At 45.5% G+C, this 204,641-nt stretch overlaps 2 protein-coding genes and 1 non-coding gene across 15 annotated transcripts; 1 reads left to right on the forward strand and 2 right to left on the reverse strand.

Moving 5' to 3' along the window:
* Window positions 1–45,499: 45,499 nt before the first annotated feature.
* On the reverse strand, window positions 45,500–107,090 carry ENTHD1 (ENTH domain containing 1). Of its 4 annotated transcripts, XM_007670221.3 has the most exons (8): window positions 106,970–107,090; window positions 102,362–102,448; window positions 101,006–101,477; window positions 86,996–87,238; window positions 82,526–82,644; window positions 73,819–73,942; window positions 55,749–56,207; window positions 45,500–46,813 (listed from the first exon to the last, which is right to left on the reverse strand). In XM_007670221.3, the coding sequence occupies exons 3-8, from the start codon at window positions 101,352–101,354 to the stop codon at window positions 46,188–46,190; spliced, it is 1,920 nt and encodes a 639-aa protein (XP_007668411.1). In that variant the 5' UTR covers window positions 101,355–101,477; window positions 102,362–102,448; window positions 106,970–107,090; the 3' UTR covers window positions 45,500–46,187. The 4 variants fall into 4 exon arrangements, with proteins under 4 accessions (XP_007668411.1, XP_007668410.1, XP_039770006.1 ...); XM_007670220.3 differs by lacking the exon at window positions 102,362–102,448; XM_029079173.2 differs by lacking the exon at window positions 102,362–102,448 and having other exon boundaries at window positions 46,530–46,826.
* Window positions 75,374–75,511, reverse strand: LOC114816799. Its single transcript, XR_003764606.1, has one exon. It is a non-coding gene; the product is annotated as a small nucleolar RNA SNORA7 (small nucleolar RNA).
* Window positions 79,716–185,550, forward strand: GRAP2 (GRB2 related adaptor protein 2). Of its 10 annotated transcripts, XM_029079175.2 has the most exons (11): window positions 79,716–79,904; window positions 80,743–80,902; window positions 114,085–114,148; window positions 120,696–120,755; window positions 161,197–161,288; window positions 169,450–169,541; window positions 173,563–173,682; window positions 179,354–179,522; window positions 181,246–181,464; window positions 182,613–182,735; window positions 185,009–185,550. In XM_029079175.2, the coding sequence occupies exons 5-11, from the start codon at window positions 161,211–161,213 to the stop codon at window positions 185,255–185,257; spliced, it is 1,050 nt and encodes a 349-aa protein (XP_028935008.1). In that variant the 5' UTR covers window positions 79,716–79,904; window positions 80,743–80,902; window positions 114,085–114,148; window positions 120,696–120,755; window positions 161,197–161,210; the 3' UTR covers window positions 185,258–185,550. The 10 variants fall into 10 exon arrangements, with proteins under 10 accessions (XP_028935008.1, XP_028935009.1, XP_028935010.1 ...); XM_029079176.1 differs by lacking the exons at window positions 79,716–79,904; window positions 80,743–80,902 and adding an exon at window positions 113,830–113,923; XM_029079177.1 differs by lacking the exons at window positions 79,716–79,904; window positions 80,743–80,902 and having other exon boundaries at window positions 113,989–114,175.
* Window positions 185,551–204,641: the final 19,091 nt, after the last annotated feature.

Below are 204,641 nucleotides of genomic sequence, written 5' to 3' on the forward strand. Positions count from 1 at the left end.
GGCCTGCAGCTTGTGTGCTGGATAGAGAGAGGGTTTTCCTGCTACTCGGGTCAGTCAGTCAATCAGTGGTGTTCATTGAGCTCTTTCTGTGTGCAGAACACTGTACAAAGCATTTGGGAAATCACAGTGCAAGAGAGTTGGTTGATGTGATCCATGCCCTTCAAGCGTTGGGGGGGGCAAGAGTTGGCTGCCGCCAGATTCCTGGTTGGTTGTTGGGGAAGGGTCTCCTGATCTCACCGGGGGTTCCCTCTGCTCGGGGGTCTGCCTGTAACCGCTGCTGCCTGCCAGTCTTCCCAGGAGGGGTTCGTGGAGGTGTCAGCAGACTCCAATCACCTGGCACAGGTACCTACGTGCCCGGGTCTCCAAAGTCTGCAGCAGCTGCCGCTCTTCCTCTGTGCCCACCTTAGATCCCCCGCCCGCCCCACCACTCCCCACCTCCGGGCAGGGTGCCCTCAGCCCTCCCATTTTCAGAAATCGTAATTTGCTTTTCCAGGAGCGGTGAGGGGGTCAGCGGGGCCTCGGCCCAGGGGGCTGGGGAGGGCATGCCCCGACCTCTACCCGGGGAGGCCTCCGGGAGCCACAGAGTCTGCCTGCCCACCCGCCCCGCTGTGGAGCCCAACCCCAGCTGGGGTCCTGGGCCCACTCCACGGGTCGTGAGAGTTGGGCTTCTGGCCGTAAAGCGATGAATTGTGGGGAGGGGGCTGATGGAGGGGCGGTAGAGAGAGAGGCGTTGAGGGGGAGCGTGCGATTGGAGAATTCTCAGGATCCAACAAGGCAGGGAGCTCTGGAGCTGGGTCTTGGTGGAACAGACCGGGCAGAGGGAGAGCCCTCTCCCCTTCAGGATTGCCGTGCACCCGCTCTGGGGTGGTGGTAGAACCTCTCAATCTAGCTACCTTTTCCTGGGGTCTGTGTGTCACCGCTGAAAGACTTGGATTTGAACAGCGAAGTGTGGGAGGGGAATAAAACCCCCTTAAGGTCAGGTCAGGGAATCCTATTTCTTATCGTTTTTAATTCTTGTCTCAAGCACATACCTGGGCAGTGGGGTTCAGTTTGGGGCCAGGACAGCAGATCCCGCTACGCCCTCTCCCTCCCTCCCTCCTTCTGCCCTGCCCCTCCTCCCTCCTCCAGCTCCTCCATCCTCCGTATCCTGAGGAGGAAAGGTGTCAGGTCTTGTTTAATTTAAGCAATAATAAGAGTTGGCGATGCTTTTTGCACTCTCTGTGTCTCAGCTTTTGAGGATGGGCTCAGTTTGCTCTCGTGGGGCCCAATGGGGAGAGGCTGCCCTTGACCTTTGGGCCCTGGTGGGTGAGAGGGAGGGGAGCCAAGTGGAACCCCACTTGGGGTGAAGACACAGGTAAGATTGGAATAAACACTTACTACTATTATTAATTCTGCTACTAAATGGGATTGGAGAGGTGCCTAAAGAGGTCAAACGATGAGTCAGGTTTCCCTCTCCCTGAAACAAAGAGCCTTATGGATAAGGGAGAGTAACTGGGGCCCAGCTTCTCGGGGTGGCCATTTTTAGGACTAGTGATGAAGGCAGAAAGAGATGAGGGAAATAGGCCCCCCTGCCTGGGATCGGGGTGGAAGGAGGCTGAGAACCTGCCGAGGGTCTGTGGCCTGGGCCACGTGTTTGGTACTGCCCGGAGAGGTGGCGCACGGCATCTTGCTGGGGACTCTGACCCCAAGGCTGTGAGTTCTGGGAAGGCCCAAGGGCTGGATGGGTTTCCCGCTCTAGGCGTGAGATGTTGTTGTCGTAGCAGGATCGATGGTGTGGGCTCCACGTAGCGGAGCCTCTGGTGGTGCTTCATCAGGAGTCATGAGGAGGTGGGGCTTCTTGGAGTCCACCATTTTCTTTTTGCCTCTCACCCCCCTTGGGAAGAGCTAGGTTGCTAGTTTCTGCCATTTGGCCTGATTTGAAGCCTGTCTGCTAGTTTTCCCAGTGGCGGCGGTGGAGGGCGGAGGAAGAATCTAGCACTCCGGTGGTCTTTCTCGGGCACGGGCAAGGAGGGACGTGTCCATCCAGGGATGAGACCCTTCCCAGAAATAGGGGGCGGAGGGAGTCGACGGGCGAGGTGAAGGCTCGTGGGGCCAGTGGGGGAGTAGATCTGGGAGGGGCGACCACAGACTTCTCTCTAGGCACAGACATTGTCAGCAAGGGCTGGGGGAAAGTCTATTTTCTTAAAAGTTTTTTCCACATGCAAAGAATATTTTTATATACTCAGTCTGCTGCTGCTGCAGCTTCCTGTTTGTTCTGCATGCTCTCCCCTCCCGCACTGGGGCTGCCTCCCCCAGTGGATGCTTGGGTCCATCTGGCAGAGCCAGGTCAGGGGTAGAACGGGCCCTGAGAGGGCAGCTTGTGTGCTGCGCAGCAGGGTTTCACATTAAACAAGCAGTCCCCAAACCAGGTAAGAAGGTGGGTTTGCAGTTGTCGGAGACACATCCCCGAGGCGGAGGAAGAGTAGGAGTGGCCACGGCAGCTCGACTCCCTAGTCCCGATGGGTTGGCCGGGCTTGTGTCTTCCGAGGGATGGCTCTCTCCCCCTCTCCGGGAAAGGTCGGGAGCAGTTGTCCCAGATTGGGCTGGGGTCGGGGGGAGGGTAGGATCACTGCTTTCACCGCCCCCGGCCCTCAGATGAAAGAAGTCAAGCCCTCTGGGGGGGGGGGGGGGGGCTGCCAGGGTCTCAACCCTCTATCCCAGTATGGTGAGAAGGAGCCAGGGCAAGAGGCTTTTTTCTTCTTCCTCGTGGTGTCACAACCCTGCTGGGGTCCGGATCTGTGGTCCCAAGGATGGGTTGACCCTATCCCTGTCTGTGTCTGTGGGAGTTTCGACGTCGTTTTTCCAACTGTATCTCTTGTCAAGAATCGATTCTTGTGGAGGATCTCAGCACCGAGGAGAGCCGGGTCGGGGAAGGGCCTATGGGCTAAGCCCAGTGGGGAAGAGGGGCACTGTGGGCCCAAAAGGCCAAAAAGCAGTCAAGCTTGGGTGAGGAGAATACACTCCCCCAGGCCGAGGAGAAAAAGCAAGAGGTTGGGCCAATGTCCAGAATTCTTCTTCCCAAAATGTAGAAACACACCTGAGAGGGGAGAGGTCAGTTCTCTGCCCCTCCTTCCCCTCGCTTACCCCTCAACCTGACTGGGACAAGCCCCTGGGCCATTCATTCCAGAGTTGACCAAAAACACTCCAGCCGCTCCCTCAGCCCTCCCTCCCTACTCCCTTCCCCTGGCCGACCCTCCATATTCCCCTCCCACAATCCCTCCTTTAAACCAGGGAGATAGTCAAGCCTCCAGTGACCAAAATCGAGGCCTCACAATCAGGATCCATTGAGTTCTGCTTCTGGCTTTGATCGCGTCTCTGTAGATCATTTCCTAACTCATTCTGTCCCTCGAACCCTCAGCTCCATTCCCCTCCCTTCTCCCGGATCCCATTCCAGGTGGAGAAATAACTAGTTACCCTCTGTGCAACCAGTTTTCGGTTAAGTAAGCTTACCGCAATGCTAAGTGATTAGTACACACAGTAGGTCCTCAATAAATGCCACCGATCGACTGAACCGAGCGTGAGCTTGACGAGAGTCATGTGCTGTGCTGTTGACCTCGGGGCTGATCCCCTCAGAGATGACTGGCATGCCTGGAAAATTGCCCACCCGTCCATACCTCCCCCCAGCCAGAGAACTGGTAACCTGGAGCAGATTCCCGTGGTCCCTGGGCACAGGGCGCAAGTGGATGGGAAGGGCAGGATGGTGGTTCTAATCCCTGTTCCACCAGTTGCCTGCTGTGTGACCTCGGGCCAGTCACTTAACTTCTCGGTGCCTCAGTTACCTCATCTGTCAGATGGGGATGGAGACTGGAAGCCCCACAGGGACTGTGTGTGACCCTATTTGCTTATATCCACCCCAGCACTTAGTACAGTGCCTGGCACACAGTAAGCGCTAAACAAAACAAAACAAATACCATTGCTGGAAAAGCAGGGGGAGGGGAGGTAGATTAGTTACCGAGGCAGACCTGATGAGAAGGCAAGGCCTCTCCCAATCAATCGGTCAATCAGTGGAATTTATTTCTAATAAGACATTTCTTAAGTGCTTGCTGTGAGTCCCGCACTGTTCTAAGCACTGGGGTAGATTCAAGTTAATCAAGTAAGACAAAGTCCCTGTCCCACATGGGGCTCCCAGACTGTTCAGTGCTTACCACGTGCAGAACGCTATATTAGGTGCTTGGTAGATATAATCCCTGTCCTCAAGGACCCCTGAGGCTGTTGGCAGAGTGAAAACTGAGTGGGGAGGGTCTCTCCCATCCCAGGAGGGTCCCAAACTGGGTTAAAACCTATCCAGGAGGGAATGGCTCCTTGCTTTCCTCGGTAACTAGATCCTCTGCGCTCCCAAGTCATGGTCTCTGCCCACTCTCCAATGCCGACCCTCCATTGCCCTGACCCTGCACTGGGCTCCCCAGTGGTCCCCAGTAAGGAGGGTGGGGTTCGGCCTTTCTGCCCCTCCCTTCTTCCGCCTTCCCTCCCCTCTTCCCTTCCATCCCTTCCTCCCCCAGTCTCAGTTTCCTCGTGAGCATCTCTTCTGGCCACCCTAACTCCACGGAAAGGCTTTAGGCCTAGGAGCAGGGTTTCCGTGGAAACGGAGGAGCCGGTTGTCTTTAGAAGGTGTTTACTCTTTTTCGGGCGAGAGGCGGGGGCGGGATGGAGGGGTCTTCTCAGAGAGCGAGTGGGAGGGACAGAGAGACTCCTCCGTTTAAACGACCCTTTCCAAGGATCGGGGCAGAAGCTGAGGCGGGGGTGGGGGTCTCCATCCTTCCTTCAGAGCTGGAGCCGTGTCCTGGGTCCAGAAGAGGCAGCGGGAGATCTCGGCTCTTGGGCCCTGGCAGACGTGGAGAAGAGAAGGCCCCGAGGGTCGAGGTTCGGGGTGTACACCCCCTGCTCCTCTTCTCCTTCCCTCCCCCTTGCCACCCAGCTGGTTGCCAGGGGAAGCTGGGAGGGCACACGGGCCTCCAGAAAGAGAGAGAGAGAGAGAGATGGGTGAACCCAGACAGGACCCCCAGTCCTTCAGCCGCCAGAGTGATCCGGGTCGGCCCGCCAGTCCACCTCTCACACCCTTCGGATAAGCACAAGACACATCCCCTCATGACCCGGCCCTGCAGCGGACCCTCGAGGGAGAGAGGGAGGGAGAGGAGGAAGCCGGCCTTGTGATGTTTCCGATGTTTAGAAGCGGCTTCTTTAGCTGCGCTGTTGCGCTTCAGGAGATCCTAAACGACAACCAGCTGCAAGCTCGACCTCATCTCCTCCCAATCTGCCCGCCTGCCTACCTACCTCCTACCTACCTACCTGCCTACCTACCTCCTACCTACCTACCTTCCTTCCAAGCTGCTGCTGGGCCTCCTCCTGCCTCCTCCTTGCTGAACTGTGAACGGGTTTCTGTTTTAAGAGTTGCAATTTATGCCTCACCCAGATACTCTACTTGTCTTTGTGCAATAATAGATGTTCTCAACCGAACGCCAGGGAGCTAATCGGGGGAGGGGAGGAGAGGGGGAGGGAATCAGAGAGAGGTGGTCCTATCCTTCCCTTCTCCAGGCATCTTTCCTCCTCCCCGTCTTCCCCGTCCCCGGCTCCTGTCCTCTCTCCCCTTTTACTAACAAACTTCCAGTCAGATGTACAGTTTCTATCATGTGACAGAATTTTAATCCTAGTTGCTGATGGTTAGTATCCGGTGTTATATACAGTCCAGCTGTAGACCAAGCAATCAACAGCCAATCGTATCGTACTCAATTAAAACCAAGGCGATTTCAGAAGTACCTCTGTGTGTGTTACTGGTGTTCATTCTCCGGGGGAGGCGATTTTTTCCAACCATCAGTGGTATTTCTTCAGGACATACAGTGCAGGGAGCGTGCTCAGGTGATCTGCAGAAGTGGCTAAGTGAAAAGAGCCTGGGAGTCGGAGGACCTGGGTTCTAATCCTAGTTCTGCCAATTGCTTGCTGCGTGATCTTGGGCACATCATGTAACTTCTCTGTGCCTCGATTCTCCTGTCTCCCTCCTACCTAGACTGTGTGCTCCAGGCGAGACGGGCCGTGTCCAACCTAATTAGCTTGTAGCTCTACCGGTGCTTAGAATGCTGTCTGCCACACAGTAAGCGCTTAACGGATACCATTTAAATGTATTTCTAACTGTCCTCCTCTTGTTTCCTGCTACTCCCTCAAAATCCAGGCTTCCCAGATAGAAAAGGGTCCCTGGGAGTGGCAAAGTGTTTTTTGCTGCTTTCTGCCCCTCCGTGATGGCTACACGGAGTTATGGGGCGGAAGTCTGGTAGTGGGATGTGGGGTGGAGCTGTGGGGGCGAAGCTGTGAAGGTGGAGCGGTTCTGAACACAGTTAGGCCCCACCGGTCTGGGAACCCAGGACTTGGTCCCGAGTCATCCTGTAACTAGGCGCAATCTTCTCAAATACCCACCTATTATTATTATTATTAATATTCATTCATTCACTCGGATTTATTGAGTGCTTACTGTGTGCAGAGCACTGTACCAAACACTTGGGTGAATTCAGTACAACAGTAAACACAATGAGCTTACAGTCTAGAGGGGGGAGTGCTAACTGTGATCCTTGTTAAGCATTTACCAGATGCCAAGCACTGTGCTAAGCGCTGGAATAGATACAGTCTAATGAGATTGGATGTAGTCCCCCTCCCACAAGGGGCTTCCAGTCTAAGGGGGAGGGAGAACAGGAAATTCCTCCCCATTTTACAGATGCGGCGGAGTGAAATGATTCTCCCGGGGGTCACACGGCAGACAAGTGAGGGAGCCGGGATTAGTACCCGGATTCCCCTGACCCCCAGGCCTGCGCTCTAATTCATTTGGCCCCGCTGCTTCTAAGGAGCAAGATCTTCTGAGCACAGTCCATCCTTCAGGTCTCTCGGCCAATCAATCGATCCTATTTATTGAACGTTTATTGTGTGCACAGCACTGTACTAAATGCTTGGGAGAGTATGCTAATAACAGAGCGGGTAGACGCCTTCCCTGCCCACGGTGAGTTTACAGACATCATTAGAGGGGGAGACAGTCGTTATTATACATAAATAAATTACAGCTAGGGACATAAGTGCCGCAGGATGGAGGGAGGGATGGATAAAAGGCGCAAATCCAAATGCAAGGGTGATGCAGAAGGGAGTGGGAGAAGAGGAAATGAGGGCTTAGTCGGGGCCTTTTGCCACTGGGGACTTCAGTCTCATCTTCGACTCCCCTTCTGTCTGATGCTGGGGACCCTTCGAGGCCCGGCTCAGGCCTGGCCTGGGGGTGGGGGCCGGACCGTCCTGGAGAACTCTTCCCATCACAGCGTCACAGCGGGACCCCCGGTGGAAAGAAGACTCCCACTTTGCTCCTCCAGTGCAAAGTCATTAAAAGGTGAGAAGCTTCTTGCAGCCTTGAGCATTTAGCCCCATAGCTCCGCTCCTCCGAGGGCAAGGTGCCAATGCCACAACTAGCCTTCGTTCCCTCTCCCTTCCCTGGCCATCTTGCTCCCTCCCTTCCCCGATCTTTTCCCTCTCTCCTCTGCCCTTTCTTCCTCTCTTTTCTCCCTTTCCTCCAACCCTTTCGGAATGAATGCCAAGCCGAGCAATCACTGGCTTTTGGGGTGGAGAATGAGCCCTCTCCCACTTGGCATGCAAATTTTCAGGATCTGGGCAATTCTGGGCCCCGAAAGAGAGGGAGGAAAGAAGGAACGAACGGGAGAGCTTGGATTCTTGGAATTCATGGATCGTTGAATTCATTTTGGACCGGGGGTCAGCCACTTTTTCTGTGCAGAGGAGCCAAAGAAAATGACATTTTTGAGTATTTGCTGCATGAAAAACCAATTGTCCAATTCTAACACACCTTAACACAGCTTACTTGGTTGTCAAACGGATGGTTTTAAATGTCTCATCCTTCACCTTGCTCGGCGGGGGCAGATTTAAATGCTTTGCTCCCCCAGTGCTCCCCCCATCCCCGCACCAGTTCGAGAGGTGCGGTTAATTCCGAGAAGAGCCAGCTATAACACCCATCCCCTGCCCAGACATATCGTTTTGTCTTGCCTTTCCCAGCAAACCTTTTTCCTAAGGAGGTGAGTGGCCTAGATTGTTGGGGTTTTGAAATATTTTTTATGGTATTTGTTAAATGTTTACTATGTTCCAGGCAGTGTATTGAGTGCTGGGGTAGATACAAGCTTATCAGGTTGAACCCAATCTCTGTCTCACATGGGACTCACAGCCTTAATCCCCATTTAGCAGATGTGGAAACTGAGGCACAGAGAAGTGAAGGGACTTGCTCAGGTCACACAACTCACTCAGAACTCTCTGGCCTGGGCTCTAGATACCAGGCCACACTGTTCCCACCTCTTTCCTCATTTCCCTGACGTCACACTGTTGGAGACATTAAGGAACAGGGGAATGACCTGGGGCAAGGCCGAGTAGAGAAGCAGTGAGGCCTAGTGGTTAGACCATGGGCCTGGGAGTCCGGAGGTCATGGGTTCTAATCCCGGCTCCGCCACCTGTCTGCCGCCTGACCTGGGGCAAGTCCGCTTCTCTGGGCCTCAGTTACCTCATCTGTAAAATGGGGATTAAGACTGTGGGACAGGGACTGTGTCCAACCCGATTTGCTTGGATTCCATCCAGCGCTTAGTACAGTACCTGGCACATAGTAAGCCCTTAACAAGTACCCCTATTATTATTATTAGCTGGAGGGGGGCCAAGGTCCCAGGGAGGCCTTTGCTTACCCCAGCGGATGATCCGAGTTCAATTCCCAAGCCCGGCGGATCCCTTATATGGATTTCTGGGCTGGAGATTCAGAGTGCTTGAAGCTGAGGGCCACTTCCCCACGACCAAAGATCTAGGGTTCAGAACCTCTGGCTCCTTTCGTACCCCATCCTCTCCCCAAGTCCTGCCCTCCCTCCAGCTCTCTCCGCCAGCCCCCGGAGGCAGATAGCCCAGTGGTAGATCTCCCCGTCCACTTTCCTGCTCTTTGGGCCCGGGATGGAGCGGCAGGGGTTGGCCGGCCCCGGCCCCGAGACATCTGGAGAGGAGCAGACGAGCCTCGATGCCAAATCCAGTGAAAAGGCCTTGGCCCTCAAAGACCCGGCCAGAGCCTCCCTCTGTCCCGGGAGATGTCGGCGGCTCATTGTGATTCTGAGCGTCTCCGGTGGCAATTAAAGACACCAAATTGCCTTATTTATTTTTTGTTGTTTACATTAAAGATGTTATTTTTGCCCTAGGGCTAATTTAATGCTTTGCTGGCTTCAGTGCAGTTCCGCCTGGTGCCTCCTCTAGGAATTGGATACCATCCCTTCCCGGCCCACGCTTCGGGCTGGCAGAATGCAGGGAGGGGGCACAGGGTGTGTGTGTGCGTGCCCATGGATGAACCTGGACAACAACAAACTAAGTCTGGATGGAGTCGCAGGTGAGTGGGGGCTGGCTGAGGGTTTGTGTCCCCACAGGGATGAGGAGAGTGAGAGTGTGTGTTTATGTATGTTTGCGTGTGTGCATTCTCTTGGGACGGAGAGTAGGATGTGTGGGGATGTGTGTATATACGTGTACACGTGTCCCCAAAAGGATGGGGAAAGTGAGAAAGTGTGTGTGTGTATGAGAACCTCCCTTTGTCCCTCTGTCCATTGACTCCCGTCATTCAATTCATTCATTTAATCGTATTTATTGAGCACTTACTTTGTGCAGTGCTTGCAAAGTACAATTCAACCACAGATACTGGTCCCTTCTCTCCAATTTGTCCCTCCCCCCTTTAGCAAGACAATACACCCTGGTCTGAGGGGGATGTGGAGCAGCAACTGGGGAGAGTCTGGAACCATTTCCGTTGTATTTTACGCTCCTGAACTCTTCGTAGAGTGGTCTGCACATAGTATGTGCCCAATAAATACCACCGATGGATACTCGATGAAGAAAGCAGTATCTTCGAAGTTAGAACAGGGGAAAGTTCATCAAGTTCTGTTTCTTTGGTTCCAGATGATTCAGAGGGGATCTCCAAAGGGTGGGTTGTAAACACGTATGAGCCGCTCTCCGTTTCCTTTACACTGTAAGTTCGTTGAAGGCAGGAATCGTATTTATTACCCCTGTTGTACTGTCCCACTCTCTCATTACTGTATTCTGCACACAGTAGGTGCTCAATAAATACCATCTTCGATGGATCGCTTTGATGTGCGTGAAGGGGGACCAGGTGCGTGAGAGCACAGGGCCTGGATTGTAGCCAGGATTTAGCTGGGAGGAAAGACTCCATCAATCAATCAATCAATCGATTAATTCATGGCATTTGCTGACACAGTCCCTGTCCCACAGGGGGTTCATAATCTAACGGGGGGAAGGAAACGGTATTTCCACCCCATTCAACAGGTGAGAAAGCTGAGGCCCGGAGCCGTCAAGTTAAAGTCCCGGAACAGGCAAGTGGCGGAGTGGGGATCGGAACTCAGGTCCCCTAATTCGAGTGGGGATCAGAACTCAGGTCCCCTAATTCCCAGGTCCACAATCTTTTCACTAGGCTACGCTGCTTGTCTGAAGCAGGGGAATGCTCTAGATGGCTTCTGAAGTTCTCACCTAGCTGAAACATTTTTTTCTACCCTCCCCCGAGTCCCTTCCACCTGTCTTCCCATTGGGCTACAGGGACACAGCTAGAGGGCTTCCTTCATCCATTCTTATTCTTTCTCCCTCACACTTCCTCTCATTCTCTCTCTCTCTCTCTCTCTCTGTTCCCCTTGTTTTCTAGCTATTTTCTGCCAAGCGATGGTGCTTTGGCTGATAATAAAAAATCGATACAGCCGTCTGCTCTTGTTTTCCTCAGATGCTCAGGGGATGGAAAAGAAGGCGTCTGTCACTGGTCCGAGGTCCCCGGAGCCGGAGATGACAAACAGCCGGTGGAGGTATTCCGCCCTCTCTCCCTCCCTCCTGCCCTGCCCTTGCCCAGGAGCTGGAGTCCACTGACTCCTCCCTACCCCGCAGCCCTCCGCACACAACTGCCCGGGAGGCGTTGGACAGTGAGAGGAACTAGAACTAGAAGATCTGGGTTCTAGTTCTGCCCCTGAATTTTCCTGCTGTGTGCTCTTGGGCAAGTCCCCTAATCTCTCTGGTTCTCGGAGGAGGGATGCGAAAACAAGAGAAAGGAGTTAAAGGATGAGAATGGAAAGCGGGAAACAAAAGGAAAAGGCCAGGTGTCAAGGGGTTCCTGGGTCCCCGGAATCACTTGTTGGTTTCTCCAAGAGGCCGTGGAGGCCACTGCGCCTTGAGCTTGTTCATTAACAAGCATGAGAAAGGTCAGAGTGTCACCCGCTAAGCCGAATGGGCCAGTTTTGGGGTGAGTCGGGGACTCCCGTGGTGGTACTCTGGAGCAAAAGCAAAACCAAGTGTTTGCCTCTGGGAGCTCGGGACCTGGGAGTCAGAAGGACCTGGTTTCTGTCCCCTGCTCCGCCATATGTCTGCTGCGTGACCTTGGCCAACTGACTTCACTTCCCTGAGCCTCACTTGCCTCATCTTTAAAATGGGGATTAAGGCTGTGTCCAGGGACTGTTTCCAACCTGATTTTTTTGTATCCACCCCAGCGTTTAGTACATAGTGCCTGGCACATAGTAAGCCTCTAACAAATACCATTAAAAAAAAAAAAGGCAAACCCTGAAAGGCGCTGTAGTCCCCATCCATACCTGTAGGAAGTGGCCAACTCAGCAAGCCTACTTATCGCCCCCTCCCAAGGCTCCTCACTGCAAACCACGCTCTCAGATGTGAGGCTGCCCCCGGCCCGAGTCCAGTCTTCTTCCCCGCCCCTATCCCCGTGACAGAACCCCCCGCGGGTGCCCGATTTCAGGGGCCGATGGGGAGAGATCGGGAGCAACAGTCAAGCAGGAGCCAGGCGAGTCTAATGAGACTTCTTTAATAACCATCTGAGTAAGAGGAGATCGCCCGCTTCTTTCTCACTTCCTGTCTGGGTCTCGGTCACCCGAGTGCTCCAGTCGGCCGCCGCCCCTGGCTTCCCACCGACCTCTCCGGTCCGCCAGGGAGCCACCGCCATCGATAACCCACTGCCCTGTCTCAGCACACCTTCTCCTAGCGACGGCCTCACCCCTGCGTGAGGGGGTGTATGCAAAGCTGCCCACTCCAAGGCATGGCGGCACCGGGAGAAAAAAATCCCCCTGGGCACCAACGTGGGTCTGGTTGCCACCTGGGGGTACAAATCCAGGCAAAGCGAGCCGTGGCGTGCAGTGTTCTGCGATACAACGCTAACTTGCTGCCCCGGTGTGAGCCCTGGAGCCCATATGTATAGGGTTGTAATCCGCTTACACCTCCCCCAAATATTCAACCACAGGCACCGGCCACAAAGCTAAATTTGAACTATATGATCTTTGGTGTGCATATGAGTGTGTGTGTGTGTGTGTGGTGGATAGCACTGACTCATCCCCAAGGGGGGCAGCTCTGATCCCCGGGGCTGACTCAGTGAAAGGCTGAGCTGGGGGATGGGGCAGTGGGTGGGGGAGATGTCGGTTTGGGTCCCAGAGGCCGAGGCCACAGTGAGCGGCTTCCAGCCCAGAGGCAGGGGCAGCTGTGGCCTTCCGGTGGGCAGCCCCGGCCGTGGGGCGCGGGGACCCCGAGGACCTCCCCTCCGATGGGGTGTCGCGGACCGGAGACCGGGTGATGGTGGAGGATGAGCTGGTGGTCGCCGTTGAGAAGAAGTGAAGGAGTCGAGCGCTCGGGCAGGGCGTCGCGAGGATGTTGGCTAGCGGGCGGAGTCAGGACCTGGGCCTGAAGGCTGGCTGGATGACCCACGAGAGCCTCTGGGACAGCCCAGAATCTCTGCCGGGGACAGAGCTTTCCCCAGGAGGCTGAGAAATGGGATCTTCCAGGGCCCGCTAAATGCCCAGCACTCTGGGCTCATTTGGGTGAGGCCCACGTGGAGGCAAGGAGGAGCGAACGTGACCTCCAGCCTTTGTTATTAGAGTTCTAAGTGCCCTAGAACCCACTTCCCGGTCAAGAGGTGCATCTTCTGCTCCTTGTGGCCTCATTAGGCATCTCGCCATTGTCTGGTGGCACCTTGGGCTGGCATGGCAACTAGTCATCACCCAGGACACCGGGGAGTGGGCAGAGAATGCTTCAATGCCCAAGGTCCAGTCCTGCCGTGCCTGGCTCGGGCCACCCCTCTGGAACTTAGGTGTCCGTGACTCACCGGTCCATCCTCTCCGGACCCTTCCGGAAGGCCAGAGCCCGAGGCCCGGATGGGACCGTGAGCCAGCGGGGCACGATTCTGCCGAGCCCCGACACAAAGAGCAGTTTGTTTTCACCGGGGGGAAATGATCTGTTCTCCGGTCGCTGTGGGGATTGGAGAGTGAGTAATGAGCCCGACCGTGGGCTGCTCGGAGGACTTATAAATCAAGGAAATGCCAGGAGAAAGGCGCAGGCTCTCCAGAGATAAGGGAGAGGCGCGGGAGTTGCATGCTGGCTGCGGGGGGCCGTGGGAGAGCCGCCGAGGAGAGCTCCCGGTTGGGCAGCATCCGTTAACATTTTGTCTGAGTCTTCCTGCGTAGTCAAGTGGATAGAGTACAGGCCTGGGAGTCGGCAGGAACTCGGTTCTAATCCCGGCTCTGCCACTCGTCTGCTGGGTGACCTTGGGCAGGTCGTTTAGTTTCTCTGTGCCTCAGTTCCCTCATCTGCAAAATGGGGGTTAAGACTGTGGACCCCATGCTGGTCGGGGACCGTGTCCGACCTAATGATCTTGTATCTAGCCCAGCGCTTAGAACGGTGTTTGACACATAGTAAGTACTGAACAAATATCATCGTTATCATTTTAGGCCCGGGGTCAGGGCCAGCGGTAGTGCATCCACCAGGACAAGGGGCGTTCAGTGGAAGTGGAGGGCGACAGATTCAAATTAAACACGAGGAAACCTTCCTTCACCCAGCGGCTGGTGAACGAGCAGAATGCCTTAAGATGGAGTCTAAACCACAAACTCACTGTGGTCAGGGAACTTTTCTACCAACTCTGTTACATTACACTCTCCCACAGAGTCACCCAGGTCCTACTAACTCCCAAGCCTGTGCTCTATCCACTAGGCCATGCTACCTCTTTAGGACAGAAGAGGAGGAATAGGAGGGGGTCAGTTTGGGCCATATTGAGTTTAAGGGACGGGCCTTAAACCTGGTCACTTTACTCTTCTGGGCTCCAGTTTCCTCCTCCTTAAAAATGCGGATTATGACTGTGAGCCCCAAGTGGGACGTGGACTGCGTCCGACCAGATCATCTTGTATTTACCTCGGCGCTAAGTAATTGCTTAAATACTATTTAAAAAAAATCCCTAGTGGGTCACCCAGGTGGAGAAGTCCCCATGGTAGAAGGAAAGGTGAGCCTGGGGAGCGGGTACATGGACAGGGCTGGCATGTAAAGTGCTTGGCACATAATTATTATCATTATTATTATTATTATTATTATTGTGTGGACTTGGGAGTTCTCCTTGTAGATGCGGTGCTGTAAATGAAACCATGGAAGCTGGTATAAAATGGGCAAATACCCATTCTTTGGGAGTGGGTATAAAGCAAGCAGAGCAGGTGAATCAGGGCTCAACCTCCTGGAAAGGCCCTCGTGGCTTATGGGTGGGTCAGGGGACAGCGGGCCTACGTACCATGTACTAAATCTGCGGTGACCCTCTCATTTCATTCAGTCATATTTATTGAGCGCTTACTGTGTGCAGGCCACTCCGCTCTGCCGGGCCCTGCTTCCATTCCCAGATGGCACCACTGGGTTTGGCTAATCCCATCGCAGCCGCCTTAACCCGGAGCAGGGATGGATTTCGGAGGATGGGCGGGAGGGAGGTGTCTGGTTGTGAGGGGGAGTTCGAGTCCAAAGTGGAGCCCCACTGACTGAAGTACCCACATGGATTCTGGGAGGACTCAAAGGTTGAAATAACGGAAAGCGAGCGTGGGCGGGTAGGGCAGCCTCCTCCACGGTCGCTAAGGTGCCCAACCGTCGCCACCCATTCACACCCCGCCCTCCCCTCCCCTTCTCACCCGTCCATCCCCGTCACACCCCTTCATCCCCATGCCTCCTCATCCCCACCCGCCATTCCCCATCCTATCCATCCCATGGGTTTCCCGACCTCTCCCCCGGGGACTGGAACGGTTCCTCTCTCTACCATCCTCCCGCTAATAACGGCACCAAAAGAGGAGGCTGCAAAATAAACCCCCCAAATTAAATCTTGTTTTGTTTTGTTTTTTTAAGAGAAGGAAACCTCGAGTCTTCGGCATTTTTATCCCGAACCGAATCTGTGAATTTGAACCAAACAAACAGGGGCGGGCTGGGTATTAACGGATGCCTGATTATGCACCGCCACCATTATGGAGCTAATGAAAATTAGATTTTGACTAGGCTATATTCGGTGATGGCATACATCATTTTTTTTTTCTTAGCTGCATGACCTAAGATTGCGGTTGCTATGGCGATGAGTCGGATACCGGAGGAAGGAGCTAAGGTAAGTGAGGACAGGGAAGGCGGGGGGTGGAGGTTAGCTGCCTGCCTGTCTGGCTGGATTCCCCAGTGCCGTCGGCAATCACCTTCTCCCACCTGCTCGAGTGGAATGAGCGTGTCCACCCACAGGATGGAAATGTACAGCTCCCGCCCACAACTTCGTCGAGTCGGTCCCCACCGCCGGCTCGGCAGCCCCTGGGGCCCGGACCCCGTTCCGTTGCCAGAGCAGGGCCCGCCTGAGGTGGAAAATGGCCTGTTTCTCCCCTGCTCCCCGGCCTGGAGTCGGGGGATCCTTAGACCGTGAGCCCCGTGGGGGGACGGGGACTGTGTCTGACCTGATTATCTTGAATCTGCTCTAAAGCTTAGTACCGGGCTTGACAAAGAGTAAGCACTCAATATATAACAGCACTTATGTACAGATCTGTACTTTTATTTACTTATTTGTATTATTGTCTGTCTCCCTCTCTGAACTGAAAGCTCGCCGTGGGCAGGGAATGCATCTTTATTGTTAAACTGTACTCTCCCAAGCGCTCAGTATAGTCCTTTGCACACATTAAGTGCTTAATAAATACGACCGAATGAATGAATGAATGAATTCATTCAATAGTATTTATTGAGCGCTTACTATGTGCAGAGCACTGTACTAAGCGCTTGGAATGTACCAATCGGCAACAGATAGAGACGGTCCCTGCCCATTGACGGGCTCACAGTCTAATTATTCCATTGGAGGGGGTTATTATTCCCTCTGGACTGTGAGTTCGTCTCTAGACTGCGAGATCGTTGTGGGCAGGGATGTGTCTGTTGTTATACTGTACTCTCCCAGGCGCTTAGTACAGTGCTTTGCACACACTAAGTGCTCAATAAATACGACCGAAAGAATAGACTGTCAGCTCATCGTGGGCAGGGAATCTTATTACCAACTCCTGTACTGTCCTCTCCCAAATGCGTAGCCCAGTCCTCTACATACCCTAAGTGCTCAATTAATACCACCGATTGATTTTTTTTTAATGGTAGTTGTTAAGTGCTTTTTATGTGGCAAACACGGTACAGTTAGTTCAGACACAATCCCCGCCCCGCCTGGGGCTAACAGTCTAAGTAGGAGAAAGAACAGGCATCGAATCCCCTTTTTACAAGCTGAGGAAACCAAGGCACAGAGAAGTCACTTGAGTTTTCCAAGGTCACACAGAAAACAATTGGCAGAGTGGAATTAGAACCCAGGTCCTCCGACTCCAAGGCCCGCACTTTCCACTAGGCCGTGCCGCATCTCCTAATTGATTGGAGGGAGGGCTCGGGTTAGAGCGTCCCCAGGAAGCAGAGCCGGGAACTGGACTCCGCAGGGGAGAACGAGCAGTAGCCCTTGAGTTCCCTGGTGTGCCCGGGACTTTTCCCTGAACTGTGGCCCGGGCAGGCTGTTGGGCCGAGCCTCACCGTGGACCTCTCCGCGCGGATCTCCGCCTGGCCGCCCTGATCCGTAACTACACTCCGCACTGGGGACTTGCCGTCCGGCGGTTTGGGTGACAAAAGTGGAAGATGGGGTCCCAACCCCGGAACTGCCCCGCCTCCCCCCGGTTTCGAACCACCCCCTTCCTCCTCCACCGAATCCCAGCTCCAGGAAAGAACAAACCTGCAAGTCCAGCAGGGCGGCTGGCCCTGCTTTGATATGGTATTGGTTAAGCACTTACTATGTGCCAGGCTCTGGGGTAGATACAAGCTAATCAGGTTGGGCCCAGTCCCTGTCCCCTGTAAGGCTCATAGTCTTAATCCCATTTTACAGATGAGGGAATTGAGGCACGGAGAAAGTCACCCAGCAGACAAGCGGTGACACTTCCAGCTCCGGGATCATCCCCGCTGTTACCCATCACCCATCGTCCCCTTGCCCGCAATCCAGCCTCACCAAATGATGGTGATGGTATTCGGTAAGCGCTCGCTATGTGCCAAGCACTGTTCTAAGCGCCGGGACCAAATCCAGTAGTGTGAGTCCGTCGTGTTCATCATCATCCCTACCGCCATCTTCCTCTCCGGGAAACACCCGCCAGTGGGCTTTTCGAAGGCTCTGGTATCCTTCTTTTATCCCCAGTCAATCAACCAAAACCCCCCAAGTGTTTTCTTGCTCGATTTGGTGAGATTCCTTGGATTTAATCCTTAGCCTTCAACTCATCAAAAAGAAATCCTTCCAGGCGAGGAGCAGATGTGCTTCTCCAAGCCTGAAAGGAGAAAGAACAAATTTGCATATTTCCAAATGTGTGTATGTTCGTACGTGTGCGTTTATAAATATGCATGCACTCAGAACACACGTTCAGTTGAGACACACATACGTGTGCATCAAGATACGGCAAGGCGTGGTGGATAGAGCACGGGCCCGGGAGTCAGGAGGTCACGGGTTCTAATCCCGGCTCCGCCATTTGTCTGCCGTGTGACGTCGGGCAAGTCACTTGACTTGTCTGTGCCTCAGTTACCTCATCTGTAAAATGGGGATTGAGACCGTAAGCCCTACGTGGGACAGAGACTGTGTCCAACCGGGTTTGTTTGTGTCCGACCCAGCACTTAATACAGTACCTGGCACATGGTAAGAGCTTAACAAATATTATTATTATTATTACTACTAATAGTAGCCCAAAAACAAAATTCCCGGGGCTAGCTGCAGCCTCGAACGCCACCAGCTCCCTCCTCTTTCTGCTCTCAGAGGGAAACGTTCATCAGTAGCCAAGGGTCTCTGAGGAGAGCAGGTTTGGGGGACTCGTTATTTCAGGGCCAAGATGAGTTCTGCAGCATTGGGGTTTTAGGAAATCCAGGGCGTCTGATCTTCCTCAAATGCTTCTGCTTCTCCCTAATTGGAGGGAGGGGGTCACCGGGAGAACCCTAGGGCTGCAGTCGGCCACGGTCTCCCCCTTCCCCCTCCCGTGATCGTGGGCAATCAGAGCTGCCCCTTCCCTCTGGGGAGCCTTAATTAGGACGACGGGAGTCAGGGGAGGGAGAAGACCCCCCCCGACATCGGATCTTTTCCGTGCGACGTCCAATTGGACTTAGTGCTCTCAGTCCTTTCTGGCTTTCAGCTTGAAGCATGTCGAGAGGCTCTTATTACATCCCTTATCATTTCCCGGCTTGTCATTTGGACGGTGTGGAGCTGCCCTGACATGACATTCACCTTGCGGTCTTCCTTTCTCTCTCTTCCCAGAATGCTGGTGTGTTCCCACCAAATTCTGAATCCCCATTTTTCCCTCCATCTAGTTCTCATTTGGCTATTCCCCTCCACCCATCCCCATTTCCCCCATCCCCATTCCCCCCATCCCGCTACACACACACACACACACACACACACACACACACACAGAGGCACACACACACTTTTCCTCCTTTATAGCTTACAAAGCATTAACCCTTTCTCCCCTGGCGGCAATGGGAACAAGAGGGAATCCAATCTCTCTTTTTCTAAAAAAAATGAAGGTATTTGTTACATGCTATGTTCCAAACACTCTACTAAGCACTAGTGGAGATACAAGATAACAGGGTTGGACAAAATCCCTGTCCCTCCTGGGGCTCACGGGTCCGTAAAATGGGGATTAAAGCCGTGAGCCCCAGGGGGGACATGGACTGTGCCCTACTTGCTTATCCTGTCTCTACCCCAGTGCTCGGTTTAGTGCCTGGCACCTAGTAAATGCTTAACAAATACCATTTAAAAAATATGCAAACACAAATCAGTAGAGAACTGTGACTGGAGGGAAAGAACTTCCAGGCTCCTGTGATTCAGAGTCCACGGATAGCTGAAGCCACAGCAAAAGCTACGGTGACCATCAGCCTTCCTGGGGTCTTTAAGGACTCCTCATGCCATAAGCGCCGTACTCTTTCCCGTCGGGGTGGTGGAAAGCAGGATGGGCTGGAGTCTCCAGAGGGGAGCGGGTGCCAGATCCCGGGGAGGCAGCTTAGCTGGCGGGGGCAGGCAGAGAGTTTCTCGGCCACTCTGAGTCGGGGCTGAGGGCGCCCAGGGTCGATAGGACGTGAACTGTACCCAACCTGATTATCTTGTATCTACCCTAGTGTTCAGTACAGTGCCTGGCACATAGTAAGCTGTTAACTAATACAATTTTTTGGAAAAAGTTTTCTCCCCAACCTTGATTCATAGGCTGTGAGCTCTTCAAGGGACAGGGACTGTGTCTGATTCCTATTTGTATTCTCTCTCCCAGTGCTTAGAACAGTGCTCTGCGAAGAGTAAGCACTCAATAGATACTATGAGTACTATTATTGCGTGTCCCCGAGAGAGGGGATTCTACCCTCTCTCGAGAAGCAGCGTGGCTCAGTGGAAAGAGCACGGGCTTTGGAGTCAGAGGTCATGGGTTCGAATCCCTGCTCGGCCACTTGTCAGCTGTGTGACTTTGGGCAAGTCACTTAACTTCTCGGTGCCTCAGTTACCTCATCTGTAAAATGGGGATTAAGACTGTGAGCCCCAAGTGGGACAACCTGATTCCCCCGTGTCTCCCCCAGCGCTTAGAACAGTGCTCGGCACATAGTAAGCGCTTAACAAATACCAACATTATTACCCAGTTCTTTCTAATGTCTGTCCTCACCTCCCTGCCCCTGTGGCATCCCTCTGGCCCACCTGCTCACCATCCCCTCTTGGCATTTAGCTCTCCAGAGGGAGGAACCTTCCTCAGGGAACCCGTCCCCTATCTGGCCCTCAGTCAAAGCTAGCTGGGGCCTGTGCTGCTCTCTGCCCTTCAAGACCTGGAGCTAGGCTGGCAGGGCCCCCGCGGGCACCGGGAAGGTCAGGTCCACCCATGGGGACAGCGGTCGGCTGGCCTGGGGGGCACCGGAGCGAAGCGTGAGGGAAGGGGATTCCTCTAAGTCCAGGGATGGAAGGCCGAGGGCCCGCTTCCTCCCGGGAGGCTGGTGGCGGGCTGGGTCCTCACCTGGAGGGGCGGAATGGGGAGCGGGTACGAACGGGTAACGGAGCCCATCTCGAGGGCGGCGCCGGGACATGGGGGAATGAACCAGAGAGCAGATGGCTGCCCTGATTCAGCCCACAGGATTAGAGGAGCCTTCGCCTCCTGGCTCGCTCATGGGCTGGGTCTTGGCCCCTTTTTTGGTTTTTTGAAATGATATTTGTTAAGTGCTTACTATGTGCCAAGGCGCTGTTCTCAGCACCGGGGTAGATACAGGGTAATCAGGTAGGACACAGATGAGAGAACCGAGGCACAGAGAAGTGTAGTGATTTGCCCAAGGTCACCCAGCAGACAAGCGGCAGAGGCTTAGAACAAGGTCCTTCTGACTCCCAGGCCTGGGCTCTAGCCAATAGCAGTGTGGCTCAGTGGAAAGAGCCCGGGCTTGGGAGTCAGAGGCCATGGGTTTGAATCCCGGCTCTGCCACTCGTCAGCTGAGTGACCGTGGGTAAGTCGCTTAACTTCTCTGTGCCTCAGTTACTTCATCTGTAAAATGGGGATTAAATGTGAGCCTCACGTGGGACAACTTGATTACCGTGCATCTACCCCAGTGCTTAGAACAGTGCTGTGCACATAGTAAGCGCTTAACATACACCAACATTATTATTATTAATAGGCCACTCTGCTTCTCCGCTCCTCCCTAGTCGCACCGCACAGCCAATCAGTCGGTGGTATTTACTGAGTGTCTACTCTGTGCAGAGAAAGTGCTCAGTTTTAGTCGGGTTGCTGCCTCATACCTGGCAGGAGGCCCCAGTGGAAGCCCTGGGGAGCGAGCCCCGGGGTCCCCTTCCCCCTCCCAGCTGATCCAGGTGTCCTCAGGTGGTGGAGGATGAGCAATTCAGGAACACAGAGGCTCACGGCACCCTCCCCGCATCCCTATCCACTCCCCTCTACCTCCCCGAGCCACATCTCTCCGTTCTGAAAGGCCCAGAGAAGCTGGCAGGGTGACGGTGGCACCGTGCCAGCCTGCCAATCTTCCACTTCTCCCGCAATCTGGACCAGGCGCCTTTAATTAGCAGCCTTTGGCCCAGGGTTCACGGAATAGTTAAAACAGCCCGGTTAGCTGACTCTCGCCATAATTCAGGCCGGGAGACATTTTGTTAGTGTCCTAAAGATGATGAAGCTGACAACAGTAAATCACTGGGAGCCTGGAGCGGAACCTGCCTCCATCAAGAGCATTCATTGAGAGAGTCCTACCGTTTGCGGAAAACAGGTGCTAAGAGTTTGAGAGAACGAAATAGGACCCGCAGTCACCATCCGTCGCCCTCAAAGAGTTTACAGTCCAGCAGAGGCGACACTGAAATACATTACAGATTGGGGGAGATGATGATATGTACTTAGGTGTTGTGAACCCTCGAGTACTTAGATGGGCAGGGGATTGAAATGGAGGACATCATTTGGAGAGATAAATTAATCAGGGAAGGCCTCCTGGAAGAGAGGTGATCTATCAAAGGTATTTATTGAGTGTTTTCTCTGGGCAGAGCACTACTCTAAGTGCTTCTAATTCACCTTCCCCACCTAAGCCCTCATTTCCTCTTCTCCCACTCCCTTCTGCTTCTCCTTTGCTCTTGGACTTGTTCAGCCCTCCCTCAGACCCACAGCACTTACGTCCATATCCGTCATTTATTTAAATCAATGTCTGCCTCCTCCTCTAGACTGTAAATTCGTTGTTGGCAGAGAACGTATCTATCATTTCTTGCCCCAGCCCTTAGTACAGTGCTCTGCACACAGTAAGCACTCAATAACTGTGGTCGATTGACTGTCGAGATGTTGGGGATTAGAGACCGACAAGGTTTGGTGACGGACTGAGTATGGGGGCTGAAAGAGAAGGAAAGGTCAAGGATAATGCCAACAGAGATGGGGAAGATGGTGGTGTTGTCAGCGGTGAGGGGATTATGGAGAGGAAGGTGAGTTCAGTTTGGAACCCGTTGACCTTGAGGTGTGGGTGGGATTTCTAGAGAGAGGTGTCCTGGAGGCAGGAGGAGATGGCGGTTTGCACAGAAGGAGAGCTGTCAGGGCTAGCAAGGTAGATTTGGAAGTTGAAACGGGCTTTTGTAGCCGTCTTCCATCTCCCTCCTCACTCAGTACCTGGCTCTCCTCATGGGTGGCGCTCAGTACAGACCAGCATACTAGATGGACTGATCTGCCAACTCTCTTTGGGTAGAACGTTCCGTTTTTATTGCCTTTTTCATGCTTCCCCCGCTGAAATAGGGTCTTTTTTCTCCTTAGCCTGGAGGCTGAAATTAATTTACCAGGCCAGCTCAGTGATGTGCCCTGCTTCGGTGAGTGGGTTTGACTGGATGCAGAATAATGATTATGCCTCGCTAAGCAAAGTGGTGACATTTTCTGAAGCTCAGAGTGGGTCTGGGGATTAGATTTTTCAGGAGTGGGGCCCTTTTTTAGTATTTGTTTAGCACTTAGAATGTTCATTCAATCACATTTACTGAGCGCTTACTGTGTGCAGAGTACACTGTACTAACTGCTTGGTTGAGTACAATTCAACAATAAACAGACACATTCCCTGCCCACAAGGAGTTTACAGTCTTGAGGAGGGGAGGTAGATATTAATATATGTAAATAAATGACAGATATGTACATAGGTGCTATGGGTCTGGGAGTGGGGAAGAACAAAGGGAGCAAGTCAGGGTGACACGGAAAGGAGAGGGAGAAGAAGAAAGCAGGGGTTTAGTCAGGGAAGGCCTCTTGGAGGAGATGTGCCTTCAGGAAGCCTTTGCAGGAGAGAGTAATTGTCAGAATTGACAGACAAAACACTATGCGTCAAACATCGTTTGAAGAGCTAGGGTAGGTACAAGTTAAGCTGGACAACGGTCCCTGTCCCACATGGAGCTCACGGTCTAAGCATGGAGAACAGGAAATGAATCCCCATTTTACAATTGAGGAAAGTGAGGCACAGAGAAGTTAAGTAACTTACCCGAGGTCATACAGCAAGCCACTGGCAGAGCCGGATTAGAACCCAGGTCCTCTGACTCCCAGGTCTAAGCTCTTTCCGTTAAGTCATTTATTCATATTAATGTCTGTCTCTCCCTCTCGACCATAAGCTTGCTGGGGGCAGGGAATGGTTCTACCAACTCTGTTGTATTGTCCTCTCTCAAGCGCTCAGAACTGAGCTCTGCGCATAATAAGCGCTCAATAAATACGATTCATTGATCGATGCTGCTTCCCTTTGGGGTCGGGGCTTCCAAACTGAGTGGAGGAGAACAGAGTAGACAGACACACGCGAGACAGACGGGGGAAAAAATTAACTCAGTAAAACAGATAATACAAGGCATTGCACCCACGGGGTTCACAATAACCGCTATCATTACTAGTACACAAGTCTAGAAGGGAGACAGACATCACTATAAATAAATAAATGACAGATAAGTACATAAGTGCTGTGGGGCTGTGGGGGAGGGAATGAATAAAGGGAGCAAGTCAGGGTGACGCAGAAGGGAGAGGGAGAAGAGGAAAGGGGGGCTTATAGACAGCGGTCGGACTCAGCATCCACGGCCATTCCTGCTGTTTCCCCTTCTCCGTCGCGTCACCCTGAGTGGGGCTCGTCAGGCCTGGCAGAGCCAGAAGCCTTGGAGAACTGCCCACGGCCCCTGCTCGAGTGAGCAGGATGGTGGCGGCTTCCGTTGCGACTTTTCCGTGCCTCCCGCTGAGGGTGCCGTTTCCGTGAGGATCTGTGGGTGTTCGCCTCTCACTGCGGCTGAAACGCGGGAGTCACGGAGCTCTCGGCTGCCTTCCAGGTGGCGGGCCGGAGGAGAATCTGGGCACCTTCCACTTCGGTGTGGGACTCCTGGTCGTTGTCCTCAGACAGAAATCGGTGGGTCCTCTCCCTCAGCCCGAACCGAGAAGACCCCCTCGGCCTCCCTCGTTGGAAACAGAGCTGTTCGGATGAGTTCCCTCAGAGTCTGGTCATGAGATCTCATGCCGAGTACCCCTTGGGGACTTGGTTAATAACTGAGGATGCTTCGTTGGGTTTATGTTCTTACTGGATGCTCAGATGACATGCGTGGGGAGGTGAGGGTTTTTGGTTTTTTTGATGGTTTTTGTTTTGGTTTTTTGTGGCATTTATTAAGCACTTAATGTGTGCATAGCACTCACTAAGAACTTGGGAGAGTACAAAATAATGATAGACACATTCCCCGCCCACATACTCCAGTGCTTTATACAGTGCCTGGCACATAGTAAGGGCTTAACAAATATCACCATTATTATTGTTATTATTTTTATTAAGATAATCAGGTTGGACACAGTCCATGTCTCTCATGGGGCTCACAGTCCTAATCCCCATTTTACTGCTGAGGGAAGTGAGGCACAGAGAAGTGACGTGACTTGTCCCACATCACCCAGGAGACAAGGGGCAGAGGCAAGATTAGAACTCAGGTCCTTCTGACTCCCAGTTCCGTGCTCTAGCCCCTAGGCCACACTGCTTCTCTGGTCGTAGTGGGAGTTAGAACCGCCCTTCGGCTCTGCCAAGAACTCTGGGGCTGAACGGGGGACGCTGATGGTCTCGGTTCCCCCCTCACCCCCCGACTCTGGAGTGAGAGGAAAGCTGTGTCTGGGAGAGGGGAAATTGTTCTTCTCTAGCCAGACCCTCCTTTTTCCTGGCATGCCCCTCGATCTCTCGGAGCACGTGCAGGAAGGGTGACAAATGGCACCGTGGTCTCTGAGTCTGGGAGCCTCCGGCTTACAGATTTAGTGCCCGAAATGGCACATCCTGGCTAAGAACCTTCTGTCCTTTCCGGAACGAAGCCCCTCCACACTAGGACTACAGTTTCCTGACCTCCGGGGGATGAATCTCACCCACTAGCAACTCCAGGATAGTGACCGGCATTCCTGAACTGATTAATAGTAAATGTCCACAGAAATTCACTTTTCCTCTCAGAATGTCTCGCAAGAGGGACACCCTCTCGAAAAGATCTATACATATATCACGTGTGTATGTGTGTGTGTGTATGTGTATGTCTCTATGCAGTTGTCCTTTGTGTTCCAAGAAGCCACTGATGGTGAAATTCATCCATGGGTGGGTGTGTGGCTGACTCATGAAGCCAACAGTGCCAGCCGTAGTGTGCATTCAAAATGGTTGTCCCTTGTTAACAATAATAATCATCATCTTGATATTTGCTAAGCACGTCCTATGTGCCAAGCACTGTTCTAAGCGCTGAGGTAGATGCAAGGTAGTCAGGTTGTCCCGTGTGAGGCTCACAGTCTCAATCCCCATTTTACAGATGGAGTAAATGAAGCACAGAGAAGTTAAGCGGCTTGCCAAAGGTCACACAGCAGACAAGGGGCGGACCTGGGATTAGAACCCACGTCCTCTGACTCCCAAGTCCGCAGTCTTTCCACCGAGCCACGCCTCGTGGTGCTGTCTTCTTTGTCGATCACAGCACCTAGCGTTGTTTTCTCCGGCCTCCTTGTCTCTCGAGCTCTACGAAGCTTCTGCTCAAAGAGGGCCTCTCGTTTATTGGTTACGGTGCGCCGAGTTGGATTCTCCACGGCCGTTGACTCGGTTTTTGTCTGGGATGTCTCGTTGTCTGAGGGTAGCGACGATAGGTGGTATGCGGTTTTCTGCCTAGTGAAAGGGAATTCAGGCAATTCAGACTGACCCCCCCGGGCCCGGCCCGTTTCCGAGCCAGGTGAGGCCGCTTAGAGCCGTCCCAGGTGACCTCCAGTTGAAGGGGTTGCCATCTAACACCCTACTAAAAATCAGATCTTCTCCAACACTTCTCCGACTGACCCCTCATCTCCCTACCCTATTTACTCTCCCTTCTGCATCACTTATGCATTTAGGTCTATACCCCTTAAGCACTTTGATACTCACCCCACCCCCAAAGCACTCATGTACACCTAATATTCTCTCATTTTCCCTATTTGTAATTTATTCTAATATCTGTCCCGCCATTAGACTATAAGCTTCTCATAGTACCAACTCTACTGCACTCTCCTATGTGCTCAGTCGGTTGCTCTGCACACAGTAATAATAATGTTGGCATTTGTTAAGGGCTTACTATGTGCAGAGCACTGTTCTAAGCGCTGGGGTCGATACAGGGTAATCAGGTTGTCCCACGTGAGGCTCACAGTCTTAATCCCCATTTTACAGATGCGGTAACTGAGGCACAGAGAAGTGAAGTGACTTGCCCACAGTCACACAGCTGACAAGTGGCAGAGCCGGGATTTGAACCCATGACCTCTGACTCCCTAGCCTGGGCTCTTTCCACTGAGTCACGCTGGTAAATACTGCTAAACCCAACTTGATTATCTTCTAACTAACCCAGTGTTTAGAATAGTGCTTGGCACATAGTAAGTGCTTAACAAGTGCCATTAAAAGAACAAAAGCGATTGATTTCTAAGGATGGGGATTGATTGCAGCCTGGTTCAGTGGAAAGAGCACGGGCTTTGGCGTCAGAGATCATGGATTCGAATCCCGGCTCTGCCACTTGTCAGCTGTGTGACTGTGGGCAAGTCATTTCATTTCTCTGTGCCTCAGTTACCTCATCTGTAAAATGGGGATTAAGACTGTGAGCCCCACGTGGGACAACCTGATTACCCTGTATCGACCCCAGCGCTTAGAACAGTGCTCTGCACATAGTAAGCGTTTAACAAATACCAACATTATTATTATTGCTCAGAATGGTGGTGTGGGGCATCTGATTGCCCCCTCCAACCAGATGACCTCTTGAGATCCTCACAGTGGGTTGCTGCCTGCTCTGGGGAGCCACAGAGAGAAGACTGGGGGGCTGAAATGGAAGTGAAGTGAAATGAAGAGCAGAGAAGAAGCGTGGCCTGGGAGTCAGAAGGACCTGGGTTCTGATCCCGGCTCTGCCACTCGTCTGATGGGTGACCTTAGGGAAGTCACTTCACTTCTCTGTGCTCCAGATCCCTCAACTGTAAAATGGGGATTAAATCTGTGACCTCTATGTGGGAACAGGGACCGTGTCCAACCTATCTTGTATCTACCCAGAGAAGGAGCTGGGTTCTAATCCCAGCTCTGCCACTTTGCTGCTGGGGGACCATGGGCAAGTCATTTCACTTCTCTGTGTCCCAGTTACCTCATCTGTAAAATGGGGATTAAGACTGTGAGCCCTTTGTGGGAAATGGACTGTGTCCAACCTGATTAGCTTGTCGCTACCCAGTGCATAGTATGGGGTCTAGCACACAGTAAGAGCTTAACAAATGCCATTAAAAAAACTGGAAGAACCACCCTCTGGGTGACCACCATGGGGGCTCTAGGGAGCTGCACCTTTAGGGTGGGGGAGGGGGGAATGGGGCAGACCTGACCTTCCCAGCTGCATCTTATCTGCACAGTGGGGTCAAGCCAGAAACAGGGCTGGGGAGGTTTGTTTTGCGGCCAAAATCAGAAGTACCGCAAAAGGAGAGCGCCAGGAGGCGGTGAGCTGGAGTAGCTCTAAACTGGGCTTTGAATGGGCAATGCATCTCTGGGCTGTCCCACTGCCATCTTTCCACACCCGAATGCACAGAGCTCTCGTGGTAAAAAAGCTTCTGGATCTTTCTGGCCAGCCCAACCTTCTCCCACCCCAACAAAAGGGGTCCAGGATCTGTGGTTTGAGGAAGCTCACCTCGCCGGGAGCCCGACTGAGCGGGCTTGTTTTTTGTTTGTTTTTTTATAGTCCTTGTTAAGTGCTTACTGTGTATCAGGCGCTGTTCTAAGAGCTGGGGTAGATTCAAGGTAATCAGATTGAGCACACTCCATGTCCCATATGGGGCTCACAGTTTTAATTCCTATTTTACAGATGAGGTAACTGAGGCACAGAGAAGTGAAGTCATTCATTCAGTAGTATTTATTGAGCACTTACTTCTTTTAATATGGTATTTGTTAAGCTCATACTATGTGCCGAGCAGTGTTCTAAGTGCTTACTGTGTGCAGAGCACTGTACTAAGCTCTTGAAAAGTACAATTCAGCAATAAAGAGAGACAAACCCTGCCCGCTACAGACTTAGAGTCTAGAAGCGGGGAGTCACTTGCTCAAGGTCATGCAGTTGATAAGTGGCAAAGCCAGAATTAGCACTCATGTCCTTCTGACTCCCGGGCCCATACTTTAACCCCCAGGCCGTGCTACTCGTCAGAAACACACTGAAGAGGAGAGAGAGACTGAGATTTGAAATTCCCTGCTGCTCTCAGCCTTGCCAGAAAGAGAGGCTTTTCAGAGCCGGACGTCTCTTGGAGCGGCAGGCTGCTTCCTGGCCCGTGGCAGGCACGATCTCCAGCTGGGTCTTTGTGTTACTGCCGGACACCCTTCCCTTTTTACTTTTGCAGGAGGCAACGGGCTTGAGAATCCAGGGCTGACAGGATTGATGCTATTTACCGTGGGCCATCATTATCGGAGTCCGAGAAGCACCATGGCCTAGTGGATAGAGCACGGGACTGGGAGTCTGAAGGACGCGGATTGTAAGCCCAGCTCTGCCACTTGTCTGCTGTGTGACTTTGGGCAAGTCACTTCATTTCTCTGTGCCTCAGTTACCTCATCTGTAAAATGGAAATTTAGACTGTGAGCCCCACGTTGGGTAAGCTCACTGTGGGCAGGGAATGGGTCGGTATATTGTTACGTTGCACGCTCCCGAACACTTAGCTCAGTGCTCTGAACCCAGTAAGCTTGTTGTGGTCAGGGAACGTGTCTATTGTTATCTTTTACTCTCCCAAGTGCTTAGTACGGTGCTCTGCACAGAGTAAGTGCTCAATAAATACAACTGAATGAATGAATGAACAGTAAGTCCTCAATAAATACTATTGAATGAATGACAGGGACTATATCCAACCTGATTAGCATGTATCTACCCCAGTATTAGAACAGTGTTGAACACACTGTAAGTGCTTAACAAATGCCATCATCATCATCATCATCATCATCCCCTCTGGGGACCGTCAGCTCCTCATCTGGTTCCTCCCCCAACAAGTCCACTTCCTCCAGGTCAGTTCACAATACAATGCCCTTGGAGATATTTTTACTTTCCAAGATGCACTGCTTTATTATATACTTTTCCCCCTCCTTCCCTACCTAAAGCCGCCAGGCCCGTCCCCAGGAAGATGAAATGAAACGTCGAGGTCGATGGAGCCACCGTGCAAGTTAAGACCTTCCCGTTCCAGAAGAATAATCTGTTGACAGGGTAAACAGCTGCAGTCATGTTCTAATAGGGGACTCCTGATGGGAAGTTTGTCTCTCTGCTTTCACATCTGTGGGGGCAGGGAGGGGCAGGGTGCTTATTGATGTGCCGGGAAATGAACGGGCATCACTTCTGTGGAAACAGTGCCAGATGGGCCCACTCTGAGGAAGCCGGGTTCTTTCAGAGAGTCACCAGGTGTCGGTAAAGCTCTCTGCTCGGAGACCCCAGAGGGGCTCCTGCGCCACGCACGGCTAGGCCCCGGGAACTCAGGGAAGACCCACCAAGGTGATTGAAGGAGCTGGAGGGCCTGATTTATGGGAAAAGATTAAGGAAACTAAATGCGTGTCACCCAGCCAAAAAATGACTAATCTTTTAAGCATTTGAAGGGCATAAACACTAAGGAGGGAGAACTGTTCAGTGTGATTCAGGGGGTGTAGCGGGAAATAATGGGTTGAGACTGAGCTGACTCCTAGGCCAAATTCCCCCACCATGAAATCTATTAGATGGGGAATTGTCTTCGCAGAAACAGGTGCCCTGGTTGCCTGAAGCAGCGTGGCTCAGTGGAAAGCACGGGCTTGGGAGTCAGGGGTCATGAGTTCAAATCCCAGCTCTGCCACTTGTCAGCTGTGTGACTATGGGCAAGTCACTTAACTTCTCGGTGCCTCAGTTACCTCAGCTGTAAAATGGGGATTAACTGTGAATCTCTTGTGGGACAATCTGAATACCCCGTATCTACCCCAGCGATTAGAACAGTGCTCTGCACATAGTAAGCGCTTAACGAATACCAACATTATTATTATTATTATGCAACCAGCCTGGGCTCACTCAGAACAAGGTCAGTAGACTATAGATGTAAGCTCGTTGTGAGCAAGGAATGTGTCTTTTCACTGTTGTACTGTATTCTCCCAAGTGCTTAGGACAGTGCTCGGCACACAGTAAGCACTCAGTAAATGTGACTGATGACTGAATGATTGGATACAGTGCTCACGCTGATTTGCCTGAAGCCACGGACTCCCAGTTTTCAGCTGGGAGGCAGCATTGCTGGGAGACTCCTATTACTGGATCAGGAATTTCCAAGTAAATGATACCCATCCTGTTCCCCATGCCCAGGACTCCCTGCCTTCCCTGCCTGCTGGAGAGGGAGGAAGAGCCCAGACCCTGGGGAGCTTTGGAGAGGAGGAAGGAGTGGTTTGTTCTTCCTTTGACTCCTCAGGGCTGATGGGGAGAGGCCCTCTATACTTTCCTAATAATAATTGTGGCATTTATTAGGCACTTACCGTGTTCCAGGCACTGTTCTAAGCTCTGGGGTGGTGACAGTCAAATCATGTTGGACACAGTCCCCGTTCCACACGGGGCTCACAGATGAGGGAACTGGGGCACAGGGAAGTGAAGAGACTTCCAAGATCACACAGCAGGCAAGTAGTGGTAGAGCCAGGATTAGACCCCAGGTCCTTCTGACTCCCAGGCCAGTGCTCTAACCATTAGGCCACGCTGCTTCCTGTCCTTCAGCCCGGGCTCTGGGACACTTCTCTCTCTGCTGTCCCGTCACACTCCCCTCCCCGACCGTGGCTACCCCCAAACCGCTCGATCGGGGACCCTCCCCGTGCTTAATCTGGACAGGGGCTCAGTCCGGGGATCGGAGTGCCAAGCTCCAGCCTCTGCTCTGGAGCTCTGGCACCCTGATGGCTTTCTGGCTTTCAGCACCCCGAAGCTGCTCTCGGTCTAAATCTAGTCCTGGGCCCTGAGACTCATCGGTGAAGTTCCTTCGGATGCTGCGGACTGACACACTTTGGTACCGCTTTTCCTGTCGGAGATGGAGTCCCTGGCCGGGACGGACCAGAATCCGACCCGTGGGTGCCGTTATTTCTCCTCCACTGGGATTTTGAATGTCAATCAATCAATCCACGTTATCTAGGGAGCGCTTACCATGAGCAGAGCACTGTCCTAAGCGCTTGGGAGAGTACAGTACAACATAGTTGGTAGATCCGCTCCCTGCCCACAACTAGCATACCGTCTAGAAGGACTGTCGTCAAGCCCTACTATTAATTGACGACTCTGCTGTTGTATTTGTATCTTTCTTGCTGGCAGGGGAAGGTGTTTTGAAAATGAATTTGGAAGGGTCTGGCACCACTTCAATTGAATTGTGAGATTTTTATTTACCCCTGAAATTTTGTACTAGGCAGACTGGCAAGGAACAGAAACACGGTAAGCTGAAACGTAAACATGTGGCTACGCTACAGACTCAAGAGTGAAGGGTACAGTTGGCCTCCTGGTGGGTTTTGTTTGGTTCTGGCATTAGAAGACTCCCTGCTGATTCTTGGTTTCAAGGTATCTGGCTATGGAGGTAGAGTCATAAATTGAATTTCTCCTAGTTATGTAAGGTGTCACTGAGCCTATGAGAAAGCGAAATGAGGTTTCTGATTAGTCTGAAAGATGGGGAGAGACTCTGGTCCGTAATGAAGAAGAGGCTCCGGATCTGATTAAGATGTTTACTCTCACCAGTCATGACCTTCACAGATCTCACAAGGCGGGTCTCTTCCCGGTCAGATACATCTGGGATGACTGTCAAACCACATGGATCTCATTTCCTTGCAACCTGGCAGCTGACCAGAAGGACGGGAGGAAAGGAAGGACAACTACACGGGAAGCCCATTTTATGTAGAAGGAAGAGTCAGTGGGGGCAAAGGTGGGGTTGGCTCAAAGATTTGGGACGTGCTCTCTTCTGGCTCTGTGACTACATGTGCTGGTCCTTTCCTTCACTCCCACTTTCGCTTCCCCGTTCTGGAAATGAAGCCGCCATCGCCCAACTCACACGACTCCCCCAACTTCCCCCTCTAGACTGTAAACTCATTTCGGGCAGGTGAATGTGTCGGTTTATTGTTGTTCTGTCTTCTCCCAAGTGCTTAGTACAGTACTCTGCACGCAGTCAGCGCTCCATAACTGTCTGACTGACAAAGCCTGGGTCTTCCCAGCAGCAGTGGCTGTGGAAATTGGGCCGTCACCAGTTTTATTTGTCCGGTGTAAGCATTAGAGTCTCAGAAGGTAAACGAGAGAGATCTTAATTCTTGACGAATGGTTTTTCCAATCTTAGACACGTACTTTGACCACCCACCCTTGCCCAAATGGTTGTGCTAATGAACCCTATTTGGGTTAGTTCACTCATCTCTCGAGTTTTCCTCTAAGTCTCATCCCCTTCTCTTCCAGGAGTCCTTTGGGGCAGGTTTGCATTATTCCTTCCGAGCAGTGTGGCTTAGTGGAAAGAGCCTGGGCTTGGGAGTCAGAGGTCACGGGTTCTAATCCTGGCTCCACCACTTGTTTGCTGTGTGACCTTAGGCAAGTCACTTCATTTCTCTGGGCCTCAGTTACCTCATCAGTAAAATGGGGATTAAGATTGTGAGCCCCGCGTGGGACAACTTAATTTCTTTGTATTCCCCCCCCAGCAATTAGAACAGTGCTTGGCACATAGTAAGCGCTTAACAAATACCAATATTATTATTATTGTTAGCACAGACCTGGGAGTCAGAAGGACCTGGGTTCTAATCCCATCTCCACCACATGTCTGCAGGGTGATCTGGGTCAAGTCACTTCACTTCTCTGGGCCTCAGATACCTCATCTGTAAAATGGGGATTAAGAGTGTGAGCCCCATGTGGGCCAGGAATTGAAACCAACCTGATGAACTTGTATCTACCCCGGCACTTTGAACAGTGCTTGGGACATAGTAAACACTGAACAAGTACCATAATAATTATTATTATTTTTATTTATTCTTGTAGGTGGGGGTATTAGGTGGCTGTTCCCTACTGCCCTGATTATATAAGGCATTACTTGTCAGCTGTGTGACTGTTGGCAAGTCACTTAACTTCTCTGTGCCTCAGTTAGCTCATCTGTAAAATGGGGATCAAGACTGTGAGCCTCATGTGAGACAACCTGATTACCCTCTATCTACCCCAGCGCTTAGAACACTGCTCAGCACATAGTAAGCGCTTAACAAATACCAACATCATCATTATCATCATCAACTACCAAATGGAGCTGGCACCGATGGGGCTGAATAGCATCTCTGTTGCCCAGTTGGGCACCTGGGCACACAGAACTTCCCCTGTGGCTACTCCAACAGGCCATTGACCCAATGAATGACTGGAGACTGGATATGGGAAGACTGGATACATTTTAGACTGAAACTATGTGATTGGCTGGTGCCATCGAACAGCTGAAAACCATGATTTTCCACATCACTTTGTAATGCGGACCTCAGTTAGGATGCACCTGGCGTAGATGAGATATCTGCTACCTCTGTCACGGGTTCCAGGGAATTTGGGACTGGCTGCAAATCATTCTGATGATTCAACAAGGGGCCAATCCTGTCCTCTTCTCCTCTTTTTTATGGTATTTGTTAAGCACTTACTATGTGCCAAGCACTGAACCAAACCCTGAAGTAAAAACAAGCTAATTAGGTTGGACAGCACAGGCCCAACTTGGGGTTCACAGTCTTAATCCCCCTTTTACAGGTAAGGTAACTGAGGCACAGAGAAGTGAAGTGACTTGGCCAAGGTCACACAGCAGACAAATGGTAGAGCCCCGGATTAGAACCCAGGCCTGTGCTATATCCACTAGGCCACGCTGCTTCCCCTCCCTTCAAGCATCAAGAGTGTGTATCAGTGGGAAAGGGTTTCCACTTGCAAAGCAGGAAATCAAAGTAACTGTCCCCACATCTGACTTTTGGCTGAAGTATTGGAGAATTGTCTCCATGGTCTATGGGTCTTTGCCAGTAGACTCCTTGAGAATCAGCATGGCCTAGTGGGTAGAGCACGGGCCTGGGAGTCAGAAGAACCTGGTTTTTAATTCCAGCTCTGCCACTTGTCTGCTGTGGGACCTTGAGTAAGTTACTTCACTTCTCTAGGCCTCAGTTCCCTCATCTGGAAAATGGGAATTAAGACTGTGAGCTCCATGTGGGAGAGGGACTGTATCCAACCTGACAATCACCTACTATCCTGGTGCTTAGAACAGTGCCTGGAGAATAGTGAGCGCTTAATAAATGCCATTAACAAACAAACCTGATTTTCTTGTATCTACCCCAGTGCTTAATACAATGCCTGGCACAAGTAAGCGCTTAATAAATACCTTTTATAAATCACAAAACAAACCAAGAGAGATCCTAGACACTAATTGTTGAGTAGCTCTTATGAGGCCAGCCCAAGCTGCAGGTAACTTGACCTTCCAATCCTATTTTTCCCCTGGTTTCTAGCTAGAGGTCGAGATTGTCCATGGATAAGAAGGCATTTCCTCCTGCATGTGGCCTGACCTGAGAACCAGGGTGGCTCAGAAACCATTTCCTCCCAGCTTTCTGGTCCAAACTAGCTCTCAGACTTTCTACAAGGGGAAAGATGCTAATTTCGACTCCTTGAGCAAATTCCACTTTGGTTTATTGCATTCTGGTTCTTTAGAATTTCCCTGCAGGTGTAATTGGTGGCGGTGATTGAGTCTGCATTTAGTCCTGTGGTTGTGCTCCAGTTTAAACAAATCCTTGTAATGTCCCTCAGAGATGTGGGAAATGATTCCTTGCTATAGCTCTGGAAAAAGCTTTAAATAACTGGTAAAAGCATTACCAAATCAGCCCAAATCTCTCCAGGGTAGATAGATTTAGGTTGAAACCGGCTACTGGAGATTTAACATCATGGTTTATCATATTCTTTGAAAGAATGCTTTCTGGCCTAGTTAACCTAAATTAATTAGGCTTAGCCTAGTGGATACAGCACAGGCCTGGGTTCTAATCCCGGGCTCTACCAAATGTTCATTCAATAGTATTTATTGAGCCCTTACTATATGCAGAGCACTGTACATGTCTGCTGTGTGACCTTGGCCAAGTCACTTCACTGTGCCTCAGTTACCTCAGCTGTAAAATGGGGATTAAGATTGCAAACCCCAAGTAGGACCTGTGCTGTGTCCAACCTAATTAGCTTCTAACAAGTTAACCTCATTAGTTTCTAAGAAGCGCTTACTTGTTTATCATTATTCTTTGAAAGAATGCTTTCTGGGCAGAAAACTTGCCTTAGACTTGGCACCTCCACCTAAGTATCTAGTCCTAGCGTAACTGGTTATTCCCTTAATATGGAAATTGTAACTTGATAGGTTAATATAAGCACAAACAAATGGTTCAAGAACTTTACAAATCTTGAATGCTCTGAACATAACTGCTTAATAATAACGCCTAAAATAGACCAGAAGGCATTTTTTGTGGTATTTGTTTAACAAGTGTTATTGTTATGTGTCAAGCACTCTTCTCAGCACTAAGGTAGATACAAGTTAAGCAGGCTGGACAGAGTCCCTGTCCCACAAGAGGTTCTCAGTCTAAATACAAAGAAGAACAGATATTCAATCCCCATTTTGCAGTTGAGGAAACAGGCCCAGAGAAGTTAAGTGACTCACTCAAGGTCACACAGCCGGATTAGAACCTAAGTCCTCTTTCTCCTGGGACAGTGCTTTATCTACTAGGCTACACTGCTTGTCAGAATACACCATTCCTTATCTTGAGGGAAGACTCTTAGCTAATTGAGCTTTGAAATGGCAAGGGGTCAGCATGATAGAGGCTATTCGTCAGGGAGTAATGTTTGGAGTCATTCATCTTGTTATAAACCTGAGCCAAATGAGGATAAGGGGGCTGCCTCATAACACCAATAAAATACTGTAGAAATAAAACTGGAATCACTCTCTATAATAGAGGAAGCGAAAATGGGGAAGTAAATCTACATAACAAAAATCCCTGACTAGTTAACCTGTGGAATTCACAGCTGCATAAGGTCATTAAGTAGAAACATTAGGTCTGGCTTCTTTTTTTTTTTTTTTCCAGAATTGGATGATTTCCTGATCGTTAAATATTCATCGCTCAGCAAACTTGAGATGAATGGCTGAATTTCATTCTTCAGAGCTTAAATTGATTGCCTGAGGAAAAAGAAATTTCCACCTCCTGTATACAGTGCTGTACATCAGAGCAGGAGAATTATGCATTGTGGTTTGGTAGAATCTTTCACAGGGGTGGTTAAATTGAAAAAACAAAAAATAAAAAAAAAAACAGTTGGAATGCAGACAGTACCTCCCTGAAGCCAAGCTCTGCTCGCTTTATCTTTAAGCGTCAGGATCCCCAGCCAGGGCCTTCACTGGTTTATTCGGTGAATAGTGAGAGACTTTGTGCTTTTGTTTGTCTCCCACATCCGTCAGCCACTCCCCAGTGCCCACACGGAATGTCTGACTTCTCGGAGGACTCACTGCCTGACATTTAGCCTGCTGCTTTTGATGGGTTCCAGGGAAGCTTTGACAGAAATCTTCCAGACAAACTTGTCGTCATGAAATTTTAAAATCCAGACCAAAGGTTTTTCTTAATTGAAACTTTTCCTTACGCCCTCCTTCATCAGGTTTATCACCTTATTTTAGAGAGCCAAGGGCTCCAAGTGAGAGGAAAACAGATGGTTGCAAAGAGATGCAAAAAGAGAAACACCTTTGTCTAGTGGATAGAGCGTAGGCCTGGGAGTCAGGAGGACCTGTGTTCTAATCCTGGCTCTGTCACTTGTCTGCTGTATGACCTTGGCCAGGTCACTTCACTTCTCTGGGCCTCAGTTACCTCATCTGTAGAAAATGGGGATTAAGATTGTGAATCCCATATGGGACAGGGACTGTGTCCAACCCGATTTGCTTTTATGCAACCCTGTACTTAGTACAGTGCCTGGCACATAGTAAGCACTTAGCAATTATCATTATTGTTACTAGTAATATTCATGTCCTAAATGCTTTCTAATATTCCAATATAAATAATAATAATACTAATAATCAAGTGAACACTATTGAGACTGAAACCCAAGTTGTGTTTCTAAAATGAACCAGCTACTATTCATCTGGGTAAATAGTTTTTTATTCGTTTTTTATGGTATTAGTTAAGTGCTTACTGTATGCCCGGCACCGGGGTAGATACCAGGTAATCAGGTTGGACACAGTCCAAGCCCCACGTGGGGCTCATAGTTTAAATCCCCATTTTACAGACGAGGTAACTGAAGCACAGAGAAGTGAAGTGACTTGCACAAGGTCACACAGCAGACAAATGGTTGGGCCTGACTCTCAGGCCTGTGCCCATTAGGCCGCACTGCTTCTCAGCAGTTCTCATCTGCTCTCCAGTGCATCTTGACAGTGGCTCTGTAAGACTAGTCCAAGGCAAATGTGGCATAAAATCAATCTTTGACCTCTTCTTTAGTTAAATGAGGAAGTGAGTGCATTTGGCATTTGGAAATATTAAAGAGAAGTGAGTAACAACCTCCAAAATGTCTACCAGAATCTAGGAATGTGTTTGTTTCAACTCAGCATCCTGTGCATCTTGCTAAGGTAATGCAAGTTCATTGTGGGCAAGGGAATGTGTCTCCAACTCTGTTGTATTGTACTCTCCCAAGCGCCTAGCACAGTGCTCTATGCCTAATAACTGCTCAGTAAATACGATTGATAATGAGAAAATACACAAGTGGGAATTAAACCCAATCCCCATCCCGCTTGGGGCTCAGATTTGGAAAGTTTAAGTGTGGAGAAGGGATTAAGGTACAGATGTACCTTTTAAAACATTAAAAAAATTTAAAATGGAATTAATTGGAGCTTAAGACCACTGTCTAAAAATGTTAATGACCCATTTTATTATTAGTCCCGACGCTGCTACTGACCCTTGGACAGAGTAACTGTTACCGGAAAAACGGCTGGAGTTCTCGAACACAACCTGACAAAGGTACGTTATGGGGAATATTTCTATTTCCCATCTAACCTCCGGAGCTAGCTGAACCTACTATTATCATTATCCATAAATAAGGCTCCGTTTAATGAAAAAATAGGCTCTGCTTACCCATGAATGAAAAATAGCATTAAATTTTTCAGAACAAATCCAAATCACTTAAATCGGGACCTAAATTCCAGGGCTTAGCTACAGGCAAAAGAAGAAATCTATCCGCTAATTCTGTTGTATTGTACTCTTCCAAGCGCTTAGAATAGGGCTCTGCACATAGTAAACTCTCAATAACTAAGATTGATCGATTGTGAGTACTGGTAACCTGGAATCTCTAACCTTCTAAAGGTCAAATGGCTTAACAAACCTCCCTTCACACTTCCTGTCAACTCCTCAGGGGAGAGGCTCTCAAATATCTAGGATGGGCCTGCTTTCTCTAGCCTGGGGAGCACAAACTATGCAGATCTCTGCAGTAGCCATCCCTGCAGGAGCATGTGGGTTGAATTTGATTTCTGGGTATTGATGGGCATTAGATTGTTTTCTCAGCTTGAGTCCATATCATTTCCCATCCCCAAATCTAAAGGACCCAAGAGCCTGGCACCATAGCCTTATGATACAGGGTTACTCCACAGTAGCATTTTGTCTCAAAGTTGTGGCACTAGAGCAGTGATTCTTTGTTTTCCCAGTTACCTTCTTTGGCACCCTCCAAAGGCTTTGACGAGTTCTTTTAATAGTTTTTGGAATTGGTGTTCCTGTTCAGGTGGGGTTTGTTCTGCTGCCTATGAGCCGTGCCCCAACAGTTGAAGTTCCATGACCCGGTAGCATAATGCAGAAAGCTTCCGTGCTATCTTATAGTCAAACTATGATATCCAGGCCTTTGGCTGCCAGTGTCTCTTTTTCTGATTCCCCTCCACTCCCTCTGCTCTCTCCTTTCTCCTCTTCCCTCTCCTTCCTTCTTTTTTCCTCCTTCCTTTTCTCCTGGTACCTGCATTTCCCCTTCCTTCCTCCTTTTCCACACTTTGCATTTCTTTCCTCCCTCCTGACAACAGCATCTCAGAGTGGATCACCCCAGAGGACTCTGGGGCATTTGCGTGAGATAAATTACGTGTACTGTGCTTAACTGAAGGGCAACCCTACTCGCCCAGGAAGGGAGCGGGGAAACAGCAGCTTTCCTACCTCCATAAGCCCCTTCTCATGGTGGTGTCACGGAGGATGACCTCGGTCCTCCGAAGCCCGCTCTCCTCAGTGGCCTGTAAGCCCAGGAGTTATTCTGGCCTGCCTTCTTGCCACTTGAACGTAAAGAAGCAGCGTAGCCTAATGGTTAGAGCACAGGTCTCAGAGTCTGAAGGGCCAAGGTTCTCATCCCAGCTCTGCCACTTGTCTGCTGTGTGACCTTAGTTGAGTCACACAGCAGAGAGAGAAATAGGATGAAGTTGGGTAGTTGTGAAGATAAATTAGATGGGAGAATGAAAAGAAATAGAAGCATTCCTTTTTCTAATGGCATTAGGAGATTGTTAGGCAGACGGATTCTCAAAGAGTTCATAATCACTTAATGGATGGGTTTATTGAAATACAAATATTCCAATTTGCATCCTTTGTCCAGGTGACAACGGACACTGATCTAAGAAACTGGCTGGTCTTTCTTGATGTTTAACTCCTACCTTCCTGCCCGGAAAAATATTGCTGCATATCTCAACAGATTAGTAATTGAAATCTAGCTGTTTAAAAATTGCCACTGAGATGTCTAGACAAAATCAGACAGATAAGTTTATTTTTTCTCTTTCAGCTCTTCAAAAGACGGATATATTTCTAGCTTTTTCATAATAACTTCCCCTGAACCATGGCCATTTTAGTTGATGAAGCGAAGATTAATGAGTCACATGGAAACACTAATTTCCATGCATTACAGGAGATTGATTATGTTAATGAATTAAACAAAGTCAATCTCAAACCTCAGCTCTACCTAAGATGGTTTTCTGGGCAAGCATTCCAAGTTGCATTTGAAGGACGGTTAGTCCTAAATAAAATGGGAAGATAGAAATCTCCACATAAACACCCACAATCCACCTACTCAAGTGAATATTCAAGCAGCTTGTGGGCAGACCAGAGCTGTGAAGGTGACAAATCACATCCCCGGAACAGCTCTTAAGGGAATGATCGAGCTCCTTCCTTGTGGGCAGGGACCGTATCTGCCGACTCTGTTATACTGTACCCTCCCAAGTGCTTAGTACAGTGCTCTGCACGCAGTAAATGCTCAATAAATACCACCCATCGATTGTTTATCGAGCTGCTACACTTCCTGGAAAGGAAATATTCCAAGGGAAATAAAGGTTTGCCCTCCTGTCGTTAGTTTTGCTAGTAACTGCTTCATCCTGAAATATCTTCCATTGCAGTTGGGGCGCACAACAGAGTTTAGGGTTGTGTATTCCAGGGATATGTCAAAAGTGGGTTTCGGGGAAAGAGAGGTTGAAAACCTTAATTTGATCTGGGCAATCAGTCTAGCACAACTGCAGTGGGCAGATCTCCTTTCTTCAATTTTACACTTTGGGCAGAAACAGGGAGCCACTTTGAAGTCTCTAGCCTAGTGTTCACCCACTGTCATGTTTGCTATCTCTTACTCTGGGGCATGCTTGGTAAACACACACCTACATTTTTGCTTAAAGGGGGCTGGGAATCAATCATCCAATCATATTTATTGAGCGCTTCCTATGTGCTGTACTAAGCACTTGGGAGAGTACATGCAACAATAAACAAAGACATTCCCTGCCCACGATGAACTTGCAGTCTAGAGAATCAAGAGTAATATGTCTTTTGCAGGCTTCCCTCCCTGGCGAATACAAGAAAAGTTTCTAGTAGCATTTGGTGACAGTCTCAGCGGGGACATTTTGCTCTTGCCCCCGGAGGGAGGGAGGAAGTGTGTCTGTCGGTACCTGTCTCTAACGTATTCATCAACTCCAGACAGGTTCTGATTAGCGGCACTTGATGCGGCTTCCACTGAGCTGTGACGGTTGTGTCTATCCATCCTTTCCATCACTGCCTGCTCCCTTCCGGACAAACTTAGCTTCTCAATTATGCTCACATTAGTCCCTTTCTCCAAAAGCTTTCAAACTGCCAATTGAAATTGCCTACATTGGGTCTATTATTGGCATTTCTACTGTTGCTTGCAATTCCGAGCTTGTTAAATTGATAGCTCACTTTGGGCTTTCATTTTCTGGATTGCTCAGCATCCATGATCTTCATACATTAAGTTTGTTCTCTTGCAAGAGCAATTCAGACCAGCCTGGTTATTCCCAGTTCACTTGACCCTCTTCTCCATTTTAAGAGCCAGGTAATTAATCTTCCACCCACAGCCTGCTAGGTGGAACCGGTCTTAAATCTGAATGGTTACTAATAATCGTCTGCCTGGAGAATCCAGGTTGGACATTCTTGATCTATCAGACGTTTGAATGAACCGAGCCCTTCAGGAAAGGGTATACTTCCCTCTGGGTTAATCTGAAACCAACAGCCCAATTCCACTGAAAGTCCCATCTCCCAGGAAGGCAATTTAGGCCCACCAATAACCTTGCATTTCAAATCCCCTTCAGATAAGCTCTCCTCGGGTGACACCCGTTGCCAGAAAATCCGTAGCTTAGTGGGAAGCAGCATGGCCTAGTGAAAAGAGCATGGACCTGGGAGTCAAAGGACCTGGATTCTAGGCCCAGCTCTGCCAGCTGCTTGCTGAATGACCTTGGGCAAGTCATTTGGCTTTTTTGTTCTCTCGGCCTCAGTTCCCCGTTCTCCCTTCTACTTAGACTGTGAGCCCCATGTGGGTGAGAGACTGTGTCCAACCTAATCCATTTGTACCTAACCCAGTGTTTGGAACAGTGCTTGACATATAGTAAGCACTTAACAAATACCATTAAAAAATAGAGATAGTGAAACAGTAGGGTTTATTCATTCATTCAATAGTATTTATTGAGCACTTAGTACGTGCAGAGCACTGTACTAAGCGCTTAAATTGTACAATTTGGCAACAGATAGAGACAATCCCTGCCCAATAACGGGCTCACAGTCTAAACGGGGGAAACAGACAGCAAAGCAGAACAAAACAAAACAACAGAAGATTCCTTGATCTTTCTTTCCTCAGAGATAGAGGTGTTTATAATAACTGTGGTATTTGTTAAGCCTTTATTTTTTGCCAAAGACTATACAAAGTGCTGGGGCAGACACAAAATAATCAGGTCCCTCCTGGGGCTGCCAGTCTTGGTAGGAGGGAGAAGAGGTATTGAATCCCCATTTTACAGTTGGAGAAGCTGAGGCACAGAGAAGTTAAGTGACTTGCCCAAGGTCATACAGCAGGGAGGTTGTGGGGGCAGAATTAGAACCCAGGTTCCCTTACTCCCCAGCCTGTGCTCTTTCCACTAGGGAATGCTGCTTTCACACAATTTGACCAGATTGCAGTTTGATGAAGCTCCGGTTTACCAAATTCCTCCGTTACTTTCCATTGGATACTACATATTTCACTTTCCATCTAAGCTATATTGTGGGCAGCTTTCTAGTATTCTTAAAATAATATTATGTCAGATAATCCTGACATAAAGGAAGCATATTCAAAGCAGGCCCCTATTTAGACTTCTTCACAATTTGAAGACTATATTAGATGGGGTACTCTGAATTATTACAACACTCATCACTTATTTTGTGCACCTCCTAAAAGTTCAAAGCATTCAACTTTACCCTACTGCAATCTTCCCTATCATACAGGTATAAATTTCTGTTATAGATATAGGAAGGGATCCTTTTAACTTGGTTAATGCGTGGGATTCTGATGCGTTCTCAAAGTGTATTCAGGGTAAAAGTTGCTACTTAATAATGCTTGGCATTAATAAAACATGAACACCTTGGCATTTATAGAGCACTTCTGTCTGAGGTGTCCAAAGTTCTGCCCACATTCTTTGCTTTATCCTGGAGATGCAGAGAGCTAAAATGGTGATGCTGTATTATCATCACTGTAGAGATAAGAAAATAGGCATTTATGAAGGTACCGCAATCTTATGGATTGCACAGTGGAATCAAAATCAGAAGTTTGTTCATTCCAATCCCCTCTCCTCCCAGAGAGAAGCAGTATGGCCTAGTGGAAAGCTGGGCCTAATTCATTCATCTCAATCGTATTCATTGAATGCTTACTGTGTGCAGAGCACTGTACTAAGCGCTTGGGAGAGTACAATATTAATGGAGTTGGAAGATGTGTTCCCTGGCCATAAGGAGCTTACAGACCCCAGTTTGTAAAAAGAGTACACTGTGGAAAGCCTATGTTGCTACTATTTTCACTCCATTTTGTTTTCAACATGATACATTTATTCTTTATTAAATCATTTGCCTTGGTCTGATCTAGAAGCACTACGAACTGTCGCCGACCATTTCACTCCCTAAAGACTTAATGTTTTCAAATAAGTGATAGCTCGGTGAAAGCTAAAGTGCTCAAATTCTGTTCCAATAGTTTCTTACAAAATCTCCTATAACTGTTTTTTAGTGTCATCATCTCTGAACTGTACATAAACCAGACAACAGGAGAGCAGGACCACAGAAGTTATGTGACTTTTAAATGAGGCTGCTTCAGAGGTGATCGCAAATATATAGTTCGCCAACTTATTTGATCTAGTAAGCGAGGTGCTTATTGAATCAGGAAAAAATCCACTCTCAAATTCACCCAAGCCATGCCACTTTGAGCCTTTTTAATAAAGATAGCCGAGAAGAAACCTAATTGAGTTGTATGAACAAATACAGAAATACAGGAACTCATATCTGTGCAACCTACTTAGAGTTTTAAGTGATGTAAAAGGACAAATTTCCCAGAGGAAATTTCCCAGGCTTCCTCAGTTGCTAGTTAGGACCAGAGGTTGAGTTTCTGGCTACCTCTGAATATGTTTTCTTGGGGATCTGACTCAGGTCTCTTCGGTGAATGGCCGTGGCTCAGAACTGCCTATTCTAGGCTTCTCAATTTGCACCTATAGCAATCCCATTCATTCATTCATTCATATTTATTGAGCTCTTACTGTGGGCAGAGCACTATGCGCTTGGGAGAGTACAACAGAACAACAGACACATTCCCTGCCCACAATGAACTGACAGTCTAGAGGATGAGTTTACAGTCTCCAGGAAGGGGCTTAACACATTATGTAACCATGCTTCAAAAAGGGGTTTCACATCTCCCCCACCCCTGCATCAAAGGATGTGTTTCCCAAGCCATCCCGAAACAACAGAACTTGAATCCCATAATATCTTACTTCTAATTTCAGCCCTGCTTTTTAATAGAGTGCAACCTGATTTTCTGATGCTTATCAGTGGGATCTTTCTGCTACTTTTTTTTTTTGCTTTGAAATTATGATTTAGGAAATGAAGGCATGTCCTTTTTTATAAAGTGGGCTAATGCGACATTAATTATAGTTAGCTGTGGTAGATGCGGATATCATATTTCGGTACTCTAATGATTGCTCCTTCATCAATCAGTGGTATTTTATTGAGATGTTACTGTGTGCAGAGCACTGAACTAAGCGCTTGGCACTATGCTAAGTAAATTGGATATTTTTATACTTGATATCAAGGATTTTCCATCAAATCCGAGAAATTAAAGAGGAGACAGTATTCATAACTCATCCCGGGTACTCATTCAAGTTGATTAACTATTTATGCTGGTGAATGATAAAGAATAATTCCAATTGTCTTACTAACTGCATCCTAGGAAGAGAAGCAGGAAGTAAGATTGGTTAAAAAGATGGGGAGGATTTTTTTCCCCAAAATATCCACCTCCTGATTGTGCATACTAAAGGAGAAGACAGCCAGAGAATGGATAAATGAAATCCTCAGTTAACACCCCCTGGACTGTAAACTCATTATGGGCAGCGACCATGTCTGCTAATTACGTTGTATTAAACTTCCCCAAGCACTTAGTACTGTGCTGTGCATATAACTATCTTTTAACTATTAGTTTCCACCTCTTCCCCGTCAAACATTTTGTTGCAAGTGCCGGCAGGCAGCAAACTGACTGTGATGAGTTGAGTTTTCACTCCTTTCCCTTCCGTTTAGCCAAGTTCTAATGAAAAGTGAAATCCTCAAAAGGCAGGCAGCAGGAAAGAGGAGATGAAAGAGGGCTGGATTATCCCAAGGTTGGATTATCAAACCCTGAACAATTTGAGACTTGGCTGATTTGCAAGTTGAACTATTGAATCATGAAAAAAAAGACAAGATAAAAAATAACAGAAAAATGCTTTATTTCCCATAATGCAAGGAAAGAGTCGGTTCACTTGCATTTTTATTTTAATTTAAAATAAAAGTACAGACAATCGATCTGAGAGTTATTTGATGTTTACAGACAATTACCTGGAATTTTAACCTAGATTCTATCTGACCACAGCACCAAAAGAGGCAGGGTGGGGGAAAAGAAATTTCTGATACTTGGTTTGAATGCCTGCAGCTGAGCATAAAATTAAGTCCAGCCTATATTTAGATTCCTCCAACCTTAAAAGAGGACCCTTTAAGCCAGAGCAGAGGCACTTGCTGGCAAGGAAACTTTGTGTTTGTGAGTTGGGAAGGATTTTCTCCTTCCAGTCTAAGCTCTGGCCAAGAGGACTTCAGGTTTCAGATCTGCTAATCTTCACCTTCCACTTTAAAATCATAACATTTGAAAGGTAACATTCTTGTGCAGTCTGGATGGCTTGGAATTAGAAACCCGAAACTTTCTATGGAAGCTAAAATTATTTTTCTCATTAAATGTCCCCAAGCGTGTTGATTGATTTTTTTTTAGATACTAATACATTTTATAGGAAAAAAAGCAAAATGTCACCACAGTTCTGCAGCAGAGAATTCAAGTCAGGTGAAAGGTCAACTCTTAAACCCCCAGGAACAGTGGAATCCGTCTGGCATATCAAGAGGGTCCACTATGAAGGTGAAGACCCGACTGGTGAGTCTGTAGGAGTTGGAGAAATTCTCAAAGCCTTTTTTGTTTCCTGACTCTTCCTAGCCATGTTTACCAGGTGGCCTTTGATGATACGCAGCTCTTGTACCACATTGCTTAGATCTCCACGCAATCCCTCTAAAGCACTTTTTATCTCTCCTAAAATGACTAAAATGGGTTTGGGTGACCCATTCTCTTCAGGGAGGCTTTTGTTTGCAAGAATATTATCCCTGGACACAGAGGATAGACCCGATACCTCTTGGGTGGAAAATGCTACCCAGTCACTTTCGGAAATATCGACAGTTCTGTTTTCTAAACACGTCGGGTTTCCGGCAAGATTGGAATTATTAGGGAAAAAGTCCAGCGCATTGATATGGCTGATCTCCTCTTCGTCCGAAGACACCCCAAAGGGAGCAGGAGGGTAGTTGACTCTAATCTTCATATCTTTGAAAAAAATGGAAGAGGAGGACTTGCCCTGCGAGGGCCAGAAGGGTGATTCGTCAGAATGTTTAGGCAAAGAACAAACGACGTCCTCCACGGTAGCAGAATCAGGGGATGAGATGGAGAAGGAGGAAAAGAAGGGGGGTGTTCCTCCGGAGCTGGTCAAATCTGAAAGTTTTGTCAGTGAGAGAAAAATATTAAACAAAAACTATGGGTGATTACTGCTTAAAAATACAACTTATTCTAGAAAGTCTCACCAGAAAAGAGTAGGTAGAAAAGCATTTGAAATAATCATGAGACCTAATCAGTGCCGATTAGGAACAAACATCATATACACACTGTAGAAAACAGTGCTAGAGAAACAGCATTAGGTTGCCTCAACAAGCCAGATTTACTCCAGAATATCAATACAAATTAATACAAATTTGGAATCAATCAATCAATGGTTTTTATTGAGTGGTTACTGGGTGCAGAGCACTGTACTAAACGCTTGGGAGCATACAGTGCAACAGTATAACAGAGTTGGTAGGGAATAATTCAGTCCTCTAGGCTGTAAGTTCACTGTGAGCAGGGAATGTTATATTGAACTCTCCCAACAGCTTAGTATAGTGCTCTGCACACAGTAACTGCTCAATAAATGTCATTGATTGATTTTGTGCAAGTAAAATGTGATCAAGGAACTCTTGGGCCTCATCCTAAATGAGACAAACACTCTGTTAGCAAGTAAAATACTGAAAGCCATTCCTGGATACAGTTTTAAACCAGAAGGTTGGTGGCTGCATTAAACTACAAGTTGCCACACATAGAATGAGCTCTATTCTCCCCATTGCCAACAACTCTACTTAATGTGATTCCAAACAAGGGACTCGGTTTTCTGTTATTTTGTTCCCGAGGATAAGAACAACTCTGGAAATCTACCATTTGCTACTCAGCATCCCTGAGGAATTCTGAGAGAAATGCTTAATGTTTTATCAACAACTTCAAGGTCATCACTATCCACATCGTTACCATAACCCAGGATCAACAATTGGAATGTATTATATAGCTTTAAACAAACACTCTTCTTGTTTTCACACTGCTTTGTTTTTGCTCCCATTTTATTTTCCCCTTTTGTCCTTGTTTGCTTTTGGGGTAATGGAGATGTATCTCCGTGAGTGATAAGGAATCCCACACTATTCCCATTTCAAAGTGGTGATTAGCATGTAGGTAGAAGCAGGGACCTAAGGCCAGGCGATTAAAGAGAATTTCTTTTGGTTCCCACTCAACAAATTATGGAGAAGCTGTGATTTAAGGAGAACTTCAATGAAGGAAGGGAGGTAATTTACCGGAATTAAGGTGGGAAGATATTCAAGCAGGACTATAAAATATAAGATGGAATATAAAAACTGAATAGAATAAAGAGAGGTAAGTGAATGGCAGGAATGTGGTGTTAGACTGACGGAGCTGAAGGCAGAATTACCTAATCATTGGGAGAGAATGAGGAATTGATTTAAGTATGAGGTTCATGTAGGTTGAGTGTGAGTAAACTTAAGCATGAAACAAAGGGAGTGTCTAAAGTGTTAGGAAAAGGGAGAGAGAGGATGAAAGCAGTGAGCAGGAAGACACTTTGGGTTGAAGTATTTGAAACTACTGAAGAGGAGAAACAGTAGAACTAGTTGTGTTGTGGAGGACTGTTAATTGTTACAGTTTTGGTGCCTTTTATATGAGAGAACAGCAGGATTAATGGCCTCTTTTGGTGTCCCACTCAGTTTCTTTCACTAGCAAAAGGTGAGGAGAGAGAATAGTTCTGACAGGAGAGAGACTAGCTCTGACAAAAAACCAAGTTCCCACAACTCAAGCACAAAACGAATGTGGGGTTGGATCAGAAATATTGAGGAATACCAAGCGACAATACAGAAAGAGTAGAAAATGTTGACCCCAGTTTGGATTAGAGAGACAGCACAATTGATTGGAGGTGGGGAACTATAAAAATAATTTGTGTGGCTTAGTGGAAAGAGCATGGGCTGTTGTGAGACCTTGGGCAAGTCGGTTAACTTTTCTGTGCCTTAATTCCCTCATCTGCAAAATGGGGATTCAGTACTTGGGCTCCAATGTGAGCCCCATGTGAGACCTGATTATCCTGTGTCTACCCCAGCATTTATTACAGTGTTTGGCACATAGTAAGTACTTAACAAATACCACAATTATTATTTCCAACAGCCAACAATAATGTCACACTTTTTAACTTGAAATCCAAAAATAGTTAGATATTCCTGGATTGCTCATATGCACCTGTAATGGTTTATCAAAAATGGAAAAGGAAAATTTTTCAGTAATTTCAGTTTGAGAGGGTTTTTTTTTTTTAACAGTATTTGTTAAGCACTTTCATTCATTCATTCAATCGTATTTATTGAGCACTTACTGTGTACAAAGCACTGTACAAAGTGCTTTGGAGGGTGCGATATAACATTAAACAAATTCCCTGCCCACAACGAGCTTACAGTCTGAGATGAGCACAGTCTAGATGTGCCAGGCACTGTTCTAAGCACTGGGGTAGATAGAAGCTAATCAATTTAGACATAGTCCATGTACCACCTGGGACTCAGTATTCATCCTCATTTTGCAAATGAGGTAACTGAGGCCCAGAGAAGTGAAGTGACTTGCCCAAGGTCACACCGCAGGCAAGTGGCGGAGCCGGAATTAGAATCCAGGTCTTTCTGACTCCCAGGCCCGTGATCTACCCACAGACTCACGCTGCTTCTCACTTGGAAATTCCCACTTGTTCTAAATACAATTCATGATTTTTCAGGAGGTAGATGGTTCTCATTAACTGAACACCTTCAGAACTCCTCATTGTGCAAAACAGGGACAGCTTTTCATTATCCACTCCATCTGATTATTATTCAGAATCTTTATGCTGATTTACAATACCTGTTATGTCATAAAGTTATATCACAGGATTATGATGTCCTGACATTTTCTTTCTATAGAAAATGTCACATTTTAAGAAACCTAAGTGGCTTTTGTTTGTTCACTCGTCACTCTCATTAAGATACATTAAAGAACTAGGATTGGGGGCACCCTAAATTGTGCATAAGATCTGAAACCTGAAGCAGTGTGGCCTAGAAGCAGCGTGGTTTAGTGGAAAGAGCACCGGTTTGGGAGTCAGGGGTCATGGGTTCTAATCCCGGATCCACCATTTGTCAGCAGTGTGACTTTGGTCGAGTCACTTAACTTCTCTGTGCCCCAGTTACCTCATCTGTAAAATGGGGATTAAGACTGTGAGCCCTATCTGGGATAACCTGATAACCTTGTATCTTCCTCAGCGCTTAGAACAGTGCTTGGCACCTAATAAGCGTTTAACAAATACCATCATTATTGTTATTATTAGTGGAAAGAGTCTGGACCTAGGAGTCAGAGAACCTGGATTCCAATCCCGGCTCTGCCAGTTGTCTGCTGTATGACCTTGGCCAAGTCACTTGACTTCTCTGTGTCTCCATTTCCTCAACTGTGAAATGGAGATTCAACACAGTTCTCCCTCTTACTGAGTCTGTGAGCCCCTTGTGGGACAGGGACTGCCTCTGACCTGATTAACTTGTATCCACCCCAATGCTTAGAACAGTGCTTGACATACAGTAAGTACTTAACAAATACTCTGATAATAATGATAATAATAATGTTAGTGTTTGTTAAGCGCTATGTGCAGAGCTGGGGTAGATACAAGGTAATCGGGTTGTCCCACGTGAGGCTCGCAGTTGATCCCCATTTTACAGATGAGGTAACTGAGGCACAGAGAAGTTAAGTGACTTGTCCACAGTCATACAGCTGACAAGTGGCAGAGTTGTGATTCGAACCCATGACCTTGACTCCCAAGCCCAGGCTCTTTCCACTGAGCCATGCCGCTTATTATGATAAACAAAAGTAACCCTTTTTGCTCTGGTTCTGAACTAGAGCTAAACTCATTCATTCAATCGTATTTATTGAGCACTTACTGTGTGCACGGCACTGTACTAAGCGCTTGGGAGAGTACCATATAACAAACAGACACACTCCTGCCCACAGAGATCTCACAGTCTAGAGGAAAATGGGGCTAAATGGAGGGACTGGATTATTTGGAGGGCTGGGGTTGATTAAGACACAAAATTCCTTTTCTTTACGGTGTGTTTTAGACGGGTATATTAGATTAGATCCATATCGATAGAGCTTTGTGCTTTCCTAAACCCAACTCCTGCTGAAATCGTTGTGGGCTTAGAAGCCTGGGGTCAGCTTAGCCTATTTTGCTACCCCACTGGGCAGAACAGAGGCCCAGGACTCCCTACAGCTCTTTTAAACCCCTCTGACCAGAAGGAACTGGAAGATAGCTTTTAGCAGTTGTTTGCTGAAATGATTTCTTCACATTTCTTTTGGAGGATCGTTAATTGTTACAATCTGGGTGCCTTTTATATAAAACAGAAAAATAGCATGATTAATGGCTTCTTTTGGTGTCCCACTCGGTTTCTTTCACTAGCAAAAGGTGAGGAGGGAGAGAATAGCTTTAACGAAAGACCAACCCCACTAGCCAAATACCAAAGCACAAAATTGAACAAATAATAAAGGAATAGAGTGGTAGGTCGAAATAAAAATTCGTGCCAATGATGACAACAGGATATGTGCGGATTCTTTCTACTGCCGATTAGATAATACATCCTCACTAGAAAAACAAATCTACGAAATGTAGAATTAAAATTTTTGACCATGATTGCAAAGGGCAAATCTAATGGCAGATTTTTTTTAAAAATAATTTCTAATACCTCCTAGGTCTTAAGGATGCTAATCTGTCTTATTACGGAGTTAACATTAGAAAGCCTTGCTCCTAGAGGTTTCTGCAGCATCGCAATGATTTGGTAGAAGACTTGTAGTCTCAGCTAAGAACAGAATGTCTTTGCCAGGATGTTTTGTAGCCTCGAGAACGGTTCTTGAGTGGTCTCCACCCTCTTGCCAGCTCTGGGGATTGTCCTGAGGCAACCCAAGACCCCAAGCGCTTTGTGTGTTTGTGTGTGTCTGTGTGTGTTGGGAGGTGTGGGGAGGAATGGAGCCTGAAAGGAGAGCTCTGCCTATCCATCAAGGGCAAGGGCTGATGTCTGCTTCCTGGGGTGGGCGCGGATTGTAGGGGTAATGATATGTGACTTTAAAAACACTCCTCTTATCTGCATTGCTCAATCCCTGCTCATCTGGGGTGGAAACTTAACATCAGGCTTGTTCAAGTCAAAAATAGATCTTCCTGCTGAAAAATTATCTGGAAAATAATGCCTGTGTGGACATGGTCTTTAAATCATGCAGTTAGTGTGGAAAGTAACTAGCCCCCCACCCATCAAAAGGAGAGAGCAGGCCGCTGAGGGGAAAGAATCTGAAGGTAAAGACAAACAAAAGGAGAGGAGGGGAAGGAAAACAGAAAGCCCCGTTGGCCAGGAAAAGCCCACCCTGAAAAAAATAAGGAAATGAATGAGAGAGATAGGAGAGAACCTAGGAAAGTCATGAGGGGAGAACTCAGAGAATGCAAAAGAAAGTCATGACGGGAAGAGAAATAAGGTTCAGGGATGTAGAGGAAAATCTAGCAACAAAGAAGTCATCCTGAGGGGAAACAAAAAAGGAGGGACGTGCAAACGGGCAGTTGAAGGGAAAAAGCCAAGATATTAGGTTATTATACATTCATATATGTTATAGAGTCACCTAGGTTACTATAACTCTGACAAATAACATATATGAATGTTACCTAAGACAAAAGGAAAAAATGAGACCTCATATAAAACATTCAGAATCAAAATGGTTGATCATTCTGGCAGTGATGTTGCTCTTGACGGATTCCATCACTTTAAAATATTTCAAAAATTCAAGAATAAGAGTACACTTTCCAACTAGTATTAGAAGAATCATTTACGGTTCAATCAACATATTTCACTATTGCAGCAGGAAGATACATAGGGAAAAAAGATTAATGTCTCCATACTCAAGTAATTTCCATTCTAATGGAGACATCGCGAATGCTTCAGCGTGGCCTAATGGATAGAGCCCATTCATTCATTCAAGTGAATTTATTGAGTGCTTACTGTGTGCAGAGCACTGTACTAAGCACATGGGAGAGTGCAAAATAACAATATACAGACCCATTCTCTGCCCACAATGAGATTACAGTCCAGAGGACTGTAAATTCTCAGCCAGGGCCCGAGAGTCAGGAGGACCTGTGTTCTAATTCCATTTCCACCACTTGTGTTATTTATTAAGTGCTTATTATGTGCCAGGCGCTGTACTAAGTGCTGGGGTGGATACAAGCAAATCGGGTTGGACATAGTCCCTGTCCCGCATGGGACTCACAATCTCAATCCCAGTTTTTCAGATAACTGAGGCACAGAGAAGTGAAATGCCCAAGGACACACAGCAGACAGGTGGCAGAGCAGGATTAGAACCCATGACCTTCTGACTCTCAGGCCCGTGCTCTATCCACTATGCCACTTGTCTGCTGTGTGACCTTGGGCAAGTCGCTTCACTTCTCTGTGCCTCTTTTACCTCCTATTCATAGGTGTATTTGCCAATAGTACATTTTATTGAAGTTCGGCATGATAGGCTGCACTCAGACAAATGGGATATTTTTGCCGGGAGACTGCATCCTCATCCATTCCTCCTACTTGGACTGGGAGGCCACTGATTGATAACTCTATATAAGGGTGCTTTGGGCTTATTGTTACCCTCCAAATCAAAGGCTGCTTGCCTGGATTCTTAGGAGAAAAACATCAGTAGATCGATAGTATATATTTAGTGCCTCTGTGTGCAAACAATCAATCGATGGTATTAATTAAGCACTGACTTAAGTGCTTGGCAGAGTACAGCAGAATTAGTAGACGTGATCTCTGCCTTCAAGGATCTTATAGTCTAGCTGGAGAGAGAAGAACTAAAATAACTTGCAAATAGGAAGAAGCGGTACAGTACAAAGGTAGGCAGCTAAAGGGGGATGTGAGTATCTAAATCCTTAGGTGGTGTGGAATTGGCAGTTGTAGGAGGTGAGAGATTAATCGGGGAAGGCTTCCTGGAGGAGATAGTCTTTCAGAAGGGCAATGCCACTTGGAAATGGAAAAGCATAAAATAGCTAGCAATCTGGCAGGCATGACGATGCCAGACTTTCCTTGGTGTTTTGTGCCTTCAGAAACCTTATTTTGGACTGTCAAATGCAATTTACACCAATTTTAGGTTGGGACTCACCTTTAGGTTTGTCCCTTGCAGATTTGGCCCTCAAATGGAAAATGATCTTCAAAAAAATACACTTGACAAGTTAAGCTGGCTAAATTTGACAGAAATAGTCATGAATTTTGAAGGATTACTGGTGTGACTAGGCCCAAAGATTGCTTTTCTTGCAAAACTGCCTAACTGAAATGTACACTCCATTGTCAAAAATTAGTAGTAGAACTGGTAGAATTCATGGATTCATGCATTCATTCAGTGGTATTTCTTGAGCGTTTACTGTGTGCAGAACACTGTACTAAGCGCTTGGGAGAGTACGGTATAACAATAAACAGAGTCCCTGTTAGACCCTAAACAGGTCTAGAAGGGGAGAAAGACATAAATAGAAATAAATACATGACAGATCTGTACATAAGTGCTGTGGGGCTGGGAGGAGAAGTGAAGAAAGGGAGCAAGTCAGGGCAACTCAGAAGGGAGTGGGAGAGAGAGGAAAAGGGTCTTAGGGAAGGTTTCTTGGAGGAGACGTGCCTTCAGTAAGGCTTTGAATGAGGCCACAGTAATTGTCCATCAGTGGTATTTATTAAACATTTACTGTGTGCAGAGCACTGTTCTAAGTGCTGGGAGAGAATCCCCAGGTGAGAATTGGACATAATCTCTGTCCCTCTGAAGGGCTCACCTACTTTTTAGTGATGTCTGAAGCAGTGCGTTGAAGACTTCCTAGAGTTCATGCAAGTTGACTAACTGCCCAACACTGATTGGCTTCCAAGACAAAAGCCCTAACTTCAAAATGCCATTAGAGCAGATCAATAGCTCAGACCCTCAGGATTCTGATTCCAAACATAACAGTAAAGACACCCGGGAGGAATAGAATAGTGGTTGTTTCCGTGACAGCCCTCCTCGTGGATATGGATGTACCAATTTTTCCTTGTAACAGCCCATCATGGGCCTATCATTCCTGTATCTTTGAATCTTTCTAACAGCTCTAACTTTCCCTCTAATAAAACTTTATGGACTTCTCATCCATTAATCTATCCAACCTATTATCTCAATGAAAAAGCTAGGTTGACCATGAAACCACTGACCACTAATCCCTTGAATAGTGGAAAGGGAGGAGTGCAAATTATTTTTCACATTTCTCCTGTAGCTTTCTCTACTCTTTCACGTGGCACTCTTCTCGTTGAAACTAATCTGTGCACTTCTGGGAATCTCAATATAACAATTTTGGTTATTTTCATTTATGGGGTGCCTTTCATCTGAGCCAAAGGTACTTTCAAAACATTATGTTCATAATGGCTAGTAAGCATTATTACATCCAATAAGGGACAATACGGTTAATATTTGGACGAATGCCTGAACCAAAAATTGTACTTGCACTATTCCTCTTCAAGGAATAGACAAAATTACATAATACGGGGTTCAAACAGTTTTCAGGCATCAGACGAGAATTGGGATCTTACCCCAGTATCTCATTCATCTTGCACCGCATTGCATCCTTCTTTAATGTTTTCAGAGAAGAGGGTGTGAGAGAGGGAGAAGACTGAGATAGCATACAGTTCAGTCCGGAGACCAAAACACACACAAATATGAAATTTCTTCCTTGCACAGACCCAGAGTAACTGCCTCAGCTATCAAACAGGAAGCTCTTATTTAATGCTGGTTGTTTCTAATTTGATCTCCATTTATGTGGCTCATTGCCTGTGGTAAATCTCTTCCCCAAGTGCTGGTAACCCAAGATATCAATTATGTCTTAGCACCTTTATCTAAAGGAGCGGCTTCCTAGCTGAGAATTACCACTATGGCAGGCTTATTGTGCAAGCCCTAGGTGAAAAAAGAGGGAGAGAAAAGGAGAGATGATGTAAAAGGATAAAAATAAAAGCTTAATACACACACCATGCAGGGTCATAAGACTCACCATGTTGTGTGTAGGGGTTGGAGCCCACACTATCCACCGGAACAATACTGGAGGCCCGCGGACTGAAGTTTGGCAAAGCCGTTTTACTCATCTCTGGATATTGTTTGGAAGAAGACAAAGTCGATTTCAGATACTTCCTACTTTCACTTCTCCTGGAAGGGTGAAACGCTTTCAACACAGAAGAAACATAAAGGGTCTCAACAGAAGCCTGGGGCTTGTGAGAAAATTTGTCTGAGGTTGAGAACTTTAAATTGGTATTAACAAACTCTTCTCCATTTGGGGACCAAATATCGTGCATCATTCCCAGTGCTTCAGAATCGTTCAGAGCCGAGGGCTTTCCTGGAGGCAGCTGTAAAGGTTTTCGGTTAGCAAAATTTGAAATTGTTATGTCTGGTCTCCTCCCTGACTCCAGATTTCCTTGGGCAAATGAGCTTTGTTCCATAGAGGCAGGTACTGCTTCTGTAAAGCAACAAATCAGAATTTTAATTTTATTTTAAAACCTACTTCTTGTACAGTAGCATCCAATCTCCTCTGGTTATAAGACTTAGACCTACCACTGATGTTCCGGTCTACTTTTTGAGCAGTTTCCTCGGTGTCGTGAAGGTGCCAAAATTAACATCAAATCACAAGCAATTAAATCCTAGAAAGCTATCCATGATACCTAGAATGCAATCAGTTTTCTAGCATTTTAGCAATCAGTGCTCACTGCAAGGCAGCTTTGCTGGATCATCATCTTCAGTGGTATTTATGGAGAACTTACTGTGTAGAGAACCCTATACTACACGCTTGGGAAAGTAAAATATAACAGAGTTGGTAGACACGTTCCCTATCCGCAGTGAGCTTGCAATCTAGAGGGATGGTACCAGGACTTTCCGCCAGCTGCTTTATAGGAAACCGAGGTGAGGGGACTGTAAGCAAGAAGGAAGAGAAAGCATTTTAAGCTTTTAGTGAGCCACAACCCCCAAATGATAGTGCACAGCTGAAGTCTTTGGCAAGATGAACAGGGGCAAACCAACCATATTGACTTGCAGCCTTCAAAAATGGAGTAGTCTTTTTTAGCAGAGGTTTGGAACCATTCCGTATACTAGGCCTCCCCCAGTTCCTTCTGGATCACAGACTGGCTGCATCCCCTTATATCGCCTACCTCCACAGAGTAAGATTGGGTTAATTAGGACTAGAAGGCTGTAATACCCACAGCATAGGCCAAAACTCAGACTGGAGAAGGTAGACGTCTGTCATGACTTAAGGCAATTAGGTTACATAGGAAAATGTAGTAGGGGTGGGGTCCAGGAGAGAAACACAATAATAATCTTATGCTGGGAAGCAATGTGCCTAGTGGAAAGAGCACGGGTCTGCATCAGAGGATGTGAGTTCTAATCCCAGCTCTGCCACATACCTGCTGTGTGACCTTGGGCAGATCACTAGCTTCTCTGTGTCTCAGGTCCCTCACCTGCCAAATGGGGATTCAATGCTTGTTCTCCCTCCTACTTAGACATAGGCCCCATGTGGGACCTGATCACCTTGCATTCCCCCCCAATGTTTAGTACATCGCTTGGCACTTAGTAAGGGCTTAACCAATATCCCATTTGTTAAACGCAAAGCTTAAAGGGAATCTAAAATTTAGGTTCTGCCTGGCCTTGAGATGTTTGCTTTGGCAAAAGTCCTGTGTCTTGTTAACTCTGGAATAGTATGCATCCTGCTCCTTTGATAAGGTACCCAAACAATCCTTGTTTGAGTAATAGGAAGAAAATTAAATCCTTTTTGAAAGTAGGAGTGGATGATTGCTCAAACAGTGTAAGACAATGAGCTCTTCAGGGAAGGGCACAAGATGTGGGTAATCTGGGTAAACTCTCCATAACAGGGGAGCAGTGTAGCCTAGTGGAAAGAACATGGACTTGGAAGTCACAGGACTTGAATTCAAATCCTAGCTCCATTGCTTAACAGGGAATCACTTAACCTCCCTGCGTCTCAGTTTCCTCATCCAGAAAATGGGGATGAAATACCTGTTCTCCCTCCTACTTAGTCTCTGAGCCACACAAGGGGCAGAGACTCTGTCTTTTCATGCATTCGATTGTATTTATTGGGTGCTTACTGTATGCAGAGCACTGTACTAAGTGCTTGGGAGAGTACAATATAACAACAGTCTCTTTCTCTGCCCAGAGTTATCTTGTATCTTGTATATTCCCCAGTGCTGAATACAAAATTGGACACAGTGAGCAGTTTGCAAATGCCGTCATTATTAATTATAACAAGAAACTTTCAGGCAAGCTTTTCTCTATCACTGGAGAGAAAAACAAAGACCCATCTCGAGGCAGCCCTCTCTCATCTCCAAATAAAGGTATGTGGTCTATTAGTGCTGTTCCAGATAATAATAATGATATTTGTTAAGTGCTTACTATGTGCCAGGCACTGTACTAAGCGCTGGGATCGATACTAGGAAATCGGGTCGGACAGAGTCTTAATATCCATTTGATAGACGAGGTAACTGAGGCCCAGGGAAGTGAAGTGACTTGCCCAAGGTCACACACCAGATAAGTGGCAGGAGGGATCAGTTCACAAGCAAGCTCCAGATTGGAATTCCAAGCCATTAGGACCCTCTCTGCGGATTACGAACATTCTTCACCGATGCCCTTTTCATTTTTCTGTTGTTCCCACTGCCTTTTTTCTGGTTTGCCCTTTAATGTATTTTATATCTCATCATATTGTGATTCTAATAATAGGTGTTACATTCCAGTGGAGTTGCTCTGTTGCTGTGACCAATTCTCATGTTAGCTTGATGCACAAAACCCTATTATAGATTACAAAGAGAGTCTTGGCAGGTATGATGAGATTAAAAAAAAAAAGAAGCAACCTGTTGAAATGTATTTCTGATTGGTTTAAAAATTCATGACTGGAGGGATTCCTGTTTTAGTAATTATGCTTCTCAAAGGAAAGAGTGCCTCGAGATAAAACAAAGGCCAATATGCTATCAGCAAGAGTTTTATATTGTTAACGTAGTAGATAGATTGAAAAAATGTACTAATGCACCAATTTAAGGTAGATACGGATGATTTTTAAAGGCACGGTATGTCTAGCTAAATAATATATTAGAACTAAGTGTTTAATTCTTTCTGCGGGTTCGTGTGTGAACTGAATAAATTTTGAATAAATAGCTCTCCTAGTAAACAAGTTGTAAGCTTCAGGAAGGTGGTGACTGTATGTTTCTGATGTACTCTTCTAAGAGCTTAGGACAGCGTTTTGCCCTCGGTAAGTGCTCGGTAAATGCCACTGAAAATGATGACGGGAAATGGAGGTAGGAGAGGGGTTCGTACTGCTCAAATTTACATCGTGGTTTGAAAATGGGCAAAAATATAGCATGATTAACTGCAAATGAATAATGCTTTTCTACCTTTCCAAATGATAAACGAGGGCTAACTGGTAATATTGGAAAGTGTAATATATTCTTGTTTACTGACAGTTTTTTCGTCCCCTGACGTACATCCCAAATGTACAGCTCATCCCCCACTCACTAGGTGATTCAATAAGTACAATTACTACCTCTTCCTTTGCTGTCTCTGCCATTCCATTCTTAATGCCTGGCCTCCTATTTAAAGGCTGATAGGCATAAATGAGATTTGAAAAATTTGTTTTCAGCTTCACTTTTCAGCTTTTTTATACAAGTAGTCAAGAAGAGGCCTATCCATTCCATTCCTAGCTTGGGCAGTGGCTAGTGAGCAGAAGGCCATCTGCTAAAGGTCAAAGATTACCTGTGCTTGGCAGCAGCGGCATGGGAGAGAGTGGAGGGCAGAGACTCGAGTTGACTGCACGGAAGGAGGCGATGGTCAACCACTTTTGAATTTTTACCAAGAAAACTCTAGGGATACACTACCAGAATGATTGCTGATGGCAGTGGGGTGCTCTGGGAGAGATTTGCTCATGGCGTCGCTAAGGGTCAGAGACAACTCGACGGGGTAAGACAAGACTATGAAGACTTTCCGAAGAATCACTAGAAGGTAAGTGTACACTTCTTCACCTCTAAGTTGGACAGTTCTTTTAAAATCTTTGGTCCATAAAAGTTTCTATTTGGGATTTGTTTCCTTTTTTTGCATCATCTAGAATCATATTCACTGGAGGGCCAGGAACTCTAACTCGTGCCTGTGTATTTTTTTTCCAGTGCCAGAGCTCTGTACATAGTAAGACCTTAGTATCATTACTACGATTACTATGTCATTTATATGTTCTGATGCTAGAGGTGGAAATTATTAGCCCACATTAGTACATTAAGAGATAACTCAAATTATGCTACCTTCTGCGGACAAGGCCAGGAATATTGCTTAGGTCTTTTGTTGAATGTACTTTATCCCCCCAGGGAATTACATCTAATGCATATTAGTTAAAATTTAACGATTTCTAAACTGAATATTATCTGAGGTCATAAAAATAATAGCAATAATAATTGTAGTTATTTATGAAGTGCTTCTATGTGCCAAGCACCGCACGAAGCACTGGGGTAGATCCAAGATATGATAAGTTGGACACAGTCCCTGTCTCACATGGGACTCACAGTCCAGTTAGGAGGGAGAACAGGTACTTCAGTGCTATTTTATAGATGAGGCAACTAAGGCCCAAGAAAATCTAAGTGACTTGCTCAAGGTCATGCAGCAGCAAGTAGCAGAAGCAGAAATAGAACCCAGGCCCGCTGACTCCCTGGCTACACTCTCTTTCCACTAGGCTATGCTCCTTCTCAGTCTTTACAAATCTTACCAAGGATTTTGATTTAAAATGAAAGTAAAATTTTTCGTTGTTTTTCTAACTTGAACCCCTAATCTTGAGGTGCCAATAGGATTATTTGATTTTAAGTTGGGTGTACATTTTTAACTACTGGGGGCTAGCGATACTAAATTTTAATTTTTAATTTTCCAGTTACCTCAAAATTGGGAGAAAGCAAGGGGAGGGATGAAATCTAAACTGCTTTTTTTCATACTTTGCAGACCCATGTTATAACAAAACCTGTTGTGGTGTTTCTTATTTATGACTGCACATGCTTCAAAATGATATGATGCTAATTATAGTCTAACAATAAATCGCTTTAATTTTTAAAAAATTAAATGAAAGATGTGCTTCAAAACAAAACCAGGAAGAACACATCCTTAGTTTAAAATGCCTTTCACTGGAAATATGTCTAAATATGATTAAATTTACACCTATCAATACAGAAATTCAAAAAACAGACTACAGACAACCATTTGAGGTTCTCAAAAATCAAAATTTATCCGTAAACAAAATAAGTTTCGTCCCTAAGGTGAAATTTGAGGTGCATTACACTCTAAGTTCCTTGTGGGCAAGGATCTATTGTAATGTACTCTCCCAAGTGCTTAGTTAGGTGCTCTGCCCAAACTAAATGCTCAATGAATTTATTGTGTTAAGCACAACAATCTAGAAATAGACCATAAATGCAGTTTTTGTTTTTAAAGAAAAAGTAAATAGATTAGATTTATCAGAACATGTGGTGCGAATTTTTTCCCAATTAAAGTTATCATTAATTCTTTACTGGGTTTTATTTTGTGTGTGTGTGTGTTTTTTAATTTGGGTAGAAACAAGTTTAAATTTCAAAAGCCTTTTCTTTAGTGATGCATATCTGATGGAGTCTACATAGTAAGTATTTCTTCAGTAAAATTATCCCTTACAGGAGTTTGCAAATGAGGCAGTTAGTTGAATGAACTGTCTGATTTCACATTCCCCTGTTAATATACATAACAATGACCAAGATAACCTTGCTTAATCCACAATTTAATAAAATTCAAATCCTGACTTTAAGGAGAAGGTTCTTTCTGAGTGAGAAATTTGGTGCTTAGTCCAGGGGGCTGATTATACAAGGAAACTAGAAATTCTTTACAGTGTGAAAAGGGAAAATCCCCAGAAAAAAGAAAAAGAAATACTTATGTTGCAGTTTTAAATGACTAGCCTTTCCAGATATCACTTTTCAAAATATAGATTGATTCTCTTGTTGACCAAAGCGTGATTGGCAGGTCCTTATATATCAACCAAATCAACTAAATTCGTGTGACAAAATTAGGATGGATTTGTAATTCATTTAATTTCATTTTAGCAGTTAAGGAATCAAGAAAAACTTAAAATTTTTTATAGAATTCTCACCTTCCCCCCCCAGATTTAATCTTATTTTAAAAGAAATTATTTGGGGGTTAGAAATCAGGTTAAATTGAGTAAGGCCCTAAAAATGCATGTTTATGATTAAGACATAAAAAAGACAAAGTGAAAATGTATTGGAAATGTTTGTACTTTGCTAAATTTGAACACGGAAAAATGGAAAGTTAGAATAAAAAGTTGTTTTTTTAATTTGGAGAAATGTCTTTTCACCTCATTTCTTCTATAAACCTTCTTTAAAGATAAATAATATTGAGTACTAGAGTAACCAGCCCAAGTAATATCTACAATTAAAAGTATCAAGAGAACCATCATTAGTAGTAGTAGTATTATCATTATTGTATTTTGTTAAATTTACTGTGTGTCAAGCACTGCTCTAAGCACTGGGGTAGATAAGATTTAATTAAATTGGACACAGTCCCTGACCCACATGGGACCCACAGTCTAAAAAGGAGAGAGAACAGGCACTGAATCACCATTTTACCGGTTAGGAAACTGAGGCACAGGGAAGTGAAATGCCTTGCCCAAGGTCACACAGCAGGCACCTGTCAGAGTCAGGATTAGAACCGAGGTCCTCTGACTCCCAGGCCTGTGGTCTTTCCAATAGGCCATGATACTCTTCCATCCCCAAATTATATATCCACTGTCATTTTGCCATAGTTGGGGGAATCAAAGTATGCAAATTTTATATTTGTGCAATACAGTACTCCTCATCTTCCCACACAAACCCTCACCTCTCCACAACATTCCTAGACAACGTCACCGTCCTCCTTGTCTCACAAGCTCAGAGCTTTGGCATTAACCTCAACTCATCTCTCTCATTCAACCCTCATACTCAGTCAGTCACCACATCCTGTCAGTTCTACTTTCACAACATCTCCAGAATACGCCCCTTTCTCTCCATCCAAATTGCTACCGCCCTGGCTTAATGGCTTATCATCTCCTGCTTCAAAATACTGCATCTTTCTCCTCCCTGGCCTCCCGGCCTCCAGCCTCTCCCCTTACTTCGCTCTGCTTCCTGGATCATTTTTCCAAAAAAAAAAGTTCTGTGCAGGTCTCACCTCTCCTCAAAAATCTCCAGTGGCTGCTCTGCATCAAGCAGAAACTACTGCAGCGCGGCTCAGTGAAAAGAGCCCGGGCTTGGGAGTCAGAGCTCATGGGTTCGAAGCCCGGCTCTGCCACTTGTCAGCTGTGTGACTGTGGGCACTTAACTTCTCTGTGCCTCAGTTCCCTCATCTGTAAAATGGGGATTAACTGTGAGCCTCACGTGGGACAACCTGATTACCCTGTATCTGCCCCAGCGCTTAGAACAGTGCTCTGCGCATAGTAAGCGCTTAACAAATACCAACATTATTATTATTTAAGGGACTCAATCGGCTCCCCCGCTCCTTCCTCACTTGGTTCACCTCCCGCTACAACCCAACCTGCACACTCTGCTTCTCTAGTGCCGACCAACTAGCGTACCTCGATTCCATCTCTCTCACCGTTGACCTCACGTCCTCCTTCTGACCTCAAACAGACTCCCTCTTTAAACTGGATAGACCACTGCTCTCTCCATCTTCAAAGCCCTGTCAAAAACCCGGACTACTTTCTCATTTTCCCTCCCTATTTACTTTCCCTTCTGTGTTGCCTATGTACTTGGTCTGCACCCTCTAAGCACTTGGATACTCACCCCACACAGCCCCACGGCACTTAGGTAATACATATCCTTATACCCTGCTGCATGCCCTCTCTGTAATTTATTTTAATGTCTGTCTCCCTGATTAGATTGCAAGCTCCTTGAAGGCACTCATTACTCTATCGTATTGTACTTTACAAAGTGCATAATACAGTACTCTGCACATACAAGGGTTCGATAAATAACCACTGATCAATGGATTGTAATACTTTCAGAGGAAATGTAACTTAGCATCAGCAGAAATATTTGATGAGCACCTACACTGTACTTGGGATGCACACAATAGGACGAGTTGCTTGGGAAACCTAAACTAGAAGTGCTTCTACCCTGGTTAGCACTCTTAGTTAGATCAGTGAAACCAGGATATTACGCATAACAGCACTAAATGAAGTAAGTATAGTTTCCTCCCTGGAGAGTCTGTTCCCTCAATCTAAAAAGCCACCGTGCTGGTCCAGGCCTCGTCATAGTCCAATCTGACTAGTACATGAGCCTCCTTACTGGTCTCTCTGCCTATAGGATCATCCCTTTCCAGTCAGTACTTCACTGTGCTGCCCAAATCAGCTTCCTATAAAATTGTTCCGTCCACATCTCTCCACTCTTCCAAAACCTTCAATTATTACCCATTCCTTGCCACATCATGCCTAAACTCCTAACAGATGGTTTTAAGGCACTCAATCAATTTTCTCCTTCTGTCTTATCTATTCTTGTTTCCCACTACATCCCAGATCACACTCTTTGCTCCTTCTTAGCTAACTTTCTCACTGTGCCTTGTTCTCATCTCTCCCACCACTGACTCCAACCCCACACTCTTCCTTCTACTGGAATTCCCACTTCATCTCCAAGAGTCCACAGCTCTCTAAAAGTTCAAAATTCTCCCCAGTTCATTTCAACTCTGTGATGTATATCCTATTTCCTTCTATATTTCCTCTTTATTTCTATCCTATTTATTTCTATTGCTTTAACATCTGTCTCTCCTGGTAGAATGTAAACTCTGTGAGGGCAGGGACCGTGTCTACTAAACCTCTTTTCCTCTTTTATAAGCTTAGTGAAGTGTTCTACGCAACAGCAGTTGCTCAATAAATACGGAGGACAGATGGATGGATTGGAAACTCTGCCCGAGATTCGGCTTAAATGACCAGTAAATCCATCACTCAATCGATCAATGGCATATTGAGTGCTCACCTTGTGCAGAGTACTGTACTAAGAGTTTGGGAGAGTACAATACAATATAGGCAGTACACTCCAACCCTACCCTCAAGGACCTTATAGTCCAGTGGGGAAGACAGACACAAAAATATAATACAAATAGGGCAATGGCAGAGTACAAGGATAGGTAAGCAAGTGCTGTGGAGGTGGGGGTGGGGTGAGTGTCATCCCCCCAGAGTTAGTGACTTTAACATTTTCATTAAATCTGAATCTTGTTTTTGAACCAAAATCATCATCATCATCTTCAGTGGTATTCATTGAGCGCTTCTTTGTGTAGAGCACTGGACTAATCGCTTGAAGAAGTACCATACAACAGAGTTGGCAGGCGTGGTCCCCAAGAAAATAGCAAAAAGGTTTGTATCTGTTATTTTGACCTACTCCTTTGGCCCACAGTTCACATCAATTATGAAAAGAAAGGTGGTGTCTACAAAATACCCCCACCTCACAGCACTTATGCACATAGCCTTAGAGTCTGCCATCAGTTATTCAGTGAGCTTAGGGATCTCTGCTTAGTACAAACCTGGAACTCAAAAATTCTATATCAAGGGTGTGACTGTGTTGAAAATGAAATTTTTGTTCTTAGAATTAATTTTTAAAAACGGAGTTTTTAGGGATACGTGGTTACCATTCAGCTATACTATTTCCCCAATACAAAAACTGCAGATTCTTCACTTTGTTTCTCTTCTTTTACATCCTCATGAAAAGAGAGGTGGTGTCTACAAAATACCCCCACCTCACAGCACTTATGTACATAGCCTTAGAGTCTGCCATCTTCCTGTCTGTAATTTATTTTAATATCTTCTCCCCATCTAGACTCCAAGCTCCTAGTGGGCAGTAATCATGTCTACCAATTCTGTTGCCTGGTGTGCACCCAAGCTCTGCACCCAGTAAGTGCCCAATAAATACCACTGACTGAATGCTTGGATAATTTTGTACTGCAACTGTGACATTTTAAACCAGTTTGGTTTTTTTAATCTTACTAAGCCACTAGAATGGAAGAAAGGGAATTTCATTTTGTTCTTAACCAACTAGGTCAGGCACTGCCTTGTCTATTTTGTCTGGTTTTCTGGTGTTTAGTCTGATTTGTGGAATAAGGGAAGCAGCTTGGAGAAGAGCCACCGTTGCAATTTTGGAAGAAGCCTACTATCTACAGGGAATTCAGGCTACATTCTGGAACACTTCTGACTGCAACCAACAAGAGAAGAAACTCAAAAGTAACTCCAGACCTTACCCCATATCTTCTGCATGAAAATTCTGGCAGGTACAGACATGACCAGGAGTCATGATTTTCTTATTTTTTTTTTTACAAGGAAACACTCAGACAGGTCCCTTTAATATCCCATGGACAACCCACCATTCAAAATGAGTAATTAGGTGAAAGAAATTAGATTGCTCAGAGAAAAGGATTAAAGATTGCTGAAGTGTCATGCTTTTAGTAACTGCCATTTTAGTCATACCTCACTTGCCTTCCCCCCAAAATGAGTCAGATATGTCAGACTTTTAAAGATAGTGTCCTATTTCTCAGCCTTCCTTGGATGTTTCATCTGTGGTTAAACTGCTGTTTCTACAACTAAAATCAAGCAGCTTACACCAATATCAGTTTGTCGATGCTTATTAAAAATTAACTATTAGTTTTCCATTAGTTAGATTACAAACCCCACCAAGTTGCAGCTATGTTACTCGGTGAGCCTAGCACAGAATTGGAATTCAAAAATTCTATATCAACGGTGTGACTGTGCTGAAAACGAAATTTTTGTTCTTAGAATTAATTTTTAAAAACGGAGCTTTTAGGGATACGTGGTTACCATACAGCTATCCCGAGTATTTCCTCAATACAAAGACTGCAGACTCTTCACTTTGTTTCTCTTTTTTCCATCCTCCAAAATGACTCCAGACCTCTGTTCTTTCATTCTATGATATCTTCCAGCCTCTACAGCTTCCATCTGCCAAGTCCCAATTATCTCTTCCTCGACTCTCATCACCTACCACCTCCTGCATTCGGGCTGGATGAGGAGGGGAGCCTCTCCTTGGCGTTTGGAGGTAGGGACCAAGAAGCGGTTTGGTTTTTGCTACACTTCGGTGGAAACTGGTAGATGAGGACTGGAAACAGGGTAGGAGCGGGAGAAGGAGGGAAAGAGAGATGGGAAGATAAGTTCACAAACTTCAACATTCCTGGCGGTAAAGTCCAGGTTGAAGCCTTTTCCCTTAGGGCCTCAAATAACAAATTGTAGTGAGTAAAGATGGAGAGGTGAAGTTCAGGGACTCACTTTTTTCTTTTTACAAATGGTATTTAAGTGATTACTATGTGCCAGGCACTATACTAAGCAGTGGAGTAGATACACGCTAACCACATTGGACACAGTTCCTGTCCCACATAAGGCTCACAATCTTATTCCCCATTTTGCAGCTGAGGTTACAGAGAAGTGAAGTGACTTGTCTAAGGTCACAGAGCAGATGAGTTGCGGAGCCGGAATTAGAAAGCAGGTCCTCTGACTCCCAGGCCTGTGACCTTTCCACTAGGCCACACTACTTCTCTTGTGGCTACTAAACATTCCCTCTGAGACAGAGTTCCAGCAAATCCTCCCCGCAGCCAAGGATGTGTTGATTACAGGGCCTTGTCCACAGGGCAGCCCAAGAAACACAGTTCCACGGTGCAGCCCAAAAGGGCCATGACCCCTTATACCAGTGGCCAACTGAAGAGCAAGCAGTGACCAGAGGTCAGCTCTCTGGGGGCCACCTTCTCCGGACGAGTGTGGGTCAGCAGCACCAAGGCACTTGTACTGATGCCTGTGTCCACCCACTTGAACTGCTTGTGGGTGAAGGGGTCGTGGGATCTAGCTAGTGTACTCGATAGAACATGGGCCTGGGAGTCAGATAGTCATGGGTTCTAATCCTGACTCTGCCACTTGTCTGTTGTGTGATCTTGGGCAAGTCACTTTACTTCTCTGGGCCTCAGTTACCTCATCTGCAAAATGGGGATTGAGACTGTGAGCCCCATGTGGGGCAGAGTCTGTGTCCAACCTGATTTGCTTGTATCCACCACAGAGCCTAGTACAGCACTTGGCACATAGTAAGTGCTTAACAAATACTCTAATTATTATTATCTTAGTCCATCTACTTGGCATTCATTACATAGGCTTTGCCTTTTCCTGCTTCTAATCCAAAACAAATGCCATACTCTCCTTATTCCACTTAACTAATTCACATCCTTCCTTCATTCCAGGAAAACTTTCTGGCCTAACCTACCTAACCCACTACTCCAATCTCTAGAACTCCCTCCCACTTCATATCCAACAAAACCAGAGCAATGCCCATTCATTCATTCATTCAGTCAGTCAGTCAGTCAAATTTATCGAGGACTTACTGTGCAAACCACTGTAGTAAGCACTTGGGAGAGTACATCTTCAAAGCCTTTGAAAAATCACATCTCCTCTAAGAGGGCTTCCCCATCAAATTTCTAATCTCCCCAGGTTATAACCCTTCATCTGTTTCTTTAGTATTCATACTCTCCCACGTCATTTCCCAAACCTAACATTTCCTGTTACTTAGACACTAATTTATATACCTGTCCTGTTTTCCTTCCTACCTACAAATTCTTTTAGAGTTTGTTGCCCCTAATAATAATGATAATAATGATGTTTGTTAGCACTTTCTGTGTGACAAGCACTGTGCTGAGCAATCAATCTTATTTATTTAGCGCTTACTGTGTGCAGAGCACTGTACTAAACATTTGGGGGAGTACAATACAACTGAGTTGGCAGGCACGTCCCTTGCCCACAAGGAGCTTACAGTCTAGAGGGGAGACAGACATTAAAATAAATTAATGTGTTAAATTGATGTGTAATTATAATAAATTTCAGAAAAGGACATAAGTGCTGAGGGTGGGGAGAATAAAGGGTATAAATCCAAGTGTAAAGGCAAAATCAGATCAGACACAGTCCCTGACCTACATGGGGCTCACAGGTTTAGGGGAGAACAGGTGTTTAATTGCCATCTTACAGTTGAGGAAACTGAAGCACAAGCACAGAGCAGTTAAGAGATTTGCCCCACGTCACACAGAAGGCCAGTGGCAGAGCCGGAATTAGAACCCAGGTCTCCTGACTCCACGAGGCCATGTTGCTTCCGATCCTTTGTCTTGTCTTATGCCACTGAGTCGTCTCCGACCCAAAGAGACGCCATGGAAACATCTCTCCCAGAACGCCCCACCTCCATCTGCAATCGTTCCGATCCTTAGCCTGAATTTAAAAGGGACGACTGCACATTCTGAATCACTAGTGGTCTTGGCTTCTTCTTCGAAATGGCTGTCATAATGCCACATAGCTTGTGGTCTCAGATCGAGTCAGAAATTGCATTTGTGCAGATGACGGAGCCAAAGCCAAGTTGACAAGACAAATAATACCTCAGTTTAGATTAAAATCAAGCCCACTGGTGGAAAACACATCGGGAGGGGAGTTTTTATAGAAGAGGCCCCCATTAAACATGTGGAACATCCTTTGGGACAGCTACTTGGAATGAGTTTGGATTTTCAGGAGTATATCCCTATTTATTTTGGAATTCAAAATGCAACATCAAAGTGGCGCAATAATTTGGTCCCTGCAGGATAAATACAACAAGGTGGCATCCTTAACTGTAGTTACAGCTTTCTAGTCTTTCCCTTCTTTAATTGGCTTTTACTGCGGGCAGCTCTGACTCTGACATTAAATTTACAGCAGTGGAAAAAAATGAACCTTCATTTTTTTCAGGGTTTTTTTATTCCCATTTGCACGGGAGGCATTTTACATATCGCAATACATATCGCACAGTCTACTGATACAAATTATATTATCTCATTTTCATTTACTGTATTTTTCAAAGGAAAGACAGAAGGGGAGAACAATGAAATTAACTGGAATTTTAAACAAAGGAATTGCTTCTCAAGCATAAACTACCCTAGAAAGAACCTGTTATGGCTGATATTTCATATTATTAAATTTAAAGTTCATATATTCAATAGTATTTATTCTGCTCTTATTTATTGAGAGGCAGCATGGCTCAGTGGAAAGAGCTCGGGCTTGGGAGTCAGAGGTCACGGGTTCAAATCCCGGCTCAGCCACTTGTCAGCTGTGTGACTTTGGGCAAGTCACTTCACTTCTCTGGCCCTCAGTTGCCCCATCGGTAAAATGGGGATGAAGACCGTGAGCCCCACGTGGGACAACCTGATCACCTTCTATCCTCCCCAGCGCGTAGAACAGCGCTTTGCACATAGTAAGCGCTTAACAAATGCCATTATTATTATTGTCATTATGTGCAGGGCACCGTACTAAGCACTTGGAATGTACAATTTGGCAACAGATAGAGACAATCCCTGCCCAATGATGGGCTTACAGTCTAAATAATGATAATTTGGGATTTGTTAAGCGCTTACTATGTGCAGAGCATTGTTCTAAGCGCTGGGGTAGATACAGGGTAATCGGGTTGTCCCACGTGAGGCTCACAGTTAATCCCCATTTTACAGATGAGGGAACTGAGGCACAGAGAAGTTAATGCCTCACTGAAAAGTTGAGTATAAAATAATTTCCACTTATTGGTCTATTTTCAGCATGACCTTCCTGATGCTTTTTATTCCTTAGAGTGGAAACATCTTTAAATTTGATAACGTAACTCTTCTTGACCCTTTAGCTTCTACACATTTCGTCCACCAGAGGTCAGAGTCATCTATCATCTACTTAGAATAGCCAAAGAAATGTTCAAAGACCATCTTTTGTGATTTCAACGAAAGAGCAATTGGGGTAAATACTCTCCGAATAAGGAGCCTGTTTTTCATCTAAAGATCAAGTGATAATGAAATATGAAAGGAAGACTCAGAAATGGTGAAAATAGAAGACAGAAATATGTCATTTTCTCACAAGTTGCTAATTACAACTCATAGAAATCAACCTATAAAGAATTACAGTTCGACTGACACCCAGCCTTTTCAAATGAAGGGCAGGCAAATTGCACTAAACGAGCCTCAATTTTTTTCCTAAATAATTTTTAGCATTTATATGTGTGATTTCTTTTGCCATTCATTAATTCACTATTCAATAGTATTTATTGAGCGATTACTATGTGCAGAGCACTGTATTAAACGCTTGGAATGTACAATTCGGCAACAGATAGAGACAATCCCTGCCCATTGACGGGCTTACAGTCTAATCGGGGGAGACAGATGGACAAAAACACGGCAACTTAATCACGGTAAAATCACCGTAGCAAAGTAATGTGTCTACCAACTCTGTTAGAGTGTCCCCTCCCAAGAGATTAGCACGGTGCTCTGCACATAGTAAGCACTCAATAAATTCAGTTGGTTGAAAGTACTCCTTCCTTCCAGGCTACACTAAAAAAGGATAACTGGGAAGGATACAAAATTTTCCTTGATGATTTTTAAGCTAGGTCTCTACTACTCCAAGAATTAATTCTTGGAAACATGAAGTTAAATGTTTAGCTTTGCTGTCTATGCAGCCAATGGGAATTACTCATTAATATTTATAAGAAATCCCAGATAACTACATTGGGTGTTGAAACCAATCAGGATAGCTGGCAAGACAGAACTGATCTCCATCTGTAGAAACCTTGAGAGAACTGATATTTCAAAAGTTCCTACATGTGGATTCTCATGTGAGAAGTCACGGCCATCTAATCACCAGAGGGAAATGTATTAGATTTCAGATTCGAGTACAACCAGTGATATGATTATCAGGGACTCCAGGGATCAAATTGTTAATCCTTAACCCTACCTATTAACAATACACATTACCAGGGTTTTGTGCTTGAATGGCTGCGGGCTTTCTAACCGTGCCAGTATTTCAGCAGTCAGCTTTCTACAAGGGTTCATTAGGCAGTCTATGGTTGGACCGTTATTTTTTTGTGAGATAGTAGTATTATTTCCCTCGAATTGACAGGGCTAAGGCTAGGAAAGATAGCCTTTTCCCTGGGGGTGATTTTAAAGCGTGGGAGACAAGAGGGGAATCTTTACATAGATGACACTTTAAGCTCGACATAAAAATGAGACTCCATAATTCCCCCTCCCAAACTCTCTCCCCCACCAAATTTCCCATCACAGTTGACAACGATAGCATCATGCTCAGCTCTGAAGCCCACAACCTTGGCATGAACCTTGACCGCTCCCGGCTTTTCAACATCCATATTCAGTCAATTGTCAAATCCTGTGGGTTCTTCCTTCACAGCATTTCCAGATCCTGCCCCTTTCTTCTCCATCTCAGTGATGATCACATTTGACCAAGCTCTTACCATATCCTGACTTGACTACTGCATCACCTTCATCATGCTCTCCCTGCATTCAACCTCTCCCCTCTACAGTCCATATTTTACTCTGCTCCTTGGATCATTTTTCTACAACTTTCTGCAAATGTCTCTCCACCCCTCAAAAGCTTTCAGTGGTTTGCTCATTCCTTTCTACATCAGGAGGAAACTCTTGGCAGTTAGTTTTAAGACAGTCACTCAGCTCTCTGCATCCTACTTCCCTACTAGGGAAGCAGCGTGGCTCAGTGGAAAGAGCCTGGGCTTGGGAGTCAGAGGTCATGGGTTCGAATCCTGGCTCTGCCACTTGTCAGCGGTGTGACTATGGGCAAGTCACTTGACTTCTCTGGGCCACAGTTACCTCATCTGTAAAATGGGGATTAACTGTGAGCCTCACGTGGAACAGCCTGCTTACTCTATATCTACCCCATCACTTAGAACAGTGCTCTGCACATAGTAAGCGCTTAACAAATACCAACATTATTATTATTACTTTCCAGCTACTTTCTCCCTCTACACACCAGCTTGGTCTTTTCATTCTTCTCAAACTACCTAAAACTGAGGTACCATGCCTTCTTCTCACCTCTCCTGCTCCTGACTCTTTGTTCCAGTGCTCTCTGCTTCCTGGAACTCTTTTCTCCTTTTTATTCACCAGACTGCAGCATTATCCATAATAATAATAATAACCATGATAATCATGATAATTGCAGGATTTATTAAGTTCTGAGTATGTGCCCAGCACTGTACTGAGCAGTGGGGTAGATACAAGATCATCAGGTCCCACAAGGGGCTCACATTCTAAGTAGGAGGGAAAAAGGTATTGAATCTCCATTTTACCAATGAGATAACTGAGGCAGAGAAAAATTAAGTGATTTGCCCAAGGTCACCCAGCCAGTAAATGTTGGGGCTGGGATTAGAATCCAGGTCCTCTGACTCTCAGGCCTGCCCTCTTTCCACTAGGCCATGCTGCTTCCCAGAAGGGTAACTTCAAAGTCCTTCTGAAATTTCATCTCCGGGAAGGCTTCTCCAATTAATTTCTAATCTCCCCACTTTATATCCCCCAAAGACTACGTTAGCACTCTCACACCATTTAATGATGATAATACTAATAATGATGATTATTCTGGTATTTGTTAAGTGCTTACTGTGTGCCTAGCAGTGTACTTAGCAGTGGGGTAGATACATGATGATCAAATCCAAAACAGTCCCTGCCCCACCCAGGCCTCACAGTCTAAGGGGGAAGAAGAACAGGTTTTGAATCTTCATTTTACAGATGAAGAAACTGAGGTACAGAGAAGTTAAATGACTTGATCAAAGTCACCCCTAAGCATTTAAGTATTCATGACCTCATAGTACTTATGTACATATTTTATATAGTCTATTACTTCATGTTTTCTGTAGTAAAACTGTCTCTTCAGCCAGATTGTAAACTCCTTGAGGTTAGGATTTTGATTGCTAATTCTAATATACTTTCTCAAGGGACTAGTATGTTCACTGCACATAGCAGGGACTCAGTAGATACTTCTGATAGATTGAATGATGAAAGGTTTGTGAGGAGAGGAAATTAATTTAAAGTTTAAAATGAGGTTTGGGGATTTTCTCTGGATTTATCCATGGCTTTTCTATTCCCCATTACCACATATAAGTAAGAGTTGGCAGCATTTACATTTTGTGAAATGAAAATTTCAAGCTAGGAGCAAATTCCTTCCTTCCTGGTGATTCTACTGCTCATGTTTTGGCGACCTCCTTATTTCACCATGTTACCTGAGTCCCAGGAATAAGGAGTTTCTGGCTGTCCTTTGGACAATTCTGATGCTGAAGAGAGGTTGGCAGGAGATGTTGGTGGCCAAAGAGTTTTTGCTTCATCATCATAAAATATGATCAGGTCCTGATGATAAAGGAAAGAGAAAACAATTCAATTCATCAATCAACCATATTTATTGAGTGCTCACTGTGTGCAAAGTACTCTACTAAGAGCTTGGGAGAGTAGAAAAATATAATAGAGTTGATAGACCCATTTCCTGCCCACAAAATGCTTACAGTCTACTGGACAATAAATATTCATTTGATTGCCTCACTTCATCAAGTGGACAAGAAGATAACTTGATATTGGTGGCATTTTAGTGCTTACTATATGCCAAGCAGTGTACTAAGAGCTGAGATAGATTGAAGATAATCAGGTGGGACAAAGTCCCCATCCTACATGGGGTTCCCAAACTAAGCAAGAGAGAAAATAGGTGTTGAATCCCCATTTTACAGATGAGGAAACTGAGCACAGACAAGTCACTTCACCAAGTGGACAAGAAGATAACTTGATAATGGTGGCATTTGTTAAGTGCTTACTATATGCCAAGCACTGTACTAAGAGCTGAGGTAGATTGAAGATAATCAGGTCGGACACAGTCCCTGTCCTACATTGGGTTCCCAATCTAAGCGAGAGAGAAAATAGGTGTTGAATCCCCATTTTACAGATGAGGAAACTGAGCACAGACAAGTTAGGTGACTTGCCCCAGATCACCCAGCAGACAAGTGGAGGCACCAGGATGAGAACCCAGATCCCCTGACTCCCAGGCCTACATTCTTTCCACTAGGCCTTGCTGCTTCATATCTCTCTATGCTTTAGAGTTCCTTCATGTGAGGTGACCTGCTTTTGACTCTAAGGCCCTCAGGAGAGGGCATCACACTTGTTTAATTTGACTCAGCTAGTTCCCATCACAGCCCGATGTCCTATTACCCAGTCAGGGCCAGGTTATGTTCTGTGGAACTCTCACTGGCAGGTGTTTCCCCCTCCCACAGTTTCAGGCGCTCTCAGTCCAGGAAGACTGTGGCTTCTAGAAATCTGGCTGACGGGGCACTGCTAGGCATGGGTGGCAAGTTCCTAGAACTCTCTGCTACTCTACCTGGGTACCTCATGATAACCATCAAAGGTATTTACTGAGTTCTCGCTCTGGGCAGAGCACTGTACTAAGCACGTGGGAGAGTACAGTACAACAGAGTCGGTGGGCACGTTTCCTGCCAACAAGGAGTTTACGGTCTAGGGGGCTGCTTACTTATCATACGTCACTCAGGCTGGGACCCTACATTTCTCTAGATCTTGTCTTGTCTTACGCTGTCTAATCACCTCCAACCCACAGCGGCGTCATGGACATATCTCCCAGAACGCCCCACCTCCACCTGCAGTTGTTCCGGTAGTGGATCCATAGAATTGTTTTAGTAAAATTCAGAAGTGGTTTGCCATTGCCTCCTTCCGCTCAGTAAGCTTGAGTCACCGCCCTCGACTCTCTCCCTTGCCGCTGCTGCCCAGCACGGGGGTGTTCTGGCCTGTAACAGATTGCCTTCCACTCGCTAGCCACTGCCCAATCTAGGAATGGAATGGATAGGCCTCTGCTTGACTCTCCCTCCTGTAGTCAAGACCTGTAGAGTGCTGGAAACTCTCCAGGTGCGACCCTGAGAGGGGCCCCTAGTGATAGGTTAGGTCTAATCTGGAAGTCCAAAGAGGGCATTTGCTCGTTCAGGGGGAAAGCTTGGCTCCTGATGTAGACCACTTGTTGGAAATTCAGGTAATATATATATTTAGGTAAATATAATAGAAATTCAGGTAATATACATATTCATATGTAAATCCCACTCCTTCAGGGCTGTAATCTATAAAACCCCAGTCTTATCAACACAACAACTATCCTTAGCACATATGAGTTTTTTTCTTTCTAACTTCAGCGCTTATCTAGACATGTATATCATTATGTGGATTTTCATCTGAATGTAGCCGATGACTTATTCGGCTATTTGGTCCTGATATTTTTGAACTACTTCCTGTGTATCCTTGTTCTTTCTCCTCTTCGCACAATTTGGAAATGGTTTCCACCTGCTCCACAATTAGATTAAGTGTTTAGCGCACTGCTCTGCACACAGTCAGCGCTCAGTAAATTCAACTGATTTTTTTTTAAGGCAGGGAACATGTGTCTTTCTTCTATTGTACTCTTTTAAGAATTTAGTCCAGTGTCTTACACTAAGCAGGCATTCAAATATCATTGATTGACCGACTGATTGATTGATGTATTAGTTCCCAGGTTTCATCTTGGGATCATTCATTCAATCAATCAACGGTATTTGTTAAGTCTGTGTGCAGACTAGTACATTAAGTGTTTAGGAGAGTACAGTATGAGAGTTGGTAAACCCAATCCTGCCCACAAGAAGCTTACAGTCTAGGGAACCTGTGAAAAATAAAACAACTTCACAGTCCAGTCTTCAACTTTCATTCAACCAAACCAACCATTTTCACTTACTAATTTTTGTTAAGGGCTTACTATGTGCCAGGCACTATACTGAGCACTCATTGGAACTACAGGTGAGAGGCAGGGGAGGGAGCTTTGATGAAGGGAAAAAGACAGTGTTGGAAGTGGGAATCAGTACGCAGGAGCCCTCGGACAACCAAGTAGAACCAAATCCTGTGTAAATCCAGAATCTCTGGGACCTTGCTACAACAATAGAAATTGCCAATTAGAAGGTGTACATGTGTTGTGCTCTTCTTGACTGAAGAATGAGTGTAGAATGTGTGGAAAGGGGGGAGACATATGGGACCCCATCTTAGAGAAGCAGCTTGGCTTAATGAATAGGGCACGGCCCTGCAAGTCGGAAGGATCTGGATTCTCATCCCGGCTCTGCCACAAGTCTGCTGTGTGATCTTGAGCAGGTCACTTAACTTTGCTGTGCCTCAGTTACCTCATCTGTAGAATGGGGATAAGAGTGTGAGCCCTATGTGGGACATGGATGGTGTCAAACCTGATTACCTTGTATGTATCCCTGTGCTTAGAACAGTGCCTGGCACATAGTAAGCAATTACCAAATACTATTATTATTATTTTATTATTATTAATGGACCCTTTGATGGAAGGAAATCTTCTTGAGAATGCTGGCCCCAGAGCAGCAGCCCCTTTTGTGCTGAGATGAAAATGCCCCGCCTCGAGCCCCTTTTGTTTTGGTTGAACTGCCATTTTGATCTGCTTTATATTTATTCAGGACTAGCCCTTGTTCAACCCCTCCCTCAGCTCTTTTACTTGGAAAATCCTCTTCTGGTTTCTGTTTCATATGGTAGAGGCAGACTCAATAAAACTAAAACTGACCAAATCAGAATAAGATGACAAATCATCCGGCTTATCAATACAGACTTCCCCTTGGAAAGTCTTTTAGGATCTGGAGCCAGCAAGAAAAGCGGATCTAGGCCGTCTTTTTGTTTCCTTTGAGTCAAGGTGAGAATAGAATCTCTGAGGGCTTCTGTTTGGAGGTTCCAGGACTCTTTTAGCGCCACCATCCCTAACCTTGAGTCTGTCGGCTCACGGTTTCCTCAGCCTGAGCCACCCTGCAGCATTCCCCTCCTCCTCGGGTCTGCTCCTTGCCACTGCCTCTAACTCAGCCCTTGTCTCTGCAGGGTCACACTTGTCACTTTTAATAAGAGGATCTTTCCTCTGTATCCCTCCTCCTCACCCTTCTCTCTCTTTCTTTTTCTCACTCCCACTTTCTCTTTCCTTCTCTGTCCCTCTCTCCATCTCCCTGTCCCTTTCCATCTCTTTCCCCCTCTCCCTCCTTCCCTCTCTCTCTTCTCTCTCTCTTCCTCATTCTCTCTCTCTCCCCCTCCACGTTGCAGCAACATTAGCAGCCTGTTCAAAGCAAAACCTTGAGGACAAGGAGGGAGCTGCTAGTATTAATAACTGCATAATGAGACATTTGGCTGGTGATGGCAAATGATTACCAGAAAGCAGAGTTCGCTGGAGCACTGTCCAGGACCAGGGCGGGTGCCAGCTGTCCAGCAAGGTGAAGCTGGCACTCAGCTCCGCCACCGCGCCACTGTCCCTGCAGCGGACTTTTATCAGGTTCCTGCCTGGAGGCGGCTTTGGCCCCGGGGCGACGGAAGCCGGAGGGTTGAGGTGGAAGTCGAGGGCTGGAGCAGCCTGTGAATGCTATGTTTAGCCTTTTCCCACCCAGGATGAAATTACTTCCCAGTGCAAATCCGGACCTGGATCGGAGCAGCCTGGGAGGACGACCTCTTCGTTCAAGCCATCAATCAATGCTATTTATTCAGTGGCTACTGTGCGCGGAGCCCCGTTTTAAATGTAATAATAATTGCAGCATTTGTTAAGGGCTCACTATGTGCCAAGCATTGCACTAAGCGCTGGGGTAGATACAGGTTAATCAGGTCTGACACAGTGCCTCTCCCACATGGGGCTCACACTCTAAAAGGAGAATAGGTATTGAATCCCCATTTTACAGATTAGGAAAGTGAGCCACGGGGAAGTGAATCGATCCATGATATTTACTGAGAGCTTACTAAGTGCAGAGCACTGTACTAAGCGCTTGGGAGAATACAACAGAATGAGTGGGCACGTTCCCTGCCTATAATGAGCTTACAATCTAGAGGAAGAGACCGTCATTAATATAAATAATTTCCAATATATAAAGATTTGTACATAACTGCTGTGGGGTTGAGCAAGTTTGAAGTGAAGTGACTTGATCAAGATGACCCAGTAGGTAATTGGCAGTGGCAGAATTAGAACCCAAGTCCTCTGACTTCCAGACCCCTGTTTTTTTCCTTAGGCCCTGCTGCTTTTCTGGTGCAGGCTTGGTGCAGGCTACCGCCGGAGAAGCAGCATGGTCTCTTGGAAAGAGCACGTGCCTGGGAGTCAGAGGATCTGGGTTCTAATCCCGGCTCTGCCACTTTCTTGCTGCGTAAACTTGGGCAAGTGACTTAACTTCTCAATGCCTGTTTCCTCAACTGCACAATGGGGATTACCTGGTCTCCCTCTTATTTAGACCACGAGCCTTGTGGGGGAAAGGGATGGTGTCTGACCTACCTTGTACCTAACCCAGAGCTTAGAACAGTTTTTAGCACATAGTAAGTGCTTAACAAAATATCATAAAACCAACAAACAAACCAACCTCCAGCTCCAGGAACTCCTCCAGCTTGGGTTGAGGTTTCCGTCAGTCAGTAACACTGTTTGGAGACTAGGGTAGGTTCCTCTCCCAACCCCTGAGCCACCTGGCCTGCCGGCAGAAACCCTTCTCAGGTTGGAATCAGGATCAGTCAGTGCCACCCTGGGGCCCGCAGAAAATCCATACCTACATGATCTCTTCGGGTGGTTCAGTGCCCCCGCCACTGGCTCAAAGCCCAGGGCAGTAGCCTTTCTTTGCCCATCTGACCCTACCTGAAAGGAATGTTGTGGTTTGCAGTAACCATGAAACTAGCCGACATATTTTCACCCGCTCTTCCCCGCGCTGAGCCAATTTTGTATTTGGGGCTCACAACATACCATCTTCCAACTCTTCTTCTGCCACAGATATGTAATTAAGGATGACCCCAAGAATGGCCTCAGTAGTTTTTCCTCAGTCTAGAGAAGGAGACAGACAACTACAGACATCCTCAGTAGTTGGAATGTAGAGGATTATCCGTCATATTGAAAATTGAGTGACGAATACTGTCATAATCGCTCTCCTTCTTGTTGGTGAGAGGGGCTGAAGACCCAGTGCATGACTGATGGTCCTTTTCAGATACCCCGAACCATTCAGTCGCTCCCGACTAGACGGAAGGTTTGCGGTCAGCTTTAATTTTATCTGAACCAACTCACATGCCTAACTGTTGCCATGGAAATGATTGTGACCAAAATTTCGACATCACCACCTCATTGTAGCATCAAGTCTAATACGAGGATCGAAAAGGAGAAGAAGAAGATGATGATGATAACGATGAGCTCTGAGGGGGATTGAAAGCCCCTTTCTGAACACAGATAGCTTTGTTAATTAGCAGATTCAGTGAGAAAAACAACTAAAGTTCAGAAAAAACGGATTTATATCTAGAGGTAATAAAAATGAAAGCCTTCTTTGGGAATTAAAATGTCGCTCAGCCAGGAGTCCTACTGGAGAGTTCTATTTTGTTAAGAGCTTTATGTGTTGTTGTATTTTGAGTCAAACTTCCTCCTCGTCTTTAGAAAAATGAACTAATTAAAGCCAACTTCATCCCAAACTGTTTTTTTAAAAGGTAGTATTTGCCCGTTTCACCCTTGCTGATTAGAGACATAAGCCTTATTAAATTTCCTTTCTACTAAGAACAAGCCCTATTCCCCTTTTGCAGAGATAGGGGTGGGGGGAATGGGTGGGTGAGGGGTGGAGAATGGGGATGCTTGATCTCCTGAAAATTTCCCTTTTCAAGATGTATCTCCCTTACACTTAGTACGGTGCCTGGCATATAGGAAATGCTTAAAAAATACCATAAAAACAAAAAGGTTGTTTAGGGTTAATCAGTGGGGGCTGGGAGAGACGCAGGAAAAAGGGAAGAATCCCATTCCCGTATTACTTTGCACCAGGCCAAAAGTTAATGAACAGAGCACGGGCCTGGGAGTCAGAAGGACCTGGGTTCTAATCCTGGCTCTGCCACTTGTATGCTGTGGAACCTTGGGCAAATCACTTCACTTCTCTGTGCCTCAGTTACCTCATCTGTCAAATGGGGATTAAGACTGTGAGGCCCTTGTAGAACATGGACTTTGTCCAACCTGAGTAGCTTGTATCTACCCCAGCACTGAGAACAGTGCTCAACACATGGTAAGTCTTTACAAATACGATCATTATTATGCTCCCAGCATTTAATACAGTGCTTTGCCATTGTAAGTGCTTAATAAACATTTCCGGTTGATTGAGCAGGAAGAAAATTTATGGATGCTGTGGTGGAGAGTTCAAGATGGTGAAAGATGCGTTTCCAACCAAGAGGGTGGATGTTCAGGAGAACGATCATCACACCATTCTTCCAAGTATCTTTATTGAAGACAAGGTCCTGGGCTAAATGGACCATTGGTTTAACGGGGTAAGTAGCTGCAGGAATAACAGCGATCAGTTTACTCAGCACTGCAATAAAATGCAAGGACATTGATTTACACTTAAAACCCATAAGGAGCTCAATATCTAGACGATAGGTGACTACAGCCTGACATACAGGGAAAGACTAACAGAGTAATCACCACAGGAGCAACAATAATTCAGCAACAACAACAGTAAGTATAGCAATTAATTATTGCTAGGGAGGAATAATTCTTAGCCTCTTCTCCTTCGCTTCTCTAATGCCAACCTATTGACTGCATCTCAATCTCATTTATCTCATCTCTGACTCCCTGTCTATGCTCTTCGTTGGCCTGGAACTCCCCCCCCCGCCCCCATATTTAACAGACCACCACTCTCCCACCTTCAAAGACTTATTAAAATCCCATCTCTTCCAAGAGGCCATCCCTGACTAAGCCCTCATTTCTCCTACTGGTACTCACTTCTGCATCCCCTATGCACTTGATTCTGCACACTTGGTAATAATAATAATGTTGGTATTTGTTAAGCGCTTACTATGTGCCGAGCACTGTTCTAAGCGCTGGGGTAGACATAGGGGAATCAGGTTGTCCCACATGGGGCTCACAGTCTTAATCCCCATTTTACAGATGAGGGAACTGAGGCACAGAGAAGTTAAGTGACTTGCCCACAGTCACACAGCCGACAAGTGGCAGAGCTGGGATTCGAACTCACGAGCCCTGACTCCAAAGCCCGTGCTCTTTCCACTGAGCCACGCTGCTTCTCCACCCCACCTTCTGCCACACAGCTCTTACATACATATCCCTAATTTATTTTAGTGTCTGTCTCCCCCTCTTGACTGTAAGGCTCTTTGTGGGCAGGGAACATTCCTATCAATTCTGTTGTACTGTACTCTCCTAAGGGTTCAGTTCAGCACTCCACACACTGTAAGCACTTAATAAATGCACTGATGGATCAATTCATCCATTGATGGATCTTCCCCACTTAAAGCTTAGCTGTTTTCCATGAAAACCGGAAAAACTTCCCCAATATTCTTCCCACCTTCTGCTCCTGTGAGGGCTCCTCTGGGGTAATGGAGGAAGTGGAGACGGAGGGAGGAAGCATTTTTTATGGCCTTAAAGAGAAAGTATTCAGAAACTGAATAAAATGATCCCAAAAGTTGCTTGAAGCCTCCTGATTCTGTAAGCTCCTGAACTGAGTTGGTAACTCAGAAATTGGAGATTTAATTTCTGTCTGTGTGAGAGATTTAATTTAATTTAAATCAGAGATTTAATATCTCTCTGGGTGAGAGACCAAACAGATTCAGATAAGAGACAGTATTCCCATCACAAATAACAAATGGTCAGTAAATACAGCTGCTTGACTGATGGATTGATTGTGGGCTTTTTGCATGATTCCAGGTGTGTTCGTGGGTGGTGGTAGGGACCCCTTAAGCCGGCGACCGATCCAGAATCACCCGTATCTTAGCCTGGCCCTGGGAATTGGGAGTTTATAAAGGAATCTGTATAATTCTCTAGGGTCTAATATAGTGCGCTGCATGTAGAAGACATTCGTAATGATGACCGACAGGAAAAAAAAAATCAGCTTCCAGAAAAAGCATGATTATTCCCTACGGCAGATTCTCGGGATTTACCTCGGTGGATTTCCAAGCATTGGTTTTGAGTGGTAGTGTTTCTTGGGATGTTGCGCTTTTGCTTGGCATCTGAAAGGATTGGTTCTGCTCTTGCTTCACTTCTGTCTTGTGGGCAAGTCCTGGCGATGAAAGATAGTTTTAAAATGGATTTGGAAAAAAATAAAAAAAGCAGAGGTGATGATATGCAAGTGCTAAATTTCCTAGAGGTAATCAGTGGGAAAAATTCCCCTGAAGCTTCATTTAGTCCACTAAATATAGCATCACTGGCCAGTCGGTAAGTATAAATAGTAACAGTGTTTGAGGATAGCAAACTCAGGTAAATTCAGAAATCATCTCAGTTCTGTAGTTTCTACTACCATCCCTTCTGTTTCTAAGCACAAGTATTGTAAACATGCCTTATGCTGTTGTGTGTTTTTTTTAAATAGGAAACAATCAAATGACAAAAAGCGGAGTGAAAATGTGAAAATTATTCAAATGACTGTCTAGCAAAGCAAGACTAACATTATCCCTACCCCCACCTACAACTATTTTAATTAGTCTGTAAAAAGAGTTTATTACTGCAGTATGGCTTCCTTGTGTTCTAATGGAGGAACTAATCAGGAGTTTATAGACCATTTGATAGCGAAAGAGAAGAAAACTCAAATCCTCTAAAGAAAAAAAAAAACACTTGGAAGCACTTGAAGGAGTAGGCAAATGAAAACAAACCAATAATAACAATATTCAACAATATTCAAATATTTCCTTTGTCACCGTTTCATATCTTTGAGTTGAACAAGATCTCTTTCATCTTCTCGAGAATTAACCTTTTATAAAGAAAACTTTTCATCTTTTAAGTTGCCCAAATATTTTCATTCCATTTTCTTTGACAATTATTGTAATGATACCACATGGCAAATCAGAGAACCACACATTTATTTTAGCTGCAGAAATTTGATATTTGGCAATGGTGAAGACATATATCACTTTTGCATCTAGTGTTATGAGTTTTAATTGTTCATTTAAATTTAGTTTTTCTAGTTACGCTATCTTCCATTAATACTTTTCATTTTGAATTCACTTTAACATTCACTTTAAAGAATAGCAAATGTGTTTTTAAAATAAAATAGATTTATGCATTTGCGTAATTTAAGAACTGGAATGACAAAAATTGTTATAGAGCAACTACTGGAATAGACCAATAAAGCTGAACAGAGACCTACATTGTTTTGTAAAATGTCAGATTCTGGCAGATTAGAATAGCAGGAATACAAATCACAGAGCTGGATTGAAAGTTTAATTTTCTAGGATCCACCTCTTCCTCTTCATACAAACAGTCACCGGGCTGGTCCAGACACTTGCCTCCTGGCTTGATTACTGTATCAGCTTCCTCCCAGAACTCCAGTCTCTTCCCTCCCTAGTTGGCACTTTACTCTGCTGATCCAAATCATTTTTGTAAAACAATTTTCTGCACAAGTCACTCCTATCCTCAGAAACCTCTAATGATTGCCCATTCTTCTTCTCCTCATCAAGTGAAAATGCTGGACCGTCAGGTTTATGATATTCAATAACCTCTCACTCAACTCTCTTCTGCTGCCACACCCCAGTTTATGCTCCTTCTTCCTCTCCAACTGTCCTATTCACTGTGCCTCATTCTCATCTCTCCCTCTTCCAAACCCTTGCTCCATCTCTTCCCTACCTGGAACTCCTTCCTCCTCTAAATCCTCTAAATCACAACTCTCCCCATCTTCAAAACTCTTCTGAAATCAACTCTATTCCAGGGATTCTTTCTAGATTAATTTTCTAATCTCCCCAGTTTATATCCCCCCACTAACTTCCTCTTCAGCACTTCTGCACCCTGTAAAAGTAATTGTGCACTCTCAACCTCCCTGTATCATTTATGCATATACCTTATGTACCCTGTTACTTGGGCACTAACTCATGTACATATTCAGCGCTTAGAACAGTGCTTGGCACATAATACGTGCTTAACAGAAACCACGATTATTATTATTATATTCCTTTTATCCTCTCCCTATCGATAAATTATTTTGGCTTGTCTCTCCTCTAAGATAGTAAGCTCAAGGCCAGACATCTTAACTCCTGTATCCACTGTACCTATCTTCCAAATGCTCGGTAGAATGTTCTGCATCTAATAGATGATCAATAAATGTCATTATTCTATGGATTGATTTTAACTGCTTGTGCAGCCCAGAACACAGAGTTTTGCAAGGATGCAAACCTTGCATTTTGAGAGAACTGGGGGTATTTGAGAAGTTAGCAATCCTCCCAGGTCCTTGGCCAACAGAATTGCAGACAGCCAAAATTGAGGCACTATTTTTGAATCATACTGTAAGTGCTTTCCGAGCGGAGACTGCATCATTTACTTCTCTTGAATACCCCCAAGCACTTAGTACAATGTTTTGCATACAGCAGGTGCTCAATAAATGCCGCTGATGATGATCTGATTGCACAGCATGTGCGATAGGAATTTACCCAAGTCCAAGTACAGACATTTCTGCCAGAATCTGGCATTTTATGAAATAATGTAGATAAAACACAGTATTAGAATGGAGGAATAGAGTGGAAGCAATGTGGCTGAATGGATAGAGCATGGGCCTGGAAGTCAGAAGGATCTAGGTTCTAAACTTGACTCTGCTGTTTGTCTGCTGTGTGACCTTGAGCAAGTCACTTAATTCTCTGTGCCTCAGATCATCTGTAAAGTGGGGATTAAAATTGTGAGCCTTAAGTCAACACGGACTGTGTTCAACCTGATTAGCTTGTATTTTCCCCCCAGCGCTGAGTAGAGTTCACTTAACAAATACTAAAATCATGGTAGTGTAGTGGTTAAACCATGATAAGGTTTACAGGAATGCTTATTTTAGCAGCTTCTTTCAAGCAAAATCAAAGGGTCCCTTGGCAACACTGTTATCAGTGGCTCATTAGCATTGCTTTGGGAATCCGGCAAAACATTCTACCACTGTTTCCTGGAAACTGAACTTTTAGTTCAAAATAAATAGATTGAGTGGACATACAAACATATGTGCTAAGGAGAGTGTAAAAGAGCTTCTAAGTACTAGAGATGGTTGAAAGGATGATATGGCTTGGGGGGAGGGGGGCTGGGAAATTAAGTGGGGAAAATTTGTTTTAGGAGAAAGAAATTTTGTAGGGTTTTGTGTGGAGAAGTGTTGTCAGTCTGATGTGGGAATGAAGGGAGTTCTAAGTCAGAGCAACAGCGTGAGTGAGGGAGTGAAGGTGGGAGAGTCAAGAGTGAGATGCGGCTAAAAAGTTGGCTTGGAAGGAGAGAAGACAGCAGAATGGGGAAGAATCCGTGAAGAGAGCAGGAAAGGTGGGTGGGGCCAGAGAGTGGAAAGCCTGGAAGCTGATTCTGAGGACTTGAATAAGGAGTTGTTGTTGTTGTTCTTCTTCGTTCCCCTTCTTCTTCATCTCCCTTCTTCTTCGACCCCCTTCTTTTTCCTCCTTCTCCTCCTCCTCCTTCCACTCTTCCTCTTCCTCCTGCCTCCTCCTTTATATTCTTCTTCATCTTCCTTCTCACCATCCTCCTCCTCATCCTTCTCCTCCTCCTTCTTCTCCTACTATGTGTCAAGCACTGTTCTAAGTGCTGGGATGGATTAAAGTTAATCAGGCCGGACACAGTCCCTGTTCCATTTGGGGCTCACACTCCAAGTTATTTGCAAAGAAATAGAAGGAACCAGTGGGGGGGGGATTTAAGAAGAGGTGAAATGTGGGCTTCTTCAGGAAGAAGACCTGTGCAAAGACAACATGGAGTATAGATTGGAAAGAGGAGACGCTGGAGGCTGGGAGACCAGCAAGGAGGCTACTGTGATACTCTAATCAAGTAAAAGCCACAGTTTACATCAAGGTCATAGAAATTTGGGTGGAGAAGAAGGGGCAAACCTGGGAGATGAGCAAAAGATAATAATGTTGGTATTTGTTAAGCGCTTACTATGTGCCGAGCACTGTTCTAAGCGCTGGGGTAGACACAGGGGAATCAGGGTGTCCCACGTGGGGCTCACAGTCTGCATCCCCATTTTACAGATGAGGTAACTGAGGCACCGAGAAGTTAAGTGACTTGCCCAAAGTCACACAGCTGACAAGTGACCGATCCGGGATTCGAACCCATGACCTCTGACTCCAAAGCCCGTGCTCTTTCCACTGAGCCACGCTGCTTGGCAGTCATTTACTGAAGCACTTACTGTGTTCATTAATTGATGGGTTTTGCCTTATCTTGTTATTCCTCTTCCTCTCATCCTTTGATTCTCATCCTTTGACCTTTTTCCAGAGCTTAGTACCACGCACTGCACGATCATTAGTATTTATTGAGTGCTTCCTGTGAGCTGAGCACTGTACCAAGAATTTGGGAGAGTATAATACAACCGAGTCGGTGGACACATTCCCTCCCCCCCAGGAGCTTCACAAGGTAAGAACTCAGCAGATGCGGCGAATAAGAATAATAAGTTTCCCGATACGTACTAGAACGGTGTAGCCTCGGGACTTTGAAAAGCTTACGCTTGTTCTCTGAAGCAGGATTCTCTGGTGGCGGGGCAGAGGCTGAGGAAGTAGGTGAGTGACTTGTTGCCGGTAATCTTTTTGGGAATGTCACCGAGTAGGACGTCCGTCGCCTCGTTCGGCAGGCGATCTCACGCTCTTTTTGCAATAGTTGTTCATCCATCAGCAAAGCTATTATTTGCTTGGATTTTTCCCGAACGTAATAACCTAATAAATATATTGGATCTAGTTTAGAGAAGGAAATGAACCGAAGTGGATTTCATCCTAAAGAAAGAAATTCCAAGAATTAACTAGATAGGGCCCAAATAGCTGATGGTAGGAAAATGCACAGTAACTAAGAATAAATGCCACCTTCTCTTTATAGCTACCAATAAGGTATTGGAAAGGTAATCTAAATTTCAGTGCTGTCCCAGTTTCGACAAATTGGCTTTCTTTAATAATGATGGAGGAAGCAAATGTATTTAGAAGTTGATGCTCTATCAATATTTGGCAAATTTGGGTTATCCTACGTTGACATCACATCTGTTACTAAATTTAAAATATTGCAGCACTTACTGTGTCGCAAATAACTTAATAATTTACCTTCTCTGAGCCTCAGTTCTTTCCTCTGCAAAATGGGGATTCAAAACCTGTGTTCCTTCCTACTTAGAATGTGAGCCCCATGTGGGACCTGATTATCTCGTAACTACCCCAGTGCTTAATGCAGTGTTTGGCACATAATGAGCACTTAACTATCATGATTATTATTATGACTGGTTTTTATTGAGCCCTTACAGTGAGCAGAACACTGTGTTAAACTCAAAAAAGCAGAGTGGTCTAGGATAGAGTACAGGCCTGGAAGTCAGAAGGACCTGAGTTCTAATCCCAGCTCTGCCACTTGACCGCTTTGTGGCCTTGGACAAGTCACTTCACTTCTCCGTGCCTCAGTGACCTCATCTGTCAAATAGGGATGAGGACTGTGAGCCCTTTGCGGGACAGGGCCAGAGTCCAACCCCAGTGGCTTGTAGTCATTCATTCAAACATATCTATTCAGCATTTACTGTGTGCAGAACACTGTATTAAGTGCTTGGGAAAGTACAACACAACAATAAACAGTGATATTCCCTGTCCACCACAAGCTTCTCCACCCCAGCACTTAGTACAGTGCCTGGCACATAGTAGACGCTTAACAAATACCATAGGTATTAATACTGTCAGTTTGTAGCTTCTCCTCGCTAAGGAGCCCACTTTGGGCCAGCGTCCCCAAGCCCCATGATGGTGTGGGACAGCTTGGGAAGACTAGTCCACAGTGGCTGTTGCCCTTGGGGGAAGACAGCACCAGTCAGGATGGTTTGGGGATCCCCGAGGTGATTGGGATGGTTCACCAGCTCCTGGAACTAATTCTTTAAGAAAGTCACTGTCAACACACCCGGACGGCATTGGTTCCTCAGAGATGGCTCCATTAAACAACTTTCCCTGGAGGTTAGGCCAAAGAGGTCCACTAGAAACATGGCATAGTGGATAGAACATGGGCCTGGAAGTCAGAAGGTCATGGGTTCTAATCCCAGCTTCACCACCTGTCTGCTGAATGGTCTTAGGCAAGCCATTTCACTTCTCGGTGCCTTAGTTACCTCTGAAAAATGGGGATTGAGACTGTGAGCCTCACGTGGGGCGGGGACTGTGTACAAACCGATTTGCTTGTACACCCAGCGTTTAGTGCAGTGTCTGGTACATAGTAAGCATTTAACAAATACAATTATTATTATTAGAAATTGTGTAGGGGTCCCTATCAATCAATAGTATTTCTTTAGCTCTTACTGTGTGCAGAGCACTGTACTAAGCTCTTGGGACAGTACAGCAGAGCTGGTAGACAAGTTCCCTGACCATGATGAGCTTACAGTCTAGAGGGGGAGATGGACAGTATGGTTATGGACCTAAGTGCTGTGGGGCTGGGGGAGGTGGGTAAATTAAGGCAGCAAATCAGGATGATACAGAAGGGAGTGGGAGCAAAGGAAATGAGGACTTAGTCAGGGAAGGCTTCTTGGAGATGTGCATTAGGCAACCAGAGGGGCAGCGAGTACTACATGTAGAGAAGCTTCCTCATCAGATCCCTACCCCATAAGCACCTGATATTCACTTCACCTTTAGCCCCACAGCACTCACGTCGTAACCTTGCACTCTGTCATTTCCCCTAGCTGTAATTTATTTTCTTGTCTGCCTCCCCTTCTGGACTTTAAGCTCCTTGTGGGAAAGGATCATGCCTACCAACTCTATTGTACTTTCCCAAGCACTTAGTACAGTGTTCTGCCCAGAGTAAGCGCTCGGTCAATCGCATTGATCGATTGACTGATCCCTCATGAATAGGGCAATGATCCTACCCCTCTAAATAAACTTTCAACAGGCATCCATTATAGATCTAAGCAACTAGTTTTTCTGAAATATGGCATCTCTGAACCAGTAGGCTTCTTCCACTGCATCTACTAATGCAGGGTGTTCCCAAAAATCGTGGCTCAGTGGAAAGAGCCTGGGCTTGGGAGTCAGAGGTCATGGGTTCTAATCCCAGCTCCGCCGCTTGTCAGCTGTGCGATTTTGGGCAAGTCACTTAACCTCTCTGTGCCTCAGTTACCTCATCTGGAAAATGGGGATTAAGACTGTGAGCCCCACGTGGGACAACCTGATCACCTTGTATCCCCCCCAGCGCTTTGAACTGTGCCTCGCACATGGTAAGCGCTTAATAAATGCCATCATTATTATTTATGATTTGAACACGAATTTGAAGTTGGGAACCTTGAAATGTGCCTAATTTTCTTAGTTTCCTTTCTTTCCATTTAAAAAATAAATAAAAAAAGAATGGTCTTTTTCAGCCAAATTAACTATAATTTGGTGGACCACCTCCTTGGGAATAAACTTAATGCATAGCAACATCATCCACATATTTATTTCCTAGAATTCAAGATGATTTTATGAAAAATTCTTCATTGCATGTAAGTAACTCCAGTTCTAATTAAGAGCTGAATAATTCCTGTGGAATAGAGGAATAGAATGAATGATTTGCTTGTAGCCACCCCAGCGCTTAGAGCAGTGCCCAGCACATAGTAAGCATGTAACAAATGCCACATTGTTGTAGTTATTGTTAATAATAATGATGATGGAATGAAGAGTATTTAGCTTGAGTGGTTTCAGATCATTCTCTCAATGATATGTTTGTTATTACCCTGAAGCCCTTCTAAAATATTGATTAGGAGAACAGATATTAGGTTTTTTTATCAGGGATAAATTACTGGGAGACAAGTGGAAAACAGCGCTTGGAAGAGTACAACGCAACAATATAACAGACACACTCCTTGCCCACAGCGAGCTTACGGTCGAGGAGGAGTTTACAGCATAAAGTCTAAAGACTGCGGCCTAGTCCTAGATACTGCATATGACCCTACCCAGTATATTGAATAATAATAATGATGGTATTCGTTAAGTGCTTACTATGTGCCAAGCACTGTTCTAAGCCCTGGGGTAGATACAAAGGTAATCAGGTAGTCCCACGTGGGGCTCACAGTCTTAATCCCCTTTTTTTTTTTTTTTGGTATTTGTTAAGCGCTTTCTAAGTGCAGAGCACTGTTCTAAGCGCTGGGGTAGATACAGGGTAATCAGGTTGTCCCACGTGAGGCTCACAGTTAATCCCCTTTTTACAGATGAGGGAACTGAGGCACAGAGAAGTGAAGTGACTCGCCCACAGTCACACAGCTGACAAGTGGCAGAGCCGGAATTCGAACCCATGAACTCTGACTCCCAAGCCCGGACTCTTTCCACTGAGCCACCCTGAGGAATTTCCACTTCAGCATTTCAGAAGCCTCCATCATCACCACACAAAAAAGGAAAGAAAGTTGATGGTGGAACTTGTAGAATCTGGATACTCTCCACTGCTGGGAAGGCTCAGCCAGGTGTCTTCTGAACAAGGTGGTTGAATGACCCTAATGTCTATGTGGTTTTAAAGCAAAGTCTAGCATTCTGGAGATCATTTTCTCCTCTTATCTGGTAAAGAATAAGACCTCTAGTCAGATTTCACTCACTCTTTTCAGCCCTAAGCAATTCAGCAGTTAGTCAATTGTATTTATACTAAGCGCTTGAAAGAGTACAAGTGACACATTCAGTGCCCGAAAGGAGCTTACAGTCTAAATCCTCCATGATCCTAAGGCTAGTCCCTGGGGAAAAGGATGGTTGGGTCAGAGTTTTCTCACCCATTTCCCTTCAGTGAGCAAGGTAAGAGAGTCGAAGACACAAAGAGTGGATATTAGAATATGTTTTGAGCTCTAGGAAATTCTCCAAATACAGTAGGCTGCAGAAATCATCAAATAACCTAAAAACATTTATTCAGGAACTACAAAATGCAGATGACTGCTCAAAAAGTGCACAAACACACATATAGATGATGATGAACTACTTTGTAGCGATAACACTGTGCTATAAACCAATGAAAATTTATAAACCACTCCTCTGAGAGTGCTGACCTGGGAGTCAGAAGGTCACAGGTTCTCATCCCTGCCCCTTCACGTGTCTGCTGCGTGACCTTGAGCAAGTCACTTCACTTTTCTCTGCCTCACTTACCTCAGCTGTAAAATGGGGATTGAGACTGTGAGCTCCATGTGGGATAGAGACTGTGTCCAACCTGATTAACTTGTATCTATACCAGTCCTTAGAACTGTGCTTGGCACAAAGTAAATGCTTACGAAGTACCATAATTATTATTATTTTATTATTATTGTGGGCAGGGAATGTATCAGACAACTTTGTTGTATTGTACTCTCTCAAGTGCTCAGTATAGTGCTCTGCACTCAGAAAGTGCTCAGTAGATACCATCGATTAATAAACCCGTTAAGTAAAGAGTGGCTATCGGCATAATTCCCGAACACCTGCAGTCTGGAAAACTGGCATACGATGAAAGCAAGCAAGAAATGTTTATCATCTGGGCCCTGGTGGAGAGTCACAAGGATCAGAAGGTAGCCCGCTGCAGATGACAGTCAAGTCATCAGGGAAAGTGACGAAGATTATGTGCCAATTTGTACTCAGAAGAAAACAAGCCTAGGAATAGCCAAAGATCAGCAGTGGTAAGTCAAAACTGAAAGTTTTGCAGATCTTTTCTACCAGCCAAGATACTGCCTATGAGAAGCAGCGTGGTCTAAAGGAAAGAACACGGGCCTGGGAGTCAGAGCACCTGGGTTCTGACCCTAGCTCCGTCATTTGCCTTCCGGGTGACCTTGGGCAATCACTTCACTTCTCTGTGTCTCAGTTACCTCATCTCTAAAATGGGGATTAAAACTCTGACCCTCATATGTGATCCAGGGACAATGCCCAACCTGATTATCTGGAATCTACTCCAGTGCCTACTACAGTGTCTGGCATATAGTAAGCACTCAACAAATACCATTAAAAAACAAAACGCTAGGACATTTAACCATCCATGGGCCACGCAGGCTCCACAGATTTCTCTAGCCCAACAGGAAAGGATTTTTCTGTAAAACATAAAATTATGCATAATTACATTCATTTTCTTACCCAGAAGCACCATTCTTGAATTGATTCTTTAGGATGCCCGCTGAAGGAAAAGAAAGTATGTTATCAGCAACTTCCCTTTTTTAATTAGTTTTATTTTTAATTCATTAAGCAACTCTGAAAAAAATTAACTTTTTCACATATTTCATGATTGTAAGGATTTTCTTTTTCTGTGTGTCACTTGAGGCGATTCCAACCAACTGCATTTGATTTTCTTTGGCTTCATTTTTAGGTCAATTAATAGGGTAGCCATACAAATAGCAGCAAAATTTGGCTATTTGATACGGGCACTAGGTCCACAAGACAAGTTCACAAGTAAGTCCAAGATACTGGCCAGTATCTAGAATGATCAAACACCCTGAAGTTAGAGTTAGTAATTTTCCAAATCTCATAAATTAGATCCACATCGTAGGATAGCTCCTTCAATCCATGTGAAAGATAGCTTGTCACTGATAATGATGGAGAACCAAGAAAGGAGTCATAGGCGCCCCAGACATTTTCAAATGACGTGCGATAGTTATAGTCAGAATTCTCATTTGATACAGATGAAGAAAAATAGGGAAGCTACACTGAAGTTCTTTCATTACAAACCACAGCAGCAAGCCAAAGCTTTCACAGCTTTTGCATGGTCTGAAATACCAATACCTAACCCTTCCCCAGTTAATCTGATTTCCAGGAGGACTTAAACTTTCTCTGGATTGAGTTCGTTACCGTGGGCCGAAGCGCTCCTCATAGGAAAAGGAGGGAGGGAAAATAAGAAAGTATTCGCTTGAAATTTAAAAACGCTTCTTGGGTTATTAACTGGCCGAGCTTTTTCAATGTTCCTATTAATAATGATGTTGGTATTTGTTAAGCGCTTACTATGTGCAGAGCACTGTTCTAAGCGCTGGGGTAGATACAGGGTAATCAAGTTGTCCCACATGAGGCTCACAGTCTTCATCCCCATTTTACAGGTGAGGGAACTGAGACACAGAGAAGTTAAGTGACTTGCCCACAGTCACACAGCTGCCAAGTGGCAGAGCCGGGATTTGAACCCGTGACCTCTGACTTCCAAGCCCGTGCTCCTTCCACTGAGCCATGCTGCTTCCTATTAGTCAGACCTACCTTCTGTTAGTAAATTCTAATTCCAAGCAGTTTTGGGAAATGGGATCTTTCAAAATTCTGAGAAAGGTCACACCCAGAAAGGAGGATATTGGTGGAAGAGACCTCCTTATTTTTCAGTTCCTTCAGTTTAAATTCCAGGTGCACCAAGCTCCACCAACCACGGAGTATAAAATTGAGTTTGCAATTGGGAACCAACATCTGTGGTCGCACCATTTCTGTAAGGCCATTTGCAAGCCCAATTCAGGAAAATGGAACCATTTTCTAACCGCTTTATGTCTCTAGTCCTTTATGGATTGACTAAATGAAGCATTAAATATTTCCCCCTGATCCCTACGAGCTTTCAAAATTCCACTCGTGGAATCAATCAGTGGTGTTTCTTGGGTGCTTACTATGGGCAAAGCACTGTACTAGGTGCTTGGGAGAGTACAATTCAACAGTTAGCAGACACATTCCCTGCTCACAATGAGCTTAGAGTCTAGAGGAATGATTCGGTAGATATGGAGAGAGGAAAATGAGGGGATTTCTCTGATGAAAAACTCCTCTGCCAGGATTCTCGCTTAACCCAAATGATCTGAGGGTCAGATCAGATTTAAACAATGACTCAAACACAAGTGCTTCCCATTGCCCCTTTTAAAATCAACCCCCTTGAGAAGTAGAACTACGGAACATTGGTCGGGAAAACATCTCCTTTGAAGTTAGAACCTTCGTAGCCTCATGAAAGAAGTTAGAAGTAGATAGGGATATGAATGAAGGCCCCCACCGTAAAATGAAGGCCCCCACCATAAACAAATCTGGACCTCAGTCTGCTAAGTCATTACATTCATTCATTCATTCAATAGTATTTATTGAGCGCTTACTATGTGCAGAGCACTGTATTAAGCGCTTGGAATGTACAAATCTGTAACGGATAGAGACAGTCCCTACCCTTTGACGGGCTTACAGTCTAATCGGGGGAGACGGACAGACGAGAACAATAGCAATAAATAGAATCAAGGACACAGAGTAGAGTCAAAGAATCCCAAGGCCCGTGAATATCTTTTCTTTTCTTTCCTTTTTTTATGGTGAGAGAATGCTACCTAGGTTCTTAGTTAAGAGAAAAGCGGTTCATCCAGTGTGAAAAGGGAAATACTGTCTGGACTTTGAGAACCGAAAGATTAGCTACTCTGCCTTCATGGGTGGATACAAGGCCTAGAAGTATGATGGAAAAAACCAGAGGGGCAATAAAGACACTTACTGGAGCATTAAGGAGATATTGCTGTGAACTCCTTGTGACTACCAACTCTATTGTATTCTCACAGTGGGCCAGAGAAGCAGCATGACTCACTGGATAGAAGTCAGGAGGACCTTCGTTCTAATCCCCGCTCTGCCACTTCTCTGTTGTGAGACCTGGAGCAAGTCACTTCACTTCTCTGTGCCTCAGTTACTGCATTTGTAAAATAGGGATTAAGACTGTGAGCCCCATGTGGGACATGGACTGTGATCAACTAGAGTATCTTGTATCTCCCCCAGTGCTTAGTACAGTGCCTGGAACATAGTAAATGCTCAGTAAATACCATTTTTCAAAGTGTTTAGTACAGTGCTCTGCTCAATTAAGCATTCAATAATTTCCATTCACTGAATGATTACAGGGTCACATGTCCCCTTCCTTAGAACTACAGCTCTTAACTTTAGACAGCCTTTAGGGTTTCACTTCAAGTTGTATCCTCGGGCTTTTATGGACAGATACCGGGTGGTCATATGGTATAATATTTCCCACCTTAGAAGAACTTCCAATTTTCCATTTTCCACAGGCACAGACCATCCCATTATACCATGGAAAAGAATCATTACTCTCGCCCACCAACTAGATCTCTTTCTCCCTCAAAATTCGCACCTTCCCTGGGTTCTTCTCTGACTGAACAAAAAACATGCCCTAAACCCATTCACCCTGAACAACTTGTCTTCTTCCATTAGGGTGAATACGGGGAAGTTTGCCTAGGTGAAAGCAGATATTTCTATCTAGTTCAGTGGAGACAAACAGTCAGCATTCTGAGAAGGCTGTCTATGACTCCTATCTTGTTTTTTCCTTGCAAGCATTAGCGAAGCTGACAGAAGGAGGATTTGTGCAGGCTGGCTCTCTGATTTGAAAAGATACCCACGAGGGAATGAGGGAAGCACAGACAGCCTGATCCCTGTGCCCAAAAGGAAACAAGGAATGTCCACCTCCAACCTCCTTCTTGTCCAAATAGTAAATATCGTAACTCCAAGAAACCCAAGCTGAGAAAAAGGAATGACCATGGAGAGAGTCAGTACAATTACTGAAAACAAGAGAACAAATGTTACTGCAATAAAATCCCAGAGTAACAAAGAAAAAAGTTCAGGAAGTTAACAAGTTGTCAATAAAACTTTCTCCGATTCATTTATCTTCTCCTCAAGTTTACCCTCCCTCCTCTCATCTCAGCACTTTTGCACCAACTTGGCACTTATGTATTCACAACCTCCCCCCTCCGTTTTTGTATTTATCGATTGACGTGTTCTGCTATCTAAGCACTTCTTTTTTTATTGCCTATCTGTAAATTATTAGGTGTCTGCCCACCCCCATTCAATTGTCAGTTCCTTGTTGGCAAGGAACATGTTTCTTGCATTTAGAGAAGCAGCGTGGCTCAGTGGAAAGATCCCGGGCTTGGGAGTCAAAGATCACGGGTTCTGATCCCAGCTCCGCCGTTTGTCAGCTGTGTGACTTTGGGCAAGCCATTTAACTTCTCTGTGCCTCAGTTACCTCATCTGGAAAATGAGGATTAAGATTGTGAGCCCCACGTGGGACAGCCTGATGACCTTGAATCCCTCTCAGTGCTTAGAACAGTGCTTTGCACATAGAAAGCGCTTAACAAATGCCATTATTATTATTATTATTATTATTATACTCTTCCAAGTACTTAGTGCCCTACTCAGCACACAGTAAGTGTTCAATAAATACTACTGAGTGACTGATTTTTTTAATAAGGTGTTCACATTTGTCAATTATGTGGCCTCCGTTGGTAGCCTATTCAAGCTTTTAATCAGTCTTACCCTCGAGAAATTCTACCTGATCTTGAACTAAATTCTCCCTTCCTTTATGAAATTTAAGACCCTTTTCTCTGGAAAAGGATAATAAAATTCCCATCATGTCTAGTCCAGTTCTACACACCCAGGGGGCACTTCATAAATGATCATCATAACGACAGTGATGGCTTCTAGAAACGTACACCTGCCTTGAACCAGAGAACTCTATTTTTTTTACCAAATCTTTCACCATCTTGTATATTAAAACAACCTACCTTTTCATTTTAGTCAATTCAGTCCCTAAGGAAATAGCCATCTATATAACCCATGGAGTTTAAAGCATAGTATGAAGAATCAAAATGCACATTTTCAACACATTACCAAATATTAATCAATCAATCAGTGGTATTTACTGAGCACATACTATGTGCAGAGTACTGTACTAAGAGCTCAATTACATTTATATGCATTTATTTACATTTACTAAGAGAACAGTTACATTTACATACATCAACCTTAATTGAAGAGGAAAATTTCTAGGGCAGAGGAAAGTTCAGCGGTATAGTCTTGCATAAGCCGTTACTTCTTTGCAAATTGTCAATAAAGGTGGCAGTTAGTGCCCTTTCTTCAAGGTATTTATTTCCTACTGGTCTAGTTTTTCTGGTACATCACAAAAACCATAAGCAATAACATTTTCCTCAGAGACGAGGCTCAGATTGTAATATTTTCCAATCACTACCAATCTTCTCCGAACTGGAATCAAGGATTTAGAAGAAAATAACTCCTGACCACAGAATCAACTGAGCTTTGTGCCCTAGTGGCTTTCGTTTAAATCTCTTTCAGTGGGGGATGTTGGGAGATGGTTAGGGAAAATACTTTTTTTCAGTAAATCTAAAGCCATTCAAATGCTGTCCTCCAAGTCAGCTGCAAGCTTTAATATCCCATTCTCCGGGGTTTCAGTTCTACTTTATCCAACTGTAGATAACCATTCCACCACCCAAGGTTTTGTGAGCCACCTCTTGGATATTACACAGTCAAGGTTGGTGTTGGTTTTTTTCCTTTGCATGCTGACGGATACAAGCGATATCTCCAAATCTTGCTCCCCTGGAGACAGAACATAATTTGAGTAATTGTAATTACCTCTTTTTAAGGGAAATTTGTTTAGATGGTTTTTCAGATTCAGAAATAAAAGTCCTATTTTAAGGAAAATCTTAACTGCAATAAAAACTATTTTCTAGGTTATTGGCAGGGATTTTAAAAGCGGTCCTTGATTTGAGGGATTCATATTTTTACGTTTGCCTCCTTGTGGGCAGGGAAGGTGCTCTTTCTTCGGACTCTGCTCCCTTGGTGCCTAGTATTAGTGCCCTGCCCCAAGTGGGGTTTGAGACTGTGAGCCCCATGTGGAACATGGACTTTGTCCGACCTGATTTGCTTGTATCCACCCCAGTGCTTAGTACAGTGCCTGGCACATAATAACTACTTAATTATCATAATTTTTTTAATTAAGTGGGTGCTCATTAAACACTACTATTATTACTACTAATGATGGTATTGGTTAAGAGCTTACTATGTGCCACACACTGTACTAAGTGCTGGGGTGGATACAAACAAATCGGGTTGGACACAGTCCCTGTCCCATGTGGGGCTCACAGTCTCCGTCCCCTTTTTACAGATGGGGGTAGGTGGGATAGATTCAGGGAACCTACCCCTGGGGCAGGGAGGAAATAGAAGACTCAAAGGAATTGCAGGTAAATAGAAAAATAATTTAAAATGTCATAATAGTGAAGGAGTAAGGAAAATGTTTAATGAGGGCAGTTGGAATGGGAGAGATCAAAGTGCAGGGAGGAGAGGGGTTACCCTTTTTTTATGGTATTTGTTAAGTGCATACTATGTGCCAAGCACGGTACTAAGTGCTAGGGTAGGTACAAGATAAACAGGTTGGATAGAGTTGGGCTCACAGACCTAATCCCCATTTTACAGATGAGGTAACTGAAACGCTGAGGGAGGCAAATGATTTGTTCAAGGTCACACAACAGACACGTGGCAGAGCCTGACTGTCTGACTTCCAGGCAGAGTCACCAGCCATAATCAACACATTCATTTTATTTCAAATAAAGCACAATTTGCCTATCCTATCATGGAACCTCTCTGACAATATAAATACATTAATTTACCAATATTATTAGCTATAGTTGGCTGAGTACACAACTCTGGGTAATTTTGGTAAAAATTGGGTATCCAACCTTGGAACAATCCCCCATATTACATTTTTATAATGTCATTCTTATGATTTACCATGTTTTGATTTATCACACGTTACCCATTTTGACTCACCACATATTTTGACTTAGCACCCATTTTGACTTACCACACGTTTTGATTTAACGACTTAGCACATTTTGACTTATAACACGGCACTGGGGGTCCAATTTTGTTATAATAATAATAATGATAATGATGGTATTTGTTAAGTGCTTACTAGGTGCAAAGCACTGTTCTCAGCACTGGGGGGTTACAAGGTGATCAGGTTGGCCCACGTAGGGCTCACAGTCTTAATCTCCATTTTACAGATGAGGTAACTGAGTCCCAGAGAAGTGAAGTGACTTGCCCCAAGTCACACAGCTGACAAGTGACAGAGTCAGGATTATAACCCATGTCCTCTTACTCCCAAACCCGGGCTCTTTTCACTGAGCCATGCTGAGGATGACCTATATACTGATTGGGGAAGCATTAATAGGCATATAACAAAGTTTAACTATATAACAAGTGTAAATAGACTAGTGATGATAAGAATAATAATTATTACAGTATTTGTTAAGCACTATGTGTCAAACACTGTTCTAAGCACAGGGGTAAATACCAGGTAATCAGGTTGGCTACAGTCCCTGCCCAACATGGGGCTTCCAGTCTTAATCCCCATTTTATAAATGAGGGAACTGAGGCTCAAAGAGAGTAAGTGATTTGTCCAAGGTCACACAGCAGACAAGTGGCAGTGCCTGGATTAGAACCCAGGTCCTCTGACTCCCAGGCCCATGTGCTTTCCACTAGGCCACGCTGCTTCTAACTGTACTGTAGTAGAATTGGTGTATTTCTGAACTGTGTCATTATTCTGCACTCCCAGTCACAATTCAGATATTGACCTTCCAACAACGCCACTTGCAGAGGTCATTTGTATTGTTATGCCCAAAGATTTTTCATGTGTATAGTTTTCATTTCCTAACGAGAACTCCCCTGGATAATCTACAGAATCCTTTGTAATATTTCTTCACCTTTTGTGACTAAGCTCTCTTTCCTCAGTAATTATGGTGTGTCCCATTGACGGTATTAATTTTCTATGCCAAACAAATAGCTTAAAATACCATTTATTCCTATGGCTTCTTCCATGCCCTTATTGATTTGCTGTAGAACTCCTTCCTTCAGTCTATTATCACAGTACTTAGGTGCATCGCTGTAAATTATTTATTTATATTAAATGTCTGTCTCTCCCCTAAACTGTAAGCTCGTCTGGGGCAGGGAACCGGTTCTATTGTATTGTATTCTTTCAAGCTCCTAATACAGTGTCTGCACAGAGAAAGTACTCAAAAAAACCCCATTGATTTCGACGATACTATTTATCATTTAATTGTTAACCTAAAGATGCTTTTGCATCTTCCTTTGAGAAAACTACTGATTTGGTCCTAAATATTTTGTCTATTCTTCCTCTGCAGCAGCCCTAATTTCCACAGCATTCTTTTTCATGAGCACATCCGCTGTCCTCTAGACCTTAAGCTCGTTGTGGGTCGGAAATTCAATTCAATCGTATTTAACGAGTGCTTACTGTGTGCAGAGCACTGTACTAAGCGCTTGGAAAATACAATTCAGCAACAAATGGGCTCACATTCTAGAAGGGGGGAGACGGACATCAAAGCAAGTAAACAGGCATCAATAGCATCAGTATAAATAAATAGAATTATAGATATATACACCTCATTAATAAAATAAATAGAATTATATCTGTTATATCATTATAGTGTACTCTTCCAAGCAGTTAGTACAGCGCTCTACATAGAGTAAGTGCTCAATAAATACAACTGACTGTCCTCTACCAATCAATCAATTGCATTTAACGAGTACCTACTATGTGCAGAGCACTGTACTAAGCGGTTGGGAGAGTACAATATAACAGTATACCAGAGTTGGCAGACCCATTTCCTGCCCACGACAAGGAAATTTTAATTTGTGTTGGCTGCATGACAGCTTTCCTCCAGCTCTTAGGTTGAAATAACCCCCAAAGCCATTATCATTTCCACTGGCAGGACCTTTTCCAACTGCCGTACCCGTTACCTTGATCTTTTCCAGCTTCGTCTACGTGTTGAAAATCTTTCAGTGTTTGGATGTTAAAAAAACATTCTCGGCAATGCTGAATAACTTTCTTCGAGCCGTTCTTGATGAGATAATCCATGAGAGTCAGAGATTTGTACACGTGACGCCAGTTTCTTCCGTGGTCATTCAGTCTCTGCCATAGCATATTCATAATCTCCGAGAGAGATCCTCCACTGAATGTGAGATCACTGATCTCTAACATCAGTGAACTAGAAGGACCCCATGGGTCATTTGAGGTGGCTTCCCGGACTTTTATTTCAGCTTCCGAGTAATTTTTCACAAAGTTCTTCACTTGCCTCTTGAGAGCCATGGGTGAGGCAGGGAGGGGTAAGAAAAGGTGTTATTTACTCAGCAAATGACAAGTGATGGTTTTTCTGCAGTGCTGGTCCCACATAGAAACGATCATTCTCCATCTCATTAAACTCTCAAGTTCCTGCAAATTAAGCAGCAGAGAGACACGTCATTGATTAGTTTCTCATAAATCAGGGTATAGGAAACCAAAGCAGTTGAGAGAAATTTGAGGTATTCCCATTCCCAGTTTGTAGCTCATTGCGAAGCCGCGTGGCCTGGTGGAAAGAGCAGGGGTTTGGGAGTCGGAGGTTCTGGGTTCTAATCCTGGCTCTGCCAACTCCTGCTGTTTGACCTTGGGCAAGTCACATAACTTCTCCGCGTCTCAGTTTCCTCATCCGTAGAACAGGGATTCAATACCTGGTCTCCCTCCCGCTTAGACTATCAGCCCCACGTGGGACGGGGCTGTGATCGAACCTGATTAACTTGTATTCATTCGATCGCATTTATTGAGCACTTACTGTGTGCAGAGCACTGTGCTAAGTGCTTGGGAAAGTACAACAGTCAACAGTGACATTCCCTGCCCACGATGAGTTTACATTCCGATTTCTAAATTCAGGTTTTGCTCTGGGGAGATCGGATCATCCAAACAGCCTTGGAGAGGTATGAAGGAGAGATGAAGAGTTGAATTGAACACTTTCAAGTGAGAGCAAAGCTGAGAAATTTCCAGGAAGAGTTTTGGTTTTTTTCTTTTGGTCCCAAATGTCTTAACAATTTCCCAGATGAACTATGGTAATATAGAATGATTTCTTTAGTGAACAAAATGTGTCTGTTAGGTTTCACAACAGTCCCATATCAAGGGCTGCATTTTATTTGTTATGCTGATAACATGAAAAGAGGATGCATCTCCATAAATCTTAAATGATACTTGTGAAATGTCAATTTATAGCTTTATGAGACTCGACTACTCCCTTCTCTCTCTTCTTTTTCATCACTGCATTTTGCAATAGGGTGGGTCAGTATACTTACAATTTCCATCACAGCCTGCCATGTTTTCGTGTAGCGAATTGATTTCAAGCCATGACAAGTACCCAGTCCCAATGAAGCAGAGACAATCTGTAATCGGATTGTATTAGTAAAGCCGCACACACGGAAAAGGAAAGATATTAAAATTCATAACAAATCCATTCATGTTTTGCTTCACCTTCTGGTCTTTCCTGACCCATAACTTGGGCTTGATTGATTAGTGGGTTTGGGGCAAGAGGGATGTAAATTTGATGGAATTCATTACCTCTTTAATTTTTGTTTTTGATAATTAACCTTTTTTATCAAAGTATGCACACCCTCAAATAAGCTAGATGGGAATGTATCGGTTTAATTAAGACTTCTCCGAAAGAGATTATCACAAATGCAGGGAAGCAGAAGAGAAAAAGGGATCTTTATGAGTAGGGAGTTGCACATTTTACAACTCCCTGGTTTTTCTCTGGTTTGCACTTCAAATGGAGACAATTTTTTTATCTGTCTCACTCCTGCAGTGAAAAACCTGATTTATAATGTGTTTCAGTGAGCTATTACAATTTTCAATCATGAGGGTTTTCTTTCACATTGTCTTTTCCTGTCCCTCTCCCAAATCTCACTTGATGCAGTGATGCACTGTGACACTGATTAAAACAGCAAATATTGATCTGTTTCTTTACAAGCCGATTAAAAACCAACTGCTTAGAATCATAACCTAGTGGGGTGGAACTGTCGACATCGGTTGCTTGTTTTCTTTACCACCTATATTCGTTTTTCTGAATAATCCTGATTTCTCTTTGGACTTTACTACAATTTATCACAAGGGCTTGCAAAGGATTTTCTTCTATTTATTTACTACCATTAAAAAATTCCAGAATAACTCCTGGATTCTAATTTCCCTTTGCTCCTCAAACATCATGTTACCTATGGCACTGGGTACTGTTCAGCAGAACAGCTCTTAGAGAATGGCAGAGGCTAAATAATAACATTAATAATTGTGGTATTTGTTAAGCATTTCCTATTTGGCAAGCTCCCTACTAAGCACTGGGGTAAGTACAAGGTAACCAGAAGCAGCGTGGCTCAGTGGAAAGAGCCTGGACTTGGGAGTCAGAGGTCTTGGGTTCGAATCCTGGCTCTGCCATTTGTCACCTGTGTGACTGTGGGCAAGTCACTTTACTTCTCTGTGCCTACGTGACCTCATCTGTAAAATGGGGATTAAGACCGTGAGCCTCACGTGGGATAACCTGATTACCCTGTATCTACCCCAGTGCTTAGAACAGTGCTCTGCACATAGTAAGCGCTTAACAAATAACATTATCATTATTAATCAAGTTGGACACAGTTCCTGTCCCACATGGGGCTCACAGTTTAAGAGGGAGAACAGGTATTAAATCCCCATTGTGTAGATGAGGGAACTGAGGCACACGGAAGTTAAGCGACGTGCCCAAGATCACCCAACAGATAAGCGGCGGAGCCAAGATGATTCCCAGGCCTGTGCGCTTTCCACTGGACCACACAGCCTCCTGGACCATAGTCTGGTTGTGGAGGTGTCTCAAAACAATACGAGGGCAAAAGGAGGAACAGAGCAAAGGATAAGATGGATTCAGGAGAGGAATAAGAAGTAGTCCTGCCTTGGGCTCAGAAATTCCTAGTCTTTGCTGCACAGAAAGAATTGATTGTGATCCCCGCCCACTGGCTCACAATCACCAAGAACAAATACTGCAGATTCAACAGCAGCACACACTATTATGCTTCCAGGTTAATCCCTAGCACCTTGTAGTAGTGGGCATTCGATATTGTTAAATGAATTTCTCAGATCTGTTCAATTATTGCTATCTTCTAAGAACACTATAGGGGGAATAATTAATGTCAGTTGCTTTTATTTGTGTCGGTTACCATCTCCCTAAAACTGCTCAAATCACAAATGCCTTGAGGTTGCAATGTTTCAATTGAGATTATATTAGAACCTATGGAGATGAAAGTCTTTCATTCCCCAGTTTCGGTTATCTTAGAGCCTTCAGCAAAGGGAAAGTCTCCAGAGCCCAAAACTTCAATTCTCCGGAATGCTCCAGACTCGGTCCATGTAGTCTGTAGATTTAACATACTTGATCATTCTGTTTGGATGTTTTGGGGGGAGGGAAGGATCCACTCAATCATTATGTCAGTGGTATTTGTTATCATCATTATCATCACCATCAATGGTATTTATTACGCAGAGGACTGCACTAAGCTCTTGGGAGAGCACAATATAACGGAGTCGGTGGACATGTACCCTGCCCATCTCGTCTGTCTTCCTTTGATCTTGTCTATCTCGCTGCCGACCTCTCACCCACGTCCTGCCCCGTCCTGGAACACCCTCCTCATATCTGACAATTACTCTTCCCTACTTCAAAGCCTTAAGCCCTCTCCTCTTCTCCCACTCCCTTCTGTGTCCCCTTGGCTTGCTTCTTTTATTCAATCGTATTTATTGAGCGCTTACTGTGTGCAGAGCACTGTACTGAGCGCTATTCACCCTCCCCCCAACCCCACTGTGAGCTCGTTGTAGGGGACTGTCTCTGTTACCGAATTGTACTTTCCAAGCGCTTAGTACAGTGCTCTGCACACAGTAAGCGCTCAATAAATACGATGGAATGAATGAATGTACATATCTGTAATTTATTTATTAATGTCTGCCTCCTCCTCTAGACTGTAAGTTTGTTGTGGGCAGGGAATATGTCTGTTATATTGCTGTATTGTACTCTCCCAAGAGTTTAATACAGAGGTCTGCCTAAAATAAGCGCCCAATAAAGTTGATTGACTGGCTGAGTTTACGACTAGAGTCTAGCTTACAGTCTAAACTCAATTCGTCCCAACACTGAGTCTGCTTTGCTTGATTCCCTTGCTCTACGGTATTAACACGACGGTTTTTCATATAGCCCAGATAACGACAGGAAAATAGTCATCAAGCCTCATTCTACCTTAGAATTCTCTATAAAGCTAAATAGAGAAGAGTAGGAGGTTGTTGGCATTGCATGACTTTCATGGAATTTCTAAAAAACGTTGAATCCAGGGACAGAAATGACAATTTGGGAATTCCAAGCATTGGCAGCCACTGCCCTAAGACTAAATCGGGCCCTGCAAATTTGGGCTTGTTAGAGGGGGCAGGGTACACTGGAGGGCCCTTGGTCTTGCTTGGGGAAATGCCTTAAGGAGGAAGACAGTGCTTAGAATAATGCCTGGCACATAGTACGCACTTAAATACCGTAAGAAAAGAAAGCTATGGTAGAGTACTAAATTTAAGCTTAATACAGTGCTCTACGCAAAGTAAGCGCTTAAGAAATATGATTGAATGAATGAAGCAGGAGACATGGGAAGTTTAAAAGCTGATAGGCACTGGGGGGTTGACATCCTTGGAAAGCCTCTTCTAGTCCTCGAATGGTGAAGGCCCTTTCTCACCCAGCTCTCTGGATTGTTATATCTTTGCTGCAAACTGTCTGGAAAGTCAGTGGTATTCGAAGGGCCTGTGGGGAATGAGCTTGGGGAATTCAAGTTCTTAGAAGAAGAACTGGTTTGAAGTATTTAACTGCCTCCTTCCCCATTTCTCCCCCTCTTCTTTCTCCTCTTCCTCCTCCTCCTCTTTCCATCCCCCTCCTTTTCATCCTCCTCCTCCTCTCTTTTCTCTTCCTCCTCCTCTCTTCCCACCTCTTCTCTCCCCTCCTCTTCTCTCCCCCTCCTTTTCTTCGTCATCCTCCTCCTCTCTTTTCTCTTCCTCCTCCTCTCCTCTCTCCTTCTCTCTCCCTCCTTTTCTTCCTCCTCCTCCTCTTCTCTCCCTCCTCTTTTCTCTTTTCCTCTCCCCTTCTCTCCCCCTCCTTTTCACCCTCCTCCGTCTCTCAGTTATCTTCCTTTTCCTCCCTTCTCCTCTTTCCCTCCTCTCCCTTCTTTTTCTTCTTCCTCCTCCTCCTCTTTTCCTCCTCCTCTCTTCCTCCTCCTCTTCTCTTCTTCGCCTCTCTTCCCTCCTTTTCTCCCTCCTTCTCCTCTCTTTTCTTCCTCCTCCTCCTCTTCCTCCTTTCTCTTCTCCTCTCCCCTTCTCTCCCCCTCCTTTTCACCCTCCTCCTCCTCTTGGTTATCTTCCTCCTCCTCCGTTCTCCTTCTCCCCTACTCTCCCCTCCTTGTCTTCTTCCTCCTCCTCTTCTCTTCTCATCTTCGCCTTCTCTCCCCTCCTTTTCTTCCTCCTCCTTCTCCTCTTCTCTTCCTCCTTTTTCTTCTCCTCTCCCCTTCTCTCCCCCTCCTTTTCTTCTTCCTCCTCCTCCCTTCCTCCTCCTCTTCTCTTCTCCTCCTCCCCTTCTCTCCCATCCTTTTCTTCCTCCTCCTTCTCCTCTCTTCCTCCTCTCTTCTCTCCCCCTCCTTTCCTTCCCCCTCCTCTCTTCCTCCTCTCTTCCCTTCCTCCTCTTTCCTCTTCTCTTCCTCCTGCTCTTCTCTTCCTCTTCTCTCCTCCTTCTCCATTCTTCCATCCCCTTCTTTTCTCCTCTTCCTCCTCCCGTCCCCCTCGCCCACTCCTCGACACTCCTCAATGCGGTGGTCGTGTGAGGGCTAGTTGGAGGGCGAGGGACGAGGGGCGAAGTGGGTGGGAACCCCCATTACCTGAGAAGGGGCCTGCGGCAGGTCGAGCCTTTTCCCGCCCAATTTCAAACGGCTGCCAATCAATGGCGGTGCCCGCCGCCAACCTCCAATCAGTAAGGCGGCCGAGGGGCCTCGCACCTCGTTCTGCCCCTCAACCGCCCTGGCCCCTCGAGAAGCTTCCTCGTGATTGGTCAAAGGCGAGTGACCGTTAGGCGGGTGGGGTGGGGGTCAGGGAGAAGCGATGCCTCCTGAAGAACGGTAGGCCTCTTCTAACCAAGACCGCTTCCGGCCTTGGCCATGGAAGCCAACCTGCCCAGAGGGAAATGATGATACAGCAATCAATCAATCACTAGTGTTTAAATCAATCACTAGTGTTTATCAGTATTAATAATAATGGCATTTGTAAAGCAATTACTACGTGCCAAGCACTGTTCTAACCACTGAAGTAGATACAAGGTCACCATGTCGTCCCACGTGCGGCTCACAGTCTTTATCCCCGTTTTACAGATGAGGGAACTGAGGCTGGGAGAAGTGAAGTGACTTACCCAAGGTCACACAGCAGAAAAGAGGCGTCCTCTGACTCCGAAGCCAGTGCTTTTGCCACTAGACCATACTGTTGATTGCCAGCTTACCCCTTGCCCCCAGCCTCACCCTGGCCTAAAACTGTCTCCCCCTTTAGCACGGCTCAATGGAAAGAGCCCGGGCATTGGAGTCAGAGGTCATGGGTTCTAATCCCAGATCCGCCACCTGTCAACTGTGTGACTTTGGGCAAATCACTTCACTTCTCAGTGCCTCAGTGACCTCATCTGTAAAATGGGGATTAAGACTGTGAGCCCCTTGTGGGACAACCTGATTACCCTATATCTACCCCAGCACTTAGAACAGAGCTCTGCACATAGTAAGCGCTTAACAAATATCAACATTATTATTATTATTATTATCTGACAGTCCACCGCTCTCCCCCCCTTCAAAGCCTTCTTACAAGTCCTATCTCCTCCAGGAGACCTTCCAGGACTCAGCCTCATTTCCTGTACCCACCCTCCTCTCTGCATCGCCTATGCGCTCGGTTCTGTACCCTCTAAGCCCTTAACAGTCACACCACCCTCAGCCCCACAGCATTTATGTATGCATCTTTATACTCTGCCATTTCCCCTATCTGTAATTTATCATAATATTTTCCCCCTCTAGATTCTATCGTACTTTTCCGTGCTCTTAGTAGAATGCTCTGGATACAGCAAGCACTCAATAAATATTATTTTTTGAGTGACTGAGCACTGTTCTAAACACTTGGGAGATGGCAGTACAATAGAGTTGGTAAACACAAAACAGCAGAGTAAAAGGATGTGTACATAAGTACTGTGGAGGTGGGGTGAGAATCAGAGAGCTTAAGAAGGGTACAGACTCCAGTGTATAGAAAACACAGGAGGGAGAGCAAAAAGGGTGGGAAATGAGAGCTTAGTCAGGGTGGGCTTCATGGAAGAGATGTTATTTTAGTAAGGTTTTGAAGATGAGAGTGCGGTCATTAAATATGATGGGAAAAGAAGTTCCAGGCTAGAGGGAGAATGTGAGCAAGGGGTCAATGACGAGACCTTTCACAGACAAAAATAAATTTGTAATGTCGCCTCCCCCCTCCGCTGCAAAAAAATGGACTGCCCATTCTCAAGGCCCAAGAATTATGGGGCTCCGTTGACACACATTGTTTCCATCCCCTACCATATTGAATTTGAGGATGGTCTGGTTGAGGGATAAAGAAATTTATATTTTAAAAGCAGCCAGGGACTGGGCCTCTCCAATTGTGAAGGGTTTCAGCTGCGCTGGAAGAACTCCGGAGACTTTTTTCAGGTCTAGGAGTCTTTGAGTGACTTGGGGTGATGGTAGTAATGAAAATAGTTTTACAACTAAATTCGTATGATATTACTTTTTTTTTTAAATTGGGGTCACTAATTCCATGTGTCTGCATTGATACAAAAGTGAGGGTAGCTACGGAAAGCCCTCATGAATACCAACCAGAGAGATGCAGCGTGGCTTAGTGGCAAGAGCGCGGGCTTGGGAATCAGAGGTCATGGGTTCTAATCCCGGCTCCGGGACTTGTCAGCTTTGGGCAAGTCACTTAACTTCTCGCTGCCTCAGTTGCCTCATCTGTAGAATGGGGATTAAGACGGTGAGCCCCACGTGGGACAACCTGATTACCCTGTATCTACCCCAGCGCTTAGAACAGTGCTTGGCATATTGTAAGCACTTAACAAATACCACAATTATTATTATGCATGTGACATCACATGTATGATGTTAGACACAAATGAAATTACAGGACATCACATACCTCATTTTGTGGAAGTTTGTCAAGTTTGAGCAATCCTAGAGCTTTTCGCCAAGGGGGTCTTTGCCCCTAACTTGCTCCATAGCATTTGACATTCTCCCAAGTCCACATAATAATGATAATAATAACTGTGGTATTTGCTAAATACTTACTGTGCGCCAGGCACTGTACTAAGTGCTGGGATGATACAAGCAAACCCAGTAGGACACAGTCCCTATCCCATGCTGCAGTCTCAATCTCCATTTTACAGATGAGGTAACTGAGGCCTAGAGAAGTGAAGTGATTTGCCCAAGGTCACACAGCAGACGGGTGGTGGAGCGGGGATTAGAACCCATGACCTTCTGACTCCTAGGACCGTGCTTTATCTATTATGCCACATTGCTTCCACATGAACTTGGACACAGTGTCCATGCTGCAGAATTCATTAGCAGGAGCTATACGGGGAAGAGGCTGGATGCTGACAAATACTGGACATGAAAGGTCTGGTCTTGAATGCACATCAGATGGACAGCCCAGTTGAAAATGAGACTGTCTTTGGAAAACCAGACACTCGGTGCAGAGTGCACACACCTGAATTGGAATGCCCCAAAAGAGGCAATAGAGAATCTTCTGCTCTCTGGGCAAGCACATCACAGCTCCAGCTGGGGATGGGCACCTTATAAAATGATGAAGAAATCTTGAGTGAGCTCCATTTTTCCATTCAGGCTCCTTCCTGATCTCTTTCAGGCCCCAGCTCCCTGCCCTTTTACTCCTGGTCTCCCATTTTCCTTACTTCCCCCTAGTTCCTTGTTATTCCCCATGACTTCTGTCTTCCCACCAGTTTCTTGCTGCATTCTGCCACCATACCTGGCATGATGTGAACCAAAAATGAACCAAGGCCACATCTATTAGCCCCAAGTTAGTCCCAGCCACTGAGATGGACAGCACCCTGGAGAGGAAATGAGGGAGAAAAAGACAGGATGGAGAATGCAGAGAGCCTTGAGAGAGAACTGAGCACAAAAAGCATGGAGAAAGAGGGTAAAGAGCAGCAAGAGATGAAGAGGGTAATGAGAAGATAAATAGAGAAAAAGAATACCTGAAAAAGATAAAAGAGAGGAGAGATGTAGGAAGAGAGGGAGAGGTTGAAAGGCAATTACACAATTGGAAAGGAGAGAGGCAAAAAGAGACAGAGGTTAATAGGAACAGGTAAAGAGGAAAATCAAGTATTCAAGAAAATCAACTTCTCAAAATGAGAATGAGAAGTTGCAATGGGGAAAAGGATCAAAGATGGGAGAACATGAAATGATAGATTAAAGAAAGGAGAGAAAAAGGTAGACCAGTTCAAGAATTGAGGACCATTAAGAGAAAAGAGAAATGCAGGGGAGATGAGAATAAGAGAGACAATTACATGAAAAGAGGAACTATCTGTCAAAAAGAGAGACTGCGTGTATCTAACCTGGGTGAGACATGGCTATTTCTACTAATACTTTAATAAAATCCTATGTTTTCATCAAGTAAAGAGTTCGCAAAAGAAACACAGAAGCAGTCATCTAAGGAACCTTGCATTAGCTACCCAGAGACAGTCTAAGTGCTGACAGTAGGGGCTTTTAAAATGAGTGATCAAATCTGAGTGACCCCCTTAACAAACAAATCTTGAAAACATTGCCTTCAGATCCCACCCTAAGTACAGAGCACTAAATATTGCCTGGAGTGAGGTTTAGTAGTGTTACCTCCCTCACTGAGGTTGGGAGATGTTAAAACCTGCCTTCCCCTCTTCAGGCCTCCACTTATGAGAGCCATACAACGAGATTGGAAGAGGGTTGGCTGCTCAGCTAGAAAGAGTTTAGCTACTACTTTAGCTCCTAAACTAGAGATCGGAGGAAGTGCTGACGAGCCTTGTTAAACTGAGCAGGGGGTATAAGATCTTGACTGTTTGAGTAGTAACAGTGTGGTTTATCCACCTCTTGAGTACAGGGGACTGCACTGTCTTAGGAAAGTACAATGAAAGCAAAACACACATTCTCTGCCCACAAGGAGCTTACACTTTTAGAGAGCATGAATGTGAGCACTTAACAAATACCATGATTATTATTCTTCTTTTGTTCATCCGTAAGAGTTTGCTCTGGTAGGTTGACAAGTTTTCAGCTATGTATCCGTTCAAATCTGCGCACTTACTATAGACGCCAAGAATTATTTAGCATCTGTGCACCCAACGTGGCTGTGTTATGAGAAATGTTGGAAATGGTCCCCACTTTCTTGAAGACACGCATCAACACCCTTCACCCTGTTTGCAAAGACACACCAATTCAGTTGAAGGAACGCCTCAAGTGAGAAATCGTGTTGCTTGCACCTGAACTTGCTTATGTTCAAAGAAACACTAGAATGGCATTGGCTAAGGAACCTCGTTAAAGTCACTGTGGTCACCCTAATATGTCAAGTCACATAGATCCTTCTCGGGAAGTGAATTTATCATGTGTAAACAGGGACAGGGACTTCTGACACGCCTATACCTCGGTGATGTATAAGCGTGGTTTAGTGGAAAAATCCCGGGCTTGGGAGTCAGAGGTCGTGGGTTCTAACCCCGGCCCCGCCACTTATCAGCTGTGTGACTCTGGGTAAGTCCCTTAACTTCTCTGTGCCTCAGCTACCTCATCTGTAAAATGGGGATTAAGACTGTGAGCCCCATGTGGGACAACCTGACAACCTTCCCCAGCGCTTAGAACAGTACTTGGCACATAGTAAGCGCTTAACAAATACCATCATTATTATTACTATTATAAACTTGCAGTATATGTTGGAAGTTCTACCTTCCGAGGGAATGGAGAAGCAATAGAGAAGCAGAAACGGCATGGCCTAATGGATAGAGCATGGGCCTGAGGGTCAGGAGGACCTGCTTTTAATCCTGGCTCTGCCACTTGTCTGCTTTGTGACCTTTGACAAGTCACTTAACATCTCTGTGCCTCTGTTACCTTATCTGTAAAATGGGGATTAAGACAGTGAGCCCTATGAGGGACAGGGACTGTGTCCAACCATATTATTTTGTATCTACGCCAGCGCTTACTACAGTGCCTGGTACATAGTAAATCCTTAACAATACTATTATTATTATTATAGGAAAGTTGAGGAATGAGGCATCTGGGAAAGGAATAGTGGAGAGTGAGTGACTAAGGAAACAACCTTGGGAATTCATAACCTCGGCCCTGTTTGGATAGATTTCAAAATGGAGGCAACTGGTTTGGGGGCTTTGTAGGTTCATCTTGGAAGTTGATAGGTGAAGAGGAGAATGGAGAGGAGTAGATTGCCACAAGAGGCATCTAGGCAGTAATTATAATAATAATAACTGTGGTATTTGTTAAGCGCCTTCTGTGCACCAGCCTCTGAACTAAGCACTGGAGTAGATACAAGCAAATCAGGTTGGACACACTTCCTGTCCCATGTGGGGCTTACAGTCTCAATCCCCATTTTACAGATGAGGTAACTGAGGCACAGAGAAGTGAAGTGACTTTTCCAAGGTCACCCAGCAGACATGGGGCAGAGCTGGGATTAGAACCCATGACCTGAGGAGAGAAAAGGAGCTTGAAGAGCAAAACTTACAAGATTTGACCAGCCAACTCAGAGAATGACTCTTCCCCTTCCTTCCCACTTTTAGTTTATCTCTTCTGGCCATTCTTCCTTTTTGCGTTTAGTAGTGGTAGTAATAGTATTTATTTTGCACTTACTGTGTGCAAAGAACCATACTAAGTGTTGGGAAAAAGTATATGGATGGGAGTGAGGCACCCTTGAGGGACTCACAATCTGTGAGTGAAGACCGCAGCAGCTAACCCTGGCAACCACTGGCCAGACTGTGGGCCCAAGGTCACGCCACTGCCCCTCTGCGGAGTCACTCGGGGCGTAAAGAACTCTTGCATGGAAAATTCCTGCCTGCCCTTCAAGGTGGGTGCTGATCATGCAGAGGGATCAGGCCGTTTCACTCTGAATGCGATATGAGGCGATGCCAGCTTCCTTAAAACAGATTATGGTTTAGGAAAGGTAACCGTGAGCTCTTCGGAAGAAACCAGCTGAACAAATTCAGAAAAATGAATAATTATGGTAGTTATCAGGCTTCGGTAATGGTATATGCTGTGCTGGAGAGGCAGGGGCTGACGGAGCGGGAAATGTGCCCTCTCTTCCAAGTTGTCCCCCATCAAGCCGAGCAGGGGGACGAGGAGAGTACGCTGATAGCGGTGAAGACCTCACGTACGGGCCCTACCCTCTTCCTTCCCCTGCATCTCGCACGAGGGTCCTTCCCTCGTGGGGACGTCACGACTGTATACCCTCTTCTTTCCCGCCAAATGGTGTGTTCTGTGGTGAGTGTGGCATCTGCTGAAGAACTACCAAATTTTAGTAAACTGGGGTAGACAGGAGCAGATGCGTGGTGGGGGGCGGGTTGGGAGGGGGGGAGTCTTCAACGTATCCTTAAGTGAACGTAATTTAAGGCATGCAACTTCTGTTCAAACACCACCCCAACACTAAAGCAGCAGCGAGGCTTACTGAACCTCCTGCATTCAGCCCTGGCAGCAAGAAAAACAAAACCACACAAACTGAGACTCACACCCAACTCACTGAGGCGTCGTGTCTGTTAGTTCCTGTGTGGTTAGCGTACTGACTGAATGATTGGCTGAACTCCAGGAGAAAGGGTAAGGGGGCCGGGGGAGGGGAGGCTGGAGGTCGAAGTACTTATTAATGGGTTTGTGGTCTTCTACCCTTTGTTAGGATTTTTGTCCGGGAAGGAGAACGCGATGGCCTTGCCGTTCTGAAAATACTGAATTTTTGATATTTGATTTCATCTTCTTTTTAGGGTGGAATATCACAATTTGGAAACTGACACAGGGACGTCGAATCAGCCTTACCTATCCTAAAAGGTATGTCATCCTCATTGCATTGTTGAGGTACGCGTTATTCCTTTTTTGGGAAATGTTTTAGTTAATTAACTGGAGGAGGCTGGGTGTGGGAGCAATCCGACTTTTTCTTCTGGGACACACGTCAGCAGCCCAAAGAGCATCACGGTAATTGACAATAAAGGCCTCTTATTGGCCATCTCAGCAGAGAGGCTAAGGATTTATGGGGCAATAGAGGTTAAATTCCCACTTTCGCTCCAGAATTCCTTCTGCCCCTCAGTCAAGATTAACAGTTGCGGAAGGCAAAAAGAGTGATGTAGTACATTTTGCTGCTCGGTTGCTTTGGGTTGGGTTTGTTTGTTTTTTGGGGTTGGTTGTTTTTTTATCACTTACTATAGTCGCTATCTAAATGCAGCAGCAGAGTCAACAGTAGCAATTCCTCATGAGCGAGGATGACTTTTTTTTCCCCACGGAGATATTTAGGTGTTTGCATGCAGCTAGGAAAGCCAGCCGTACACTGACAGGTTGTATTGCAGCTCAGACAAGTATTGCTGTAAAGAGAAGGCCATACTGAATTTGTAATTGGTTGTTTCCATCACTTTTTCCTTTCTATCTATTTTTTGAAAAAAACTATGCCCCTTTTGATAAATTATTCCTCTGTATCATCAAGTGTTAGCTACTTACATGCTAAATAATAACGGTGGTGCTAGTGAGACGCTTACTTTGGGCCAAGCACTGAACGAGACCTTGGGTTAGATACAGTACGATGAGATCAGTCCCCATCCCACATGGGGCTTACAGTTTAAGAGGGTATGATCGGATAGGTGGGTAGTAATAGTAACCTTATTTATTAAGATTTTATTGCATGTCATGGGACTAGGACTGGGAAAAAAACACATGGGAGAAAATTAGCATGATCCCTGGCCCTGGCCTGATATAAGAATAAGGGAGAGAGGGGTTTGATTGCAAACCTATAAAGAAAAATAAGACAATAGAAACACAAAACCACTTACTAAGCAAAACAAAGAGTAAATGGGGAAGGTTTTCTGGAGGAGGTATCATTTTAGGAGGACTCTGAAAGAGAGGAACTTGGCTTAGTGGATTTGAGGTAGGAATTTTATGCAAGGGGAAAGGTGGACGCAAACCCAGAGGAGTCACAGGTGAGGAATAGTTAGAAGGTAGTTTGGCAAAAGCATAGAAGGTGAACTGGGATAGAGCAGTGGCCGGAGAGTAAGTAAGAGACAGATAATGGAGAGCTTGAAAATTAATGGTTGATGTTTTTGTTTAAGGAGCCTTAGAAAACTGTCTCAAGATGCTTGATTGGCATTGCATTTTATAAGCTGGGTTTGAGGACATCTTTAAAACATTTTCTCTGCCTTCCTCATAAAACATCTCCCTTTTCTTAGTGGCTGCATATAACTTGGTTTGGAAGCATGGAATCAGATATTCCACTCAGATATTCTGCAATCAAATCTTTTCACCCCATGATACATAGGCGGCTCCTATTACAATGTCAAATTTTGTCAAATATATCCAGCTCCTTTTACAATGTCAAATTTTACCACAACCAGGTCCCTTCTTAAGATTCTTACTTTCTAGGGACATTCTCTGCCTTGGTCCCTTTACCTGTAGATGTTCATCTCCCCCAGAATTGTCTCCAACTTTGAAAGCCCGGGAAAAACCAGCCTGTGGCCGTGCAGAAAATTGACAGGTGCCATCACCCCCACTCCTTTTTTTTTTAAATTGTATTTGTTAAGTCATGTGGGACAGGGACTATGTCCAACCCAATTTGCTTGTATCCACCTCAGCACTTAGCTCAGTGCCTGGCACATAGTAAGCCCTTAAATGCCACAATTACTATTGTTATTATTATTATTACCAGATATTGGGTTAGATATAAGATAATCGGGTTGGACACAGTCCATGTCCCACATGGGGCTCACAGTCTTATTCCTCACTTTACAGATGAGGTAACTGAGGCACAGTGAAGTGAAGGCCAAGGTCATAAAGCAGACGAGTGGTGGAGCTGGGTTTAGAACCCAGGTCCTTCAGAATCGAAGGACCATGTTATTCATTCAATAGTGTTTATTGAGCACTTACTATGTGCAGAGCACTGTACTAAGCGCTTGGAATGAACAAGTCGGCAACAGATAGAGACAGTCCCTGCCCTTTGACAGGCTTACAGTCTAATCGGGGGAGACAGACAGACAAGAACAAGTGTTATATCCACTAGGCCATACTCCTTCTCTCACCGCCTCCATTTACTCCTGAATTTTGACTTTTTTGAATTTTGAATTTGTACTCTTGCCAGAGGATGACACATTAATGAATATTATAGGACGTACTTAGAACCAGACTTTTTAATGTAATATAAAATTTGCATAAATTAATGTAGACATTTAATATAGCAATCAAGCCAAGGCATTTATTGAGTGCTTTCTGCATATAGAGCACTGTACTAAGGAGCTTATGGTCTAGAGAGGGAGAGAGATTCTATGTACCCCAAATATGGTAATTTATAGCCGAAGTAGCATTTACTGCGAGAAGTAGCGTGGTCTAGTAGATAGAGCATGGACCTTGGAGTGGGAAGGACCTGGGTTGTAATCCGGGCTCCTCCACATGTCTGCTGTGTGAACTTGGGCAAGCCACTCAACTTCTCTGTGCCTCAGTCACCTCATCTAGAAAATGGGAATTAAAACTGTGAGCCTTATGTAAGACAGGGACTGTGCCCAGTCGGATTAATTCGTACCTACCCCAGTACTTAGTGCATTGCCCAGCATGTAGTCAGTGCTTAACAAATACCATAAAAAAACCCTACTTGGAGCGTTCACTGCTCTCCTGGGAAACAAAAGGGAAGGATGATGAAGAGTACTAGCTTGAGAAACTGCCATAGATGGCATGTTCCCAAACTGCTCTGGATACTAGCCCCTGACCTCACAAAATAAGTTTGACCCTTGACACTTTTCACTTATGTAGTTCTCCCCTTTTTCGCTCCCTCTTTTTGGTCCCCACTTCAATTACCGTACACAGGATGAAGGAGTCTCAGTTGTGTCTACCAAATCAGTGAAAAATTGAGGTAGGAAATAGTGAGACCTCCTTACAGCCTTTCCCAAATTGGTCATTTTTCCTTCCTAAAATGTCTATTATGTTTCTAGGGAGGAGAAAGGACAGGCGGCCTTGTCGAAAATAAAGAAGTATCTCTATAGCCAGGGCAGTGTCTTTGGAATATCTCCAGCACTTTTGACCTTGATATCCATCCTTCCCCCCACTCCCCGGCTTTAGCTTTTTAAAATATAGCTCACAAAGATTTTGTGAGGATACATGAAATAACACAGATATGAAAAAAATTTGTAAATTCACGGTAGTACCTTTATTATTAATTATTTCCTTGGTATTCATTCATTTTCTCACTGACTCCAAGCATGTTTGTTTTCTCCTAATGGCTTCATCTGAATTTATCGGTTTCCATCTTCAGCCCATCACTTAGCTTTTACTATTTTCTAGAAGAGTGGAAAATGATCCTATTTGCCTCTCAGCCATTTATTCCCAGAAACCATAACCTCTTTTGGAAGATTGTGGTTGGCTTAGTGATTTAGGACTCATGACCCTCTATGACCAGAATTCACCCCTTTATCTTGGGTCAGGATAGTTCTGGAGCTGTTCAAGAATTAACCGCAGATAGAACCTTCACCTGGGATTTCTTAACTCAATAAAGGTGGAGGCTACTGGCAGGTCTCAGGATATTCTAGGATTTAAGTGGTGGCGAAAAAACGTCCCCGTAGTCTGCCCTCAAATATTCAAAGCATCAAATAGACTGATGATCATCATTTGCTCTGCCAAAGAGGTGTTTGCCCGCGCAAGCCTACATCTGCTGAAAATAGGACAAATACCCGCTTTCATTTTACAGATCTTTGGAGGACAAAGTTTCTTTTTTCTAAATTCATTTCTCAGAAAGTTTGGGTTCTTCTAGAATTTGCACCTTTATTTGCACCTCCCTCAGCCCCACAGCATTTGTGTTCATATCCATAAATTATTTATTGATTTATATTTATTTTTATTAATGCCCATCTCACTGTATGCTTCTTGTGGGCCAGGAACTCTCCCAGGCGCTTAGTACAGTGTTCTGCACACGGTATGGGGATAGTATGAGATATATTTTGTGCTTTTTTAAAAATTCAAAGTTTTTATGAATTTTGAGGAATAAAGAGACTCGTATATTCATTGGGCTAATCTCCTGTTTGGCGCTAGTCAAAGGCTTACTACAGTGTTACACGGTCAATAGGCACTCAGTAAGTATCACTGACTGATGGGAGGGAATAGGAAAACGATTTCCCCATGATCACCCAACAGACAAGAAGTTATAAAGCCTCAAAAAAGCAGAGCAAAAAGAAAAAAGAAAAACTGCTGGAGTTAGAACTCAAAGCCGTCTTGATTTTAATTTGTCTATGTTGCAAGGAATTTGATTCTGAGAAACAAACCCCGTTGATGACTATCCAAAATAAGAGACCGTGTTGGACAGACCAACAGTTTCGCTCTGTTGAAAGCGTAACTGTGGAAAGGGCACGGTTCTGGAAAGAGGTGACTTGGGAAAGAGGTGACTTGGGTTCCGTCTAGTTTAGTCTACAAAGCTTTCCTGTCTGAGTTGTCTATGCATTTGGGTCTGTACCCCTTAAGCACCCTGACCCTCACCCCATCCCCAGCCCCACAGCACTTCAATCCACACCCTCATACTCTGCCGCTTCCTCGAGCTGTAATTTATTTTAATATCTGTCTCCCCCACTCTATGGCAAGGTCTTTGAGGGCGGGGGTCGTGTCAACCGACTCTCTTGTATCGTACCCTCCCAAGCGGGTAGTAGAGTGCTCTGCACACAGTAAGCGCTCAGTAATTGGGCAGGGATTGTCTCTATCTGTTGCCGAATTGTTCATCCCAAGCGCTTAGTACAGTGCTCTGCACATAGTAAGCGCTCAATAAATACTATTAAATAAATGAATGGATCATAATTATCAACGATCGACGGGCTGATTGATCGAAGAACTACGTAGGGAATTCCCCAAGCTGAGCAGGAATCCTGAAAAATGGCTAATACGGGCAGCGAAGACCGCGGCGGCTATCGAAGCAAAAGCCTATTGGACTTCGGTGCTACAGCGCAGCATTTGCACTGCCGTGATCATTTCGGCTGTAAAACATGTTCTGCATAGAAAAGAGTTTAGCGTCCACATCCACGATATGCTGCTTTTTTTTAATGGCATTTGTTAAGTGCTCATCATATGCCAGGTACTGTTCTAAGCACTGGGGTAGATTCAAGATAATCAGGTTGGATACAATCCCTGTCCCATGGGTAGCTCAGTCTTAACCCCCATTTTACAAATGAGGTAACCGAGGCACAGACACGTTCATGGTAATAATAATCGTGGTGGTTGTTAAACACTTACTGTGTGCCAGACACTGAGGGGAGACAAGCAAATCAAGGTGGATGCAGTCCCAGTCCCATATAATAATAATTATGATATTTGTTAATAATAATGATGGCATTGTTTAGCGCTTACTATGTGCCGTGCCAAGCACCGTTCTAAGCACTGGATCGGGCTCCCAGTCTTCATCCCCATTTTACAGATGAGGAAACTGAGGCCCAGAGAAGTGAAGTGACTTGCCCAAGGTCACACAGAAGACAAGTAGCAGAGCAGGGATTGGAACCCATGTCCTTCTGACTCCCAGGCCCGCGTTCGATCCACTGGGCCAAGCCCAAGGTCGTACAGCAGAGAAGTGGCAGAGAGGAGATTAGACTCCGCCTACGCTACTTGCTGGTCTATTTGCTTGTTGAACTCCATGGTCCAGTGGGAATGTAACGAAGAACAAGTGGTGTAACACAAACCACTATCTCGACACTCAAGACCTACGGGCACATTCTCCGTCCAGAGGTCTCGGGACCAAGTCTTGTCCGTCATTCTCGTTGGTAGACCCCATCAGGTCATGCTTGGTTTCTTCCTCCTGCAACAAAAAACTTCTGTGCTTGTCTTCACAGTAGAGCGCGTGCCTGTCTCCCGGTAGCTAAATGTGCTTCCGAACCGCTCAAATGCTATTTCTAAAGGGAAATAAAAAATAAATGAGGGGGCATGAAGCATTTTTATAGTTTCCACTTCAAACTGACAAATTCGTGTTAAACTGGCTCTGCCCCCACCTTTTTTTCTTTCAATGAAAACCAGTTTAATTGATCAATTGGTCATGAATAATCTTTTCAATTTATTACTTTTTCCCATTTCCCCTCAAGCTTCTGAAACTGAGCTTAATGGAATGATCTAAAAATATTTTATGATTTTTCTTTTATCTAGCCTTTTATGTGAAATCGCGAGAAATGGAGCTGAGCTCTCAGTCATCGCTCGATAAATAATCCGAGGATCTCCCTTTTGATTTAATGTTTTTTTATGAAAACATGTAAATCTTAGATCGGGGTAATTTTTTTTTGAAAATATTAAATGGAAAACAGCCCTAAGAGCGACAGGTGATTTAGAAGAAGCCAAATGTTTATTTTGTAAATCAAAATTCCTTTTCACTATTTTTTTGGTTTAACAGCCTTACTGGAGTACCAGTTGAATGCCAAGTGGCTCAAGGGGATCTCTCACTAAAAAACAGGTATATTTAACTGCTTTTTTTTTTAACCTCCACTAAGATCAAAGAAACCTTTCTTGACAATGGCGTATGCCATTACCTCCTTTAACTATGATGTAGTGCTGCGGAGGCACCTCTCCACTTATTGATTGACATTCTGGTCTCAAGAGACTTAAACATAGAGCCATTTCATTTTCCGGGCTGTCCAGCCACATGTTTATTACACTTGAAGATGTAACCAGGGATTTTATTGACTTTTTCAAAACCGTTCGGGATCCAGTGCCAAAATTAAGTACTATTAACATGGTAGTTCTGGCCTGGGCTTATTCAACCCCTTTCTTTCGAGGACACTTGAAGAACATGAAACCTATCTGATTTTTCTTTATTAAAAGTTAAATGCTTCAATGCCAGTAAAATGGTCTGTGCCGCAACAGATTTGGGCACTTCACAGAGGATCTGAAGCTCTGCGTTGAGAAGCCTAAAAAGTGGAACTAAAAGACCAATTAAAAAAAACCCTTAACTTCTTTGGTCCATGGAAACTCCTTCGACCAATATTCAAAGAGTAAAATCCTTCTTATTTATTCATTTGGGGATCATATTACAATGTGTCCATCACAAATATCCAAAATCCCATCACAACATAAAGCAACAACTATTTTAAAACATTTCGATTATGCTGCTCTCAAATCTCCTACCATTTAACCCGACCTGGAAAGATACATTTTGCCCCATACTCCCCAAGTCAGTAAAGTGGGTCTGATCATCAGGCAAAAGTATTGTAATGCTCTAGATTTAACAATAATGTACCTTGAATATACATGGCACTTTATTTCCCAGAGCTCTTTTGCATTACGTAATCTCATCTTTCTCCTCACAGTGTCCATCTGAGGTAGACAAGGGCAGGGATTAATATCCCAATTTTTACAGATGATGAAACTGAGGCATAATCAGGTGAAGAGACTTGTCCAAAGGCGCACAGCAGACCACTGGCAGAGCTGGGACTATAAGCAGAGTCCTTTGACTCTCAGTCTCATTTTCCTTCCACTAGATCATCTTCCTCTTAATGAGAATATTTTTGCCATTTTTCACTCCTTGGAGCGAGGCAGAGCAGAGGCGATCTCTATGTCGCCATCCATAGCTGAGGGTGACCCTTTCTCGGATTTCTATTCTCTTTAGAATTTTCAATCGAATCTCAGGCTGGCAAATGATGCTCTGTCAATATTTCCATAAGAACAAAGAATTTGCCAGAAACCTGGACCAAACCACTGGAGGTGAAAGGGAGCAAACTCCCGTGATTGGAGCAGTGAAGCGTGAACTGAGATTCTGCCTGATGGGCATGCTGGCATGTGGGCCTGGAATAAGGGCGGCGGTGTACCCGGGCAGAGATGGATTAGAGCCAGACTTGTTAGAAGACGGCGATTGACGAGTGGAAATTCCTTTACTTCTGCTGCTCGATTAGCCTACGTGGCTCTAAGCTGCTCTCGGCTTGGAACAAATGAACGCGGTGCGGCAGAAATAAAGGGACGTCCGTGAGCCGCTCAGCCTGACACAAAGGGAAAGTGGTGTGGTCTAGTGGATAGAGCGTGGGCCTGGAATTCAGAAGGAGCTGGATTCTGGTCCCAGCTCGGCCACTTGTCTGCTGTGTGACCTTAAGCAAGTCGCTTCCCTTCTCTGTGCCTCAGTTACCTCCTCTGTAAAATGGGGATTAAGATTTTGAGCCCCACGTGGCTGTCCCAACTGATTACCTTGTAACTACCCCCAGCGTTTAGAACACAAAATAAGCACTTAACAAATACAATTAAGAAAAAGTCTCCTACCTGCTCACTAGCCTTACTGGTGCCCAGAGTTCTGGGGAATGGAGAACTCTGAGCAAATATATCTGGGGAAATCAGGCCTTGCTGTGGGGGTGGAGATGGGGGGCGGGTGGCAGGCATATTTATAGAAAGACATTTTCCTAAAAGAAATTAACTTTTCTGGATGAGATTTGCTGGGGATGGAACCAGGAAATAAAAAATGCTATTCCCGGATCCAGAATTCTGTCTCCGATAGACACTGCAGGTTGTGTGGAGGAGCCTTGACATCAACCCGAATAGCTGGGGACCTGCTAGAGTAGGTTGATAGGGCAAAAGTTAAAGATTTTTGGAGGGAGAGAATGCTAACACCTCTAGGATTTCTCCCTACATCTCTAAATTTCCCTGTTCTTCCATGTCTTTTCTCCAAACCTCTCTCCAACCAGCACCATTTCCTGTGGTAATTAACTGGATATGCTTACTACACAATGAGTGAAGAAATCTTGTCTTTTGTTTCTTTCTCACATACCTCCTTAATGATTCCATGGCCCCTCACCTTGCTACTTTGGGATCTGGAAAGTAAAAATTCGGTATTCCCCCGGCCCATTCATTCAGTAGCATTTATTGAGTGTTTAGTGGGCGCAGAGCACTGTACTAAAGCGCTTGGGAGAGTACAAGCTTCAGTTGCAACCTAACTAGTGGGATTGGGCTGTATGGGAAGAATTATGAATTGCAGCCACATAGAAGAGGTGCCCCACTGACCACCCCGTACCCCCAACCAGGAGCTTTGAGGTTGGTAAGTTAGTCAGTCACCCCTATTTATTGAGCGCTTACCGTGTGCCGAGCACCGTAATAAGACTTGAGAGAGGACAATATAACAGCATGATAGACATTCTCAGCCCACAACAAGTTTATGAGATCAAGAATTGACAGTTTGCCATTTGGGGTTTTATCAGTCCCCCACCCCAGTGGCCAATGGCCCACTGGGCCCCTCCCCAGAGTCCAAACCTTCTGTCAGTAGAGAGAAGGGGTGGCAAAAATCTGTCAGTCAAGCAGATTCAGGAGGATGGAAAGGCACACGGAAAAAGCCTATCTCATCCCAAAATACCCTGTCTGCGGTCTCTACCATCTCAGCCTGAATTCTGAGACAGCTACTGTGCTGCCCTGCAACAGAAAACGCTAGGCTCAAAACCTTCCAGTGTCTTCTGTCCTAAGAAAAATTTGGCTTCTGTAAAAAAAAAAAAGGAAAAGGAATTTCAGCCTCTCGGGAGATTTGTCCGATACAGAACCACTTACTGTCGTTTGTTCAATGTCTGGTCTTGTCGATGACTCATTGTGACCTGCCCACTTCTCTATTTGCCTCTCAGTATAATCAGTGCTAGTCCTCTGCCTATTACCTATGGAGCGTTCTGATGATTAATGCATTCAGGTTACTATAAAGTCATCTTTGGAGGGTAATTTGTGATGCAAAGTAATCGGCCGGGTCAGCGTGGTCTATGTAGCTGTGTAGGCAGTACATGAATGAATGAAAGCGACATAGAGAGTGGGTAAAAGTCTGGGCACCACTCTCAAAATAAAATAGGGCATGTGAAGAAAAAGTCAGTACATTAGGTTCCATTTATATATCTCAGTCTATACAGACTAGCAGAATGTTCAGTGAATAATCCAGATTTCTGTCTGGCCTCCATTTTTCCCATAGGATTATAGTCAATCAATCAATCAATCGTATTTATTGAGCACTTACCGTGGGCAGAGCACTGTACTAAGTGCTTGGAAGAGTACAAGAACAATAGAATGAAGTTCCCTGCCAAGAACGAGCTTACAGTCTAGAGGGAGGTTACGGTCTAGATGTGGCCCTTATAATAATAATAATGATGATGGTATTTGTTAAGCGCTTACTATCTGCCAAGCACTGTTCTAAGCGCTGGCACTGGACCGCTTCCTTAGTATATTAGGGGCCACCTTGGTGTAATTGTGCAACATTTTGGGGGTTCAAAGAAATGGGATCCCTGCACACAAAATTAGATTATCGCCCTTTGAATGAATTGTTGGGGGTTCCTACTCTGCTGAAAACTCAGGTCTGGAAGCCAATAGGTCAATAAATCTGCTGTCTGCTGCCATGTGGCTCTTGGTAATCATGATGGTGTTTATTAAGCGCTCACTATGTGCCAGGTAAGAACATTTGTGTAATTACAGTCCTGCTCATCAGCCCTTTTCAGACCTTTCTCCCTCTACCCATTTTCTGCCCATCGGTGCCCTCAGGGCTCACTTTAGGTTCAAATGAGTAATTATCGAGCACTTGCTGTGTGCGGAGAGTACAATATAACAGAGTTTTAGACACGTTCCCTGCCCACAGCGAGCTTACGGTCTGGGTGAGGAGATGGACATTAATACAAATAAATTATTTACGGATAAGTACATAATTGTTGGGGGGTTGAGGGTGGAATGGATAAGGGTGTAAGTGCTGAGTCAGCTAGAAAGATGGGACATTTTTATGCATTCCTTCATTCGATTGTATTTACTGAGAGCTTACTGCGTGCAGAGCACTGCACTAGGCACTTGGGAGAGTATAACAGAACCCTAAACAGACACACTCTCTGCCCATAATAAGCTTACAGACTAGAGACGAGTTTACGGTCTAGAAACGTGTGATGTCACGGGCATCTCCTTATCCAGTGCTAGTTGAGTGCTACTTGAATGTAGTGAACATTTAATCGAGCACATATTTCCTTTCTTTCAAATTTTACTCACTAATTGCACTATAGGTCTCTAACAGTAGACCCCTGGGCTAAGTTTCATTTCCGTATCCCACAGTCTTTGGGATAAGCCTAATTAACCTGTGTGTTCCTCATTTTTCCTCTCTGTAAAATAGGGAGAATAGTGCTTGTCTCTACTTCCCTTATTAGGATATGGTTAAAAGGAATTTGGCTGTGGCTCCACAGGTTTCCCCAGAAAAAGGCACTCAGAGAGAAGTGGCATATTTCTGGTCATTAGGCAATCCATTTTCTCTTCGGAAGTATGAGGTGTGGTCAACCTTATCTTTTACTGTATATTAAATGTCCCCAATGGTTATAAAACATCTGACCCTTTTTTAAGATGCAACCAGCTATCTGATCTTCTGTGGGAGCAATTCGCATGTACTGACGATGCACTCTGAACAGTGGTTCTTCCTTTTTGTCGTTCAAAATTAAATTTTTCAGTTGCTGTGAATAGTAAAAAGAATGGCATCTGTTTCATTGCAAAGTTCAGCTTGCGATGGTTTTTCTCTCATTCCCCTGCTCGCCTGAAAACCGTTAAAAACCCCTCCATACGTTAGGACAGGAGAGCTGCCAAAGATTTTGGCTTCAGGGCCTCCAGATTTTTGAAAACAGCTTGAGTCTACAAAACTAGCTTAGCAAAAACTTAGCAATTTTGTGTGAGCTCTACATCTTTTCTTTTTGATTCTCTTCTCTCCCCGACCCCTCGCGCACAAAAAGTTGATATCAAGCTGAACAACGAAAGAATCAGACAACTTGGGTTTTCGGAAATGCATGTTTTTAAGTTTCAAGCTTACAGAAATGTTTGCATTTCGAAGCAAATTCCAGTGAGAGATTTTAGTTCAATTTGAGACAAGAAAAAAGGGTCAGTCGAGTTATAATGTCACTAATGGAATTCTGTAATAACTGTAAGTTCACCTGAGAGAAAGAGATTTTTTCCCTTTCTTTCAATTCTCTAATTATTAAGCCTTCACTTTAGTGCTGGATCTTAATAACAGATTTGTCCCAAGTGGCATTGTTTTTTTTTTTTAATGCTGCCTTAGAAGTAAACATAAAACCCTTATTGTAATGATATTATTATAAAATATATCCATATAGCTCAGAAATGAAAGAATATCATCTTAATGGATTTCTAAAGATTCCAAACATTTGTAAAACAGGTAGGGTGCTTAATAAGCCAAATTCCAATTAGATTGTTTGCCTAAGATCCTTCCGGCAGCTTGAATTGCAAAAGTTACTTTTCACTCCTTGACCTGGTGCTTCATCTGTTGCGTCATCAGCCCCAATAAGCAGCCCCTGTTTTCTGCATTAGGAGCTGCATGCAATACATATGAGGAATTCTGAGCCTATAATTTGTAAAATTATCGAGGCTCCTTTGGGATAAAAAGTACGGCTTCTATTATTACAAACCTTTCAAGTTGTTTTATGGTCAGACTTCTTCTGGTTTGGCGCAGTGGGGATTTTCTTTCAGTAGTAGACTCTGAATCCATCTAAACTATGTATGTTGAACAATAAAAATAACAGTGTTAGCCACTTTTGAAATGAAATGTAACATCAGTTGTTTTCACGCATCAAGCAATGCATAAATTTTCCAAATTATCTTATCTTGTAAGAGTAATAGAAAATGGGAAGTGGTGGGGGGTGGAGAGTTGACATAAAAAAAAAAAGGTCTTGTAAGAGCAGATTATATTTTTTATCTCAAAAAAGGGACTAATTTTTTGTCGGCCATCACTACTTAAATATCTTGAAGACTTACTGTTTCCCTGAAGTACCACTAATAAAAATTCCATAGAAACAGCCTGACTTAAATGCCCTCCTGAGACTGCGCTTTCTAACTTACCCTCACGTCATCCATCAGGGGCTCCGATTTGGATTTTTAAATTGCCGAATGTTCCAGCCCTATACTAGAGAAGCCACTCAATATTTTTGTCAAGGACATAGTTGAACCTGGAAAAATGTTTGAAAATGTTACCACCATCATCCGCCTCAGAGCCCACAACTGAATTGGGAAGCAGGGTGGCCTAGTGGAAAGAGCACGGGCCTGGGAGTCAGAGGACTTGAGTTCTAATCCTGCCTCTGCCATGTGCCAGCTGTATGACCTTGGGCAAGTCACTTAACTTCTCTGGTGTTTCAGTTACCTCATCTGTAAAATGGGGATTAAGACTTTGAGCCCCATGTGCAACTGGGACTGTGATTATCTTGAACCTGCCCCAGGGCTTAGTACAATGCCTGGCACATAGTAAGCGCTTAACAAATACCATTAGAAAAAAAAAACTGAGTCCAGTGAGCACCAGTCACAGCAACTTGAGCTCCCCCCACCCACAAACCAGCGTGGCACAGTGGAAAGAGCCCAGGCTTGGGAGTCAGAGTTCATGGGTTTGAATCCCGGCTCTGCCGCTTTCCACCTGTGTGACTTTGGGCAAGTCACTTAACTTCTCTGTGCCTCAGTTACCTCATCTGTAAAATGGGGACTAAAACTGTGAGCCCCACGTGGGACAACCTGATCTTGTATCCACCAGCGCTTAGAACAGTGTTTTACACATAGTAAGCGCTTAACAAATACCATCATTTCTTTGATCAACTAATCAATAGTGTTTATTTAACTACTACTGTGCGAAGAACTTCCTACCAAGAGCTTAGAAGAGTAGAGTAGAGCAAGTAGACAAAATCTCTGCCCTCAAGGAGTCAACAATCTAATGGGACATCGGATGTAAAATTATCTGCAGTTCGGGCACAAGAGAGAGAGAAAACTGGCTATAAAGGAGACTGGAAAACTGAAAAAGTGAATAGATAACTACTTAAATAGTCCAGGTGGGAGGTTGATGGGAAACTGCTTCCTAAGAGGATTTACAGATTTGAGAAATGGAAAAGAAATGGAAAAGAATGAACAACTTTCAAAATCCATGAAGTCGTCAAAGTCTTTTCTTTGTCCCTAAAACCCACAAAATCGTGTAAAACCTGTGAGAAGGCAGTCTTGTAAATCTGGCTCTCGTTCCTTACCGTACCCTCGGCTCCTGAATTGTCTTCTTGGGCAATTCTCTAATGACCCAGTTCCTTCGCCTCACTTATCCAAAGTTTCCAGGTCTTAGATACACTCTACCTTGACATCAGAGGCATTCAAGAGGAAATGTAGAATTGCCTTACCCATTCTGTAACTAGCTTGGAGTATTCTTGTTGCCTTAAGTAAGAGCTCTTGTAAAAAGCCACTTAACTCAGTCTTAAGACGCTAGATTTTTCCCTCTTTGATTAGATTACTGACCTTGTTATTTGATAAGTATAACTTGACCTCAAGTGCTTTTGGAATGCTTTGGCTTCTGACCATATCGAATTATAATTGATATGAAGACATTACTGTAGGAGCAGTCCACCTGGAGGGGTAATCGCATTAGATTTCACTAGACAGGCCGAGCCGTGTCCTCTTCATATTTGAAACCCTCAAGATGCTGAAGAAAGCAATCCTGGGAACTGAGCAGGCCTCATTTTTTCTTATACATTTGATCTGGTTCAGTGCCCCCGATAGAGTCATGGAACTCTTGGGAAATATGTGAGAAAATATGAAGTATTTGGGGGTTCGCTCTAAGAAGCACAAACCACCGATTTAAATATTTTCCTGGACTCCTTGGCACTGGGCCCTTTAAGCCCTATGGCGCCTAGTGTTCATGTTGTCAGAGAAGCAGCATGGCCTAGTGGCTAGACCACAGGCCTAGGAGTCAGAAGGAGCTGGGTTCTATTCCCAGCTCCGCCTCTTGTCTGCTGCATGACCTTGGGCAAGACACGTCACTTCTCTGGGCCTCAGTAACCTCATCTGTAAATGAGGATTAAGATTGTGAGCCCCATGTTGGACTGTGTCCAACATGATTAGCTCAGATCTATCCCAGCGCTCAGTACAGGGCCCTGCACATAGTAAGAGCTTAATGAATACCATTAAAAAAAAAAGTGCACATCAGCAGTGGGGAACATTGGTCACTTCCACTGGCCGCAGGCCACTTCCAGAGCTTTAAAGACTCCCCAGCGGATGTGGGTCTGGATCAGGAAGTCTATTGCTCCAGGGCCATTTATCTGGAGGGTACCCAGAGAGTCTTGATTTCAGCAGCCTCTTTCAGAGCTGTCCTTTGTTGGGTCTAGAAGCCCAATCTGGTCTTTCTCCTCCCACCCTCCAAAGTGGTCAGAACCCAGTGGGGAACCCAGCCAGAATGGTCCTATCCTCTTGAGGGGAACTTCTGAAGCTCCAAAGCCAGGCCAGCCCTGGGGCAGACCTTCTTGCATTGGCTCCAGGCTGATGATCCCTGGGTCCCAGAAGTTCCAGAAGCAGCTTAGGATCGGTGACGTCGCCCGAGCTCTCTCTCCCAGGTGGCACACCCCGGATACTGCGGCTTCCCAGGCACACATACACCAAACCACCCTAAACTAAAGTCAAGTAGAGGCGGCCCCACTCTGGTCTCAAGGGGGAAACAGTCAGCAGAGACTGTGTCAACCTGATTATCTCGTAGGTACCCCAGCGCTTGGTATCGTACTTGACACAAATAGTAAGTGTTAACAACATTATTATTATTACTTACAGCACCCTTGATATCCGAGTATCGCTCCTTAGAGATCCTATGTTCACCTGAATGGTAAGGAGTGAGAAAAGGTTCATTCAGTTGTGTTTATTGAGCGCTCACTGCGTGCAGATCACTGTACAAAGTGCTTGGGCGAGTAGGCTAGAACAATCAACAGATACATTCCCTGCCCACAACGACCTTAGAGAGAGCTTAGGTGCACTTTTACGGGCCCTGTTTGGGAGAGATCGTCTCATAAACAGCACAGTTGTGTCTGTAAACCTCACCATCGGCGGGGTCATCTTCAAACACAGAAGCCAGGGAAACGTAGTACTCCTGGGAATGCTGGAATTTGTAGAACAATGAGAGAGTCTCATTGCTCAGAAATAGTAAATGACCCTTTCAAATTAGGACCCTAGTCTAACCGAATTCTAAAACCGATAACGTTTGGGTGAGTGTAATCTCTTTTGGCTGCAAAAAGCTCGGGTCGCTTGCAGACTTTGTGTCCATTAATCTTTGCTATATCCCCGGCTGAGAAGAAAACTAAGGCACAGAGAAATCAGTCAAGCAATCAGTGGCATTTGTTGAGCACTTATCTGTGAGCAGAGCACTGTACTAAATACTCAGGGAAGCAAAGTATAGCACAACAGAGCTGGCAGATGCACTCCTTGCCCACAGATAGCTTGCAGTCTGTAAGGAGAGACAGACATTAAGGTAGGTTGGGGATAGAGGAAATACAATAGAAGGATATTTACCTAAGTACTGTGGGGCTGTGGTGAGTATCAAAGTACTAAAGGGGTTCACAGCCAAGTCCAAAGGCGATGTAGAGGAGAGGGCAGATAGGGGTAATAAGGGGCTTAGTCTGAGAAGGCTTCTTGGAGGAGGTGTGCTTTCAAGAACATTTTAAATGGGGGGAGAGTGGTGATCTTTTGGGTATAAAGAGGGAAGGGCGTTTATGCCTGAGGGAGAGTGTAGGGCATAGAGGTACACGAGATCATTCATTCATTCATTCATTCATTCATTAGTATTTATTGAGCGTTTACTATGTGCAGAGCACTGTACTAGGCACTTGGAATGTACAAATCAGTAACAGATAGAGACAGTCCCTGCCCTTTGACGGGCTTACAGTCTAATCGGGGGAGACGGACAGATGAGAACAATAGCAATAAATGGAATCGAGGGGATGAACATCTCATTAAAACAATAGCAAATAAATAGAATCGAGGTGATGTACATCTCCTTAACAAAATAAATAGGGTAATGAAGATATATACAGTTGAGCTGACGAGTACAGTGCTGAGGGGAGGGGAAGGGAGAGGGGGAGGAGCAGAGGGAAAGGGGGGAAAAGAGGGCTTAGCTAAGGAGAGGTGAAGGGGGGGGTAGAGAGGGTAGAGGTAGATCAAGGCACAGAGAGTAGGTTAGAGTAGCAGAGTGTGTCGGTTGGCTTGTAGTAGGAAATGTCTCGTTTCTTTCTCCCACTTTTGCTCACACTACATAAAGAGTTCTTTCTTCATACTGTAAGGCCACTGTAGGCAGGGCCCATGTCTACCAACTCTGATGTCTTGTACTTTCCAAGCACTTAGTACAGTACTGTGTACATAATGAGTGCTCATTAAATATCATTGATTTATTTCCCAAGCCCAGAGCTGTGGTTTAATACTGCCTGTATTCTTATTTCAGCTTGAGTATTCACACGGGGGAAGCAGCGTGGCTCAGTGGAAAGAGCATGGGCTTTGGAGTCAGGGCTCATGAGTTCGAATCCCAGCTCTGCCACTTGTCGGCTGTGTGACTGTGGGCAAGTCACTTAACTTCTCTGTGCCTCAGTTCCCTCATCTGTAAAATGGGGATTAAGACTGTGAGCCCCACATGGGACAACCTGATTCCCCTATGTCTACCCCAGCGCTTAGAACAGTGCTCGGCACATAGTAAGCGCTTAACAAATACCAACATTATTATTATTATTATTACATTTGGAGCCATCGAGTTAGGAAACCAAATATGAATACTAAAACAGGCCATTCCCTCCTCCTTCCCCTCCCGAAATCCTGAAAGTTATATTCGTTTGTATAGTCCAGCTTGCACTGTTGATTAGACTCAACCCTGGAGGGTCTGTGGAATTAGTTATGTGACTCTTTCATTCACATAATTAGGATACTATTAAATGGTGGGAAAGGTGCTATGTAAATAATAATTATTCCTGAAAATGTTACCATCAGTTCCCCTAATTGCGAAAACAGTTCTGAGCTGGGTTTTCATTTATTTTATTTTATTATTTTTTTTGCGTGTTTAAAATGGTGCAGGTAGAGTTTTGTTACTTCCTGCTGTATCAAAGACATAAAGCTTTTTTGCTCCTTCTCCAATAAGAAGCAGAATGCATTTTCTTAATATGAAATACAGGCAACATTTTTAAAAGATGTTTTCGGCATCCGCTGACCATCCAAAATTTAGATTTTGTTTTCAAAACGGAGGGATTTTATAGCATGAATTTTTTTAAACCGAAATAACAGAAAACAAGATGCTAGCAAATCCTAGTAGCATGAGAAAACTAAGAAGTAATGCTAACTAGAAACAGAAGTGAAACAGACCAATTTAATTTCATTATCATAATTCTATGAAGGGGGAAAAAGGGAAACAAACAATGTTAGTCATATTTGATGTTTTAGAATACTATTACTGATAGCAGAACTAACTTTTAAAATGTTTTAGGTTTTACTTTAAAGGGGTCTTTTTACTCTGTGGTATGTTTTTACTTGATCCCAGTGTTCTGTAACGGTTTCTGTGACGCTAGATTGAATTTGGCTGGTTTTAACTAGAATCAGAATTTCAGATTGTTGTTGCGGCTCTCTTGTGCTTGGTGCCCTGCACCTCTAAGTTCCTCTCACCCTTCATTGAGCATTTTCAAGATGGGGCCCCCCAAACCCTTTCCTGGCACTGCTTCTATTTTTCTAGGTTTCACTTCTTTTAGAAAACATTCTCCTCTTTCCTTTTAAAGTCATTCCTCATTGTCACTAGACTTCCATCATCCCTGAATAAATCTCTCCCTTCCCGACTTCTTAATAGAGTCCCCCCCGCATCGTTTGTGCACAACCATCACTTCCTTCATCCTAATAATAATCATAATAATCACCTAATTAGAATGATGGCATTTGTTAAATAAATATGTGCCAAGAACTGGAGTAGGTACAACACTATCAGAAAAGATGTGGTCCCGGTCCCATATGGGGCACAAAGAAGCATTTAATCCCCATTTTCCAGTTCATGTAGCAGGTAGATGGCAGAGCCGGGATCAGAACCCCAATCCCCTGACTCTCAGGCCCTTACTCTTTCCATTAGGCCAAGCCGCTTCTTCTCCCTACATTCCTTTAACAGACCAATTGAAGAATTCCCGGCCTTTAGAAGGCATTTCTCTACAGACTGTTAAGTCTTACACGCTCTCCCACACTTAGTTGTGCCGCCCTGGCTTCCGTCTCAGAGTATTACATGAATCTACAAACCTAGGGCATGACCCGCTGCTAAAATAAAGCATTCAAAAGAGTAACAAGCTGTGAATGCTGTGGAACCCCCTCAAATCGGGCATGGGAATGCAAGCAGAAATGGGTTTATTGGCAGAATATGCCCTGCTGGAGAAGGCTCAGTAATTTGTTTTTTTCCCCTATCTGAGACTAGAATAGAACGCAGACTGTTGTGGGCAGGGAACATTTCTACCAACTCAGTTATAGTGTACTCTCCCAAATGCTTAGTACAGTGCTCCTCACACGGCAAGAGCTCAAGAAATATGATCGATTGATTGATGACTGAAGCAGAATAACACTCATTCAGCTAGGTCAGTTACCCGGGTACCCTCGGCTACATCTGACCAGCACCTTTTAGGGGACACGGTGCAAGCCAACTGGAGAGTTCACCCCCAGATCTTGGGGGTCTTCACCCCTGTGCAGTTCTCTGGGAAAAAAGCACACTGAGTAAGGAAAACAGGTAGACTGGGGAAGGTGAAATAACCCATTTTACCACAGTACCTCGCTCACGCCCAGCCAGAGCCGCCGATTAAAATGTGTGAGGAGCCTGGAACCGATGGGACCCATGCTTACCTTAATAATAATTAATAATAATAATTATGAAACTTGCTAAGGGCTTATAAAAGCCAAGCACTGTTCTAAGCACTGAGATAGATACAAGTTAAGCAAGTTGGACACAGTCCCTGTCCCTCCTGGGTCTCACGCTCTTAATCCCCATTTCACAGATGAAGGAACGGAGACCAAGAGAAGTGAAGTGACTTGTTCTAGGTCACACAGCAGACAAGTGGCAGAGCCACAATTAGAACCCAGGTCCTTCTGACTCCCAGGCCCATGCTCTATCCACTAAGCCCTGCTCTTCTGCCCCTGCTTGGGCACTGGGGAAGACGCTCCAAAAAAAGACATAGGGGTGACCAAACCTGATGAACTTGAAGGAGTTGCAGAGCAAATCGGTGAAAGGGCCGAGAGCTGCAGAACCAGTGGGGAATGGAGGCAAAGCTGCAAAGAGCAGAACATCCCAGCCAGGAAGGGGCCGGGGGGCTAGTGGCCACGGCAGGAAAAGAAGCCCCAAGACCGAGCCACAAACTGTTTACTGCCTAGCTTCTCACCATGCGGTGACAGCGAATGAAGACGGACAGTTTGCCAACATGACTTTAGGGGCACACGAGCACATTCACAACAGTCTGCTTATGGACCATCATGCCTTACTTTAAAATCTTATCAAGTCCCACGTCAAATAGTCCCCGAAAAAATATACTGATTTCTTTTCCCGTAAACATTGATCTCCTATCAACATTCGGAGAAAGACTACAACAATTCCAGGCAACTGGAAATGTTGGGTGAATCATTTCCATCCTTTCCTGAGGGCTGCCTTTGTGTATCACTGATTTGACCGAATGGAGCCCTAACGGCCTTCTGAGCCCCTGGTGCCAAAAATAATCTTGATCACTCTCCTGGGGGGAACTAGTTTAACATTGATTTGGGTGTTGGGGGGTGTTTAAGCTGTTCAGCAAATCGGCTTTTGCTTTGTCATATTGACTGTGATCTCACTGCATAGACCCCCCAAGCAAGCTGAACCAGATCACCTAGAAAAATACTACTTAAAGAGGAATCTAAACTGGCTCTCAGCTTGGAGAAGAGAATGCATCATTTTCGAGGTGACATTGTTTTCTAAACCAGAGCCATTTTCTGCTATTCGTTACCATAACAGCTTTGTCCACACATGCACACTAACCCCATCGAAAAGATACCCAGGTCAGTCATTGCCCTAAAAATGTATGATGGTAAAAGGCGATAGACAAAGAGTATGGAAGTTAGAAAATCGGAATAATGTTGCCATCCATCAATACTGGCTCAGAAGCCTGGAAATTGAGGCTTCTGTTCTGATTCTTAAAGAGACCATGGTAGAGAAGCAGCGTGGCCTAGTGGAAAAAGCCCGGGCCTGGAAGCCAGAGGACTTGCGTTCTAGTCCCGGCTCCACCACGTACCTGCTGTGTGACCTTGGGCAAGGCACTTCACTCTGTGTGCCTCAGTTCTCTCATCTGCAAAATGGGGGTAAAATACCTGCTCTCCCTCCTACTTAGACTGTGAGCCCCATGAGGGACCTAATTATCTTCCCTCTACCTCAGCACATAGCGTGGGGCTTGGCACATAGTAAGAGCTTAATTTGTATTATCATTATCATTATTATTACTATTATTATTAGAGTTTGGGGAAACTGGAAAGTAGCGGTGTCCATAACCATCTGCCTCAATCCCAGATTCTTCCAGATTCCGTGGTTCTCCGGGTGGTGACGACAGCTGACTTGTTTTTCCCTCTTCCAGCTCCTCAAGAGCCTTTCAAAGTCCCCCCTCCCGTTAAACTTCCATTTCTGTCAGAAGCAGAAAAGGATCTGCAAGTTAGGGTAATGATGGTGCATGCTTGAAGACAGAAGTAGCTCTTCGAGGTATTAACAAGACCGGCTCACTGGACTTAATAGTCAGAGTGACTTGGCTACTGTAAATATTGCACCACGTACACACATACATACACACATAATAATAACATTAATAATAATGATAATAGTATTTATTCATTGAATCGTGAGCGTTTACTGTGTGCAGAACATTCATTCATTCATTCAATCATATTTATTGAGCGCTTACTGTGGGCAGGCCACTGGACTAAGCACTTGGGAGGGTACAGTACAACAAAAAATAGACACATTCCCTGCCCTCATTAAGTGTTTACCATTTGCCAAGCGGTCTACTAAGTGCTGGGGCAGATACAAGAAGATCAAGTCCCACAGTCTAAGTCTATCATATTCATGTTCATGCATTAAGGACTTCCTGACCGATCAACTTCAATCTTGCTGCTCCCCCAAGAAGCAGAAGAGCCATGACGACAGTTTCCAGGAGACAGTGTAGCCTAATGGAAAGAGCCAGGACCTGGGAGTCAGGGGGCTTGGCTTCTCGTCCCGGCTCTGCCATTTGTCCGCTGTGTGACCTCGGGCAAGTTACTGCTCTCTGCCTCAGTTACCTCACCTGTAAAATAGGGAATAGAACTGTGAGCCCATTTGGGACAGGGACTGTGTCCATCCTGATTAGGTTGTATTAAGTATTATGGCATTTGTTAAGTGGTCACTATGTGCCAGGAACTGTTCTAAGCACTGGGGTGGATACAAGCAAATCAGGTTGAACACAGTCCGTGTCCAGTGTGGGGCTCAGAGCCTCAATCCCTATTTTACAGATGAGGTAACTGAGGCCCAGAGAAGTGAAGTGAGTTGTCCGAGGTGACAGAGCAACCAAGGTGTCAAGATCTACCAACCTTTCAAGGTGAGGATTTCTTTCTTAGAGTTAACCTAAAAAGCCCCAGAGTTACAGTTTAAGGCTTTTCCTCTTACTCTATCCTCAGTAGAGATGAAGCATATTTGGCCACCATCCTCTTTACAAATGATTTCATATGTGTGAAGCAGTTATTAAGTTACTTCATAACCTCCCTTGCCAGTTCCAATTTCCTTTGAGCAAAGGCCCTATTCTCTAGGTGTCCAATAATTTTTGAACTCTTTTCCTGTCTGACCTTGTTCAAGTTTAATGTTTTCTATTAAGATGTATGCAGTTATTTTATTCTTTTCCCCTTATAAATTTAAAGATACACCTTAGTACAGGAGTGAGTTTCAGTCTCATCTCCGGGTATCTTTTAGTCTCTCGCAGCTTTATAATGAAGGCAGAGAGGGTGGTTCTGTGGGGGTGGGTGGGGAAGAGGGGGAAGGGAGTTTATCTGTGTCCTCTCCCAGCTGGACAGTCCCCTAAAATAAGCAAACATGGTCATATTTAGGGTGGAGCTGGGTACTATATCCTAGCAACAATTCTACTAACCATTCCCTAGCAACAATTCTGCTGCTCACAGCTGTTGAGCTCCCTGGAATGAGCTTTGTTATTTTGCTTCAGGAGCAACGCAACAAAGCATTTTTTTTCTTTACTAGAGTAGCTTAGGCTACCATTATGGAGAAAATTCAGGAAAGGTGGAAGAGGACTTCTCTCATCTCCATTCTTAATTGGGCAAATTGCTATCCCCCATCCTGGACACATTGGGACGGACGAAATTATAACATTCAGTACAGTCGCTGTAATGTGCACAAGGGGAATTATGAGGGAACCATGAATTTTGGAGAAACAGTGTGGCCTATTGAAAAGAGCACAGGCCTGGGAATCAGAGGGACCTGGGTTCTAATCCCTGGTCCACCACTTGTCTGCTGTGTGACCTAAGTCAAGTCACTTGTCTTCTCTGTGCCTCAGTTACCTCATCTGTAAAATTAAAACTGCGAGCCCCATGTGGGACAGGGACTGTGTCCAACTGGAATAGTTTGCATCTACCCCAGCATTTATACAGTGTCTGGTGCATAATAAGGCCTTAATGATTACCGTAAAAAAATAGAAATTTTCATTTTGAATTGGGGGGCATTTAAAAAATCAAATTCTCAGAGGCACTAGCATGACTTAAGAGAAGAAGGAACAGTGAGTTCCTTTATAACTAAAGAAAAGGAAGAAAAATACTGCAGCTAACCCACTTTTTCTTGGTATTTTACTGGCGGATTTAATTTACGCGAAAGTAGTTCTGCCATCAAACTGATTCGGATGCTTTTTTCCCCTCCCCAGATTTCACTACAGTTGTAGTTCTAGGCAAATAAGGGTTGTCAGTCTAGGTGGCAATTTATAACTGCACAGATTCAAATTCTGCCCATTTGTATATGTAGGCAGAACCCAGTTTCCTTAAATGCTTTTAGACCCTTAAGGAAATGGTAATTTTCCTTTATCGATTTAGTGCCGGTTCCGGTTATGTGAAAAATCCTCTGTGCTGGCCCAGGTAGTGGGAAATGCAAATAAAAACTGCATATTGAGAGCCAGAAACAACTGGAATCACCGCTTATCTACAGTCACGTAACTTTATTCTTGCAGATTGCCCCGTTCAATCCCTTTTTCTTCAATTATAGCATAGACTATTTTCTGGCTGTGGGAAACTTTTGGTCTGTGAAATAACTCATTCATGGATGAATGTCAAACTCTAAAGAAATACAGTAATTGGGAATGGGATGTTAGTTGGAGAGAAAGACACTTCACGTTTTTGTCCTCAAAACTGTCTGAGACTATTTTCGTCATCTTCCCCCAAAAGTTATTTATTTTGCCACGAAGGACAAAGGTGTGGCCTGAGAGTAATTATTTTTTAAAACCATGAGGGTTAATTAAAAATTGAAATTAAGCGGGCACTGATCCTTTCAATCTTGCTGCGTTTTCCACAATATTACAATCGGATTCATATCCACAAACACGTGCCTGTGCATACACAAGTGCATTTATATATAGTAGAGTTTAGAAGCGATAGTAGTAACGGTATTTATTAAGCACTTACTGTGTGCAGAGCACTGTACTAAGCTCTGGGAGAGAATACACCAGCGGGAATTAGATGCAGTCCCTCTCTCTCGGTGGGGCTCACAATCTAAGAGTTTAAATGGAGAGAGGGATCGGAGACAGACATCTTGGGAGCGACGAGAGATTATGACACAACACAAATACACAAAACGGGCTTGGAGTCTTGGCTTTTGTCCCTGGCACCACGTGCTCAGAGTATACTGGGAGCAGGGACCCTCCATGTCAGGAATGTGTAGGTGTAATTAATCAATAGATAATATTTATTTAGTGCTTCCTGGAGCAGCGTTTGAGTACAATATTACAGATTTGGTAGTCACAGTCCCTGCCCACAACGAACTCACAGTCTAGAGGAGGAGACGGACATTGATATAAATAAGTAAATTACGGATGTGGACGTAAGCGCTGTGGGGCTGAGGGAGAGAGGAATAGAGGGAGCAAAACTAAGTGCAAGGGCAGCACAGAAAGGTGTGGGAGAAGAGGAAATGACGGCTTAGTCATGAACCACATACCATTCATTTAGACTGCAAACAGGGATGTTGGTTATAGGAGACTCTTGTGCACGTAAACAGGAGTTTCGGACCAAGAGATATCTGTCCTGCCTCTTCCTCTTTGGGGAGGCTAAAGGGGTGGGGAGACAGAACTAACCCAGAGGAACTCTGGAGGACTTCAGGGAGAGATCTAGTTATGGAGGGAGTCAGTCAGTCAGTCGTATTTATTGAGCACTTTCTGTGTGTAGAGCATTGTACTAAACGCTTCGAAGAGTACAATGTAAGAATAAACAAGACACATTACCGCTCACAAGGAGCTTACCGTCTAGGTCTTGGCTTGTGACCCTCCTGCCTCTTCTCGCACAACTCCCCGTGCTTGACTCGCTCTTGCAATCTCCACTGCAGTGACGGCTGGCTCCGATTATTTGTTGAGGTCCCTGAGAGCAGAGCTTTCCTTTGTGTTTGAAGATGATACTGCTTACGGTGAGATTGTACCCATGTGAGACGGGATCGTTGGGAAACAATCTCTTGCACACTATGGCCTTGAAAATCTGGTAGCCAATCAATCCATCAAATGTATTTATTGAACGCTTACTATGTGCAGACCATTGTACTAAGCGCTTGGGAGAGTACAATATAACAGAGTTGGTAGATATGTTCCCTACCCTCAGCGAGCTTATAGTCTAGAATGGGAGGCATATATTAATTAATCAATCAATGGTAGTTATTGAGCGCTTATTAAGTGCAGAGCACTGTACTAGCACTTGGGAGAGTTACAACAGAATTAGCAGATGCCTTCCCTGCCCAGGTTGAGTTTACAGTATAGAGGACAAGCTTACAGTCAAATAAATACATAAATTACAGATATGTACATAAATGCTGGACGGTTGAGGGAGGGGTGAATAAAAGGTGCAAATCCAAATTTAAGAGGACGTCTTCTCTGGTCCCCCGCCATTCAAATGAGCATTGCTTCCTTAAGGATGGCTGCTCAGACATGAGAGATACTGTCACATGGCATCGATGACTCCCTCGGCAAGGGATTTTTTTTAATTTTTAGTATTATTATTATATTTATTAAGTGCTTACTATATGCCGAGCACCGTACTATGCTCTGAGCTAGGTACAAGATATTTATTTTGGACCCAGTCCCTGTCCCACAGGGGGCTTCCAGCCTAAGTAGGGGGGAGAGCAGGTATTGAATCATTTTACAGATGAGGAAACTGAGGCACAGAGAAGTAAACTGACCAAGGTCACCCAGCAGACGAGTGGTAGAGCCGGGATTAGAAGCCAAGTCCATTGCTTCCCATGCCTGGGCTCTTTCCATTAGGCCAAGCTGCTTCTCAGACCAGGAAGTTTCTTAGGTCTTAGTACATTACAAAACTGCATTTCCCGGATTTGCGTATGAACATATGTAATACGCATATTCAATGTTTTCAGTCAACTACACAGCGAAGAATGCACTCAGTATGCTTGCTGGTCTCCTAACACCCACGCAGATCCAAATTTTATCCCTTGTGCATTTGTGCAATTTCAAGTGAAATTAATTGACTTTGCAAATAAGTGAGCTTTCTGCTCATAGAGCAGATACACAAACGATACCCCGGTATTTATTTGCATACATGTATGTAATACGCACATATCTATACACTCCCTCCAATCATCCAAATATCCATGTTTAAAACCTCTCTACAGAGCTTAAACTTGTATACATATCACACCCACCCACACGTATATTCTCGTACATCAGCAACTGTTATTCAGATAACGAATTTGAATTAAGCCATGTAGCAGATGTCACTGAAATTTACAAAGAACCATGAACCAAAATTGAGAGACAGTTAGCTCCATAAGCCATAAGATCAAAAAACCACCCAAGCAGAAGGAAGTGGCTACGTTTTCTTTTTTTTTTAATATGCATTCATTTGTGGGGGTGGGGAAACTTCACAAAAACGCCTGATTGTCGCCAAGTTCATATAAGGCTGAGTTCCTTAAGGGCTGGCTCGTTAGGAGCAGCTTGGAAAACTCATTGCTATGCTTGAGTTGAGGGATTGCTTTTTATTCCCCAGGAAATTATTCCCGGGATCTGTATTAGCTGTTTCATGTTGCTTAGCCCGAGAGAGACAGCAGGTTCACCCCGGCAATTCCGGAGCCCAGATCACTGCAGATTAGGGGTGCTCTGTCTGGCTGACTTCATCAAGTGAGTATAAATGTATCTGTCATAATTAGAGAGAGAGAAAGGAGGAGGCAGGGGGAATCAGAGACAATGCCATCCCCTGCCTTGATGGCAGGCTGGATCAGGCCCAACAAATCCCAAAACATTCATCAGATGGGGTCATTTCAATCTGAAGTTGACAGCATGGTGCAGAGTCAAGATGTGAATAATAATAATGATAATGGTGATATTTGTTAAGTGCTTACTATGTGCAAAGCACTGTTCTAAGAGCTGGGGGGGATTCAAGTTGATCAGGTTGTCCTACATGGGGCTCACGGTCTTAATGTGAAGCAGCGTGGCTTAGTGGAAAGAGCCCGGACCTGGGAGTCGGAGGATGAGGGTTCTAATCCCGGCTCTGCCACGTGTCTGCTGTGTGACCTTGGGAAAGTTACTTCACTTCTCGGTGCCTCAGTTACCTCATCTGTAAAATGGGGATTAAGACTTGAGAGCCCCTGTGGGACAGGCACTGTGACCAACTTGATTACCTTGTATCTACCCCAGAGCTTAGAACAGTGCTTGGCACATAGTAAATGCTTAAAAAATACTATTATTATTATTTGCCCTAATAGGCCCTGATACCCTATGTCTTTTTTTTTCCCTTCCCTTCTTTTTGCCTTGTTCTTTCTGTTTGGGTAGGAGTGGGCAGCAGAGAGAAACCAGCTATCTGTGCAGCCCACTTTTAATGTGGTCCTGAAGGCCTGCAGGGCCTTCCTTACTCTATCCTGAGTTTCAAAAGGATATCACAGGAATCTTGGTGGGACAGGCCCACAAATCATCTTCACTGCTTGGGTGTAAGAGGCTACCTGTGTGGGACAGGCTACTTGTCTCGTAGACTCAGGGCAGGCTCTGTGCCTCTTTTGCACACTGGGAATCGAGGGGAACGACTAAAAGAATCCCTTCCGATGCGAGAAATTTCTCAGGTTTCAACAGACCAAAAAAACACGCTAAAGCCCCATTTAATGGTTCTCACGTTGCCCGCCTCTCAGATCTGACCTCAGTAAGGATCTGCACAGGTTTCTAAGATGAGGATTCGATCGGGTACCAGCCCCACACAGGCTAACCCATTCGATTGAGTAATTTTCCTCGTTCAGTCAGTGCTGGAGAAGGTAGTGATTTAGAGGCCTAACCCAACCCATCTTTCCTGGAATGTCGAGTGTCCTGGGAGGGTTCAGGCTTGGGAGTCAGAAGTCGTGGGTTCTAATCCCGGCTCCGCCACTTGTCTGCTGCGTGACCGTGGGCAAGCCACTTAACTTCTCTGGCCTCAGTTACCTCATCTTAAAATGGGGATTAAGACGTGAGCACCACGTGGACAATCCGATTACCTTGTATCTACCCCAGTGCTTAGAACACTGCTTGGCACATAGTAAGCGCTTAATAAATACCATCATCATCATCAGTCAGCTAGCTCTGACATGCAGAGGCTGAAAGTCTAGGAGGAAACTTTGGTTTAGGTGGGCTAGAAGCATCTGATGGCTCGTAACATGGGAGATATGCCGCTCGGCTGAATGTAAAGTGTACATCACCCGAACAAGTGTGGCGTTTTAGTCCCATTGGCTTATTCACATTTTGCCACACCTAGATTGGACATCGGTCGGTGATACTTTCTAGACTGTAAGCTCCTTGTAGGCAGCCTACACATCTCCCACCTCTGTTATATTGTGTCTAAACCCACATTATTATTATATGATAAACTATATTATTATATCATATTCTCCCAAGTGCTTAGTTCAGTGGTCTGTCTGTGGTAAACGTTCAGTAAATACCATCGATTGATCTATCTAAGGGAAAGAGCATTCATCGTACCCATCCTTGAGGAAAACTAGGTTCCGTCACTGGTTGTGCCCCTCGCTTGCCGTGTGGCTTTGGTTAATTTCCGTAGCTTTTCTGGGCCACAGTTTTCCCTTCTATGATATGGAGTGATGCCGACGAGCCCCTCACCTCCCTGCGAAGTTCTGAGAACTCATAGATAGACCGTAAGATGGCTGCCATCGATATGGAAGAAGAAGGAGATTAGCTCCGAGTGAGAGAAGGAAGGTTGCTGGAGGAATTGGCTGGGAAGTAGCATGGAGAAGGATCACACTGCTATTTTAGAATGGGAACTAGTCAGTCTATCCAGGCTGCATCTTCTAGGGAGTGCCAGCCCCAGTTGTAATGATAATAATAATAATTATGCTACTTGTTTAGCACTTACTTTGTGCCAAGTACTGTACTAAGCGCTGGCATGGATACAAGCAAATCAGGTTGGACGCAGTCCCTATCCCGCATAGGCTCCCAGTCCTAGTCCACATTTTACAGATGAGGTAACTGAGGCACAGAGAAGCAAAGTGACTTGCTAAGGTCACATAGCAGACAAGTGGCAGAGCTGGGAGTAGAACCCATAACCTTCTGACTCCCAGGCCCGTGCTCTATCCGATTGTAGGGTGGAAAGGAGAAGGAAGAAGCAAAGGCGGTACTGGAATTACTGCTGAAGGAGGAGGAAGGACACTTCCATAATAGGAAGGGGAAGAGAAAAGGGTAAAAACTATCCCTGGTTCTGGCAGTGGTTTGGGTTTTCCCTAAATAATTCCCCGAGAAGAAGAAAACCCAAGTCCACAGGAAAAAGAAAGATTTACACAGTCTCTTAGGAAGAAGAATCAACCATTTAAAGGACAAAACCAGGATTAGCTATATGAGGATATGAGTAGATGCCAACATAGAGAGGGCATGAACATGACTAAATCATCTCATTAAGGTGGTGCTCAGGGATGTTTTGGCCAGTATACAACTCCGGGGCATGAAATAATTTGCAGTAAACTTAGGGATGGGGCAGCAGTATAGGATGGCTTTTGCAGTCAGTAAATAGAGAAGACACAGGAGTGCTGGGAGCAGTTTGCATTGATGTTATTAAGTAGATCTAGAATAGAGGCTGCGTGTATTCTACTCAGGAATAAAATAGTAGAGGAAGTGGATGCTGAAATATGACTGAAATGGTGACCATCCAAATAAGATTTTGAATAAATTAAGGGTTGATTAGAGGAACATAGCCATGTGGTAAAATTGTAGCAAGGTTAAGATCAAGCCTGTCCCCGCGAGTTTTTTAACCTGAATGTTAATAAAGGGTACTCTAGATTCATAGAACAGCTACTACTACTAATAATAGTAATAACAATAATAATATTGTTTATCACCCGGCAAAGTTTCTGCTCAAAAAGGAGACACTCAGATTCTAGGAGTTGAGAGTCAGCTCCAAACAAGATGGCTGACAAGAAAATAGTGGCAGCTGGGATGGCCATGGTGGATCCTGGCCCAGGAAGGAGGACATGTTGGAGACTTGCAAATACAGAAAGAGAAAAGCAGTTTCAAGTGAAAAAGAAACAAAATAGAGCAGGGTGGTGGGGGGAGGGTGGGAACGTACGTGGGGAATTGAAAATGGTGGTGAGGTAAAAGAGAAAGCCTATAGAGAAAGGAGGGATGGAGAGAAAGCAATAATGAAAATCGTCACTGCTGATTTTTCATCTGCTCGAGTGTCAGGGAGTGGCAAACAGACCCGGGGAAAGCTTATTGTAAAAGGGAGAAGGCAGAGTTATGTTTTTCAAGGAAAGGCCTTGGAGAGGAGCCCAGAGGAATTTGCAAACATGAAGTAGGTAAAAGGGAATTTTGGTGAAGGATAATGTAAAGGAAAAACAAATCAGGGGAGGAGGGAGGTGAGGAATAACTGGAAATAAGCTTTGCAGTTAGCTGCAGGCTGGGGCAAACATAACCAATAGCAAAAGTACAATTAAGGTTAGGAACAATCAATGGAAATGATGTTAAGAAAGAGGAGAGTATGGATCTAGGCTATGAACCTTTGAAAGAAGAAACATTAGACATAATCCTCCCCTGGGAAATCAGAATAGGTTCAGAGAGGGAGGAATTCATTGCAAGAGTGGGTTGGATCTTGGGGTTTCCTTTTGTTCCATGAAGGAAACAAGTCAGTAGCCCCACTATTTCAAATAGCCTAGAGAAGAGTATAATCTTTGAAATTCTTGCTGGAAGAGGAAAGATATTGGACATCCAATGGGGTAGGGAGAAGATAAGATTAATCCACTTCTTTGCCCTACTTAAATACCATAAGGAAAACCATTGTTTGCAAAGACCTATCTTTTTTGTATACTAGATAGGAATATTGTTTGAAATAGTCTATGTTTGCTTAAAAAGAGATGTCTGATAGGGCAAGTCGGGGTTCTACATACTTGAGTAAAAGCATTTGGCAATGTGTATAAGGAAGCAGGCATTAAAGATTCTTCTCTCATCAACCAATGCAATTCTAAACATGGGAAGCATCAAGCATGGGCTTGATGCTGTTGTTGTTACTGGTATTTGTTAAGTGCTTACTATGTGCCAGGCACTGTATTAAGCGCTGGGGTAGGTACAAGGTAATCAGGTTGGACACAGTCCAAGCCCCACATGGGGCTCATAGTATAAATCCCCCATTTGACAGATGAGGGAACTGAGACACAGAGAAGTGAAGTGATTTGCCCAAGATCACAAAGCAGACAAGAGGCAGAACTGAGATTGGAACCTTCTCACTTCCAGGCCAATGCTCCCTCCACTAGGCCACATTGCTTCTCTAGGCCACAGGTGAGGGGGGTGGGGAGGCAAGTCCCCCTTCTCCCCTTTCTACCCAAGATAAGAAATTCACCCCTCCATCTGATACTTGCTCTTCCCCATCAGCTGCTGTAGTTACTTGGAAAAAAAAAAATCAATAGAAATTTACTGTATTGTTTCCATGCCTCCTCTGCCAATATTTTTTCTTACAAGGCCACCATTGATTCTTGGGAATTTACTTACAGCAGGGAAAAGAGAGCAAGCCAAGTAGATAATGGCCCAAGAAAGCATCAGTACTTTGGAATGTAACTGATAATAATGATTATTGTTATTGTGGTATTTGTTAAGCATTTACTAGATGCCAAGTATTGTTCTAAGCACGGGGGTAGATGCAAGAAAATCGGGTTGGACTCAGTCTCTGTCCCTCATGGGAGCTCACAGTTCTCCCTCTCTGCCCTAACCCCCACTCCCTCCCCCGCTTCCTCTCCTTCCTGCTCCATGCTGATGGAAAAATTGTATTGAAGGGGAGAATGAACCTCAAAATCCAGGCCAAGTCCAGGAAGGAGGCAAAAAGACCTAGTCCATTTCCTTAGCACAGAGTCACGTAAGCAATGGGAGTCAGAAAACCAGAGGCTGTGAAGCATTCCTTTCTTTTTAGCATGCTCAAGGTTGGTGGAAGATGCTGATGAAAGGTAAAGAAGCCAAAGAGGAGTAGAAACATTAAAGGCAGTTGAGTAAACAGCGTCAGTTCAAGAATCTGCACAGAGCTCTTGGAGAAAATCTAAATAGAGTAAATACGGAGAAAAGCTCAAAAAGGCAGGAATGAAAGATATATCAGTAAAGAGAGTTAATGATAGAATAAAGGGAAGGGCCGGCATTAAATAAAACTTTATATGTGGAGCACCTCTGAATTCTGTGACAAATGTTGACAGACAAAGTGTTTATGGAGATTTTTAATGCCATTTTGGAGAAAAGGGAATAACAGAGTCTCTGACAGAGGGCCTATAGACTGTTCTGACTAAAAGGCAGTGATGACAATTGAAGGAGAATCAGTCAGTGGTATTTACTGAGCACTTACTGTGCACAGAGCACTGTGCTTGGGAGAGAACAAAATAATAGACTTGGCGAACACATTCATTCAATTGTATTTATTGAGCAATTACTGTATGCAGAGTACTGTACTAAGCGCTTGGGAGAGCACCATATAATAATAAACAGGCACATTCCCTGCACGCAACCATCTTACAGTCTAGAGCATTTCCTGCCCCATGGTGCTTGAAGTCTAGAGGGGGAGACAGACTTTAAAAGAAATTTTAGTTATGGACGTAAGTGCTGTGGGGCTGAGGATGGAGCAAATATTAAATGCTTAAAGGGTTCAGAGTGCTCTGCACATAGTAAGCGCTCAATAAATACTATTTTAAAAAAAGAAGGGGGAGTGATTAGAGGAAATGAGGAATTAATCAGGGAAGGTCTCTTGAACTTGAAGTCATGCAAATGTTAAGGAAAACCCCAAGAATCAGAGATCCTAGCTATTATTAGATTTAGCTAACAAAATATTTGTATTTGTGAGCAGGGAAGGAGAGGTTAGCAGTCGGGCCTAGATTAAGGCGAGATGTTCGGTAGGCGAAGACACAACTATTTGTTTAAAGCAAACCACATATAGGGGTCACCATCTTATTTATGAGACATGAAAAGATTATACAAAAATGTGGCTAGCACTCTGATAGCAAATAGATTAGCAATTTTGGGTAACCTTTGCTAACAGTAATATTTGTATCCCAGGATGCCAGCTTGCCAGGTTTTACCCTGAATCTTCAGGATTGTTGTGTTCCCTCCTGAAATGATATGCAAAGCTCTTGGAGCGCCTCAAAAGAAATGAGCTGACCAGTGACAAAATATTAATCCTCTAAGATTTAAATGAAGCCAGTGAAGGTAAAGAATAGCGGGGGTAGGGAGGACTCGGAGGAAGTGGGATCAAATGTTAACTTTTTTCCTACATAAATAGACGGTTTCCCTGCCTTCCTTTGCTCCAAAGAGCAAGGTCATCACCACGGTTGCCTTCATGGAAAGATGCCCTCTGACAGTTTCCATCACCCAAAAACCTTATTCAGGAAGCAGAAGGAGCTCATTAAAATGAGAGAAAAGTAAAACTGAGATGAATGAATTCTCACTTATTTCACAATGGCAGAGAAGGACCTGCGGCCCTGCAACATGGCTGAATGAGGAGAGAAGGGATTCTGAGAAAATATTCAGTTGTGCAAAGTCTGGAAGCAGCGTGGTCTAGTAGATAAAGCACGGTCCTGGGAGGCAGAGGACCTCCTCTACCACCTGCCTGCTCTGTGACCTTGGGCAAGTCATTCAACTTCTCTGGGCCTCATTTTCCTCAACTGTAAAATGGGGATTTGATATCTGTTCTCCCTCTTACTTAGACAGTGAGCCCCATGGGGAACTGGGACTGTGTGCTATCTGATTAACTTGTATCTACCCCAGCACTTAGAACAGTGCTTTACACATAGTAAGCTCTAAAACAAATTCCATTTAAAAAGTCTGGCTATAAATTGTTGAAAAATCACAGCAATTACAGTCTTTCCAAACCTTAAACCAAAACAGGGAGATGATATTTATTTAAGAGAGGAGGCTCAGGGTGAAGGGTATTAACCCTACTGGGAGGAGGTATTGAGGATTGAAATAGCACAAGATATCACAGGGCAGAACTGACAGGCATTGGCAGAGCTTGGTGGAGAGCTCTAGGCTGGGCCATAAAAAGGTGACTGCGGATCAGTTCCGATATCCTTTCGCCGAGCTGGAAGAGAAAGCTCAGGCACACACCCCCAAACCTACCCCACCCTTCCGGCTGCCTTGTGCTGTTGTCCTTAATTCTTCATCGAAGATTAACTACAGTTAGTGACTCGTCACTCCGGACATTCCAGCTGGCTGTGCTCAGATGAAGTAGAGTCCCGAGAGAGGATGAATTGCTGGGTGTCAAACATCCCAGAGCACAGGACGGGAATAGATGGGAGGCCAGGGAAGACTGGACAGCTTTATTCATAATTCTCTGTTTCTTGGGGTCTTCTGGATTGGCACTGCCAGTCTAGATTGCTTTCTACGGCTTTACCCTCACCCTCGGTCTGAAGTACTAGTGCCCCTCCCCCGGGGACAGAGAGAAAAACAAATGGTGGAGGAAAAAATGGGGTAAAATAAGAATAGTGTTGATGCACTATAGATTATTATATATTATAAATTATTTATATTACGTATATCTTCTCTTAATCAAGTAAATGTCTCCCTCTAGACTGTAAGCTCTTTTTGGGTAGGGAATGTGTCTGTTAATTCTGTTAGACTCTCCCAAGCACTAATAATAATAATGATGGTATTTGTTAAGCACTATGTGCCAAGCACTGTTCAAAGCACTGAGGTGGATATGAGGTAAGCAAGTTGCCCCATGTGGGGCTTACAGTCTTCATCCCCACTCGACAGATGAGGGAACTGAGTCCCAGAGAAGTGAAGTGACTTGCCCAAGGCCACATAGAAGACAAGTGGCAGAGACGGAATTAGAACCCACGTCCTCCTACACCCGAGCCTTGGTTCCTGCCACCAGGCCATGCTGCTTCACTAAGTACAGTGCTCTGCACATAGTAAATGCTCCATAAATACCACTGATTGATTGACTGATGCCAAGACAGAGTGTCTCTGATGGACAGTGCTGGCCACCTCGCCACCTCAGTTGTAGCTAAGATAGAAATATCTAAATCCTAAGGGAAAGTCTGCTCTCTATCCAAATGATGCTAGGTCCCCTGCTTAAGGACCAGGAAAGGCATGGGTTGTGTCTGAATCCATCCCGATTCGGGGCAGAGCTAGTTCAGATCCCAAGGGGTCTCTGCTCATAGCCTGGGACATCCCCAAACAATGAGCTGGGAAAGGCCTGCACCCCATGGCTCTAAGGAAGAAGCCAGGACCAATCCTGTCTCCCTAGAGTCCTCAGCCCTGGGGAGCTGCTGGGGCCAACTCAAATGGTCAGGAGTGACTGCCTTCCGGGGAAAACCCTCGGAGGAGTCTAGACCCTAACCAGTCCCAATCCAAGCCCAGGAGATTTGGGCAGGAGAGGGCTGGTCCTAAATCCTTAGGAAGACAAACCATGGAAAAACAGCACGTTGTTGTGGATAGAGCATGGTCCTAGGAGTCAGGTCATGGGTTCTAATCCCGGCTCAGCCACTTGTCACCTGTGTGGCCTTGGGCAGGCACCTCACTTCTCTGGGGTTCAATTACCTTAACTGTAAAGTGGAGATTGAGACTGTGAGCCCCACATGTGTCCAATTTGCCTATATCCACCCCAGCGCTAGTACAGTGCCTGTAATATAGTAAGCACTTAACAAATGTCATCGTTATTATTATTCCTTCCAACGCTTTCCTATCTCCTCCCTCTCCCTCCTTTCCTTTCTCTCCTCCTATTTCCCTTCCTTCTCCCCTCCCCCCATCCTCTCCCACTAAGCCCACGGTCCAATGAGTCCAGACGCTCCGTCTGAATCACTGTTCTTGTATTCCTTCCCAGCACTTACTTCGGGGCTTGTCACACTGTAGAGATTTAATAACCATCACCACTACCATTCCTCCCCCCCCCCCCCCCCCCCCCCCGCCTCCCAGATCAGAAGACTTGTTGGGCACAAAACCTTGCAGGATCCCATTGATCCTTTAGCAACTGCCTAGCTGAGTACACTTCAAGGTCAAGTCCCAAGGAGAAGTAAAAACCCTGCTCAGGCAGTGGAGTTAAGATGTCTAACCTGCTCCGCGAGGGTAACGTTAACCAGTCAGAGGGGAAGCCACCGTGCCCCGGGAAGACGGCTGAACTCCCGGAGCTGAGGTTAAAGTGCTCCTCCGCGGGACCAGACATATCCAGGGAGTTGCTCGTTTTTATTTCCCCGGTGGAACTTTTGGAGTTTCTGCCCAAGAGCCCCCATAATGAATCGTTTGGCCCATCGCTCTGCTTTCACCCCAGAAAGTTGATTTACCTCTTTAAAATCACCAGGAAAGGAGACTCGGCAACAGTTCTAAAATCTCCCTCCTGCAGGAAAGGCACCTGCACTGGCAAATTCTAGAGTCGCGCCAACAGGGAGGCTTTTCCCTAAAGCAGACGATTTTAGGCTAGATCTGAGGGTGGATACAACAGCTCGTAGCGTCGTAGCGGTTTCCTCAACGGGGAGTTTGTTAGAAGCAGTAACTGCAGCCAGGAAGTTCATAGCTCATGTAGTTTTGTGTTCTATTCCGTGTCTCGGATCACTTGCAAAGTGTGAAATTTTATGTTCCTTAAAAACTGTAGTATGTGTAGAGAGTTCAGGCGAAACCCGGCTGAGAAGGAGCCTTATCACCTGAAATGGCCAGATAAAATTCTGAGTCCATCATTGCCCTCTGTCGGATGAAATAAATCAGACTTATTCATCTAGATATTAGTTCCACTCTCATCGGCCGAATTTGTGGATTTCTGGGCTCTTTTAGGCATTAAATGGACTGGCAACGTAGATGAGGCTTGGGGAGCACTGCTGCCCTCTTTTGGGTAGAACACAACAGACTAGCTTCTCTTCTATTTACAGAAAAATATTCTTTTACAGAGACCTCCTCTTCTTCGAGCTTTCAAAGCTATCTTCCTCCCCAAAGCCCTTTGAGCCATCCTTAACATCAGTGGGGAGACACCTGAATTTTTTTTTTCAAAAACGGTTACTTATTAGCTCTATTCCTGATCGTAAGACAAGCCTTAATGGGAGAACAAATTTGAGGGAGAAAATTGTTTAGGAGCAATTTTGATCTGCCCCAACTCTGCAAGGGAAGAAACTCTCCCGGGGCTGTCTCCTAGGGGGGTGGGGTTGGGGGGCAATTGGTGACCTCACGCCAACTAATGGGTGGGATTCAACAAAGGTACCGCCATCCTGAAGGACATCAATCGATCACTGATATTTTATTCATTCAGTCAGTCGTATTTATTAAGCACTTACTGTGTGCAGAGCACTGTACTAAGCGCTTGGGAGAATACAGTAAAGCAGAGTTGGTAGGCAAATCAACCTAGAGTTGGAAGGCAGTGAGCTTACAGTCTAGATGGGGAGAGGGAGACTTCAGGAAAGGAGCAGGGGCAGTGTGGCTCAATGGCTAGTGCCCCGGCGCGAGAGTCAGAAGGACGTGGGTTCTAATCCCAGCTCTGCCACTTGTCTCTTGGGTGACCTTGGACAAGTCACTTTACTTCTCGGTGCTTGAGCTGCCTCATCTGTAAAGTGAGGATTAAGACCGTGAGCCCCATGTGGGACATGAACTGTGTCCAACCTGTTTAGACTGTATCTACTCCAGCACTCAGTACAGTGTCTGGTGCTTAACAAATGTCTTAAAAAAGGGGGTGCCTGACTCAAGTCTCCTTGCCGCCCTGCACTGCTGCTTTTCTCCAGAGACCCATCAGCCTGGAAGGAAGGGACCACGGACACAAGGCCCATGGCTGTGCAGAGCCCCGTTGGAAGGGGCAGGGAGATGCCAGCAGCGTGTCAGTCTGGTAAAGGGAGAATGGGTATTCGTTAAGCACTTACTGAGTAATAATAATAATCGTGGTATTTGTTAACTGCTTACTATAGGTCAGGGACTGTGCTAAGCGCTGGGGTAGATAGAAGGTAATCGGGTTAGACACAGTCCCTGTCCCACATAGGGCTCACGGTCTTAATCCCCATTTTCCAGATGAGGGAAAGGAGGCACCGAGAATTTAAGTGACTTGCCCAAGGTCACATAGCCGACAAGTGGCGGAGCGGAATTAGAACCCAGGTCCTTCTGACTCCCAGACCAGTCCTCTCTCCATTAGTCCATGCTACTTCATTAATTAATGATGGCATTTGTTAAGCGCTTACTATGTTCAAAGCACTGTTCTCAGCGCTGGAGAGGATACAAGGTGATCAGGTTGTCCCACGTGGGGCTGACAGTCTTAATCCCCATTTTACAGATGAGGTAACTGAGGCACAGAGAAGTTAAGTGACTTGCCCAAAGTCACACAGCTGACAAGCGGCTGGGCCTGGATTTGAACCCACAACTTCTGACTCCCAAGCCTGTGGTCTTTCCACTGAGCCATGCTGCTTCATTGTACTCGTAGTACTTGTACTCTCCCAAGTGCTTAGTAAAGTGCTCTGCACATAGTTAGAGCTCAATAAGCACCACAGATTGATTGATTATATCTCCAAGCACACCAGGAATCCTAATCTTGGCAAGTTGGCATAGCAGAAAGAGAGAAAATCCACATCAGTGAACTAAGAGCAGCTGTCGTACGGTGTTCTGCACAGTGTGGGCACTCAATAGTGGGGCACTCAATATGGCGATGGTGTATGCAGTTCTAGGCCTCAGAAAGGCAAGCACAAAGAAGTAATCAGGGCCTTGTTTACTCAAGCTGGCCCTGGCGGTTTTCAGCCCTACAGAGTTCAACTGGGACAGTAAGTATTAGTTGCCAAACCCCCCGTTGTGAGCTTGCTAACAAGTCAGGTTGCAGAATTCATAAACTTTTTCCAAGCTCGAGTAGGGTTTGCGGGGAGCAGACACACCGACTGACTCCTTGGCTAATGAATTTTCTGTCACAGCATTGTTCAGCCAGGCTCTTGCAAATAGCTTCTGTGATTGTGCTAAAAGCTGGAATCGCTCTCAAAAGGTGAATGAATCCTTCATTACCTTGAAAAATCCCACCAACACATTTCATGCATAGTGAGAATTACAGTAATTTGTGGGAAAACCTTTGGTGGCAGATTGGTTCAGAAGAATATGCAACAAGTCACGAACGTGAAAATAATATATTCTTCCTGCCTGCTGTGAGTCTCTTTCAGTCTTGCCGTATAACCCGGGGGGGGGGGGGGGGGGGGGGGGCGGGCAAATGAGTGCTGGAATGGAGACCTTCGTAAAGCAGGAAATGGTGCTAAGGGCTCAGCCTAGAGCTTTGCCCCGTGAGGTGGTCCCTCATCTGTAAAACGGAGAATGAGATTGTGTCCAACCGGACTACCTTGTATCTATTCCAGGGCTTAGAACAGTGCCTGGCACATAGTAAGCGCTTAACAAATACCGTTGAAAAAAATGTTACATTCAATGTTAATGCCTGGTAGCCCCTCTCTGAGAGGCATCATTTTGGTGTAGCCGTGATCCCTGCGTGTGCTGGCTTTAATGCTTCCAGCTTCTCTGGGGCAAACAGGCTTAAAACATTACAAATGGAAGCAGGGATAAGGGACATTCTTTACCCCAGGATCAGGATGTAGAGAGGTGCAAATTCTTACAGAGGAGCAGCTCAGAACGCAAGCAGAGAAATCAAAGAGATGAGGTGGGAAGCAGAGGTGAGAGAGTGAGCCAGGCCAGAGTTCACAGGTAGGATTACTGACAAATGGAACGGGAAGAACTGATAGGGGAAAGGCTGTCAGGGAAGACATTATTTAGCCCAAACCTGACATGCTCTCCAAAGTACTGTGGAGAGTAGGCTCAGTCAATTCCAGATCCAACCCTTGGCAGGGAAAAGCACCCAGAATGTGTCTGTTAGGTTTTTTGAAGAGGTGTCTGTCTCTCCAGCTCTCCCTGAGGTCAGAAACATTGAAATTGAAAACAGACAAGAGACTACACTAAATGCTTTCTGAACATTGCTCCTTTTCTTCAGGGCTGGCCGCCGGCAGAGGGATGGCGGGAGTTGGTTGTCTGTTTCTTGTCCCCAGCACATGTCTACGGCACAGTAACTGTGTTTAAAAAAATAAGTCCCCATTTTATCTCTCTCCCCTCCCCACCATCTTCTTCCTCACCTTTTTCGTTCACACCCTTGCTAAGTGAAGCCCTGAGAGCTTTCAATTCGCAAAGGAAATGAAGCAGCGTGGCCTAGTGGATAGATCCCCAGGCTTGGAAATCAGAAGGACCTGAGATCTAACGTCCTTTCTGCCACTTGTCTGCTGTGTGATCTTGGGCAAGTTACTTAACTTCTCTGTGCCTCAATTACCTCATCTGTAAAATAGAGATCATGACTGTGAGCTCCACGTGAGACGAAGACTGTGTCCATCCTGATTATCTTATATCTAACCTGGCGCTTAGTTCGGAGCCTGGCACAGTGTAAGCGCTTAACAAATACCATCGAAAAGAAACAACAACAACAACAACGAAGAAAGGAACGATCAAAAAAAAGTCTTTTAATTTTTTGAACGGAGTCACAAGACGTTCCCAGATCATCCACCTCACATCTTACCAGTCATGTGGCTCAGAAACCTTCTGCTTCAGACTGCCTGCCTCAGTGGAGTCGCTTAAAACCCGCCTGGCCTAAATACTGCACTTAAGCCCACGCTGAGCTGCCTGCAGTGTGGAAACAATCCTCTGCTTGCTCAGGGTTGTGTTTGAAGTGCGCTTTATCTGTACTTTCTGCCTCTAATTTATGTAATTTTCTATTAGACTAAGTAGTCTATCTCTTCCCTTCCTTCTGTTGAGAGAAATTTGCATGGAAATAGGATCTTTGTTTTCAGAGTATTTCTCAGGGTGGATAATAGCTACCCATTTGAAGGCACCAAACAGGTTGGTGATCTAAGGAATGATTAACACCACCCAGTATGGCCCGCGATAGATCGATCAATCAGTGGGTTTTACTGAGCGTCTACTGAGTACAGAAATTTGTAGTAAGCCCTTGGGAGAGGACAGTAGACTTAATAAACAGGATCCCTGCCCTCAAGGAGCTGACATTCCACCAGGGAAGATAGACGCCAAAGTAAATTATGTTCTCCCTCCTCAAATCTGACAATTATTCTCCCCCTCTTCAAAGCCTTATTGAAGGCACATCTCCTCCAAGAGGGCTTCCCAGACTAAGGTCGCCCTGACTTGCTCCCTTTGTTCTTCCCCTCCTCCCAGCGCCACAGCACTTATGTACTGATCTGTCATTTATTTATTTGTAATGATGTCTCTCTCCCCACCCTTTAGACTGTAAGCTGGTTGTGGGCAGAGAAAGCATCTGTTGATTGTTGCATTGTACTCTCCTAAGTGCTTAGTACAGTGCTCTACACAGAGTAAATGCTCGATAAATGCGATGGAACAGATGAACGAATGAAATTACCAAGAGGCAGTGGGGCCTCTTGGAAAGAGCGCAGAACTAGAAGTCAGGAGGCTCAGGTTCATTCATTCATTCATTCATTCATTCAGTCGTGTTTTTCGAGCGCTTACTGTGTGCAGAGCACTGTACTAAGTGCTTAGGAAGTACAATTCGGCAACAGATAGAGACAATCCCTACCCAGCAACGGGGTCACAGTCTAAAAGGGGGAGACAGACAACAAAACAAAACAAGTAGACAGGCATCAATGCCATCAAAATAGATCAATAGAATCATAGATGTATACACATTCATTAATAAAATAGAGTAATTAATAATATAAACAAATAGACACAAGTGCTGTGGGGAGGGGAAGGGGGTAGAACAGAGGGAGGGAGTCGGGGCAATGGGGAGGGGAGGAGGAGCAGAGGGAAAGGGAGGACTCAGTCTGGGAAGGTCTCCTGGAGGAGGTGAGCTCTCAGCCCCGGCTCTGCTACTTCTTTGCACAGGGGCCCCGAGCAAATTAATTCCCCTCCCTGAGCTTCAGTTTCCCTATCTGTAAAATGGGGAAAATGAAATACCTATTTCCCCCCTCTATCTTAATAGCTGTGATACTTAAGTACTTACTAAGTGACAAGCACTGTACTAAGCACTGAGGTAAATATCAGATAAATACAATATAAGCAGATCAGTATGCCTTAGACTCTGAGCTCACGTGGGACAGGAGCTGTGGCACATCTGATTATCTCGACCCCATTGCTTAGCCCGGTGCTTGGCGCATAGTAAGTTTAATAACTATCATTATTATTAGAGGAGGAAATAATCGGTTACATAAGATACTTATGTAAGTGCCACGGAGGATTGCATTTAAGTGTTTAGGTGAGGAGAAAGTACTAACCCACTGCTAATCCAAGCACTTATTATGTCCTGCCTAGACCACTGCATCAGCTTTCTTGCTGACCTCCCTGTCTCCTGTCTCTCTCCAATGCCAGTCCAGCCTCATGATCTGTTGCTTGGAGCATTTTTCTAAAAGAATGTTCAGACCACGTCTCCCATCTCCTCAAAAACCTCCAGTTGTCGCCACCTCCGCATCAAACAAAAATTCCTTCCCGTTGACTTTGAAGCACTCAATCAGCCGGCCCGCTCCTATATTACTGCTGTGTTTGCCTTCTACAACCCAGCCCACATGTTTTGCTCTTCCATCGCCAACTTACTCACTGTACCTCAATTTCAGCTCTCGCCCACATCCTCCCTCTGACCTGGAAGTCCCTCCCCATCTGCGTATGACAGACCACCACTCTCCTCACCTCCAAAGCCTTATGAAAGTCACATCTCTTCCAGGACACCTTCCCCGATTAAGCCCTCTTCCCTCCTACTCCCTCTCCCTTCTGTGTCACCTGTGCACTTGGATCTGCACCCTTTAAGTACTTGATAGTCACCCTCTCCTAAGCCCCACCGCACTTATGTACATATCCATATTTTATTTATTTACATTAATGTCTGTCTTCCCCTCCAGACTGTAAGCGCCTTGTGGGCGGGGAATGTATCTACAAACTCTGTTGTGTCATACTCCTCCCAAGCACTTAGAACACAGTAGATGCTCAATAAATACCCTTGATTGATTGGAAAGAATTTGAAACGAATCATGGAAGGCCTCCTGGAGTGAGAAACAATCCTCTTCTTGCTTAGTATTTGCTCATGGTAAACTAAACTAGACTAGACTGAGACTAGAACCTCAGAAAGGAGGAGTAGCCCATTTCACGCGGTGGGGCTGGGGCCCCGAGCTGTACCATCTTCACACACAGTACTGGTCAGCGCTTTGGCAATGGAATCCAACTTCTCATTGTAAGAACAGCAAAAACTAAAGGAGGTGGTATGTGAAATTTGTATACTTCTTATTCAGAAAGATGACAATAGGGGCAGATCTCTAACTAAGTCATGGATCCAAAGTGATATTTATCTTTGCCTCAGAGAGTTGGGTTAGGATCAGTATTACATCCTTTGGGATCAGGTATCGCACATCCCTAAATGCCATCTTCTGGAAAAGCAAACTATCCATCGTTCCTTTTGAGTCCATCAGTTAACTTTATCCCATTCTCATCTTAGCTGTTTATGATCCCTCGCTCACTGTTCTCCTGGCTTGGGAAATCCTCCCCTTCCCCAAATCCACCCCACCCCTCTTGAGCAGGGAATTTGCCTGTTATATTGTTATATCGTACTCTCCCAAGAGTTTAGTACAGTGCTCTGTACACAGTAAGTGCTCAGTAAGTACCATTGAACGATTCCCCACTCTCAGAGTCCTCCTAAAATCCTATCCTCTCCAACAGGCCTTACCTAATTAATTCCCAACACCCACAGTCATAAAACATTCAATTATTTATCGAGTCCGCTCTGTAAATATTTTTGGGTCCATCTCCTCCATTGGATCGTTAGCTCTTTATGGGCAGAGAATGTGTTTTGTGCTTCTGTTGTACTTTTCCAAGTGCATCATTCATTCATTCATTCAATCGTATTTATTGAGTGCTTACTGTGTGCAGAGCACTGTACTAAGTGCTTGGAAAGTACAATTTGGCAATGGATAGAGACAATCCCTATCCAACACTGGGTTCACAGTCTAGAAATACGTTAATAGTCTTTGTTAGAAACTTATTATGGGAGCAGCACTGTACTAAATACCATCATTATTATTATTACTAAGCCCTGGGGGAGATATCAGATAATCAGGCTCGACACAGTCCTTGCCCCACATGGGGTTCGCAAGCTAAGAGGGAGGGAGAACAGGGAGAACATCCCCATTTTACAGGTAAGGAAATTGCGGCCCACAGAAGTGAAGTGATTTGCCCAAGGTCACCTAGCAGGCCACGGGAGGAACCAGAATTAGAAACCAGACTCCCAGGCCCATGCTCTTTCCACTGGGGTATTTCACTCATAGGGTGCTCAATAAATATTGTTACTACTACTGCTGCTGACAGAAAAAATATCCACATTATCCCTGCAGCTCCTCCTCATCTGGAGTCACATACTTTCTACTCTTTCCCCATCTCCTACTGTAGATTGGAAGACTTTAAGAAGGAAAATTAGGATACGAAACATCCTGTTTTAACACCAGCCTGATTCTAGCTTACTAGCAATTAAGAGTTTGATATCACATAATGAAGTGACTGATTGAGTCTCAGACCAATTCCCAGCAGCATAAGGTTAATGTCTGCCAAATTACAGCTTGCAACACTGTACTCATCTTGACAGTCAGTCCTAACCCAGAGGACAAGTATTTAATGGGTCATAGAGACTAAACTCGGCCCTGTAATAAGATGACTCTGTAGAAGAGCTGAGAATGAAAGGACTCTATGATCCTTTCGGCCAGGTTGGACAAGTAATAATTCCTTGCATTTAAAAAATCAGCTTTCAAAAGAAAAAGTTCATGGAGGATCTCAGTTTAACCACATGTCACCCCTGTGAAATAGGGGGTGAGTTTTATTATTTCCATTGTGGGGCTGAAATCTCATTTCTAAACGACCTCGTTTCGGTCTGAAATAATTCCTAAGCAACCTCAGTTCTGTCAGGAAGACTTCAAGATGAAGAACCTGCACCATGGAGTTGATGAGAAGCAGTGAGCCTAATGGAAAGAGCACTGAGCTGGGAGCCAGAGGACCGGGGTTGTAATCTTAGCTCCGCCATTTGTCTGCTGTGTGATCTTGGGCAAGTCACTTAACTTCTCTATGCCTCTGTTCCCTCATCTGCAAAATGGGAATTCAATACCTGTTCTCTCTCCTCCTTAAAATGTGAGCCCCATGTGGGACCTGATTATCCTGCATCTACCCCAGTACTCTGTACAGTACTTGGCACATAGTCAGCGCTTAACAAGTACCACAGTTAATGATTGGCTCAGAGCCATTTGCACACACACTCTCATCTCGACAATCCTGTGCCCACAGCCCTCTAGACTGTAAACTCATTATGGGCAGGGAACGAGTCTGCTAATTCTGTTGCAGTTTACTCTCCCAAGAGCTTCATACAGTGCTCTGCACACGGTAAGTGCTCAGAAAATACAGTTGGCTGACTGACCGACCAGAAGGCTGGTGCCAGGGGACCCACTTCCGAACCCACTGCTGTCTTCAACACACATGTGGCCAGATACTAAGCTTCCCGGGGTCATTCAATGACACAGTTCTCAATTAGTTGGGTCAGTCGGTCCATTGTATTGCACCATACTAAGTGCTTGGGAAAGTACAGTATAACAGTATAGCAGACACATTCCCTGCCCAAGACGAGCTTACAGTCTAGAGAGGGAGACATTACAGAGGGAAAATTACAGATATGTACGTAATGGCTGTGGGACTGGATGTGGGGGTGAATAAAGGGAACAAATCGAGATGGTGTAGAAGGGAGTGGGAGAAGGGGAAAAGAGGTCTTAGTCAGGTAAGGTCTCTTGGAGATGTGCCTTCTACAGGGCTTTGAAGGTGGGGAGAGTGATTGTCCGTAGAATATGACGAGGGAGGCATTCCAGGCGAGAGGCAGGACATGGACGAGTGTTCGGTGGTGAGATAGACGAATCCAGAGCTCTATCCACTTCTCCGAGTAGGGCCTTGGGGGAGCCTGGTTCTATCCTTTTAAAAGAATCGGGGGTAGAGGAAAAAAAATTCTTATGCTTAATTTATACCACATCATGAGATATGGTTGCAAAGGAAAGAGGCAGGGTGTACAGTAAAGTCTTGTCAATGAGTAACAGCTGCTTCTGTCTTAAGTGAGAAGAGATAGCCACATCTCTTACCCATATCTACAGGAAACAGAGATCACTAGAATTGGATGACAGACAGGGGCAGGAGACCGAAGTTAAAATGAGATAAAGGCAAAGAAGAAAATAGAACGCTGAAGCGTTGGCGTGAGTCCTCGAAAACCTTCTGCACTTCCTACCATCCGCAGCTGGAGATTAGGGGAATTCCCTAAATGCAGGGCACAGTATCCCAATGATTCCAATATCCTAACCGAGAGTCATCACCAGGTGACGTTGCTGTCTCTGCACTTAAGCCACTAGAACTAGTGTCGGTAGTGCGGTTTGCTCTGGTCTGGTTTGGTTTGGTTTGAGGGCACCTATCCCTGTCATCCAGGAAAACAAAACAAAAAACCAAAAAGCAATGACAGGATCTCTTCTCTTCCAGCTTCACCTTTCGATATGGAAGCCACGGCCAAGTTTGATTTCAACGCCTCTGGGGAGGATGAGCTGAGCTTTCGAGCTGGGGATATTCTGAAGGTAAGAGGGGCAAAGCCTGTCTGTATTGATACGGGGCAGTTCTGGTAAAGAATCGATATGAGACTGTGGCTTACTGGAATCTTCTTGAGAAGGAATTTGGGGAGCTATTTTATTCTCCTGAGCAAGTTAAACATAACGGCAGTTGCAAGTTTAGGAAGGAAGCAGTTAGGATGTGCTAGGAAGTGCCTATTTTTTTTAGCACATTTTCATTTTTTCGGTTTCTCTTTGTCCATAGACCTTTAAGTCGGTATTTTGTTGCGCAGTTATTAAGGCTTTGATGGGTATTTGAAGGGGTTTTTCAATGGTATTTGTTAAGCGCTTACTATATGTCAAGCACTGTTCTAAGCGCTGGGATAGGTATAACTTAATCTGGCCAGATACAGTCCTTGTCCCACCCATGGGGCTTACAGTCAAGTTTCACTGGTCTTCCAGATTCCCTCTGGCTGTGGGTTTCTCACATAGCCCTATCTACATGCAGCCCAAATTACGAGCCCTGCCAATAATAATAATTATTATTATTATATTATTGTTATGGTATTTGTCTAGTGCTTATTATGGGACAGGCACCATACTAAGTGCCTGGGTGGATACAAGCGAATTGGGTTGGACACAGTCTCTTGTTCCACCAGGTTCCCAGTCTCAATCCCCATTCTGCAGATGAGGTAACTGAGGCACAGAGAAGTGAAGTGACTTGCCCAAGATCACAGAGCAGACAAAGGGCCGAGCCAAGTTTAGAACCCATGACCTTCAAACTTCCAGGCCCATGATCTGTCCACTATGTCATGCTATTTCCCATCCAAGGCTTCCCTTTTGGAGACCATTCACAACTACCAGTTATGCTTGGGTCCCTCTGTTTTGCTTCCGAGAACTCCCTGCTGTCCAGCCCACATCCCCATCCGACAATCAATCCTCCTCCATTCTTTTTTTTTTTAATGGTATTTGTTAAGCGCTCATTATGAGTCAAATACTGTTCTAAGCTCTGGGGTAGATACGAATTCATTAGGTTGGACACAGTCTTCGACCTGCATGGAGCTCACAGTCTATTTCCACTTTCAGTCCCAAAGCTCAGGAGCACTTCCCTACTTTGTCACCTGCATACGTGAGTCCTCACATTCTCAGCACTTAGAAATCCACCCATTCTCTACCCACTCAATGCTTACATACATATCTTTATGCTCCATTGCTTCCCCTGCAGGTCTCTTCGTCCAGATTGTAAACTCCTCGATCACATCTACTTACTCAGTTGAGCCTTCCAAGTGTGTAGTTCAGTGCTCTGCTCAGAGCAAATTCACAATAAATATCCTTGATTGATGGATTGAGCACCCTTCTGATAAAGGAACCACATCCTCACCAACTTAAATTGGTCAAAGAGGAAAATCAGTCAATCATTCATTCAATTTTATTTATTAAGCATTTACTGCGTGCACAACATTATACTAAGCAATTGGGAGAGTACAATACAACGGAACTAGCAGAAACATTCCCCTGCCATAATGAGTTTGCAGTCTAGAGACGAGTTTACAGTCTAGAGATGAGATTATAGTCTAGAGAAAATAATTGTAAGACCCAAGCCAAATCATTTCTCTCTGGCCAAGTCTGCCTGAGGTAAAGCAAACATCAATTTGCCAAATAACTTCAGCCACAGGTTTCAAAATGGCTCAACTCCGAAAAGCCTGAAATATATAGTCTGTCAACCAGGCAGTCACCCTAACAGAGGTTTCCTGGGCATGCTCGGAGACCAAAAATTCAGGTTAAGCAGCTGCAAAACTATTTCCTTTGTATGAAGTACTACCTGCAAGCATTAAGTGTACCCTTGCAGACTTGGGTTAAAAACGGAAATATAGTTAAAAAAAGTATATGCCCCATATCTAGATTCAGGCTACAGAAGAGTTCATTTTAGATTGCCAAAACCCAACCCCAATTTCTGCCATCACTCATCTTAACTTTGAAGCTTATAATGAAGCAGTGCTGATCTTGTCAAATACAGGAAAAATTTAGACCGTGTTTTTGGGCACCCCTTCAGGAAGGGCCCATGCAGCTGCAAGTTGGTTTATGCTGTGACAAGTCACTTTTCTGTGGACCGGTGGAACCTGAGAGTTTAGCCCTCCTGTCCATCCCTACTACCGAAGAGATCCCGGACCCCATATTTAAACCTCTCTCTGGTCATTAGGCAATGCTTACATCTTCCGTAGTGTGGACCCTAATTATCTGAGCTTGCTCATTTGGACTCCACCATCCAGAAACCCTGCCTTAACCACCCTGTCCCTGATGCAGGGAATGTGTCTGCCTATTTTTATATTGGACTCTCCCAAGTGGACTGCAGTGCTCTGTAGACAGGAAGTGCTCAGTAAATTATTATTATTATTATTAAATACGATTTAAATGCATGAATGAATGCCACGTCACCCAACCAAGTGAAACCGCCCAAGAGCTTTTAACTGTCAAATTCATTTACATTCTCAGCTCTGTCATCAGTTATGGACTGCCAGATTCATTTCTTTGACTTTTGCCTATTCAACTAAAATACATTTTTCTTTAAAAGTGTGGTGAATATCTCAAAACACCTCCAGATCACTTTAAAGGGTTTGAGGGTGGGGGCATTAACACCCCGCAAATGATTTGGATTAGTACCAGTCCTCTACTAAGAATGAAGGACAATTCCCCCCCCCCCCCAACCTTCAAGAGCCTCCTTCCCTCCAGACATGCAAGTGCATCACAAGCAAACAAAGTCCTGAACTGCAAGTCAGTTTGCTCCATTCGCTTCCACACACTTTTACTGGGTGGGACATGTGAGGAGAATGGATGATAATAAGATACCCAAACAGCAGCTGAACGGTGAGCTGGTACTGGGCGATGGGGGAAAATAAGGGGGAATGTTTTATGGATGCAATAAAGCAAAGCCTCCGCCAGCACTGCATCTCAGCTGAAAGCAGAGACAACTGCAGCAAATATACCAGCCCGGCCCCCTGAAAGAATAGAACGCTGCTTTTCAATACTGACTTCACATGGATTGTGAGACAGAGACAAAAGCGAAAACAACACCAGGCACCCTCAGCAACAAAGACACTAGCATGACAAAAGCCAGTCTTTGTGCCTGTACCATGCGGTCGAGACTGTGGGCCCCTTAATGGCCTTTTCAGCCACAGACATACTCATAGCTGCACTCCTCTGCCATATGGTCTCCTTTAAGTATGAAGGGCAGTTACGTATACAGGTTCCTCTAACCTCCTTCTCCCTTTTGAACCAGAGCTTTCAGAATACGCTTCTTCACCTAGTCCATCCCTCACCAAAAGACGTATTTGGAGCAGCAAGGCGTGATAGATAGACCATGGGCCTATCCCCGTTTAGACCGTGAGCCCGTTGCTGGGCAGGTATTCTATCTGTTGCCGAATCGTACATTCCGACCGCTTAGTACAGTGCTCTGCACATAGTAAGCGCTTAATAAATACGATTGAATGAATGAATCAATCAGTGGACCTGGGAGTCAGAAGGTCATGGCTTTGCCGCTTGTCTGCTGTGTGGCCTTGGGAAAGTCATTTCACTTCTCTGTGCCTCAGTTACCTCATCTGTAAAATGGGGACGAAGATTGGGAGCCCTATGTGGGACAGGGATTATGTCCATCCCAATTTGATTGTATTCATCCCAACGCTTAGTACCCGGCACATAGTAAGTGCTTTAAAAATGCCATTATTATTATTATTCTCTGTGGCTCAGTTACCTCATCTGTGAAATGGATCTTGAGACTGGGAGTCCCATGTGGGACATGGACTGTGTCCAACCTGATTAACTTGAATCTTCCCCAGCGCTTCGTACAGTGACCGGCACATGAAAAGCACTTAGCAAATCCCATTTAAAAAAATGGAGATTTAAACCAACTCCCTCCTACTTAGACTGTGAGCCCCATGTTGGACAGGGACTGTGTCCAATCTGATAAACTTGTATCCACCCCAACACATAGGTCAGGGCTTGACACATAGTAAGCGCTTGACAAATACCATAAAACAAATGACCTCCAATCTGTTGGCCTGCAATTCCCTGCCACGTACCTCCACCCATCCACCTTCTGGCTGTTGGATGTCCGATTTTGGGTCCTCCCAACCGTTCACCTCTCAGCTAACCGATTCCTTAGCCCAGCAAATCATGCACCTGGAGTTAGGCGGCTCGGTAAGAGCTGAGGATCAGAGAACTCAAGTATGTAACTTCCCTCCCAGATCTTGTGCGACATGCTGGGGTTGATCTGATAGGGAAGGAGATAAGGGAAACTGTAGTGATGTAGAGATTAGATGAACAGGAAGCATGAGGCCCTGAGCCAACAGAGGCAGGAGGAAACCACCTCCCCCCACCTAGCCCCTTGTGCGGAAAACAAGAGAAAGAGAAAACCTGCCTTCTGCACATGAAGAGCCTGCAAATGTACCTCTTCAGAACCACAACCTCGAGCAGATCAGGCACCAGGTGTGGTGGGAGGTGGGGGGAGGGAGCAGTTGCTATGTGGAGACCATGATCTTGCAGTATTTAACTAGTCAATAGAATGAAGAGGAGAGGGGAAGCAAGTTGAATCTCATTTGGGTTTTCCAGAACCTTCCCAGAAGCCCTTCCAAAAGCAAGATGTTATCCCATATGGGGGATCACGCTGCTCTTTCGTTTTCCACTATCTTTTTATTCCCCACAAAAGAGAGGGATACATTTGGGCCACAGTGGCTAAAACTGCAGCAGATTTCAAGGTAGAGCGATCGGGTTGAAGAAGCGGTGCCATTTTCTAAGTTGCTTCCTTCCCATTGTAACTTTTTTGTGCGTCTGCCACATCCAGGTGGTAGGGAGAGAATTCTTCAGTCCAAGGAAAGAGGGTAGGAATACAAGAATATAGCACTTTTGGCTATATACTCCACCTCAGCACTTGGTTATATCAGCATCAAAGGTATTTATTGAGCTCTTACTATATGCAGCACACTACACTAAGCTCTGGAAAGAATACAATACAACCGAGTTGGTGGACACATTCCCTACCTGCAGTGAGCTTGCAGTCTAGAGGGAACTTTCATATGAGCATATGATTATATTCCGTTATTCATAATTTTCATCCTGACTTGTGTTTCTCTGCATTCATATTCTTGTTCTTCCTCTTCCTCCCATTATTTGAAAAGAATTTGTCTGCCTATAAGATTGAAAACCTCTAGAGGACCAAGACTTTGTCTTGCTTCTGGTGGACTTCCCGAGTGCTTAGGGCATTGCTCTTTACACACAATATGGTCCACTGATTGACGAGACAAAATCCCTTAAGTGACTGCAAGCTATTTTCCCTAGTCCTTTTTTAAGGTCAATAGTAATGCCGTCCCATTCATCCAGGCCTCAGATCTGTCCCCTCCTGGGGATATTTGATAGTTGCCCTCCTAGGCCTTCATCTTGATGCTTATAGGTGAATCAAGTAAATTCCCTAACTATTCCCTCTGCAGCCCTAGCATTACCTCTAGGAAGCCCTCGGGTACCTTCTGCCCAGGAAGTATCCTAATCCTTCATTCAGTCTTATTTAATTGAGCGCTTACTGTATGCAGAGCACTGTACTAAGTGCTTGAGAAAGTGCAATACAACAATAAACAGTGGCATTCCCTGCCCACAAGGAGCTCAAAGTCAATATAAATAAATAAAATTACAGATAGGTATATAAGTGCTTTGGGGCTGGGAGAGGGGAAGAGCAAAGGGATAAATAAAATGACAGATATGTACGTACCTGTGGGGCTGGGAAGGGGGAAAACAAAGGGAACAAGTCAGGGTGATGCAGAAGGGAGCGGGAGATGATGAAGTGGGGCTTAGTCTGAGAAGCCCTCTTGGAGAAGATGTGCCTTCAATAAGGCTTTGAAGTGAGAGAGAGTGGTTGTCGGTCAGATTAGAGGAGGGAGGGTGTTCCAGGCCAAAGGCCGGACGTGGGCTAAGGGTCGGCTGCGAGAGAGGCGAGATCGAGAGCGAGGCACAGTGAGAAGCAGCGTGGCGCAGTGGAAAGAGCACGGGCTTTGGAGTCAGGGCTCATGAGTTCAAATCCCAGCTCTGCCACTTGTCAGCTGTGTGACTGTGGGCAAGTCACTTAACTTCTCTGTGCCTCAGTTCCCTCATCTGTAAAATGGGGATTAAGACTGTGAGCCCCACGTGGGACAACCTGATTCCCCTGTGTCTACCCCAGCGCTTAGAACAGTGCTCTGCACATAGTAAGAGCTTAACAAATAAAAAAAAAATTAAAAAAATAAAAAAAAAAAGGTTAGCGCTAGAGGAGCGAAATGTGCCGGCTGGGTCTTAGAAGGAGAGAAACGAGGTGACGGAGTGCTCTAAAGCCAATGGAGAGGCGTTTTTGTTTGATACAAAGGTGGGTGGGCGACACATGGGGTTTTCTGAGGAGCGGGGTGAAGCGTCCAGCACGTTTCTATTGAAAAATGATCCGGGCAGCAGAGTGACGTATGGACTGTGGTGGGGAGAGGCAGGAGGCTGGCTGGTCAGCAAGGAGATTGATGCAATAATCCAGACGAGTTTAACGTGGTAACAGTATGGATGGAAAGGAAAGGGTGGATTTTAGCAGTGTTGTGAAGGTGGGACCGACAGGATTTGGTGACGGATTGAATATGCAGGTTGAATGACAGAGAGGAGTCAAGGATAACGCCAAGGTTATGGGCTTGCGAGACAGGAAGGATCCTTCTTAACTCTATTGGTATTCTCTACCCGCACGACTTCCTGGGTTAACAATTTCCATATGCTTTTCCACCCACTGCTCCCAGAACCCCCAATCTGCCCCCTGGTGCCATCCCACAGTAGTTATAGATATTTTATGAAGATAATTTTTTTTATAGGAATCTACTTTTGACCCGACTCTGCAGGGGACAAACCAAATGTGAAGCCCCAACTTAATGATAGCAGGGATGGCACCATTCAGCAGCAGTTTAGAAGTCCCGAATCACTGGCCCCAGAAATCCTCATGTCAGCCCCTCCGTTTCCGGTTTTTCTGCCCTTCCAGCCTTTGTCCTGCCACCCCGAGGTAGCCGTGGGAATCCACGTTGGCCTTGGCATCGCAGCGTCGCAAAGGCATCGCTTGGCACAGAGAAGCAGCATGGCGGAGTGAATAGAACACGGGCCTGGGAGTCAGAAGGTCATGGGTTCTAATCCCCGCTCCGCCACCTGTCTGCTGTGTGACCCTGGGCAAGTCGCTTCACTTCTCTGTGCCTCAGTTCCCTCATCTGTAAAATGGGAATTGACACTGTGAGCCCCTTGTGGGACAGGGACTGTGCCCAACCCAATTGGCTTGATCCACCTCAGCGCTTAGTAAAGTGCCTAGCACATAGTAAGTGCTGAACAAATACCACAATTATTATTATAATCGTGCTTGTGGGGCAGTGCTGAGCAGTGGGGCAGATTCTCTGACTATGCAAGAGGCGGGACCTATGAAGATGGCATTCGCTGGAAAAAATACGCTGTCCGTAAAAACTCGGCCTAATACCTTCCAGCCCTTCCACGCGAAAACACTGGTATCAAATTATCCTCCTGCTAAATGGCTAACGAGTCAGATAGCGTTCGTGCCGTTAAAGATGCAGACAGATATCCTGAATAATTTTTTTTCAATCTGCTGTTACGTTTGCCACCAGACAGGCACTGCCAGAAACATACTAAAGCACATAAACAATCAACATTCAACACAATGCAGGATTTTATTTTCGCAATCTCCGGGGATTTCAAATGTACGACACATTTTCATTTCCTTGTTAAATTCAACATTAAACTCAAAGTCAACACATGCTGTACACACACACACACACAAGCACACACACACATACCCTGCAATCTTTAGAGAATTTCTCTGCCATTTTAATTGAGTTAGAGCTGCATTGTTCCATCATGGTGAAACATCAGGACAAAGTTGCAGGACAAACTTCTGTTGGCAAAATATCTCTTTAAGATCAGAGATCAATCTAATTAGTAGCAATCCCTCAATCTTACCAGCTTTCCTCATCAGCCTATCTGCACCCAGCTGGCCAGGAGGGAAGCAGAGAGAGTAGACTCCGACAGGCATGAAAGCCAACTCTTGTCTCCCAACTTACATCTTTTAGCTAATGTTTTTTCAACATTTCTCTCTGGCTTTAGTGGGTCTTGCTTATGAGTCCTTAGTCATGCACTTTCTTCTGTGCAGATTCTAAGCTCTCAAGAAGAGTGGTTCAAAGCTGAGCTGAAGAGTCACGAAGGTTATGTCCCCAAGAACTTCATAGACATCCACATCCCTGGGTAAGTACCACAAGACTTCACTTTGGGGGCCCTTGGAGTCTCAGTTGGTCCACATATTCTGTTGGAAATGGCCGCTGGGGTTGACAGGATACTTAGTTCTTCCGAAATGTGTGTATTCACTACACTCTTAGGGAATCTGGGGGCAAGTTTCCCAACCACGTGCAACCCTCTGGCTCGAACTAGATGTGACGTCAAATGAAATGCTTGTGTGCACGTTTTCTAAAACGCGAGTCTTCCTTAATGCGGAATTGTCAGGAATGTAACTCCCTCATTAGAGAGCTGAGTGGATTTGGAAATATTCCCAGTTTGGCCCTGCAAGATGCATAATTGTAATCATACTTTTGATTTGTATAGGATTTCTAAATATGACAGCCCTTCTAAATATGACAGCCCTTTCACAGAGAAGCAGTGTGGTCTAGTGGGTAGAGCCTGGGCCTAGCAGTCAGAAGAATCTGGGTTCCAATCCTGGCTCCACCACTTGTCTGCTGTGTGACCTTGGTCAAGTCATGTAACTTTTCTCCGCTTCAGTTACCTCAGCTGTAAAATGGAGATTAAGACTTTGCATCTCATGTGGGACATGGACTGTTTGCAACCTGATTAGCTTGCATCCACCCCAGATCTTAGTACGGTGCCTGGCGCATAGTTAGCACTTAATAAACACCATAAACATGTCATATTTTATTCTCGTAGCATCTCTGTAAGGTAGGGGGAGGCAGGTATTATCCTTGTTTTACAGATGAGGAAATTGAGGCACAGAGGGGTAAAGTGATTTGCCTAAAGTCACACAGCAAGCCAGTGGCAGAACTGAAACTAGAGGCCAGATCTCCCAACTTCCGAACTCGTACTCTTCCCATCAATGCGACCCCTGATTCCTTCTAGCCCAAACTCTTCTAATTCTCTCCCTCTTGCCCTGTGTCACTCCCTTCCCACCTCCCCACACATCTGTGAATGTCATTTATTCCTCCAAATGGCACTGCTGCGTACTGAGGAGAATTATGTAGATTTCCAAATAGCCCCAGAGAAGACTGTCTATGTCTTGCAATGGTAAAGATGGAGAAACCAAAGGGGAAAGGAAGGGAAATTTCCCTCAGAAGGTGGAGGGTGGTGGGGAGGGGATAAGGGGGATAAGTAATATCTTGATTTGGGCATGATTTGCTATCCATTCCATCCAGTAAGAGAGAAGCATAATTCTGCATGTCTCACTGTGTACCTGTTTGTAGCCAAGCCAAGACTTTAAGTGCACAGAACTGCTCATCCACCTTCCCATCCTCTCCACTCTTCCTTTCCCTCTGGAGCGTTGGAATGGGACAGCAGATAGGTGAGCATTCCGCTGGGCCGGTTACCCGGAAGGCTGTCTCCTGGCCAGGCAGAAGCTGCTCAAAACTCCTCCTCTCAGTCTGCCACGGGCCTCCTTCTTTGTGACAGATGTCCAGCAGCACGCTTACCATTGTGGGAGGTGATTCTGAGCATTTCCCAGGAGGAAGAGCTGAGGATAGCGATCAAAATTTAGTGATACAGCCTAGGGTTCCCCTAGTACCCAACGGGATCTCAGCTGAAGTCATCAGACCCATTTCAGGAGGGGGGGCTATAAGAGGGGATCAGAGGGGTGTGGAAATTGACCTCCAACTCCCAGCCCCAGCCTTGGGTAACAGTTTCCACAACATCCACAGTTCACCCAGCACCAGGCCAAGAGCCCTTGTGGTAGTAACAATCATAATAATAATAATAATACTTGTTAAGTGCTTACTCTGTGCCAAGCACTGTTCTAAATGCTGGACTAGATACAAGGTAATCAGGCTGCCCTTCCTGGGGATTTGTGATTGGGTATAGATTTGCAATCCAGGTCCCTGGCAGTTCAGGGAGTGGAATTTTGGGGAGCCATCTGAAAAGTGCCTCAAGGTTGCTCATTTGGAAGCCCATTATAATATACAGCATACAGTGCAAATCACTTGAGATCGGTAACCATTATCTCCACGGCCACTTCTCTGTGCTTCAGTTCCCTCATCTATAAATTGGGGATTAAGACTGTGAGCCCCATGTGGGACAGGGACTGCGTCCAACCTGAGTCAGTAGACATATAAAATCTAATCCTGACTCTGCCACTTGCCTGCTGTCAGACCTTGGCCAAGTCACTTAGCTTCTTTGTGCTTCAGCTTCCTCATCTATAAAACAAGGATTAAAGGCTCATCCACTCCCCTCCACCCCCCAGACTGTGAGCCTCATGTGGGACAGGATCTGTATCTGATCTGATCGTATCTATCCAAGCGCTTAAGAAATACCACAGTTATTACGCTGCTAGCTCGTTCCCATCATGTGCTCAGGACAGTGCTCGGCACACAGTAAGCGCTTAACAAATACCGTGATAATTATTAGCGTGTATCTACCCCAGCTCTTACTATAGTGCCCTGCCTCACGGTAAGCGCTTAACAAATCCCATTAGAAAGAAAACAATCCCCTTCCAAACCTCTCAGAAATCGGTAGAAAGTTTTCTTCCCTGGCAGCTGGCTCCCCTCCCCCTCGGCCTCACACTGTTCCCTTCTCAAAGGCCACCCGCGTGACATCCTCGATGACTCCTTATTTTGCCCAGACGATGTGTTTTAAGAGCCTGGGGCTCCTTAACCGACACAAATACCATCTTTATTATTTCTATAATAATGTTCGTATTCGTTAAGCACTTATGTGCAGAGCACTGTTCTAAGCGCTGGGGGAGATACAGGGTAATCAGGTGGTCCCACGTGAGGCTCACAGTTAATCCCCATTTTACAGATGAGCGAACTGAGGCACAGAGAAGTTAAGTGACTTGCCCACAGGTACACAGCTGACAAGTGGCAGAGCCGGAATTCGAACCCATGACCTCTGACTCCCAAGCCCAGGCTCTTTCCACTGAGCCACACTGCGGGCAGGGACTGTCTCTATCTGTTGCCAGATTGTCCATTCCAAGCGCTTAGTACAGTGCTCTGCACACAGTAATCGCTCAATAAATACGATTGAATGAATGAAGCGCTTAGTACAGTGTTCTGCACCCAGTAGGCGCTCAATAAATACGATTGAATGAATGAATGAGAAGAGCGGACCGCGTGCGCCCCCTGCAGGTCGAGCGACGTAAAGCGAGTCCCTTTTCATTCATTCATTCGATCGACTTTATTGAGCGCAGAGCACTATACTAAACGCTCTCCCGGCTCGGACGATTTTTCTCTAGTTGGCCGGGGACGATGCCTCTAAGGAGTCGAAGGGTGAAGCTTTGGATTCCTCTGCCTCGTGGCCTAATCGCCCCCTGCCCGTTCGGACACTGGATCCTGCATTTTTATTTTTTCCCCCAATCTGGTGCAGAGCGCCTGCAAACCGCTTCTAATGCGCAGCTCTCACCTAGCCGTCTCTCTCTTTTTACCCTTTCAGTCCTCACCGCTTTCGAAAATGACTCACTCGTTGTTTTTGTGCAGCCACGCAGTTCCATGAATCAGGTCCTCCAGGGCTGGGAAGGTCTTTTTATCAGGGTGAGGCAGGAAGGGAGGGGGGATCAAGTTGAATTTTGACTTTGCTTCCCAAAAGGGCATGTCAAAGGATTGGATTTTTAATGATGATAATAACTGTGGTGTTCGTTAAGCTCTTACTATATTCCAAGCGCTGTATAAGCGCTGGGGTAGATAGAAGATTATTGGGTTGGACACGGTCCCTGTCCCACATAGGGCTCCCAGTCCTAATCCCCATTTTACGGATGAGGTAACGGAGGCACAGAGAAGTGAACTGATTTACCCCGGGGCAACCAGCAGACAAGTGGCAGAGGCAGGATTAAAACCCAGGTCCTTCTGACACCCAGGCCCATGCTCTATCCACTAGGTCACACTGCAAAGAATGCTAATCCTCAAATCTTGTTTTCTCTCTCTCTTTCCCCATGCCCCCTTCCCTGCCTCTTCCTGTTTCTTTCCTTTTAGTTCTTTCATTTTCTCCTCATCTTTTCCTCCCCCACCTCCCATCGCTACCATTTCTCAATTTTGTCCGTTTACTTTATCCCACCAAACAGCTGGTTCCACGAGGGAATCTCCCGTCATGAAGCAGAAAGCTTACTCATGGGAAAGGAAGTTGGCTCCTTCATCATCCGAGCCAGTCAGAGCTCCCCTGGTGACTTCTCCATCTCCGTGAGGTAACCAACTAATACCTTGCTCAGTTGCTCTTGCCTTGATTTCACCTGTTTTCCTGCCTTTCCTGGGCACCTCTTGAAAGAAACCAAGAGATGACAGGATTATCATGTCAGTAGGGGCGCAGGATGCTGTGCAGTGGACTTAGGATAGCCAAGTTTTCCCTGTGGCTCTGAATAGCTGTCATTTTCTTACCTTGAAGTTTGACCCTTCGGTTTTCAGGGGGGCCGAGATTTCAGCTCTTTCTGAGGTATCCAGACATGATGGAGCTGACTGGTTGTGGGAAACAGTGGACTAATAAGAAGACTCCAAAGCACTTGCTCTTTGTCAATGTGTAAAATTGGAAATGTCACCATGTCCAAATGCTCTGATACCCTCCAGCCCAGGCAGTGTGATTGACCGGCTTGACTCACCTGAAGGGAGGGAAGGGGATAAGTCGGGGGTGGAGGGCAGCCCATGGTGGAGGTTGCGGGAGTATAGGAAAATCACAGAAGAGGCTCTAACAGTGGGTGGGATGGGGGTGCAGGGCTAGGGATTCAGCCCATCAGTTGAATCGGCAAATACAGAAAGCCAATTACAGACAGATACCTTCAACTGGAAGCTGGTTCCTCTTGGCTGCTGAGGAGCTTATCAGAGTTGAGAAGGAGCCTTTCACCAGCCTTCCCTTCCCACTGTTCACTAGGAATCTCCACCACTGTGCACACTCATTTTTTAGTGGTATTTATTCAGTGCTGTTTCTGTACCAGTCTCTCTATTAAGTGGTGGGGTAGATACAAGCAAATCAAGTTGGACACAGTCCCTGTCCCACATGAGGCTCACAGTCTTAATCCCCATTCTACAGGTGATGTAACTGAGGACAGAGAAGTGAAGTGACATGCCCAAGGTCACACAGCAGACAAGTAGTGGAGCCAGCATTAGAACCCAAGTCCTTCTGACTCCCAGGCCCGTGCTCTATCCATTAGGCCATGTTGCTTCTCATTCTTTTGCCAATCAATACAGTCACTGAAACTCGGGCACAATCAGACCTGGACACACATTTTCACAAAAACTATATACATACAGATATCCTATCTGAAGTGGTGTGAAACAGCAGGAGAAGTAGGTGAAATTACAGTTTGGAGAGGCCCTCACCCTCCTCACCTTGGGCTATCCAGATGTTCTGCTTCCTTCTGCTCCTTCAGGCTGTGAATCAGAAAGTTTGGTCAGCCATGACGGCGCATTGACAGTAGTACCCAGATGTGAAGCAGCATGATGTAGTGGATTGAGCACAGGCCTGGGAGTCAAAAAGTCATGGATTCTAATCCTGGCTCTGCCACTTTTCTGCTGAGTGACCTTGGGCAAGTCATTTCACTTCCCTGGACCTCGGTCACCTCATCTGCAAAATGGGGATTAAGCCTGGGAGCCCCACATGGGACAAGGACTGTGCCCAGTCCGATTTGCTTGTATCCACCCCCATGTTTAGAACAGTGCCTGGCACATAATAAGCGCTTAACACATATCATAATTATTATTATGTAGTTTCACTTATATTCTCTCATCCTGGTGCAGGATGCGTAAGTATGTGACTGTCTGTGAGTATTCCTGAGAGCGCGACTGGGTGAGTGTAAGCGGCAGGAGAGCAGAGGGGGTCTTCTATCTCTTGTCTCTGCTTCCTGATTTCTCTACCTGTTTCTTGAACGTGCGTCTTTCTTGTAGACTGTTAACTTCTTATGAGCAGGAGAACGGGTCTACCAACTGTATTGTATTTTTCGCTCCCGAGTGCTTAACGCAGTGTCCTGCATACAGTAAGCACTTAACTAATATCATCGATTGATCGTTGATTGGTTCCCTCAAACCCGTGGGATGGTAAAATTAAAGGGACAGCGAAATCTAAGCTGGACTGAAGAACTTCTTCAGGTGCCCCCAGAAGTACAATTGGAAGGAAGAGTCATGGTTTTGAAGTGCTGAGAAGTAACAGCAAGAGAGACCAGTGAGTAACAATGAAAGATGAAATGACTCAGTTTAAAGTTAGTGTGCCATAGAAAAGGGAAATATCTGCAAAGAGTGACAGGTTCTGTAGGCAGTTGTCATGATTTCTTACCAAAAGATGATTTTTTACGGGTGGCAGTGGGGCCGAAACTGTGGGTAATGTTCATTCATTCATTCAATAGTATTTATTGAGCGCTTACTATGTGCAGAGCACTGTACTAAGCGCTTGGGATGAACAAGTCGGCAACAGATAGAGACAGTCTGCCTTCCTTTGCAGTCCCAAGTACAGGAAAAAACATCATCGACAGTTTCATCAACCAATCGTATTTACTGAGTGCTTACTGAGGGCAGAGCACTGTACTGAGTGATTGGGAAAGTACAATATAATAGAGTTGATAGATGTGTTCCCTGCCCACAAGAAGCTTACAGTCCAGAGGGGGAGACAAACATTTACGGATCTGATGTCGGAGCTGTGGAGTTCAGCGAAGGTGAATATCAAGTGTTTAAAGTGTTCAAATCCAAGTGCAAGGAGGACATTAATAATAATAATATCTGTTAAGCATTTACTATATATCAGGCACTGTACTAAGTACTGGGGGTGGACATGAGCAAATTGGGTTGGGCACAGTCCCTGTCCCACAAGGGGCTAACAGTCTTAATCTCCATTTTTACAGATGAGGTAACTGAGGCCCAGAGAAGTGAAGTGACTAGCCCAAGGTCCCACAGCAGACAAGTGGCGGAGCCCGGTTTAGAACCCCGGTCCTTCTGACTCCCAGACCGGTGCTCTTTCCACTAAGCCGTGCTGTTTCTCTAGGCCACAGGGAGTAGGGGAAAGGAAGGCTTAGTCGGGGAAGACCTCTTGGAGAACATGTGATTTTAATAAGACTTTGAATGATGGTCTGCCGCATAAGAAGGGGGAGGGAGTTGCAGTCGGCAAGATGGATGAGATCTATGTAGGTTCATCTGCAAATCTGCTACAAAAGCAATAATGTGAGGACAATAATGGGCCTGCCCTTTTACAGACTGCCTAAGTTGTATTTGGGGACATCAGCGAGAGTATATCTTTTTAATTTTCCTAGATTGGCCACTGAATCTGGAAATCTGTCTTTACTTCCCCACTTTCGCTGTCAATTCAAGTACCAAACCATCGGCCCATTCTACTACCGCAGTTTCCATTTTTAGTTATTGTGGAGGCGGTTCTTATCTAGACAGATACTAGTTGATGTTGATTCTCCCATTTTTGGAGGATGGAGCTGCATACTTGTTGAAAAGTGAGGCCTATTGGTGTCAGAAGCTAGAATCCATGGGTAATTTGTGTGAGTTTGCAAACACCTCGACCCAAGCAATCCCACAGAGCTGGGTGTTCTCACCCTTCAAAAAAGGAGAGAATCATGCTTGCTTTTATTTCCCATTGGTAAAACATTCAAAATTAAAAGCTTAAGAGCCAAGAGACCTGGAGAACATTTCTGCTTGTTTTGATGTTTGGCACTGGGCAGGACACTTTGCCACTGCTTGCATCAGTAACCCAAATATCACCCCAATCTTAATCTAGAAATGTGGAGATAATGTAGGGGTCAAAGCTGGGCCCTTCTGAATCCTGAGATGAAAGGCAATAGATGAATAATGTTATTATCATGGGCATAATTTTTCCTCCTCCGCACATGGATGTTGTGAAGCAGAATATGTACTCGCTAAGTCCATGAGGTCCTGGAATAAAAGGGTGAATATGAATGTTTGAATGTTTCTTTGCAGAGACAGCAAAGTGGAAGGTTATCCAGTGGCCCACTGAATTTAAGACTGTCTTCGTGGCTATCTGAAGTATCTGAGTTGGTCAGGTGGACACTCCCAAACTCACCGTTACCTCCTCTTCTTCATTTGCTTTGGCTAGAGAGACGAGGTTTGGCGATGGGGAGAACAGTACCACCTTTCCATACGAGAACATCAAAAGCCCATTCCAGAAGGACCATTCTTGGTCTTCAAAAGAGTAGTCGCTTCTCAGCGCCCTTTCTATTCTCGCTCTCGCTCTAGTGAGACGGCTATCCAGGGAGCCATCGATGCCGGCTGACCTTTTCCAATGGAAAAAGTATCCATTTAAGAGCGGTTACGACCACCTTCACTCATCTGAAATAAGTGTACAGTCAGCAGAACGTGATTGGGATCAGATTAGATTGGTAATCAAGACTCCCCAGGCTATTCTTTGTCCCTGGTTTCATCACTATAATAATTGCGGTTTTCGTTAAAATGCTAAAACAGCATAGTACAGTGCTGTGTGCCAAGCACTGTTCTAAACACTAGAGTAGATACAAGATAAGCAGATCAGATACTGATCCTGACCCTTTAAACTGTAAGCTTGTTGTGGGTGAGAAATGTATCTTTTATACTGTTATATTGTACTCTCCCAAGTGCTTAATATAATGCTCTGCACACAGTAAGCACTCAATAAATACCATTATTTATTGCCTCCAGCATATCTCCACTGGTTGTCTTACTGGAGAGACCCAGCTGGAGTGACTAATAAGTAAACAACCCTCTAGACTGTAAACTCATTGTGGGCAGGGAACACGTCTACCGATTCTGTTGTGTATTAGTCAAGTTTTGGAGGAATGTAGGGACCCAGCCTGATAAGTAAACAGCCCGCTAGACTGTAAGCTTGTTGTGGACAGGGAATGTATCTATCGACTCTGTTATACTGCCCTCTCCCAAGAGCTTAGTACAGTGTTCTGCATACAGTAAGCACTCAATCAGTATGATTGATGGATCGATTTACTGATTAATAGTATTTATCACTTTCTGTGTTCAGAGCACTGGTCAAAGTGGCCGGGAAAAAACAAACATGGTTCCTAGCCCTCCAGAGACTCACCATCTAAAAATAAGGTGCAGTAGTCATAATAATAATAATAACTGTGGTATTTGTTAAGCATTTACTGGGTGCCAGACACCGTACTAAGAACTGGGGTGGGTACAAGTAAATCAGGTTGGACATAGTCCCTGTCCCCCATGGGGCTCACAGTCTCATTCTCTATTTTCCAGATGAGGTAACTGAGGCACTGAGAAGTGAAGTGACTTACCCAAGGTCACGCAGCAGACAAGTGGTGGAGCCGGGATTAGAACCCACGGCCTTCTGGATCCCAGAACCCTGTTCTGTCCACTATGTCATGCTACTTCTCCAGTAGTGTGGTAGGGTTTGGTGACAGACAATAGGAATGATGAAATAATATAGATAAAGAAATTGTGAGCCTCTCAAGGGACAGATTCCAGCTTTCTGCTTATGCAAAATTCCCCCATACAATTTTGCGGCCTTCTGGACAGCCCCTCCTACAGACCTGCTGTTACAGTTTCACTGGTGCAGCCTGGCTGCCTCATCCTACCCCAGAGGCAGCTGCACTTCAGTGATGGGTAAGTAATTTAGTGATCAAAAGACCTCAGGAATCTCTGGAGGAGAAGAGTGCTCAAGGCTGCTGGCATCATTATTAGTGTTTAATGGGCATTAGACTGTAAGCTCTTTGTGGGCAGGGAATGTGTCTACCAACTGGGTTATCTTGTATTCTAAGCATTTAGTACAGTGCTCTTTACGCAGTAAGCACTTCATAAATACAATTGAATGAATGAAAAGTTTAGTACAGTGCTTTACATAAGTGCTCAGTAAATACCATCGATCGTTCGATTGACTGATCGGCAGTCTGCTCTGCGGTATGCCACGTTCCCCAGGCATGAGGATGACGTTCAGCACTTCAAGGTCATGAGGGATGCCAAGGGTCACTATTTCCTGTGGACAGAAAAGTTCCAGTCCCTAAATCGATTGGTGGAGTTCTACAAGACCTCTTCCATCTCCAGGCAGAAACAGATCTTTCTGAGGGATGGAACCCGAGAAGATCAGGTAGGTGCCAACCTCTAGCACATTTCTTACCATACTCTGGGGCGCGGCTCCGCGAGGTCCGAATCGGTTTGAATTAGGGTGGAACGCTAAGGAAACGAGTCTGTCGGACCCGTCGGCTCAGCAAGTTAGTTTTTCCCCGTTACAGAGGCACAGCGTGAACAGACAGCGTTTACTATCTGGCCTCCGTTTGGATGCCCAATCGATCAATCAATGCATTTATTGAGTGCTTACTATGTGCAGAGAATTAGTAGACATTTTCCCTGCCCATAACAAGCTTACAGTCTAACATTCAGGTAGCCAAGAAAGTTGAAAACGGAGGGGGCTTGGCAGATCCGAGTGAGGTCCAGAAATAGGGCAGCGAGAGCTGAGGAACAAGAGACTGAATCCATTTTGTCTGGCCCTCTAGAATGGTTTGTAATCCAGCCTCTCCATTTGGACTATGGACTCTTCATTTCTTTTGGTAATTTGGACCTGAGAACTACCTTCAGAGGGCCCCGGGTTGGCAAGGGAGAAAGCCTAGGGGAGGGAGCGGGGTTTCAGAAGCCAGAGGTCAGCAGGTGGAAGGACGTAAGAAAAGTCTGCCCAACCCACCGCTCATTGGAACCAAGCCTGAGAAAGTAGAGAGGGCACAAAAAGAATCAGGGAGTGTCACCCATAAAGCTCACACAAGCCCAGGAAGGAAAACAAAAGGTTACAAAGGTTAGAGGATTTTCTTCGTCAGAAAGCGGACTAATGCATCAAATTACCAGGATGTGTATCTAGAACTGACAGTTTCAACGATGGCAACTTTTCCCACCCATAAACAGGGGTAACACTCCATTGGTCTGACCCCATTCATCGGTTATAAGCTCGTATGGGCTAGTATCGTGTCTACTGATTGCGTTGTCCTCCTCCCAAGGGCTTAGTACAGTGCTCTGCACACAGTAAGCACTCAGTAAATGCCACTCATCCCTACCCAGGTACTGTGTTTGTAGGTAACCAAGGTATAAAAATGGGTTTCAATACAGCAAAGTCAATAGCGGGAGCTAGTGAGGGGTTGGGCGTGTGGAAGTGGTGAGGACAGGGGACACCAGATAAAGACACTGTGTCATCTGTTTGCGCTGTAAGAAGACAAATAAACCAATAAGGTCATCTGTGCTCTGTAGAAATGAAGTAAATGAATGACTCTCGATCTGTAAGAGGGGAAACCCTGTGGCAAAAAGCCCCTTGTGAATTTCCAGAATAGAAGACTATCTAGGTAGACAGTGAATATGGATGCCCCCTTTTTAATGTAGGGCCTAAAACTAAGGCCTTTCCCTTATCAGCTGCCTAGAGGAGACTGGAGAGAAATCAATCAGTGGTATTTTTTGAGCACTTACTATGGACAGAACACTGCTCTAAGCGCTTGGGAAAGTACAAACTTGGGAGAGTACTGGACCGTCAGCTCGTTGCAGGCAGGGAATGCTTCTGTTATACTGTGTTCTCCCAAGCGCTTAGTACAGTGCTGTGAACACAGTAAGCGCTCAGTAAGTACGATTGACTAACAGATTCTGCACCCATTAAGCACTCAATAAATACGACTGATTGAGGAGTCAGTCAGTCAATAGAATTAACAGACAGTCTCCCTACTCGTAACCACCTATGAGAAAGAAGACAAAGGCTGGAAGCTTTGGACCCAAGAAGGCCCAAGAGGAAGGGGCCTGGCGGGATGGACGGTGATGGTTTCTCACTGCTCTCCTTCCAGGAGCGGAGGGGCGGAAGCCTGGACCGAAGAGCCCAGGAGGGCCTGGGTCTCGGCGGAGCTTGTGGAGAAGAAATCCGGGTGCCTATGAACAGGAAGATGTCAGATCTCCATCCACCCCCTCCAACCGCGTCTCAGCATCAGCAGGCCCACCAATATCAACGAGCCCAGCAGGCCCAGCAACCTCAGCAGCGTTATCAGCCATACCACCCTTTCCAGCAGGTGCCTCGGGGAGAACCCAGTTGGCCGGGGGAGGGCAAATCTGGGATGTAAGCATATGCCTTCGTCACAGTCGGCTCACTTGGTCACTGCCACAAGAATAATAGTAATAATAATAATTATGATACTCGTTAAGCCCTTACTATGTACCAAGCACTGATCTAAGCCCTGGGGTAACTACCAGTTAATGGGGTGGGACATAGTCCCTGTCCCACATGGGGCTCACAGTATAAGAAGGAGGGAGTAGGATTGAATCCCCATTTTATAGCTGAGTCATAGAGAAGTTGTGACCCCGTCCCAGGTCGCACAGCAGATGATAATAATAATGATGGTATCTGTTAAGTGCTTACTATGTGCCGAGCACTGTTCTAAGTGCTGGGATAGATGCAAGGTTATCAGATTGTCCCATGTGGGGCTCACAGTCTTAATCCCCATTTTACAGATGAGGTAACTGAGGCACAGAGAAGTTAAGTGACTTGCACAAAATCACAAAGCAGACAAGGGGCAGAGCCGAGATTAGAACCCATGACCTCTGACTGTCAAGCCCCTGCTCTTTCCTCATCAGGATTAGAATCCAGGTCCTTTGACTCCCAGGCCCGGGCTCTTACCACTAGACCATGCTGCTTCTCATGGTTACATTTTACCCAGGGAACCCCCCACCCAAATGCCGCTTTGGAGTATGAATCCATCCCCTGTTCGTACTCTTTAATGCATCCATCAGAACTGACACACTGAGGAAAGGGGCCACTTCCCGCTCTCAAATCACCTCCTGCTATAAAATATTGTTATACTGGACTCTCCCAAGAGGTTAGTACAGTGCTCTGCACACAGGTAGAGCTCAGTAAATAGAATTGACTGACTGACCGGATCTGTGGGCCTGGACTAATGTCTCCATCAAGCATCTCCCTCCCTCTTAGAGTGTGAGCCTCACGTAGGACTGAGACTGTTAACCCACCTAGTTGTCTTGTATCTACCTCGGAGCTTAGCACGGTGCTTAACTACTAAGCGCTTGGCAAATACCACTCTCCTCATTATTATGCAATGTTTCTCCAGTGCCCAATACACTGAGCCCCACACTAGGCACTGCCGAGCACCGTAGGGGAAGGCGCTACGACGCACTCACCATCCCACTCTTATCTCCTGCTTCCTAGGATCGGCGCGGAGGCAGCCTGGATATGAACGATGGGCAGCGAGGCCCGACGGCGGGTGGTGAAGGCAACGCGGCCCTCATGCATCGCAGACACACAGACCCGGTAACCCAGCAGGTGACTGGGGTAGGTGACCAGCTTTTTTCCTATCCGGCCTGCAGCGCTACCTTTCCCGGGCCCGTCCCCGCTTGCATGGCATCGCTCTGTTGCTGCCGGTGGGATCTCCGCCATTTTCACTGCCAGGATGTGGTCTGTCTACCCATCACAAGCCAATTAGGGAAGCACCCGATCGATCACACTGCTAGGATTTTCAAATATTGTGATGCCGGGAACATAAGCAGTGCCATCACTGGGGCAGGCAGACGATCCAACCGGCCTGCTCTATTCGGTCTTCCACAGTGCCCAGGGAGTGATGGTGGCCCTCCTTGGCATCCATCCTAATATTTAGGAAGTCAGCCATTATGGGTAGGGAATGTGCTGTATGGTACCCTCCCAGGCACCTAGTAAGGTGCTCTGCACATAGTAAGTGCTCAATAAATACCATTGATTGACTGATCTAACATCCCACACGTTCTCCCTCTGCATCTCTAGCTTTGCCTCTAGCAACCCACTATGGGCCACCAGTCCGGGAATTTATGCAGACCGCTCTTGACGCGGCTGATATTTTTGGTCCCCACAACCAAAGTGTCACAAATCTGGTAGGTTATCCACCTACGTTGGGAAAAGATCCTTCCTTTTGTCTATTGGACCCTATTATCTGCATGCTACAGTGGGTCTCCCCTCACTCATAGATAAGGGGACTTGAGGAATGGACATTTCCTTCAGGCATAGGTATTGACTTTATCTTTTTAATCCACCCAAAATATTTATTGAGCGCTTACTGTTGTGGACAGGGATTGTGTCAGCCAACTCTGTCGTACTGTACTCCTCCCAACCGCTTAGTACAGTGCTCTGCACACAGTAAGCGCTTGACAGTTTACGACTGATTGATACAGTGTGCAGAATACTAAACTAAGCACTTAGGAGAGGACAATAGAGTAAGCAGACCTAATTCCTGCCCTTAGGAGTTTACAACCTTATGATCTGTAAATTTCAGTCCTGATTCCTCTCAGCCTGCCTGAAGGGTTCTATCTTTTCAGGGTGTTTTCATTGGTAAGCCTCTCCATCCCCCTGATTATTTTAGTGTATCATCATCATCATCAATAGTAATTACTGAGCACTTATTATGTGCAGAGCACTCTGGAGGAGTACAATAGGACGGAATTGGCAGATGTGTTCCCCACCCACAGCATGTTCACAGTCCAGAGGGGGAGACAGGCATGAAGAGAAGCAGCGTGGCTCAGTGGAAAGAGCATGGGCTTTGGAGTCAGGACTCATGAGTTCGAATCCCAGCTCTGCCACTTGTCGGCTGTGTGACTGTGGGCAAGTCACTTAACTTCTCTGTGCCTCAGTTCCCTCATCTGTAAAATGGGGATTAAGACTGTGAGCCCCATGTGGGACAACCTGATTCCCCTATGTCTACCCCAGCGCTTAGAACAGTGCTCTGCACATAGTAAGCGCTTAACAAATACCAACATTATTATTATAAATAAATAACTTTAATACATAATTTAAAGATATGTACATAAAAAGGGTTAAGGGAGGGGCGAGTTAGACGCCCATCTGTGAATCTCCTTCAACTCCATTATGCTTTTCCTGGGATGAGGCAACCAGAAATGCACACAGTATTCCATCTGAGGGCACACCATGGGTTAACAGAGTGGAGAAAGTATTCACATTTATTTCCAATCCACTTTATGAAGACGCCGGGCATTTGCTTAGTCTTTTTGCCTGTGGCCACACATCGGACGGCAACAGTGACTCAGAGATCACTCTCCTGAGTCAGGACTCGTTGCTTTGATCCCATCGTATAGCCATCACTGGGACGATTTTCCCAAGTGCTTGTACCTTGAACTTGCTCACACTGAAACCACTTGCCATTTTTCCACCCATTCCTTCAGCTTCCTACCTTTTGTCCCTACCCGTGAGATATTTCACCACCAGAAGAGCTTGGAATCACCTGCGGATGGGTTACTTTCACAGCAGACTCCTCTTTAAATCATTTATGAAGGTGTTAAAAAAGCAAATATCCTAACAAAATGATGCAGGGAGAAGTGTTCTGGAGTTGGGATTTCACCTGGCTCATTCTGCTGCTGAAGAACCTCACCTGTCCTCTTTTCCCAGGAGACCTTATGCCTCAAGTGCTACTCCTTGGGTTGGGGGTGGGGGAGATGGAGTCGCCCTCGAGAATGGCATTCTTGTCTCGTGGTGGGGTGAGGTGGAGAGGAAGGGGGACAGGGGGCATCCTCCATGAGGCCGTCCTGTTATCATGCGATGGTTTCATGTCCCCTTTGCTGCAGATTCCATTTTCGGTTCCGGCGTCCCGCCCCAAATCTCAGCCGGGCCCTTCTGTCTCTTCTCCCCGACAGCGAGTGCGATGGGTCTGCGCCCTGTACGACTTCGAGGCGGTGGAGGACGACGAGCTGGGGTTCCGCAGCGGAGACGTGGTGGAGGTCCTGGACAGCTCCGACCCCTCGTGGTGGACGGGGCTCCTCCACAGCCGGCTGGGCCTCTTCCCTGCCAACTACGTCGTCCCCATGATGCGATGAGCCGCCCCGGGCTGTGGGAAGGAGTGGGGGGGCGGGGGAGGTGGGAGCGGAGCCCGGCACCGAACTGCTCTCTCACGACCGGGAAGGGGCCTCCAGCCCAGCTGATACCTATGTATATAAGCCTATATGTACACTGTCTTATTACCATAATTTATTGGCGATTTTGTTGAATGATCGGTATGAAAGGGGCTGCAATAGAGATATTTGTCCTCCTGTTCCTTCCTCCTAACAAGGGTGCTAAGGGAGTGAATGGAACTCCGTGATTGTCCTTGTCCATTAAATCTCTCCACATACCCTCTTGTCGTGGGCATTTCAGTATGACACATGCCTTCGCTGTGCTGGGTGCCAGACAAAGGAGGTAGAGTCAATTTTGATGTGAGGCGTATTTTAGGTCACCACAGAGAAGCGGTGTGGCCTAGTAGATAGAGCACGGGCCTGGGAGTCAGAAGGACCTGGGTTCTATTCCCAGCTCCACCATTTGTCTGCTGTGTGTCACCTAACTTCTCTGTGCCTCAGTTACCTCATCTGTAAAATGAGGATGTGAGCCCCGTGTGGGACAGATACTGTGTCCAACCCGATAAGCTTGTATCTATCCCAGCACTTAGTACGGTGCCTGGCATGTAGTAAATGCTTAACAAATACCACAAGACACACACACACGCAATCCTGCCTGTTGCACTCCTCAGTTCCTATTTTAGTTTAAAATTCAAATCCGACATCTTCCTCTCCTCTCCTCAGGGCCCTTTTAGGATTAAATAGAAGAGCCGGAGTAGAAGTCGGCATGCCGTGGTTCAGGTGAGAGTCAGTGGGCCCTTGAGAGGGAATCTCTCCTTGGCAGGAGAGAAAAATCACCTCGGGGACTCTGCCCAGGAGATTCTGGATCCCCTGGTTTTCTTTTACCTGGGATTTTTCTTCTTTAGCAAGTAAACATCAGTTTGCTGTCACTCACAGCCACCCCTCAGTGGAGTTAGGTAGCATGGCCTCGTCGAACAGATGGAGAAACCCAGGCCAAGGTGGTCCAAGGCCCAGAAGCGAGGATGAGGAGGCCTTTAAGTTTTCACCGATCTGCCAGAGAATCACTGGTACCCCACTCATCCTAGAGTGTCTGTATTTTGAGACCTTTGGACAGAGCCTGCTATGAGACTCGTAATATCTGTTTTATTGCTCCTGCCGGTGGGGCGATCCCCACTGGAACCTGTTTGTTTCCCCTGTGGCACCTGGGCCTGTAAGGGCCTGACCCCATGCCTCAGAAACGGGCGACGACTTCATCAGTTTACCGACGAGTGGAGAAGCAACCTCATAGCACCGAAGGGGATGTTGGGATGGGAGGATGGGGCTCTGTGAGCTTTTTTTGGATCAGTTAGTTCCTGCCAAATCTGAGTCTGTGGATTCCTGTCAGTGGTTTCTGGAGAGGTTCCCCAAAGGCTAGAATGCCTACTGTCTGTCCTCACTAGAAAGATCCAGAATGATTTTAAACCGTCAAAGGGGTTGGATTGCAAGATATGACTGTCTTGGGATCGAGGACCAATGAGCGGTCTGGAGGTTGATGGAGAGAGGAGCACCATATCTGCATTCTGCGTGAGGTGGATTGACTGGAACTGTCTGGGTGGAAGGGCCCGTGTTCAAGGTCCTGTGTTCTTCTCTGGGGCTGAGGAAGAATGAGTTAGGGTGAAAACGTTAGTCTAGTGGAAAGAGCCTGGGCCTGGGAGTCAGAGGACCTGGGTTTTAATCCTGGCTCACCACTTGCCAACTGCGTGACTTTGTGCATATCACTTAACTTCTCTGTGCCTCAGTTTCTTTGTCTGTAAAATGGGGATTAATGAATCAATCCAGGGACTTTACTGTGTGCACTGTACTAAGTGCTTGGGAGAATACCCATTCTCCCCACCACTCTTAGAGAGTGAAGCTCATGTGGGGCAGGGATTGTATCCAATGTGATCATCTTGTGTCTGTTCCAGCACTTAGCACAGTGCTTGGCACATAGGAAGCACTTAATAAATACTGTCATTATTTCAGACCAAGGTCTTTTTTCTCTTCCTCTGCCCTACTTCCAATCAATAGTTTTTACTGATTTACTGAGTGTTTCTTCTGCCCAGAGCACTGACCTAAGCACGAGGAAAAGCCCAATAGAGTTAATAGACATGATCCCTTCCCTGAAGGGGCTTATGATCTACCAGCAGAGCAGGCAGACTGTACTCTAGGAAGGCAGGCAGTAGAGAGAGACTGGGAGAGAAAGAGCTGATAGTGAAATGCAGGTTGTGCTTTTTGGTATTCCAGCGCTTCTCTCAGAGGATGGGGAGAGAAACCAGATAATATTAATAATAGCATTTGTTAAGCGCTTACTATGTGTCCAGCACCGTTCTCAGTGCTGGGGTAGAAACAAGCTAATCAGGTTGGGCACATTCCCTGTCCCACATGGGGCTCACAGTCTTAATCCCTATTTTACAGATGAGGTAACTGAGGCCCAGACAAGTGAAATGACTTACCCAAGGTCACACAACAGACAAGTGGTGGAGCTGGGATTAGAATCCAGGTGTTTCTGGTTTCCACTCCTCTTCTCTATCCATTAGGCCACGCTGTTTCCCTCTGGATCAAAAGTGGATGGAATCAAAAGGGGGTTTGGAGAGGGAGGAGAACGATACAGTGTGAGAAGGATGGAAGGTTGGAATGGGGTGTGTTTCAGATTGGGAGAATGAAAGAGAAAGAAAAACTAATAGGAGACATCTTACAAAGATTGAAGGAAGCCAAAGCATCCCAGTGGAATGAGAAACCACGTGGTCTACTAGAAAGAGCATGCGCCTGGGTGCCGGGGGACCTGGATTCTAATCCTGGCTCTGCTAATTGTTTGCTGTGTGAGCTTGGGCAAATCACTGTAATCTGTAAATCCTCCTCCCTCCAGTTTAGACCGTGACCCCCATGTGGCACAGGGACTGTGTCCAAACTGATAAACTTATATCTACCACAGTGCTTGATACATAGTAAGCACTTCACAAATACCATAAAGAGAAGAAAAAACTGCAAGGAGGATAAGTGCACTTAGAAAGAGAAAGAGCAGGGAGATAAAGCAAGGAGCAGTTGAAATTGAAAAATAGATGGGAGAGTGGCAATCAGAGAACATGAGAACAAAAAAACAAACAAACATCAGACTGGGAAAAGGAACAGATGATGAAAGGGGAAGAAAACAAAGGAAAGAAGACCTGATCTCTGTTCTCTAAATTGTTCCCATTCAAAAATGTTAGAGTAAATAATCCCTAAGTAGGGTGGGATAATATTGTACCTAGTATTTACAAACCTTATGTTTTCAGCAGCCCACAGACTTCTACTATTTTGTCTTTTTGGTGGGAGGACCAGCAGTCAGGTCTCAAAAAAGGGATTTAAACTATGGAAGTGTTGTATATAGCGTGAGTCTTGAGCCCCTTGAAAAGAAGTCAGTGATAAAAAAATAACCTCCCTTAGTTTGCCACGTGGGCTAGACATTCCCTAGCCCTGCCCACAACGAACATCATTTCATGCTGGCGGCGCGGGTTGGGGGTCAGTGGGGACAAAACCAGGGGCCCAGTCTCTGGGACTTAGAGAAAGGAGAGCATTCCTTTTTTTTTTAAATGGTATTTGTTAAGTGCTAGTTAAGTGCCAGGCACTGTACTAAGCATCGGGGCAGATACAATCTAATCAAATAAGACACGGTCCATGTCTCACATAATAATAATAATAATTGTGGTATTTGTAAAGCTCTTACTATGTTCCAAGCACTGTACTAAACACTGGGGTGAATACAACCAAATGGGGTTGGACACAAGCCCTATCCCACATGGGGCTCACAGTCTCAATCCTCATTTTACAAATAAGATAACTGAGGCCCAGAGAAGTTAAGTGGCTTGCCCAAGGTCACACAATAGACTGGGGGTGGAGCTGAAATTAGAACTCATGACCTTCTGAGTCCCAGGCCACTGTTCTATCCACTACTCCATAGTACTAATCCCCGTTTTACAGATGAGGTAACTGAGGCCCAGAGAAGTTATGTGACTTGCCCAAGGTCATAGAGTGGACAGTTGGCAGAGTCAGGACCAGAATCCAGATCCCCTGACTCTTAGGCCCGTCCTCTATCCGTTAGGCCACACAGTTTTTCCAGTTCATTCAATCGTATCTATTGAGCACTTACTGTGTGCAGAGTGCTGTACTAAGCGCTTGGGAGAGTACAATACAACAATAAACAGACATATTCCCTGCCCACAGTGAGCTTATAATCTAGATATGGGGAGACAGACATCAATTAATTAATTAATTAAATTGCATATATGGACGTAAATGCTGTAGGGTTGGGAGAGGGGAAGAAACAAAGGGAGCAAGTCAGGGTGATACAGAGGAAATGGGGGAAGAGGAAAAAAGGTGTTTAGTCTGGGAAGGTCTCTTGGAGGAGATGAGCCTTCAAAAAGCCTTTAAGTGGGGGGAGAGTAATTTTTGCATTTGAGGAGGGAGGATGTTCCAGGACAGAGGCAGGACATGGGTTAGGGGTCGACGGTGAGATAGGTGAGACTGAGGCACAGTGAGAAAGTTAGCACTAGAGGAGTAAAGTATATGGACTGGATTGTAGAGGGAGAGTAATGAGGTGGGGGTAGGAGAGGGCAAGGTGGTGGAGTGCTTTAAAGCCAATGGTAAAAGGGTTTTGTTTGATGTGGAGGTGGATCGGCAACCACTGGAGTTTTTGTAGACATGTCCCGAACGTTACCGTAGAAAAATGATCCTGGCAGCAGAGAAAAGTATGGACTGGAGCAGGGAGAGACAGGAGGCTGGGAGGTCAGCAAGGAGGCTGATGCAGTCACCCAGGCGGGATTGTATTAACATGGTAGTAGTATGGATGGAGAGGAAAGAGTGGATTTTAGTGATTTTTGTGAAGGTGGGACCCACAGGATTTAGTGATGGATTGAATATGTGGATTGAATGAGAGAGAGGAGTCAAGGATAACGCCAAGTTTAAGGGCTTGTGAGACAGGAAGGATGGTGGTGCCATCTACGGTGATGGAAAAGTCAGGGGGAGGACAGGGTTTGGGTGGGAAGATAAAGAGTTCTGTTTTAGACATGTTAAGCTTGAGATGATGGGAGGACATCCAAGTGAGATGTCTTTTAGGCAAGAGGAAATGTGAGTCTGCAGAGAGGGAGAGAGATGAGGGCTGCAGATGTAGATTAGGGTATCTTCTGCCTAGGAGTGGTAGTTAATGATAATAATAATGGTATTTGTTAAGCGCTTACTATGTGCCAAGCACTGTTCTGGTAGCACTGTTCTGGTAGTTGAAGCCGTGGGAGTAAATGAGTTCTCCAAGGGAGTTCTTTGGTGTGATTCTTCTGGGGGAGATCCAAGAACAAAAAGCTGCCAACTACCCAAAGCGTTCAGAGGGGCTTCTGATCTGACAGAGATTTATAGTAGAAGCTTCTGGGACGCTCAAATCCTAATCCAGCCACATCTTCAAAGCCGCTCTACACTCCCTGTTCTGATGTCCTGATTCCCTGTCCTGATCCCCTCCACTACTATGGGCTCTGGAGGGAGGTCAAGGAGCAGCTGACGACGGCGCCAGAGAGGAAAGTCCTCCCTTCCTTGAAGGCTGCCTCCAGCTGACTCCAGTGCCGATAATAACAGAACGCAGAGAGAGTTGCTCACTTGTGGCTTTGGTTTTGCCTGTACCTGTCGGGAGAAGGGCAGTGTTACGGCCCCCAGGGAGTATTTCCCTCCAAGCATCTTTCATCGGCAACAAGAACACAGCATTTTTGGAAGTCAACCACATACTGCAACCAAACTAGTGAGCGTTACTTGAGAGAAGGGGACTTCCAGAATACAGATGGTTCCTGTCAAACCAGTTTGGAGCTTTGTGAGCGGTTCTCTCCCTTGTTTAACAGCTGGTGTTGCACCTGTCAGTTCACCTTTTGTGAAATCAGGTCTCTACCTAGGAAATAACATGAATAAAGTTCTGGTCAATGAGTTAGACACCTCCCTGCAACTCTCAGGATGAACACATTTTTTCTTTTTTTATGTATTTGATAAGCTCTTACTACATGCCAGGCACTTTATTAAGTGCTAGGGTAGATACGAGCTAATCAGGTGGGACACAGTCCATGTCCCACATGGGGCTCTCAGTCTTAATCCCCATTTTACTGAGGAAGGAATTGAGGCACAGAGAGGTTAAGTGTTTTGCCCAAGGACACATGGCAGACAAGTGGCACAGCCTGAATCAGAACCCAGGTCCTTCTGACTCCCAAGCCAGGCTAGGCCACGCTGCTTCTCTTGTCAGGTGAAACTGTTGAGCACATCTGTGTGGTGGTAGTCAGGACATATGAACCTTAATGAGTTTTCCTTAATGCCAGGCTTGTCAAGAATGTAGATCCGGGGTTTGTGAAAAACTTAACCTCCATGCTATAGGAGACTTGACTATTTACTAATGAAAGCCTCACTCTGGCTCTATCTCTATCTCTGAAGAGGACAGTAAGCTCCCTGTGGCCGGGGAAAGTGCCTTCCAATTCTATTGTATTGGACTCTCCCAAGTGTTTAGTACAGCATTCCACATTCATTCATTCAATCATATTTATTAACTGCTTACTGTGTGCAGAGCACTTTACTAAGCTCTTGGGAAAGTACAGTATAATAATAGTGACAATTCCTGCCCATAATGAGCTCACAGTCTAGAGGGGTGGAGACAAACACCATTACAAATAAAATTGCAGGGACATACATAAGTGCTCTGGGGCTGGGAGAAGGGGGAAGAGCAAAGGGAGGAAGTCAGGGTGATGCAGAAGGGAAAGGGAGATGAGGAAAAGTGGGACTTAGTGTGGAAAGGCCTCTTGAGGGAGATGTGCCTTCAGTAAGGCTTTGGGTGGGTGGAGAGATAAATACTACTGATCTACTGATGGACAACACTGGTCACATCACTTTGTATGCCACTTTCTGTCCTGTTGCCAGATGGCTGGATCAGCGTCAAGAAGTCAGATCCAGCCCCCACTCCCGGGGTTTCTTCCCCTCTCCACACCCTTGCCCATTTGCAGTCCTGTGCCCTGGCTCAAGTCCTGTCCAGCAAGGACTTGCCCCCTCCAGAGTAGATCCTAACTGGGTCCTTGGCTCTGGTGGGGCTCCCCAACTCTTGATGAGCCCTGCATTTAACTTCTCCTTTCCTGCCCCAGGCTGCAGCATGGAGCCTGGTAGCCTGCTGTCCTGGCCCACTGAACTCCTCCCATTCCTGCCCTAACCCCTCAAATGGGCCATATGCACTCCACTCTCCCAACACTTGACCTGCGGAAATCTAAGTTTTGTTCCTTTTATTCTACTAAGACCACCTGTGCTCTCCCTAAAGTCTCTCTAATGTCTTCCTTTTAACCAAATCCGAAGGGCTGGACTCCTCCTTGACCGGCTGACAACGCTCCTCCCCTAAAACCTCTGACTTTGGTTTCACCATCTAATATTCTGCTTTGCTCCTCTTCCTGCCCCTGACCTAGTTTTCTTTGCCTCCCTTCTCCTCCCCCTACCCCTCACCCTTTAAATCTCTATTCTTCTCACTGGCTTCAGCTACTGCTCTCTGATGATGACTCTTCAGTCCAACCTCTCACTTACTTTATAATCTTGCATTTCCTACTCATCATTATCAGTGATATTTACTGAGCACTTACCGTGCAGACCACTGTACTAAGTGTGTGGGAGAGTACCACAGCATTGGAAGCCATGTTCCCTGCCCAAAATGAGTTTACAGTCTAGAGGGGAAGACAGGCATTGATAGAAATAAATGAAAAAATGGTATGTTCCTACTGCCTTTGAGATACCTCTTCACCAATGACCTGCTGCCACTTTAAACTCAATATGGAGAAAACAGAACTCTTCATCTTCCCTCCAAAATATCTTTCCCTAACCATCTGATCATGGCTGACCGTGCCAGCATGCTCCTTGTTCAAGAGGTTTCTAGGCTCGATATTAACTATGACTCTTGTCTTTCACCTCCCATATGCATTGTGTTTCTAAATCTGGCTGATTTTTTCCTCCACAACATTTCCTGGATCCTCTTCTCTCTCCCCTGCTTTAAGGTCACCACCCTGGTCCAAGCCCTCATCACCTCCTGAAGCGTGGCTCGTTGGAAAGAGCACGGGCTTTGGAGTCAGGGCTCATGAGTTCGAATCCCAGCTCTGCCACTTGTCAGCTGTGTGACTGTGGGCAAGTCACTTAACTTCTCTGTGCCTCAGTTCCCTCATCTGTAAAATGGGGATTAAGACTGTGAGCCCCACGTGGGACAACCTGATTCCCCTATGTCTACTCCAGCGCTTAGAACGGTGCTCGGCACATAGTAAGCGCTTAACAAATACCAACATTATTACTGTCAATCAGTCAATCTTATTTATTGAGCACTTACTGGGTACAGAGAACTGTACTAAGAGCTTGGGAGAGTACAATATAACAATATACAGACGCATTCCCTGTCCTCAAGGAGCTTACAATCTAGAGGGGGAGACAGACATTAATATTAATAAATTGCTGGTATGTAGATAAGTGCCACTGACTACTGCATTAGCCTTCTTGCCGTTCCCTCTACCACCAACACCTTGCCCTCCTCATCCTTCTGGCCTGGAACTCTCATTCCCTTCATATATCAATGATGGTATTTGTTAAGCTCTTACTGTGTAGAGCACTGTTCTAAACGCTGGGGTAGATACTAGGTAATCAGATTGTCCCACATGGGGCTCACAGGCTTAATCCCCAGATGAGGTAACTGAGGCACGCAGTAAGCACTCAATAAGAACCACTGATTGATCGATTGATCTTCAGTCGATCTTACACTTAGCTGTCCTGTTCATCCTAAATGAGGCCCCCAACAAATCCCTCCCTTTGAAAATCTCCAAGAGACTCTCAGGTTTCTGCATCATCAAACAGTCTCTGGGCTGTTGAATTCCAGGCTCTCTTCCAGCTCATACCACCCGGTTGTTCTCCTTCACCCCAGCTTTCACTCTTCTCCCCTTTGAAATTATTCATTCAATTCATTCAATAGTATTTATTGAGCGCTTACTATGTGCAGAGCACTGTACTAAGTGCTTGGAATGTACCTGAGTTTCTTTTTTGACTCTCCTTTCTCCAACCCCTCCCTCTACACGGAAACCCCTCTCAGCTCAAATCAGCCAAACCATATTCCTCCCCATCTTCCAGGTGTGTAATCCCATCAGCCACTCTTTGCCCTCCTGTGAACATCACTTTATATATTCTATTTGTGTATTTGTTTCTTTTTATCTACTTTTGTTTTCCCAGCTGCACCTATTTCCCCATGTGCTTCCTTTTTATGTTTCCAATTTAATATAATAATAATTGTGCCATTTGTTAAGCCCTTACTACATGCCAAGCACTGTTCTAAGCACTGGGGTAGATAACAAGGTAGGTGGGATACAGTGCCTGTCCCATGTGGAGCTCACAGTTTTGATCCCCATTTTACAGATGAGGTTTCTGAGGCATAGAGAAGTGAAGTGGCTTGCCCATGGTCACGCAGCAGACATGTGGCGGAGCCAGGATTAGAACCCATGGCCTTCTGAGTCCCGGGTTCATGCGATACCCACTAGGCCGTATCTTCCGGTTCCCTCCCCCATCCCCGGCTAAGGGAAGATATGCTCCTTGAGGGCAGAGACTGTGTCTTCCTCAGTACTTACTGAATGTTTCCAAATGCCCACTACAATGCTCTGCACAGTGTAAGTACTCAATAAAGACTGATAATGATTACGATGGTGATGGTAAGATTGGCTCTAGTAAGGAAATTTTTTCCCACAGCAAAAACCTTGGAGAAGCGGCACAGCCTAATGAAAAGAGCAAAAACCTGGGAGTCAGAGGACCTGGGTTCTAATCCTGCCTCTCCAACTTGTCTGTTATGCAGCCTTGGGCAATTCACTTAACTTCTCTGTGCCTCAGTTCCCTCATCTGTGAAATGGGGATTAAGACAGGGAGCCCTATGTGGGATGGGGACTGTGTCCATCCTGATTAATTTATATCTACTCCAGTGCTTAGAATAGTGCTTGGCACATAGTAAGCCCTTAACAAGTACCATAAATATTATTATGGAGATTCAATACCTGTTCTCCCTCCTACTTGCACTGTGGGACCCGATTATTTTACATCTATCCCAGTACTTAGTACGTGGCTCAGCGGAAAGAGCAGGGGCTTTGGAGTCAGAGGTCATGATTTGAATCCCAGCTCTGCCAGTTGTCAGCTGTGTGACTGTGGGCAAGTCACTTCACTTCTCTGTGCCTCAGTTCCCTCATCTGGAAAATGGGGATTAAGACTGTGAGCCCCACGTGGGACAACCGGACAAGCTCTGTCTACCCCAGCACTTAGAATTGTGCTCTGCAAATAGTAAGCGCTTAACAAATACCAACATTATTATTATTATTATTGCTTGGCACATAGTAAGGGCTGAACAAACACCATTATTATTATTAGTGGTAGTATAATAATAGTAACTAGAGAATGAGTAGCAGAGGGAATCTGGGAACTCTCCCATTCCGGTGGTCTTTCAAAAATGTGGGAGATTTCCATAAGGGGGAGGGTAGCCCACCTGAAAATGGTGAGACCAGATGACCTGCTGATTAGTCCCCGACAGACCAAGACAAGTATCTGCAGGAGCCCAGTAGCTATTAGTCCCAAACACCCACCATTTGCATATCAAAAGGCCAAACCCTTGATCTCTCTTCCAAGGAACTGCCCCACCACTGTTGCTGGAAAACCACTCCTCCCACCCCACCCTCCCCCACAAGGCTTTCCTGGGGCACTTAAGGGGAAATCCAGCTGGCCCAAAGCAGGGATGGGGGGGAAGCTCTGCAGTCCTACATACTCCCACACCCTTACCCTCTTGAACCCTTTCCAGCATCTCCCCTGCACCCACACTTCCACCGGAGGAGCAAGAGACGAGTAAAAGTAATAATAATAATAACTGTGGTATTTGGTGAGCTCTTACTATGTGCCAGGCATTGTACTAAGCGCTGGGGGTGGATATAAGCAAATCGATTTGGACACAGTCCTTGTCCCATACGGGGCTCACAGCCTCAATCCCTATTTCACAAATGAGGGAACTAAGACCCAGGGAAGTGAAGTGACTTACCCAAGGTCACACAGCAGACACGTGGCAGATTAGACCTCAGGATTAGAACCCATGACCTTTTGACTCCCAGGCCCGTGCTCTATCCACTTTGCCATGCTGCTCGATGAGGGCGGGGAACATGTCAGCCAAATCTGTTGTAATCTCCCAAGTGTTTAGTAATAATAGTATTAATGTTGGTATTTGTTAAGCGCTTATTATGTTCAGAGCACTGTTCTAAGCACTGGGGTGGATACAGGGTAATGAGGTTGTCCCACGTGCTCGCCCATAGTAAGCACTCAATAAATTTGATTGATTGATGGCTTGAGGAGGAGGAGGAGGAAGAGGAAAACAAGGACTACAAGTATGAGAATCTGGGCCCATAGTCCAAGTACTATAGAGAGGGAAGCCTTGGTCAAAGCCAGGCCCAGGGGCTCTTTCCTATGCCCGCATGAAGTAGACAAAACTGAGTAAAGGATGAAGAGTGCTTGAATGGGAGTTAGCCAGAGAAGAAAGATTCATGGGAAAAAGCACCACTCTGCTCCACACCATCCCCTCAGCCTGGTGCTGTTTCCGCTGGCCACTGGTTACATCTTCCAGATTTGCTCCCTTTAATAATAAATAATAATGATGGTATTTGTTAAGTGCTTACTATGTGCCAGGCACTTTTCTAAGCACTGAGGTAGATATAAAATAATCAGGTTGTCCCATGTGGGACTCACAGTCTTCATCCCCATTTTCCAGATGAGGTAACTGAGGCCCAGAGAAGTTAAGTGACTTGCCCAAAGTCACCAAAGTCACACAGCTGATAAGTGGCAGAGTCGGGATTTCAACCCACGACCTCTGACTCCCAAGCCCGGGCTCTTTCCACTAAGCCAAGCTGCTTCTCCCCTGCCTCAGCCCCACAGCACTGACATCCACAGCTGTAATTTATTCCTTTATATTAACATTTATTCCTTTATATTAGCATCCGTCCCTTAGCATCCGTCTCCTTCCTGTAGACTGTAAGTTTGTTATGGGGCAGGGAACGTGTCTGCCAACTCTGTTATATTATGCTCTGCACAAAGTAAGCGCTCAGTAGATATGACTGCCTGATGAGGCCCAGACCTCTGCAGAGTAGTGGTGGTGAAAGAGAACCTCTGGTGTCTTTCATTCTGGCCAAGGTGTTTGCTGCATGACTCCTGGCTGCTTTTTGCCTTGGGTAATTATGCTCTGCAAACCTAAATTCCCCGGGTAGTTTCTGTTCAAGAATCATGCTTCACTTCCCTGGACCCTGACCTGGTTCTGTGGAGTTGCTAGGGTGACGATTCACAGCTATGGCTTCCCACCCCAGAAGTGGCTCCGTTTCAGAGGTGGCCAACTGGGAGCCCGCTGTGTGCCGAGCTAATAATCTGGCGAATGTTGAGGCTTGCAAACCTCCAGGTTTAAACAAATCCTGACCTCAGAACTCCGGTGGCAGATTTGCAGAATGGAAAGATTTGAATTCCTGCGGACTTCTTTTTGCCAGAACTAGAGGTTCTATCAGCCCAGCTGCAGGAAAACCTTGAGAGAAAAGCACCAATTCAGGGGGAGGGGATGGAGAGCTAAATTCTTTCTTCATTTGACAGTACTTCATCCACCAGAAAAGGCGTGATCTAGTGGCCCCAGGTTAAAACCCTTTTTGTTTGGGGTTTTTTATGGTATTTGTTAAGTGCTTGCTATGTGCCAGGCACTAAGTGATGGGTTAATACAAGATCATTCATTCATTTATTCATTCATTCAATCATATTTATCAAGCACTTACAAGGTGCAGAGCACTGTACTAAGTGCTTGGGAAAGTACAATACAACAATAAGCAGTGATATTCCCTACCTGCAGTGAGCTCACAATCTAGAGCTCAAATTGGATGCATCCCTGTCCCGTATGGGGCTTGGTCTTCATTCCGATTTTTCTGATGAGGTAACTGAGGTCCACAGAAGAGAAGTGACTTGATTAAGGTCACACAGAAGACAAGTGGAGGATCCAGGTTTAGATCCCAGGTCCTTCTATCTCCCAGACCTGTGTTCTATCCACTAGGCCACCCTGCTTCCCTTTCTCTGATTCTTCTTGTGTCCTTCGATCTTGGGGCTCAGTGACCTTAGCATGAGAAGCAGGGGAAGCAGTATGGCCAAGTGGATACAGCGCAGGCCCGGGAGTCAGAAGGACGTGGGTTCTAATACCAGCTCTGCCTCGTGTCTGCTGAGTGATCTTGGGTAAGTCACTAAACTTCCCTCTCAGTTACCTCATCTGAAAAATGGGGATGAAGACTGTGGGCCCTCTGTGGGATAGGGACTGTGTCCAATCTAATTAGCTTATATCTACACAGTACTTGACACTGGGACAGAGTGCATAGTAAACACTTTACAAATATCGTTATTATTATTATGAGCATCCCACCCACAAAATGCTCATAGGCCTGTTCTGAGAGCCACCTGTGCACCCTGGGATTGCCCTTCCTTTCTCCCTCCCCCTTCTTACAGGGGTCCATGACAAGTAGAACTTCCTTCGTGTGCTAATGTGGCAAGGGGAAGAGTCAGATGATCACAGAGCAGCTTGCAACTGCAAAGATTAACTGCTGCCTTTAGCATCCTGCTGCTGCCTCAGACACTTGCAGACCCGAGCTAAGTGCCCGTCTGGGGTGGACTCTCAGCTCTACCAAGGGAGGGCCTCCCTGCCTCCAAATCCACTCACCTAACATCCCCAGGAAGAGAGGTTCCAATTTAGAAAGGCAGCTCCAGGATCGTCTCTTTTAATCCCCTGCCTTCTGGTTTGCTAGCTCAGTTTGGAAAGTACAGCCGTTCTATTGCCCTAGAGCGGGGCAGATTACTCAACTGCTTCGGGGCCTGGGTGTGGTTAATCGTGACTGTGCAGAGCACAGGGTGACTTGGAGCTGACTTTGCAGTAGCAGCAGCAGCTTGCTGGAAGATGTAAAAGCCCTGTGAAGTGGCTCGGTTTTGATCATCATTCCCTCAGTGCAGCGGCCTACCTGAAACCAAACGTTTTTCGAGTCGCTGAGCTCCTCCAGTTTCCCCCAGTTCGATTCACGTGGGACTCCCAGGGACTGTCAGGATTTTCTTGGCTAAAATGGTTTCTCCGGATGGCCATGCTAGGGTGTGGTGGCCTTTGGGGAGTGGGGGGAATACCCCTCCGGGGGCTTTGAGGCAGGGGGCTCCTTCCAAACTCGTTTTCAGCATAAAACACGCTATCCCTGGAAGTCCTGCTGAAGCTGGCGGGAGGAACATGATCTGGGACTCCCGGTTTCTGAGGTTCTCCCCTCCTCCCAGGGCCTGTAGTGAGGATTTGCCTTGTACGGCTGTGAGAAGCAGCAGCGTAGATGGAGGGGACTAGCAGCGTGACTAGTGAAAGCAGCACAGGCCTGGGAGTCAGACGGTCCTGAGTTCTAGTCCCAGCTCCGCCAACTGTCTGCAGTGTGATCTTGGATAAGTCACTTCACTTCTCTGTGCTTCAATTCCCTCATCTGTCAAAATGGAGTTTTAGACTGTGAGTTTAAGAATGTGGGACAGGGACCGTGTTCAACCCGATTTATCTAGAACAGCGTCTAGGACATAGTAAGCACTTAAGAAATACCACAGTTATTATTTGGACTCAGCAAGGCCAGTGCAGGGAGAGAGAGGAGAACGGGGAGGAAAAAACCTGGGGAAACGATTCCCACCCACCAAACATCCTCCTCCTCCCCAGGTGACAGTTTTTGTCGGAAAGTCATGCGCCCACAACTTAGGTCTCTCAGGTTCTGCAGAATGAGTGTAAATCTGAGGAACTCACAGGGCGGCCTTTCTGTGTGGTGGCCTGCTGCACCACCAGCTTCCTAGCCGTGATCTCACCTTCTCCGGGTCTGTGTTCCTTTTGAACTCTGTGCTCTGTCCCCTCAAGGAAATCAGCAGCCACAAAAAAGTGTGGCAAGAGTGGTGGGTCCAGAGTATCCCTGGAATGATTATCCTGGCATGTGCTGGGATGTCTCCTCTGAGGAACCCAAAAGGAATGGCCTAGATCTGTTCAGAACAGCGTCCTTCGTCGGGCTGCAAAGTTGTGAGCTTGAGGTCAGAATTTCCCACCACCATCACAACAGCACCTCTCTCTCTTTCTGTCTGTCTTTCTCTCTCTCTCCCACCCCACCCCCACACATCCCTACCTGGGAGGAGGTGGGGAGAGAGGAGGGAGGGGAGAAAAAACAAGAAACAGGAAGCAGGCCTAGTGTGATTTCCTTGTGGAGGCCCCCCAGGGTGGAGAAAATGGGGATGGGGAAGGAAAGGAAGGAGAGAAGAGAGACAGAGGGAAGAGAGGACCTGAAGGAGGGAAGAAAGGAGACAGAGGAGGGAAGGGGAATCTCAGAGTCATCCTCAACTCCAACAGGTAGGGCCAGGAGGCAGGCAAGGGCAGAGATTTAAGGGAGGAACTTCCCCCCAATTCCTTTCCTTTCCCTCCTACCCAGAGGCCCATAGTCCCCTAGGAATAGCCCCGGACGAGGGGAGGAAGTTGGGACTCTGGACTTCCAACAGTGAATCCGGGCAAGGCCTCAGGTAGTGGCACATTAGTGCTGGGGCTGAAGACTTATGACATTTGTCTCATGAAAGAGCCACTTAACAGTTGGGGGGAGGGTTGGGGTTTTTTTTAAATGGCATTTCTTAAGCACTTACAATGGGCCAGTCACTCTACTAAGCTCTGGGGTAGATACAAGCTATCAGATTGGTCACAGCCTGTCCTACATAAGCTCAGAGTCCTGATCCCCATTTACAGAAGTAACTGAGTCCCAGAGACACTAAGTGATTTGTCCAAGATTCACACAGCAGACAAGTGAGAAGCAGCATGGCCTAGTGGATAGAGCACAAGCCTGAGAGTCAGAAGGACCTGAGTTCTAGTTCCGGCTCCACCGCTTGTCTGCTGTATAACTTCGAGCAAGTCACTTCACTTCTCTGTGCCTCAGTTGCCTCATCTGTAAAATAGGGATTAAGACTGTGAGCCACCTGTGGGCCAGGGACTGTGTCCAACCTGATTACTTTGTATTACCCCAGTGTATAGTTCGGTGCCTGGCACATAGTAGGCACTTAAAAACTACTATTTTTAAAAAGTGGCGGAGCTGGGGGTAGAACCCACATCCTCTGACGCCCAAGCCGCTGCTCTTCCCACTATGCCACACTATTTCTTAGAAACAGCCCCCTCCCCTGAGTAGAGAAGGACCCCATTCACCTTGCTCCTTTGAGGTTTTCTACAGAGGGCCCGGTAGCCAGTAAGGATGGAGTTTTTTCTTTAGAAAATGGCAGGAAATCCTCCAAGCAGGTCGGGTGGAAAACTCCTCTGAGAAGAATTTCCAGTAAGAGGAGGAGCTAAGTCCTTCATTTCTGACTTGGGCAGGACAGTCCAGCAGAAACTTGGTCCCCAGGGTCCCAGCTAATCTGCTCTCACATTGCTCCGCAGGTGTGACAGAGACTAGTTTGGGGAAGGAGAGATGAACCAGACCACAGAATAATCAGTCACTCAGTGGTGGTAACTGAGCACTTACTCTGTGCAGAGCATCTTACCAAGGGTTTGGGATAATATAAAAGTCTTAGTAGACTTGATCCCTGCCCTCAACAAGGTTACAGTTTAGTGGAGGAGACGGATACTAAAATAAATGAAAGATAGTAGGAAGCAGTAGGGAATAAAGTTATTTACATGAGTCCTGGTAAGAGGGCACCCAAATAATTAGGATATGAGATTTCAAGTGCAGAGGTGATGCAGTAGATAGGGAAATAGGGTTGGGGGATGAGAGATTAGTTTAGTCAAGGTTTCCTGGATGCTGCACTTGCTTGTGAGAAGCAACATGGTATAGTAGGTAGAGCACCAGCCTGGGACTCAGAAAGTCAAATTTTGCCTCCACTCCTTGTCTGCAATGTGACCTTGGGCAAATCACTTCACTTCTCTGTGCCTCAGTTTCCTCATCTGTAAAATGGGGATTGAGATTGTGAAACCCACCTGGGACAGGGACTGTGTCCAACCTGATTTGCTTGTATCTACCCCAGTGGTTAGCACAGTATCTGACACACAGTAAGTGCTTAACAAATACCACAGTTATTATTATTAGAAACCACCCAGCTCCAGCATGGTACCTTTATATATCTCTGGCATTTGCATCTATCAGTTTTTTGGAATCTGTCCCCCGACTTCCTGGCCTGGCCTTGTTCTACTTACTTCATCCCTAAAGGTTCAAGGCTCTCCCCACACATTGAATGGACTACTAGTCAGCTTTTTGATTTCTTAACCTTCCGGAATGGCTGCTGGCCAGGGACACCCACTAGAACCGGTAAATATTACCAAGTTACCCAATCAATCACTATCGTCAGTTCTTAAGCCATGCTTACCCTATCTTTGACCAATCTGGACACTGCTCTCCTAGAACAAGCCACTGGAATGAACAAGCAGAAAATGCAGACCTAGCGATTTGAGTCAAGAAGGCCAAGTTTTATAACGTGTGACACAAATTGCTTCAGGAAGATAAAAAAAAGCCCCTTCCCCGTGAGAAATGTACCTAAGAATATATCATGAGGTGGGTTATTTAGAGAATCAAATTACACAGGAGGGGTTGGGAATACAGCCATGTGCTACGGGTGAGCACAACTACAATTAATGCTAAATATAAGGTGTCATATCTTTATCCAACACATAACCTGCATTGCACTGTGAAGCAAAGTGAGGCAATTTCACCCGTGAAACTGGTCTCTATGTGGGAGGTGTCTGAGGGAGGAAGGAGAACTGAAGGGATGTTAGTGGTGAATTACCAAAAGAGGCATGAATTCTCAGAAAGACGTTTCAGTCCCCTTAGAGAAAATGTGACAGCTTGGGCTTGGTATATCTAGTGGGATTAGCCCACTTCTTCCTCAACCACCTGAGAGGCAGGATCGGAAAAACTTCCAGGAATCTTTCCTAGTTTGACCTTGGTTGTCATTTATACCCATCCACTTGGTCATCATCATCATCATCATCACCATTCTCATCATCAACAGCATTTTTTGAGCACCGGCTATGAAGATGAGAACTATACCCAGCACTTAGTACAGTGCCTGAAACTTAGAAAGCACTTAACAAATACCATAATTATTCTTAATCGAGATGCTTATGAAACACACAGACAACCTACAACAGAGCTGCGCTGGATCTCTATATTGTCAGCTCCTTGAGGGCAGGGGTTCTGTCTGCCATTTCTATTGCATTGTCCCCTGCACACAGTAAATGCTCACTAAATACCACTGAGGGATCTATCAACTGAATGAACAGAAGTAAAAGATGCTGTCCCTTCCCTCCAGGAGTTCACAGTCCAACGAGTGAAATAAGTGGACCCAAACTGACAACTGTACAAGAGGCAAAAAGTAAGAGAGTAAATTTAAGTCATTAATAAACACAAGTAAGAAACTGAATAGGTAAGTCAATAGAATGGGCCTGCAGTGCCAAAGCTAAAAGAAACCAGGCGTTGGATTAAATGTAATTTTAACTAGGACTCTTTGAGGGCTTTTTTAATAATAATAATAATAATAATCATGATATGTGTTAAGCACTTACTGTATGCCAGGCACTCTATTAAGCACTGGGGTGGATACAAGCAAATCGGGTTGGACACAGTCACTGTTCTGCATGGGGCTCACGGTCTTAATTCCCATTTTACAGATGAGGTAACTGAGGCACAGGGAAGTGAAGTGATCTGACCAAGGCCACACAGCAGACAAGTGGTGGAGCCGGGATTAGAACCCATGACCTTCTGAGTCCCAGGCCCGTGCTCTATCCACTATGCTATGCTGCTTCCTCAGCTTTTAAGTCACCTGGTCATCTCATCTCATCCCGTCTATCTTGTTGCTGATCCCTTTCCCACTCCTTCCCCCTCCACATACATCAGACCACCACTCTCTCCACCTTTAAAGCATGATTAAAATCACATCTTCTCCATGAGCCCTTCCCTGATTAAGCCCCCTTTTCCCTTCATTCAGTTGTATTCCCCAGCCCGCTCTCTCTTCTGCATTGTCTATGCACTTGGATCTGTGACCTTTGGACATTTGATATTCCTCCCACCCCCAACCCCACATCACTTATGCGCATATCTTTAAAGTATTTATTATAAATTACTTTTATATTCATATTAACATCTGTCTCCCCTTCTAAACTGTAAGCTCATTATGCACAGGGAACATGTCTGCTAATTCTGTTGTACTGTACTCTCCCAAGTGCTTAAAACAGCTCTCTGCATATAGTAAGTGTTCAATAAATACCATTGATTGGTTCATTCGTTCATTCATGGTTATGAGCATG

This window comes from Ornithorhynchus anatinus, chromosome 14 (genome assembly GCF_004115215.2).
Source record: "Ornithorhynchus anatinus isolate Pmale09 chromosome 14, mOrnAna1.pri.v4, whole genome shotgun sequence".
In the NCBI taxonomy this organism is placed as follows: Eukaryota; Metazoa; Chordata; class Mammalia; order Monotremata; family Ornithorhynchidae; genus Ornithorhynchus; species Ornithorhynchus anatinus.

Coding starts and splice junctions, on each gene's coding strand:
- ENTHD1 (XM_007670220.3), bottom strand. CDS start 101,354: ATGGCTCTCAAGAGGCAAGTGAAGAACTTTGTGAAAAATTACTCGGAA. Junction 56,208..73,818: donor TCCTTATTCCTGGGACTCAG/GTAACATGGTGA, acceptor GTTGCTTTACAG/AAGCAGTACCTGCCTCTATG. Junction 46,814..55,748: donor CAACCCCTACACACAACATG/GTGAGTCTTATG, acceptor CAAAACTTTCAG/ATTTGACCAGCTCCGGAGGA.
- GRAP2 (XM_029079175.2), top strand. CDS start 161,211: ATGGAAGCCACGGCCAAGTTTGATTTCAACGCCTCTGGGGAGGATGAG. Junction 161,289..169,449: donor GAGCTGGGGATATTCTGAAG/GTAAGAGGGGCA, acceptor TCTTCTGTGCAG/ATTCTAAGCTCTCAAGAAGA. Junction 173,683..179,353: donor GACTTCTCCATCTCCGTGAG/GTAACCAACTAA, acceptor CACGTTCCCCAG/GCATGAGGATGACGTTCAGC.